Source organism: Bactrocera neohumeralis, chromosome 5 (assembly GCF_024586455.1).
Source record: "Bactrocera neohumeralis isolate Rockhampton chromosome 5, APGP_CSIRO_Bneo_wtdbg2-racon-allhic-juicebox.fasta_v2, whole genome shotgun sequence".
In the NCBI taxonomy this organism is placed as follows: Eukaryota; Metazoa; Arthropoda; class Insecta; order Diptera; family Tephritidae; genus Bactrocera; species Bactrocera neohumeralis.
In genome coordinates this window covers 28,728,799-29,017,156 of record NC_065922.1, presented here as the reverse complement: position 1 = coordinate 29,017,156, position 288,358 = coordinate 28,728,799, and the positions used below count along the sequence as shown (strand labels likewise).

Here is a 288,358-nt window from a genome sequence, read left to right as displayed (position 1 = left end):
CGTAAACACCGCTCAATCGGTTATAGTCGGGTTTATAACAGCAAGCCAGTCGTTCTACCTTTTCGTTGCTTGGAGATTACAAGTGTAGCTAAGTCCTTCTCCAAAGAAACTTTTTGTCGGAAACTCGTAACGCCGACTCATCAGATATTGTCATCGTCCATGCCTCCACACCATATAGCAGGATGGGAATGATGAGGACTTGTGGAATTTGATCTTTGTTCGCCGAAAAAGAACTTTACTTCTCAGTTGCCTTCTTAGTCCGAAATAGCACCTGTTGGCAAGAGTTATTCTGCGTTGGGTTCCATTTATTTCGCTTCCTTATCCCGTCTGGAGAATGCAGAACTGTTGGACTAGTTCGTGTATATAACGATGGAGAGACAGACAGTCATATTTGACTAAATCGGCTCAACTCCTGACGCTGCTGATTTATATATATTATAAACTTTATAAGGTCTCCGATGTTTTCTTAAGTATATTACAAGCTTCTTGTTCAAGGCCATAAACATGGAAAACTTGACTAAACTGTCGATATTTCAGTTTTTCTATTTCGATAATTTGCTAACTTTTAGTATTGGTACACAAATCCCGAACATATAAATGCCGAGACTGCGTTTGATGAATACCCAAATTGCATCCAACTTTTCAACACCTTTCCTCAGCTCGGCTGAACCTATTTCTTAGCTGAATTATTACCATAGACCATTGACTTAACGTAGCCTCGCCACGTTGTTAAGGTTCCTTTATAACACAAAGAGGCAATAGAGAACAATTGGTTTTAGAAATGATACTAGGAAGTGTGGTAACCAAATAAAGTTTCAACCAGTAATGATTTTAGCTTATAAAAAGCAATAAAGATAAACCTTTATTGTATACAAAGAAGCCTTTCGGAATGGTCGTACTAAATATAATAGAAATTTCGTCTTATTACTTGTTCGTTAAACTAGAAATACGCCTACTTAATGAGGATGAATTGACAATGAAGTGCAGCTGATAAAATTTGAAAGTGTGTCTATCAAAAATCGAGTCATAGAAAAAGAATTAACAACGAGTCTGCATTAGTTTTATATTTCTGATGCATTTACGGATCTTCGGAACCGTAACTGTTGCAAGTGTTTAAGGGAATCTACTTTATCAGGAACTCAAGTATTTATTTGAGTGACACGAAGTATTCATTGAAGGTCGCGACGTCGTCGAAAACTGGTCTCATGAGAGTCATCTCTGTTAATGACGATTAACGTTTAACGAAAAAGTTGATGCCAGTGCTTGAAATCGTAGTGCTGGCATCAACGAGTTAGCAGTAGATCTCAGTATCGCTTACCGATCGATTCAAGACATTTTGGTTAATGTTTGGAGTATGAAACATATCAATACGAAAGTCATACCACAAGATCTGAATATTTTGCAAAAACCACGTCGAGTAGAGATCGCAAAAGAGATGCTTGACAACTAAGCTAAAGACCATACATTCACCAAACCCATCACTGCTGAGGACGAAACGTGGGTTTATGCATACGATGTCGAAACTGCCCTACAATACAGCGAATTTCCAAAAATTAGCCGATCCTGAATATTCAATAAGAGCGCTACAAAAGTTTTTTCAAATAGAACAAAAACGGTTTGAGATATCAATGAAATTCTTTATTCCTGTGAAAGTATATTCGATGCCATTATGTATGGAACTCGATTTCTTTTGCATTGCCAGCACGGGCACGCTTTCGGAAGTCCAGACGCTGAACCCAATTTATGACGGTTTTCAAGCATAAATTCGACCGATGTTTCTGCAATTTCACGTTCGATATTCGTACAAAGTTCATCAATCGTCGCTGGTTTGTTGGCATAGATCATAGACTTGACGCAGCCCTGTGGCTTGTGGCGCAGTCCTGTAGGGACCTCATATTTTGTTCAAGTCTATATCATACAATTTGGGTCACAAATATTTGGTTATCATTGAGCAGTAGCGATTCCCATTCACAGTAACCTGCCGGTCTTGATCATCACGGAAGAAGTACGGCCCAATGGCGCCGCCGGCCCATAAACCGTACCAACCCGCAATTTTTTCGGGACGCTAAGGTCACTCATCGAGTATGTGGTCTGACCAATAACGCATGTTTTGCTTATTGACGAAGCCGTTCAACCAGAAATGAACCTGATTGCTGAAGAGTTGTTGCTCAGCGCAATTCACGAAAATAGGACGATTCTGGTGGTCAAGTGGCTTCAGTTCTTGCGTCAATTTGATCTTGTTAGGATCTAGGCCAAGCTCTTTTTTCGAAATTCGACCCATCGACGTCACAGAGATGCCCAACGCTTAAGAACGACGTGTGAAGAAAGGCTGATTTGGGTGTTCCTCAATTGATGCGCTAGCGGCAGTAACATTCTCGATACTACGGTTACTTCTTTATCTCACTGTCACGAAAACATATTGCACTGTTCCTGTGGATTCAATTGTTGATCTGAGAGGACGATTATGGTGACCAAAAATTGGACGTAGCGCTCTTAAAGTTGAGGCCACTGACTCCCAATTTCGGTATTAAATTTAAATAATTTTGACTCATTGTCGGATCGTATATCTTTCCATGATGAAAAAACAAATCTTACTGAGAAGAAATGTCAAAAGAGCGGGACAAAACATGGTATCATTTACCGTCCCTATCGGCCTACTTTTGTAACGTCCCAATACAAAAGGCCATCCCAGCCGTGGCTTATTGGTGTTGGTTCCGAAGCCCATTACGAAGGCGATAATATCATGTACTTACTTTGACAGCAGATTAGACAGCTATCGCTCTAAAAAAAATGACACCCTATATATTTACAATTTTATACACAAACAACTCTGTATGTCTTCTTAATTAAACGCGAAAGTGGAAAAACTTCACCGGAAAGAACGACACTTATGCTTGCTGGATATGCTCGTGATGTGGCTACGTCATCTTTTTACGAACACTCATACATAAATATACATATATATAACATAAGCATATATGTATAGTGAAATATTTGACTTGCTGCAACTGCATAGTTGTAATGCAGTTATTTTCCGCCGGTTTCTGCCTTTTTGCGTGCGATTTTCGGCTCTCAGCGTGCGTTTTTTTACTCATTTTATTTATGTATTTATTTTCCGTTATTGTTATGGTTTTGTCACTGGTAGGCAATAAAATTGCGTGTGTATTATCCTTGAATTATTTAAATCGCTGCTTCGCCATCCGTGGTTTTCAATGATTTGGTGCGCTTTTTGTTTGCATTGTTCTACTTGTTTTTGTTGTTATTGTTGTGTCCATGTAAGAATCCGACTGCGAGCCAATCTCTCTTATTTCATTTATTCCTCTTGAAATATATTTTATTTCACATTAATTGTGAATTTTCACGCACACACTTGAAGGATTTATGGTTATTGTGAAGTAAATGGTCAGAAATGAAATTTTCAACGCGCGCCGACTTTTGTTTATTCACTTTATGTTTTATTAAGTTAACGAAGTTCAGTTTATTCTGTAAACAAAATCTTAAGTTATTGCCTTAATGTGATTTCTCGTTTCTGTTTTTAAAGTACTACTTATTTTTCTGGGGATACGTTTTTGAATTTAATTAGAAATAAATTATTTTTATTTGTTTTTCTTATTGTGAAATTTAACCTCAATTTTTCTTAATTTTTTTTAATTTACATCTGAAACGAATGTTACTGATGTTTTAAATTCATATATAGAAAATTCGAGAGAAGTTTTATATACCTTATAAACTCAAAACTATTTTCACGATCCGCATTTTTTCGTCGCTAATGATATTTGTTTGTATATATTTTTGTTTTTCAAAACTTAAAAACTTGCATAAAAAAGTTCAATAATACCATACAGGATGTCTTATAAGGTCTTCAAATAACAAATTGTGGGACAAAATTTGCAGCGATTACTTCCGATCTACCTTTGGTAACGCAAAGGCTTCTTACTGGAGTGAAGAACTTAAGATCATGGAAACAAAAATCCATTATTTTCCACTAGATTGCCTTAGTAACATGTGTCTCCCGTTTTGCGATTACGCTATATAACATTAGAATGATAAAATTTCGGACTAAAAATGCTCCTCAAACAGTTTTATGAACTATACAGTTTAATAATTAATTTTTTTCGATAAAGTCAAAAACATATGTTAGGCCAGGCGGCTGAATCAGGGTGAGATAGAATGCCTTAGGGACATGCAGGGTCACCAAGATCATGAGCAAGAGATCAGAAGGGAAATATGCCAGCTTTCTATTCGCTCTTTCCCGAAAAGACTGCTGAACGGTTGTTGGTCTAGTCCTAGATCACAACCTTCTGGCATCACATGTGAGCTTGGTAGACATTATCAAGGATGACACATGTACGCAGTGCAGGAAGTGCAGGAAGTAGTAAAGTCCGGCCTTATCTAGAACTCGTCTTAGATATCCAGGAATTTCGCAGTTTAATGGACTTAATGAAGTATCAGAATTAGATAATAAGTCTCTATTGAACTTCGCGAATAGCGTTGACTTCAGCACGTATTTATAATTAACCTTCAGCACTACACAGCACCTGTAGGTCTGTATATGGCGTGACTGCCTGAAATTTCGATTTCAAAGCTGCATTTCAATCACGAAGATCGGTTGTCGAAAATATCTATAAAATAATGGAACCATTTTAATAAGGCTGGATACATAAAAATGATTGAGCATGTATGCGTGCCAAACGAGTTTGCGGAAAAGTCATGATCTAATTGCGCAGCGAATACTTACTAGTGGTGAAAAGTGGATCACCAATCCTGTAACATAAGTATGACAAGTTTTGCCAATATAGGAGGAATTGTGCTCCAACAGGGCAACGCCAGGACCCACATATCGATACTGACACGCCAGAAGCCTCAGGATCTTTTTTAAAACGTTCTTGTCTATCCTTGTTATAACTGGCCAATGAGTGAGTATGAATGAATTTATCACTGCATAAATCATCTCAAAAGAAGCTTACTAAAATTAACTTTCTAGCTTTTTGTTAACAAGAACAAGGTAATGGGATCATTTAGAGTCCTGCGGTTGTTTGTTAAAGTACGTTTCCTACTTCTTTTAAAGTCAAGAGAGTGCTTCCATCTCTTTCAGAATAAGCTGAGTTTTATGGGGCGTGAAGAGGTGATCAGAGTCAAGCGGGGACTCTTCATCATTACATCCTTTTGATATCACACTGAATAATTTGAGGGCTCAAGCGATTATATAAATTGAGACAAATTTATTTTTCTTTGGTTCTCTCGAAAACCAACAAAGCCCAGCAAAACTTATTCATTCACATATCAAGAAACACCTATAAAGAATATGCCGTGGATATAAAGAATTCTTCTTCTACATATGTGTTCATATCTGGTAGAAAGTTTAAAATAAGAGCTATATAATGACTTCCAAAACTTTTCGCTCAGGAAGCATTGGAAGAATCCGAGTTGCAAATTGTACTACGAGAGAGTTGAAAATCAGCACTTTTTCTATTTGATCATTATTTTTGATTTTGGAGAGCCAACTATTTTGGAATATGTATCTGGAATCTACTATAAATGATAGCATGTTTTATATCAATCGGGCTCGCTTTGCACACTTTGGTGCCGGTGGTATCCGCCTTTTATAGAATAGATGAGCTAAAACATGTCAGTTTCATTTATTCAGATTATCGGACATAAAAAAATACAGAAGGAAGGTATTTGTGTAACTCTCATCTTGCCAACCTAGAAGTCCATTGATTCTCAAAAGGAACATTTTAAAATAATTCCTTTGAAGATCACTTAAATTATACTTTTCAGCTATCAAAACAGTATCCACAACCTAGCTCTGCCCATCTAGATGTTTACTTTCAGCAACATAAACTTCACCTCGAAATTGAAAGATTTTCCCAAACAACAACAAATAGAAATTACTACCATTTTCACTGTCGTTTGGAAAAATTGCGGTTCACTTGTAAAATTGCGTCAATATCCTTTAAGGTTCGAATGAGAAATGGCAGGTAGCATGCAAATATTTTATTTACAAAGAAATATGTTGAGAAAAGAATAGCAAAATTGAAAAATGCAAACCGTGAGTGCAAACAAAACAAAAAAACAACCACTTTAAAGATAGAAAAATGAAAGGACCTACAACAAAAAAAAAGAAATGGCATAAATCGACAAAGCCGCTTTAGAAAAGCGCATAGAAAGTGAGGATAAAAATTGGCAACGCAGCTGTCTAAGTGGCAGAGTTTAGTCCGCTTAAGTTGGTGTTGTTATCCTTTCAAATTGCGCGTTCGCTGTCGGCGTTTAACATACGAGCCACTATACACCATACGACATAGCACACAAACAAACATGCATATGTGTAGATATGTCAGTGTCTCTGTGCTCTTATGTGTGCTGGTTAGTTGTTGAAAATTTGAATATTTGCCAAGAGTCCGATTTATTTATCTTGGTCGTTTTTTTAAGCTCAACTCTAAATTTTTGTTTTTCCCATTTGTGATACCCGCTTCTGCTTTGTCAGTACGCTCGCTCAGACTGCGGTAGCATAAATATATGATTTTTGTAGTTCACCTTTTATTGTATTTTTTTAACATTTGGTAAGCAAATTATGATTGCGCACACTTTTATACCCAGCGTTCTGCAGGTGATGAAGAAAACTGCTGATTGGTGGAAGAATCGTAACTTTTGCGAAAGTAATCTTAAGTTTATTTTAAGGAAGAGCAAAGGGATAATTTTCTCAATGTTCTTCGTCTAATCTTCTTCTTCTTAATTGGCGTAGGCACCGCTTACGCGATTATAGCCGAGTTAACAACAGCGCGCCAGTCGTTTCTTCTTTTCGCTACGCTTCCAACGGAGTGGAGGTCTTCCTCTTCCTCTGCTTCCCGCGGCGGGTACTGCGTCGAATACTTTCAGAGCTGGAGTGTTTTCATCCATTCGGACAACATGACCTAGCCATCGTAGCCGCTGTCTTTTAATTCGCTGAACTATGTCAATGTCGTCGTATATCTTATGCAGCTCATCGTTCCATCGAATGCGATATTCGCCGTGACCAATGCGCAAAGGACCATAAATTCGTCTAATAGACGCGTTTAATAGAACGATTTCGAAATTTAGTTGTTTGTTGCTACAATATCGACACCTCCTCCAGTGTTTCACACCGTGGGGCCCCAAGTGTTTGAACCGTTGCCTTTCCAGTGCAAGATAAGTGAAAAAAACATGATCTATTGTTTCCTTGGTGCCTTGCTTACATTTCCTGACGTCATCTCGTTCTGTCAGTCCCATTTTGCAGTCGTGTGCCGCCACTAAATGTGTTCAGTGAGTATTGCAATCATATTCCTACCGTGCCTTCTATCAAGAGTGAGCAGAAACTTTCTGTGTTTTTGATCTATCCGCTTTGCACATTGTCCAGATCGTCGTATAGACCAACGTCTTTGGCAATTTGGCAATCTCGTTCACGATATCATTGCCTTCGATGCCTTTGAAGTGAAGTCGCTTCTGCCCGACTCACTCAACTGCTGTCCTGCTTTCCAGAACACTGCTGACCTGTAAGCGCTGCGAGGTTACTGCCATAATTGATTTTTGGCTGCCTACGCAGATGTTTACTCTGGAGTTGCCTGCTGATGCATTGCAGGCTAGCTCGGCAGATTTCCAAAAGCACATGTCTCTGCTTGAAATATAATGCAGTAGTCCGACAGCTTAAAAGGCTCTGGAGAGTATATCACCCCACCAACTATGTTTAGTTTAATAATTATTAATAATAACAATAGTTTCTTTCTGTCTGTTTTAGTCTGCATATATATTTTACCGAAACTGCCTATAACTGAAGATTAAGTTAGGTCAAGTTAGATGGTTGATACACCAAGAAGACGGCGGATCACCCTTAGACAGCTATCTGGAGCCCTTTGTGAAGTCAAATAAAAAAATATAAACTACCGACAATGGGCGTTGTACCTATGCTTACGTGCTTTATTCTTATTTCCGCTCTTTCATCAAGATATCTGAAATTAACAGACCCGAGAGGCTTTGTTTCGAGAAGGAAGTATTGAAATAATTATATTTTACGACTTCCTAGCTGTAAGTAGTTGGCCAAGTCTTGCTGAATTGATCTGCGCCCAACCATCCAGTAACTAATCGCAAGAAGCCAACAGAACTCCTTTTCTTCACCCCTTTACAGTTAATGAAACTGAAATACCGGACCCAGCAAGCTCATCAGCCTTGGAGTTTCCTGCAATACCGCTGTGCTCAAGCACCTAAACTAGTCTAATGGCGTAGTAACTCAATGTCAGAGACACTAATTTGTCTTTACCTTAAGACCGACTAATTTTTTCGAAACATCAAATCATATTCGTTGTTTCAACTGTGGAAACCTATTACCTCAATTGGTTCTTGGATGATGAATATTATGGTAATTTCAAGACGATCAGCTGTATCAATCTAGTTATGGCTTTTTGACCTCTGGAAAAAATATTTTCGACTATAAAAGTCAGATATATATTTAACTTAACAGGAAATTCAATAATCAATAAAAATAGTGCTTGTAAATATCGAAATTAAGCATATGACCACCTGTGCTACAATCACTTCTGGTACACCCCTGATGGGAGCCCGAAAAATCAGTAATACTCAACCGTCACTGTGTACCTTTTTTTATAATTATCTGACTTAAATTATTCATAGAAGTATATCATTGTTATATTTGAGTCAAATTGTAAGAAACCAACGCAGAGGTAACAAATTTATGTAAAAGTTATCAACCCTATGCTTCCATATCGGAGATCGACAAAGCCTGCCAATTGGCTCATAATGTGTCTCCACATTCGATTGTTGATTGTGGAATGACCCCTCTCTTTGTTGCTTTTGTTGTAAGGGTAATGTGAACCCTGTTTTCGTGCCAAGTCTCAATTAAATTGTCATTCAAGTCCCTTAACCGAGAATTACTTTTTGAAAGTGAGTTGGTTTCAAGGGGCATAAAAGAGTTGATCAGAGCCATTCAGAGGCTGTCCGTCGATACTTCTTTTTCAGATCGCACTGTATACTTTGAGAACCGGAGCGATTGTATCTATTTAGACAAGATCATTCCCCCACTGCAAGATCCTTCTCTGGAAAACCAACAAAGCTCAGCCACCTTATTCGTTCACTTATCAATTAATCCCTATGTAGAATATACCGTGGTTATAAAGCAACATCCTTCTACCGCCCACATTTAGGCTTCACGCTTATTTATGATTATTTTTGCTAACATCGCTTTGTTGCTTTGTTGCTGCACTTGTTATCCTTAAGATTTTTCAGCATTTCTTATTGCGCCTTGGTTGCCAATATTTCAATGTTGTTCGCATGCATTTAGGAACAAACGGCGCTGCCATTGCTTTGAGCCACACTGCATGCCGAGCGCAAGTGGTTGGTTGTATGCAGATAAATATATATATATATATATGTATATGTATGTGTGTGTGAACATACTTCAGTGCTTTGTAGTGGAGGCAGCAAGCAAATGCGCAACCACATGCAAAGTACAGAATCCTTAACGTTAATATGTATATGAACTCGCCTCGATGTATGGATTTTCCTTTTCTGGCGCTCTTATACACATATGCGTATCGACGCACACATAAATGCCAAAAGATGTTGCACACAATGTCGAAACAGCCCGCTGGCAAAAGCCAACAAATGTAAATAGTTTTCTTCGCTTTTATGCTGAGGCGTTTACAACAGCGCATTATTTTGCTTTCATTTGCATATGTCTTATACTCTGCAACACTCTTTTTCGCCAAAGACTTCTTTGCCGGTAATAGAAGGTTCGCCTCTTAAGTCTCTCATTCTTTCTTATTCATCATAGATCATGTTTAATGTATTTCATAGTTTTTCAATAAGTTTGGGCATAACTATTCCAATCTTCAACCTACTACTTCGAAGCCTTTGGACCACCGTAAATGTCGTGAATTTGCTGATTTTGCCTTGGAACAACTTGAAAAAAATAACGATTTTTTTTTGAAAGCATCTTCTCCGATGAGGCTGTAAATAAACAAAATTGTGGATTTTGATTTAAGGAAAATCCACAAATTCTTCATGAACAAGGAAGAAGTTTACCATGACAGCATCTGGTTCCAACAAAACAGGGCTACTTGCCACACAGGATTTGTAACAACCGAATTGTATTATTTCAAGAAATTGTTACATTGAATGGTCTCCAAAAAGTTGTGATTAAACACCATTAGACTACTTCCTATAGGTTTATTTGAAGTCATTGATCTTTAGCAATAAACCACACTCTCTTCAAGCTTTAGAGGTCAATATTAACCGTGCTATTCATGACATACGACTTGATTCCGATCGTTCAGTTTGTATGGCAGCTATGTTTTATAGTGGTCCAATATCAGCAGTTCCGACAAATGAGCAGCTTCTTGAGAAAATGACGTTTGCAAAATTTCAAAATTATATCTTAAAAACTGAGAGACTGGTTCGTATATATACAGACGGACGGACAGACGGACAGATGGACATGGCTAAATCGACTCAGCTCAACATACTGATCATTTATATATGTATATACTTTATAGGGTCTCCGACGCTTTCTTCTGGGTGTTACAAACTTCGTGACAGTGTATACCCCTGTTCAGGGTATAAAAATACTACCGAACTGGTTACGTAAACACAACTGTCGTGGAAACAAGGGATCTAACAATCGGTTAAGATAATTCTACAAAATAAACCGGGTATTCCGACTATTTTAAGGAGGACAAGCCTTTCACATTATATAGTGAAATACTAACCCGTAAAAGTTTAGTGTTTTATATATTTATCTATGGAAAAAAGTATCTTGTACAATTTTTAGAGAACTTTCTTCACTCAAAAGGCCCTCAATTCGTATTTTCAATCAATAGTTTGGTCTATAAATGGTCCAATGGAAATCATTTGCTATCTACTACTCTTTGCTACCTTCACTCAGATTTTACAAGACATAATTCAAGCTTAGCTTAGCTGAGTTTATATCGTTAGGCATGAACCTCGAGCTGTTATTCGTCTTCGAAAATATGCCTATTAAGAGGTTATACCCTCCTGCAAGTCACAAAAAACTCATTTTTGTGCGATTTATTGTTATTTTTTTTTTTTTTTTTTTGAATACGCATTGTCAGGCGGAATGAGGAATATATTTCTGCTAGAAATTGTCAGTGATTGTGAAACATTTTGCATATCAGGCAGGCTTAAAATATCTCAATTATTATCAAATCTTATTTCTTCGATGATTAGCTGACAAACATATCTAAGAAAGTCGTGTGCAAATTGAAAGTCGATCGGTTCAGCGTTTTAGAGGAATTTTCGTAACCGATTCTGAATACAGCCCTTAAAGTTTAATCTATTATTCACAACAATTGATTCGAAAAAATTTTCTCTGGAGACTAATCTATTACTTTTATTTAAAAGCTATTATATGGGGTCTGAACACTGAAGTCTTCTTTTTGGGTCTTTAAGGGGTTACATGGGTTTACTGGTTTCAAAAAATAGATTTTTTTTCTAATAAAATTCTACTATACCTCTGAAATATTAACAAATATTCAACTTTTCAAGTTGATCCGAGTTGAGAACTTGCGCTCTCGAGGCTAGCTAGGCGTTGTCTTCAAACGCGTTTTTCTCGAAACTGTGTCGGTTAGCAGGATTTCTCGAGAATTACTCAACCGATCTTCATTAAATTTTACACAGGTCTTTGAGATACAATTCTAAAAGACTATCTCGATTATAACTATTTGAAAAAAGGGCACGAAATTTTCACTGAAATTTTAATTTTTTTTTTAATGTCTGCCAAAAATCCAATTTTTAGTTTTTTTCCTTTGTCCAAGTTCTGAGTTAACAGTAATGAAATTTTAATCCAAACCGTTTTTTCTTCGACAAAGAAATGCCGATTGCAACTATTCGATAAAAAAAAAATCCTTGAAATTGTCACTGAAGTTTTTATTTTTTTGTAAAAATGTCTGCCAAAAATCCAATTTTCAGTTTTTTTCCTTCGTCCAAGTTCTGAGTTAAGGTTTTAACTAAAACACATATTTTTCACTTTAATGTTAATAGTGTATGTTTGTAACAATAAAAAATTCTAAAAAAAAATATTTATTTTTTATATGTATAAGAAAATAAAATGCTGAATAATTGCCGTTTTTTACCCGAGGAAATCCATGTAACCCTATAAGTTTAGAGTTAGGGGTATAGGTCTTCACACATGGTTAAACAATTCTTACAAATATCATATCTTCGAAACTACTTGCCTGATCAACTTCACGTTTTCGGAGAGTATTCTCAAATCTGTGTACATTCGATACAAAAATAATTAAAATTTTTGAAATTCACAAATTGATACGACCACTACAAACTACTTCGTTTATTTAAGGTCTTAGTTGTGTACCATCTTAAGCTACTCACATTTCTGGTCACACTTTATCATGCGCTGTGAACAAAAGCAAAGTTGCAGAAAATCAGTTGCACAGTGTTGCCACTGCATGCCGCATTATTTTGCAATCACTCTTTCCCCACTTTCCCGCTTTCTCTTTTGCAACCATACACTTTGTCGTCTAACGCTCGCCTCCTCCGAACATTTTTCTTACAATTCCGCCATTGTTGCTGCTTCACTTTCTCAATTGAATTTAAATTGCAACTGCCTGCAACAAGCTGGTGGCCAACCCCGTACAGCGTACAGCTTCACTGCGCCCCACGGCTGTAAGCCGACTTTGTTAGCACTTTTACAATTTTTACCGTTACATTATTGTTCTCTTATTATATGTATGTATGTATTGCTTGCATGGTGCCTGCCACCCGCTTAAGCCGCAGCAGCTTTGTCGGTAACAAATAATGCCGCCGCACGCCACAAAGGTAATCACGTGTTTAGCCGTTTGTAAAATGCATACACTGACAAAATGCAACACTGTAGGCATGAATGATGTTACGCTTGCGCTTGGTTACCTGCAAAATGCTTTTCGTATTCAAATTATTGTGGCAAAATAGTAAATGCAACTTCAGCTGGAAAATTTGAATGCAAGCTAGCGCATTTATCTTTGACTTGTAGTGCAGCGGCAACTAGAGGCTTTCATCAAAATGGAAGAAAAGCAAAAAAAATTGCTAGGAGAAAAATTCACTGCCGGTGACTTGCATAAATTCTAATATAAAATTCATTTCCGCTGTGAGTTTAGCTGGCGCTGGCGAGCAACTCGTACGAACACACACACATACACATATATATGTGTGATATATACAAAATAGTTCGTCCGGCCAGTTTCTTTGCCGATTTGCCTATTCACAACCGTTACACTTGCAACACGAAACGCACACACACACTCACACAAATAACCGAATCTGTTCGTTTGCCTAATGCCTTTGACTTTTGGCCTATTTCGCAAGCTTGCCAGCCAGTAGTAGCAGCCCCTGCTGTGTAGCATATATTGCGCTCATCTCCTATTTCATTTCCTCTGTCACATGGCTCACAAACTGCCGCTGCACTAATCAGCCGACAGCGGCAACATAATTTTTCACCCGCTCGCTTCCTTTATGCTCTTAAACTCATTCATAAATTTTATGTTGGTCAGTGGACACAACTTCTGTGCGGTGGTTGGAGGTGGCGAGCGCGGTGAGTGGGGTGGCTCAAGCGAAACTTTGGCATGCCCCAAAGGACAAGTTTACTACTGTGAAGCGGGCTTTTCAGCTGCTTGCCGCATTGGACAGCTGTAGCCTGATTGTATTCGGTGTAGGCTAGCTCTCCTCTTTTGCTCGCTTTACGCTCTCTCCTCAGCGCCACTCGATAACTTTTCATAAGCATTTTGTTAAATTGAATTATGCGCCAGCAACAGCTTCCTTTGTAGTAAAAAGAAGCGCACAAAGCCACTCGTATTTTGTAGGTAAAAATATTTGCACAAACACACACACACACACCAACGAGAGAGAGAGAGTCACAGGTCCACACACAGCGACTCTCGTTCATCCGTTCAACTGCATGCATGCATATCAAAATATAATTTCAATTTATTACGCCCGCCTCTGCACTTTATGCAATTTTCTACTTTCGCTGCACTTCCTCTGCCCATACACACATCTACACACTTACCCATAATCATGCTCTCATACTCATGCACACACACACACTCCCACACAATATTATTCAACATAACCACTTGAATCTGCCAGTCTATTTAGTTATCATAATTTTCTTTACACTCGTACACCCACACGCATACACACTCATATACCTTTAAGCATACCTTTATCTTCTACATATTTGCTGTCGGTTATCCAGTTCAGCTTAAGTTCACTTTGGTCCTTGTACTTAAGCACTTAGCCATGCAGATGCGCACCGCTTGACTTCCATGTCATCTAATGCTTGTAATAATTTTTGATCTCAAAACTTCAAAGCCGTTTGTTATAGGCCACAGGATTACTGGATCTTTGAGGTGGATCAGCCGCCGACTTTGAAGTGCAACTTGGCAAGTGAGTAAATAACGGTGGAAAAAAAGGATGATGCAATTTAGATGGTTAAACTTTCAAAAGACAAAATAAAAACGGTTAGCTGGAGGATGTGCGTAGGAGCTTTAAAGGTGTGTTTCACTTGCTGCTAATCAATTGGTTAAGGACGAATGCAAAAGCTGCAGTTAGAAGCCTCATGGAGTTGCGGACTCTTGAACGAATCTTTAAGTTTTTCAGTTCAAAATTTTATTTAGTGATTGGTAAGATCTTCTGTTACCTATAGATTTTCATTGGCAATCTGGAACAATTGTGGTTGAGTTTTGAAAGAACAATACAGTATGATTTGCACTTCTATCAATACTTATACATATTAGTATGTATTAATAAAAAATAGTATATTTATGGTAAGAGATCAAACAAGGAAGATATATAAAATATATTACTTCATTTTCAGAATTAAAGAAAAGGACTTTCACCGGAGCATTTCTTACAGGGAAACAAGAAAAACCGTTAACTTCGGCTGCACCGAAGCTAATATACCCTTCACAGATGCATTTCTTTTAGTAACTATGTGTTCAGTTTGTATGGCAGCTATATGCTGTAGTTAACCGATCTGAACAATTTCTTTGGAGATTACATTATTATCTTAGAAAATAACCTGCGCCAACTTTTGTGAAAATACATTGTGAAATGTGAAAGTTTTCCATACAAGAACTTGATTCCGATCGTTTAGTTTGTATGGCAGCTATATGTTATAGTGGTCCGATATCGGCAGTTCTGACAAATGAGCAGCTTCTTGAAGAGAAAATGACATTTGCAAAATTTCAAAACGATATCTTAAAAACTGAAGGACTAGTTCGTATATATACAGACAGACAGACGGACAGACAGACGGACATGGCTAAATCGACTCAGCTCGACATACTGATCACTTATATATATACTTTATAGAGCCTCCGAAGCTTAATTCTGGATGTTACAAACTTCGTGACAAACGTAATACAAGGTCTGTCGCAAAAGAAACAGGACTGTTAAAAAAACAACAACAAAAAAATTAATATTTTTCAAAAGTTATATTTTTTTATTCAAAGTAGTTTCCTTGTGCTTCGATGCAGCGTTTAGCACGTTCAATTAGCATTTCAAATGAGTGTTTAAGGTCATTTATCGGAATGCTCTTGAGAATATCGGTCGTCGCCTTTTGGATAGCTGAAATGTCCGGAAACCAGTGTTCTTTCATGGGTAAATGAAGTTTTCTAAATAGGTAAAAATCACAGGGTGCCAGATCAGGTGAGTAGGGTGAGTGATTAATGATTAATATGGAGTTTTTTGTCAAAAAATCAGTGACAAGCGTCGACCGATGACACGGCGCATTATCGTGCAACAGGCGCCAGGACCCTGCCTCACGGTATTGTGGTCGAGCACGACGAATGCGTGACAAAAGACGCTTCATAACACTAAGGTAAAACACAGCATTAATCGTTTGGCCAGGTGGGACGAACTCTCGGTGTACAATACCCTCGGAATCGTAAAAACAAATCAGCATTGTCTTTATTTTTGACTTCTGAAGACGACCGACTTCTGATCGTCACAGAGGTCCTCACAACCTTCTTGGAATCGCTTAAACCACTCATGCACATTACCACGGGATAGGCACTGATCACCATAAACTTTTTTCATCATTTGAAATGTTTCAGTAAACGTTTTCCCAAGTTTCAAACAAAATTTAATATTTGCTCTTTTTTTCAAAATGCATTTTACGACTGATGACCAAAAGCTGCTGTCACTTTTTGATTGATAATATCGATTGTAGTTATCCAATTGTCTTAAAATAGGAAATGTCAACAAGAGATCAAACTTTTTATTTCATATACCCACCAAAAGGTGGCGCCACCAGAAATAGTTATATTTAAAAAGTTCTGTTTCTTTTGCGACAGACCTTGTATACCCTGTTCAGGGTATAAAAAGTTCTCCATAGAAGGCCATGTATTTGATCGGTCAACAGACTTTAAAAAGCTGAATATCTCGAGAAGTGTTAATGATAGCGATTTTGACCTCGAACCTCGCAAATAAAATTTGTCATGTACATTTTTTCTATAGTTCTTTTCATTTACGAGATATATACAAAAAAATGCGAATTTCGTGGAAAAATCAATTTTAGAGCCTCGTACTACCTCGCCGGTGTGAGTTTCGACTTTGTTGCACTGAGCACTTTTGTAGATAGTTCAATTCTGAGGAATATGTTTCTAAAGTCAAAGCGATGTCATAAAATGCCTGTGAGCTATAGAAATTTAAAGATAAAAAATCACGATTGTGGTGTATTTTCAATGGAAAATTTTTACATGCCTTGGTCCAGTCCTTAACGTTAATATTTATATGTTAATATTAATATTTTTTTAGGGTATTTCCAAGGAAATTTCATGATGGAATTGGAAAAAATAAATAGTTAAAAAAAAACACCCTAATGTATATATATATAAATATTTTTGTTTTGTGAGAGTCGTCTTTGTCAGAACAAGGAGACTTTCTTTTGCTGTAATATTCCCTTCGAAGGCACTGCCGTGGTCTGGCAGTCGGAAGGCGATTCTGGTATCTAATTTTGGTTAAAAGAATCCACCTCTCACTGGATTATCCGGTTTGACTCGAAACTGAGGTATACAAGTAAAAGGCTAGAAGATGTCCACATAGCGGATTTTTTTGTGAAAAATCCTTGTCTTCTCAAAGAGCTCCAAATTAGCTGGCCTAACAGTGCTAGCAAGCCCTCGAACAACTACCTCATTATCAGTGCACTGCTCATTTACATACAGTTGACTTTATTACGCGTTCCTCAGCAGCGCCAACAACAACAACAGCATCCTTCGAGTTGCCACTTCTGTGCGCTGCTGCATTTGCGCTCATCTCGTGTACACAATTTGTACAGAATTTTCTTTGATTCGACTTGTTAGAGTTACATAATAATGAAATCAAAACAAAATAAATATGAAAAGCATGTGGCTGTGTGTGTGTGTGTGTGTGTGTGTGTGTGTGTGCGTAGCTGTACAAGGGTCATCGTGACAGCCGAGTGCACGCAAAATATTGCAGAAGAATCGCTTAAATATGCCAAAAGTTAAAGTAAACTCCAACAGTGTGGTTGTGTGTGTATGTGTCATAGCTGCAGGCGCTGTCTTTGTGCGTGTGTGTGTGTGTTCAAGTAGTAGCATTTGCTATCTGCTGCATTCACTTTAGCAAAATATTCTTTTCGATGCAAAAGTGTGCGCTCACAAACACTGAAATTCATCTCATTTTGCCTTGTTTCTGATCCAACTGTGCGGCTGCTGGTTGTTGTTGTTGCACTTGCAACATTCGTTACAATCGTGTTGCATTCATTCGGTCATTCATTTGCCTTTCAACAGCAGTTTGTAAGGGTAACGGTACATGGCAGCGCACAAAATGCAAATCATTGTCAATTTCTATTGCGTTTCCTCTTCGAAACTCATTCTCTATTTTTTTTTAGTTATTTCAGTTTGCTCTGCTTTGTTTTTTTCTTTGTTTTGCGCGCTTTTTATTATTCCTTATTCCTTATCCATGTTGCATCTGTTAAATTGAATGCATTCAACCACTTGTGTATGCAACTGCGTTACGCCAACGCAACCGTTATGTCGCTTTGAGTACATTGCGGCCATCCTTCTCGGCAAGGATACGCGCAAGCGGCTCAGCAATGATATGCACTTATTACAGTTATTGAGCAAAGGTTAACTCAATGCTAACACAAATACATATTTAATGCGAAATGATTTGTGTGGCAGCAGTCAGCCTCAATTTGCATTTGAATTTGGTTTCCGTTTTGTATGCGCATAACTTACGCTTGTCTTTATTTATTGATATATTTCAAATACATCACATACACATATACCATAATTGTATGTTTGCGTGATAATGCCATACTCAACGCTAATGGCTTGGAAAATGAGTTGGAATGGCTTTGTGGGAAAGAGCTCTTCTAAAAGCGGTTAGTTTCTTGCGTAATAAAAGTTGTTTTGGAATAATTGTGAATGCAATAATTTTACAAGTGTTTGTGGGTCATTTATATCACAGTTTTATAATGACAACTTGACTATCAGTGGACACAACTGAATAATATCATTTCATTTATACGAGTATGGTATAATATTCAGAATAGTATCCGAGCACTTGAAATAATGTTCTAAAGAGATTTTAAAAGAAAAAACATTATATATATAACGGGTGATCCAAGTAAATACACTTTTTTCAATAGCCGTTTTTTGTCAGATCACGCCTGAGTCATGTCAAGCTATCATGTTACTTTTGTTCAGTATTGTTTGGTATTTTATCTTGGAAGGACTTACGCCTAAACAAAGTTTACAAATCGTTCAACTTTATTACGAAAATTCACGTTATGTAAAGAATGTGTTTCACGCGCTCCGCTCAACCTTTGCTCAACATAATCGGCTGACAGGGCCCATTTTGAGACATTCATTATTGGATAATATCCGATCGGATAGACCACGTTCAGCACGCAGTGAAGAAAATAAAACAGCCGTACCTGAGAGTGTACACTTAGACCATTAGGAGTCGATTTCGCCGTTCGCAGCACATTTTACGTCGAGATCTTAAATTGTTAGCGTACAAAATACAGCTTGTGCAAAAACCGAGGCCGCTGACGTTCTATGGGCTCTTGAAAAGTTTCAAGATGATCCGACGTCAATGGCGGCCATAACAGACTATTTGATACCTGAAATTGAGGCTCGTGATCTCGGCGGTTGGTTTGGTTTCAGCAACACGGCGCCACTTCCCACACATCGCATCAATCAATGGTTTTATTGAGAGAACACTTCTTTACTTTATTTATTGGTATATTTCAAGCAGATAATTTTACATTTTGCTCGTGTGATATCACACCGTTAGATTTTTTCCTGTGTGTGAAGTCTAAAGTCTATGCAGACGATCCCGCTTCGATGCAGGCCTTGAAGCAAAACATCACACTTACCATTCGCTAGTTACCAGTCGCTAACGAGTCATAGAAAATTGGACTCAATGTATGGACCATCTGAGATGTGGCTGCTGCCAACATTTGAAAGAAATAATCTTCAAAAAATAAATGCCAAAAAATTTTCTTTTGAATGATAATTATTAAATTTGAAGGTTCTGTGTTTTTCTTTAAATAGTTGGAAATCTCTTAAATGGATCACCCTTTATATATACCTCTAAATATGTCGTAAGATAAGATTGCTTGAATTGTAAGCTCAGTTTTACACACGGTCAAGCATTATTCAACAAAATCCGATTACGACCAAAGATCAGGCAGGCTTTAGGCCAGATCAAACCTATTTCATACACTTCTTTGTACAATAATCTAAGCCGAATTTCGTGAAAGTAACTTGACAAATAAAAGAGTTTTCCTCACAATAAATTGATTTTTATCGGTCAGTTTGTATGACAACTATATTTTATAGTAGTTTGATCTGAAAAATTTATTCGGAGATTGAAGCGTTGCCTTAGGTAATATTCTGTGTCGAATTTCGTGAAGGTATCTTGACAATTAAAAAAGTACTTCATTTGGTTCATTCAGTTTGTATGGCAGCTATACGCTATAGTGATCGTCTATCGACAGTTCCGACAAATGAACATCCACAACAAGAGAAGAGAACGTGTGCGAAATTAAAAATAGATATTTCCAAAACTGAGGGACTAATTCGTGTATATACTGACAGACGTGGCTAAATCGACTGTGAGAGATGTTTCAAAATATTGATCTGAAAAAAAAATGACAAATAGGTTCATATAAAGGATAATGATACAGTAAAATTCCAATTCCAATCTGGCTTGATTTCAGTTTGGGACTTTCAAAAATGCTGTGTCTGATTGTGATCTGCAATATGAGCTCACTAACGCCTTCGGTGTTCTTCATAAAAAATTTTGATAAACGTGTATAGTAAATATATGCTTTAAGAGATTATATGCACTTATTTTCTGAAAAAAAAAATCGGTTTTTTAAGATTTTTTTGGAAAGACGGTACTTTTTTATAATTGAGCACGTTTAGGTATGTTTAAATTTGTTAAATTTAATTTTTCCCATTTATTGCCAATACAGCTGTTGTGCCGAAACACTTTTTTTCCCACACGCTTTGCGGTGAGCAATATAAGTATATGATGGTTCATCTGTTATCAAATAAAAGAATAGTTTTTTTAGTTTATATCATAACGCCTCACTTGAACGAAAAATTTTGCGAAATTTGGCGATTTTTGTTTATCTAACAATTCAGTTTTTTCATTCTCAAAAAAACACTCTTGTTTCAAATAAAAAATCCTTCGTTCAAGTATGAGATATTGTAGTTTTCAAGTATCCAGTAAAAAGTTAGATTCATAGGTCACATGGTTCTTGAGAAACCCTGCTGACGGCAACGATACTTTTTAAAAAACATCATTTAGAGACAATCGCGAACGAGCAGTCGGCACGTATTCAGGGGTACATGGGAGAAGAGCGCTGTTGACAGCTGTAACTTTGGCTCTAGTGCTCAGATCTCTATGAAATTTGGAAGAAATAATCTTAAAATAATCTTAAAAGAAAGGATATACTTTAAGAAAATGAAGCAAAAATATCGATTTTTCCAACCCACACAAGTGGATATAACCCTTTAATGTATTGCATGTTCGTTATTGCAAAAGTTGATTTTTTTTTTTGCTGACGACCCCGGAATTTGCAGGTTTTTCACTAAATATAAAAGAGAGTTTTTAATCTTATACATTAGAAAAATAAACCTACAACTTTAAAGATAGATATTCTAATACAGAAATAGTTATTGTAATACTGCTCATTCACACAAGTACGTTATAAATTCTGTGTTGCTCATACGACATGGTGTACTCTCTCAATTGATGTACCATAAAGTGCGTTCCAAAGCAAACAGGACTTACAAAAAAAAACAGAACAAATGGTTTTTTCGGCAAAATCAATTTGCTTCAATACAGCTTTTTTCCAAAGCATGTCGAACGAGTGTTTTGGTCGGTATGGCCGCCAGTATACCGGTGCAAGCCATGGGCCTCAAATGCATTTTTCCGAAGAGGAAAAAGTCGCACGGTGCCATATCAGGTGAATACGGGGAGCGGTTAATGGTTAAAATGTGATTTTTGGTCAAATAATCGTCCTTCGAATGTTGGTTTCTGAGCAATTTTTGGTCGTGAGTCAACTCACCGCACCAGTCCACTCTGCACATTTATTTTGTACTTCGTTTTTTCTAACTTGCCACAGAAGCTCTTCCACGACTCCCGTTTGGCTTTGCGAATCTCTTTATATATTCCTTTAGTGCATCTTTGTATTATTTTTGTGCTCCAGCAGGGCTTCTCATTGACTATCTTGGCTTGTTTGAAGAGTTTCGAAACACGTGATTCAAGCTCTCTGCTCCACCAAGCATCTTCGAATCAAAAGAGAATTAAAACTACAGTTATTTGGCATCTGAAGTATAATTTTCTGTATTTCAAAGGTTATTTCAGCAGTGTTACAATCGAAGGCCTCGTCCTCGTCGTATATGAGTAATCTCTAATCTAGAATTAACAGTCTTCTAAATGTTGACATACATAATTATTACTTCCTTCCAATGATTTCAGGTGAGAATTTGAAATAATAATTCCACACAAAAATCCCAAATCACACACTTTCATTTTGTCGTTAAAACTTTTTTATATGTGCAATTGTTCAACCAAAAAGCCTGCAATACTCTTAGTGGTAACTTTTACAGTTAGAGAACTTGTAATTGAAATATGATTAAAGTTTCACATAAACCAAAGTTTGGTTAGAGAATAATTGGTTTCACCAGCTGCAGCAAATGCGTTTCAGGTAGTCAAGTTCATGGTATATTTACTGTAAATGTGTGTCAAATTACACTGCCTGACAAAAAAATGCGTACACGATTTAATTGGTATGTTGGTGCATAGAAAATAGGAAAATCAGATAAAAACTATGTCTGTTATGAAGTTACATTTTAGTTGGGAGTATGGCAGGCGATCTTATCAAGTAAAAAATCGAGTTATGAGTGTACAAGGTCTTACTTAAGATGGACCTAAAAAAATTTGGTTGTAGTCTCCAACGATAAAAAAACATAAATCATGGATTAGGGACCTAACTCCTTTATTTTTGCCATCTCTGATGCTTTTTCTGTTTATTTTTCTAATGACGACAACCCACAAGATGTTTGAAGTGTCCGGAATATTGCCTCAGTTATTAAAAAACTTGCGTTGTTCCAACCAGAGCATAGTTTTAGGGCTAATATTTTTAAATGGTAGAAAAATATATCTACAAATTATTATATTTTCATATACGCATATATATATATTTAATAATCATTGCTAAAGTGGCTCAATGCTACATTTCTATACAAAATACCTGTGACAATTAGCTAACTTAGATACTATTACAGGGTTTGTTCGGAAAGTAATAGAACTGAGTCGATTTAAAAAATTTCAAAATTGGCTCCTTCTGCATCGATGCAGCGCTGCCAGCGCGATTTCCAAGCATTGAAAGCGTCACTTAAAGCATTCTCCAGAAAGCCTTGAAAGCCGTGGTGCATGCTGCTTGCATTCCCTCTTTCGTGTCAAAATGTTTGCCTTTCTTTGGGATCATACCCAAAAATACATGACGCGTCACCTGTGATTAGATTATTCAAAAATTGGGGGGTCACTTTCACACATATTCAAATTTTCTTGACACACTTCCATTCGCCGCTCCACAAGTGCTCCGTCACAATGTCATGAACCACAGATTTTGATAAATTTAATATTTGGGTTAATAAACGAATACTTAGTCGATGGTTAGAGCTCAAAACTTTACGCGCACGAATCACATTGTCGGTGTTTGTCGCAAGATCACCCAGCACGATCTTCTTCAGCGACCTTTTCCCGGCACTCCAAAAAGGTCTGTCGCCGAGTTTCACACAGAATTTAATCGCGTACCTCTGCTCTAACGAACGCTGCATTTTCGGCTTCCTCACTCACAGAAACACGTCGCGCGAAAATGTTTGTCCTAACTCTCCAGGTGCTCGGAGACTTTGTTTTAGTTTTTTATACCCTGAACAGGGTATATTAAGTTTGTCACGAAGTTTGTAACACCCAGAAGGAATCGTCGGAGACCCTATAAAGTATATATATAAATGATCAGTATGTCGAACTGAGTCGATTTAGCCATGTCCGTCTGTCTGTCCGTCTGTCTGTCTGTCTGTCTGTATATATACGAACTAGTCCCTCAGTTTTTAAGATATCGGTTTGAAATTTTGCAAACGTCATTTTCTCTTCAAGAAGCTGCTCATTTGTCGGAACGGCCGATATCGGACCACTATAACATATAGCTGCCATACAAACTGAACGATCGGAATCAAGTTTTTGTTTGGACAACTTTCACATTTGACAAGATATATTCACGAAATTTGGTATATATTATTTTCTAAGGCAACAATGTAATCTCCGAAGAAATTGTTCAGATCGGTTAACTATAGCATATAGCTTCCATACAAACTGAACACATAGTTTCTAACAGAAATGCACCTGTGAAGGGTATTTAGCTTCGGAGTTAACGTTTTTTCTTGTTTTTTTTTTTTTGAAAAACTAAGCTTCCGAATACCTTTCTGCAGTTTGGTCAGCAGTTCGCGGACTTTTTCCGCAGAGTGTATTCCAGAAACAAAGACTTCACTAAAATTATATGTAAAATGTGAAAATCGTTTAACAACTGTTGAAAGTCACACCAAATAAAATGAGTTATTGGACCTTTTAAAAAATTTCCGCCATAAATTCGACACTCGATTTGCAGCAGCAATATATGAGTGTGGGCTCCCAAACAACGCCACTGCAACATACAAACACAAGTGAATTGGACAAAATATAAATACACATTTATACAAACAAACAAATGTATCCATGTAAATGTGTGTGTTTGCATGTTCAAAGTATTAAAGTAAGTAAAAATAAGTGGAAAATGTTATAAATTGATGCCAACATAAGTGCTTTTGTATTGCAATGGCAGCAGCAGCAACAGCGACAGCGACAGCACAGCTAACGACGATAGCGGTAAAAGCAGCAGCACTCGAACGCACACATAAATCATGACACTACTACTACCACATACATGCATGTGTGTAAAGTGAAAAGTAGCCGCATTTGCACATATATCAGAAGAAACATTTACATATTACCAGAAAGCAGCTTCTCCAAGCAGAGTACAACCATATACAAGCATAGAAAACACTTTCTGACACCCTCACACACACGTATATACAAGCACAATATCCATACATAAATATCGAAAGCCAAGAAAGTTATTAGAAAGTAAAATGCGCAGCCAAGAGCAACCGAAATTGCTCATCTCACACGCTTTTGAATAAATGACTGCAAGTACGCACACACACACACACACTAACGGCACACACACGCACGCATTTCGCTTATTGAGGTCGTCGATATTCGAATTATGTCGTTTTTGCATTTTAAGTGGCAACTTCATTCAGTTCGAAAGTGATCTGTTTTCGCCCCTCACATCTTGCGCCTTTCCCGCTGCCACTGCCTAACTTTAAAGCCGCTCAGCTGGCACTGTCGCAGCCTTAGTGCTCATCGTCTGTCGTCAGCTTCTTCGCCAATTCGAGTGTTGCACAGCAGGGCTAAAAAGCGCACACACTTACACACACACATACATATGTACATATATATATACATATATGTAGTTATAAGTACCCACTAGCGTCAAATCGAATTTGTTGTTGATTTTCGCCTGCAGCTAAGTTACACTCTCATTTGGCAGCTGTTAGCCGGCGACAAACTGCGAAGCTCAATGGCGCACAGTGTGACAAATTTGGTGAAAAATGTTGTAAAAAGTCTTGAACGATTTTTTAAATGTTTCCAAATCATGTTTAGATATGTATTACTATGCTTTTGAAATACTCCTTGCGAATGAATAATGTTTTTAATCATATAATTCTTTCTTGTCAATTTCTCCAAGCAGTCAAATGACCACTGTACAGGTACCCTATTTCTTTTACTTACCCCCAACTCTTTATGTAAATAATTGAGTATAAATTGACAGTGGTATTCTCTCCTATATTAAAAGTTAGGTTTATTATTTTTGTATACATTGTGATAAAAAAGCTCGCGGAAATTTCTAACCAAATTTCGTGTGCGAAATCATTGCCTTTTGAAAAAGGTTTTCGGTGATTCATAAACACAAACCCAGAGTGCTACAAAGTCTTCAAAGACAGTCGAGAGATCGTTGAAGACATGCCTCGTTCTGGACGACCTCTTCAACTAATGAAAATATTAAAAAATCAGGCAAGTGCTGGAGAGATAGTAAGAGTGATCGACTCCTCCCGCGAGTCCGTTCGAATGTGGATATTTTGGGTGTGAAACGCGTTCTTGCTCGCCATGTCCCGATAAAACTGAAGTTTTTTTCAAAAGGAGTACCGTAAACAGGTCTTTTGTTGTTGTTGTAGTGGCAGAATTCGGCCAAGTTGACAGTGCTTGAACGAATAAAAAGCCGGTTACATAGACCCGACTGTCGTGGGAACGGTAAACAGGTCTCTTTAGACATGCTTAGACGTGCGAATTCCGATCCCCCATTCATGGAGATCACATGCAATGCATGACAAGTCAACAATCATCAGAATGGAACCCGTTTTCATCCGATCTAAGAGTTAAAACAAAATTCAGTGAAAGAGTGCTGTGCTTATGAAAGGTGTTGCGAGGACTGAGAAAATCATTATATCTAGATCAAGGGGTCTGTGAGGAATCTTTAAAAAAAAAATTTGGTACAGAGTTTACAGCTGTTCTATATAAGTAGAGTTGTCATCTACCTAAGTCCATCGTTACATTTTCCCCGCAAAAATGGTGAACAGGATGAGCTTTTTCAAAAAACTTTCTTAAAATTTTACCGATGAAGAGTGTTTCATTATGACTTTTAACTGAAACTATCACTCTGTAAATATCAGAAACCGAAACGCGTATTTTAATATTCTTTCCATGAAAATTTATAGCTTGTGGGTTCTTACTGAAATTATAATAATGTATAATATAATCAATTGGCAAAATTAAGAGGCAAAGAAGTTCTAATTAGATGAATATTTGACAGCATGAAATAAATTATAGCTTGTCATATTTACAATTTTTCCTTCAAAAATTGACTATCTGGAAACAGTACACAAAAAACCAAAATTTGCCTTACTTTTTACTTAAGATATTGTGTTAAAACTTATGCATTTAGTACAGAACAAACCCTCTACATCAACCCTTACGCAGAACCTATAGTTAATCCCCGTTATCTATAATAAAAAAAAGCATTTTACCAAGAGGTAATCAATATTGAGAATGGCTTAAAACACAATAAGGTCGACCAGAAGCTGAACAAGATATCCCCTGCACTTGTCTTTCCTTTCTCTCTTATCAATCTAATGCAGAAAATACTACTAGTGGTAGGTTTAATTGAGCGCAGCTTAGATTGTTTATAGTTTGAGTGCCTTAATGGTCGGTGCCAAGAATTTGTAAAAGTTTTTTAAATCATAAATGCTGTTTTTTAGACACGTGGAATTCAAGAAGAAATAAAACGCATATAATTCAATGTTATGGCTAAGTTTTTTAATTAATTTGCCATTTGTGAGCGTCTTGATAAAATTAACCTTAAATTGGCCTAATTCTCGACTACTTTTTGCACAATTCACGTATCTCAGCAATAACGTGCGGAATGTTCATGCAGGCATGAGTGTATCCGTCTTATCTAAGTATGTAGACGGCAACCTTCACATAACCCCGCAAAAAATAGTATGGATATTGTTCACACCAGCAGCCTCCAATTCAGACATGAAAAAGTCGAAAATCATAGCTCTCTAGCATTCTTCATTGACAGTAACATTATGGTCGCTTAACGCTGGAGAGTATAAACCTATGATTTTTGTTCATAATCACTTGATTTCGCAATAACAACTCCAAATGCATCAATTAATGTTCCCATTCAACCAAAAGTGAACTTCAACGCTACTAAATTTAATTTTTTAGCCATTATTTGGGGAAAAATTTATACGATTGGAACTTGTTCTAGTGCAATGTTTTTGATAAAATTCAAAAAAGTATAAATCAAGTTCTGACAGCGAAAAAACGCCTCATTGTCTAAATCAAACATCGGTTTTATTGATCTCATGTTTTGACATAAGACATTTTTTAATAATCATATTTCATATTTTTATTAGCTATTGGTTGGAAAAATAAATTTTACCTGTGTCGTCAGGAAAAAAATCACAAGAACATGGCTTTTTTCGTAGGATTTGACCGCTCATTACACTGTGCGCCGTACGCCGTCCTCCGCGTTCTGCATATGCCGGCTTTTGCTACGTGGCAAAGTGGCTGTGCCAACAATTGCATAAAGACAAAAGCTTTTGCCTCAGCTACATTTTGTGTCTTGCCACTTTTGCTCACAAATGCGGCATGTCGCAGCGCCAACGAAGTGGCAAAAGGGCTCATAAGCACAGCGCATAACAGCTTATTCAGTTTTTCACATTTTTTTTCGCGCATTTCCTTTCACACCAATTCGATTATGTGTTGTGCTCACTACTTTTGCTTTTGCGCTTGTTTTTTGCGTCATTGTGTCCCCATTTTTCCAGCTCATCATTTTCAATTGGGTTGATTTCGCTGTTTTGTTAAATTATTCAAAGTTTTTCGCAACTACTTGTGCACGTAGCTGCCGTCCGCCTCCCGCCGTCTCCTTGCGCCACTTCGCTGCGTGTCGTCTTAGCTTGAGTTTGATTTTGTAATGATTAAATGAGAGTGTGGTTGTTGTAATGCGGTTGCTGTAATCACATCAATTGGTCATAAATTACACTCGGAGAAAGTGATGCATTAACTAGTGAGGAGACATTAGGCTTGTTGTAACAGGTGCTTTTGAGTATTTGCTACTTCATTTATTTTAAATTTTTAATTAAACGGCAATTAATAATACTAAAACTTATGTGAGGACCTTAGAATTGTTGAAAAATTTGAATTTATTCGAAAGTATTGATCAATGATGCCAGATTTCTGAATAAAACGAAAACGGGCCAATGCACAGCGAGATTTCACAATCGAACATCTTTTCAACGAACTCATTTTCTCATCTACGTGTCTTGCAATTAATGTCTGGAGAACTATCGTTGCTTTAGATTGCAAGTTTTTCCGTTCCAAGTTGACATCTTTTTGGGGCATCAACTCTTAACTAACATATGCCTTGAATTCTAAAGGCATTTCTCAATCGATTAACAGTAAAACACATAGCTATTGACGAATGTAATTTCCAGCAGTACCCAAAAAATTCGTTTCCATCACTTTTAAATTTACTGTCAGGGTCATTAGCAATTCGCAGTTGATAAGCATGATCAACTCCACCCATAAATGAATTATAATCTTTAAAACTATTGGACAATTAACATCATCGACAATGACTTTTTGATATCTTCATGGAACGGTCGCAGATTCAGATCCATGGAAATTGGACGCCAAGCATATCGCTCATTCAGTTAAGGATAATCTAAAATCGCTAACTCTTCCTTTCATTTACTTATCAACAATTAAGTTTTTAGGATTTCCTTTTCGGTTGCCACGAATAGTACCACAAGCTAAAACTCTTTCCGTTTTTAGTTTTTCAAGAAGATGAACTTGTGCAAAAAAAAAAACATTTTATGTTTTCCCTATTTGTCTTCAGTCATTGATAACTCGACTCTTTTTCCAAGAATAAATCCAGCGTACTTGTTTTCCAATTTGTCATGCTTGTCTTCATAGACGGAGAGTTTTTTAAGTAACCATGTTGGTCAGCCAAGCACCACACTTTATATCCTCATTTAATATGCTTTATTGGACACTGTATTATAACATTTCGTTTTTAAATAGTATCAGCGATTCATCCACGAAAATTGACGAGTTCCATCGTATAAATGTACATTTTTTTTTTTTTTATTTAAGCCATCATAGAGCGAAGTTTGTAAAGTCCATCCATATTATCTTCGGGTATCATCGAATTGTCGTTAACATGTAAGTTACTCAAAATTTCATTAAACCTATTTTCAGTCGTACTCTTACTAATAATTGGCAAGCAAAAATCTTCACTTATTCTCCAATAATCCTTTGAAAGTGGAAGTTTGTTGTAGCCCATAAAAAAGTTGGTAGCAATAAAAGCATAAAACTCACCTTTCTTCAAATTTAAAAATTTGTGCTTTTCGGTAGCATATACTATATCTTCCGTAATAGCGTCAATAAGTGAGAGAGAATATTCTGTAGGCATTGTACCTGTAAATGATTCCAAAATTTTTTCTTGTTTCATGTTGCTTTAGCTTCCAGTAAAGATTAGGCTCAATATTACTGCGTGAACTGTTGTTAGTGGACATGAAGTCGTGTATTTCCTCAATTTCATCACTGTTTTGGTTGCCACTGCAATACTCGTATCCTCCGCGTTTTCGTCTTGTAATATATCATCCAAATAATGTTTCAGTATTCTGTTATTATTACGGCTCGATATGTTTTCGCAATCCCATCACTTTCAATATAAGTATCATCGCTGTCATCAAACGGAATATGGTATATTCAATAATTTCTAAAATCGTGTCGACGTCAAGATGTTTGAAAAAAAACATGCCTTGGTTTGAGTCAAATTTCTAAAGAACTAATAACAGCCCTTATAAATATATAAAGAGAGATTGTCAAATAAAAAAATGTCTTTATGCAATATATATTTATACCTTATCATACTTGAATCAAGTAATTAAAGCGATTTTGAGTCATTAGAACGAAGCACGCTGAAGATTATATATGATCGTTTCCACGACAATCATTTCTAAGTACCCCGAACGGGCAGGGATTTTTTGCCGTCAGGGTCTGTCAACTCGGCACCATTCCTCGAAATTAGTGGAGGACGGTTTTCTGCCGCTACAACAACAAATACAATATTTCAATTCCGACTCGTCAAAGCTACATAATATAAGGTTTTAAAATGAATGAGTTCACCCAGGGAAGGAAATTGTGGCTTCGATTAAGCCATAGATTTTGAGTTTTATGGTTTGCTTATGTTTCGGTGAGTGCTATTTTTGATGATATGGTTAAAAACAAGGTCAGTGTCAGCGCTTCAAAGAACTGTTGAACCAACATGGACTGTGAGTCGCCAATCTTCTTTATAGTATTTGCTCTTTTTTAAACAAAAAAATCCCAAAAAAACATTTCAAAAAACTTCAAGTTTAATACTATCAAGATGATTTAAGAATCAGAAACAATTTACAGATTTCGAATATACTCTATAGTTTTGAGATAATACGTAGATTGTCTTTTATACAAGGTCCAAAGTTCTCTTTTACTTAAAAAAAACAGAACAAATGGTTTCATCGGCAAAATCATTTTTTTTCCAAAAGCATGTCGAACGAGTGTTTTAGCTCATTGGCCGGTATGGCCGCCAGTATGCCGGTGCAAGCCTTTTGAATGGGCTCTACGTCTGCATAACGCTTTCCTTTTATGGTCAAATGCATTATTCCGAAAAGGAAGAAGTCGCACGGTGCCATATCAGGTGAATACGGGGAATGGGGAATGTGATTTTTGGTCAAATAATCGTCTTTCGAATGTTGGATTCTGAGCAATTTTTGGTCGTCAGTCAATTTGTGCGGTTCAAACCGTGCACACACCTTTCGCAAATAAGTTTTGATGAATACATACAATCGACTGCTGTTTATTTTCAGGCCCATATGCATAAATCCACAATTTCATAAGTCTGTTTCGAAGCACCGCTATCAAGTGGCAACAAATTGTGTGGGATCCAAAGCGAAAAAATGTTTTTACAGTCAAAAGTTCATGCAATATTGAATGTATGCTAGTCCCACTAATGCCCACTAATTGAGACAACTAATCTCACGTTAGGTCACTAGACGAGCCTGCAATAAAATTTGCGCAAAGCATCAATAGTCACCGGAACAACAACAACGATATTGATTCAATTCAAAATACCATCGCTAAACACTGGTCCTTGATGGATCTTCATCGTCAAAAATTAAGTTCATCGATGGACTGTTGCTGAGTTATTCCACGTCGAAAGTTGTAAAAAATATTCGGCTTTTAATTCCATTTTTTCGTCAAAAAGAATATTTTAAGTTACTGTAAACAACAAAAATAGCGCTCTTATGTCAAAATTTACTCAGTTAAGTTGTGAGCTTCCAAATTGTAACCCTAGTATTGCCAAATTTCTAAATATAAAGGGCAACCCACGTAATGTCAAAACTTAAAAAAACACTCTTTTTTGAAAAACGCATTTAATTTTGACTGAGCCACATGAATAGTCAGCATAAGCCGAAACCAGGCATCTCACTAGTTATGTCTGTATTAGATATGTGCAAAATCAATTATTTTTTTCAAGCTGAAGAGTCGTCTGCTGGTTCTTCACAAATTCTGAAAAAACATAAATGTTTACAAATGCAACTTAAAACATAGGAGTATTATTTCGAACTCAGATTAAGTCACATAAACTCATCATACAACACTAAGAAGGAGAAGAAGAGGCGGCGCATTATCTGCTTATAATTGATTTCTTCCAGTGCAAGGCAGGCAGTAGCAGCAACAAACAACCAACTTCAGCATACTTATGCCATTCACTGGCACTTCCATTGCTTTTCACTCAATATGTTATTCATTTCCACTTCAAAAGACGTTGACTCACGAATTTAGTGACTTAACTTTTTCCTCGCACACTTGACATCAATTGCATGCTCAGCATTAACGTTAGCTATTCTAACGTTCTAACGAGCGAATGAAATATTTAAGCACTGCACTCAAGCCAATAGATAGTGCACGAGCACAACTGTACATCTCACACCGAGCAATATGCTCTATGAGCTTCACACAAAAGCACACAAATAAAAGAAGAAAACGCATTCAAGAGAACAAAAGTGAATGAGAGCGCAAAATGTGCACGCCTCCACCTACCGAGTTTTTAGCTGATCACTTCATTGCTGCTGGTTGAACAATTCGCCACCACCAGTGCAAGGAATCAGTGCTGCAACAACGCTTTCAATTCACTTTCAATTGCTCAAAAATCTTACAAGCAACCGGTCAGGTGGTGAAGTTTGCTGGTGCCACCGAAATTATGCTGCTCACACCAATCAAAAAATCTTGGAAGGGAGCTTCGTTTTAATAAGCTGCTTCGATATTGCAGCCTTTGACACTTCTTCCCATTTTTCTCGCGGCAAAATCGCCACTAACGGCGCTCTTCCTCTTCTTGTAGCTAGTTGCTTTCTCATCGAATTGCATTTATGGAATTTGGTGTCATCTTATGTCGTTGCGGCGGCAATAGCAGCCAAGCTGCCAGCCAATAAGCAGGCAAGCAACAGCCAGCAGCCAGCTTCCACCGCAGTAACGGAAACACTTGTCATTTTCGTTGAGCTCTGCACTTTTCGTGCAACGCAGAGTTGCCGTTTTGTTGAGTGCCACTCCCGCCACGCACTCAGCGCCCGCATTTCATGGTATTATCGAAGCTGATGCCCCACGCACCCCCATTTCCTTCCCACCACCGTAAAGAGCTTCGATGCCTTGGCTACGATTCATCAAGAAATCGCTACACGTCGCCTGTATTTTGGGTCAAACACTTGCAGTAATAGATGTGTAAGTGTGTATGTATATGTATATAAAAGTATATATATATATATGTATGTGTGCATATGTATGCCTGTAGTTGTGTAATACATGTATAGACCGCCTGCACCCGGTTAATGCAGCCAAAGGCTTCATAATAAGCTGCGCTGCTGGTCCTTCGTTTGCTTGTTGTTGCCTGTTGGTTGATGGTTGATGTTTGTTGCTGGTGATCTCTTTGACAGCACAAAAGGCAATCTAAAGGTGCTGACGTAAGCCGCTTTCGAAAATTGACATCATTTTTCTAATCTGTGGCTTTTCACTTCGCGTTCGCCGTGCGTTGTCGTTGTCGATGTCGATGTTTCCTCTCCTCCAATTCTTCCTTGATACTCTACTCGTGCTGGTGGCTGGCTTGGCATGGAATTTATGATTGCAACGTTTCGTGTAAGCAAAGTGATGGCACTTCTCTGGAGGATTTGTTGAAACATCATCAACAAGGTTGAAGTGTTTTGACTGTTTTGTTGTTTGCGGACATTTTATGTAGTGGTTTTATTGAGTGTTGGGATTTGGCAAATAATATCGTCAAGAGCTTAAAATTTCTGAAAACGAAGGAGATATATGTGTATGTATACGAAATTGGCAATTAAAATAATTAATACTTAATATATACTTACCATAATAAGATATAATAAAAATTGCAATATAATTTGAAGTAACTGGAATGGTATTTCATGTGGCGGACTTAGGAGAACTCATTGGTTAGTCTACGACAAAATATTGTTTCTCTTTGTTATTAAAAGTCGACTAAATAAACAAAGTTTATGCGACTTGAGGAATTCGTAGTGCTTTGTCGAAATACTGAGTGAAATTAAAGCCACCCAGCTTTATTGGTATTACACAAGCACTCTCTTACCCTTTAGGTGCTCAGCAATTATCTTGCTTTAGGTAGTTCTGAACTCTCTCTTAGTACACAAATATGATACATTGAAGAATCCTGTACTAAATTAGGACATTTGATAGAGAAAAGGCATTATATATATTTGACTATGATGCAGATATACAAAAGTAGTGAAAAATTAAGTATAAACTCGTTCTTTTGAGCCACTATGCTAATACTCGTCGCTTTTGTGGTTTTCTTAGAACCGCTTGCTAAGGAACCTATGATTTAATAATCCCAAAGAATTGCGACGGACAATATGGGTGCAGTTCTGCAATGAAAAGAAGTCACTGAATTTTATGCCGCCACGCTTCAATCGGAGATGAGATAATCTCTAGAGAAACGTTATTACGAGTTGCAAAAAATAATAAAGAGGCTTAAAATAGTAAGATTGCCTCGTTTCTAGGATAGTCGAATCTATGGGAGATCAGCTTATCTAATTTACTTAAAAATTTCAACACCAAAATAACATAAAGGGTATACACAGATATTGATATCTTGATTTTGACCGGTCAGTGTGAATGATTGCTATATGCAAGCTATATTCCACAGAAATGAGCAACTTCTTAGGGGGGTAAAGACATGTAAACAATTTCAAATCGATATCTCTAAAACTGAGAGTCTAGCTCACACTTGTATATAGACGAACAGACGAACATGGCTAAATCGACTCAGTTCACTCCGATCGTTATACATACATACTTTTTAGCATCTAAGACGTTTCCTTCCGGCTGTTAAAGACTTCATGACAAATTTAAATCAGTAAACACTCTATATATGGTTTTTTGCTGAAATATAATATTTATGACAATCTCAAAGATATTCCAAAACATTTCTCATCTGATAATTGGAAATAAAAGGCTATAAAGTGCAATGTAAAGATTCCTTATTTATGTATGTAGTTGATGGTGGTACTTTTTGGTATCCAGTAGCATGGCTTAAATAGCTTTACAAATTTGCTACGAGTAACAGCATTAACGAAGTATAATATAGAGGGATCGCCCCGACATTGTTTACTATCAGAAGATGTAAAATAAATTTATTTTAAACGAAAAAACACCGTAAACAATGCCGTTCTTTTAATATATCGCAATATTGATCATGTTCCTTTCAATTAAAGTGTCATATACAGTTAGAAGGCCGAAAAAACGAATTTTCCAGAAACGAATTTTTCTAAAAAAATTTAAATTTATTGAACCCAAAATTTGTTCGATTATTATGGGTTTAACTGTAAGTATTTTAAGGCTTAGTATTAGTGAAAAAAGAAACTACAGCTGATGTAATGGTTAAAATGTGATTATTGGTCAAATAATCGGTCACAATGATGTCCTTCGAATGTTGGATTCTGAGCAATTTTGGGTCGTCAGTCAATTTGTGCGGAACAAACCGTGCACACCCCTTTGTAAGCCCAAATGTTCGGTCAAAATGCGATAAATCGATTTTTTGGAGATATTCAATTCCAACTCCATGAATTTCAATGATGATTTCTGCTGATTTTTGATGAAATCACGCACAGTTTCGATGGAATTTCGAGTGATCACGGATTTTGATTGGCCCACATATTGATCGTCATTTATGTCCTCACGACCATTTTGAAAATGTTGAAACCACTCATGCACTCCACTACGGGATAGGCAATCATCGCCATAAACTTGTTTCATCAGTTGAAACGTTTCAGTAAAAGTTTTACCAATTTTAAAGCAAAATTTAATGTTGTCTCTTTGTTCGAGGCTCATTTTCGTACCGATAACACAAACATACTGACACTTAAAAGGCAATAACTTCACTTCCAATAGATGGAATGTCACTGAAGTGTCACTGGACAATCGATAAGGATTACAGATTCTAACGCACCAATCGACATATAAATGGAGCCACCAGGGGGCGCTAGATTCAAAAAGTATTTATTTTGGAATACACCTTGTATAACCCTATATCTATCTCGATTAGTTTTAGGTGATACGTACAACCGTTAGGTGAACAAAACTATTACACTCTGTAGCAACCTTTTGCAAGAGTTTAACTAGGCTTTCGATCTTTCACTGAAGAAATATTTCAAACCAAATCAACAATCAGTATAGTAATACCCAACTTAACGTAATCTCAGATACGTTCTATTAAAGTAGAGCGTAATGCGACACACCGCTAAACGGGATAATCTTAAGATGTGAATAACGGTGTTAGATGAAGACGAATAGAAAATTAGTTAGGCGCTTAATTCAATAACTATTTAAAAAAAAATAAAACGAAACAATAATTTCTTACAAAAATAAAAATCAAATTTCAATATATTGATCTACATATATTAGCAGTTATAGTGGTCATACTCCGTTTTGCGAGTTACAAACGCCAACGAAACTTCTTTTTGTTCATGTCCAAGTTCACCGCTGTGAATATTTTTGTTTTATACGTCTTAGTTAATGCCTTGAGCTCATTATTGGAAAACCGTGCTGTTGTTTCTTGAGCTATTTCTTCAACGTCTGCCACATTTAACTCATCTAAACCGCTTTGTTTTGCTGAATTCACTTTACTTTCATGTCAACAGAGCGTCCAATGTCTTCGCTCTTTCTTGAATCTCACCAAATATTATTTCTTAATTCCTCCAAGCGTCTTTCTATAATATAAATTATTTTAATTTATATATTAACTAAATGCCTCTTCAAACAAATCGCAAAAAATTATTTTTTCTGACTTGCAAGCGGTGGCGCTCTCCGGGTGTTTTATGGAGTTTTAACAATATCTTAACTCGAACACAGTACTATGACAGACTTAATTAAAACCAATTTTTTACCTAACCACAACAAATGCATATACGTACAATTATTTGGCAAGCTTTTAATACAAACGTTAAATACTGTTGCATAATACCTGCAACTCAATAATTTCGCTTAATTTCCAATTTAAAATTTCTCTCCAAAAATCCGCGCAACAAAATCCAGAGAGAAACGGAAATTTAATGTGTAAAATAATCTCCGTTTTAACCGCGAATAAAGTGAAGTGCAATTGTAAGCAGACACACAAACACATAAGTACACGCATACATATACCTTTAAGCGCTGCATATGGACTCAAAAGCGCTCAAGGCCCTTCGGATTAAACTGACCTTGATGCAATTACAAAATGTACGCGTGAAATAGTTTAATAAGGGGAGGCAGCGAGCTGCACAAAGGAAAGCGGTGCGAACGAAAGAGGGCGAAAATGAAGCAAGGGTTAAATGCAATGTTAAAAGAAAGTGGAAAGAGCGCCAGAGACGGCAAGAAGACGCTCGCTGACGTGTATCGACAGCAAGGTGATAGAGGTGGCAAGGCAATGGTGGTGGTGGCAACTGTGCTGCTGGCGTAAACAACATTTTTGTAAATCCATTAAAAAGCACAACCGCAATGCGAACAAAACCGCAAATGATGTGAACTTGCAACGAACACACACGTGCAACATGCAACGCTACATAATTTATGCGCAATGAAAGCTTGGCATGCTTGCACGCGCTTTCACAGATTCATGGAAAAGCACAGCGCGAAAAAACACACCGTAGTAATAATTGGGCAGCTAAAGGGAGCATGCATGCAAATAGCGTGGCAACAGCGCTGGGCGAGAAACGCTGGCAACGGCAATCAATTGCATAAGTATTCATTTATTAACGCCACTCTGGTGCCGCAAATGCAACACGGCTAATAGCCACCACAAAAGCAACAACTGTAATAAGAACAACAACATCAATAAAAAGCAACAACAACAATAAAAACAACAACAACAGTAATAAGAACAACAACAGCAATAACAACAAAAACATTAATAACAGAAAGAGCAAAAATTGCAACAAGAATGAAAACGAAAAACAAAAACAACAATAAAAATAATAATAACAACAACAACACAAATAACAACAACAACAGCAAAATTAAAAGTGCCAGCGCCAGCAACACCAACACCAACAATAAATAAACGGTCAACACGACAACAATAACAAATGGCAAATAACAAATGTTGCAACAATAAAAAAAACCGCATTTGTTCACGCGCCCGTAATTACAACGCGGTGACGCGCTCGCCAACGTTGCAATTGAGTGCGCACAAGTAGGCGGAATGCAATAATAAACACACACACACACATGCACACAAACTCACCGCTTACATGCCTGTAATGCTGTTGAATGCTCATCCGCCGTGTTGCACGCGCCACTGCAATGCCACGCAATGATGTTGAATGAGGAAAAAGTTGTGGGCTTCGCACCGAAATTGTACGAATGCTGCACGGAGAGAGAGAGACACGGCGATAAACCATTGCGAATGCCACATAAAATAAGAGATACAAACAACAAAGGCGCATATTTAACATTTTTTATTTAAATTAAAACCGACGAAGCTGACCAACAATCGTATAAACATTGGAGAATGTGCGAAATGAGTTATGGGGGGAGCGGAAATATGTTGATGGGAAATTGTTCGGTATCGCTGCATACCAGCGCATCACAAATGTAAAATCGTTTAAGTGGAAAAAACAACTTTTAAAGATATAGCTACTAACCAGATAGAAAAGTAAGAAAGATTATTATTATTATTAGATTGGATAGATCAGTTCTATGCTAAAACACTTGACTCCGATCGTTTAGTTTGTGTGGTAGATATATGCTATAGTGGTCCGATATCGGCGGTTCCGACAAATGAACAGCCTTTTGTCGAGGCAAGGATATGAGCAAAATTTCAGAACAATACATCATAAATCCAGGGTCTAGTTCGCGTAAAAATTATTAGCATTTTTTCGCGTTCTCATTGCTATAGCACACATTCAAAGAATGTATGTTCAGCGCCGTCTTCTGTCGCGTCGTTATAAAGCCATGAAGGCTCTTTGACTTTTCCTATGCTGTGGAGGTATTTTTGAAGTATCCGCGACCGGATAACAGCTGGGTTGTGTAAAAGTCGACTTCTCCAAATTTACGGCTTGTCCATAAGTTTAGATCTTTTATTAGTCTGGCCTCCAATCTGCCGCGACTTTCATACTCCAATTTTCATTGCCATGTTGTTATTGTATCTTTCCTTATTTGTTCTACAATTTATCTATTATTATTTTCGGTTGTTTTCTTTAGCTCCCACAGCTTTTTGCTTTCGTATGCCAGAAGATCAATTGGGGCATTACCACGTATGGCTAATATTTCATCGCCTGACACTGTTCGGTAGGCAAATCCAACTCTGAGGGCCGTACTCTGGCCACTACTTTACGCCGGTTCTCCTTTTTAAGCACATCTGCCCAGATCTCAGATCTGTATAATAGGACGCTGATAGTCGTCGACATTAGGAGCTTTCTCTTTTCTTGGCTGACGTCCCCTACGTTTGACATTAATCAGCTAAGTTGGGAAGTGATTTTCGCTGCCTTTCCTTTAATGCCTATTATCACTGAAGAATTTTAATTAAATATAAAACGAATTCTAATCTTGTTGAACCGCATATGATGAAAAAAACGGTTAAAATATTTAAAAGATGCATCCGATGAAAATTACATTTGTCTGTTATGCAGATGTAAGAATGGTAACTATTCTAAATCTAAAATGTAATCCACGTATTACGTACCAAAATAATTATCTTCAATAAGACTCTCTAACTGTGGTATAGTCTGGTATTTTCGTGTATTTCGTACCAAAATGTTTATCCTTCATCAGGCTCTCCAACTGTGATACGGTCTAGTATGTTGAAAATCGCATCACCACTAGAATAATGTCATAACTTATTTCCGTTATTCCGATGACAATGGAACATATTTATTCGATCATTGACTTAAATCAATTCGAAACAATAAATTATATTCAGTAAGTTCAACCGGAAGAATCTCCTTTTACAGCGAGCCATGTCGATTTTGAAGAGCGAACTTTTTCCAGGATAACTACAGAATTAGGTCCATTAGATCATCACTGAAAACTTCTTCAAATAAGGTCAGTTGCTCAGCCTATGTGCTCCCTACCGATTTTCCAGTGTCGATTAAGGCATAATTGTAGGAACGATTTGCCTCTGCGTAACACTTCCTATTGCCTACTGCCTCGTCATTTGTGAGTTTTTTCTTACTGGTCCTTGCAACTGATGTTTTATTGCGATCCCGCTCAGTAGATCCCTTACAAGAGGAGAGATGCTAAGCTCTCTTTGAGTATTTAATAACCGCAGGAGTTCTGAGGTGTTTACCAAACTTCGCAGTTTTTTTTTTTTTATTTTCGGAAAGGGCCAAGCTATTCTTAGGACTGGATCCAGCAGCCACTATCCGCTGAGTCCTGTCTTACGTACAGAGTTCATCTGTGAGCAGGTTGAGGCCACCAAAACCCATGCACTAAACACAGCCGACGCTGTTGTGGGATAACCATGTACGTGGGTGCCGCCTAGTACGAAAAGAAGTTTGTGTGCATTTTTAACTTAAGCTAAAGGTAGATGTTCTTATTCGCTTCTTCCTCCACTTCCCGAAACGCTTACTAGAAGCCAAACGAAACAACATTCATCCACCATGCCTTTACAGCGCCTCTGCACCATACAGCAGGACAGGAATGATTGTAGAGTTTGGTTTCTGTTCGTCGTGAAAGGACTGACGTTATTGTTAGCATTAATACTGGTTCCAAGAATGACGAAATTATCTACGACTTCGAAGTAATGACTATCAAAAGTGACGTTTCGTTCCCCAAACATTTACTAGAAGACATGCTACTAATCAGCTTACTAGTTACTTATATGTATTCTTGAAAATGATTCTTAACAATCTAATAATTAAATCAAATTAAGAAGCGACACATTCAAGAGTCACTTAATGAGAGTTTTATAAGAAAATATGTACATGCATTAACCGCAATTTATTCATGATTCTCAATTGAAATTTTATCTACAACTCTCATTCAATTAGAGGAAAGGAAATGAAAATACCACAACATGGTAATAAGAAGTGAGAACTTAAAACAAATTAAGTGTTCGACTTCACAACAAAAGCAACTCGAAATGCAATTTGCCGCAGACCCACTTTATCGCACGCCAAGTCGTCACAGCCAACGTCAGCGATACACTCGCCTAGTATGAGCTCCGCAAGTAAACAGTTTCAACTGACAAACTCTGGCACTTCAACTTCATTCCGACTGAATTTCGCACTCCGTTTTCAGCTGCTTAGCTATGAGAAATCCAATGAAATGTCTTCAGTTATTCAATGGAATGCACTTATTACGCAACAGCAGAGAAAGGGAGAGTAGCAGTTAGTGAGCGTAAAAGTATGCAGGCGACGGGGGGATGAGCTGGGTGAGGTTGGTATAATGAAAAGGAAAGGATGTCTAAGCTGGGCAATGGAGTTAAGTACACAGATGCTGAATGGAAAGTGAAAATTCTGCGCTTCGTTGGTCTGCAATGAGATGAAAATCTGTGTCAGCTGCACTCAAACTCCATTTCAAATGCAATTCTACGCAATGAAGCCGGTGGCAGCAGCAGGCAATACAACCAGTCCACTAGTCAATATGACGTATTACGGATGTTGCGTGCGAGTGAATAGTGAAGTGCTATTTTGGTTGGATTATACGCAATGTGGTGTGATCGATATTTTCTCTTGAAATTTAAAGAACTTCAGTGCTGCGTTAGTTGAACCATCTGTTTGTATTTTTGGGTGTTCTTTTATTGAAAACCGTTGAAGTCCTGAAAATTTTTCATATATCGAAGAGAATTTGAACTTTTTACAACAGTGCTAAAATTTTGTATAAGTCCTTTTCTTCCCAAAAAATTGCTCATTTTTCTACTTTTATGAAAAAATTTTTATTTGACACGATATCTTCCCGAAATTGGGAATTGGAGCATATTTTTAAGATCGAGTCAGTATAGCATATGCGTAGCTTCTATTCAAATTGCTCAAGGAAAACAAGTAGAAAGATGTGTGGGATATGTAAATCCGTTAACGAAGTACAGCCTAGGTATTTTCTTCTTAGTATGTCCAATTAAAAAGTGTACTCACTCTTCATCTGATAATACTGAGAGTAAATATGTATCTATTAGAAAAGTGTTTTCTAAAAAATTAGATCACTGACCTTAAAATTCTGCCTAGTTCGGCAGAACATTTTATCAGAAGTTAAGGCAGTAAACAAATGGTTTCAAGTCCGGGCCGGCTTCTATAAAAACAGGAATGGAAACCTGATAACAGACACACAGAGTACACTCGAAATGTGGAGGGAACACTTCTCGAATCTGCTAACCGCGGGGGCAGTGCTGTGACGGATAAAGAACAACCCACACCAACAATCTAAAGCGACCATATTGTCGTCCCGCCACTTGACCAAGACGAGGTGAAAACAGCTCTACAGCGGCTTAAGAATAACAAAGCTTTAGGGGCTGTTGGACTACCAGCTAAGCTGCTTAAAACCAGTAGAGAAAATCGTGAAGGATCATTCCAATCTGTTCGATACCAAACGAGGTTGTAGATAGAGCCATTGTGAGTAGTTTTCAATATAATTCCTGAAAAGCTGATATGCGCCGCTAATCTGAACCGCAGTGGCACTGTCTACTCTACATTAACAATGCTACTGGGATACGCAGATGAAACTAATATCGTAGGTCTCAACTTCAGAGTCGTCAGTGAAGCCTTTTCCAACTTTTCAATCAGGAGGGCACACACAAAGATTCCTCGCGTCTTGGGAAATACATCACTGTTTTTAACTATAAATTTGAAACAGTTAACGACAGTTACTTTGCAAAAGATGGAAACAACTGTCAAAGTTGTACGGTTGTAGTAGCAAAGAAGAAGAAGAAGATTGTATGTGACCAATATATAATCATGCCAATATAAATAACGTACGGTTCATTGTTTCATTTTTTGTGATAATCTTTGATACTGGCTCTTCTGATCTCATACCGATTTTAAGTGGCTCCATTTGTTTTACTGGCACCGACTTTCACTGATTCTAACCAATTTTAACTTGCTTTCTCCGATTCCACCATATTTTCATGGTCTTTCTCACCTATCCTATCTCTCACCTACTCTCATCATATTATACCGCCAATAACTGATTCTCTCTGGCTGTTATATGAAAGTTATCTCTACCTCAATGGAACTCCTATAATCGGAAGTAATTGTTTGGTACGATCAAATCACTAGAGCTGTTTTGATTCACAGGGTGATGGCGGAAGTATCGACAGTTAACTAAATATCGCTGAGCTTACCTGAGACCCAGCCATCCGGTAGTAAGCCGCACGACAAAGTGAACAATTTGGTAATCTATTCTTACGCCTTCCAGCTCTTGTTTTGACCATCCACGTGCGAAGTAGATCGATATCATTAAAAATTAACTAAATATAATACACCAACGAAGAAGAAATCGTAATAATCCACTTTTGCATGGAAGCTACGTCGAATGTGTTCTATTCCAGAGTTTTATTGAAAGTAGACCCAAAAATTGTTTAAAATAAGTTTATTGACCATAACGAACTTCTAAGTGAAAGTTCGATCTCATCAGAAGTACTTGAATACCATAAACTCTTCCTCCATAACTAAGTCTCAATCAAGAGCTCTTGCGTAAAAAGGGCAGACGAGTAAAAGAACTTCGTCATTTCTTTGGAATACAAAATAGATGATTTTGCTCGTCCGGCCACCTATATATGGTATATACCGTTATGTGCTTACAAAAGTTAAAAGAATTATTCAAAAATATTTTCTTTCAAGATTTACCTCAAAACTATTTCCCACCTTCGGTGTAGTCCAAACCGTCATTTGTTATTAATTTGCATTTTCTTTCATTTAATTTGAATTTCGATTCAAATGCTTACATTAAGCAAATACCAAAATAAATAAAATATGAATGAATAAATGCTCGCAAAGCTGATAATCACACACTTGCACGTTCGAATATAAAAGGGAAAATATTTAAGCACGAAGAATTAAAAGTCATACCCTTCATTTACATGGAAATTAAGAACAAATTTTATGTGTGGCATGTTGCATAATGAATGTTGTGCTGTATGAATGTTGCAAGATATGAATGCGCATGCATTTGCAGCATAACTGGTAACATTTATTATATTTTAATACACTGCATAGCACACACGAGCAAGCTCTGCTAATGAAATATATAACATGCATGTACATATTGTACAGATGTATGTATGTATGTATATATGTGTGTATGTAGAGTATGTGGAGTAAAATTTATTTGCTAAATATTTGAATTTACAAATTTAATTAAAACAAATATGAGCGTTGCAAAAAAGCACGTAAGGTAGGTCGACGTAGATAAGTGGAAAAGTATTTTACCGTTATTTATATGATATGCGTACGTGCTGGGGTTATTAAGTAATGGTACTACCTCATCAGCTACCCAAAAAATGGTAATTTTGGTGGTGGGGATATATTTAGAGCGGCGGGTATGAGGTACTGAAGAAGAACCTCAACTTCGCGGATGGCTTCAATTAAAGAGTATTCCAAAGCTAAATGTATTTACCTTAAAGCAATTAAAGATGTTTTGAATACAAGAGCTATTTAATTACTTTAAGGTAAATGCGAACAATGCCTCTAGCGTGAGCCTCCTTATGACCAAGAATTGTTTAAATCGAACAAAAACTGTTCAAGCCCCACGTACTGAATATGTTGACCCCGAGCTTATAGTTGACTTTTTGCTGAAAATAGTCTAGCCCGAAATCGGCAAATTCTTCTCATAACTCAGCCTCGATCACAATGGGAGTACCGCGAACTGCATTAACTGCTTACGTGAAAACGGAACAAAAGCCAAGAACCTTTGGCTCCCAACACATTACCCTATAATCTCATATGACATGCATAAATGAATACATTCATTTTTCTATTTTTTGGCTTTCTGCATATCTTGTGGCTATGCTAATGTTGCCACAATACGCGCACCCACACACACACTTGAAAACAGTACAAAGGCGCTTCTTCGCTTTATATCCTTCTTCATCTTACTTTGCACTCGCTAAGCTCCTCCTCCTAAGCATGTTGCTAGTAAGCTGAGTGTCTTAAGCGCAATCAACTGAAGTGGCATAAGCAAGCGTAATTACAGCAAAACCTATTGTTCCAGCGCAGCAGCCAAATGAGATGCAAAGATATGCAACGCACTTTTAATGTTGTCTGTAAGCGCCTTTTATTTCGAAGTAAATAAACTTCTTTGCTCATTTTGTGGCTTTTGCAATGTAAATAAAATGGTTTATGAGGTTGAGGGCTTCTACCTGCGAAGAAGGATTTCGCTTACCGCCTGCTATTTGCGGTTTAAATGTAATTTACACGATTTTTATGCGTCTTATTGTTTTTAAAGTTGCTTTCATTTACTGAACTTTGGACTGGCTGTAATGTATCCAAAATTTAAAAGTGATTATTTCAAACAACACAGAAAAAAGAAGTACAAGTCCGTACATCTTTTCAATATTTTTGGTAGTTTTACAGCCAAAAAACATTAATTCGATAAAAATGGAGAAAACTTTTTGTGCTTACGCAGTTATGACCGAGTTTAGAATAGCGCGCCAGCCGCCCTTCTCTTTCACTGTTTGGCGCCAATTGGAGATTCCAAGTGTAGCCAGTTTTTTCTCCACCTGGTCTTTCCAACGGAGTGGAGGTTTTCGTCTCGTACAGCTCATCGTTCCATCGACTGCTGTATTCGCCGTTGCCAATGCACAAAAAGCCATAAATCTTCAGCAGAACCTTTTTCTCGAAAACTCGTAATCCCGACTCATCAGATGTTGTCATGGTCAATGCCTCTGACCCATATCGCAGAACGGGGGTAGTGAGTGACTTGTAGAATTTGGTCTTTATTCGTCGAGGAAGCACGTTATTCTGCATCGGATTTCGAGGCTAACGCTGTTGTTGGTATTAATGCTGATTTCAAGATAGATATTATCTACGACTTAGAAGTTGCGACTGTCAACAGTGACGTGGAAGCCAAATAGCGAGTGCGACGACTGTTTGTTTGCTGACAGGAGATATTTCTTATTGCCCTCGTTCACTATCAGAGTCATTTGCTTTGCTTCTTTGTTCAACCTGGAGAAAGCAGAACTAGATGTCATCGACATATGCTAATAGTTGTTAAATCTTGTAGAAGATTGTACCTTCTCTATTCAGCTCTGCAGATCGAATTATTTTCTCCAGCAGTAAATTGAAGAAGTCGCACAATAGGTTGTCGCCTTGTCTGAAACCTCGTTTGGTATCGAACAACTTGGAGAGGTCCTTTCCGATGCTGACGGAGCTTTTAGTATTGCTCAACGTCAGTTTACGCAGCCGTACTAGTTTTTCGGGGATATTATTATAGATAAATTCAAGAAGTGATCGAAGAACTACTCAGAGCATTTTGATTTTTGACGAAATAGTCTGGGGTTTCCACAATTTTTTGTGAAAAAATTTAAACTTCTGAAACTAACTAAATCCATATTATTGTCAGACCCCAGATTAGCTGTTGTACTGTGTTTTGACAAAAATCGTATTTCATATGTATTGGTCGGTTTCGAAGAAACTTTCCTTACAGGCTCTGATTGCTATGGCGCTGAACGCCCAGTGGACCTACCCGCAAGATATACGGCCGCGAAAGATGCCCTCAGGCTCATAAAATCTAGGTACTTCATTGCAAACTACTCACATACCTTCAAGGGAGTCATTGCGGGGAAGGACTAGCTGGAGAAGAGGGGCAGTGAGCTTTTTTACGGAGAGATGCAAACTTGTGAGAAAGATTGTTGCTGGAGTACACAGTCGGGGACTTTTCATCAACTAAAGTTTTAGGCTTACTGACCACTTCGCAGCGTCTCCAAGCAGAGGTGGCTGCCATAAAGGAATCAGTAAATCTACTGATCTGAAGCGCAGCCCTTGATAGTAGAGCAGAGTTGAATTAGGCTTGGATTCGCTTACTGTACCCTCAAGACTAGTGAGGGGCTAGACCCCTTAACTTAGGATTCAGTTATTTTATGATTTGAGTGTTTACCTGAAGCGATTTGTAGGAAACTGTAAAGCAGATTAGCTTGCTCAATAACTGTGGCTTCTTGTAGTTCCCACTCGACCGTTGAACCTCAAACCAGCTCAGCAAGCATTGGTCAACTACTGCAATGTCCTCTTGACTCAGGATAAATTGTATAAAGTACAGGAAAGTGTTCGCTCTCAGCAAGGTCCACCTTTCAATCGTTTTAGGAGTTCTAAGTGGACACTGTCCGATCGTTATTTATAGGTTAAGATTGAACAGCTTACTGGAGCCTGCTTCATCAGGTATTTAGAAGCTGATGAGCTACAATCAACTCAACACTACATCCTCGGATGTTCCGCTTTTGCCAAATCAAAACAAATAGACCTCGAATTTCATAATTTTAGACATCCAGGTAAAATAGTAAAAATAGAAATAAAACATCCAAGCAGATTTTGCATAAGTTCAGGACCTTTTTTCGATAGCTCATAAACCAACTATAGGAGTTTTTCGTGTGGTTTCAGGAAGGACTGTACATAATAGTATATGTGAGACTCCCGGCCTTGCTGTGGGATCAGCCATCTTACCTAATTTGGCTACATTGTTTCGAAAAAACGCGTTTAATGTTTGTGAAGACGATTACATTAAGTTAAAAGATTCTTACAAATACACTCATGTCTCTGAAACTATTTTCCAGATGAAATTCTCTTAAAAGGGAATTGCGGCTCAAGCTTTTGTCGCTAAAATGAGAAAGATGTAGATATATTCCATAGCATTAGTTGCATATTTCGTAAACAACAATAAAAATTAGCAAAGAGAGTTGAGAACCACTTGCATATTTATGCATTAAAAGGCGATTTATTATTTATTTAAGGGCAGAAAGGACACAAACCGAACGGCTTTTACAGCATCTCGCTGCGACTTAACGAAGCATTTGCAAAGTCATTTCTTAAGCCGCTCGTGACCCACTTTTCAAATGGTGAACATTGATAAATGATGGCGTGTGTGTGTATGTATGTTTATAGTTATGTAAGTGTTTGTGTGTATATGAAAAATGAAAAATTAAAATTACATAAGCATATAAGTACGCCATCATCCACGTAGATCGCGCCTGATTAGACTGTCAACTGTTGCGTACGAGCGCGAAGAAACCGCTACCCACTCTCACCATTATAAACATAATAAGCACAGCAACAACAACAACAATAACGGTAGGCAGCCATGCGCTTAAATGCATTAACGCTGACGTTGACACTTCTCCAGCAGCAAAGTAAACACCATCAACAACAACAAAAACATGACCACAACAAAGCTGCGGCGCTTTCTGCTGCCTTCTTGATAATCAAAATATTTATGTTATTGTTGTTAGTGCTATTTTTTTGCATAGTTGTCGCATGAAAAGTGCAAGGTCAAGCATATTTCCCGCGTCTTTGCAATTACTCTTCGCCAACACCATGGAAAATTACACAAATACTTGCACAATGGATAATGTCTGCACGGATAGCGGTAAATTCCATTCTCCATTCAAATGTCAACAGCGGAAAAAAGCGAAAACTACAAGAAATAGTCTTATTATAGTAATGAGAAAATAATATTTTATCATCACTTACAGCAGCAGCAGCAGCAGCAATAACAACAACAAAAGCTCTCAATTGCCAGCGAATTTTGTACAAATAGCTTGCTAAGCCAACTGCTATGGAGGAGTTGACATTTCAAGGTTGCTGTCGGCAAGTCGACAAAGAAAAATGTTAGCCTAACTAAATTTTTGCAGGGTCTTGTAGCCTATTCTGCCCTAGTCGCTATTTGTTTTTGTACTGTGAATTTATTGCCTTAGCCTTTGACATATTTCAGTAGTAGCCTTGTCTGATTGCTTGACATATAATTGTAATTTTTTATAGGAACGACCAACTTTTTTGCTCGACGCTGTTTGGGCTAGCCTTTAATTTACTTACAAATGTACGTACTAGGGTGGGCCAAAACAAATTTTTAGTCTTTTCCTTAACTACCGTAAGATTAAGGTCGGAAGTGTCGGAACAAGTTTTTGCTACTTTTTAATTTTTAAATTACTAGGGTGGGACAAAATTTTTAATTTATCTCCTTTCCTTAAATAACATGAAAAATTCTTCAGAAATGTTGAAAAATATTCTAACAAAATTAGCTTTTAATGAATATGCTACCAACGTACTAGGGTGGGCCAAATTTTTTTAAAATTTTGTATTTCCTCTAGATTAAATTTCCATGAAATTGCTCTCCAATATGACAAGAAAAAATTTCTGCTAGCCTTTAAGTTACATACATACATACTAGGGTGGGCCAAAAATTGTTCTTTAATTTTTTTCGCTTCATCACTCTTCCTAAAATAACATGAAAATGCCGTCCGAAATGTCAATAAAATGCTGCTATAGCCTTTAATGAATATGCTACTAATGTACTAGGGTGGACCAAATTTTTTTAATTTTTTTTATTTCCTCTAGATTAAAATTCCATGAAATTGCTCTCCAATATGACAAGAAAAAAATTCTGCTAGCCTTTTAACTTTCATACATACTAGGGTGGACCAAAAATTGAATTTAATTATTTTTCTTGGTTAACGACGAGTAAACAATTCTAAGCACTTATTCTTATAATAAACAGGTGGCGCTTTGTGATTTTTGATTTCCCATACGAATATCACAGTTCTTAGGATTTTTAATGAATTCGAAAACATTTTTGTATCGTAAAAATTTTACAAGGGAATTTAACGCCCCACAAAACAGGTCTGCGACGATGTTTTACTAAGTCTGTAGATATCTAAAAAAAAAAATTTAATAAAATTATTTTTGGCTCACCCTAATATATACGCTCTCACGCTGTAAGTGCTGAAACTTTACCAAAAAATATGTTTTCATAATTCGGGCGATCTATCTATTATTAAATAAAAAAACTTAATTTAATTTTATTTTGGTCCACCCTAATATACACATTTGTGAGTTAATATACATAAAGCTTATATATATTAAGCACAAGTAGTAACCAAACACATTATACATACTCTCACATGTTGCCTTAAGCAAATTTAGTCTAATTTATTGTAGTTGTACCGCAAGCTATCTAAAGCTTTTGCCAGATTTTCTACTAAAATATTCCATTTCGCACGACTGTTTTTGTTGTTGTGTCTATTGTAGTAGGAGCAGCTTGTATTTATACAAATATACGAAAAGTCAGCAGTAAATTTAGTTTACTTCTCCCCTCAGTGCAAATGTATGCATTTTAGCTCAACTTTTTACCCACGAAGAAAAAATCACGTATACGCAGTGTACTACCTTTCTGCTGCCCACACACATTGGCACGGCACTAACGCTATATAAGGTACATATGCATGCACTCAAGCCAGTCATTTTATATGCATGCGAGCTTGTGCGCTCCTATATATGTGTGTATGTGTGTCCACCATTAAGTGTAACAAATTGTGAACTTTATTGGCAATTAATGATGTTAAATGAGCTCTTGGCCATTGTGGTGAAGTGGACATTTGTTTGCCAAAACCAACCGAAATTAAGTAACGCATTATCTACACGTAAGTAGTGCTTCAGCTTGCATTAGAGAATATATTCAAGTCTTTTTGTGCTCTCATTAACTATCGCAGTGCTAACGGTGTTTGGTTTGAACGTGTAAGACAGCCAATATTGCTGAGGGAGAGTAAAATTAATACTTTATTTGGCTTTGAATTGTCTCGAATGAGCGGTAGGAAAGATGTTTCTTATTCGAATATTTAATATGATTGCTTACGGTAAACGGTTTGGTGCAATTGTTAAAAGTTCTAGACTCCACAAAACATAAATGTTGCTTTAGCAAATTTTTTTTTTACTGAAAATTTATCGATTTTTTGTTTTAAATAGTTGTTATTGCAAAAATAATTAGTTAAAGACCTTTTTAATTTTGTTTCCATGAGCTGTGTAAACTTTCATTAAGATCGATTAGTACTCGAAAGAAGTCTTGACAACCGACTTTGAAAACATATTTTCCACGAAAACGCTTTTAAAGTTTTAAGTGACTATATTGCTCATCTCCTGTATCTCCAAAATTATTACTCGGATAAACTTGAGTATTTACGACAATATTCCAAAGGTGTTATGGAATTAAGTAGGACAATAAAAACACATGGAAGCCCTTAATTTATGTTGAACTATCGAACATATTGACTTAAATAAATTGTTTAAAATTGACTGGAAGGTCAGTAAGCACCATATTAGGAAGATGTGAGCGAAGGACGGTATTGACACGATTTTAATCATTTTTGGCACCGTGAGTTACTTTTTGAAATATTGACCCCAATTTACACATTTTTGGCAACAAAATAGGCAAATATCACAGGAAGACGCTCTCTGAATTTCATTAAGATAACTAACATACTGACCGATATACATATGTATACGGTATAAAATCAACCGGAAGCTCAAAAGTTTATACATATATTGGGTATATGGAGGCTAGGGGAACTATTGACTAGATTTTACCCATTTTTGACAGATTGGCATATTATAATTAGGAATAGTGGTGTCTGTTTTTTGTTAATATATTTCAAAGCTTAACACGTTGGCATCGAGGTAACATACATACGGGGTTTGTCCAGAAACTAAATAGGAGTGAGTCGATTAAAAAAAATTTATTGAACCAATCGTTACAATTCTTTAAAAACTTTGAAAATAGGCTCCTTCGGCATCAATGCGGCGTCAATGCAGCGCTGCGGAAGGTATTCTCCGGAATAGCCTTGACAGCCGAGGTTCATGCTGCTTGGATTCCCTCTGTCGTCACAAAATGCTTGCCTTTCATCGGCCTTTTCAGGCAAAGAAACAAAAAAAATCCGGGAAGGCCACATCTGGTCTGTAGGGCGGCTGCGGAAGCGTTGGGATGCCGGTCTTGGTTAGGTAGCTCTTCACAAAAAAGGCGGTGTGAGCCGGGGCGTTATCGTGGAGTAACTTCCAATCATCTGCGATGTCTTGTCGGACCCAATGGACTCTTCGTTTGAGTCTCTTGAGGACTTCCACGTAAAACTTAGCGTTGACGGTTTGTCCAGGAGGAACAAATTCATGGTGAACGATGTCTTAACGTATGTCAAAAAATACAAGGAGCATCGTTTTCACATTGAATTTACTCATTTCTCTTTTTTTGGGTGAGGTGACACTGGCGTGCGCCACTTGGAAGATTGCATTTTTGTCTCTTGATCATACTCAAAGTTCCATGACTCTTCACCTGTGATTACGTTATTCAATAATTGGGTGCCACTTTCACACAAGTTCAAATTTTCTTGGCACACTTCCACTCGCCGCAATTTTTGGTCATTAGTGAGCACTGAGAACGCTGCATTTTCGGCTTACACCACTCACAGAAGCATGTCGCGCGAAAATATTTGTCCAGACTCTCCAGGTGTACAACTGACCAGCCGCTCATTCGTTAGCAAGGAACGCCCTCTACCGAAGCCGGTCAGTGGGTGCACGCTCCGAAGTACACGGAAAAAAATCAGTCCTATTACTTTCCGGACACACCCTGTACTGTGGAATGAAAGCAGTACATTAAATTAAAAATTGTGATGTATAAGAATTAGGTGCGGTTGTAGTACAATTTCGCCCATAATCATAGTTTTACACAAGACCATTAGGTTAATATTATTTGGTTGAAATCGGTTGAAATCGGCCTGATATACAGAATTTCGCCTATATGTGGGCAGCGCTACAACCTTTTTTGCCTTTTTTATACCGATATCTGAAGCGCCCATAAGCATCACATTGGCTGCGAAACTTAATTCTTCTACCATGACTGATGATGAGATTGTAAAATATCACACATTTATTAGTTTTCCGCATAACCATTTTAGGGGTGGGCGCGGTCACCATTTGATTTCACTCAACTTTACAATGTATGAGAAAGAGTTAGAAGGACTTTTTCCTCAGCAATATTGGTTGATCTCGTTGTTCGTTATACATGTGCATTGAACTTATTAGGGGGCGTAGCCACACCTACTTTTAAAACTTTTTAAACCACATATGCCCCTCCGTACTTTGATATCGAATTATGTATACGTTTTTTGAGACTTTAGTCCCACAAATTCGCATCTTTTTGAAGAGTTATCGGGTTTTACTCTTTCAAGAGTTAGCAAAAGTTCTGTTCAAAAGTATTGTTAATATCCCAATATTGTCTCGCTAACGCCCTTCAGCATTTTATTTAACATCAATATGTTATTATTTTATGTTAACTTTTATACTTTTGGTAACCATCATTTGCCATCATATTCTATTTTCTGAAAAGTTGTCAGTTACCTATACGAGTCAGTGTTAATTTTGGCGGTCGAGCACAGTCTCAGTGTAAGTCAAAATCTAAATCCTCGAGAATAAAGTTTTTGAATGTAAATTTTACAAACATACATATCCGTTACTATTTTCAGAGTTTTTTATATAAGAAACAAACTTGTTCAAAAATAAAGTTGTCATATATACTTTCCGAATGGAAACAAAGTGTTTTTTCTGTCAAAATGAATATCCAACTTTTTAACTTTCTGTAGATTTTTAAAATGCTTATTCATGAATCCAGTTTTGCAGCTCCTTAAAGTTCCAAAGTCATTTACTCTTCGAGTGAAAAGAAATGCATGCATATTTTAAGATTTTCAGTTCATCAGAAGGAGTTGCCACTCAATCATTCAAACTCACAGTAAGTAAATGAGCGAGTGGGTTGACAAAGGATAATAGCTTGTCTCTGTGTTAGTGGAAGCCACCAACCATTTACATGCTGCTTGCTGCCCTTCAATCAGCCGGCAGAGGTTCATTACTTACATATGTGTATGTGTGCATATTTTCTACGTATGTGTAATCCACCATGTTGTTGTAGAGTGCAGAACAAAAGCTGGCCTTGTTGACAGCCTTCCAAACCGACAATTGCTACGACAAGCACTATAGTGCTTCTAAAGCAAAGCACACCTGAGCCTTAAGTCGGATTTGTATTGCTGCCCAACCACTGCTCATGGCTGCACCGTTTTGCAGATGTAAGCGAAACGAAACTCGTTTCAATGTATTTGCCTACAAATACACATGTAAACTTTATACCATGTACATGTGTGTGTGGCAAATGAAAAATTGCAATTTTACTTCGGTGTAGCATTGCCAAGCCGAATGCCAAATAATGAGAAAAATGAACTTGTTTAGCTGGCAAAGCGCTTGCCTCTTCTATTTATGTTTTTCTCATTTCGATTTTCTGCTTACCTTTCATTTTGTTGTTCATTAAACGACTGATTTGCGTATCCTTCAGTGACTCGCTCGCGAGCAGAGCGCCAGCGACACCCACTCGCATTTGTATTGCTGTGTAATTATGCATTAAGCCTCAGTGCAGCGCACGCTTTGCCGTTATTATATGTACATACATATACATATGTATCTACGTGGAAAAGCACGGATTCATATGCAATACCTTCCGCTTGAAAGCGCTGTCAGTGGCGAACGATTTGTCATGTTCAGCCCCTTTCAGTATGTTACTATTGGTTTCTTAGGTCTTATAGAGGTGGAAATTGATTTGTTTAGTAAATAATAATCCAGGATATTTAAGCTCTTATTCATAGCCACTTATTCATGGTCAAATGAAAATCGATAAGTAACCGAAAGGCTCAACCCGTGACCTGAATTTGCTATAGAGAAAAAATTTATGATGCGGCGATGGCTTTAGCAAGCGCCAAAGACTCTCACCACTGTATTTTTCTAAGCAAAATAATCAGAATTGCAGTCTGTTGGAACTTTCTAGTACGTCGATATATATTACGCAATTTCACGCATTTCTTTTAAATAAATATTATATAATATTCTTCCATTTCTCACTCTCTTAGAACAAAATTAAGGCAACTACTTCCTTGTGAAACCAATTAGCAACTTTCTAGCAATGCGTAGTGATTGGCCTCAATAACCAATTACGGTGCAACTAGTACGTCTCCTTCCCAGCAATATGGTGAAGTATTACCAAAATAGTGTCTGTGTCCGGTGATTGGAACATATTCATGTCCAGTTAAAGGAATTGTTCTTATATGAAAATATTAATGAAAATGTTGTGTTCATCAAATTTGACTGATTCTGGGATTCAGCTATAAGTGATTGATGACCTTCTCTCTGCCATGCATTTATCTACCATAAGGACAGTCACATATTATGACCTTGTAGTAGATATACGCACTTTTAAATGGCTGATTTGGAAGAAATTAGGAAATCACTGGGTTTCAAACTGAGATAATATGAATGAAATAAAATATATATGTATATAGTTCCAGAGCAAGTTTTTTCTTTAACAGATCTAAACACATATATATGGCTGACAAAAACGACTTGAAATTGATAACGGAGTATCAAAACTCCCGCCGATAGGGTACTTGGTTATTGATTATATAAATATGATACATTTAGAAACTCATCAGTTTGACTGATAAAGCTCTTGGTAGTACAAACAACGTGCTATCTTTTCCTACGCAGATAAATACTGAACCATCTTAAAGAATGTTGATCTATAGCCGATATGTATAAGGTATTATGGGCCTCAAACTTTTTCGAAAAACCTAAGAATCTTATGATATTCGCTCTGGTAGCCGATACCACTAACCACTTTAACTCATCAAATGGAAACAGTTTGATGAGCAAAAGTGGAATAGTTTAAGATGTCATACACTTTTTGACAACAATTTGTATGCATGAGATGAAGTTTGTTCCTAAAGGGATCAAAAGACCCGTTTCATAACTTAAAAAGGCGCTAAGAAACAGAAGAAAAATTACGTCAATGATGACACTGGTTTGTTCAGAAGAGTTTGTAAAAGGCTGGGATCAAAGCTCAATCGTTCAAATGGAAGAGAGCAGAAAAACCTTAGCTAAAGAATTTATTTTAAAAAGGCAAAAATTAACGGTATTCAAAAATATTATGAATATATCTTTCAAGAACTTTTATATACATTTATTATATTTTATATATAGTTATACTGCTGTCCAGGAGATATCAAAAACTGAGCTCAATTGATTTTCAAACAAAATTTTAATGAAAACTTGGAAAACTTTGAGAATTTTGGTCTTTAATTTAGATATAAATAATGATCTTTTTACCAGCCATTTATTTAATTCTTATTGTGGGTATAAATGAGCTGTGGTAGTTACTCTGGATCTCCAGCTACAGCTTCCATACTAAATCACTCTTTCTCTATCCGAGTCAAGAACCACGGCCAACGTGAACAACTTTATGTAAGAAGCGGTAACCAACCCGTGTGGTGCTCAAGTTCACTGCTAAGTGAGAGCGAGTCTTGATTATGGCTCACCTATGTAAAAGGTTTGAGCGTTCAACTGAGGTTGCAGCGTCTATAAACCAAGAGCTGCAGTTGGAATCGAACGTCTGTCTTAGAGCAATCGACTCGTTGTATAAAAATGTTCAATAAAACTTCTCTACCCAGCTGAGGTTGTGCTGATAGGTTTGGCACCCGCCAATATGTAATTTAAATAAAAATAACACAAAAGCATCGCATATTTACCACCCCAAACGCTGACTACGGGTTTTCAATAGTATCTCCAATAATAAAGGGATAACAAATACAGCCACTAATGCAGACTATAAAAAGATTTCGTCGAAAAATGAATGAGAATGGCCCATAACTTTCGAGTAAATTGAATAATTATACCTTTAATACCAAGCAAGATAGTACAGTTCCATCTGATCAAATTTTACCTAACTGATGAACAAAATGTTTTATTTATTTTAATACAAATCTTTAGTATCGCTTTTAAATATTGTACTCTTAAGACAATATAAACATGCCAACGATTTATTAAATCTTAAAACTTTTTATAAACCTCGGCTGGAATGGCCTTTAGTGCTTTTTGTGAGTTTTAGCTTTTACGACTTTCGCTAATTTTTGGATTATTAGACAGTTTCGACTTCATATTCATAAACCCACGTCTCGTTGCCAGTAATTTAGAGTCTTCAGCTACATTGTCAAGCATTTCTTTTGCAACCTATACTTAATGACGTTTTTGCCAAAGATTCTGTTATTTTGATACGAGTCCAGCATTGACACGCTTCATACCCAAAATATGCCCCGGTGTGCTAAGAAGACAGCAACCAACAGACATGAAACTAAAAGCGTATGTAGACGATCTCATGGTGTTAGCAGTGGCTAAATAATTAGTCGATCTAAGAAATAAATGCATAGGCTTTCTGCATTTCGAGTAATAAAACAGTATCGGCAAAGACAGAGAAGAGGAAGAGCACTAAAATGTGGCAGCAGCGGTGGAATTCCTCATACAAAGGACGCTGGACTCACAGACTTTTACCAGACATCCACTCGTGTATAGACAGACGACACGGAGACCTGGATTTTCATCTGACCCAAATACAAGTATTTAATGGACATGAATGCTTTAGAAGCCACCTTTGCAGATACCACAATGACATTACTCCGAATCGTCCGACATGTACAGAGTGCATAGAAGACTCTAAGCACATATTTTTCAATGCCCTCGTTTTTCAAATATAAGGTAAAAACTATAGTTTAATGAGGTGTACCTATCTTGGGAAATTATTTTCGATTCGCTTTTACAAGTTTCAAGATTAATATTATATTAATTTTTCTTAGTATGTAAAATTTAGTTCAAACTGATTTTGGAATTTTTCAACTAGAACTGTCCCTTTCATATTTCAAATAACCATTACATTTGCAAATACTTCAACTACTCTAAAAGTAATCAAGTACTACTTAAATTAACTCTTAATGGAATTAATTACTAAATTTTATTCATATTCTTTAATGATTACTCAATTAATGCGCTACAAATACTAACTTAGAACTGTAAGTTTCACTTGGAATCATGTATGTGTTCTAGTAGTCCACAGTATTTGCAATAAACACACGCCTAAGTACTTTGAACTGCATATTTAGTGCGAATAGCATGTGACATGAGTATGTCGAGAGTATTTATAAAACGCTTAGTAAGTTGTTAAACGTTGCATTTGAACGACTTTATTATATTGCAGACATAAAACCTAAACTTTCTTTAAATTGCATCCTGCTGCGCTGCGACAGGAAATGTGGCAGGTAAAAGTTGAGTGAAGAAGCAATAAACACACGCACACACACGCACAAGCAAATCGTTGATGCTTCATTTGCGCAGTTGAAACGAGCTGAGCAGTCGACAATTATACGCCTTTAAGTGTGTGTGATTGTGTGTGTGTGAGTGAAAATGCATGCTCAGAGATATGATCGAAACTTACGTGCCTTTATGCGCCTTTATAGCTTCAATCTATGACTGTATGTCTGTATGGGTGTGTTTGTGTAAGCCTGCAAATGAAGCAAGCATATTCGCGTCTGCATGCAAGACTCTACAAATGTGTGGAGATATGTGAGTGTGTGTGCGCGCTTGTGTCAAGGATGCTCAAGCGTTGAAGTAGTTTCTGTAATTATCAACTTCAGTAAACAAAAACATCCGCGCACACACATTTGCATATTTGTAGACATGTAGACATGTAGAGCAGAACAAACAATTATACAGGTACAGTACCTAACATGGTAGTGCCATTATGATTACCGACTGACCCCCTCAAAGCCGACAGTTTGTAGAGCAATCATTAAACGAGCGATGACGATAAAGAATTCGCATGCAAATGCCAACAACAACAAGAACAAGTAAGGCAAAGCAATGCTATAAAAACCTAGTTGCATGCATAAATACGTTGAACACACACACAGAAACACTGTTTAGTAGGCGAGCATATCCGCAATATCAGGTCAATGGTCCACGCAGCTTAAAAGCGGAAAGAAAATATTTTTGAACGCCATTTGAACAAATTCTACACACACACATATATGTACGTGTTAAAGTGTAGAAGCATGTGTTGTAGTTGACTTTGTGGGCATGTGTGCCTTGCCTATATGACAGTGTGTGACAGGGAGAGTAAAAAGAAAAAAACAACTAGAAATAACGTTAACTGCGGTTGCACAGAAGCTAGAATACCTTTCACAGATGCATTTCTTATAAGATAAAAGGATATGAAAAGACTTTAATCGGTCAGTTTGTATGACAGCTATAGTTGTTCGATCTGAACAATTTCTTTGCAGATTATAGTGAAGCTTTGGACAATAATATTTACCAAATTTTGTTGGGATATATTTGCAAATAAAAAAGTTCGCCATACAAGGACTTGATTTTAATCGGCCAGTCTGTATGACAGCTATTAGCTATAGTAGTCCGATCTGAACAATTTCTTAGAAAATTATAGCGAAGTCTTGAGCCATAATCTGTGCAAAATTTCATCAAGACATCTCAGCAAATAAAAAAGTTCGCCATACAAGGACTCAATTTTAACCGGTCAGTTTGTATGGCAGCCTTATGCAATAGTGGTCTGATCGGAGCAAATTATTCAGAAATTATAGCCTTATATTGAGAAATCATCCATACCAAATTTCGTGAAGATATCTCGGCAAATAAAAAAGTTTCCCATACAGGGACTCAATTTTAACCGGTCAGTTTGTATGGCAGCCTTATGCAATAGTGGTCTGATCGGAGCAAATTATTCAGAAATTATAGGTTTGCTTTAAAGAATCATCCATACTAAATTTCGTGAAGATATCTTGGCAAATAAAAAAGTTTGTCATACAAGGACTTGATTTTATTCGGTCTATTTGTATGGCAGCTATATGCTATAATGGTCCGATAACGGTGAATCCGGCAAATAAGCATCTTTTTGAGAAGCAAAATACGTGTTCAAAATTTCAGATCGATATCTCAAAAACTTAGGAACCAGCTATCGACAGAACATGACTAAATAAACTTAATAGCGCCGCGGACGCATTCTTCTCGGTCCTACAAACTATCCAAAACCGCGGGAAATGTCTAGAGCAAGGCACTAGGGAAACAGTTGGAGCATCTGTTGTGCACTTGTCCCGCATTGACTAGCCTACGATGTAAGCATCTGGGGTTCGCGCATTACGAGTCTTAAAATTCGCGCCGCGTCACGCCGACATCCTAAAGGATGACTTTTTCTCATGGCCTTTGTAACTGAACTCCATCTGGTATCGCAAAGGATCAAAACTTATCTATGCGTGGCTCATTGGCCTACCACAAACCTAACCTACAAACTACTCTGTTCAGGGTATAAAGACAGCAAAAACCGCTACAAATTGTCGCCAAGTAAAAGAACACCAAGTGGCAAACGCGGGATGGTTGGTGGGCGCGCATAAAAACGAATGTTGCAGCCATAATTGTGGCACCAACACATTGACAACAACCACATGTCGCCCACACAACTGTGTGTCTACACATATAGGTGTGTGCGTGTGCCTTTAAACGCCAGCACACATCATTAAACACAAATTGCGCAAAAATAATAATAAAAAATAAATGCAAAAGAGGAATAATACAAAGGACAAACAAATAGAAATACAAAAACAAAATAAATACAAAAGTAAAAGTGCGATGTAATAAAAAAATAAAAATATTACATATGCTCCACGCCAGAGACGACAAGAGCGAGCGCGCATCATTACAGTGATGTGTTTGACATGGCAAAAAAAGAAAGATGCAAATGAGCATGAGCACATACATACAACGAATGCTGACACAACATTAACCCACACACATACAAGTATACACTGGGCGGTTTAGAAATATAGAAATCAGTAATGCCACAGAAATGGGCATGACAGTTGAAAAGATGCAAAAGGGCAGGCTTACACTGACACGTGTTTTCCTTTTATTGCAAAAGTCCGCATAGAAATATGCAAATAATCACATACTTATAGGCGCAGAAGCCTATAGTAGGTTTAATGTATTGATCGAAAAACTTGAAAACAGTGAAGGTTCCTTTTTGTGTGAAATAATTATACTAACGAGATCTCTTAACAGGATGATCGATTCCCTCGATATCAATTAAAGAGGTATTCCAACCTAAAATTTTTGAGAAAATCGAATATATCGGTAATTTATTTAGATATTCAAGAATACCTCCCTCATAAATTTTTTTCAAAATTTTTAAAGAAAAATGTCGTGAGCACATGTATAGTCTAAGCGTTTTCGATTGGAACCTTTGTATTATATCAATATTAGTTGCACAGCTCTGGAGGATATAGCTTTGGCCTCCACCTTCGTTAATGGATTTCGCCGCGCTTAAGACCCTCCAGTCGCCAGTTGGCACGTCCGGATTCTGTCTTTGTAGCAGCCGCGAATACTTCTGAGGTCTACCAGCTTTGCTCTTTCCCACAGGCTTGAAAGTGTTCTGGCCGCTTCCCTGACCCATGTTAGCGGCGTGTCGTAGTTGCATTTTAAGATTTTGACACCGCTAAGCCATCCTACTCCATCAAATGACGGCATGGGTGTGCTCGGTTAACCGTCCATTCACGAGAAGAGGGCTTCCAATAACTTCATTTCCACTATTTTTTACCGCTCTTGTTACATTTTGTCCTAGCAGGTTACTACGGTCTATGAGCGCGACGGCCAAATGCCGTTTAGCAATCTCATTGGCAGCTGCCGCTGCCTTGAACGTTGTCGGTTTGTCGTCCGCGTGCTTGACATCTAGCTTCCCGGCTACGTCTTTGCACTTCCTCTTTTCGGAGGGCGCCTTTGGTTCGCTCTCTGTTGAACGCTGCCTCTTTCCAGCGATATGCTCATCAATATGACTAGAAACGCTGGTTCTGAGAAATTATACCAATTTCGAGTGGCAAAGTGTGCCCGAACGTTCTTCACCTCCTCCCTAGCCCAAGAGAGCCGTTTCACCTCTTCTTCCTTCAAGCTGAACTTGCCTTCGAGGCGGTTGCATATTCCGACCGCCGCCTTGTATCTCGCTTTTACTTTCAACCCAGCCTTCGCTAGGAGCCGCCTGCCTGCGGCGTAATGACTCTAACAGGAGCCAGCTTGAAAGCGTGACATTGTAAGCAGCGGCATTCATTGCTCAGTCAACAAACGCGCGGAGGATATGTCCCTTTTAATTTCCACCACTGAATATTGATATTTAACAACTGATAAGTTGGCGTAAGAAGTGCACGAGAGAATGAGTTTACTTATAACGCTTATTTGTATGGTCCTTTGCGCAGTAGCAAGCGAGTACCGAGGATGAGCTGTACGAGATATCCGACAACTTTGACATGGTTAAGCGAATCAAGAGAAAGCAGTTACTCTGGCTAGGTCATGTTGTCCTGATGAATAAGAACCCCCCAGCTTTTTTCCACTCAGTACCCACCGATGGAGGCAGAGGAAGAGGCAGACCTTCACTACGTTGGTGATATCAGGTGAAGAAGGACGTGACTGCACTTAGTATCTCAAATTGGCGCCAAATAACGAAGACTAGAAACGACTGACGCGCTGTCGTTAACTCGACTATAACCGCGTGTCTACGGTAGTAGAGAAGAAGAAGAAAAAATATTTATAAATCGGTGTCTTTGCAACGATTGAAGCCCTTGAATTGCTCAAACTTCTTTCCTTATATGATATGTCTATAAAATTTCTCTATGATTTTGGAATGCTGAAGATTGTTTCTCTTCAGTTAGATCTTTTAATGAACACATATGGGGAAGGTATAAGGAACATTACTAATATTTCGATTGTAGCGGTGCATGCTGTTAACAGGTCAGCTAAAATAATCCCAGGAGCATAAAATACGCTAGAAAAGGCTCGAGATCACCTGTTGGACTCATATTTAGAATAGCTAAAATTTTAGGAAATATTTTTCTCACATCAGTCACATCACTGTGAAGTTTAACTAATTTTTTTTTTTGTTATGAAATCTTTCTTTGGGGCGACTAGGTCCATATCATAAACTAAAATTCATTCAGTATTCGCGCCCAAAGGAACTCATGTGATTCTGATCATTATAAGATTCTCACTCTCAATATTTCAAGTGTTGTGGAGAACTTTGGTTTTACTATAATCTTCATCTTATAATTATAAAACATCTTTCCTTTGAAACTTTTTCTTACATATATCATTTTTCACAGATATGTATGTAATATCAATATTTCTAATGCGACGTCATCAATAGAATTCAATTCTTGTTGAATAAAATCTGAGTAGTCATGAATGAGTCATCTAAAACTCATAATAAAAAAAATGGAATAAACGCTAAAAATTGATAGTGTTAAGCATAAACATAGATTATCGTAAAAAATCCACTGGACTTCTAATATAAATATTATTTATGCGTGTTATTTCAAAATCATGGCGCTCTAAAACGAGATCATAACTTTTCATATTAATTTCCGCACGCTCTCCGTCACGTTTGCAGCGGCCAAGAACTTTAGCACTTGCATTGCACATTTTAATTGCAACAGCGCAAATCATTAACAGTTTACCGTTAATTCTAACTGTTCATAGCTTATATTACGAGTTGTGTTATGTGATCATGTGATTATGGATTTGTGAGCGATGTTGTGAGTCCATTTCCCCTCGCTGGTCTTTCATAAACACCCCATTTGTTTTTACTGTTATCGGAACACAATATTATGCGTGTGACCTCCGTATGTTTGTAGTTGAAATGCGTTTGCCATACATACAAACACAAACTCATAAGCAAATCCCCTTTCGAAGCAGTGTCGCCAAATGCGTGGAAACTCAAAAACGATGAGAAAATCAATTGCAATCGCCAAGTAGTACATACATACATATATGCGCATGGAAATGTGCTTGCATTATAAGCACAGCTGTACACATTCGACATGATTTTCCATATACTTACTATAAGCACTTGTGCGATTTTTGTGGTGCTGCTTGCTTGTCAATGGGACAGTCATGAATATTTACAAGCATTTTATAGCGATTTCCACAAAATGAAGTGCGAATTTTACGAATGCTGTGTTTTTATTGTTCGATCTCATTATGAGTCTCTTGCTTTATGCGGCAAATAACTGTTACATTGATATTATTGACTGCATGAGCATATTCACCTAACCCATTTCTATTCGCTAACACTTTTCAATGTATAAAGGAGCACTGCTAATATGAATTTTTTTTTTCTTTCATATTTCGTTAGGTTATACCTTTAAGAATAACATACTAAAATTTTAAATCGATATAACAAATAGTTTTAGAGTCGCAGCCTCGTAAAGTGTAGCCCCTTAGTTCAATCACTGGAGGTTCCTTTTTTATCGTCGTCTGAGATCGGCTGGTACTCTAAACATATTTGAGTTTCTTAAAAAATGTATTAATATCCCATAATAATTTTGAAACATTGTATGCATAATAACACAAAGTTTTTCATAAGCATTGACAATGGAAAATATGTCTTACTTTTGCTGATAAACTATTGATGTTTTAGTCAATACTCCTCGAAAGGCAGTCTTGCAATAATGGCTTCACGATTTCCTGTGATTTTGTAGTTTTCCACTGCCCATACTAATTTAGCGAGATAATTCAAGTGCAATAATATTATATTTTCCGGCGTTTGATGTCTTTATCGCAAGAGAAATTTGGTGTACGATTGCATTATCTTTTCTAAATCTAATCCGAATCGGACTGTTCCTTTTGGTTGAAACCCAAAGTCAAGAGGCGACTAAAATCCATTAGATATGCAACCTATGTCTGGTCATTCAACGCAGTGGGAAGTCAGAAAAAGAAATGGTAAAATATTCAGCATGAACTTTGTCAGTTGAATTTGTGTAAAAGTTGCATTTCAACCGGGTGCCGATTTTCTTATGAAAACTCTCAAAACCAAAGCACGGTAAAAGATTTTAGATGGGCCTCGAACCCAACCAAGGTAGTTAGTGTGTCCATTTCACACTGCCAAACTGAAAATGCCTAGTCAGGGCGCTGATCAACGCATTGATTTAATTCGCTGTGCTTTTGAGCGCCATGGGGTAAGGCTGTCGTCAGCAGGTACTCACGTTAAACACACCGGACGTTGTTCCTATTCAACCGGGCGTGAAAGTCAGTGTATCCGTAGTTTTAGAAAAAAAAAAGAAATGGTAAAAGACAATATGAATCTATTCATGTTCTTGGAAGGGAATTTCAGAATTACTATTTACGGGGTCTCTTCTCCTTCGATGCAGACTCACAACAATTTATTTAATGAGTTTTGACCTGGTAAAATGTCGATTTGAATTAAGCACCGCTATGAGTCCGAATTAAAGGGATTTACTAAATTGGAACTCAGTTATACGGATAAAAAGAAGACGTTCAAAAAATGCTTTTATCCGATTTTCTTATGAAAACTCTCAAAACTGGCTATTGATGAAATCATTATCCTTAATATATGTACATAGAATGAGGAGGTTTCACGGAGGGATTTCACATATTTTTGACACCAAATCATAGTCTATTCAAGATAATAGGGTAAGTCTCTTAATTATGTTCGATCTGCTGTTGCTTATCGTAGTAGTAGTATGGACTTGATTTTAGCGTCACGACATATTATTACCAAAAAAAGATGCACTCGGGTAAAAAACAGCAATTTTTCAAAAAAATTTTCTCATATAAAAAATTAAATATTTTATCAAAAATTTTTATTGCTACACTATCTATTAACAAAAAAATTCTAAAATTGTGTAAAAATATTTTAAACCCGGCCATTGCGACGCTATTTTCGATGACTCCTCGGAAAAAGATGCGTCCGCGTTTACAGAATCATCTAAAGTGAAAAACAACGCGTTCTAGTTAAAAACTTGACCTTCGCCTAAGTCTTTAAGAATTGTATCTCAAAGGCCTGATCGGATGTGTAGTTCTCGAGAAATCTTCCCCACCGACTTCAAAAACACAGTTTCGAGAAATACGAGTTTAAAGACAGCGACTTAGCCCAGCGAACCTCGAGCGCACAGGCTTTTTGTCCGAAACTATAACTCAGATTAACTTAAAAATTTCGGACGATATTTTAGAGGTGTGGTAGAATTTAATAATATAATAAAAAAAATCGATTTTTTGAAACCCGTAAACCCATGCAACCACTTAAAGGTTGATTGATTTATATGGTATTAAGTCGACAGAAAATTTTAAAGTCCTTATGTAATGTATATGAGACCTGTGAAAATTATTGAGCCTATTCTCCATATGTATGTCAAATACAAGGGCACAATATTATCAGGAAATTATGCCCCCTGAATTTCATTAGTATATCGTACAGATTGACCGATATTTTCGGTATAAAGTCAGCCATAGACCATATTCAGTATCTGGTGTCTTGGTCCGATATCGGCTTTTTGCCGATAACTTCATTGGTGCTTAATTTATATTCTGCAAATTTTTATACGATAAGATTATGTATTTATTTATTGAGTTGTCGCTTTTAGTAGTTTTCAACAAAACCAATATAAGAGCATTGTGTTATCATCTCATTTCATCTATTTTCACAGTGTATGAAGAGGTGCTAAAACACTTCTTCTCAGTAAGTTTGTTTGACATGGTATTTAGTGATGTGTAAGACAATTATGTAAAGCCCAAGAGCGAAGTCACGCCCACTTTTAAAAATCTGTATACCTCAAATGTTTCTTTTCACTATTATTCCCTGTACCAAATCATTGTTTTGTATCTTAAAGCTTGCTTAAATTACTTTATAGGTTTTGGATTTTGTGGACATGACAATCCTCTAATTCCCATCTGCACTGCCAACCTTCTCATAGTGGCAAGAAACATTTGTACCAAGTTTCATCAAGATATCAGATTTTTTACTGAAGTTATCACTTTCACAGACGAACAGACGGGCAAACAGTTGTCCAAATTTCAACTCATCTCGTCTCTCTGACCATTTATATGTATATATCCACATAGTTTTAGCTTTGTCAAGTAACCATTAGCTGAAGAAGACTATTATACGCTGATGAAGTGTTCCCAGCGTGTCAAAAATATACGTGAAGCGCTTAAAATTCAAAATATTCCCACCAAATATAGTCTCATATCGCATAATCTGATTTTTCGGCACTTTTTCCCACTAAACACCCCACATTGTACAGTTCCGCTGATATCATTTCAAACACGCGAGGCAATTTTCATGTCATTTCGCGCGCATTAAACCACATTTGCATCAAATAACTAACAAATGCCGGTAAAGCATCCTTCCTTGTATCGCCACGATTATGTCACACTAATTCATGACAACACTCACACAGACACACACACATCCAGCAAGAGCGGCGCATAAATACCTGTTAATTTCACTTACACACGGCACCTGCCATCCATCAGCATACGGACTAAACGACAGGCGCCAGCCGAGGTAGATAACGCATTGTACTACAATAACAACAACATTAAGTCACGTCATTGCAGCATTTACTGCTTAATGTGCTCGTCCGCAGAGAGAAGGCAACTGCAGCAATGGGAATACAAGCTGCAACACGCAAGCAAACTAAGACTCACACATACATAAACAGAGCTATACACATGCATGTATACAGAGGAGTACACACACACCTACAAAGAAGCACTCACACACATTTGGCGGTAAGCAGTCATCAGCAGGTACTGCTAGTTGTTAGCTCGTTGGCAACTAATAATTGCTCTTGCTGTCTGCTTATCAGCTGTCAACGCCACTAGATGCGCTGCCATCAAAGCAGCTGCTGTTGTTGCACCAGCAGCAGCATGTGTTGCAACAAATCCGCTAGCGTGCGACATCAGCTGTTTAATACTGACGTTGGCAATGATGTTTCGCATGAGTATCTTATCGCTGGCAACGTGCACCCAAGTCGCCGTAATGCAATATTTTCGTAATATACCCATGCAGCTGTGTGTATCGTATGTGTGTGCGTGTATGGGTGTTAGCTTACAAAATTTCTATAAATCTCGGCGTGCGTACATGCAAACACGCGCTCGTCGCTCGTGAGGAAAATCCCTGACAAGCGATCTATCCAAACAACAACAGCATAGTCAAACAGCCAACACGCTAAACTGCCAGCGCTGAGACCACTTTCGCTTTTCCACATGTTTGTGCGTATGTGCGCCTGTTACCTTGCCAAAGCATGTGCCTGCGTAAATGCATTACATTACGTGTGTGTGTGTGTGTGGGTGTATGTGCTAAGGCGCATACTTCATCGTTGCTCATGTTGCAATGACGTTTACAGCGTCGCCGACACGCAAAACCCTTGCAACACGAGTCTATGCCGGTACTTGCCGCCGTTCCACATCTCATATTTAATATATATACACGTATACATTTGCTGGCTTATGCGCACATATATAAATATATATACATTTATACATATATACAGTTATTCGCATATAACACGCCTTCGTTTGCCACTTCCGCTTCCGCCTCGCCTGCTTTCATTTAGCGCTTCATCTGTTGGCGGCATCTTCCGTTCACAGCAGAACAACGTCATCAACTGAATAAGTATATACAGGGTGTCCAATAAATTGTTATATAATTTAGGAAACAGAGATTACTTAAATTTCACAATTGGTTTGTCATAAAATCAAAACAGCTTCTCACAAGAAACAAAAAATATATTTACATCAAACGTTTCAAACTCCTGCCGTCAACTACTGTCCAAATAAATTTAGAGAATATTGCCAAAATTTTATAAATCAGCTTTTATAAATCATGTTTAAGTAAAATACCACCCACCGAGTTGGTCGAGTTCCACAACATGTACACACATCAAACGCTCCTGCCGTCCATACTGCCCAGGCCATGTTTTGCGCCGGCTCTCCGCGATTTGCCGGTTGTTCTCGCTCTACTTTATCTGTGGTATAATAAGTGACTTACTTTTCATAACCCGGAAGTATATCAACTTTTTTGCGATCCTAGAGTAATTCTCAGCATGGACTCTTGTCCAGAGCGTGCAAACTATTTGGCAACAAAATTGTTAGCGAATCGACTAGACCAAAATTGCGAATAATTCCCTATTACGGTATCAGAATCATAAGCACTATGCAAATATTCATCCGTTTAAATTAATTAAAAACAAGAATATCTCGTGAACGCCTAACTTTATCGAATAATTAAAAGATACCTACCATTCCGTAGAGCAATACATTTCTAAAAAAAACTGTGAGTTTTCCATTGAGTTATAAAATTTATAAAAAACTAATGCCTTCAAATAATAACACTTGAACTGTTTATATTAAACGGTTAGGTTTAAAAAAAATCGGTAGAAACAATTTTGCAAAGCATTCAATTTCATACAAAATTATGAAGCAACTCCGTTTCTATTTCGCCAGTGTCTTCCAAGCGGTAGTATAAGACCTGTAGCATTATATAGAATAACCGCGAGGCAGCACTGCTGTCCTTTTCGATGCCAAGGATTTATTGCAGAGTAGTAACCAATTGCAGGCAAGCTTTAAGCTCACTTGGCAAGTCAATTCGATTTATGCATAATTTGGGTTCCTGGTCATAGGAATATTTTTCGGCAGCGAAAAAGCAGACAAATCGGCAAAGCTAGAGGATTCTTTAGACGAACCAGAGATGGAGTTAATTTCACGCCCGCTAGGAACAATAAAAAAAAGCTTTATATGCATTTTTTACAAATAGCTCAAAGCAGATGGAAATCAATAACATCATGCAAGATAACAAAAGAAATATAGCCCAAGTATGACAAAAATTTAACCAAGGACTTAATAAATAGGCCCAGAAATAGCATATACAGACTTAGCGTCACTATAACGGGACACTAGCCCTTTGGAAAGCATGCCTGCCATATACTTAACAATATTTTCAACAGCTGGAAGCTAGAAAGGAATAAGGAACGGTTTTCTACTTGCTCTGTGATACAAAATTCTAGGAACCTATCAGACCAAATTTTGAATGGTTATCCACAAAAAGCATAACGAACATAAGTAGTTTTATCGAAACGAGATAGCAAAATTATAAGGACCTACGACAGCTTAACAAAATGGCACATTCAGCGCTAATTGAGCCCATGGGAGCAGCACTCCTACCTACCTTATGAAATTAGATATTTGATTGTACATAGTTGGAAGCAAGATATGCTGTTTTCTATCTGATAATAAGAAAAACATTACAAACCGGAAGACCTTCCTTCCTGTTACATTTAAGAATTGATACTTGAAGAAATTTTCTTAGAAGTGTCTAAGAACATAGTTAGAGGACTCAGGCACTCAATACGTGGATCGCTGTGCATATAGCCACATATTTTACTAAACATATCGGTCAATATTTGAGGTCTAGTATTGAAATTTGGGGAGAATATTTTTGCGATGACAGCGTGCCCTTATACCTAATACAAGTATAATTATTTTCGAATTTTTCGGTTCACTTTATTCCGCATTTATCGGTCAATATGAAAGAAATCCTTATGAATTTCAGAAATAATCTTACGCTCTTGTCTAAAATTAATAAAAACAGGGCAATATTTTGCAAGTTGCAAAAGTATACATTGTTACAAAAACGTACCATGGTTGTAAATAAAACGCTAAATATTTAATTAGCGTCAATCTTAATTTGAGGAACAGGTGGTTGTCGATGGTATTCATTGCGGTTTTGGCTTTAAATTCGGACACAATCGTGGCTCGATGCGATGGTGCATTATCATCGTGAAAAATCCATGAATTGTTCTTCCAAAATTTTGGCCGTTTTCGACGAATGTTTTTACGCAAACGCCTCAATACGGTCAAATAGAACTACATATGGATCATCTATTCATAATGCACCAAAACATGAATATCGAAAACATATTGAGCATAACCAACCTTGATTTTTTACTGACTTTATCGTGTTTTTTTTTTTGGTTTCGGCTCGTTTTTTCCCCTCCATTCCGATCATTGTTGACTTGTTTGCATGTCAAGCACATAAACCCATGTCTCATCGCCAGTCGTAATGCTCTCCATGGTTATGAGATTTGAATTCACACTATCCAACATGTACAAAGAAACCTGTTTACAGTACTCGTTTTGAAAAAAATTCAACTTTATCGGGGCGAGTCGAGCAAGAACGCATTTCATACCCAAAATATCCACCAAAATCCCTCGAACGGACTCGCGCGAGATGTCGGGCTCTCTTAAGATTTCTCCAGCAGTTGCCTGACGATTTCTAAGCACCATATCTTTCACTTTTTAATATTTTCATCAGTTGAAGAGATCGAAGATCGTTCAAAACGAAGCATGACTTCAACGATCTCTCGACCGTCTTTGAAGGCCACTCGTAGGCTTGTGTTTTTTTGATAAAACTGAATCACCGTAAGCCTTTTGTAACATTCGCAGCGATTCCGCATACGAAATTTGGTTAGAAATACAAAATATTAGACAATTCTTTGTTCGATATTTTTATCCATTGTAAAAATACAACGCACTACTGAGATGTACCGACTTAAGCAGCTGCTGTAAACAAACTGGTCAACAGATCGCGCTCATATTTGGCATAATAATTAAGGACAGTCCTACCAACTAACAGAATACATTTCTTTGAAATATTTTTTACCCGAGGAATTTAAATTACAATTTCCGGGTGCTTTTTTGTCACAATGTAAAATGTTCGGTTACACCCGAATTTATACCTCCCTTACATTATTTTCTTTGAATTTTGACCTCACATTTAATAATTAAAAATATATTAACTGCTCATCTAACAATAATTTTTATTTTTTCTTTTTCATATTCTTGCCGGATGTGCTCAAATAAAGGTAAGTGATATTTATACATACACTATTGTTAACTTTAAAAAATATATATGAATGTATGTATGTATGTTAAATTTTAAAGTATAAAGCTTTCAAAAGCCTACATATATGGTAGGCAATTTGTTGTCTGTCACTCAGTAATTTGGCAAAATATCACCAAGATCTAACGTTATGTCTCCAAAATTTTCGAAAAAAAAAATTATTAAAAACAAAATTAAAAAAAAAATATTGTCTTTAAAAAGTAAAAAAAAAAATTTAAAATAAAGTTAAAAAAATGAAAAATAAAGTTAAAAAAAATGAAAAAAAATTTATTTAAGTTATAGTTTTTCCCAAAAGCGCCAAAACTTCTTCCGAAATACCCTGTTAAAAAAAATGCTTTTACTTGCTGTCACTTAACACTTTAGCATTTTGTTATTTTGTCTATTTTTCTGCAACTCTCTGCCACCGCCGCGGCTGCTGTTTGCATAATGTCATTGCGCGACGTGTTGCATTGCATTTGCATTAAGGCGTAACACCCGCCAACTAAGCCTCAGCGCACCCCACCACACCGGCAGCTATCTGTCAGGCAACTTACCATCCAGCACTGTACCGTTAAGTCTTGGAACGTCCGCCTCTGTGCCCTTTAACATTTTGCACTCGCGTTGCGCATTGCACTTTTGGCTTTTTTCCGCGCTCAGCGCCAACAGCGAGCGTTTATGCAGCGCGTATAGAGTGCGCCCTTCCCCGACATCCTGCTCGCATTGCATATACAAACAGCAGCTATTATGCGTTGCTTTATTCCTTCACTTTTTTGCCGTATCACGTGCTCCTACGCGTAATCCCGATTCCTGTGACATTAGCATAATGGATTTCTAAGCGTAGCAACATGCAATACAACGACGAGCCGAAGTGCCGAGGCGTTGCCACTTCGTTCGTACTGTTGCTCTTATTGCAGCATACTGTTATTGTTATCATTGTTATTGTTGTTACGCTGTTTTTGTCACCGCCTTAATTTAGTAGTCGGCCCTCCTCTGCCGGCACAGCTCGCGTCGCTCAAAAGTCATTGCATATTTTATTCGCCGCCATCCTCTGCCTCTTACTTCTTTCACTTTTTACCTTTTTTTCTGACACATTTATTTATTTATCATTTCATTCGCTTGTCTGTTTTGCTGTTGTCACTGTTCACTTGTTGGTGGCGTGAAGTCAGCTTCTGGCCTGTGAAAAACTGGCGCTACCATTGAGGCGTAAATTGTTGCTGTGAATAACGGTTTTTTGGTACATTTAATGGCATTTTTATACTTTCGCATTCTTGCTGGTTTTCAGTCTTTGTGATTGTTGTTTGAGTTTAAACTGAGTTTTTATGTTTGATGATTTCTAATTTTTTGCTAATTTGATAGTCAGAAGATCAAGAAAACTTTGCGGTTTGCGTCAAAGCCGTTTTTGTAAAATTTACACCGGAATATGCTGAAAGCATTAAAACAGTATTTAAAATTGATCTAGAGAAGGGTGGGGACTTATAAAAATGTATATAATATATATTATATAAATATATATAAGAACAAACCGGTACCTAGTGGTTGCGCTGAAGCTATAGTTCCCTTCACAAATACAAAAGTTGCCGTACATGAACTCAATTCCCACTGTTCGGTTTGTATCACAGCTATATACCATAGTTATCCGAGATCTGCACAATTTCTTTGAAAACTGCAATACTGTCTTAGATAACAATCCAGCCTAATTTTACGTGAAAAAGTTTTTCATGCAAAAACTTGAGTGCGATCGTTCAATTTTTATAATACCATATCGTCAGTTTCGACAAACTGTACAGCATTACTCTTCTATTTTACATTATAGCCCCATGCAGCGGCGTAAGCTCGTTTAACTCGAGATGACTGACTTTTTTCAATCCCGAAAATTTTTAAACATGCTTAAGTAAACCTTTTGCGGAGCCATGCCGGCATTTATATGGATTATTAGTGCACTATACAATATATACTGAGGATATGATATATCCTGCTGCTCGTAAATATTCGGTCTCCTCTTGGAAACAGCTTTAAGGCCTGCCGATCAAATTAATGACATTGAAGCAAAGGTTGACAGAACTGCCATTCTACACATGAACACAGGTCATCAGACTAACAACGGTTATCTCATTAGATTTTGTTGGATAAGATCGTGAAGAGATATGGCGAACATTTTTTCTATCACCACGGGAAGCGCACTTGAGAGTATTGGCTCTGTCAAGACGTCAAAAATATGTCAAGTGATTTAATGACAGGATGAGCTGAGTGGTTATTGCAATTATTAAACTTTAAATGATTTTAATAGTTTTACTTCGATAGTCACAAATCTCCGAAAGGATCAGATCGTTATCATATTTAATAGCCACAAATTATTTGACCGGGATTATGTTTCGGATACTCATACCTACATTAAGCTCGACTTACTTATAAACGGCTCTCAATCGATGTACCCAGGTCTCTTAGTGTTCAATTTAGTAGAATCTCACCAAAAATGAAGTTTAACTATATCAAAGTTATCACTTAATGTAGCTCATTAAAACGATATACTGTAATTACCTACTTTATTAGTACACGATTTTCCAATAAGAGAACTTTTTCTAATAAATCAAGTCATATATCATAAATAGCACGTTCAACATTGAATTCTAAAGCTTGAAGAGAGTTGACCAATAATTCGGTGGTTGCACGTGCTGTGTGGCACGTAGCCCCGTCTTGTTGGAACCTAATATTGTCAAGATCAACTTTTTCCATTAACGGCCATAAAAGTTGGTTATCATCGATCTATAGCGCTCTCCACTGAAACGGTGCTACCAGCATTGATTTCGAAAGCAGTACCTACATGCCGATGATTACACCAGACCGGAAACCACACCACACCAAACTGTCAATTTAGCTGTTCATGAATAATTTGTGGACTTTCTTCGAACCAGAATCGACAGTTTGGTTTATTTAGCCAACCATTCAGGTGAAAGAGAATCTCATCGGAGAAGATGATCGTAAAATTCGCGATGCTTACGGCTTCAGTTCTTGAGTGAGAACAGTTTTATACTGACGCAAGCCCAAATTTTTTCTCAAAATCCGCCAGGTTGTGGTTTAATAAGTCCTAATTGTTAAGAAGGTCTGAGAATCGACAAAATTTGAATTTTAGGTCTGAGTACGCAGATCCAACCTAGAAAAGAGTTCAATATAACTTCTACCGGATTTTTTTTTAATGAAGTAACCGATCGACTATTAAGTGCTACCCCCGCATTTTGCAATATGGCCCCCATACAGAGGGGTATGTTCGTTCAGCCTGGAATGCAATGAAAGATGCCTGATTTTTATCAATGCCGGATATTGCATCACTATGGTAATCCAACAAATTGATGTCGGCAAAAAAAGGTTGAGTATGGATATATGTTTCACTAAAGGATAAAAATAGGAGCATGAAGTCTGGTATAAAACATGGTCCACTGAGAGCAGAGTCTAACGAGTCTAACTTCCGCTACTCGAGAAGAAACAACTAGAACATTCGTCTAGGTCTCTATCTCACGATAGATCACATGATGATCATGTAATATTAATTCATGCACAGCATCAATAGTTTCCGGAACAATAACTGATATTGGACGACTTTCCGAAATCCCTCTTGGAGAGATTTGCGACCACGATTGAATTCACTATACCATCGATAAACACTGGTCGTTGATGCAACTTCATCACCAAAAATTGAATTAGGTTCATCGATGCACTTTTGGGAAAATAATCCACTTTAAAAGTTCTGAAAAATAATCGCGAGAAAGTGTTCGATCTCTTAATGAAAATAAAACTGTTAAAATTTTATTTTATTCAGTAACAGTAGATGCACGTATCACAACCATGCCTGCATACTTTCGCAAATTATAGAAGATTTATAGAGTATTATTAACCCCATCATGAGAATCTCTCGTACTTATGAGCTCTACATCTATCAAGACATCACTATCATGTCTAATGAATTCATAAACAGATTGTGTACAATCGGATTATAACTATTATTCCAAGAAAATTTCCAGAAATTGAATATTTGTATTACTGTTCCAGAGCTATTATTATCCAAAGTCTCCGAGACGATCAGGTCATATCGATACAGCAAAAACCAACCGTGTAGTTATTTCATTTTAGGTAGCCATACTTATAATAAGCTGAATTTACTTTCTAACGAACCCGGGATCTACTCGCATACAACGAAGTTTATAGATAAATTTTCGATAATTCTTTCAAAGATAACATTTTAATAGACAAATTGACTTACCTACTTTCTTAGTATTTGCTGAGTATCATAAAAACTCAAAAGGTTTTCTAAATCTTATTCGTTCACCAATAGATTAGCAACGCTGGTTTAATTGCCATTAATGCACCAAATTTTTATTACCTATGATGGAAAATTAAGTACGTAACCTCAAAAATTTGCAGGCAATAAGCTCATTTTATTTCATTTCCAATTCGGTGTCCAACGAATATTTATTATAATAAGCAGTAATTGGTCACTGCAAAGTGGACGAACTTTTCACTTCCAATTTGCATATTTAGTATTCAAACAGTGGCTTGTTGTTGTCCACTATTGCTTTGAGTTTTACTCGCAACATTTTCACTGGGCGCAAATGCTTGCTGCTCATAGCTTTCAGGTGCCAAAAGTTGCTCCACAAAGTGGAAGCGGACGCACTGAAGTAGCATCAGCAAATGAACCGTAAACAGAATGCATAACCTGTAAAAACCCAACTACCGAATACCACGAGTGCAGTGGGTGGAGGAGTGAGTGCAAAAAGGTGAGAAAGGAAGAAAATTTGGTAGTGCTCAGTCGCCGTTGCTCCTTCTTCTCAGCTTGCTTGACTGCTCTTCTGCTTGAATGGCTGAATTACGTTGCTATCGCATTAATTTCTTCAGAACAAATTAAAATAAATTATTACAAGTTCAGAAGTTCTCACCAGCGAGACTAAGGATCGCATGGAAGTGATGGTGCGAAAAATTTCCACGTGCAATTTGTTAACTAGCGGAAGCTGAGCAAGTAGTCAGATATGTATGCATGGAAATTCGGCATGGCAAAGGAGCAAGTTTTTATTGACGCTGAAAAGTATGTAATATTAATAAGAGCCACTCGCAAATAATTCAGCTCAGTGGTGAACAGCTCATAAGTTTAAATACAATAAAGTTGTATTAAGGCTAATAATCATGGGATATAATTGAGACTTATCGCAACGCTAGATGTTTGGATATTTGAGGTTTTAGTCCCCTAAAAATGTAAAACTGTCTACCGAAAGGTAACTACTACGAAGTTAAGGTTTGAACCCACAATAGTGCATAAATTTGAACCCACATGGACAGTGTAGATTTTGTTTACTTATGTACCGATTTCTAACATAGTTTTTCAATGGATTATTGCAGCCCTGAAAAGAAATAAGAAATAGCCAATTTATATATAAAAGCGGAAATAGTTTTTGGATAAGCCATTATGGGTGTTGTACCTTTTATCACGACTACTGAGAATGTATCAACTACTTTCCTAGAGCCGAAGAGGTATGTTACTGCTTAGTCTATCGATCGCAGCAATTGCTGGTTTCAATGTACGAATTATTGACGAAGAAGCACTTCGTTCCATACAGACCCATTATCAAATGTCTATTTTCCAAACGTCTGGCCCTAACATATAGGCTTAATGAATTAAGGAAATTCTGACCATAATTATGGATATCGTTGATGCTTTTTCGCTTTACTCGTATGCTGCGTCATAAGCCTGGAAGAAGGTTAAGTCATTTGCAGAAAGAATCAATCCACTGAATAATGTTGGATATTTTTACCTCGTGAAAGATAAAAGAGGATGCCGTGAAAGAAAAATTATAGATGAATTTTAAAACAGTTTGAACGAAAATTTGTCATATTCAACGAATTGTTTTAAAGAAACACTGAAGTAAAATGTAAATTCATGACAAGCATCTCTTCTCTTTTTATAAATATTTCGAAGCGTTTCAAAGTCTTTCTCATTAGTCATTCCTCACTTGATGAATGTTAATAGGCTACATAGGATGGCTTTTATATTTCGGGATTAGTGAACAAAAGCAAATTTTAATCAAGGAAAATCGCTTTATTATTTTTCAAATATTTTCTAATAAGATCTATATACTTTTGCATGCGTTTGAACCATTTTTCGAAGCACTTTTTTCACCCTCATAGAGGCCTCTTTTGGTGTTGAAAAAGATGACTTCTCAGTTTATTTGCTACGTATTGTACTAAATAGAAGTCATTCTGTACGAAGTCAGGACTGTTGGGTGGATCATCGAATTGAAGGTTTGAGTGCTCAAAAATGCAATTGTTTTGATCCATCTTCGGCGGTTGGTTTTCTTATTTCTTCAAAGACAACTGGTAAAGATATGATTATGTACTACTCAAAATTTACTGCTATTCGTTGTTTTAGTGATATGGTTGAGATATGTCCAGCTGTTCCAAGAAAACAGACAACTATTTGCTTGGAAAGACTTCGTGGAACAGCTTTTGTTGGATTCGACTCATCTTGAAACACGCATACAGTTTTCTGCTGTTTACTTTTGAGCGCATACGCGTAAATCCACTATTCATCAACTGTCATGGTTAATAGACGTATTTCGAAGCACCGCTATCGTATATTCGTACACTTCTCGCGGTCGATCGACACACGCCTGTTTTTTGAGCGATTGACAAACTTTGAGGGTACCAACGTGAAGAAATATTTTTTACAGTTAAATATGCATGCAATATGGATTGTATGCTGGTCCCTCCAATGCCTATAGTTGTTTCCATCTCACGATAGACCACATGACGATCTGGCAATATTAGTATTCTCACAGCTTCAATAGTTTCCGGAACAACAACTGATTTTGGACGGCTTTCTCGAGATTCCTCTTGGAGTGATTTTCGACGTCGATAGAACCATATCATCAATAAACACTGCTCTTTTATGGAGTTTCATCGTCAAAACTTGAATTAAGTTAATCCATGAACTATTGCTGAGATATTCCTCTTCAAATGTTGTGAAAAATAATCACGAGAAAGTTTTCGCGATTCAAGTCCACATTTTGACCGAGATGAATATTTGAAGTTACTGTAAGCATCAAAAGTAGCGCTATAATATCAAAATTGTTTACGGTCAAGTTGTCAGTTGCAGCAGCACTGGGGTTGCCAAATCCCGAAATATGAAAGGTAACCTACCTACTCAAAGAGCTGAAAAGCCCGACTGACGTGCATCCGTAGTATTTGCCTAGGTCCAATAGGCTAGGGTAAAATAGTCTTTAATTATTAAATCACAGTATGAGGATATCTGCGAAATCACACTTACCAAAGTAAAGTTCATCAGAAAGTACCGTGATAGCTTTAATACCCCAGTTCCAAAAAAAATATCCCACATTTCTTTTTAGGAAAACTTTTGGATAATTTCTTATCTGGAAGAACTAATGTTTGTTTTAAGAAACACCTGGACTTGATCCGACAAGACTTGAGCCTTATGACTTAACAGCATGATGAGTTGTTGAGTTTATTTGAACTGAATTGCAGGGCGTATTGGATTAAAGTTAATTCGGATTTCAGTTTCTGAATATCTTTTTTATACAACTGACGAAGCGATTGAAAACGAAACTGTGACAACTCATCGAGAGGATGACGTGCATATGTATGTTGAGGTTTTCGTAATAATGCCAACACAGGATCAAAACCACAGAGAGAGAGAGTTGATACTAGTTCGCGTTGGTTGGAATTTAATACTCGAATCCAGGTCATCACATGAACTCAATATCGATATTGATTCCAGCATTCGTGAGCTGAAGGTGTGCATTGATCATTTTGGAAAAGATTCGGGTATTCGCATATCGGATATGATATTCGTCAATTAGACTTTCCTTAGAATTTATGGCCGCAAATTTTATCATTTTATACTTTGAACAAATTTGTAATCTGTCATTGGAAAGGATCTTACTAACGCAAGAGTAAGGCAGCGGTGCACAATTTTTTATTGTTCATCTGATCTAAGGTTTATCTAATGTCGTTAGGAACATTTTTTGAATAATTTTTTTGATAATAACCGTTATGGAATTTTCTATGCAATATACATTGTATATTATATCTCCATCATTGGCGAAGACTGTAGACTGTTTTCCGGCTCCAGTAGGGTTTATTATAAATATTATTACTACTACAATGCCCGCTCCATCACTCACTATACCTTGCCCGAGGTCATTGCTCCTCTATATAGTATACACCGCTATTATGACTCACTGCCATTCCGGTATTTCAAAATCAAATAAATTTTGATTAAAATCCTCGCATAAATAAATTAATTTAAGTATATTTTCAAATACCCATACACTATATAACGATTTTACACTAAAAACTCGTGTTCAGAGGCCTGTTCGCTCAGTTCTCGCTAACACAGTTACCCAAAAACTTGCCAACAGTTTATGGTAGCAAAAAGTTAAATACCGTTATCCCTGTAATTCAACGCGCCTACTAAATAAATTTCAATTCAATGTTGCTACACCAAACGCCGCACAAGTTAATGCATAAATATTCAAGGAAATTGCGGTCTGCCATAAACAAAGCGGCCGAGCCGAGTGTAATAAACGAGAGCGAAGAGTTGAAGGAAGACATAAAAAACAAAAAGATTGTGTAGGCGTGCAATTTGTGAGCGCGCCAGATTGTTTATGGCCAGATTGCGAAACTTCTTAAAGTGTGCTTTTAGGCGCATGAATTGCCACACAGAGCACTAGCTGACCTATTGGACCGTACACACTTGTGTGTGTGCATGTGTGTTAGTAAGTGTGAGTTGGTATGTGCGAAGTGCCATTTTAATCGAATTTATAGCCGCAAAGGAAAATATTTTTTGCTTCCACCTTCTTGTTTTTCTTTTCTCGCTTAAGCTGACTCTGTATTCACCAGCATTTGCACAGGTTTCCATCACCACTGCTCATGTTGCAACTATCCTAACGGAAGTTAAGTTTTTATACCTTGTACCAGGTATATAGGCCTGGTAAATGATCAGCGTGACGAGCTGAGTGAATTGAGCCATGTCAGTCCATACGCTGGAGCTGTATATACGCGAGCTAGTCTCTCAGTTTTTGATACATAGATCTGAAATTTTGTACATTGACTTTTCTCTCCAAGAAACTAGTCATTGTTGGGAGCCGCTGATATTGGATCATTATAAGGTATAGCTGACATACAAATTAACCAATTGAAGTCAAGTCTTTGTATGGAGAACTTTTTTATTTGCCAAGGTATCTTCACGAAATTTAGCATACATTATTTTCTAAGGCAGCGCTACAACTTTCGAAAATATTGTTCAAATCGGACAGCTATAACTTATACCTGCCATAGATAATGACCGATCAAAATCAAGTCCTTATATGGAGAACTCTTTTATTTGACAAGGTATCTTAACGAATTTTGGCACAAATTATTTTCTAAGGCAGAACTACAACTGTTGAAAATAAAGTTCAGATCGGATTACTATATCATATGGCTGCTATACAAACTGGCCGATCCAAATTAAGTTTTGGTATGGAAAACTTCTTTATTTTACAAGATATCTGCACGAAATTTCTTATGGAATATTTTCAAAATCAGTACCGCAATCTCCGAATAAATCATTCAGATCGGGCTACAATAGCATTTAGCTGCCATACAAACGGTCCGATCAAAATCAAGATAAAGATTATTTTATACACCTTTTTGCTATAAGAACTGTACCTATAAAGGGTATCATAGCTTCGGTACAAAGGAAGTTGCCATTTTTTCTTACTTTTGTTTTTTATGTGCCATGGCGCAGCGCTGCCGCCTCTAATCTAATCGTGACTTGCTTATGTTATTATTATTGTTATTTTCTTTTTTACTGCCCTTTCTCGCCTTCATACTTTTTCACACTCATTTCCGCATAATAGTTTCCATTGTTGTTGCGGTTAATTCTTATTGTTGCTAATGCTTGTTGTTGTTATTTAGCACAATAAAGACGCGTGCTCGCCTTGTGCTCGCTGCACCAACAAATTTGCTGGCTGCGGCGCACAAGCGCTGTGAGGAAAAGCAAAATGAGCTGCAAATTAAAATTTAATGTCAAGCGAACTGCATTTTTTGTGCCGCCCACGGAAGTCAGCGCGCACTTAGTAGGCACACACACAACTAAATTTATGCACACCAGGCACATTATTTCGTAAACAAAACACTGTGCCACACACACACATTCGCGTCCATCCCATGAAAATCATAATAAAAATTATTCACTTGTAAAGTTTCACAGGATTTGTGTAAACAAAAGTTTTCGCATTCTAAATGTGATTCGCGAGCGCGAGCAGTGTGCAGCGTACTGCAGAGAGAGATGGGACCGTGAGAAGCTTCTATATATTTCACTAAGTGTGTCGGTAAGGTTGTGTGCGTTTGTAAATGGCGCTGAAGTTGTGCGAATGAGCCGTGGTTGTTATTATGGAAATTGTTGGCTGTAGTTAGCAGGCGCATTCTTACAACTGAGCGCACAACATGGAAACACGCGTCCTTGCCGCCTGACTTGGCACTTTGCATTCACACTGCTACCTGTTGGCGTGTTACATGCTTTATTATTATTTCTCGGCGTAAACTTTCTACATTCCATGCTTCGCCAATGCCACACAGAATGGCAGTATCAATATCATTGGTGACCTTAAAGATAGCGGAAGTTTCTGCGCAGTTGATATAATGTGGGTTGTTGGTACAAATCTAAGGTGAACTTTATTGCATCATCAAACAGCTTTCTACCGAACATATTTCGAAAATCACTTAAAAATTCAATTGCTTTTGAGGGACGACTTCAAAATAGAGGCTCTATGCCAACACTAAAGAAGTGCGGTCCATACCTGTCGAATTGCATGCAGCATTATAAACTGATTTTTATCTCACGAACACAAATTTGTTGTTTTTTTTTAGCATAAAATTTCTTCTCGGTTCAGCTAAAAGTAATTGTGTTGAGCAATTATTCACATAGTGATTATGATACTAAAATTTTGTAATGTTTATAGAGCAAATTTTTATATTAGCTCTCACAGTAGCCGGGTCGGTAATAGGAAAAATAAATAATTCATTAAAATTGATTTTTACTATACAGATCTCTAAAAGAGATAGAAAAAGCACTATCATTATAGTTCAATATTAGGTCTGTACTCTTAAACTGGCCATCTAATTCGTATGTGGTATACTAGTCGTATCAATGGTGGATATTACTAAACCAGAGGCACTTGTTGATCACCTCTCTAACATTAATTCACTGGTTTGGTTTGTTTTCAGAACTTGAACAAGACATCAAAATACTTTCGGTATATCTTTCTAAAACTGATGAACAAAAAAATATTCTATTTGGGTCTAGGTAGGACAAATCTTTTGACAGACAGATACACAAATTTTATTTTTCAGTATTCTTTCTTGAAAGTGTACTTTTCTTAGGGGTCAGCAAAGGTCAGCAGGATTAAAAATTTAAAAGTAACAAGTAATTAAGTTCGGGTGTCACCGAACATTCTATACTCTCGCACAATAAAGCGATAATCGAGATTTCATTATACGTCATTTACATATTTTTCAAATACCGTATTATTGTAAAGTTTTATTCCGCTATCATCCTTGGTTCCTAATGTATATACTCGTATTATGTAGAGAAGGCATCAGATGGAATTCAAAATAGCGTTATATTGGTTGTTAACCGATTTCACCCATATTTCGTACATGTCATCGAGGTATTAAGAAAATATTATATACCGAATTTCATTGAAATCGGTGGAGTAGTTCTTGAGATATGGTTTTTGGTCCATAAGTGGGCGACGCCACGCCCATTTTCAATCTTTAAAAAAAGCTTGGGTGCAGCTTCCTTCTGCCATTTCTTCAGTAAAATTTAGTGTTCCTGACGTTTTGTGTTAGTCGGTTAACGCACTTTTAGTGATTTTCAACATAACCTTTGTATGGGAGGTGGGCGTGGTTATTATCCGATTTCTTCCATTTTTGAACTGTATATGGAAATGCCTGAAGGAAACGACTCTGTAGAGTATGGTTGACATAGCTATAGTAGTTTCCGAGGTATGTACAAAAAACTTAGTAGGGGGCGGGGCCACGCCCACTTTTCCAAAAAAATTACGTCCAAATATGCCCCTCCCTAATGCGATCCTTTGTGCCAAAGTTCACTTTAATATCTTTATTTATGGCTTAGTTATGACACTTTATAGGTTTTCGGTTTTCACCATTTTGTGGGCGTGGCAGTGGGCCGATTTTGCCATCTTCGAACTTAACCTTCTTATGGAGCCAGGAAATACGTGTACCAAGTTTTATCATGATATCTCAATTTTTACTCAAGTTACAGCTTGCACGGACGGACGGCCGGACAGACAGACATCCGGATTTCAAGTCTACTCGTCACCCTGATCACTTTGGTATATATAAACCTATATCTGACTCTTTTAGTTTTAGGACTTACAAACAACCGTTATGTGAACAAAACTATTAAACTTTCCTTAGCAGCTTTGTTGCGAGTGTATAAAAATAGGCATTCAGAGACAAAATCGGAACATATTATTCTTCTCGAATATTTTAAGTGTTAACATGAGTTTCCTTTGGTGAAAAACATCCATTTTTAACAATTTTTTCTCTTTTACAAAATTAAATATTTTATTAAAATTTTTTATTGTCACAAACGTACACTATTAACATAGAAAGTCTGAAATTTTTGTAAAAAATATTTTAAACTCGGCCATTGCAACGACATTTCCGGTGACCTCTCGAAAAAAACATGCGACCGCTTTAGCAGGATAACTTCTTACAGGAGCATTTAAAGTAAAAAAAAATACGTGTTTTTGTTAAATCTTAACTTAGAACTTGGACGAAGGAAATAAACTGAAAATTGGATTTTTGCCAGATATTTTTACAAAAAAAAAATTAAAATTCGCGACAGTTTTTTGAAACACATAGTTGTAATCGAAAAGAACCCCTTCGTCTAAGTCTTTAAGAATTTTATCTCAAAGATCTGTGTAAAACTTCATAAAAGCAGGTTGAGTAGTTTCGGAGAAACTTTGCCAAGCGACTACAAAAACACAGTTTAGAGAAAAACATGTTTAAAGACGGCGCACTTAGCCTAGCTAGCCTCGAGCGCACAAGTTCTCAAGGCTGTATCTCTGAAACTATTACTCGGATATACTTGAAAATTTAGGACAATATTCTAGAGGTATTTTAGAACTTAATATATTAATAAAAAACTCAATTTTTTTAAACCCGTAAACCCATGTAGCCCTTTAATTGCTTATACCTTCAAAATAAAAATACTAAAATTTTATGTGAGCTCCATCAGTTCATCTTTAAACAGAATTTTTCGAATTTGGTTGACGGATTACTTGGAGACAAGCAATCCAATCACTATCAATTTCTATATCTATTTTCTTTACTTTTTATATTTAGTTATTCATACAATGTTTTCATCCGATGAAAAATCGAATTTCGGCAGGAGGAAAACGACCAAACTTTTGGCTAAAATTTATTTTTTTAAGCGCCACAATTTGGTATTTTTTTATTGTTTTGACCATAGATCATTGTACAGACAATATCTTCTAGTGGTAATTTTTTTAAAGTTTCGTCAACCAAGAAGAAGGGAATCACGGCGGCATTGGAGGACCTTTTTCAGTGACGTCGGAGATCACGTTAATTTCGAAAAATATTTAGTGTTTTCTTTTAAAAATTTTACTATGTATTGTTGAACCATTTATAAAAATTTGTAAATGCCTAAAGCTTTAAAATAATTGATACATACTAAGGTTTTTTGCCTCCAAATTCTCCAGTTTTCGGTTTTCAGTTTTCGGTGCTCATTAATTTGCTCGGAATGCTATTCCCAGCCACACAAATGTTAACAGTTTTTGTTTGGAACTAAAACTGATTAAAAACCCTACTTGGCTTATGCAACTTGAGGAAATTTGATACCTGTTAATTTCGTATTGGAGCACTTATTGCATGAAGCGCTAACTTTCTTAAGCAAATCGATTGATTAAAACAGTTCGACTAAGCTATTGTCTTATTAAATTTTACAACACCTTCAATTCTTAAAGGCTTGGACGAAGGATTTATTATTAGATTGCAATTATTTGAAACAAAATTCGCGAAATTTTCACTGAAATTTTGATTTTTTTTTGTAAAAATTTCTGCAGAAATCCAATTTTGAATTTGTTTCCTTCGTCCAAGTTCTAAGTTAAGGTTTTAACTAAAACACATATTATTTTTTCACTTTAGATGATGCTGTAAGGAGTTATCTTGCCAACGCGGCCATAATTTTTTCCCGAGGGGTCATCGGAATATTTTTTTCCAAAAATTTAAGAACTTCTTTGTTCTGTTATATGAGAAAAAATTGTTGAAAAAGGGCCCCTTTTACCCTAGAAAACCCATGTAACACCATCATTTTATAAATGTTTGAAGTTTTTTCGACCGTAATGTGGTAGACGAACAATAGCCGAAAAAGCCGATATCACTGCAGAGGTGAAGGATCTTTGATTTAGCGCCTTCTTAGATTGCTTGTAACTCGAAAAATATATACTTAAAATATTTTGAAAATAACAACTGTGTTTACTTTTTTTTAATTTCGAAAATTCGATTTTTTGTTTGTCACACTAGATGTGCCCTTGGCTGAAATTTAATACCAAGAAAATATGAAACAACGTCTTTTTTGGAACGAAAACTGTATTAAAAAAAATTAATTACCTTAACTTGAGAAAGGTTATATAGTATCTCGTACTTTCCTGACTAAGATAAGGTGTCATAGAACTTATATTTTAGATTTATATACCTTCTATGACTACCACTTCTATTTGTTCTCTAATGAAGATCCAAGGGCATAGTTCATTAACTCTCCAGTACTCGATTTGAGAAGTTATGTCGTCAGATGAAAATCTTTAATTCGATATAGTGCTGACATAAAAAATATTTCTCACAAACAGTCAAAAAATGCAAGTCTTTCATACGAAATATCAAATTATATACATTCTTTGACATATCTGATAAATGAAGCAATTGTTATATCCCCATTACTATAAATTTTTAATTCTAAAAAGTCTTCAATATTACATATTTTCTTTAAAGCCTTCATAAATTCCAATAGATCAATGCCAGTATTGACAAAAATTGTAGCTAGACACATTCCACAAAAATATATTAAGCTGCAGACTTTCTCAATTATATAAAGTTTGTTGCGTATATTTAAGTATGTATTGCTATATAAAACCAGTAAATGTTTTTATTTTTAAACTTTAACTCTCTTGGTTTTTTCTTTTGAATAATCCGAGTGTTAAAATGAACAGCCCATAAAAATATAAAATATATTCAGTCTTCACTATTTTGGCACTCAGCCTACTTCAGGCGTGACGGAATTCTGGCGTACTACACATTTTCGTTGTAGTCGTGCAAGATTTCAAAAATTATCAGTTCAAAAGTGTCATTTTTACAGTAACTTAAAATATTCTTCTGGAAATGGCAAAATACTCAAACATATTACTCGTCAGTTTTTCATATTATCTCCTATTAAATATTACATTAAATAAAATCTTTGATTAAGCATATTTGTTTTGAATTACGCATCGCTTCAAATCGTTGTCTTATTTAATTAAATCAACTAAATCACTTTGCAGCACTCTCAACTGATCCAACAATTTGCGCTTAATTGAGTTATACAACTTTAAGTTACATATCAATTTATTGCATGGCTGAGTGTTTATCTATAAATAAACGAAAACCACAAATAATTGGTAAAAATCTTGCCAACCATGCAATATTTATATGCAGAGGTTTTGTTTACGCTTGCGCTCAGGCGTCTTAACCACAATAATTGAAGCAATTATCATTGTGGTCATTCGACATAGTGCAGTGGCATCAAAACTACACTGCACAAAGCACAGTTATACAATGACAATATCAAATAGGTGTGTGTATGTGTGTTATGTGATATGTGTTCATTTGTGGCGAAGAAAAATCAATGGCATAGTCCATGAAATGCTGTCTTAATATGCGGTAAAGGGAGAGTGGTCAGTGAGAGTGTGAAATAGGTGGACAAACGTGTTAATTGTAAGGAAAACGGGAAAGAGAGTTTTGAACTGAAGCTGCTGTGTAATTTATATACCTTTTTGTATAAACATATATATATTAGGGTCTCCGTTATTTTTTCAAGTTAACTTATTTTTGGCGGAACTTGAAGTTTCAGTTTTTGTCTAAACAAATTATTCAATGTAAAAAATTTCTTTATTTTCAATTTAAACCGTGTTTAAAACCTTTTATTTTTCGCATGAATTTTGCATGGGTTCTTGCGATCTTTTGCATAAATTTTTTACGGTCTACAGATAAAACTTTTTTTACGATATACCAAAATGGTTTTAATATACCAGTACACCATGTCGTATGAGCAACACTAAATCGTGTCTATGAATGCTCAGGTCAATACACCATGTCGTATGAGTAACACTAAATGTATAAACCGCTTGTATAAGTGATCGCTCAGTACACCATGTCGTATGAGTAACTCGGAATGTATCAATAGTTTGTATGAAGGCCTAGGTCAGTTGATATTTAACTTTAACTGCGTATTACTCTTAAAGGAGTGGTTCGATGGAAAAATGACGCATCACTTTTTGTAGAGCTGAAAATTTTTGTACTGAAATATGAAAAATTCTATATTATTAAAAACAATTATTTTTTGGAGATAACAAACACCCTAATATGGTTGTATATGCATATACGTATAAAGGTGTGTGTGACAGAACTGTTAGCACCTAAAGAAAATAAATAGATATGTACATATATAGATACATTGATAAATTTATGCATTTGTATACTTGTATGTGTTTGAGTATTCCTGCAAACCTGCCCAGACAATCATAATTCATGTAATTGCCTTGAGCTACACTTGAATAACTCCTATCAGATGCAGACGCAATGCATTTCAGAGCAAATGGGGTGAGCTAACGTTTGTGGATGCTTGAGAGGGAAGCTGTAGCTGGCATGGTAGGAGTATGCCTGTCGATGCGTGTACATTTAGGTAGGTGTATTAGGGTGGGTCAAAAACACGAATATTTTTTTTCGTTTGGTGCACTGAAAAATAAGTTCTACAACTAATTCTATGAAAGTCTCTCCAAGTAAAATCTTTTAATTTTTGGAACGTAAATTTCCTACAAAACTGTAAATATTGCAATTTAAAATGAATTTCTTTCATTGAGTTAAACAATTTACAAGAAATAAAAAAATTGCCTTGGAATAATCAAACTTACCGGTTAATATTTTTTATATGATCGGGTTTGCAGGAAAAATCTAAATTGACCTTTTTTGAAGAGCATTTAATTTTCTACAAAACCTATTAAACGAAATATTTTTTAAGTAGTAGGAAGCGAGATTTGAATTTTTCTTGTATCTGATAATAAGAAAAAAATAGACAACTGGCAAGAACTCCATAGAGGTGTCTAAGTACCCATTTTTCCAAGTATCAAGCAAATAAAATATATTTGTTTCTTTTTTACTCACCCTAATGTGTATAAGGCGAAGTACCTTATTCTTGGATAGACTTTCATAGAGGTATCTAAGAACCTAATTTTCCGAGTATCAAGAGAAAAAGAAATATTTGATTTTTTTTTACCCACCCTAATGTGTATATGTGTGTATCGATGTATTGGTGTTATGCTATTGCTTTTGCCTATTAAACGTTTTAATAAATGTTTGGCCAATAATTCAACATAAGATTTATTAGCATACATTTGGGGGCAGTGAGCGGGTGCAAAACATGCAAAACAAGCGTACGAACAACAACAAAAACAAAGCGACATTATACGGGGGTTTGTGGTTTTATGCATTTCATATACTAGACATATTCACACACACACACAAATATATATGCACACAGACACACACACATCTGCTTGCAAATGGCATTTATGCTCTTACATACATTCATATATTTGTAATTCTTGTTTATCTACACTTCCAATACATATGTATGTAGGCAAGTGCTTTGTTGCATTTGTGTGCGTTTCGCATTCATTGACCACCACCACCTTGAGTTTATGCCAAAATCTTAAATTTATTTCGTACCAAAGACCTTAGTAAGCTAGCGGTAGCAGCTGTAGCAGTTAGTATTTACTTACTTGTGTGCGTTATGCTCACACCCACATATAAATAACCGTTATTTGCAATCTGTGTGGTATGCTTGTTGCTCAGGATAAATCTGGTTTCCTTGCACATATGTACAGTTGTGTGTGTACACACAGAGTCCATGCTGAAATCGGACCACAATACGGGTGTGTATCAATACCCAAAGAATTTTTCTAAAATTTGTATTACATATCATTATCTACTTTGGTGCATATGTGCTTTTATGTGTTCTAAATATATCTGAAAGTATAAGCAGATGGAAGGTTTGCATGTTCTGATTACAAGGCACAGATACATTTATTAATCCGGCGTTGTTAGATTCAAATTTACATAATGGAAAGGCCACATTTCTCCTAACCAAATATGATAAGATTAATAATAGAGGAATGCACCGCGACCTTAGGTCTATTGTGCCCTCTCCTAAATCACAAGGACTCACTTAGCCCCAGCATATTGATAAAGTCCAATATTCTACTGGGTACTAGTGAGACAATGCGATCCCTATTCAGAAACATGGAACCAACGGCCTTAATCCTGCGTCTAGCAGGTGTTCTGGTGTTTCAGGCTCCCTGTCGCAGAAGGGAGGATAGGCCCATGTTATATAGATGCCTATTCAGCTTGCAGTGACCGGTGTAAAACGCGTCCTGAGTTAGTCCCTAGGGAGGTTAATTACAAATTTAAACCTGCTGTGGTTGTACCCCTCAATTAGCAACTTGCCTACTCCTTCTTCCTTGCGGAGCAACTGCTTCATGGTATGGAGACCCATTCCAGTGAAGGGTTCGAGTCCTACCGTGTTGGTGGAAGCTGCGGAGCGGGCTAGCTCGTCAGCCAGTTCGTTACCGGCTATACCTCTGTGACCGGGCATCCAGATTAGGTGCACCTGGTTACGTTCCGCAAGGCTGTTCAGCCGTTCTCTGCACTCCTGCACCAGTAGCGATTTGATCTCGTAGGAAGGAGATCGCTCTTAGTGCCGCTTGACTATCGACAAGTATGGTTATCCACTCACTGCAATAGTTGCGATGGAGGTTTATCTATATACACCGACTTATGGCAAAGACCTCTGCCTGGAAAATGCTCGGAAAGCTTCCCATATCCAATCCGAGCGGGATGGCCTGTGTTCGACCACGGGTAGACACTGGTCTTCCCGAATTGTTTCCGGGAAGTTCGTCCGCAGAAGCTCCGTAGCTCTGTCTTCTGCGCTGGTCGTAAATGTCCAATTGCTTCTCTGGCCAGTGCCTTCTGCAGGCGAGCTGCTTCTGGTATGGAGGTGACCTTTTCACAGAATCTCCTGAAGCTTGCCTGCTTTGCAGACTTAATCTTCTTATTATATGTATAAGGTGAGGTTGCCCCTATATTCCTCCCAGCCCCCCGTACGTTTCGCTTTATTAAACAGCCTTCGTACCTTTTTTCTTAGATCTGCGAGTTTTCTTGACCACCAGGACAGTTGCGCCTGTCTGTCGTCGCTTTTAGAGGCAGCTGCAATGATACATACATACATACATATATTATCTTCCACATTACAAATATATATATTATATACCTTCTTGGATATTCTTGAAGTAAATTATTTGAATTGAAATCTCAAAATAGCAAGCTAAGACTTTGGTGAAGTTAGCTTAGGTAAATAGTCTGATTACTCTTAAGGCCAAGATTATTCCCACTTGAACTGCTATAAGCGATGGTCCATTATGATCCGCAGAACTCCTTGGTATGGATCAAAAATCGACAAAACGCTCAGAGTCTGTCACAAATTTATTGAGATGGCTTACATGAATTAAAGGCGAAAGAGTCTACATGTTTCCACCTCACCTTCTTCATTGCAACTTTGACAAGTTGAGTCCTCCAAAATTTTTGGCCTCATCGAATGAGTTCCAATGAGTCAGTATTCAGTTAAAACGCCTATCAATGCGGCCCTGTGAGCTTTGCTAGAATATAGCAGTTCAATGTACCTTTTATATTGCACTCTCAGCCAGAAGGCTTTGTTAACCTCACAAGTGCTGATTCCTGACCAACGCTTGCTGAGAAGCGAAGATCATAGATCAAGCGCACGAATGCGTACTGACCGCTGTTCGTTCCATCCATCGGAGCTGTGTGCGCGGAAAAGTTGCCGCTAGAAGTAGGTTCCGCGTCGCAGTGGTTCATGTCCTAAGGGATGCATGGATATCATCATAGTAAAAAGCAAAGTAGCGTTAGAAATAAAATTATGGATCAATTATTGAAGTGTATGCTGCACTATGAACAGTTCATAACCCAATCGGTAAGTTATCGGTGAATACTAATTGCTGCTGATTCCAGAAGCTTGGCATTGCGGCATTCTGAGAAGGGAACTTCGCTGTAATTGCATTTGCTTCGTTATAAACAAGGCTAGATAAGTTAATAGAGAAAGCTTGTGGTATAATCTTCGTTTGACTGGTAATAATGACATTAGAAGCTGTAATTATTGGAGCTATTGAAGGTTGAACTTTTGTGTCAAATAAAAAAACCGTCGATTGATATCAAACGTTTGATACTTCGTTTATTCTCTTGAACTGCGAAAATCCTAGATACTTAAGACGAGTTCTAGATAGTGCTGAACACAGGCATAAGAGGTATTCTAGCGTCTTTCTCATCTCAACTTCTCTGCACTTTCTGTATGTATTGTCAACACGTATGCCTATCCGGTTCGAATGTGATGCCAGTAGGTTGTGACCTATCAAAAGGCCAACAGCCGTCCGACAGTCTTTCCAAGACCGTGTGGGTAAGAAACAAGCAAGTGCTCTGAATGGGCTCTCGCACATGATCTTGGCGATCCTGCTTGTGCTTAAGGCATTCCATCTCGCACTGACCCACCTGTCAGTTTTTACGGAAACTTCTCTGTACATCATTTTTAGTGACTTTCGTATTTCCTATACTTGTTCGATAGCCAGATGGACGATACTTTTGGCAATCTCATCAGATGTTTCATTTTCCCGGAACTCTTTTGTCACCAGAAATCCAGTATACACACATGCAGGCGCTTTCCGGCAGCCGCTACATCTACTGCTTCCCTGTTTTTAAGAACATTCTCTGACGTGATGCGATGTGAGATTATTGTCTTAGATTCTACCAGGCTTTCGGCGTATATATATTTTATGTTGTTTTCTGCGTTGTTAGATATTTCGTCCGCTTTCCCAACTGCAAAAACTTCCACCTGGAAAATACTTATTCCGGAAGCTTGAAGGATTACCTGAGATCCAGCTCCTACTTCATTAGTCATTTTGGATCCGTCTGTATAGATTTTGTAGTTCCAGTGGTGTGTCGCAGGCTTCTGCCCCGTGCACTATCTTTTAGTGTGGCTTGGAACCTTCTCTCCCAAATAAAATGTATGGGTATGTGGTCTAATTTGTCCACCAAGGCTATGCTTATTGGGCTATGCCCGAAGATTCTTGCAGAGAATTCACCTGATGCCGCCAATCTTGAAGCTGATTTTGTCGCAGAGCTTTCCACATAATGTCAATTGGCGGTAGTTTGAGTAACCTTTCTAATGCCGCCGTTAGAGTGGTACTTAGCGCTCTTGTTATTCGAAGAACAGCGAGTCCCTCTACCCATCTCATCGGTTACCTGTATGAAATTTAGTACATTTAAATTAAGAATAATCCGATTATATATCCGCCGAAAGAATATATCAATTATTTCACTATTTATTCCACTTGTTGAATCGCCTAATCTCTCAATGGAACTGCAACTTACCAGGTTTACCTCCATTTCTATGAATAATCGTAATATCTGCCAAAACAACAAAAACGATACCATATATGTGTATGTGTATACCCATCTTCTACTGCTTCGCTTTCAATTTCTATTCCAGTTGCTCTTTGCATAAATGCTTTTCATTGCTTTTCCCGTTTTCCATCAGCGCAGAAGGGTTTCTCATATGCAAAGCATATCCCAAAATGTCCTTTGCCACCAATGCATTTATTTTCGGCGCTTAATACTTGATTCTCTTTTCTTTCTTTGCGGCTGCAGCACATCAGCACAGCTGCCGATTCTGTTTACTCGGAGGGAGCACTGAGCAGCGAATCGCAAATGGCGAACAGTTAAATGAAAAATTAAAATTTCATATGCGATTAGCTTTGCTACGATATTCTTTGATTTCCCTCCTCTTTGCGGTTGCCTTCTTTGGGCCACAAATGCAAATAGGTTTTTCGGAGAAAGTGCAATATTAAATGTATGCACGTATCCAGTGAGTTCTTCTTTGGGCTGTTTTCCTTTTGGTAAAAGTAAAATTTAATTGGGTTTCCGCAAAATAGACCGGAAAATTAGTTCAATTCAAATGATATCGGTTAACAATTTGCATTAAGTATCTTAACAACATTTATAAACAAGTGCATGACATCTGATGTTCAAATTTGTCTATTTAACTGCGGGCCCAAACCGAATGGATAATTTATTATTTACTTTTTGTTATTGCTAAGCTCGTAACAAAAGACCAAAACATACCTGAGAACCCTACATTCATCAAATGCATAATTACTGGTGACGAGACATAATGCGCCATCACATTTCAGCAACATTGTGGCTGACTTTTTGGCCATACACGAAATGAGAGTCATCATCGCCAGGACCCTGTGACTATTTTTTGTTTTCTAAGCTTAAAAATACACTTCGGGTTAGGCGGCAGGAGCTCATTGAAGCCATTAAAAGTTATTTCTGTTCATGGAAAATTAGATTAAGGGTTAACATGCTTAAGGGCCTACAAGGGTTTCTTCGGGTAAAAAAAAACTTTTTTCAACAATTATTTTCTTATATAAAAAATTAAATATTTTTTTAAAATTTTTTATTGTTTCAAACATACCCTATTAACAAAGCAAATCTGATATTTAAAAAAAAAATATTTTAAACTCGGCCATTACGACGCCATTTTCGGTGATCCCTAGCCTAGCTAGCCTCGAGCCCATAAGTTCTCAAGGCTGTACGTCCGAAACTATTACTCGGATCAACTTAAATTTTTTTTACCATATTCTGGAGGTATCTTAGAATTTAATAATACAATAAAAAATGCGATTTTTGAAACCTGTACACCGATTTAACCCCTTAACATGCTTTTGTCTGTCCTGGTCAATTTTAATAAAATGATATTTTTCTACATGGCAGTCAAGGCGTGTAAGAGAGCTTGAATTTTTTTTTTCATCGGGCCCTCAATATCGCAATGTTTTCTTCTTGACAGATTTGCTACACTTTAACGTCAGTAAGACCCTGTGAAAGTGATAGATAAAATGACCATTCAATTTTCACAATCGGCTGAATACATAAAATGGCTGAGTCACAGAACTAAGGATAAATCCAGAAAATTGTAAAATAATCCTCATCCTCAAATCATCTAACGCAAAACAAAGCAAAAGCAATTTATTTTATTAAATTGTAATAACCTGAAAGCAGGGTTCTATTATGGTCTTAGTTTTGACCACTACGCTTCCACAACCACGGAAGTCGAATGACATGACATTTGTCGAAGATTCACCAAGCATATTTGTTAAAAAGCAGATAAAAAGATTGAGTGTAAAAAAGTACCCGGAAATTGTAAATAAAGCGAAAAATACCTAATTATCTTTTCGATTGACAGAAAATCGATTCCACGGGGCGGAAATTTCAGTTTACGGTGGTTGATCGATGATATTCATTGCCTATTTGGTTTTAAATTCAGTGGCTCGATGTGATGGTGCATTATCATCATGTAAAATTCATAAATTGTTCCTTCACAATTCCAGGCGTTTTCGACAGATATTGTAATAGAACTCCTTATCGACCGTCTGTCCTTCCGGAACAAATTCATGATACACCAAACCACGATTATCAAAAAAACATTGAGCATCACCTTGATTTTTGAGCGCCTTTGGCGTGGTTTTCTTGGTTTCGACTCGTTTTTTTCCTCTATTCCGATGATTGCTGACTTGTTTGCATGTTAAACTCACAAACCCATGCCTCATTGGTAGTTATAATGCTCCCCATGAATGTGGAATGTGAGACTTGTTTACGGTACTCTTTTTGATAAAAATTCAGCTTTATCGGGACGAGTCGACCAAGAACGTGTTGTATACACAAAATATCCACCAGAATCATTCGAACGGATTCCCGAAAGATGTCGAGCTCTCTGACATCTCTCTAACGCTTGCCTCACGATTTTCAAGCACCATATCCCTCATATCTTTTTTTAATATTTTCATTAGTTGAAGAGCTCAAAGATCGTCCAGAACGAGACATGTCTTTAACGATCTGTCGACCAGTTGACTTTTGTAAGCTTGTGTTTTCGATACAACTAAATCACTGTAATCTTTTTCCAAGACTCCCAACGATTCCCACACGAAATTTGGTTAGAAATACAAATAGATTTGAGACAAATTCTTCGTTCGATATTTTTATCCATCGTAAACATAGCAAAGCACTACTGAGGTGTACCGACTTAAGCAGCTGCTGTAAACAAACTGGTTTGACAGATCGCGCTCATATTTGACATAGTAATTAAGGACACCCCCTTAGCAAAATACATTCTTTTGTAATATTATTTAGACAATGTACAATTTAGTCAAACTGATTTGACCCTCACCTGAATATCCTATTAAATCTTGGTGCCCATGCAAAGTAGTGTTCTGTATAAGAATATCATTCATACTTCTTTCAAGTCACTGGACATTAAATATCCTAAAACTTTTCTTTTTGAAGCCTCAGTGAAAACTGTCTCTGGAACTCGATTCGAAACTGTATTTCCAAGTTAACCATACCCAAAAAAATATATCTTGAATTAATTATCAGTAGGAAATCGTTTAAGGAGTAGAGAAGTCCAAATTTATCTATGAAAATATTAAATCACAGAAAATAAACGAGAAGTCTCTTTTCGGACTACATTAAAGGCCTACCAAAAAGTGCTGAAGTTAAAAATTAACATATGAGAACTTATTAGTCAAAATTTAGTCTAAAGATATTATTGAGCATGACTAGATTGTCAGCTGTTGGTGACATATTTATATAAGTTTGTGTAAAATATCCAGCTTTTGTATTTGAAAGTATAATTTTGTGTCGCGATTTCTGTACTCACTAAGATTTAAAAATAGATTATGGCATGCCGTATATTATATATATAACCCTCTACTGACAATGCCTGCTTCTATCTTATTTATTAATTATTGCAAGTACCCAAAGCTTTTATCGATTACTTACATGCATTGCTTCTTCATGGTGCACCCTCATAAACTCCTTCCAAAATTTGTTTAAAACGATTATAATGCAACCATATGGAGATCAATGGACACCATCGAGACGGCTAAAAAATGGTTAGAAAACTGTGTGAACAGAAGATCCATTGGGATGTACTCTAGATGGCATGACTCTAAATCTTTCTCATAGTAGAAACTAGCCTAGGGCCTAACTTCGTCATCCACGCTACCGGCAATCGATTCTTCTGCTTTTAAACGCATATAATATACCAAGAGGTGCTCCGTTCAATATTTTCAGTAAATACGACTGATACTTCGAATTCAAAATTTCAATAATTTTCCACTTTTATAACAACTGAATCCAAAGTCCGGCACTCGTCTACACATAGATTTACATATTTCGCACTTTCATACATTTTGGCGTGAGTCCTCGACATTTGAGCTAATTGCATTTGCGCCTACGCCCTTGGCGCCCACAGCGCCTGTCACCAATTCTGTGTAAAAACACACACGCACACCTATAGACTCTTTTCAATCAGCCACAACCCCACGCACAGGCCAATACCTTCTACGATGGACACTGTAGCCTCGTAGCGGCGTCGGCACTATAATTGCGTTGTGAGGTTATAACGGCGACACGAAAAAAAAGTTCAAAAAATTAGCGTCAGCAATAACGGTGACGGCAGCCACTGGCTATTATATATGTGTGGTGTAGATATTGGGTGCGCAATACGTAGCGGGCTGAGGTATGCAAAACGGCAACAGGTGATGAAGGCGCAAATGCGCGCGTGATTGCACGCTTGTAGGTATGGAGCACATTTTTTGTTTATACGCCTTTTAAGCGCGACCGAGTTGTCTGCCATGTCGCAAAGTGACTGAAATTGGCGACAAGTGGGAATTCAATTTTTTCTCGCCTCACCCATAGCCAACTATTGTGAGTGCTATGCCATTTACAAGTCCTAAAGTGACATTAATTGGTAACAAATTGGTGGAAGTGGCGGAAAGTGCAAGTAAATTTGAGAATATTGCAGGGAAAAATCAGAAAAAATTAGTAAGAGGATAGTGTGAAATGGAGTTTAAAATAAATATTAAAATATCTACGCGCCTTTATAGAAACAATTATATATTGGGTTGTCGAAAAAGTCTGTTCGTATTTTGTCAATAAATGTCGTTGCAGTAGTAAATCACCGATGCTACCAATCACCAATCACAATGTGTCATACCATGTTGGAAAGGTGAGATTTTAAGCTTTATTTAACCAAAAAATAAATTAAATTCTGGGAAGTTGAACAAAAGTTACAGCTGTTCAAAAATTATTGAAAATAATGAAGAACTTCGCTATATTTTGAAATTTTTTTTATAAAAAAGGGGAAAATGAGAAAATGGTAAATATTTTTTTATTTAATATTACATATGTATATATATGTGTATATGAAAAACTAAGTTGAAGTTTGATTAGAAATACGAAAAGAGTTTTTCGAATACCCAATACAATATATGCTCTTAACACAAATATTTCTCTAACCAATCATTTATTTCTAAATTTAAAAATTTACAATAATTTTTCAAATTTTCCTTTTAAAAATGATTAAATTTCTCGAAAATCTCCATTTCCGAAAGCGTCTGCAAAGTTCTTATGAATTTTAGATTCTCACATTACGTATACGTCCCGTCGCACTGCATATACAGTTCTTAAAAAAACCTCAAAATTTTAATTGAAAATATTTCCGCATGCATAAATTCACCGACACCTAATTGCCTATTAAAATTTCACTAACATTTTATGGCATTTACTAGGAAAAGTATATTTGTCTGTGTGGATTTATACAACGAATTTTGCATGATATCCCAGCTACTCATTTATGTATTTAAAGCTGAAAATGAAATCATTTCCCTACATTTTCAGCTATCTGATAATGATATGCCAGATGTCTTCAGCCATCATACTGCGCTCTTCGTGCCACAATTGCAACCCCGCAACATGCTTATTGTCAAATGCATGACAATGCTGCTGCTGCTGCTGCAACGCCATCTAATACAATACCAACCATTTTGCGTGGCAGGCTTTCTACTTGCATTACCAAATCGAAGGCAATTGTTATGCAGCTCGTTGAGTAACTTTGTTATGCATGTGGTATGCAACATTCAAGCACACAAGCCTAATTCTATGTACAAGGTGCTTTCCAAAGTAAACAAGACTTTTTGAATCTAGCGTCCCCTGGTGGCGCCATCTATATGTCGATTGTGGTGCGTTAGAATCTGCTATCTTTATCGATTATCCGATTGTCCAGTGAGAATTTCATGACATTTCATTGATTGGAAGTGAAGTTATTGTGTTTTAAGTGTCAGTATGTTTGTGTTATCGGTGCGAAAATGAGCTTCGAAGAGAGAAAATGAGCTTCGAATTTTGTTTTAAAATTGGTAAAACTTTTAAACTTTTAAAAACGTTTCAATTGATAAAACAAATTCATGGCGATGACTGCCTATTCCGTAGCAGAGTACATGAGTGGTTTCAACGTTTTCAAAGTGGTCGTGAGAACATACATATGTGGGCCAATCAAAATCTGTGATCACCGGAAATTCCATCCACACTGTGCGTGAATTCATCAAAAGTCGATTTATCGCATTTTCACCGAACATTTGGGCTTACGAAAGGTATGTGCACGGTTTGTTCCGCACAAATTGACTGACGACCAAAAATTGCTCAGAATCCAACATTCGAAGGACGATTATTTGACCAAAAATCACATTTTAACCATTAACCACTCCCCGTATTCACCTGATATGGCACCGTGCGACTTCTTCCTTTTCGGAAAAATGCATTTGACCATGAAAGGAGAGCGTTATGCAGACGTAGAGGCCATTCAAAAGGCTTGCACCGGCTTACTGGCGGCCATACCGGCCAACGAGCTAAAACACTCGTTCGACATGCTTTTGGACCATGCAAAAAGCTGTATTGAAGCAGAAGGAGACTGTTTTGAAAAAAATAAACTGATTCTGCCGATGAAACCATTTGTACTGTTTTTTTGTTTTAAAGTCCGGTTTACTTTGGAATGCACCTTGTAGACCAACTTTCGTTCTCAGTGATTGTGTTGAGATCAAAACCGAGCGCCTGCGCGTGTACTATGCAGCATCATGAACTTTGTATGTATATTTGGAAAATGCTTTATAGATGATTTTATGAAAAAAATATCATATTATGGGCACATCTGGGAAATTTCTTTTTGGAGTTTTGTGGGAAAAAATTTCGCGGTTTTAGTTTAGAAGAAAATTTACAATATTTGCAGGAGTTTTCAAAATATTATGTGAGCTCCCAAGTCAAAAAAAATGTGTGCTAATCCCACAAATGTTTATAGTTGTCTCGATCGCACAAAAGCTCACATGACGCTCTTGCAATAATAGTTGGCGCACAGCATCAATACTTTCCGGAATAACCACTGCTTTTAGACGACGTTTCTAAAATTCGTCTTGGAGTGATCTTCGACCTGGATTGAATTTATCGTACCATTGACAAACAGTGGCCCTTGAAGAAGCTTTATCTCCAAAAATTTAATTAAGCTCATCGATGCACTGTTGCTGAGTTAATCCACGTCAGAATTTGTAAAAAATATTTGCGGTTTAATTCCATTTTTTGGCCGAGATGAATATTTCAAGTCACTATAAACAACACAAATACCGCTCGTATGTCAAAATGTTCTGAGTATATAGAACATGAAAAATGTCAAACTTTACGGTAAAGTTGTGTGTTGCCAGATTGCAACACTGAGTTGTCAGAATACCGAAATATAAAAGCAACCTACGTATTGGTCTTTAAAACAAGTCGTAATTTATTCGGACAGTTGACAGAGTGCTCATTGACTAAATTAAGTAATTAATTGACTTAGTTATTTCGCAATTTAGAAAATGTATACTTGCCGATAGCAAACAGTGTTTGATATAAGAATATAAAAGCCCTAAGCTATACTCTAATATATTACAAAGCATATAAAAATGCCTTCGATTATCAATCAACGAACACACCTTCCCCATCTTACGACGTCCCGAAAAAGTTTGCAAGAAAACTGTGTATACGAGTAGACAATTCTCTCCTAACCTTTGTGTGAATTTTGAGTTTTTGTGCGCAAAGGACAACCTGACCTAGTCACACTCTTTATTTATCTGAAACTATTTAAACGACAAAATCCCTGAATATTGCAATTTAAACACCTAAATTTGAATAATATGCGGCATCATTAACAAATTTTACACTGCAATTGTGCTTAACACACACACATACATAAATGGCCTTAGTGCATACCTAAGTGCATTAGACAATAGAGGACTATAAATTGATTAGGTATTTGCAAATGATGTTAACTTAATTAATTTAGTTTTAGCAAGCCATAAATTATGCATACATGCGCACTTCTGGAGACATGCGTGTGCATAGACATGCAAAGCGTTTGGGTATTTCCAGTAAAAGGTATGAAGGAATTTGATTTTATTGCGTAAATTGCTAAACATAGTTTCTAGATAGCCTAAGAGTAAGATATTTAACTTTGAAATCGATTAAGAAAAAAAATAATATTAACATTTGGTACAAGGTTAGCCTGCAGAGCTTACAAATTAATATTATTCACAAGAGAAATGCTATAATTGAACAAACAATAAAGTTCATAAAAAAATTAAATTAAATTGAATACTGATAATTCCCAAGAACACTGAGTACAAAAATTAGATGTATGGATGGACATGGTATTGGATCTATAACCATATTCGTGCGGTTTACCGAATGATTTCATAACCTGCGTATTATTACACTGTTTCAATATTGCAAAGAGGCGTTGGAAAGTTACTGTCCTTGTGCGTCTTTTTAAGTATACATATGTCAATAATTTGAGTTGTAAATAACCACAATTTTTTTCACTCAAATATGTCGAATTTTCTGCTTCAAAAACAATTTTTGTAGACAGTTCTTCGTCATTACTTTGATGTGAAAAAACCTCAGCCGAAAAAAAAGCTTGCAAAATTTTTTGGAGTCCTCAAGTAATAATTTCAAAACGTTTAAAAGTAGCCGATACAAGCAAGGCTATTGCATGCCAAGTGAATTGAAGCCAATAGACGTTGAAAGACGATGTTGTATATCAGAAGCGCTACAAAGAGACGTCGTTTTTACATCGGCTTGTGATTGTTAATAAAGCATGGAAGCATCAAAGGTTGTTGACTTAGCTAAATGTAAACAAAAGGTATTGTCTTAGCTAAATGTAAAATGTAAATGGTAATAAGTAAGGCGATTATTATCATCTCAGAGAGTTATCTATCAACAACGAAGCTATCATTAATAAGGCAACAAAGCGTTTAAAAATATATGAATACACTCAAAAGCAATGTTATTGGATGCCAAATGAATCGAAGCCAAGAGGCGTGGAAAAACGATTTTGCATATCAGAAATACTGCTTTAACGCTATAAAAAAGTCGTTGCCGCTTCGGATTGTGACTTGTGATGAGGAATGAATCTATTACGTAAATACTAAACGCAAATGCAGAACACTTTCACTGGAATACGGTTCACAGCAGAATAGGGTATCAAAAACTTTAGACTAGTTAGCTTCCTTTTTTGTATAGCATACACATTCCATAACATTAATATACAGTGTCGAAGCAAACTTAAAACATATATCATAGTAATATCTTTAAAAACATAATTATTGAAAATTGTTTATATTGTATATTCCTATAGCCTCCACATAGTAAGCTCTTGGAGTTACCCTTATATACTCGACATTCACACCAATGTCTTTAATATTATATAAGGTTAATGCCAATAGAGTAAACAACTACAACAAGAACAATGCGTTGACAAGCATAGCAATAACCTTATGAAAATGCCAAGCAAGAAATCGAAATCAATATCAATTTAACAAATTGCATATTCTTATTTATATTCCATACATTTTCTGATCAGTTCAATAACTGAATTTTAAATCGGCCAAAATTGTGGATAAAATTATTTTTTTTTAAACGCCGAAGGTTGTTGACTTTATTTGAGCTGTCAGAGATCGAAAATTATTAAAAAAAAATTATGAATCAAAAATTTTACTGTGAATTCGTAAAATATACCCTTAAAATTTCAGAATTGAACACATAACTAGTATTTTGTTGTATTCCCAAAAATCGCCTTCTTAGGCTGCCTCACTAGGTGTTCCCCTTAAATATTAGAAAAAGAATAGTTTTTCTTAAAAAAAAAAAATGTTTATTAGCTAAAAATTAAATCAACAAAAAGTTTTAAAGTTTTTCGCAGTGTTTATGTGACTAACGGTACTTAAACAAAGTGTTACTTGAAATTGCCTTTAACTTCCGAGCATGCTCTGCTGGGTTCATACTGCCTACGTGTATTATGATTGTGTGTATAATTTAGCTTTTGTGACCTTTAACTAACTTTGTACATGAAAGTATTGTTGTAATGCTTTGGTGTCTAATATTACTAAAATTAGTCAGCTACACATTGATAATAAATCAAATTGAATGACATGAAATTGACAATTGACATGCGATATGCGATATGCGATGCCTATGCATCGTTAATTTGTATATATTTGACTGGTAAAAAAAAACGACATAAATTAGGTAGAGCATGAGTGCAAGTCGAGTAGAAAATCGTTCGGCTCTCTGTTGTGATTGCAGCTCTTGACATTGAACTTTCCTTGTGGGTGTTGACGTAAGTTTTTTGCTGCACAGAGGTAGGTGTGTATCTTGGCTGCAACAAAATAGTGGTACAAGTCGAAAACACTAGAGACGTATCTTTCGTCTATCACAACATGATCGATCTGGTTGGTGGCTTTTCGATCCGGTGGGAGCCAGGTAGCTTGATGAATTTTCCTATGCTAGAATTTAGTACTACAGATAAACATATTTCGGGCCCCGGTGAAGGCAATCAGCCTCAATCCATTTGGGAATGTTTCGTCATGGAGGCTGAATTTACCGGCCGTTATGCTAAAGATATCTTCTTTGCCCACCGGGGCAGCTCTCATAGGTGCGCTCCAAGCGCTCATAGAAGGCATCTTTGGTCAATCGTCCTTCTCTTCCGTCGGAGCATGGGCACAAATCAGCGATTTGTTGAATAACGTCGCTTTGATGCGGATTGTGGCTAGACGTTCATCCATCGGGGTGAATGCTGGGACTCAGCGACGGAGTCTCTCTCCCACCAAGAATCCCACACCAAATTTGCGCTGCTTTATATGGCCACTGTAGAAAATGCCACCCACAAGGATATACTCGCCTCAGTCCTTGTCTTATCTAACGCATTTCTTGAACGGCGGTTATGTACACCTTTACTTTTATGAGGGCATTAACTAGCTAGGCAGCGGCACCTTCCCAACTAAGGGACCGGTCGTTCCAAGTGCATGCCCTCAATTCGTAGTCCTTATTTCGTTTGCCATAGACGTCATCAAAATGGGGTCTCTCATCCGAGGCTATTGATTCCTTTCCATAGTCGCGGTTTTTACGCGGCGGATCTCAAACCCAGCTCACAACCCTGGGTAAAGATGTTTTCGCCTTCTCACTTTAGCTCGCCTTCAAACGGATTTTTTTAGCTACCCAGAGGATACTTGGTCGAAGACCGAAAGTCGTGAGCTGTTTGAGCCATGTGTAAAAGGATCAGTTTCTGGACACTCTCAAATGAATGGCGATTAGAGAACTTTCATCACTTGCCTGAACTTCTATACATGGCTTCCAACAAATATTTTTGACACCTTTAATTCCTATAAATTATCAGAATGTAAAATTTTTCCTCGACATTAACGACCCCTTACTTTTTTGTTTTGTGAAATAACAAATTTAAAATCAGTCAAAACAATCATTTTTCTCAATAACAAATATAGCCAAAAAGTTCCATCAAACGTCGTGTGAAATCGACAAGCTCACTCGCTCAAAATGCACTCCTCGCTTCTGGCTGTCGTCTATTCACTCTCAATTGTTTTGTGTCGAAACGCCTCAAGTGCTTTCACAAAAGATTTCTGTAAAATGAAATGCGGCACCCGCCGGCATACGCTCTGCAACCAGGTTGGTATTTACCACTACACACTAAATCTTTAAGAATCCTCTTGCTTACTAATACAACCCCATCGACTGTCAGGTGAAAGCTCATAACTGCAGCTACAAGTCATATCACATTTACCGTAGCGCCGAACTGGAAGACTTGGATCTGCGGAATCAGCTCATTATAGCGCACAATGGCCTACGCCAACGTATTGCCAGCCGCATGCATGTCGCTGATATGGTGCTGAGCAAATGGAGCAAACAATTGGCGACAATGGCCGAAAATTGGGCGCTGCAGTGTCGCCCATATGAGGATGATGAATGCGCGCACACGTCATTGCCAATGAATATGCGAACTTTACTCAATATGTCACAAGCAAATCAACAGGAAATGTTCGTTGCAATGAACCGCTTTTGTTTCACATCGCTTTATTTGCCGCGTGAACTACTGCAAATGGCTTTCAGTCGGTGGTACTTCGAAAAGGATCACATGCAGGCGCCCAAGAAAATAAACTTTCAAAATCAAGCGTTAGCTCTGCTTAGTGGTGAAAATAATTTTACGCATTTAGCCCATCCACGAATTAGGCGCATTGGTTGCAGCGTTGCCAGGTTAAAGTGCACCGAAACAAAAAAAATATTACTTTTTCACTTAAATAATTTTATTTTCAATACAGATATGACAATGCGTATTGCATCTTTTGCTTCTATGCTCCTTACTATAGACATAAGGACGGTTTGTTGTTTGCTCATGGCCAACCAGCGACTCATTGTCCATGGCAATATCCTCTGAGAGACCTCGATTTTTCAAATATGTGTACGCGCAATATCTATCTGGATGCGGATGAGCTGAATCTTGTTGCTGACAAAATTCATATGTCGACTTTTTTATTAGCAATTTGTTTAATTCAATTATTTTTATAATGTTTAAACAATCATGAGTTTCTTATAAATATTTTTATGTTTTTTGAATTATATAGCACAGCTTTAGTGAGCATCTAGTTTCCTTTGCCGCTGTAGGTTGTACGCAAAAGCGCGAAAAATTGATAAGACATGCTGATAACCTATGAGAAAGATCAGAGAAAATAATTTAGTCTGGTACAAGTAAATTGGATGTTGGTGGTTTAAATTTTAGATCTATAATGATCTATAATAGACGTGGGAATGCTACTGACCTTGTACTGACCTTGTAAGTCCTTTCTGTATACTACTATACTAAACACGAATGAATATTTTAATGTGGCATTTGGCACAGATATCACTGACAGTCATACCAACTTTGATATTTCGACGAATTGGGTTTCGAACGAAATTTTAATTAAAAAGTCTTACTATTTTTTGCCCACAGTAGTATGTCACTTATTTAAAGTGAAAAGAACAATAATTGTTTTCCCTTAAATTTATCGAACTTTTCGCCTGAAGAAGTGTTTTTATGGGGAGTTGTTTTTCATTTATATCCTATGAAGAACTATCATGGTATTTATGTGGTGGTTTAGGGTGAACATGCTCTAGCTGAGAGAACGTGCCAAAGGTGGTGAATATTGCATGAAAGATGCAGAATGTGGATATAGCCCACACCTTGTTCTTCTGACTACCATTTGTCAAGGTCGATAAAGAATGCACTCACTCACGGGGTATCGAAAACTGACTTAATGAATTTTAATAATAACATAATCGGCCTACTGAGCGTACTATACGCAACACCATCACCCATCTTGAGACGCAGCGTTCATAATTGGATTACATTCGACTGAATAGATCACATCCATCACGCAGTGAAGAAAATATAGCAGCCGAGTCTACAAGTATTTGGCGCCGTTCGCAGCAACTCGGATTGACGTATGGGACGACTGGCGCATTTAACGTCGAGATCTTAAATTGAAAGCGTTCAAAATACAGCTTGTGCAAGAACTGAAGCCGACCTCAACCTTCCCAGGCGACATCGCTTCGCTCTATGGGCGCTTGAAAAATTCCAGAATGATCCGATGTTTTCGAGCCAAATTTGGTTCAGCGATGAGGCCTATTTCTGGATCAATGGGTATTTAAACAAGCAAAATTACCGTATTTGGGACAATAGCAACCTTCAGAGTTGAAGGAGCTGATATTATATCTAAAAAAAACAACGGTTTGGTGTTGTTTGTGGGCCGGTGGAATCATCGGTCCATATTTCTTCAAAAATTTTGCCGGTGAGAATATAACCGTCATAATACATAACCGACTATTTGATGCCTGAAATTGAGGTTCGTGATCTCGGCGGTTGGTTTGGTTTCAGCAAGACGGCACCAATTCCCACACATCGCATCAATCAACGGAATTATGGAGTGAATAACACCGTAGGATTTTTTTCTGTAAAAATATGTAAAGCCTAAAGTCCATGCGGATAATCCCGCTTCGATTCAGACTTTGAAGCATCACGCGTGTCATCGCCAGTTACCAGTCATTTCGACTCGAACGAGTAGTCGTGAATTGGACTCAACGGATGGACCATCTGAGACGTAGCCGCGGCTGACATTTGAAAGAGATAACATCCAAAAAATAAATGCCAAAGAATGTGCTTTCGGGCAATAATTAACATTTTTCCCATTAAATTTAAAGTTAGGGAACCTCAAAAAGGATCACTCTATATGATATTCTAGTATCTTGGATTGCAAAAAGGTATTCATAAGTAATTGAGGCATTTGAGCTCTTAATTGGGAATATTAGGAATCGAGGTCTTTTATTTACATATTTTTATTTGAAACAAAAAAAAATTTCATACTAAACTCACCTTCATATAAGTTCGAAATGAGATTGGTGGAAATGTGGGTGCACGAATCGAAGCAGGCTTTTGACTACGCATTATGATTATAGCTAAAAGCTGTTTATAATGTTTGTCGCAATCGAACCAGTTCTGGTTATAGGCCGCATCGCCAATGCGTTGGCTCTGAAAAATATGAATTATATATACATATATTTCTATTATATTCCCATACGAACGATAAGAAAGACACTTCAAAAAGTATATGATAAAAAACTCATTACAATACCGGACTTCTGTGATAATATGTAGATATATATGTATATTGAAAAGGGGTTTCTCTATACACCTTTTGACTGTCGCTAATATTAAGGCAATTACCACAACTGGTTAAGTTAAACATAATAGGAAAAGATATTTAAATGAAGTATCTCTCTATGATATTTCACTAAACGTCGTCAGCACAGTCAGAATTGTTGGAAACCGCTCTGAGCCGCTGAAAATTAAGTATGCCTTCACTCACCGGCCTTTAAATTCATTTCCTCTGGATTAGATAAAAATAGAGTAGAAAGAAGCTGTGCACACGGACAAAACGAAATATTTTCCGAAAGAAAATACATTATGTTGAATTCGGGTACAGCTTTCATGGAACTGCTTAAAGTCTGGACTGGTCTGGTTGGATAATTCTGACCAGACGCAATGTCATATTTGAAATACAACTTGAAATAACTCTTCCAAAAACTTAAGTCTCTTATGTGGTACTGCAAAAGTACTTCATCATACACGTTCAGAATGTGATGTTGAAACGGAAGATATGATAGCATACGATGAGTTGACGCTTGGTGTGTTCCGGAGAAATATTCTGCGAATTATTCATGAAATTCACAGAGAATGCAATAGAAATGAAATAAAAAAAACTTTCTGACGCCCAGCACGATCATTAAGAAACTCGCTAAGGATAGAAATAATACAAGGGAGTTACTCCGTATTGGTAATACCAACTTAAACTTAACTTGAATAAGTTCTCTATTACGCCAAGTTCCAAACCAAAAATCGAAAGCGCTCCCAAATATTGGCGAAGCTCGTCAAAAACTCACGGAAGGAAAAAGAAATTGCGGAGAAGAAATTATCTTATTATTTGGAAGTACTTATGAGAGGAAGAGGCTGGAACAATAAACTTAAGCTACACACAAACTAATAAAATTGTGTAAAAATAATATCTTCACTTACAGCCGTCATCAGTTCATCACCATAATAGCAGATTACAAACACTTGCACCAGCATGGTTGTAAGAAAAATAATATATTTTACAATATCTTCTGTAGACGAAGCAGTCACTTGAAATCCAATAAAACAGATGGTCAGCGAAGCGGTTAGGAAATTCAGTAGTAAAGAGAAACTGAAAATGCTGTTGACATGTTCGCTCAACCTGCAACAAAACAAAGCAAATAATACTTATTCTTAGCATATTGACATGCCACCAGCAACATCATCCACCCAAGCATTATTCACCGCCCGACACTCACTCCAAGCACTTGGCATGTTTCACCACTAACGCTTGCAAAGATTGTAAATCCTCTTGCGCACTGCTCTTCTCCGAGCGGCCAGCAAATTCTTCCAGGCAACGTGAAATGTAATCGAAGTGCATACAAAGCTGTGTCACCGAGGCCACCAATACCAGATCGGCCGAGAGAAAGGCCACACCAGCCAAATATGCGCCATGCACTTGACCCATATACGTGAGCCAGTAGACCCAAGTCTTTTCGGTGGCGTTATATGGATACCATATGGCAAAGCCGAAATTACGCTCAAACACGGGCGCACCCAAGAGCCAGTATTGCACGGCAGCCTTAAGCGCCGGATAAAGACTGAACGTGGATGTGTACGCCAAGCAGAGCAATGCGAAAATGCCCATCACACGTCGCATAACACGTTCGCGCTGTGGCAATTTGTATTCAACTTGCTGCATAGCGGTTTTCGGAAATGACTCTTCCATCTGATCCAAATGCTCACGCAAGGTTCGACGGTGCACTGTCAAGGCGATCTGTTTAAAATCCGCTACAAACGAGAAACCAATACAAGGCGCCACACCGGTTGCCTCCAAAACGGTGGCGAATGAGTTTAAAGCTTTTACGAAGTAAATAATCTCACCGACAACGAGTATGTTGAAATTGAGGAAACCAAGATAGAGCAGCGACTTGAGCAACAGTCGTCGTATGCGATGTGGTGAGCGATGCTCATAGAGATCCTCACCGATTGTCTGGTAAAATCTGATGGGTATGCGTATGAATTCGCTGAAAGTGCGTGCCTCAGGCATTCTGCTTACGTGGAGTTTACAAACTTTGAGCTTAAGGATCAAGGTTTCAACCGGAAATAAAGTTGACCTTTGTGTTGAGCAAGTATTTATATGAGTTTTTCACGACAAATTTCCTTATACCAATTGCGTAAGTTCTGATTCGAAATATTTCGGCATTTACGAATCGTTACATGAGCTACAAAAAGTTGAAGCTTTGATGTAAGTTTACAATCAGAAACCCCTTACTTTTCTGCTTGTTTATCATTTTTTTTCATAAATTTATTCGTCAGTTTTCAAAACAGTCTTATTTATTACTTTTTTTACGACACTAGCGCCACCTAGCGTCTTTATAATATTCCCCGGATCGTATTATTAACCAGATTGTTGTAATAAATCGGCTGTGACACCAGTAGTGAAAGATTTTTCATGTACCTTTCCTCATCCCTACTGTTTATTTCGAAATCGTATTATTCATTTTTTCTTCATAATCAAACTCCAGCGCCATCTAGCGGAGTTACAGTTCACAAAAAGATCCTTTGGGTTTCTGTAAATTATCCTGAAATTTATCAAAAAAATGTTGAAGTAGTTTCGGGTTCATATATTCTATACACTTGTATGTACATATATTTCTTCAATTTACTTGTCTCACAGTTCACCTACTCTTATTAACGTTCTGTAGAGGCTCTTAATTGTCAAAAACAATTTATGAGTTCTTAACTTTCAAACTTTCTTTGTTGTTTTCCAAGTTTAAAAGTGTAAAAATTACACAATTATCAACACAGAAGAATGTATTTATTGCGCAATTATTAAATACACTTCGGTTTCGGGACATATAATTATTGTGGTGAGAAAGTTAACAGGAAAGCAAAGGCCTAATTATTACTTACACAAGTTTACGAATAATAATAATACAAGTTGAATTTAATTTAGGTACTCACAGCACCACAATAGCAGTTATTTTATCTATGTAGGTCAGTGCGTTACTCCCTTGTGGCCGTTGGTTCAAACTTTGGACGTAGAAAAGTTAGAAATTATGAACGGCTTTTGAATGGTGACCCTTAAAAGAAAGCAATTTTCAATCAGTGAGGCTATTTCTTACCCGAAAACTCTTTGCTATTTTCATCAGCTGTGCCTAAATATATTTATATGTAAGTTGTCTGACTAAATCAATAAGTGGAGAAGTGTTCGCCAAATTTTAAACTAAGGTGTAAGCACCAGTATTGTACCAGTTTACAGTTTTCAATTGAGGAAGTATTGTATAATTAAATCTTATTCCAGTCTCTAGCACGTTTCTCTCTCTACTGTAGTTATGTGGTCATATATATTCAACTACAGTAACTATATACTGTACAACTATAGTAGATTTCTCTCTTCTTTGCTATTGAAATTTTTCATGGGTAACTACTCTGTGCTTCCTTAATGTATACTTTATTCATTCTGCTTTGCCTATGTAAAAGATATATGATGTCTTGATAGAAATAACTATTAATAACAAGTCAATTGAACAGTCCCTGGCTTATCACAGCAATACACATTTTTTGACAAAATTCGTTATTTTTTATTCAGCCTAGTTCCTTTTAAATGTAATACACTGATTATAGTAACCCTTCAACTTTTCGATATCATTTTTGTAGTATGATTTGTCCTTTGCTTCAAATTAGGCCTCAGTTTCGGCGGTCACCTCTTTATTCAACGAAAATTTCTTTTCAGTGAACTTTTTTTTAAGGTCTGAGAACAGGAATTATTTTAACACGTTTCAGTCTTCAGAAATAGTACATTTGGGGGTCAGATCTGGAGAATACGGTGGATGCGGAAGCAAGTTGAAGTTCAATTCATGCAGTGTATTAATGAAAAAGCACTTTTCTCTTCTTCAAATGCGGCCAGTTTTCGGCGATTTCGTTCTTCAAACGGCCCATTAACGCTATGTAATAGTCGCTGTTGATGGTCCTCCTTTTTCAAGGTAGTCAATAAAAATTATTCCATGCGCACTCCAAAATACAACCGCCACAACCGTGCAAAACAACTGTTGCTTTTTTAACAGTTGTTTTTTTTTCTAGCGGGTTCATAGTGTGCAGGTCACTCGGATGACTGTCGATTGGACTTCGGAGTGAAAAATCGGAGCTTAACCTTGCCAGCCGACTGTTGTATTTTTCCACGCTTTGGAGCGGGTTTATTGTGTGCAGTCCACTCGAATGACTGTCAATTGAACTCCGGTGTGAATTATGACGTCATGTCACACTCATTGTTACATATCGACGCAAGAAGTCGGGTTTATTATGCCAAAACATCTCCAAACACTGCTCCGAATCATCAATTTTTCGTTGTTTTTGGTGAAAAATGAACTCGCGATGCATCTATTTTGTACAGAGCTCCCTCTCAGTTGATATCTTTAAAGTGTCTGCTATCTCGAAAAACTTCATTCTATAGTCATCCAAAATTATTTTGTGAACTTTTTTGATGTTTTCGTCGGTGACAACCTATTTTGGGAGTCTACTGCGTTCACCGTCTTCGCTGCTCACTTCCCTACGTCTAAACTTAGCATACCGATCCTTGTTGGCTGCTAGGACAGTGTCGGAAAAACATCATCAAGCCAAGTTTTTGCTTGAACTGTATTTTTCCCTTCAAAACGCAATATTTGTGTCAAGCCGGGAACTGTTGAGCCCCCTGTTAACACGACGTTGTTTTTCGAAAAAATTTAGTGATTTTAGAACCAATTGTGCTTTCACTTTTCTTCAGTCCTAATGACCTTTGAAAATGGTTTTGTCTGACTACTAATCGCCGATTCTCAAGCACTATTGCATGTTGATCATCAGTTAACTGCGACGGCCGTCCTGGACGTGGTTCATCGACAACGCGTTCTCGACCCTCTTTGAATAGCTTGTACCAATCAAAAACACGCTCGCGACAAACAATTATCACCGAAGGCCTTTTTCAACATAATCAGCGTTCCGGCATCAGGAATTTGATTTCGCACACAAAATATAATGAAACGTTTTTGTTGAATAATTTCACTGATCGTAAAAACTGACAGTCATACCAGCCTAGAAAAAAAATATTTCGACAAATGAGTTTTCGCCCCAAATTTAAATCAATACTATTACTATTTCTTGCCCACAGTAGTATATAAGTAAGTAAATTTACAAATGCACTTTTTTGTCTGAGCATAAGTATTTATATACTTTTTTATACAGATGTATGTGTGTAAAACTTTTACAAGCATTAAATATTCCGTTACTTATAATAATTCAGCGAAGCGTCAAAACAACATAGCGTTATGAATTTAAATAAATCCCCTCACACCCCTGCACGATGTAATTGATTTAAACAGCTGGCGCGAATGCACACGATGCCGTGAATGTCAACTGAAAATAAGAGGTGATATTAAAAGTGTGCAGCGTTGTGTGTACCGCGACGCATTACAAGCAGTCGCTGATTGCACAAGCATTTCTCGTTTTTTCTTTGTTTGAATATGCTGCTTAGCGAAATTAAATTTAATATTTAACTAGCGACAAGACGGGCGAAACGTTTTTCGCATTTTCTGATTGACATATTTTAATATTAGCACACACAGCCATACATAATACGTACATATGTATGTATACACCATTATGTGCGGTTGTTCTAACGCAATATTGCCCCGTTGATTGATTGATGAAGCAACAAACCGACTTATTGATATTTTGTGCACATTAGGGTGGACTGATTTTTGTTTAGTAACAAAGAATATGCAGAAAATATAGCATCAGAGACTGGTTGTGAGTATAAAGAACATTTTTTTTTTTTTGAAATTATTTATGTAATCATTGACGTATTAAATTTTTGACAAACCTTATAACGAAATTTAATACAATCGCTATGTAATCTGTTTAAAAATATTATTCCGAAGAGCTATGAAATATATGTCTCTCAATAAGAATGGTTTTATATAATAAAACAAATCCAACAATAGACTGGGACTGTACCACTTTAATGACTGTTTCGATCTTTTTAAATATTTTAAACATTTTAATTCGGGGTCTAGTTCCAGACATAGACAAGTTTATAAAAAATTCCTAAACTTCCTAAAAATTTTGAGTAAATCGTTTCAGTAGACAGTTTCGAGAAAATCGCCTTCAAAGTTTCGCGAACTGGCAGCACCAACTAGAATGCCGGGTCAGCAAAATATCTATATCTCCGAACAGTGAATAAATTTTTGCTTTAATTCCGATTTTCCAGTTTGTATGTCAGCTTCAAAGATTGCATCATTGCCTTGTACAATAACCCATGCCAAATTTCATGAAAATATCTCCTCAAATTAATAAGTTTTTCATACAAGCACTTTTTACTGATCGTTTAATTCCACCTACATATATGGTATATTGGTCCGAATCGAATCGAATCCGAATCGACTAACAAAGCACATCCAAATCCTCAATTAGCACAAAGTGCGCTGCTTATTTTCTCTCAAAATAAATATATACATATATATATATATATATAAATATATGAACTTTTTCAGAATTTTGTTAACTTTTCTGAATTTTTTTTAAATAGTAAAAGTAAAAAATTTTGGTCATGGTACTGGGTACTAGTAAGACTTTGGTAATTAAATTTCACAAATCCCTTGCGTCGAAATATTTTTTTTCTATGTTGGTTGACTGTCAGTGACATCTGTGTCAAATGTCACATCAAAATAATCTTTAGTATTTTTTATACGTTTGTTTTTCGGAAGTACAGAAAGTGAGTGAAATTATTCAACAAGAAGTTCCATTAAATTTTGTGTGCGGAATCAAATTTCTGGTACCGAAACGTTCAGAATGTTGGAAAAGTCCTTCGGTGATAATTGTTTGTCGCGAGCAAGTGTCTTTGATTGGTACAAATTGTTCAAAGAGGATCTTGACGACGACAAACCACATCCAGAACGGCCCTCAACATCAACTGATAACCATCACGTCAATAAAATAAAAGAATTGGTGCTTCGACGAATCGACGATTAACAGTCAGAAATCTTACTGGTATCGTTGGAATATCAAAAGGATCATTGAAAACCATTTTAAAAGATAATTTGGGCCTAAGAAAAGTAAAGGCACGACTGGGTTCAAAATCACTAATTTTTTTCGAAAAACAGCGTCGCGTCGCGTTAAGGGCTGTAAAACAATACTTTCCGACTATTAGGATGTCATGTAACGCATTATTACTGACGATCAATCGGCCGAATGCAAAGTTGATTCAAAACTGAAGAAAGCACGTCAAAGTAGGTAAAAAAGCAAGGTTATGTTGACAGTTTTCTTCCAATATGCAGGAATGCTATTTGAGTGTTTTGCGCCGTTTGCGCGAAGCTATTATTTAAAAAAGAGGAGAGATTTTTCGTGAGTTTTTTGCCAAATTTTCAAACAATATCGTGCCGCAACCATCGTGTTCACCTTAGTTAGCTCCGCGTGACTTTTGGTTATTCAGTAAACGACCGCTCCGAATCAACTGACCGTTTTGAGTCAATTGAAAACATTAAGCGCGAATCACTAAACGCATTGAAGGCTATTTTAATTGACTGTTTAAAACTGTTTTTTTTTAAATGTCGCAAAACATTTTAAAGGAAATTACTTCAAAGGACAAAGTAGATAAAAAGAATAAATTAAGAATTTTAAAAATTATGAATGAAATCTTACTATTTTTTTCTCATAGTAGTATACTTTGTAGGATCTCTGACGTTTCCATTTGGGTTTTACAAACAAACGTGGCAAACTTAATATACCTTATTGAGGGTATAAAAAGGTTAAATTCTCAATCATCACAAAGTTCACTGCTTATTTTCTCTTAAAATGACGACTACTTATATATATGAATGTGTTCTCAAGATTTTTTAACTTTTCTGATTTTTTTTAAAAATAGTAAAAATAAAAATTATTTTAATTTTGAACATTAAAAAAATATAATGTGTATAAAGAAGATTCACGGCAAACTTTAAGTAAATCAGTTTATTATAAATTTAGATTTTTTTACAAATGCTTGAAGAAGAGTTGCTTGGAAGCAAAATGCTTTTAAAAGACTGACTAAACTGGCGGAATTGCCACAACTCTAAAATGACTGTATTTTAGAAAATAATTTTATTTTTATTTCGAGAAATTGTTCATGAACATTTAAATTACAATGAAGGGTGGCAAATTTGGAATTTAACCCATATTTTTTAGTACTCAAAGAATACATATCAACCTAATACATTATATTAATACTTTCGTATATTTAAATTTAAGTGAATATAAATACACGGTTGTTCTGTTGACAAGAGCACATTAATTCTTTAATAAAATAATGGTGTGTTTAATATTCGAATATTCGACTTCCCTCTTATCAATGTGATTTATATGCAAAAAATTGAATAAATCGAAATTATTACACCTAAATATGTGACGAATTTCAGGCGTCTGACTCTGCTTATATAACACATCACGTTTCAATGCATACAAAAACAACATTTATTCATTTTACTCCATAACACATTGTTGTTTTTGTCGTTATTATTATTACAACTTATTACGCAGCAGCATTTGTGTTATCCATAACTGTTTGTCAGACACATCAACTCTGCAAATTTGGCTTAGCTGAAATTCAATAAATTAAATTTACATTTACGAACATTCCCACATCGTGGGAAGGTAAGCAAAGACGCAGTCTGCGAAGTTTTACATTTCATTGACTTCCAGGGTGTCTTGTTGCCAACATCAGTCAGCGCTGCCTACTTTTCGTACATAAAAATAACAACTTTAAGGGAAATATGTAATATGCTTTCATGTGTTTTGATGCTTTATATTTCTTATCTCTTTTGTGATTTGGCATTTTACTTTCTGTCTGGACATACATAAGTATTTTACATATAATGAATAATACTCATACTCATATGAGTATAAATTATTACCATGACCCATTGTCTAGAGTTCAAATAAATTTTGGCGCTAACCGCAGCAAATGTCTCCAACAGTATTATTAATATAAAGGTAGTGTTTAATAAATCATTGACTTTTACGGGTTTCGAGGCATTAATATTATTTTCGATACTACTATGAACAAAGCAGCACTTATTTGGGTCTGTGGTAATCCTTTTCAAAACTATTTTATGCCGTAAATCTTCTTAATCCTTTGTATTTAGATACCCATATTGATATTATTATTTGTGGTCTTATTAACTTGTTTTGAACAAATTTAACAGGTGGCAACTCTCTATATAAAATAAGCGGATATAAGTGTTTAATAAGGCAGCAACTTTTGTAGTTTTTGATGCAATAAAATTATTTTCACTTTTTATTTATGGTTCAAAAAGAACCTACTTGAGTCTGTGGGAACTATATTCACATATTATATATTATCTGCCGGAAGCCACTTTAAACCTTTGTATTTAGAATCCAATACTGAAGTTCTGACAAATTACCGATTTTATTGAAAACCAAAATAACACGTGGCAACTCTCTATATAAAAAAGCAGAAATAACTTGCATTAAAACAATTTTAATTCTTATTAATTTTTTTTGAAAACAAATTTTGATCTGCTGGCAACTCTCTACATAATACAAAAAGAAATTAGAGGAATTTTTGCCTTTTCCTTTTATGGGTTTCATAGCCAAAAAAAATTATTTTCGATACTGCCATGAACAAAGCAGAACTTATTTGGGTATGTGGCAACCCTTGTCAAAAAAATTTTTTGCCGTAAGTCTTCTTGAACCTTTTTAATTTGATACCCATATTAAGTAGTACCATGATTTTATCAAATTTATTTTAAAAATATTTTAACAGGTGGCAACTCTCTACATAAAACATATTATAATTTATTATAAGCTCTCTCAATATCCTTCATTTTGATGCTCATATTCCAGCGCGTCAAGTTACTATTAATTTATTTTCTTAAAATTTAAAATAGGTGGCAACCTCTTTCAAAACCCAAGCTGTAATATTTTATCTACTTTATCAATTTAAATAGCTAAAAATTGAAAAGCAGGTAACAGTTCCTAAAAATATTTGCTTTCCTACCAAAAGCTCCCTCTTAAACATTTATAATTTAATACCAAAAATTTCGAAAAATTGGCAACCCTATTTTAAAAATATTTTTCCATCGTTTTTTGAATTCTAAGTGGACTAAGTCTACATTTTTATATGGAAAACTGTTCATCTTGACAACTTGAAGCGTAGCAATCCACAAACCTAATCATGTGACAACCTTCAAGGATTACGTTAGGGTCCCATCTCTTTAAAGAGTTAGGGTTTCCTCAGGTAAAAAACAGTATTTTTCAACAATTTTTTTCTCATATAACAAATGAAATATCTTATTACATTTTTTATTGTTAGAAACATACACTATTTACAAAAACATTCTGAAATTTGTGAAAAAAAAATATTTTAAGCTCGGCCGTTGCGACGCCATTTCCGTTGACCCTTGGGAAAAAGATGCGTCCGCGTTGGCAGAATTACACCTTATAGGATCATCTGCAGTGAAAAAATACGTGTTTCGGACAAAACTTAGAACTTGGACGAAGAAAAAAACAGAAAGTTGGATTTTTTACAGACATTTTTACAAAAAAAGTTAAAATTTCGCTAATTTATTTTTTTTAATAGTTTTAATCGAAAAAAATTCTTCGTCTAAGTGGTTAAGAATTAAATCTCAAAGACCTGCATAAATTTCATGAAGATTGGTTGATTAGTTCTCGAGAAATCTTGCAAACCGACTTCAAAAACACAGTTTCGAGAAAAACGCGTTTGAAGACGGCGCACTTAGTCTAGCTGGCCTCGAGCACACAAGTTCTCATGGCTCTATCTCCGAAACTATTACTCGGGTCAACTTGAAAATGTTGGACAATATTCTGGAGGTGTGGTGGTATTAAATAAGACAATAAAAAATCGATTTTTTTGAAACCCGTAAACCCATGTAACCCCTTAAGAGTCCGTATGGAATTTTAAAACAAGCAAACATTTGGAATGATTGTGGAATAAAGATTTTGTGAGGAGAGCAGTCAACACTTTTCGGCTTATAAGTATACATTTGACATATCACTGACTTTTTAAACTACCCTCGTAACTGTTTATTTTTTGTAAGCAGTAAATTTATATTAAGGCTAATACTGTTCGAAAAAAGTCTTAAAACCACAAACTCATCACTTTTAAGCAGATATACATATGTACAAATAAAATATATCTAAAGGTTTACGTACGTTCGACAGCCAACACCTTGACACTAACACACCAGGTAAAATTTGTTGCGTAGATAAATGAAAATAACAGCTGTCAATTTTGTCATCATTTGGCATTTGAAGACATTCGCTGTCACTGACTTGTGACACCTTTTGCGGTCGCCTTGAGGGAACTCAGTACTCATCTTATGAGTGTTTGTATGTATGTTGAAATGTGTTTGGTTATATACTTTACATTTAATATTCAGTTTTCGAAAAGCCTAAACTTAATCTCAGAAAAAAATACTTTCCTTGCCTTCATTTGTCCTTGAGGTAGCAGATGCCTTGGGATTTGTTTTCCTACGTGCATGGAGCGCGTGGGATTAAATAAAATTAATGGCAAAAACAAAATCAGATTGGGATTAATGTCAGTGACATACATACCGACAGAAAAATGTTTGTATTTTTATTAATTATTTGAGAGAAATATCATAATTATGGAAAAAAGGATGCAGACGATGTGCAGACAAGTTAAAAAGCAATTTATTTGAATGGCAATCAAAGTTCTAAACTGCTTCAAGTTCTTGACCTCATGTTGTAATGAATTATTATGAACGACATATCTCTCTTTAAAAGCTGTCATTTACCATATCTTATAATCATTATTACTTATGTACATATACAGGGCGTATACGTAACCTCACTATATTAGAAAGATCAATGTCCTTTAAGTTTACCACCCAAAAACATCCATTCGTTGTGTGAAAAGTAAACAAAGCTGTTTCAAAACTAATACATACCTATGTTCCATAAAGTTTTATGAATGCGAAAAGTATTCCTTGTTCTTTGCAAATTAAATTGGCAATGCAAACAATTGTGATAGCTGTGTGCCACCGTAAAGAGCACTCCGCCATTTAGAGGTTGTTCAACTATTCATAAGCGACGAAATTTTAATGATTGTGTTTTGTTTTTTACTTAAATGAAATATAATATTTAAATTCATTGACAGTAGTTAACAGCCACTTTGAATGATGTAAAGAAAATTATGGCATGAATAGAATAGAATCGCAGGTACGATTTATGGGATTGCTTAGGTACTTGTGTGCTAGTGGCAGATTTAAGAAATTGCCTTTGTGTAAAAAAAAAAAACAAATTAACATATAAAGATAAATAGGAAAGACATACATATATCCCTCCCATCAGGTCAGCGTAGCCGATATCTCTTAATTCGCTGAACTACGTCAATGTCGTCGTATATCTTGTTCAGCTCATCGTTCCATCGACTGCAATATTCGGCTTTGCTGAACCTTTCTCTCGGAAACTCGTAACACCGACTCATCAGATGTTCATCGAGAAAGGACTTTACTTCTCAATTGCCTACTCATTCTGAAGAAGTATCTATCGTCAAGCAGCTCACGACTTCCGCCTTTAAACCAAGTATCCTCTTTGTAGCCAAAAAACATCCATCTAAAGGTTAGCTAAGGTGAGAAGGCGAAGTATCTCTCCCCAGAGAAACACTCCCAATGAAAAGGTCACGACGGCCCCTGATCAAATGGACCTTAGACAGAGTAAATTTCAAGCAGATTGTGTGACCAGTTTTTGATTAGAGAAATGATTTTATAGTGTTGCCTAAAAAATCGATTCAAAAACAATCTCATTAGTACTTTTTTGAATCTCCTCTGCTTTTAACAACGACTTTCATATGCTCGGGCTTTGAGTTTATGAGATTATCTAATGTTCCTGCTGCGATACCGTTATACAACACCTCTTCGAGAATTCTCTCCAACTCTGCTAAAGTTTTTGGTATTTTTGTGCCACCTGCGCCTTCATTATAAACCAAAAGTTCACAATGGGACTGAAATCCGGACTTTTACCTGACCACTTTGAAGACGAGAATCCGATTTTTGATAAATAATTCTTCACCTGATAAAAAGAAGAAAGGACAAGTATAACATTTCCAGTTGTACAAAAAATAAAGACTCTTGAAAGTGGTTCTCTATAAGGATGTTAAATTTGTCTTAAGTATGTGTCTCCTCATGATAAGTTCCATTGATCTATTAGGGCTAGTTGTCCAAGGCCATGGTAAGAAAAGCAATTCCAGACTTTTCGGCTGCTTTCCTTCTTAACTGTCCCTCCTATTTACTGTTTCTCCTTTTTATGTAGGACATACCGTCGCTTCAAACAAGTTTAAATTTGAAGTAAAAGTGGCCTTTAGACGGCCCGACGAGCTTTCAAACCAAACTCTTGAAGGCTTTGATGAACGGTTCTTGCATTAACTGCAGCACTTTAAAATTTTTTGCACTTTTGAAGCGACCCCGCAAGCTGTTATGGTCTACCACCCGATCCTCTCAATTAAATTTTTTAGAGACTCTCCGTTGGAGACTTGTTAAATCCAACTGTATTACTAATTTCCCGAGTGGCCAGATTTTAGCAAAATCAAAATATTACTCTCTTTCTTTGCGGATTTTTTTACTCGCTATATTTAAGCTTCAACGAAGTACGAGATAGAATGAGCGTTTCGGCAGTAAATTACGCTTGTCGGTGACAATCGCGCTTTAAATACAAACGAACAATTGTTCGGATTTCACTGTCCGCTACTGGTTCGGTCCTATCCGCTCTCCACTTCATGTGAAATTTTATCTCCGTGTGTTAGTTTTTGTGTGTTAGCCACTTTTGTGACCTAAAAAGGATGTCGGGCGATTTTTACCCTGGAAAACAATGAACAACGATTTTATTTGATAGTTTATACCGTAATATCTATATAAATCTTTCTTTCAGCTAAAAAATATTTCAAAGTAGAACAGGAAGCTCGCAAAAATTTTAAAGTAGTCACCCTGTCTTGTTAAATTGAAAGCATCGAAAGCTCATGCCAGAAATGTGCTTTCATCCGTTGAACTTTGAGCTTTTCTCACACACTTACGCACATTTAGCGGTTCTACAAGCACATTTACATATGTATGTTTACACCCACACACCTTCACATATAAATACATAGCGTTCGTTTCAATTTCATAACAGCGCGCAAAACTTTGGCATGCCGACCGGTGTAAACAAAAATAATCAAAAGCAACAAGTGAGCATTTCGCGTTTGCAAGCACGAACAAGAAAGAGCGTGAAAGCAGCTTTTTCATGGAAATGACAGAACACATACACACATACATAAATGTGGGAAATAAGGTAGCACTGCCAATAAAACCAACGGTGCCGCTATTTCAATCATTTAGTTGTGAAACACAAGCGCCGATAACAGGAAGCACGTGAAAGTGAACACGAAACGTAATTTTTACCAAACAACAAGGGAATCTCTATATCAAATGCTCAGCATTTTGTTCATACTCCTCGGAGGATTGCTAGTAACGCCCAGCGCAGCGGTTTATCCACGAGTTCTTGATATACAAATTGTGGCGCACAATCACACCGAACTGTCTGCTCTGCCGACGACGCAGAAAGACTTCCGAAGTTGTGACAGCGTCTGCGAGGCGCTGAAATCACTCGAACTCGAATCGGATATTGTCAAATTGTCCAGCCTAACGGTGCAACCCGAATCACTTTTCAACTTCGATTGGAATTTAATGGGTCTATACGAAATCATTTTCACCATGATGCAGCTGAAATATGTGCGACAGCCGGTGATAATGTGAATTTGTTGTGTTAAGAATGTAAACAATAACAATAACAAAAATATTCAAAGCGAATTATGCACTGTGATATTAGAATTAAGTGAACTAACTTATTTATACAAAAGTAATTTTTAAGTAAAATAAAAGAAAAAAATATTTGTAACAAACAAAAGTTCAGTGTATTTCATCATTTGATATAATTAAGTTATAGTGATAACGGGAACCACTATCATTACTCATTTGACGTCATGCTAACCACAAACAACATACATACATCTGTTTAGCCGTTCTTTGTGAATTCAAGATAAGACAATTTTGTGATAAGAAAAGAGAAAGCTCATGCCTTCCAAATATGTACATATACACCTAGAAATTTGCTTAGTAATCAGGCCACAATTACCAATCGATCGTTTGGCTTTTTGCCAGAAAGAAAAATCAAAACATTGTCGATACCAACGGAGATTAACCCCCTTAGAATGGTATGATTACGCAGAGTAAAACCTTTATTGGTTTAGACCGACCGACAGTACTCGAAATTCGAAGAAGTGAAGTGATTTCTGAAATTTAAGTTAAAGCGAGATATAGGGGTGTAAAAAGCTAAACCTAGAATTAATTAATACTTAACAACAGAAGTTAAGGATGGAAAAAATTTAGAAAGCAGAGACTTTTCCTGGTCGCCATGTAAAGAAAACTTCAGAGGGAATCCTGCGCAATACCGAGGGCCAGATAAAGACTATGAATAAGCTTGCAATGTATTAGACAAATGAAACTCTTCCTCCTGTACTTAATTCTAACGACTCAGACTGAGTTTAAACACGCACTGTTTTGCCGCACTTTACTGGAAAATTCTCTTTTGCTGTGGTTCATAGTGTTCACACGAGCAACACGAGTTCGGTAGCCCTAGTATTTGCCCTTTTATAAAATATTTCAATTATATTGTGCATACATATTTGCATATCTTCTTCTTCTTTACTGGCGTGGACGCCGCTTCCAGTCGTTTCTTCGAGATTCCAACCGAAGGGCCTCCATCTCCACCTGGTCTTTCCAAAGGAGTGGATATTTTCCTCTTCCTCTGCTTCCCACGGCGGGTACTGCGTCGAATACTTTCAGAGCAGAAGTTTTTTCGTAAATCCGGACAACATAACCTAGACAGCATAGCCGCTGTCTTTTAATTCGCTGAACTATGTCAATGTCTTCGTATATCTCATATAGCTCATCGTTCCATCGAATGCGATATTCGCCATGGCCAACGTGCAAAGGACCATAAATCTTTCACAGAACCTTTCTCTCGAAAACTCGTAACGTCGACTCATCAGATGTTGTCCATGCCTCTGCACCATATATAATAGCAGGGCCTGGATGATGAGTGATTTATAGAGTTTGGTTTATGTTCGTCGAGAGAGGACTTTACTTCTCAATTGCCTACACGGTTAGAAGTATCACCTGTTGGCAACAGTTATTCTGCGTTAGATTTCGAGGCTGACGTTGATGCTGATTCCAAGGTAGACGAAATTATCTACAACTTCGAAGTTATGACAGTGACATGGGAGCCTAGGCGCGAGTACGATGACTGTTTGTTTGATGACAAGACAAATTTCATATTGTCCTCGATTACTACCTGACCCAATTGCTTTGCTTCCTTATCCATTCTGAAGAAAACAGGACCAACGGCGGGATTGTTGAGGTCAATGATATCAATATCATCGGCGTACGCCAGCAGCTGTACACTTCTCTATTTAGTTCTACAGCTCGAAATATTTTCTCTAAGAGTAGATTGAAGAAGTCACACGAAAGAAACCTCGTTTGGTATCGAGCGGTTCGAGGAGGTCCTTGCCGATCCTGACAGAGCTGTTAGTATTGCTCAATGTTAGTTTACACAGCTGTATTAGAGTTGCGGGGATACCAAATTCAAACATAGGGCGAAAAGCAGCTTTAAAATTGACGAAGATGTGATGTGTGTCGATCGTATTTTCATCCAATCAATCAAAGCTACTTTACTCTATTTCATCTTTCCAACGTGGTGAAGGCCTCCATTAATAGCATGCAATTCGGCACCTAAATGTGTCTGAATACCCGAGAAAAACCACTTGATCGACATAGTTATTGGCTACTGAATAAATTGCTGTCCAATTTTTCAAAAAGAATTACCGACCACTTTCACACTCGTTAAATAAAAAATGCTTTATTTTAAAATGTACAATAATTTTATTTAAAAGGTTTATTTAGCGCAAGTATTAAATACAAAGTTATATATGTTGAACGGTGTGGATATAGTTCCCAAACCGAGTGATAGCAGGAGATATCGACGTGGCGCCGCGTAAGATCGATACGTTGCAGCGCGGAGGATCATTCGAGGACGAAAAATTGAAGGCGAAAGTGTATGTTCGAATGTTGACGGGCGATGATCGTCAGGGCATCGTTCAAATCCTTTTTTTTGTTGTGATGACTGCTTGCTGGTGTGGTGATGTTCTCAACTGTGGTGTGATGTAGTGTCATCAACTGTGGGGAATTGCGCTGTCGTAGTAGGGTGCGCCAGTTTTTCCCAGGTTGAGTGAGGGGGGAGGCTTAACTCATTTAAACAGCTACATTCCTGCGATAAATGTGAGATGGTATAGATATTTTGAAAAACTAATAATATGTCAATTTTAATCATCGAAAAAGAACCTTATTTACTTATTTACTAAATTGCCTACAACTACGACGTGGCCTGTTATGTGTGACCTGAAGGCCAAGCTCATTCAATACCCTACTTTATTCATAATAAGAAATCAGATGTGGGTTTATGGAGGCAATATTTAGTCCGAGTAGGTATTTTTCTGCTTTGAATGCATTTTTAGTATTGCGAAGTAATTTTCACACAGTGGAATAAGATTTTTGAATATATCACATCATCTGCTTGGTATTGGAAGAAAATTCCGAAAAATCAAAAGTTGAAGTATTAAACAGCGTCAAAGTAGTGAGGGATTGCAAGCTCTGGTTTGTTTCGGTTTTTCAACTTAAATGAAGTTTCACATTTATCTAAAATATTGATCAGAGGGGGACCAGGCTCTCTATAAAAATTCTTCGTATAAGGCAATGAATAACATTCTTTCAATTGAAATAGTTGTAATCAAAATAGTTACATATTTATACACATTTCGCTCCTACTCCTACGCCCACAGATAGATATGTATCTACACATACATATTTCCGCAATTTTATGTAAAACAGATTCTTAGAAATCGTTTGGCTAAAACCCGCGCTTTTCCGGTAAAAAATTATTTAATATTTAATATGTTGTGGTCGCGAGAATACGAAAACTTGCTTAAAACAAGTTTATTTTATTATGAATCAGCAGGTATAAAAGCCATTACCATTGAATTGCATATTTAATTGCTTGGGCGGTAGGGTTGGTGACAGCGCATAACACTTAACTCCATATAAAATATTTTGCAATAAATAATTGTGTAAAACTTTGTGCTTATTATAACTTTGAAGTGATTCAAAGCGAAATACTGTTTTGGAAAAACCCATTTCTTATTTGTCAAACGTGAAATCTCCTGAGTAGAGTGTACTTGTTAATTGGGAAGGCAACAACATAGATTTTTAGAATCGAAGTACGGTCGGCATAGAAAATGTTAACAAGTTTCACAGGTTCACGGTATTAAAGAGCACACCTAATCTAGCAACCGAAAACATTACAAATTTTGGGAATTATTAGTAATTTTTATGACTGTATAGGTTATATTACAGGTTAATTGGTAGTAATTTTTATTACTGTATAGGTTATTTTATAGGTTAATTGATAGTAATTTGTATTGCTGTATAGGTCACTGTATAAGTTAGCTAGACCAGTTTTGATTCTTTGTGATACAGATAAGTCCATGAAAAGTAGTCATCCTTTATGATGCCTGCACTGTACGAAAAATGCAATTGATCTTTGGCTTCACTATAGATACCTCTGCCAGTGTCTCATACCATCTCATGCCTTGTCAATGCGGGACAAGTAATCCATTGTTGATCTGTACCTTGCTCTTAACTTCTTTGCAGTCTTCTCGATCTGTCAGCCTCGTCGTATAGACAAAGCATTGGTTTTCTAATGTTGATCACATTTTCGGATGACAAGCATACTCCACGCTTGGCAATCGACGAAGTTAAAGCTTCGATTGCTGCTTGGCTGTCCACGTAGATGTTAACCCTGGAGAGACTAGCTTCGACGCTTTCCAAATAGCAAAAACCTCTGCTTGAAATATTGTATACTGCAGTGGTCCAGCAGCTTAAAAGGCTGCCTTAAGCTTAACTCTGGAAAACATATCCCCGCACCGATTCGGTTCTCCATCGAGCCATCCGTATAAATGTCCATCTCAACCATTTGAATGAAAAATCTGTATTCTCTACAAAGTGAAGCGAAAAATGTTAAATTAAAGACTAACAAATTAGAAGGCAATTTTTCATTCAGCCCTAAACTTAGTGGTCAAAAGTCACTCATACGCCATGCTATCTGCATGTCCTTAACACAATAAGTAATTATTTTTGCTTATTTATAAATTATTTATACATAACAGTTATAATGCATATACTCTCGTATATTGATAACATGGCAAAGCTGTTTACAAACATGGCTTTTACAGTTTCATATTAAAAATTCCTAGTAAACAATCGCAAATTCATTTTCATTCATTATTATTTCAGTTATAGCGATATTGAGCACGAATGAACTTGCAAGTGCTGCTGCTAATTTGCAATGAAATTGTTTAAAAATGCATACACAAATACATATGTATGTACATACGTCATAAGTTTCGCCAGATGAGTGCTCCAAACAAAGTCTGGTACTAATTAAACACAATAGCAAATTTACATACTTGTATGTATGTAAGTATGAGTGTATGTCTGTTTGCACGAGTATTCCTGTACATGCAGGCATGAAGTATACGAACAATTTTTTGCTTTGCTCTAAATCTTGTGTAGGCATGTTTGTCCAGTGCGAGCGATTGTTTTATATATGAAAATATGTACGAGTGTATTTACATACATACATACATATGTAAACTGATCTTAATCATCTAGCGGTTCTTTGTAACACCTTATAGCACGAGAGATGTATGTATGTATTATATAAAAATGCTCAGGTAAAATAGACTAATTGATTTAGCCAGTCTATCTGTGGCCCTGTTGCATATGTGGAGTTCTTTGCTAATACAGTTATTATTGCATTCGCGCAGAGTCTGATCATTGCCACACCCACAAATTAGTGTTAAGACAATAACCGTTATATAGAGCTACATAAAGAGCTCATAGCAACAACAAAAATTATAATTATTAAGGTGAATTACGGCGATGAAAGGCATATTTCATCAGTTTGAAAATGACTGAAAAGTGGGCATGGTCTGACTACCGAAGCAAACAATTAGAACACAAATAGTATTTTTGTGAAAACCGCTCCAAATATACTCGAAATCTAACTATACATTATATTAGCAATTTTTTATCAAATACACCATATGATCAAATTTGACTCGGACTGACAAAAATGCCTGACAACTAAAGCAAACAATAGAAAACATATAAAAATCTATCCACACATTATACTAGCCATTTTTTTTATCAAATACACCGTATGATCAAATATGACCCGGACTGACAAAAATGCCTGACAACTAAAGCAAACAATAGAAAACAAATAAAAATCTATCCATACATTATACTAGCTATTTTTTTATCAAATACACCGTATGATCAAATTTGACCCGGACTGACAAAAAATACATTTCAAGTAATTTAATGCACACCTTTATTACGGTGGATGGAAGACTCGGATGAGGCAAGTTTTCGATGACTGCACGACCTTCACGTATAATATGTGCCACTATATACATATGTACATACATATGTACACGTGTATGTATGTAATTACGCTCGTAATACAGTAGACTCCCCAAAACCCTTCCGCAACATTTTTATTGCTTCCGTGGCCATGATACCATTGGAAACACAAAATTTTAAGCCAACTTTTATTGATTCCGTGCGCGTGCGCCGTTTAAATGGACCAGTCCGGGTCAAATTTGATCAGATGGTATATACAAATATTTGAAAACATGAAATTTTTTGAAAAATATTTTATATATAATATGTGGATATTCATTAAACATAAATTTCAATAGATTTTTCGAGAAAAGAATCCGAATTACTTGTGACACTCGTACTTTCTCTATTAACTCAGAATACCTTGCAGTTTTGTTTGGTTAGGACCAAACTTTCGCTGCTTCATGGTCGAATTCCTTCAACCTCTTTTCGTCTCCCACTTTTAATCTACGCTTTCTAATTAAGAATTCTTAGTTAATTTCAAACCCATTAATGGATCTATAGTGTTCCTAAAAAGCATAAAATAAAAGAAGCTTCCAAATCTTGTGCGTATTTCCCATACGCCAACTGACGAAATTCTTACCTCTGCATAAATACGAAATACGCGTATGCATAAGCTTCATGAGCATGAATATATACATATGTACATATGTACCAAACGTATATACATATCTATGAACCTATGCATACATATATGGCAGTGAGCTTAAATTCACAGTAACATACATATCGACTTTACATTACATTTTGAAAATACGAAAGCTTCATCAGCACGCAAGTATTACTTTCGCGCGTTCTCCGCCATAACTATAAATACGAACGACAACAATTGATGTTTCTCATTTCGGAGCGTACTAGTACTTCCAGCGTACGCGGAACCGGCAAAACAACAAACAGCGCTTATTTGAAACGTTTATTTACCCAACAACAACGCATCATGTCTAACACGTTCGGCGGATACTTCCCCGCGGCAATTGCCGGCATAATTTTCATACTGTACAGTTTACAATGTGATTATCCGACGCATCAATCGGAGATACGACCTGCCAGTAATCCTTATCAACTAAACTGTGGCGGTGCTTCGATTTTGGATTTTGCACCAGAGTTCGATATGCCTATGGGCGCCTTCTTCCGCATGGCATTTGGCTAAGACTCGTTTTTTTTAATATTTACCGTTAGAAACTTAACTGTGATATATAATTTTTAAGTATAGTATATATACCTAAATATGCTTTCTATTCCTTATAGTGTATAGAAAGCTAACTTTAAGAAAATTTTTAAATAAATTGTATCAAATAAGAGATGAAGATGAGGTACTGTCAAAAGTTTTATCAAGTCATTCCTTGAAGCTTTATGTATTCAGGTATGAAATCGGTCTTCGTTCGAGTCAAATACCGCTCACTGATCGATATATATATAATATATATGAATATAACCTGAAGATCGGTTATCCTGGTATTTGATCAATGGGTGCGAAGATATGGACCGATTTCGATCACTTTTGTTTCGGGGTTAAAACATGTTAAAAATATTATAGTATGTCAAATCGGTAAAATCTTTAGCAAGGTCCACATGTCTGTCATTTTTGATATGAGATCTCTTTAGCAAGCCCCATGTCTGTCTGTATATGTGCAAACTCAGTTTTTGAGATATCGATCGGAAATATCACACAGTCCTTTTCTCCTCAAGAAGCTGCACATTTGTCGGAACCGCTGTTATCGGACCAATATACATAAATAGGATGTAGTTGCCATACAAACCAACCGACTAAACTCAAGTCTTTGTATAGAAAGATTTTTTTCTGCCAAAGATCTTCATTAAATTTGCCATAGATTATTGTCCAAGGTAATCTTACAATCTCCGAACAAAATTTTCGAATAGGATTACTATAGCAGAGCTGCCGTTCGATCACACCAACCCATTCCAAATCTCTACAAACTGCAAAAAAAATGTTCAGATTGGATTAATATATCATAGACCTTCATAAACGATGTATTTTCCTTATCAAATATTTTTAATTTGACTTGACTGTAGTTTAAACGAAACAATGTACTTGAAAGATCCAGCAAAACGTTTTCCGTTGAATGCTAACTGCTGATTGATTGATAAACGAGGAATGTACCGTACCCTTAGGTCTATTGTGCCCTCTCCTAATAGTCCAATATTCTGCTGGGTACTAACGTCACATGCGTTTTCAGCTTGCAGTGGCCAGTGTAAAATGCGACCAGTAGTCTGAGGTTATCCCAAGGGTGGTTGATTGAAAACTTCAAACTGCTGAGGTCCTACCCCCCCTTAAGAAACTTGACATGCCGCATGCCCTGTAGTTGTTGCCAATGTCTCTCTCTGCCTACTTCTTCTTCCTTGCGGAGCAACTTCTTTATGGTATGGGGACCCACACCAGTGAAGAGTTAGTGAATGCTGTGGAGCGGGCGACCTCATAAGCCAGTTCGTTCCCTGCTATACTTTTGTGACCGGGCACACAGATGAGGTGCACATGGTTACGTTCTGATAAGCTATTCAGCCGTTCTCTACACTCCTGCACCAGTAGCGATTTGATCTCATAGGATGAGACTGGTGCGGGGTCCTGGAATCCTTGCACCGATTCCCTCTGGCGTTTTCGAGCCATCAGCGTACCACTTGATCGTACTATCAATAAGCAGTAGCTCGAGAGTGGAATCCTTCCACTCGGCCTTGCTGCCAAGGATAAAATTCAACTTCTTGGTGAAGTTAACACTTTTAGTAATGCTGCCCTTGGGAGAAGAGCTAATGGTGTAGTACCACTCAACTATTTTACCCACTGGGACGAGATTACTTTACATCTGTCACACCCTTCTGCTGACATTTGTAGAAGTGTGTGCTTGAATTCCTGACCGATCGCAAGTTGAACAGGCGTAAGCTCAGCATGACTCGCAAGTGCTGCCGTCGGACAAGTACGCATTGCACCCGACATGCAGATTCATGCAAGTCGTTGCAGCTTCCCCTATCGAAGTATGTGAAGCTTTTAAGACCCAGGCCACCGCCACATACATACGTGATTATCGGTCGCACGAACATGGTGTACAACTACCTAACAATCCTTGACTTGCAGCCCCAGAATTTATCCATTGTCTGTTAGCAATACTAGTAGGTCGTCCATGACAAGGCTCCATAACAACTGTTCTCCAGTTATGTTTTCAGCATTACTTATAAAGGTACACCAATTTTTTTTATTTTTGTAATAAATTATTATCCACCACTGTATCATTTATAATTGTCAAAACTTATGATATGGCAATATTAAAAGGTGAGTTTTTCATAACTTCACCACATTATACGCCTATCGAAGTAACCCTGCAGCCATTGTTGTTAAAGAAAAGTGAAAAGGTCTCATATATATTTTTCACCTGCTTTAATAGTAAATTTCGTATTTGTATTGTTGGAGAAGTTTCTAAATTGTAATTGCATTTGCAGTTATTATTCAGGTATTTATATTTATTTCGAAGTGTGCAAGTTTTATCTGTGGTGTAAGTGCTGTAATTTGTTAAATTCAAGGCGAATCTAATCAAAACAACTTGCTATTTTTCTACGTCAACTAATTTGTCTACTGCGCAAACAAAATGGATGGACAGCACCGACGTGAACGAAAGTCATCAATGGTAACACATCAAATTTACGTAAATGCAATGAATTATCAAGAAAATCTCACAAATTATGTGAAAACAAGGAATGAGAGGGAGTTACTAACATCTTTTATTTTGTTTATTATACAAAGGCACCACTTTCGCCCTGTCCTATACCCGACATAAGCGACGATGAACTGGTCTCCATATCCGTGCGGGACCTTAATCGCACGTTGAAGTCACGCGGGCTCAATCGTGAGGAAGTTGTGCGTATGAAACAACGGCGCCGTACGCTAAAAAATCGTGGCTATGCGGCTAGTTGCCGTATCAAGCGTATTGAACAGAAGGATGTCTTGGAGACAGAAAAATCGCATGAATGGGTTGAACTGGAAACCATGCACGAAGATAATGAACAATGTCGCAAGGACATAACCAACTGGAAGAACAAATACAAGGCCTTGCTGCAATTTGCAGCACATAATGACATTCCAATACCACCCGAGTTGGAGGGCTGTTGAGCAGTGCAATACACCCGAAAATATTCTTAATTATATTTCATAAGTAGCTTAATGTATATGGCATCAATTATGATGTTTTTTTATTACTGTTAAATACTGTATTTAGGTATTTAATAAATATTATTTACTAAAATTTGGCTACATTTTCAAATATTCTATTTGTGACTAGTAATATTCCATAATATTTAATCGAAAATTGTCATCTTAAACGGACAGCATATTTTATGGAATGTCTTCAGCATGCTCTTCAAGCATCTCGATTGAGTCTTCCAGTACATCTACTAACTCTGCTTCTTTATTTATTGCTTGATTTGAATTTGTCGTTGCGATTATATACTCTTCTGCTAATGCATCTGAGTAGTCAGTTTTCTTAAAGAGGTGTTTATGTACGTTGCGCAAATGGCGGCGAATCCTGAAAAAAGCAAAAGAGAAGTATACTTAAACACGCAACTAATTCAAGATGACTATGCAGAAAATCAAACAATGTGATGCTTCTAATGTGTTAAGAAAATGCTATACATACGAATGTGTATGTATATAGATACAAAACACAAGAAAAAACGTTAACTTTTGTTGCATCGAAGCTATAATACCGTTCACAAATACAAGATTACATACAAAAACTATATTTTAGTGTAGTGATCCGATATCGGAGGTTTCGTGGATAAACTTAGTATACCCTGTTCAGGGTATAAAAACAGTGTTTTTACTTACTTGAATTTAGTTGGAAAGCCACGCTGACAAACACTACACATTAATGGCATACCCGTATGCTCATACTGATGTTGTCGCAAACCGGCCATATTTATAAATGTTTTCTCGCATTCGTCACATTTGTAACGCACACCCAGATGACGTTTCTCATGGTAATTAAGATGTCCTTTAATTGCGAACTTTCGGTCACACATCGAACAAGAGTATGGAAAATCGCCAGTATGGAAACGTATATGTATTTCCAGATCTTTACGCCTTACAAATTTCTTATCGCAATATGGACAATCCATAGTCTCGCCGCGATGCATTTGCATATGTAAACCAAGATTCGCTTTGCGTAAGAATGTTTTTGAGCAAACAGTACATTCGAATACTGCTCTATCTTCGGGTGAAATGTGAATGGTTTGATGTAATTGCAGATGTTCAAGTGAATAGAAACGTTTGCCACAATCGCATTCAATATTGCGATCACGCTCCTCGGAGTGCAATTCCATATGTTTTTTGAGTGTATAACGCGAAACACATCTTTTTGCTGAGAAGAAATAAAATTTGTAATTATTTTAGAAGCGTGCAAAATATTATTGGCAACTTACGGCATTTGCTACATAAGAATTTAAGTTGTTTGTGGCGTCTCAAGTGTACGTTATAGAATGTTTTCAATACGGTACGTCCACAATGCTCACAATCCAGATATTCATCTTTCTGATGCACCTGACGTCGATGCAAACGCAGAGCATTTTTCGTTACAAATCGATTTTGGCAAATGTCGCAGGGAAAATTAAGTGTTTTGTCCGCTTTAAAACATAAGGAAACATTGCATAACATTAAAACTTAAAGCCATTCAAAAAGATATTTTACGTACCGTGGTCAATTTCATAATGTTGCAGTAAATCTCTTTGAAACTCGAATATGCAAGTACAAAACTCACATTTGAATTCAAAATATGTCTTATCTGTTTCTTCAATATTTGTGTCGTCTTCATTTCGAGAGATGTTAGCACTTTGTACAGATTCGTTACTACCTATCGATGTCTGCGCATTATTTACAGTATTTTTATCATCGTTGCAAATTACGCGCTCAACACTTATTAGTGTTGGTGGCATGATTTCGTTATCTTCATGAATGTCGTCATCCGGCGGCTCAAGGATCTCACTAGCAGCCGGCTCGGGAGAATTCTGGTTGTCAAACTCGACAACTGAAAAACTCTAAAAATTATTCATATTTTAGTAAAGTTTTATTAATTTTATAGTATTCCTTTTTTACCTCAGTTTTCATTTCCTCTTCTTCTTCATCATGCTCTGATTTTTGAGCAAGGGACTCATTTTTAATTTCGATTTCATGTATTTCAATATCACTTATTGGTGAATGTACTGATTTGGCACGGTTATATTGTTCTCTTAATAACTGATTATTTAGTTGTGCTCGAGTTATAAACTCATTAGCTTGCGAGAGTTCTAAACGACAACGTCCACATATGTAATGACATGGCGGATATCCTTCAATAATAAAATCTGTTATCAGCACATTTAATGAAGTGCATTTATTGAAAGCCTCTAGTAAAGTAGTAGTTGCACAATCAAAAGTAAAAGTCTCCAGCAGATCAATATAATCCTCAAGCTCATCTTCTGAAGCCACGGACAGGCAGGAACGACAGCATCGCATGTCTTCAAAGTGGATTTCAGCGCGACTGGGCGAATTCATGTTTGTTAGCAAGCAGATTCCTTTTTTTGAGACGAATACATCTAATAAAACCTTTCAATTCCTTTTCAAAAGAAACACATCTAATAAAATCTTTCAGTCCTTTTTAATCTTCCCAGACACCATTGCCATGACAACAATAAACCAATGTTACCACAAAATTTTATTTTACATATTTTGAAATCTATTATATGTACCGAAATCCGGCCCATGAGTACTGTATGAATTGGAGACAGCCTTTACTTGAGTCTTCTCCAAATAAATGAAAGCTTGCATTTTTTATCTCGATTTTTAATTAAATTTTAATAATAATAGATATTCAGCGTACAAATTTACCGATAATGATAATGATAGCCATGGTAATCAAAACACGAATCTTTTGGTGTACTATTGTGAATTAGTTTTATCTAAAGAAGAAGAAGAACTTAGTTTTGTACACAACATTGAGAAGTTTAACATTTTGGAAATTACTTTTAATAAGTGAATTTTATATAATATCACTCATTTAATATCATTATACTGATAATATGCAATACAATTATTGTATCTAATTTGTGTGAGTGTTTTACAAAGCCTACAACATCTTTTGTGACGTGACGGAACTCCTGTGAAGAAATCCCCTACCCATCGACCAACGCAAACACTAACAGAAGGGGGTTAATAAGAAAAAATGGCCACCAGCGATATCTCCAGCTCCAATGAGCGCCACTATTATGCCAAGCTTGAAGCCATCAAGGATATACGTGATAAAACAATTGCTTTAGAAAAATTGAAATTGAAAATTATCAAAGAAGTGAAAATAAGTGATGATGAAGAAAAATGTCTGGATGAATACCGTAAAGAAATGGAACATTTGTTGGAAGAAAAAATGTCACATGTCGAAGAGTTAAGGCAAATACATGCCGATATAAACGATATGGAAAATATTATAAAACAAACAAAGGAAAATCAAACACGTTCCGTTGACATGGCAAATCGGGTATATGAAGATTATCTGGCACTCAAATATCAAATTGATCATATGCGTCGCGACTATTTAGGCTTAAGCCCTCTACGTGATTTACATGAAGAAGAAGGTAGTCCAATATCAAAAGATCGTTTTCAAACAAACTTTTTAAAGGTGAGCGCCGCCGCTGCGGCTGCTGTTGCTGCTGCACAGCCTACATCGTTGGCACGACCCCATCCCCGACACCCACTTCTTCCGGAAGCTACCGTCACTGCATTACCACCAACGGGCGGTGGTACTGGACCCACTGGTGGTCATGCTTTTATGCCACCCGCCCCACCCGGCACGGGCAATGCTGTCGCTGCTGCTGCAGCAGTACGTTTGGGTAAAAGCGATTTTTCTGCTCCACCGCCACCTCCTCCACCATCATCTCGCTTACAGCAGTCACCGGCTATTGGTATTGGGCATCATCCTTCATTTCGTTCAGATTTTAATGTGAACCTACGTCAACAACCCCCACCTATGAAGTCATGTCTATCTTGCCACCAACAAATACATCGTAACGCTCCCATTTGCCCATTATGCAAAGCAAAGTCTCGCTCGCGTAATCCGAAGAAACCGAAAAAGAAAAACAACTAAATGTTTCACTATGGAAAATTTTTGCAATAAGTAAAAAATTGAGCTTCTCCAATACAATAAAAGTAGATCAGAGCAAAAATTAGCTAGTGCCAACAATGACTACAATAAAAGCAGCATATGTATTACAAGTATTTATTATGAAGCGTTAATGCTTAAGAAATAGTACTTAAATTGTGTATTTTAATTTTACACACCAATTATCAGATAAATTTACAACAACTTATAAATGTATTAATTAACTAGACCTGAACGGATAATATTAATTATGTTTATCGTAAACTTATATTCATTTTTCATATAAATCACGTTATTTATCATTTATAATTGTATAGTATGTATTGATAGTACACTCACCTTCTTAATTTCAAGCGAGTTCAATTCCATTGCCATTGTCCCCCTTACAATATAATTATTATGTATTTAACGCATTTTGGTTTTTTAATATATTTCTTTATATTTAATTTCTATACTTCGCTAATTGATTATGTATTATTAGATGAGTACAACAAAATATTTCGTAATCAAATTTTAACTACTTTAAATATTAATAATAAGCTATTGTGTCAAATTATTAACTTTTTTTGACTGAAGATCAAATACACTAAATTTATTTTACAAATAAATATGTCGTTAAAAAATGTTTGTCATTAGTTACTGTTAGCGTAACTGAAAACAATAAGGAATGCTGATCATTGATCCTTTTCTTACGCAAGGCGTTCTATAGAAATTTCGATAGCCGTGATTTCCTGGGATGTTATTGATAACTGTATATTAATCGAGAATCAACACATCTCTACATGATTAGAGAGAGAGTTCTCTTATCAGTGATCAGCTGTTGATAGACGTTAAATATGCAAAGTTTAATTTCTTCTTCACAAATCATCTGCTACTTTATAACTGAATTATTTTGGAAAATATAGTGCGGTAAATAAGTAAATAAAAGTGATAATTAAGTATTATAAATTATTAAAGTCCTATCTAAAACTGCATAACAATGAAATGTCGAGCGTGTATGAAAGCGAATTGTAACAACTTAGTTGACATGAGTGTTGCTGGAGCAGATGGAGGACAAACGCTTTTCGACTACTACAATGATTGTACGCAGCTACGTGCAACTGCCAGCGATAGTTTTCCTAAAAAACTATGCAAAACTTGTACTAAAAAGCTACGCATAGCATATAGCTTTAGAAAATGTGCTCTGGAGTCTAATGATATGTTTGAAAAGTTTCTAACATTACAAAAAATTAATACACAATCTCCAGCCAACTTAATTGTGGTAATTATACACAAATATATGTATTATTTTATGCAATAACATAATTCGATAAAGATTTTTTAATAGGATACGGAAGATTACTCAAACGATCCTTTGGAGATAGAATTGTGTGAATCTCGGAAAGCTGTAAAGCAAACTGATAGCGAATCTCCTATGAAAGAGGAAGGCTGGAATCAACCGATCAATGATTATTCGTGCGATTCTGCGTTAATAAACGAAACCGTCATTATCGAACAGTCACAAGTCAGCTCCTGCAGCAACAATAATCCGTCTCAAGCGGATAAGAAAGAAGATTGGTACGAAGAACATTGTTATGATGAAAATACATGTCCGGATATAGAGACATATGAGACTGGTACTGAAACGAAAGAAGATAGTTCAAGTTTAAACGTAGGAGAAACGGATCATCTAGAAATAGAAATCGATACTACTAGATTACAGTGTCTATATTGTAAACAAATATATTCGTCCGATTTGGAACTTCAGCATCACGTAAAAAACATTTATTTAAATGTCACTTCTGCTCGAAGATTTGGACTGATGTGAGCAGGTACTACAGACATATTAAACGGATACATAACTGCGCAGAAACTGAAGTCCCCGCTTTGCAGGCTTTTATGGAATGAGTTGAAATAATAGAAGATGGAAGTATAAACTGCGAAATTTGCAATGTAAGCTCTGCAACTATAGCTGCATACGGCAAACACACTCACCGAAAATATGACTCTGAAAAAAGCAATGAAGAAATACCATGTGACAATAGTGAGACAAACAAACTTAATATTTCTCATGGAACTGATACTTACGTGCAAGAAGACGTTGAATCCAACCTAGAAACCGATTATAAAACTAGAGCCAATGCAACGCCTGAAAATAGTTTATATGGAAACATATATACCGAATGTGAACCTAATGCAGAGGAATCTTCTAAGGAAAATCTGCAAACAGCCGTAGATAAACATAATCTAAAAGCGAAGAAAAAGTTCCTTTGCTCACATTGTCGTAAGTGAAAATCATCATTAAAATGTACTATATTTTTTCAAAACGGAATTCTCAATGTACAGTATACATTTTTTACAGCCGTGTCTTGTCAACTAAACGTGCCGTGCAGATTCATGAAAGGAAACAGCATTTACACATTGAACCTGATCTTAAGGAATGTTCATTTTGCCAAAAGAAATTTGATAGGGCATATTTAAGAAAACATATCGAAAATGTGCACATTGGCGAGCGAAAATTCAAGTGCGATATTTGCGGCAACATGTATAAAACTAATGATAACGTTATGCGACACAGGCCTCTACACACCAAGAAACGAACGCAATCATCCATGTACAGTATGTGATAAAAGGTTTACTGAAAAATCTGAACTCAAAGTTCACATGCGGCTTCACACAGGTGAAAAGCCATTTGTCTGTCATTTATGTGATCGGCGCTTTCGCATAAAAGTTCATCTCACATATCACTTGCAACAACATGCTCGTATTAAACACAAATGCAAAGTTTGTGGAAAGGAGTTCAAGCATGCCAAATCGTTAATTTCTATCTAGATACCAACGTTATGCCATATACATGTTCTGTTTGTGGGTACGGCTCTGTGAAACGTGATTAGTACGTAAATTTGCAAATAATTTTTACGGAATATGTCATTGTTACTTTCTTTACTTTTCATAGTTTCGTCAAGCATATGTCGAATAAGCATGATAAAAACATGACTGTTGATGAGTTATTTGCAATATTCCAAGCGAATACTGGCAGATCTCCCTATGTGAAGGTAGTTGACGACATTGATGTGAACGATGAGCTATCGTACTATGTCCTTGACTTGAGTGATGGAAATGGTGGATAGAAATGGATTTGATTTATTTTACTAAGCCCTTATCAATTACAAAAACAATAATAAAAATATTGTCCCAACACACATAAAGTTTTTAATTTAGTAGTAGTTTAGTTGGTACGATATCGTCGGTTCCGACAAAATTTCAGAGGGATAGCTCATTGAATTTGCTTATATACAGATAGACAGACATGGTCAAATGTACTCAGATACGACTCAGATCTCCGACATTTCCACCTGGGTGTTAAAAATTTTGTGGTAAACTTTTCAGGATATATGTAAAGTAACCGTTGATCATTTGAACTTTCGAAATACATAACAAAGCTTTCCGATTTATGTAAACTGACTTCAGGTCTTCTCATCATACCATATTTATCGTACGTATTCGAAAAAAATGTAATACCATTATGTACATACATTTAAGTCATTTTAATTTATTTTAGTTAAAACATTGCAATACAAGTGTTCTTTATATCGATTTGTTATCGATAAATTTATTACAACAATTTCATTACTAATGAGATAATCCAAGCAATTGTATGTCAGGTGGTAGTATAAACAAACATTTATTTACATTTTGCTTAAATTTAATTCCTTTTAATAATCCTACATCTTAAATTAAGTACAAAAATGCAATGTCGCGTGTGTATGCAAAGTAAATGCCAAATATTGTTCGAGATGAATATACTTGGAACGGATGACGGCAAGAACCTTTACGAATGCTTCAATGAATGTACACAACTAGATGCATCAGCAAAGGACCATCTGCCCAAAACGCTATGTAAACTATGTGCACAAAAACTTCAAATAGCGTATAACTTTAGAAGAAATGCACGACAGTCAAATGAGGAATTTAAGAAACTTTTAATATCTCAAAAATTGGAAACTGATTCGGTTGATAGTTCACCAGAGGAATTGTGTGCGCTTGAGGTAAATAAATGTTAAATCTAGAAATGGAGAGAAATATTCAAATTTGTATCTTAGGATACCGAAGAAAGTACAGATGATCCATTAGATATGAGTTTTCATGAAGCATTAAAGGCTCTTAAGAAACCTTCGGAGGAATTGACAACGGAAGAGTTTTGTTTAGAGGAAGATCCGGATCAGTCTTTGGAGGAACGTTTAATGGAATTTCCAATGGAAAAGTCGTGCTTAGAAGAAGCTCCAAATCGATTGGAGGAATCTTTGGTGGAATTTCCAACAGAACAGTTTTGCTTAAAGAAATCACCAAATCGATCCTTGGAGGAAGGTTTGATCGAATTTCCAACGGAAAAGTCAAACTTAGAAGTAGCTGCGAATCGACCTTTGGAAGAAGACTTGATGGAATTTTCCACGGAAAAGTCGTGCTTAGAAGTAGTTCCGAGTCCATCTTCCGAGGAACATTTTGAAGAATTCCCAACGGAAAAGTCTTGCTTAGAGGAATCCTCAAATCAATCTTACGAGGAAACACATATAGAAATCGTAAGGGAAAGCACACCGGTGGACAATACGGCATTGCATGATAATGATGAACAGTCGCAAGTAATCATGGAGAATGAAATTGAAACACGTAATTCATTTCGGCAGGACGAATATGAGAGTGAAACGGAGCCCGTAAAAAAAGTGGATTACGATTGTGAGATATGTAGTAGTACATATACAAACAAAAATGAACTTGAAAAACATATATCCCAACAGCATAAATGTAAGTCCATTGGTACAATATTTTTACCAACTAAAAATATTTATACATATATTTTAGCTGAAGTAATTTGTTTAAGTTGTCCAAAGGTATTTGATATGCCTATTGAGTTGAGAATTCACAACCAACTTGTACACGGAACCGATTCACCAGTACAATGTAATTTCTGCAGTGAAAAGCCCCTATTGCCTCGTAATGAGCTTGTCAAACACTTTCAAACAACTCATAATTCTCGCTACTATTGGTATTTCCCACACGTACAAAAACGACATGCAAATGATACGGAGGTTCGTTCGGCCATAAAATACACATGTAAATATTGCCAAAAAATTTTCACAACGGTTATTGATTTGACAGAACATATTAGATCCCACCTCTTTAAATGTCCATTCTGTTTGAAAAATTTTCACAGAATGCGTACATATTACTTACATGTTAAACGTTTGCATAACAGTTCAGCAAGCCAATTCCCGGCTATACCATTAGCGGGAGATAGCAAAGATAAGCCGATTCGATGCAAAGCTTGTAACAAAAGCTATACAAATTTAGCCTCCTACAATAAGCATCTAAAAGAAAAGCATAATAAAGGAACAAGATCAAAAGCTAAACAAAAAACGACAGAATATGAAGCAAAGGAAGCTTCGATTGCGGAAGACGAAGACAGGGATACCACCACAGATGCCACTATTGCAGAGGGCGAAGCTTTTGAAAATGAAGACGAAGATGCCGTTCAAGCTCTAAATAAATCGGTTAAAAAGGAACAAAGAAAAAAGAAAAATGTACCACAAATAAAGGAAAAAAAGAGATTTCTCTGTTCATATTGTCGTAAGTATTGATTTTTGTTTTGTTACTAAATAAATGCGTATATAAAAAAAAATATATATAATATTCCAGCACGTGTGTTATGTTCAAACGTGTCGCTGGCGTCGCACGAAAGAAGTCAGCATCTCAATTCAAAAACAGATATTAAGGAGTGTCCAATATGTCAGAAAAATTGAAGTCGGATTATATAAGAAATCATATTAAAATTGTACACATAGGGGAACGTAATAACATTTGCGATATTTGTGGTGGTGCCTATAAGAGTCCTAGTCAACTTAAACGGCACAAGCTGTTGCATATGCCAGACCGTCATTTGCCATGCAGTGTATGTGATAGGAAATTTACGGAAACATCTGCCCTCAAAGTACATATGCGCAGTCACACGGGCGAATTGCCATATGCTTGTCATTTGTGTGATCGTCAATTCCGTATCCGTGTACACCTTACCTATCATTTAGAACACCATGCTAATATAAAGAAAATATGCAAAGTTTGTGGCAAGGAATTCAAAGATGGCACAACACTGCGAAGACACTCGTTCGAACATAATGGAAAAATGCCATATAGATGCACTGCTTGCCATTATCAAACTGCCAAACGTGAATAGTAAGTTTTGTTGAATTTAAAATGTTTGAAATAACGAAAATGAAAAAATGTATATGTTCATTTTTATTGCAGTATAACGACACATATGCTCCGAAAACATGACATACAAATTACTGACGAAGAATTATATTTAATGTTTAAAACGAATACCGGTAAATCGCCTCGCGTAAAAAATGTTGAATACCTGAAAAAGTTGACTGAAAATTTACAAACGTCAGATAATTCAAATTAATGTACAGATTTATTATTTCTTTTTTTAATTTATGTGTTTATTAGTTTTAAGTTACCAAACGCATTTCGTAATAAATTGTAACATTGCCTCAACTCTCATGTCTTACTGTTATTTTAGCTGCAGAAAATAATCCTGAAGTCAGTTCTAGTTTCGTAGATCCGACTGTCGTGGGAACGATATGCTTTATCTTGTTCTTGTAGCGGCCGAAAACATTCTTGAAGTAATTGAAGGAGTTCTGCCGGTTTGACAGTCATTGGCCGGATAAAAATACGGCTATTACTATAGTAGATGCACAGTTGATGTTTAGTTTTGCTGTGTCCTCGATATATTCTAATTACTTATAGCCATTGATGATACTTTTCTGATATATCGAAACTTATTGAACACCACTAACAATTTAAATTATCTATTAAATATTTGCCATTATTTTCATTTCTATAAATTTGTTTTTTTTTATAAATTTATTTCGTTTTATTGTATTTTATTTTTTAAACGTTTTTTGCGGGGCTGTTAATATTTTGTCGTTTTGATGGTGTTTCTATCGATATTAGTGCAAGGCAATCGAACAAAGCAAGAACATCGATAAAATTCTATTGATTGTTCTATCATCACTAATTAGCATAAATAAATTGTAAAATAACCATATTTTGTATCGCAAACAAAGTATAATTATAACGAAAACAAAGCTTAAAAAATGCACTGCCGTGCTTGTATGCAAGTGGATTGTCATACAGTTGTGGATATGAATTGTGTCGGAACTCCGGAGGATGGTAAAACACTATACGACTACTTTAATGAATGCACTCAACTGCAAGCAACAGCGAATGATGAACTTCCACAAATATTATGTACAACTTGCACAGAAGAATTACATGATGCCTATAATTTTATAAAAAAGGCACGTAAGTCCGATGGAGAACTCAAAAAGATTTTGACAATCCAAAAAGATGGCGTAGACATTTATACTACTACCCAAACTACACAGGTACAGGAAGACTTTTGATAGATTTTGATGATGATAAGTGTAAAGAATAATATCTGTTTTCATTAGTATGCAGTTGAATGTACAAATGATCCATTATCTACGCCAGAACAACTAATTGTCGTAACTGAAACTTCAAACCCTGCTAACGATGCTGAAGTGGCTATACCTGTGCCAGAAATAAAAGTAGAGTTAGAGTTAGATATTCCTGAAGATTTTGAAAAAATAATGGAGGATCATGTTGTGAAAAGTGATTCCGAATCTTCGCTGCAGGGTAACAGTGATGATGACAGCGGTGACGTTATCAAGCCGGGTGTGTCACATTCTTGTGAAATATGCGATTGCTCATATTTAACGCAAAAGGAACTGAAAGATCATATATTTGATGTACACAAATGTAGGACTTTTCACCTTCAAATGTTTTCGTTGCTTATTTAAGTAAATTTATATTTTTAGCTCACATCATCTGCATGAAATGTCCAAAAGTTTATGAGCTTCCCACGGAATTACAACTTCATGAATCTCTTGTGCATGGCACGGAATCACCATTTCAATGTACATGGTGTAATGAATCCTTACAACGTGAAGATCTACCTAAACATATTCAGATGACGCATAAGATTTCATATTCCAAATATTTTCCGCGTACGAAAAGGCGTTGCAATAATAATGATGAGAATAATAGTTTTGAATGTGATGACTGCCAACTGCATTTTTCATCCATACTTGAGTTAGCCTATCATGTAAAGGAACACAAATTTGAATGTCCATTATGTCTAAAGAGTTTTCGAAAACATGGTACGTTTCGGGCACATGTTAAACGCATACATAATCATTCAATAAGTAGCTTAAAAGTTGCGGTTGGTGTTGAGGACGTCGAAGCAAATAAGCCGTACAAGTGTTCCTTATGCTCCAGACAGTTCAGATTGAAACGGTCTCTTCAAGGACATTTGAAAGTGAAACATAACCAGTATACACGGCAAAATGTAAAAAACGATGAGGATAAGCTATTTGAATGTGCGTTTTGCACTATGCGCTTTGCTAGCCAAAATTCGCTTTATCATCACAAAAGACGCAAACATCGAGATTTAATACAAACACCTGTTGCTGATAATGAAATCAATACTACGGTGGTGGAAATGGAGAATGACAAAGCAAACAGTGAATTTGTTAATTGCACATTTTGTCATAAGGATATACCAAGAAGTGAAATTAAGCATCACGAAAGACGACACAAGTATGCCTTGAATCGAAAAAGAAAATTTCTGTGTGCATTCTGCCGTAAGTATTAAAAAGAATAATTTCAATAACTTATGCAATAACTCTTTCTTTTTGCTATAGCGCGTGAATTTAACTCTGAAGCTTCTGTTAAATTGCACGAAAAGAAGGTTCATATGTGTGAAAAACCCGAACCCAAAGAATGTCCAATATGCCAGAAAAAAGTTGATCCGAAATATTTAAAAAACCACATGGAGAACGTGCACACGTCCGAGCGTAAATTTATCTGTGATATTTGCGGTGATCCTTTCAAGAGTTACGTTTTGCTTCACAGCCATAAACGTTTGCACTTGGAGCGAAATTTCGCATGCACCGTGTGCGAGAAAAAATTTATACGCTCATCCGATCTGAAAGTACACATGCGCATACACACAGGCGAAGAGCCATATGAATGTCATTTGTGTGATCGTAGATTTAAAATCAAAGTGCGCCTTAATTATCACCTGCAGCGTCATGCTGGCATCAAGCGGAAGTGTCAGGAGTGCGGCAAGGAATTCAATCATGTTAAACAGTTAAAAATCCATTCATATAAACACACTGGCATGCCATATCGATGTTCTGTGTGTGAATACGGCTGTGCGCAACGTGATGTGTAAGCACTTTTTAGTTGCCGATATGTTGGCCATTGTTAATATGCGTTTTTTTGTACAATTTTTTAGTTTTCGAAAGCATTTATTGCGTATGCACGACATGACTATGACTGATGAGGAATATTGTGCAATGTTCAAAGCGAATACTGGTCGTAATCCACATGTGAAGACTCTGGAGGAATTGCAGTCGGAGGCGCAAAGTATGGAGCAAGAGCAAGAGCAAGAGCAGTCAAACTAAAACATCGTACAACGAACAAAAAATATGATTTATATTTTTAAACTATCCTTCCACGAGGCTGCGCTCGCATTTAATCCCTTGAATAAATATCAAAAGTTTATTAACAATACAAAATTACTAAATACATAATAAAATATGTACACGAGTACTATAACGCGATGATATCATCTTTGTGCTGGTGGTTTTAACCCAAATTATGTCTGATTAGCGCTTTTGATGCATTTTTGTTTGGTTAGATTTTAACATTTTTCGACAACCAATCAACCGAAATGGAATATTTTTTATTTAATTGAAATTTATTTCAACCAGAAAAATGTTAAAATCGGTCAGTATCTAATGTTGTAGTTTACAATTCAAATCCTCCATACTTTTCAAGAGTAGCTTTGTATGCAACATCAACCACCTCTTCCCTTGCCCCTACAATCTACTTTCATACTCAATTCTTCCTTTTGTTAAACTTGTATGGTGATATTTATATGAAAAGCTTATTACTCACCAGTAAAGAAATTTTAAATAATCGGGAATATTCCAAAAAAAAAATGTTATTTGCAATTAAGTAATAGCATTTGCATAAATTATTTCTTATTGTTTATTTAATGCTTACATACATATGTAGGTTCAATAAATATTTTTATTTTTAATTTAAAGTTTTAACTACATACATACATACATACATTTTTTGTACTATAAATTTAATTATTTAAGCACTCATTTACCATATCTTCATCTTCTTTCTCTTCATCTACAATGAAATCAGGTAACTCCTGTGAGTCCATATTCTCCTGAATTTTGTTGCTGGTGTTGAAATGTATCGCCTTTCCCGTGTATTTCGCAAAAACAGCAGTCAATTCGTCAGCTGTTAGAATTTTATTATGGACACGCTGCATGTGATTGGAAAAACTAAAGGTAAATTTATTAATAAAATAAAAGACATAATTACACACATAAATGTTTTAAACACTCAATTACACTTGTGCTTACCGCAAACGGCGCGTAAAGCCAACATCTGGACACAATTCACAGCGATAAGGCATGCCAGTGTGCTTGAAGAGATGCTCCTTTAGTTGATTACGATTGTAATAGACAGTTCCACAATAGGTGCACGAATGTTTGACGCCTTCATGCCGTTGCAAGTGATAAGTGAGTCTTACTTTGATCGCGAAACGTCTACCACACAGGTGGCAAGCGTATGGCAGTTCGCCGGTGTGTGTGCGCATATGCACAATTAAATCCGCTTGTCGTGTGTATTGCCGTTGACAGTGTATGCACTCAAAAGACTTATCTTCGGCATGCAATAGCCGGTGCGCGGTCAGCTGCCAAGCGCTCTTGAACGCATTGCCGCACACATTGCAATAGTGTTTGCGCTCCGCTAGATGCACACGCTGCATATGGCAATTGAGATCACGCTGTTGATAACATTTGCGCTTACAAATGCCACATTCATATTTCGGCTCCTCCAATTTGACAAGATGCACGTTTTGTTCGTGCAGACTGAGCGATTTCGCATTCGAGAATTCACGTGCTACAAAGCAGGAATTGGAGATTTGTTATTATTATTTTGTCTTGAAGTTTTAGTCAATTGTAAGGTAAAACAAGTTACTCGGTTCAAATTTAAAATGAAAGTGATACACATTTTCTAGTGTGCATGTATGCTCGTAAATTTAGCTTACTCTTTATTTTATCTAATTTCGTCTAAAATGCTAGATGTACATATAACTGTATATACAACTTAAAGTACAAAATCTCTACTGGCACTCCTTTCAGCTGTGCACCACTTCCGATTCCATTGCAATTTCATCTGCATTAATCAAAGTGTTGTCCGCTTCCGTAGCTGTTTTTAAAGCCGCCCCTTGCGAATGTTCGTCAAAATATTCAACCTGTTTAATGCGGGTGGCCTTGCCAGTGTTTTGCTGGAACATGGCAACTAACTCTTCGTCGCTCATACTCGTGCAGTGCACGCGCTGCAAATGGCGTTTAAAGCTGCAATAAACAAACTTTAATTAATAAATTATTGCAATTGTAATTTTTCTGTCAAAACTTACACATCCCGATTGGCAAAGCCATGCCCATCACATCTTTCGCAACGATAGGGCATGCCTGTGTGCTTGAAACTATGTGCTTTTAATTTCTGTTTCGAATTGAATTCCGCACCGCAATCCTTGCAACGATGCTTTATACCATAGTGCTTCTGTAGATGGTATGTTAAACGCACTTTTATAGCAAAACGTTTCTCACACAGATGACAGGCGAACGGCAGCTCTCCGGTATGACTACGCAAATGCACATCCAGATCGAATTTACGCGCATAGCATTTCTCGCAATGTGGACATTTGATATTTTTTTCCAAATGCAATTTCATGTGATTAACCAATTGATTCTTGAGTTTAAAAGCATTGCCGCATATTGGACAAAAGTGGTCTCGTTCTTTGTGTGCTTGTTTGCGATGTTGCTGCAACAAATGCTGTGTAGCATAGGAACGATCACAGTCCGAGCAAATATATATAACGTCCGGTGATGCGCCCTGATGCATTTTCTCGTGTTGGTTGAGGGATTTTTGACTTTTACACTCGCGTGCTGAGAAAATATTTAGCATGTTCATATATTGTTGTTTACTTTTTGAAATTGTACTAAAAATCACAGCTTAATTTTTAAAACAATTTAGCAGTAAAAAAAGGTTCGGCTTTGAGAAAAATCTTAACGCTAGATAAAATTCTCCAAGAAATCAATTTTAATACCATTTATTATAAAGAAACACAAGTATTATTGAGTAGGCGTTTGAAATATATGCATTTGTTGTTGTAAATTTGTAAAATCGTTGTGGCGACATTTATAGACCAACTAACGGTTAATTGATATTTTTTAGAGACACGATTTACAAATCAAATTTTCTGCAGACAGGGTAATTTTTAAAACTATATATTGATTGTCCTGCAGGATTACCACAATAAACACAACTAATTATACAGATTACAAGCACATCAAAAAAAGTGTTTTAATGATTTTAGACTAATTTCAGTGCTCTACACCAATTTTATCTATGTAAGGCTGATGAATTTTATGGAAACGATACAGCTATTTGATAATTTAATACATTTTTCGCGGACCGGCTACAAACTCACGCTATATAGTCAAACAGTCATACACACATGAAACAAAAAATACTAAGATCCCCTAATAAGTTTTAGTATTTCAGTAATTACTTACAACTAATAATAAACATATTTAAATACTTACAGCAGTAGGCACAGAGAAATTTCGTTTGAGTCTCTTTAGCCTCGCGCTCTTTTTTCACATGTAATGCCATATGTTTTTCGAGATTTCGTCTAAGTAATTGCTTTTTACACATTTCACATTGCACTATCGTATCACCGCCTTCATTAACTAGCTTCTCATATTCCTCGGTGTGTACGCCGCGCATATGTTGACGTAAATTACTGGTAGTAACAAAGCGTTTCGCACAAAATTGGCACTCATGCGGTCGTTCATTCTGGTGCGTATGCCTGTGATCACGCAATGCACTTTCTGAACGCAGATAACATTTACACACTTCACATTGCCATGGTGTTGGTTTGGCTGGTTCATTTGGTGGCCTACCCACTGTGGGAAAGTATTTCCGATGTTCTGCTGGATGTTCGTTACGAAAATGTTCCGCTAATTTTGTCCGCGCGAATGGTGGTAACAACAGACAGCGTCTACATTGTACAGGATAACTATCGGGATGTATTAATTCCTGGTGTTCTTGTAATTCTTCGGGTGCTTCGAAGATTTTGGTACACTTTTTACAATTGTTTACTGGAAGTAAAAAAAATTACAAAAAATTATAGAAATATACTCTTTTAAAATACATACGGTTGGTGGTTTGATGCTCCACTTCTTGTGTATGTCGCAGTTGTATATGGTGATCAAGTTTATTTTTGCAACGAAATGCGCACATGCATATGGTACATTTGTATGGTCGCAATGAACGGTGCATATTCATATGGCCTTCATAAGAAACGTCGCCACACAAAACAAGTTTGCATTCTATGCATTTCCATTTTCCTCCTTTTGATCCAGTATTTTCTGCGTCCGATTGCTGCACATCTTCTTTGTACTCTTTTAAGTACTCTTCGTCACCTTCATCTTCTGCATAATACTCTGTTGTTTTTGGTTGTGATTCATGGACCTCGTCCACCACAACCTCCGCCGTCTCTACAGTTTGGTCCACATAACTATTATCGATAAGTTCTATCTCATCTAAAGAGCTTTCACAAATGTTCAGATCATTTTTTTCTATCTATATAGTAATAATATGAAATTATATTTTGGACTTGTAAAGATGTTGTATATTAAGTTACCTCCATCATTTCTACAACACTACTATCTTCCCGATCTTCGGCAACATCTTCTGGAACATGTACGTGTTCTATGATTTCCTCAACCACACAATCTTCCATTTCACTGCCTTCTACCACATCTAATGGCTCCATTATAGTATCACCCATTTCGCTATCCAATGATTCTATTTCGGCGGACAAGTACTTGTGTGAAAAGCTTTCACGCAGTATTCCATCAGCCTGTCTGGCATTTTGCAAGAAATTAAAAGATATTTCGAGATCTTGAGAACAATGTGTGCACAAAACTCCTGGCAGACCGTCATCTAGTTCCGCTTCCAATTGTGTGCATAAGCTGAAGCAAGTAAAGAAATCGACACCATCGCCTATGTGCGTCTCCATACGAATAAAGGAGGTGTCTTTCGAACTGAGGCAGGCGCGACATTGGTTAACCATTTCATTTGACTCTTCTCGTTAAAATCGTGCAAGACTTGTTAAAAAAATGAATTTATATAAAATTAAGGATTAAATCTTGCCGCTTTATTATTTACCTCAATAACACGTATGTTCAACCAATTAAATGTGTTCAACAAATGTGTAAGATGACAGGGTTGCATTTTGTGCAAAAATATTAAAATTCCCCAAAATCGTAGTAAATTTAAAATACACTCAAAAGTAACTCTGGCTTTTATATGAGAGCGGTTGTAAAAACCAAGAGAGAGTTAGCGAATCGCGTCGCGCTTTCAGGTGTTAAAATTCTTATTTGAATTTTCTTAATTAATCTAATAAGAACGTTGAAGTAATAAATAAAAGTAGTGTGTTATTAATTTGTTTGCGTTAAAGTTGTGATTTTGGTTTGAAGCAGTGACCAACTTTAATTAAACAGTCACCAACTATATTTGGCCTATTTAAGCCGCATTTAATCGTGCGTTGTCGAACGTCAGAGCAATTCACTTAAGCAACAGCGAAGAAAGCAAATCACGACAAACGAAAATAAACGCTTAAATAAACAAACATTTTTAAAGGTTTTTAAATTAAATAGTGTGGAAAAAGACAATTTACTGAGAGCAGCAAGTTTCTCATATGTGAACGCAAGAATTTTCAGTTCATATTGAATGAATGAATGTTTTGGTTTACTAACTTTGTGCTGCAGAAGTAAAAAGACAGCCTACCTGTAGAATTGAAGTGAAGCGTGTATGGAATTTGTGAAAAGAGAAAGTTGGCTAAGACATTGTTAAACCGCTCCTATAAGGAAGTACACGTAATACAGCAAATCAAGTGACAAAGTGAGTAGATTTTTAGAATGTTGCATTTCTTGTGTAAAAGCATTACTTTCTTATTAAATAATATTTTACAAATGTTTGCCTTTATTAAATAATGACTGCATTCTTTGATGCAATTTTCTCTATTTGAATTCTGAAGTCACCATGTTAAAAGCGAACACAACGGAGTCTCACTCCACATCTGCAATAGCGAATGGGAAATCATTGGCTAACGGTAAACCTGTTGCTAATGGTAAAAATGCACAACCCGAAGCAAATACTTTGCCACAAAAGAAATCGGTTGTAATCGCCTATATACTTTGGCTTTTTGGTGGTATTTTTGGACTACATCACCTGTATTTGCATCGGGATCGACATGCTTTCATCTGGTGGTGTACACTGGGCGGTTATTTCGGTGTCGGTTGGTTGGCTGAAATAGTCTTAATACCGGAATATGTACGTGATGCTAATGAGGATCCAACATTTATTAAATCATTTGTGGCGAAATTGCAAGCAAATCAACGACCGCCTTACTCGGCTAAGCGTTTTGTGGGCGAAGTAATGATTGGCTATCTCTTTGGACAGGTGCTGCTTATGGCCATACCGGAAACTATATTCGCTGGTATTGATTGGGGCTTTCTTCATTGGCTTATACCGGTATTTGTTTCTTTGGGCGTCTGGACTGTGGGCAATATCGGACGCGAACGTGGTGTTTGGTGGCAATGCTTAATCGGCGCCGTTGCCATATATCCAGCACGCTATCTAATTTATGATGAGACCTATTCATTGCTACTGACTGCGCTGGTTTCTGCGCTAGTTTTCGACACTTATTCAAAACAATGGTTGCGTACACCACCGAAACGTCATGGCGTTGGCGCACGTTCGATAAAATTGACAGCTGCCTTGCTGCTTTACTTTTCTTTATGGGGATGTTTTCTTTATTTCAATGGCACGATTACTGATGACGATGGTGGTGAAGTGCCGATACATGAAGCTTTACAGAATTTCCTTACATCAGCTTGGTGGACAGATTTCACACAAGCCCTATCGGATACTTATCAATACGCACAGCATCATGGCTGGTATGAGACATGGAAGGAAATTTTCGAAAGTATGGATGTGGATGGCGAACGTAATTCGTACAAGGTGTTGGGCGTGAGTGCAACAGCCTCACAAGCCGAAATTACATCAGCTTATCGTCGCCTCTCGAAGGAATTCCATCCGGACAAGGTCAAAGATGAGAAACTGAAAGCGGCTGCAAATCAACGATTTATTGAGATACAACAGGCTTATAATGTGCTGAGTAAAATCAAATCGAGTCGTCGTCGTAAGAACAAAAAGTCCGTTGAAGATGAACCGATTGTTTTATAAGAAACAAAAATGTTTGCTAAAACACGCATATTTTACGGAAAATAGTATGTATAATTAAATATGCATTTAGATAAGTCATTAACTTAAATTATTTAATTTATTTTATTTATTATCGACAATGCCCAGTTCATAAAAATATCCATTTCGAATATTTATTAAAGATACAATTTCATTTTAGCTCTTAATTTATTATTATCTTTATTAACGAAGTTAAAAGTTTAAGATATGGCGAAAACAAAAATAAAATCAATTAATATATTAATATTTGTAGGCGACTATTAATATCCAAAAATTTGTGTTTTATTTTCATACAAATTAAACTAAGAAATAATATAGACAGAGCAGGGTTGCAAAAATTTCTTTTTTTACAAAACCGAACATCTAACTAATTTTAAAATATCTAATTTCAAAGACCGGATTGAAAAAAAACGAATACAAAATTGAAAAAGAAAATTTGTAATCACAAAATTGTAAATCTCATTTAAACAAACAACCAATTTTTAATTAAAAAATTCATTACCTTGATGGCACAATAGTTTCATTTAACTGGCGCTTGTGTCTAATAATTTAAGTAAAGTAAAGAAATAATCCGTTTCCTCGACATTTGGAACCAGAAAGGAATCGGATTTTTAATAGAATTTTTGTTTTCTTCTGCTATAACAACAACGACTTTAATAATCGATATACATAGACATAGGGGAACATGGATAGATACAGTTATTTTGGCAAAAATAGCAATATTTGTATTGTTGTTGTTGTAGCGGTAAAATTCTGCCGAATTGACATTCCTTGACCGGATAAAAAATCCGAGTCCGTTCCAGTTACGTAGACCCGAATATCGTGGGACATTCCTTTAGTGATATCCAGCTGTCCATTTAATTAATGGCCAACTTGAATCACGATATGTATCTTTTCTACACTACAGTTCAACTTCTATAGATCGGAACTCCCTTCTCCACCTCCACCAGAAGGACTTCCTATTACCTCGTACGCTGATGATTGCTGAATATAGACGTTGGGCACTGGAACCGCTGAAATGTGTTCGAAAGTGAAGGTTTTTTTCCTTGACCTTTCCACTCATTTCCACAGCGACCATATTTACCGACTGGACCAACGAAGACAGACAATATACCAGCCGTCCTTGGAGTCAAAACATCACTCCTCAAAGACCTTGAGCCAGAGTTGCCGCGTGAAACTAGAGTGAGCCTTCGCAGTTTTGCTCTAAATACCGTAGCATCTAGCGTAGTATCTAGAACCTGGCGAACTAAACATATGTCCTTCATTTAAAGAGACCCCACATGCGAACTTTAAACAATATGTCCTTCGACCCCGACGAATCTTTTTATCTATCGTTAAATCACTTCACGATGACAGGTGTAACTACATTGATAACAGTATTAATGAAATATTAGATTCTTTGGCATCATCAGGATGTTAATATTGATATTGGATAGGTGATTTTTGGTGACATTGCTCTTTCTTGATCTAAATTTCATATCTCACACCAATTTCAGCTAAATTTTCTGCATAACATTCCCAAAACGTCTATAGCCGATCTCGAGTTCTGCGACTTTTTAACTAATTTTCATAATTTTATATTTGTTATCCCTGAACGAATATTAATTTCGTGACGAAGTTTTTTCAATCATATTTTTTTGACCCTGGTTACGAGCTGTGGTGATTTAACCATGTCCATTGTTCATCTGTATAGTCATGGATGGAGCCATATGTAGAAGTTCACGCAAATGAGGAAAGTTCATTTGGGAGTGGTCAGAAACGATTCCTTTACGTATCGCTGGAGCATCTCACGACTTCCAGTCTTCTTCCTCTGGGTAGCCAAAAGCATCCGTTTAAAGGCGAGCTAAAGTGAGAAGGCGAAACATCCCTCACCACTAAGAGAAAACACCTCCAATGAAAAACAGAAGACAGCCTCGGATGAGAGATCCCCCTTTTGATGACGACCACTGCAAACGTATTACGGATTACGATTTAAGGGCGAGCAATAATCTCTTGATTGGGAAGCTGCCGCTGCCCAGCTGCTTGATGTCCTCATAAGAGTAAAGACTGACATCACCGCCGTCCTTTAAGTGTGATGGACGGGACAAGGACTGAGACCAATTGGTCCTTTCGGCATTTACTACAATGGCCATATAAAATTAACCCGCGTTGGGAAGCAGAGGAAAAGGAAGACCTCCACTCCAAGTGGAAAAAGACCTGGCTACACTTGGAATCTCCAGTTGGCGGCAAACAACGAAAAGGAAGAACGCCTGGCGCGCTGTTGTAAACTCGGCTATAACCACGATAAGAGGTGTCTGCGTCACTAAAGACGAAGTCCTTTCCGCAGTTTTTTAGATATCGCTCTGAAAATTTCCAAACGTACAGAACCTGTTTATTTGTCGTAACCGGCGATATCGGATTCCTGTGAGGAACACTTTTTTATTTGACATGATATCTTCACGAAAATTTTCATGATTTAATTCCTAAGGTAACGTTATAATATCCCAAGAAATTTCCTAGATCGGACCACTATAGCATATAGCTGCCATACAATCTGAACTATGTAGATACCGTTCCCACAACCGTCGGATCTTCGTAACCGGAATGGACCCGGATTTTTATCCGGCTAAGGATTGTCAATTCACCAGAATTCTGCCGCAACAACAACAACAACTATGAAAATCAAGTTCTTGTATGAAAACTTCTTTATTTGTGAAGGGTACCATAGCCATAGGTTAACATTTTTTCATTCATCTTCTTTTTATCAGTATTTAGTCCCAGAAATAAAAACTACAGATAATTTTTCTTTAAACTAAAACAAAAATATATTTATTTATTACATCGTAAAATTATATTTATTTATTCATTTTGTAATATTACGTAAACATTATGCTACAGATAGCAAATCATGCTATCGAATTGTATATTTCAATAGTGTATTTATTAACATATACATATGTATATATAGTATATTTATATATAACTTTATTCAATACAATTGCTTTTACCACTTCTCTTCCCTTTCATAACTATGCATATACTTAAAAATTTTATCTTCATATGCGCACAATACACATACGCATACAATTTTTAATACGATATGATTTTTTTTCTTTAATATAAATATATTTAGCATATTATTGCAATAGTATTTATTACATAATACATTATGCATGAAGTCCACATTTGATTTTATTCACTTTTTTCGTGCTTATTGTCTGTGTTTATGCTTATATGTATATAACTGCTATGTATGTGTGTAGGTAGCTGCTATATAAGACAACAAAAACTTGTTAGTATGTATGTGGATACAAATTATCTTCAAATAATACACAGGTATGTATGTACATAGTTAATGTGAACAAGAAGAGGAAAGGAAGTGTAAGGTGGCAATAAAACTACTTAAAGGACTATAATAAAAATGCAGGTTATGTAATTACATACATATGCACTTACGATAAAGGGAAAACAAGTATGCATACGTATTTATGAGCGTAAAAAGTACTAAATAGTAAGTGAAGAAATAGAAAATAATTTATTTTTTTTACTAAGTTTTATGTATAAGAAAATGAGACTGAGAAAGTTTTGTGAAACGAAGCGGAGATTGAGTGTAGTAAAAACAGTAAAATTTTCAACTTTTATATGGACAGCAAAATTAAAAAAAAAGAAGAAAAAATAGTAATTAATTATTTATAGAAATTAATTAGTTTTTTTTTAACTTTTCCACCGAAGAGAGTGTTAAGAAATATAATGAGCAATACACGGATAGGGTGATAGTGAAGTATAAGCTATTTTCTCCAAACAAAGCATCACTTAAACATTAACATTATAATACTGAGCAAAATATATAAGTACATTTTATGTTACTCATTGTGAATCATACTCGTATATTTCTTTTTTTTAAACAACTTTCTTCAAGCATATGCCTTAATTGCAAGCAATTTATGTTTTAATTAATTTTTATAGTTTTAAAGAAATTGAAAATTTTTCGATCATGAATTTTAATTTTTTTTAATTAGTGCTTTTAATTTTTGAATTATTGTACTTAATTTTTTTAATTATTGTGATTAATCTTATTAATTATTGTAATTAATTTTTCAATCATGTGTAATTAATGTTTTAATTAATTTAATTAATTTTCAATCATTATACTTAAATTTTTCATTACTGTAATTATTTCTTTAATTAATTTAATTTGCAATCAATGTATTTAATTTTTTAAATTATTTAACTAAATTTTTGAATTAAATTTTTCAATTACTATATTTATTTTTTCAATGATGGTACATAATTTTTCAATTAGTGTAAATAACTGTTTCAGTTATTGCATATACTTGTTTTATAAGTGTAATCAATTTTTCAATTGTTGTAATTAAATTTGCAATGATTGTTTTAATTTTTCAGTTACTGTACTTAATTTTTCAGTTATTCCATAACTTTTTTTTAATTAGTGAAATTAATTTTTTTTAATTATTGTAATTAATTTGTTTATTACTGTATTTAAAATTTGTTCAATTATTGTAATTAAATATTCAATGATTGTATTTAATTTTTTAATTACTGTAATTAATTATTGTAATTAATTTTAATTGGTGTAATTAATTTTTTTAAATTTAATTTTTATTTTCAGGAATATTTTTTGAGTTGCGCAAGCTAACGTTACTATTTCTACTACAATTCGGCTTCTCAAAAGAAGTGACGAAAAACAAAAACAAAAAATTAAATTATGAACAAATTGTTTTGTGCACGCATAAAAACAGAATTTAAATTTATTTCAAATAAAAACAACATAAATTTAAATTTTTGTTAATTATGCGCACACTCACAAATATACATACATACATATGTGTGCCTACCATTATATAATATTGTTTTCTTTTTCTCTTTAAATAGCACTTCTAATAATTTGTGCCTCTCTTTTTTTGCAAATATTTTTTTAATGTTTGAGCGTTGATTTCACATTTTATACCTATATACTTTATACTAGGGGGTTCTTACGAGCATAACGGTTACCTTAAAACTATCATTTATGTATATCTGTATGTATATATATGTATGTAAGTGTATTATAACTTTGTTTTTGCCATTTTCTTCGGGCAATAGCTTGTATACTTTTACATTTTCGTTTTGTCTTCTTTAAGGAAATTTTTTCACAAAATTTTTGTGCGAATTTTAGTTTTGCAATTATGTAACGCCTTTTCGATAGGCACGTCTATTAACAGTTTACAGTGTTTTTATTTAGTTTTTGTTCATTTATTTTGTAAGCGCCGTTGGTGTGCGTGCCTTTGGGCATTAAACAACACACCATTAGCCTCACAGTTCATAACTTCTTTCTTTTTCAAAAATCTATCTCTCATTTTGCGCAGCTTTTGTTTTTGTACAGTTTTGGTTTAAAATATTTTTTTTTTCTTAAACAATTTCTCTTCGTCTTTTATCGTTTTCTACAGTTCTTACTGGTAACTCCGTTCTTCTGTGCGCACTTCGGTTTATTACTTTTCGGTTTTAGTTATTTACAATTTGCGCTTACTTGGCTTGTAAGCTTATTATCATGTGATATGAGTGGTCTTTTTCTATGTTAACGTGTGTTGTGTGTGTATGTGTGTGCTTGTGTAAGTGTTCGCAATGTTTCTATTGTACTTATTGAACTAAATAACTACTAATCATTATAACACATTACTTTCAATAATAATAACTGTTATTACTTCTGCTAATATTTACTTTAAACTTGTGTCTTTTTGTATGCAAAATTGTATACAATTCAACAAAGTAACAACTGGGTGAGGGGAAAACTGCTTGAAACGTGTGCTTGCTAGCAAAAAGTCACTTTCGAAATTCAAAAATTAATTTTTGACTTATGCACATTTTTGTGTTAAGCCGCACGCCGGCGTCTCAAGCGCTCTTCCCTGTCTCTCTATACATGCATTTAGGCGCCCTTTTATAAAAGAGCTTTTCTTGTAGTCTAAATAAAGAAACAAAAAAGTTATCAAACACGCTTACACGCCAACACTTAAAAGCTCTCATACGAGATTAACAAACAAAAACAAAAGCTTTCATCGTTTGAGTGTCTCTATAAATGTGTGTGTGGGTGTGTGACTTGTGGTGCTCGCAAGCTTTCAGTAAGGAGCTTTTATAGCCAACACCGATGCAAACTTTCACATGCATACATACATACATGCTTGGATGCTTGTCTTTATGGAAGGCGTATTTGTTTTGCAGATGCGTGAATGTATGAGTATGTGTTTGTGTGTGTGTTTATGTATGCGGTGATAGACTTAGAAATGCGTCACAACAATATCCTCTTCGAGATCATCCAACTCATCGTCGGTCTCCTCCACTTCGCCGGTGGCATTAGCCTCGGCGGCGGCTGCTGCGGCAGCGGCTTCCTTCTCCTTGGCGGCAGCCTCCAATTTTTCTTGTTTCTTCAGCTTGCGTTGCTACAAAATTGAAAAATATAAATATTATTACAACTTCAATGCTTACAGAGCTCAACAGCACTTACCTTTCTTCTGTATAGAATCTCGACAATAGTATAGCCGATGCATCCTAAAGCCAACACAGCCAAAAGCACATAAAGCTTCATGCGCGCACACAATGTTGTAGCATAGGCATAGGCGATAACGAAACCGGCTGATTCCCAGAGACGGTAGTTGGAGAAGGCCGCTTCCTTGTTGCGACGGAAGAGTAGACCGTATAGACCGTTAATTTGTGTCTGCCATACAGCATCGCCGACACCCCACAAACCAGACATAGCGTAGAAGATGAGTGGATTTTCGGGACTCGGGCGCCAGAACAATTCCACGGAGATAAGTGTGAAATGCACGACTGCGCCGAGTATAATAATGGGCAGACGTCCAATATATTTCATCACCGAACCGAAGAGAATTGAACATATGGCATTGACCACACCGAAACAGATCATCACGAAACCAATTTGATGAATACCCAAAGCGCACGATACATAAGCTTGTGTGAAATCAGCGCCGATGAAAGCCTGTTCCATGCCAATGAAAACGGTGATTGGTATGAGCAGCTGTTGATTGGGTTTCTTCATTTGACGGAAGGTAGCCGATAGCAATTCCATGCCGGACAATTCTTGTGCGGACTGTGAGCCCTTACGTTTCTCACCATAACGCTTAAGTGGATCCAAGAAGATGGCAATAATGGCAACAGCGGCAACAATGCAAGACAAGTAGATCATGGTGATTTCGAAGATTTCATTATCTGGTGGGCGGTTCAAGTTGCCATGTCCATTGGTGGCTTGCACACAGAAGTTGGCACCACAGTATTGCAGATCATCTTCGGTGATGGTTGTGTTGGTATCGCCGCTACTGCCGTGAGCACCGCTTGAAAGCACTGCAATGGAAGGAATAGAAGATATTTTAGTTCGGTAATCATTCAAATTAACCGCTAATGTCGCCTAAATATTACTTTTGAATTATTACGTCAAGATTTTGTGGAAACATTTAAAAAATATCAACGTCTACTTACCCAAACTCGAGATCAGATTTCCCCACAGTTCGGCCGTTTGCCAGGCCAAGAAGAAGAAGCCGAAGAACCGCACAATAATCGCATCCACAGCTTGTTCGGTTATTTTCGCATAAACTTGACCGACCTGTGTCAAATAGGTGGCCTTAGATGCCCACATAGGCGCGGCACCCAAACCGACTAGAATACCAGCAGGAACCAATGTGTAGAATCTAATCAAATTAATAGAGTATAAGAGAATTTTATTAGCATTTAAAATATGATGGTAAATGCAGAAAGAGTTCTTGAGTATGCGACGAATAAATAAAAATATTTGAAATGATATTTTGTGACGTCCGTTTAGCGGTTTTCTTGAGTGAATTATTCACTTCTGAATCTCAAAAAATCATTTTACATTTGAATCTAAATATACTTGAGAATATTCTTCGCGAATTTGAAGTTGATCGAGCAAATATGTATATTGTATTTTGAAAAATAATAATTGAAATCGGTTTTAGAAAATGTAAACACGTTTTTCTAAAAACACTCAGAGTCGGTGAGGAAATTTTCCTCAAAATGGTTGAACCGATCGACTTGAATTTTTCACACAATCTTTGGCTTAGTTATTTTTGTCAGATAATTTTTGCAGTATATCGAAAATTAAAGATTTTTGATAAAAAAAAATCGAGTTTTTAAGTTTTGAAATTTTTTGAAGTGTAAATTTTTTCACAAAAACGCATTTTTTTGGGAACCCCTTAAAACATGTTTGGTGTAAAAATTTCAAACGCTCTTTTTTAATCAATAATATACCGTTATTACGGTTGCTACCGTTAAATCTTGCTATTATGACGTCAACAAAACAGCTGATTGTATACAAAATCGCTAAAACCGATTTTTGATACCGTTATAAAAAAAAACAAGTTGAAGTTCAATTAAAGATACGAAAAGACTTTTTCGACTACCCAATATAAGTATTCGTTGTATTCTCTCTTTAACACTCTATTGAACTAACCCCAAACTACTTACTTTGGGAACAATTGGAAGGCAATGTACGGCGCATAGCACAGCATACTGAAGACCAGCGTCCATTTCACAGTCAATTTGCGTATAATAAGTGTGGGTAGGAAGATGCATGAGACGACGAGCGCCGCGTAAATGGCGCTCAGCGACACAGTGCCTAAGCCATCTGTGGCATTAATCGAGGACTGTAAATTGGCCGTGCCCTGGTTGGAGGAAACAAGACAAGCATATGTTAAGTTAATAAAAAAAGGAATGAAGAAAGAAAATATTTGTATAAATATTGCATAGTGTATGTATGTATGTTTGTATGTATGGTATAAGAAAACAAAGAGAAAGTGAGTTTTAATAGTATAAACATGTGCGCGTTTATATGTATTTTTGTTTTTATTTCAACTTGTATGTATTCAGCGGTGTTGGACAGTGCGTGCGTATGGTAATCATAGGCGCTTGTATATATTTCTTTTTATTTTATTTCATTACTGTTTTTTAACTATGAAACGACTCAATGCGACTACAGGTGCGCATGCACGCACATACACAGCTGGATTTTTTTCTTTTTGCTTTTGTGTATGTTTGTAGGGTATTCATATGACATTTTGCTGTGGCCTTACCTGAAACGCTGTGAATTGTACCATGAATGCAAATGATATGATGGTGATATTTTTCAAAATGCGCCATTTTTCGCCCGGATTTAAAATAACTTTCTCTCTGAGTGATGCTGTGTCTGGCTCAAAACCAGCTTTTGGCTGTAAATAAAAAAAAAAGAGTAAATTTATAATTTTTTTTTTTTTTAGAAAAACTTATAAACTTATAAGTAAATAAATACGTAAATTATAACTGAAACTAGGTTAAATAAAAAAATATAAATCGTGCATTGAACAAATAATGCAAAATTGCAAATGCAACCGTTATTGTGCGAAATTTGATTAGACAAACATTCAAAACTTCCAGTAATTGTGCCCTGTAGCCCACTAAGCGCATGAGGATCGCGTGAAACTGTATCGGCGGTAGGAGGAGCATCGTTAACGCGTCCGTTGGCACACTGTTGGTGCCGCGCACGCTTAGTCCGCTTTTAAGACAAAGCGTTTGCTTGACTTTTCTACTAACTTTTAGCAGCTTCTTTATTAAAAAAAAAAAAAATGAAAAAAATTATTTGCTAAAATTCATTATTTTTTGATGTTGCTGGCGTACTAAAATTAATTAATCGCCCGATTTGCATACTGGCGCGACTGGCGATCATTCGTCTATGAAGCGACTTGTATTGTGTCGCTAGAAGTAAAGCTAAATAAAACAAATGTTATAATGAACGCAAATTTTAAACATTTTCACCCAAATGCAAACTAATTAAAAATCCTCTGGCATATTTAATTCGAGCGTAGAATATGTGAGTGTGGCTAAGAAGTGGCGCAAAAATAGTTTCGATGTCATGTTTTCATATTTGATTTTATATCTTTGTTTACTATTTAAGGTATTTGCCTCTGTCATTGAAATATGCCATTATACGCATATTTTTGGGTTTTCTACTTTTAAACACCTGTTTTATTTTACTTATATGGTTAAATGTTAACAGCAAGTTAATTCAAAAATGCCCTGCTTTTTGCCCTTTTTGCCCTTTAGCCAAAATATAGTATGTGCAGAAATTATTTTATCATTTTTTATATTTATTACTATTTTTTTATGGAAAAATATTTATCATATATATATAATTTATAATATTAATAGTGATCTTTATATTTTTAATTATTACTTTTAATTTAAAATAATTTTTATAAAAATGTATATACATTTTAAAATTTATTAATTTGTAATTTAATATTTTCCAACGCCTTCTGCTTACATTTTTTTTGAACAAATTCGCTTAAAATTTGCACCAAGTTGTGTGTTAATCTATAAAATGTGGTACCTGTTGACCTAAGTTAGTTTAATTATAAAAATAATATATTACTATTATAAAATTATACATTAACGTTACTTTTATATGTGTATGTACACATATTACATTTTTTGGTAATAATTAATTTTAAATCCTGATTTAATTTTAGTTTTTAGTGAATTGTTCTTTTTTATTTTATTTAGCTTTTTATATAATTTTATTATTTAATTTTTTAATTTTAATTCCTGATTTTGATTTAATTTGTATGTTTAATTAATTAAGTTTTTATTAATTTATTTCAGTTAATTTTTAGTTTTTTTTTAATTGTCTTTAATTTTAGTAGCTATTTTTTTAAATTTTTTAAATTAATTTTAATTTAATTAACTGTTTGTTTTATTTATGAATTTATTTTTTTTTAAATCACATTTTTTTTTAATTTTTATATATTTAATTTTTTATTTTATTTTATAGATTTACCGAATTATGAAATTTTTTATGAAGTAATTTTAATAACTTTTACTAATTTTTTATACTATTTTATGTTTATTTAATTTTTTTTCTAATCATCTTTAATTTTTATTCTGATTTTATTTGTCCGTTTAATTAATTAATTATATTTCTTAATTTTTTTTTTAATTTTAATTGCTAATTTTATATTAAATTTTCTAAATATTTTCAATTGAATTGTTTCAACTGTTTGATTTTTTAATTTAATTATAAATTTTTTAAAGTAGCATTTTTCTATTTTTTAAATATTTAATTTTTTTTATTTGGTAAATCTATGAAATAAATATTTCCCTAATTAAAATTTTTTTGGTAAAATAATGTATATTTAAAAATAATTTATATTTCTTATATTTTCCAATATTTTTTATTCTATTTAATATAATAATTAGTATATATAATATTAAATTTTTTATATCTTTTAAAATATTTTTTTGGATTTTTTGCGATAATTAATTTTAATTCGCGATTTCATTTTAATTATGCTGATTAATTAATTAATTTTTTTTATGTTAAATTATTTTGCATGCAATTAATTTTTTATCTAAATTTTTCCTATATTTTATCTTCCAAATTTTCCAATTTATCCAATTGTGAAATTTTTATAAAACTAATTTCAAAATGCTTTTATTTTAAAATATTTATTCTCTCATTAATTAAAACATTTAGTTTATTTAAAATCAAATACTGTATTTCGTATGATTTATTTTTGGTGCTAAATAATTTTAATTCTCGATTTGCTTTTAACTCTGCTGAATAATTAATTAATTTCTTATTCATTTTATTTATGTAATTAATTTATTTTCTAATTTTTTTCCTATATTATTGTGCTTAGAATAATACTTTTTTTAAATTTGTTTTTATATTTTATTACTTAAATTTTCCAATTTACCAAATTGTGAAATTTTTATAAAAAACAATATTTCTAAAATACCTACATACATATGTACATAAGAAAATATTTATTCTTTTGTTAATTAAAACATTTAGCATATTTACAATGAAATATTTAATTTCATACGATTTATTTTTTTGATAAAAATTAATTTTAATTACTAATTTTATTAATTAGTTAATTATTTTTTATCATCTCTTTTTATATGTATATTTATTTTTTTTTTAATTATGTATATTTAATTAATAAATAATTTAACACTATTTTTTCAATTTATCTTAATTTTTTATACATCCTCAATTAAAAAAAAAAAAGCAAAAAGGCTGTTTAGAAAACTTAATTCACAACTTAGTAACAGAACGAAAGTTCCTTGTAGTATTATTATTATTTTTATTACTTTTATTAGTATTATTAGTATTATTGATATTATTAATATTTTTATAAAATAATTTTTTTAAGTATTATTGCTTGGTATTATTTTTATTATTTAATTCTTTTATTATTTTTATATTTGCTTTCACCTTTCATATGAACTCCAACATTTATCTCTATTGTTATCAATCATTTCATTTACATTTAATTGTTTATCAAATATTTACACCCGCACACATACTCGTATGTATGTTATATATGCCTTTTATTATATATATTTGTACAAAATCTACATTTCGTATGGCACGTATTTAATTTAGCATGTTTTCTTGCTCAAAACCTTGCACAAGTTCAAGTACCCTCGCGTTCAGGACCCTAAACGCCGTCGCAATACGCCATTTAGACTTTCGACAATTTATTTTCGTACAAAATTCACCTGTACAAATATTTACATCTGTATATTTGTATAAATGTTTCGCTTTTAATTCTGTTTTCCGCTGTATTTCTTTACTTATCATACTGGTGTTTTCTGTGTGCATACGTACATGTATGTTTGTATGTAGGTATACCATAAACTTAACTTAACCAATAATTTCTTGTATTTATTTACGTACAATTGAAACGAATGAGCCAATCGAGCAAAAAGAAAAGTTTTGGTGTAATGACATCTTCGGCAACCTTCATGCGTCACGTCTCTAACCAGTGAAAAAATATGCGTGTTTCGCCCGTGAAAAAGTTCACATACAATCTAGCACACTATGTAGTTATAACGGTACTATGTGCAGTAGCACGCGCACAACAATCACGAATGCGTACGTACGAGTATACGCGACAAAGCTCAATGTGACGGACGATCGCGGCGACCGTTATACGTCACAGCACAAACGCGCAGTGTAATGCACCAAGAAAATGCGGCAAGGACGAACGACAAGTTAAAAGTTTATTATGTGTTGTTCTTTATTGCTCACTTCGTATGCACATAAGTACTTATTTACATATGTATATTATGTATGTGTGTGCTTATAATGTGCAAATTTATTTTTTTTATTTTCTATTGTTTTTTGTCAATTTGCGTTTTTAACACAGGCGCGTCTTCCGCCAACGGAAGCACATCTAATATTAGCCGCTAAAACCTTTTAATTCACCGTACTAGAATTTACAGTTATATATTATTATTTTGTATGTATATATAGTATAGCTTAAGCGCAACGGTAAAACATTTGAGAATTTTCTTTGCGGAACACTTTTGTCCGAAGGATGTTTCTATGTATAAGATCGATTGGCAACTGAAAAGTAAAGATCACAACGAACCTAACTGATGCTCTTCATTTTTTTAAAATAATCATCTACTTATTATGTTCATTCTCGTTGAAGCGCAGAGGCGAGAAAATGTCTTGACAATATATACTATACCCTATCAAGATGAGTACACATAAGTACATACATATGTATGTGTATGTGTGTGTATATTTGTTATATGCGTCCATTTTTGCGTACTCGTAGCAGTATTTTCGGGTAATATCGTGAACGCCTTTGAAAATTCGACGAAAATGAGTGCTTTCGTCATTATAAAGTAATTGTCAACTCACAAATGAATACACGCAAATATTTAATTAATGTATGTTTGTATTTATGTACATATGTATGTATGTGGCGTTATCGTTCGATTGGCGAAATGCAGCCTTGTGAAAGTTTCGAAATTCTCCGGCTATTGGCTTTCATTAAGCAGATGATCTGCGGTATGACCAAATGGCTCGATGCTGGTAATTGAAGTCCAATGCTTTGCTTGTGTGTTTCTCTTTTTTCTTACTTTTTTTGAAGTAATAATAAATTAGAACAGCGGCGCGCGTAATGAGAGCCATCAAGCGATCTTCAAGCGCAAAGAGCAGTGCTCATTTGGTTGTATATGGCTTTTGTTTGTCAGCCAATCGAGCGGGTGGCGCGTTTATTGTTTGCTCTCAATTAAGAAATGCGAAATATTGCTTCTTGGAATATTGCCAGGCGCCTTTGGCAGGTTGCGCGAGTTTTTGATTTTCTTTTTGTTTTTCAAAGACATGTCTGTGAAAAAACTCGTGTTTTTCGCATAGAAGTATGTGCTTCATGTACATTGACTGATTTTAGTCGCCAATTTGACGTATTTGATTAAAATTTTATATGCGAAAGGGAAGCATAAAGCAATTTTTGATATTAAAGCACCGCAAATATTTAAATCAACACTTTCGAAAATAAAAATATGTATTTTGAAAAATGAAAATTATAAAAATGTTGCTAGCACATTGTGGAACGTTCTAGTAGCGTATGGAAATATATTAAATAAAATTATAAATGCGCGTAAGAAATGTTAAAAATACTTCTGAAGCTGGCACACAAAAAACATATTAAAAATATTAAGTGAAAAAAAATATTAAATTACTTAGTACTTGTTATTTCTGTTTTAATATAAAATATTGATTTTTTATAAAATTATTTTTTTTTTGACATATTCAAATTTTTAATAAATAATATTTTATTGTAATTTTTATATTTATTTTTTTGTTATAAAAAATATTTATAAAATATGAAGTAGCAAATAAAATATTAAATAATTTAGATTTAAATCCTATATTGATTTTTTATCAAATTATTTTTTTAGGCATATTCAGTTTTTTTAATTTGTTTTTTTTTAAACATTCAAGTTTTTTATAATTTTTTTTATAGTTATTATTTAGTTTTAAAGAATTATTTCTTTCAGACGTTTTAAAAAAAATTTATTACGTAAATATTATCTATTTTTATTTTATACTCCTGTTTGATTGATTTTTTATTAAATTATTTTTTTAAATTAAATAAATTTTAAATAATATTTTTTTGTATTTTTTTTAAGTAATAATATTTAAAAAATAATTTAAAACTTCATTTTTCTTTTTTAAACTTTTTCTTAAATAAGAATTAATATTTTTTTATTAAAATATTTGTTTTAGACATATTTCTTTTTTTCAATTTTCTTTTTTATAAATACCTTTTTGTGTAATTTTTATTCTTTTATTATATTTTCTTCTTCTAATATTAAAATTTAAGTTAATTTTTGGTTGAAAATTTTTAGTAAAATAAAAAAAATTGTCGGAAAAATAGTAAATAATTATAATGAATTATTTCTTTTATACATTTTATATCATTTTTATTATATAGATAAATATTCTGTAATTGTATGTTTAACTTCTATTTGGTTCTATACATGTGTTTTATACTAAATAAATATTTTTTTTTTCAAAAACCCTTTTTTTATAATTTATATACTTTTTTCTTCCAACTATAAAACTACTATTTTAATTTTAAAATTTTGGGAAAAATAATTTTGTTAAAAAAATTGTATATTAAAATTAATTTATAATCAAAAATAGTGAAAAATCTCGAAAATATAATAAGTAGGTATTTATAGTTTATATAATATATCTAGCAGCTCTAGAGTTATATAACCTCCATATTTAATTGTTTAAGAATTTTGTATGCATTTCTTTTAAATCAATCGGTCTCAAATGGCTTTACTTTCAAAGCTAAAATTAAAAAAAAAAACTATTGTTAATATTTTTTCACGATTGAAGCTTTGGAATTATCATAACACAATTTTACAACCAAAATTAATTGAGGCGCAATTTAACGCTTTTCTGCATTACTATCTAATAACCCAAGAAAATCAAAAATCAGCTCAAATATGTACTTGTACTACTAACATTAAATATTTTTTTGTCATCTAACAATCAAAAATATGAACTTCACATAAACCCATAAACAAGCTGGATAAACAAATCCCATATTTTGGCATATAGTACGCACGTACTCGCGAAATTTGAGATTAATCAAATTGAGAATACAAATACTAGCGAATAACAAATAATTATGCCAATTTGCACAATTATATGTTATCAACAAATGGTTCACGCTACAAAAAGAAAACCAAAAACAAGTACATAAATAAAAATATATAAATACAAAGAGCAAACAAAACGCATAAGCGACGCGGCACGTACTAGAGATGATCAGCGATATTAAGGAGAGAGCAAAAAAATATACCCAAAAAAATTTTATATAAACAAAAATTATAACAAATTATTATACTATATACTATAATAAATGAAATCAACAATAACAAAAATATAAAATGTCTACAAAGTGAGCAGAAGCGTCTCGAAGCGCTCCGCAGGCAAAATGAAATTTATTATGAAATACAAAAATAAATTTGGTATTTTTCGGGTGATTCCAATATTGCCAGACGATTTTGAGTAGATGCGACATATACGCTTATCTGCTTGGCAAAAATTGCCAGCCACACAAATGTATGTACACGCATATAGATTTTTAGTGCCTTCTTCGTTTGGCCACCTGACATTGAAGCGAAAGCTTGCATTGCTGTTTGCACCAGCTTGTGACCAGTGATTTTCACTCTTAACCGAAGCACAGCAAGATGACGTTGACAGCGGAAAATTTCCGTCAATTTTTTCAAGTCCCTTTGGCACATTTTCACAAGTTGGTTTTATTTTTTTGTAATTGTAATTAAATTCAATTGCACCTTGCAACGCCATTCTACTGCAATTTAGCGCCGCAACAATTGTCAATGCAAAATCAAAGGTTGATCACTGATTCGGCGACAATTGATGAGTGTGCGCTTGCTAATGAAGCTAATGAGGAGCGTGAGCGAGCGTGTGAGTGTCTCGTGGGCAAAGAGATTCTACTTAAGATTATGTGCTGTTGTTGTTGTATTATTGTTCTAGTTGTGGCGCTACTACAATGTTATGAAATCAATGTAAACACAAAGTCAATTGCTGAAACCATAGCAAAAAACAACAACAACAAAACGGCTGGTATGTAAAGAAATAGCGTGAACAAAGTAAATGCACACACAAAGCCACATGCATATATGTAAATACACACACGAGCACACATATTTGTATGTACATATGTTTCATATAAGCGAAACAAGCATTAAAAGAAATTATTGTGTGAAAAATCGAATTTCCAGTCAAAAAACAAGCACAGCTGCCGCCGTAGACAATAGTTAAAACAACAAATAACAAGGGGTAGACGTCAACAAAAACAAGGCGTAATGTGTGATTGCACGCCCATGCGTCTGCTGCCGGCTGCAATGAGCGCTTCGTGGGTGGCGGCATGTAAGCGTTTCGCAGACTTGTATATGTTTTTATTGTTGCTGCGGTACTTACAAAAAAAAAATAAAAAATATTTAAAAAGTTGTACATATTATGAACATTTTTATATTTGTTTTTAATTTTTTTTATTTTTATTATAATCAATATAATTATATAAAAAAATTTAATTTATTATTAAAATATTATCAGAAATTTATATTAGGTTTTTATTTATCATTTTATTGTTTTTAATTATTTTTTAATATATTTTTTATGATACTAATTGAATCAAACTTTTACAACTTCTATCCAATTAATAATATTTTTATATAGTTTTTGAATTATTGCTCTGAAATTTCGCACAGTTCCCTTTCTCCCCAAGAAACTGCTCATTTCCAATACTTGCTATAGCTGCTAGTTTAGTTAGTTTAAATTAATTAATTTTTTTTTTCACATGATTTTATTTTTTTATTGGACGTTCCCACTCAGTAAACATTTACGCCTAGCCAACAATAAATAAGCTGAAAGCACTAAATAACTAGATAAAATTCATATTAGCGTATATAACGTAGGAAGTACATACACACATATGTTTATATATATATATGTAATGACCTGTAATAGAGCATTTGAGTGCATTCATACGCCGTGGTGTACCTATTAACACTTGCTTAATTTAATAGCGCGTTGTGAATTTTATGGACAAACTAATTGAACACATAGACTTAATAATATGAAATTATTTGCTCGCATTGAAAATTATTTTTTTTACAACAACAATAACTAAGTAATTATTGCAGCGGTGTAGTCAAGTCGCGATTTATAGATTATTATTATTTTTTTTTAATTAAAAATTGTGGATATTCTCTATAAAACACGCTTATAACAGAGAAACTCAATGAAAAAATTATTTCTTGCATAATTTTTTTTTCATGTATATATGTATATTATATATTTTTGCTTATTTTTTATACATACGCATGCATTATTATTTTTATTTTTTATTTAAACTTATGGGATTTTTACTATAAAAAACGCTTCTAATAGAGAAATCCAATGAAAAAATAATTTCTGGTATAAATTATTATTTTTCATTTATATATATATTTTTTATTTTATTTTTATTATTTTTTTTTATACATAAGCATGTATTTGCCTTACTTTTTTTTATTAAATTGAATATAAAATAGATTGTATCAATTTAAACAAAATTTTGTTCATCTATTCGGCATACATGTGCAATTTAACTGCGCTAATCCGGGTCATATTTGTTCGCATGTCATACAGCATCAACTTGTTTAGGCGAAGTGGCTAGTTAATTGACGTCATGACTTGCAAACTGAACTGTATTCAAAAATTTTGACTATTAATTAATCTAAAGCTTTTGATTCTAAATTAACAACAAGTACATTATGAAGCCGGTTTTCAAAATTTAAGCAAATAATTAAGCGATAAAAGCAGGAGGAAACCCCCGAAATTTAGATCGTTAAAAGTTTGCGTCTAATGAGCAACCAGTTAGTGCTGCTTTTAAATATTTAATTGAAAAAATATGTCTTAGCTTGACAAATGTTGTTGCAGTTTCCAAAGAACTATTTAAACGCCACTAGAAAAACCACCTTTAAGTCAATAAATTATATATTTACATGCAACAAATTGTGTTGTTGCACATTTTAAATTCTAACAAAATTAAAAATATCTAATTCTCCTTAAAACACACATACACATACATATACAGTACACAAATATACAAAACAAGCCACTACCACGCAAGCACTTTGTTGTTGCACAAAATCTGCAACGAATTGTGTGAATTTCAAACGCAAATTACCGTGAAACAGACACACGAGATGTGAAAAATATTTTTTTTTGACGCATATACAGGCATGTGCTTAACTTCTTCTATAAATTTATTATATTATACATTATATGTGTGCGTATGTATTTGCACCTTCTGTGCAGTCACAATGAAAATTTGCATTTTCGCTTCGCACCACGTTCGCTATGTGACCGCGGCCTTGTCGTTTTCAGAGTGTCGTAATAAATTAAACTCATATAAAAAACCAACAACAACAACAGCAATTACATTGCAAATGAGCATTTAAATAGTTGCAGCTGCAACAGCTATCGATTGCACAAGCATGCCGCAACACGAGCAAAGCCACATACCGCCGTATGTATGTATGTGTGCACAGCAATGAGCATGACTTGACTAAATGCGGCCGAAATTCCTATCACAACGCCCAGCAGTGTGTCAGGAGTGGCGAAAAACAAAGCGAAAAATTGCAAGCCAACTAATTTGCACCGAAAAACAAGAAAATAATGGGCAGAAGAATAAAAAATTGCACACATACATACATACACACACATGCATATGCAGTGCAGCGCTGTTAACCAACGGCGCATCATAAAAATAATAACAACAACAATAACAAAAAATGTTGCATTGCAATAAACAACTACCTTGAGATTTATTTTTAATTCACCGTCCATATACATACAAACGCACATACATGTGCACGAGTGCAAGCGCAAATAATGCAAAAACAAATCTCAGACAGCACTTGCTTGCCTGCTTGCCTGCTTGGTCCGCTAGGTACCTGGCACTGCCGCAGCGCCGGCGAAAATGACGAAAAGCGGGTGCAAGCGCTTGTTAAGAATAATGTTTATAAGACAAAAACAAGCAGAAATTATTTTGTTTTTACTGACAACAAAAAAAAAAGTAAAACACAATTTGCAACCACAAAACACGAGTACAAATTACAACAAACAAGCTGGCAAACAATGCTGAAAATTTGTTAAAGCTTCGAGTGATTAGTTGTTGTTAGTGTTTTATTTTATTTAATGATTTTAGTGTGGCTTACTGTATTTTACTTCCACTTTAACAAAAAAAAATATAACAACGAAAAATGTGGTATAATAATTGCTCTCTCCTGTTTGGTTTTCAAGAGTTTTCGACAAAAATTTCTTTTATGGGCTTTCTACAGTTTTTTATTAGTTTTGGTAACGAAAACTCCTATTTTTTATAAGTGTTTCGATAACAAATTTACTATAATTTAATTGGATGCGGATCCTTGACATTTTGCCTCATAAATAAAAATGTATTCCATTGAAAGTTCTGTGATTTGGTTCTTGAGCGCAAAGTCTTACCAAAATTCAATTGCCGGTCAAACAAAAAAAAAAACAAAAATAGGCATACGAATACATAAAAATCACTTTAAAATATAAATACATCCTACATTCAACCGTAATATGCCATATCCAGCCACTTTACCAATTGCAGCGCGGAATTTTCCATTAATCGAGCAGTGAGACTACCAATTGCCGCCTATTTAGCTGCCATTCGATTTAATATTTGTTATACATAGAAAAGGTAAATATTAACACAATAATTGTGCACATTTTGCTCATCATTCGCCACCGCTCGCTTTATCATTCATGCCTCGCTACTTTCGATAACTGGTTGTGGAATTACACTTCAGCATCGCATATGAATTTCACAATATTCACACATTTTTATCATTTCACGAGCCTCTCCCTTTAAATGCACGCGAACTCCTTTAATTTCACTTCACTTATTTGATCTTTTTTCTTCTTTTACTTTGCAGCTATCAAAATGTCATAGCCAGTCAATAGCCACTCCTTCGAACGCAAAGTACGCAATTAAAAAAAAGAACGAAACGAAGAAAAGCACTCATGCAAAAGTGCAAAAAAATCATTGAACACCGCTTGACCGTAAAAATCGACGCGAACTCTCCAAGCGCGTTGAATGCGAAATTATTGCAGACAAAGGAAATGAAAATGCTTTTGTAGTGGTAAGTAAATAAAAATAATACAAATATATTTATATGTGCACATGTAAATATTTGCATGAGGACAAAGTGTCTAGAGTGAGCAGTCATTTAGTAAATAAGTGAATGATTTCCAATCAAGCACCTACTAATTCAAGGGCCATTTGATAAGTACAAGTGCAAAGAGGCGTAAAAAGCATCTAACTCGAGCATGTATACATGTGTGTGTATAACTTGTTGTTTCATTATTATTTATAGCGTATTATGTAAGCGCATCATTAATCTGTAAAGCAAGCATAGTGTGCAGATATTGATTTCTTGACGCTGTAGACTTAACAAATATTGAGTACCTTCAAGTACTTTATATACTTCTAATTGTTTACATAGCGCTAATAGTTGATTAAAAGCTAAAGTCTCGCGATATTTGTCGGTGAAGATCATTTGCTGTTGGCATGACACTTGGATTTACCTTGACCCTACTCAAGCGGCTGTTCATAGTGATTCTCTGCTAGTTTGAAGTGCAAATCGAAAAGCTTCAGTGTTTAACAAATATTTACTTATTTGCATAAATTTTATTATATACATATGCTATGTACATGCAAGTACTATGCACTTGTGTGTGTACCACGTACTTATGTGTATGTACATGCTTGCAAAATTACAAAAGTATGCAAATAGTTTGTTGATAAAACTGCGGCAGACTCGTTGAAACTGGTTAATAAGCTGAACTTCATTCTCGCCTTCATTCGCTTAATTATTAATTAATGGATTTCTTATACTTATGTGGACAACCACTGAAGTGCCACTTCAATTTCAAACATAAGCGAGTACTATGGTGATCTGTTCCTGCTGAAGATACGTTTAACTTCGGCCGTAACGAAGTTATAATACCTTTCAAAATTGCATTTCTAATAGCCTAAGGCTTACAAAAAGATCTTTAACTTGATTTTAATCAGTTAGTTTGTGAGGTAGCTATATGTTATAGTAGTCAGATCTGAACAATATGTTCGCCTTAGGTAATAATATATGCGAAATTTCCTATAGCGGCCAGAAATCGGCGATTCTGACAACTTCTAGGGAAGAAAAATTCCTGTACAATCGATATCTCGAAAACTAAGGAACGAGGTTCGAAAATATATAAACAGACGGAGACGACTAAACCGACTCAGCTTGAAACGCGGCTATATGGTATCTACTTTTTAGGGTCTCCCACGTTTCTTTTTGAGTATTATAAGCTTCGCGGCAAACTTAGTCTACCCTGTGCAAGGTATAAAAATGTTGTTATTGTTGTAATAACAAAAAATACTATAAAATATAATTTAGAGTTCATAAAGTGTCAACCTTCGGTGCGGTTTTGCTGCGGTTGCGTAGGTGTTACTGTTGTGAGAACTAAGTCAAGTGTTATAAATATGTTTAGACACATGTTGCTAAGCTTAGAAAGGAATATTTAGTTGTTTTAAAATAAAATAAAAATATATATAGAAATAAAGCAAAATATAATAATACGTAAACAAATGTAATGTTGCCAGCAACAAATGTTTACAAACATTGTTGACAAATGTAAAATGTTGCTACACTGCACACAGCAATGCCGGTGTTTGCTGCAAATGTCCATGCTACAAGCAATATTTATTATAAATAAAAGTAATGTTGTCAGCAACAAATATTTATAAACATTGTTGACAAAAGTTAAATACTGCTATACTGCACACAGCAATGCAGTTGATTGCTGCAAATGTCTACGTATTTATGGTTTTCTGCTATTTTTCCACATTGTGTTTTACTTTTATTTTACTTTGTTTCTGCTTTTAGCTGTTTTTGTATATTTGCTTGCGCCAGCTGAACTGTGGCTCAAATTGTCGTCTGCCGCCTGTTGCTCGGTCTGTCTGTCATGTCTGTTGACCGCAAAAGTTAAACAAAATTCACACAAAGAAAAGTCAACCGCAAGTATATAAATAGCGACTACAAAAATAGCAACAACAACAACCAGATACAACAAAAAGTGTGATTTGACTTTGCGTGTGCGCACATACATACATACATATATATATGTCCCCCGTAAGGCATTTATTACACTTTGAGACCGGCTTAGAGGCGCAGCCATATGTAGTTGTTTGGGGTACTCAGCATCCCAGCAACATTGCCTGCGGCCGACAATCGCATATTGCAAGCAAACCGACCACCAACACCGGCCACCCAGCTGCGTATCTAAGCGACAAGCCTTGCTTGGCCGGCTGGTTGGTTGGCTGACTGCCAGTCAGGTTGGTTGGCGCGGCCGAAACCCACTTTTGGTTACAGCACGAGATTTGCACACACAGTTTGCATGTTTATTTTTAGCTGTTGGAGCAAGTCGTGCTTCTTGTTGTAAGTTTTGGTTTTTTCTTTAGTTTTTTTTTATTATTTTATATTTTATTATGTCGTGGCCTCTGTTGCCGCATTGTGGCTGTGTGGCGTAGCACGGCTCTTAGCTGCCTGGTTGCATGTTTGGACTTGGTGTATAATTACAATTTGCTGGCTGCCGAAAATTTGTTGCATGCTTGCTAAAAGTTTTCTGGTTTATTTTCTGGTCGCCATTTATTGGCCATACACGAAGTGAGCCAAAATGCGAACGAATCGGTAATGGTTTACATAAATATGTCGTAGATATATTGGATTATTGGATAATTTATGCTTTCGCGATATTTCGATGTCGGTTTAAAAGTGTTTCAAATCCGGTATAGATTTCTGAGTGTGCACATAACTTGGTTGAAGTTTGCTGCAATTAGGTGCGAGACTTTGGGGTGTGTGGCGTGCAACGTTCAAGCTTAAACTTGCTTCGAAGCAGAAATTCCACTTTGATATTAAGAATTTTTTGAAAACTCAAATTATTTTCGGTAGAAGATACATTATAATAAATCTAGATAGCATAGATTTTACTACTTGAGGTGTGTGACTTCGCTAAAACGTGGCGTGATATGAAGAATTTGTGTTTTTTTGTACCTCGCACTGCGTAGAGTGCCGTACTATATCTGATATCCCAAAGATTCGTCTGATCTTCAATTTTTTTTAAATCTTTGAGCTGATATTGAATACCAAATTTTGAAGTATTGATTATTTTTCAATATTTTTTTGTTATTTTTTTCTTCTTCTTTCAAATATATTTCGCAAAGAAACAAAAACGTTGCCTACACTTGGGCGTGGTGTCAATTAAATAAAATTTTGAAACTGTATGACTAATAATCAAATTTGAAAATATATTGGATTGAGATGCCAAACACATTTTAGCCATCAAGTAGCGTAGAATCCGTCTATTTTAACCATCAATCTCGAAAATTAAACTCGTAAAGCTTATATAATTTTTGAACATTTTTAAAGACTCTGCTTAAATTAAGTTCGGCGAAGAATTACATTTTCTGAATACTGAAAATTTACATTTTATTTTTTGCTTTATATATTTAACTTTGCGCCTAATTTTAGGCAACTATTTTATTTAACTTTAGCGTTATAGTAAAGCCGTTGCCTACATTTGTGGGCGAAATGGAATGGTAGTTAGGATTAGAATTTGAAAATTACAGGAGCGTGTTAAGTTATAGTAGATTATTTACTAAATTTCAATTTGTCGCAAGAAATTATTACATTGAATAATGGCATATAAATTTATTGTTAGAAAAGGCAACAGAAAATAAAAAATTCATCGGTGCACAAATGTTCATATTACTTATATAATGCTACTAAAATATGTAAACATTTTTTTAGGAGAAACAAGAAAAGTCATCCAGCTTACTTCAAAGCCTCATAGTAATTTTCCATTTAAAAGAAGCGGTTCGCACTTCGGTTATTTTCCATAATTACAGATTTTCTTTTTTCATATCAATTTCTACTTCTATCTATCTATTCCGTTAAAAAAAAAATATGACGACAAATATTGTGAATGCATGTACATATGTGTGTTCCATTATATATTATATACCATTTGTGCGCTACTAGAATTGAATGGCTATATATTTTTCAATTTTTAATTGAAGTTGAGTCCCCGAACCGCGTCACTGGCAAGCAAGCGGTTAAAATAAATAATATAATAAAAAAGAAATTAAGCAAGAAAACGATTTGGCTTAGACTGGACTGGTTTGGTTTATACCGCCAAGTACTTGACGCTACTGGCCGCGCACCGATCAGACCAACACACACGCAGAAACGCAAGCAGTATATACAATGTAGGAGACACCAAGTCAGAAGTGAAGAAGAAAAAGTGTCAAATGGGTGCGTCTCAGGCGAACAAAGGCGAAGAATCTCTAATGAATGCACATATGATAACGCTGTGTTATATGTTAGCAAGTATGTGTGAGGCATTGCATGTTGGTTACATGCGCATGCGCAGTGAATACATTTTCTACACCACTTGCGGACTGCTTATCCTGCTCTATACTCGCTGCAGAGCGCAGTTCTTGCGCTGACCACAATTCCGTTCAATTTATGAGCCAGCCTATACCATTTTTTACGAGTACAATTTCTGTATATATTGTATATATGTACATATATTTGTAGGTGTGCAGGAAAGTGCTTATTTTTACTGCTGGCAAGTAAGTATTGCCCACTGATCTGTGTTTGCTATGGATTCGACACTTGCGAATCGCCTTGCTCTTTTTACGCATAGTCTTGCTTTCTGCTTGCCTTGCCTTGCTTTGGCATTTCTTCTTTGTATGTAAGCCACTGGCGTTGTCATTTAAATTAATCTTGAGTCATTTATTTATGTATTTCTGCCATTGGCGTATATATTTGTTTGCATTAAGGTGCCTTTGAGTCAGGCGATGGCTTTTTGCAATTTATTCTTTTTATTGTTTTTTGTTTAAGAAATTTTGCTTTTATTTCATTGCGTTCTGTGCAGATCTTGCTTTAAAGCGTCACGTGCTTGTTGTGTGCGGTTTGAGTAAGGTTTGCGCTTGTTGCTGTTGCTATTGTGTGCTTTTTACACTTGAGAAAGTAGAAATATTGCTTATCGCCAGCAGCGCTCATGCGACTTAAATAAAAGAATTATGCATTCGCACTCGCTCAGTTATTGATTTATGTATGAATTTATATACACATGCATGTACATATATGTAGGCGCGTACTCGGTCCATTTGCTTGCTACTCTTTCGATCGCCCAAGGCGCTTTTTCGTGCGATTCGTTTATGCTCTGTCTTAAATTTTTTTTTCAAACATGTAAGTCGGCTTATGAAAGCATGTTTATTTGTATAGATTCTTTGATTTGTGTGTAAAAAAAGTTGTCGCTTTCTGCTTTGTTGGTCATTTTGGTAAACATTTTATACTGACTCAGCTTATTTAAGCATTGAATTAACCCAGAATGCAAAATCAATTATTTCAATAGGTATTGTTCTTTATTGATTACCGTTACAATTTCGACTTTAAAAAGATAAGCGCTCGAATTGAGGTTAAGCTCAAGTTTTTATTTACTTTATTAAATTTTTATAGTCCAAAGAGCAATGAAAGGTTATTGACATGAGCATGTAAAATCATCTGTTCTTATATCAACCAAATCCTAAAAAATTTTGATTATTGCTAGAATATATATTTTATGTTGCGAAATGGTTTTTTTCATTGTATGTACTTATATCCTATAAATTGGCAGTAAAGTCCATAAAAGAAGTTGATTTGGATTGGTCGATCTATATGGCAGCTATATGTTTTAGTAGTCTGATGAGATCAATATTTTCGAAAATAGTGTTAAAATTTTGGAAAATAATTCCTGTAAAATTTTGTGAAGTTATCTTGTCAAATAAAAAAGTTTTCCATACAAGAACTTAGTTTCTATCGATCAATTTATATGGCAGCTGTGTGCTATAGTGGCTCGATATCTGCGATTCCAACAAATAAACAGCTGCTTTGAGAGAAAAGTGCATATGCAAAATGTCAGATCAATAACTCAAAAACTGAGGCACTAGTTCGCATTTATACAGGCGCACTAGTTCAGTCTTAATAAACACAGTCTCGCTTAGCAAATAAACATAGTTGAAAGTGCTAGAAGTCTTATTTTTTATCTCTTACTACTAAGAAAACTTCGTTCAACTTGTGTTGCAACCCCATCTCAACCTCTCTTTACAATTATCATATGTGTTTTGCAATTAAAGTTGGTGCTCATAAATTATGACAAGTGCTGCCATGTAAATCAGCGTTGTCAATTAAACATTGTTACAAGGTTTTCATGTGCAATAGTGTCTAGTGAAACAGAAGCACAAGAAGCACATATGTGTATATGCCTCAATAAACAGTGCAATATTCAAGAATTGTAAACTGACTTCCTCATGCGATGTAATGAAAGTTAATATGACAAGTGGCTGCAGTGTTTATGCAAACAAGTGTTTGTGTGCATTGTGCCCTGTAGGAAAAGGAATATGTACTCGTATAGACTTTCACTATTGCATTTGTGAAAAAGGTCCAAAAACTAATATTTTATAACTAGTACAGAACTGGTACAAAACGGACCATATAAAATTCCAATTGGCACCATAATGAGAAACAACAAACTGGGTAAAAAAAGCTAACTAGTTAAATAACTAATATTTTATAACTAGTAATTAATGATAGTAAATAAACTAGTAGAAAAGCACCAGATTTAAACCAGTTATGGAACGAGTTTATATTAAGCTATTTTGAATTTGAATGCATCAATATACTAGTCTGTTGTTTTTTCTTACTTTTTCACACAGAAGCGTGTGATTTTGGTTCATAATTCACCTTAACTTGTTTCTTTATATCTCTCTCTTGAACTAGTTACATTTCAGACCGAAATCGAGCTAAAAAAACAATGGTTTACATATCTGGAAAAGATAATATTGGTGTCTAGTTGTGCTCGCTGTTCATATTAGCCAGTTTCAGGATAGTTTACCCATTCTTTTCACTACTGGCTGCTTCAACGAGTTAATACCTAAATTTAAGTTTAAAATGTATGTTCAATGAGCTCGGGTTTCTGAATACAAATTGCGCTAAAACAAATGATCACACAAGAAACGTGCTTATATATAAGCATATATCACCGTTTCAAGTTTTTACAGAGTTCATTTCCACGAAATATTGCTGAAATTCCAACGCAGCGCAAGCCGCTTGCACTTATGCTTTTCTATCGGCAATCGATGACTCGTGTTTTTGAGTGTGTAAAAATCAGTTATGCGCAATTGAGATATTATTATTTCTAGACAAATGAAGTGTAATTAATACATTGCAATAGCAGTGAGTGCATAATTACAAAGTAATCTTGCTTTTCACTATAAATAAATGTTGTTTCTAGACAAATGCAGCTGTCTGTTTGTAGACTACTGATGTTAACCGCTGATAGTTAGCGAAAATTAAAGTGTCGTAATAGCTTCATGTTACATAAGTTACATAATACGAAAAAATCGCATAGGAATATGAATATATAAATTAATTTTATACTCAAAAAAGGCCTGAGCTACGTGCTGTTAACAAACTTTGAACGCCTTCACGCAACCGAAGCCTCGCTAATTACGATAAATATGTAGACTTTATAGACAAGTGTCTTAAATTGCGAAAACATTTATGCACACAATGGCACGCAAAGGAAAATCAGTTAATCGCGTGTGCCGGACATATTTGCGGCGTAATTTGGCATTTTATTATTTTTATACTTGGCGATCGTGTCACAAATCGATCAAATGTCACCATAGAAATAAGAAAAAAATTATTAAAAAATTAAAAAAGAAATTATGAAAACAAAAAAAAAAAATATTTATAAAAAAATGCATTAAAAAATACGTGTCTACACAGCTGTCACAATACTACCAACACACTTATAATCATAAGTACTTATATTGTATGCATGCATATTGTTCTTGTTCGTGGCTTTGTGTCACACACACACACGCTTGCCATGATTATGCCACAAAAATTCAATTGGCTTCAATTGAAATGCGTTATTCACAAATTAATCAGACATTGAAATAATTAAAACAAGAAAAAAAATTATTAAAAAGAGGCAAGCAAAAGAGGAAGCTGCTTAAGAGTACAAAAGCGCCGCAATGTCAAGTGAAAAGTCGAAAATTGCTGAATTAAAAATGTATAAAAATAACTGCCGAATTATTTTTTACCGCCATATGTGTATATGTGTGCATAAATATTTTTGTGCATATGTAATTACATGCAGTAAAATTGCTTCAAGCATATGCTTTCATTATTTTTTGACGTGCCACGTGTCAGCCACACAAAGTGTTGTATGGCGTGCCGGACATAAACATTAAAATCCTATTTTTTGTTATGTTTTTGTTGTATTTTGTACATATTTTTTTACTTTTCAATCAATAAATATTTTAATAGACTTTTGTTAATGGAGCTTTTGGCTTTCTTTTGTATGTATGAGTATGAAGGCATTATTATTTTTTGTACATTTTTTGAAGGTGTTCATTGTTTTTATTAATTTATTTATATTTTTAAATTATTTTTTTTTTGTTTTTTGATTGCTAAGTTTGAAAATTTTTTTTTAAATTATATTTTTCGGCTAATAGTTTTATTATTAATTTTTTTTGCATTTTTCAGTTATAATTATATTAGAAAATTTGTATTTTTTATTAATTGCTGTCAAATCGGAGATTTTTTGTTAATTTTAAATATAAAAAAAAATATTTCTTTTGTTTTTTTTTTTTAATTTTTTAGTTATAATTATAATAGAAAATTTGATTTTTTTTATTAATTGCTATCAAATCGGCGATTTTGTATTAGTTTTAAATATTCTTTTTACTGTTCTGAGGATTAATTTAGGCGACACAAATATTTAGCGTTAAATTTAAGAGGAAACAAAATAACACATTCTACCTTTTGATGTTTTGAAAATGATTTTCGAATGTAATAAAGTTGTGTTTTAAAGCTGAGACATAATCGAATTCGAAAATGGCTGATATTTGGTAAATATTGGAAATTGTTTTCCAAAATATTGAATATTTTTTTAATATTTGGATTAAAGTTAACTACAAAATGGCGAAATGAAAGAATTTGAATATAGTTTTTAAAGATTCAGAAATTAATAATTAAAATTTAATTATTTAGGATTTCAGCTTTATTTGCTATTTTCAAAAAGTCGTGGAAAAATTTGCGATAAAATATTAAAAAATTACATATAATTTATATAATTCAAAATTATAAATAAATAATTTATTAATTCAAATAAATAAATTTTTACACTTTTGAAATATACAAATTTTTACATTTTTACAAAATTATATATGTGTGTAGCCTACAAATTGCCTTAATTTATGTGGGAATTCTGTTCAAGTCAAACTTGTGAGAATCACTTTTGCTCATTGATATATCTACATATAACGCTTCCATTAATGTACAAAGTGTGAACAAAACAAAAAAAATATAATAATAATAGCAAGCTATTCAAGATAACGTACATCATACAAAGTATATATCTGTGTGTATAAATAAATGACAACGACAAGGAAGTGCTGCATTCACTTGTTTTGTATTTATAAAATTTTAATTTGATTTATTTGGTTACTTTTCTACACCATTGCCCGTTCGCAATAAACTATTAATGTATGCGCATACATATGTACTTATTAAGCAGCCTGCTCAGTCACTAAGTTTGTGACTAGACGCTTTTTGAACATATCAATTTATTGGAGAATTCTCTCAAGCAAAATGCACATAAACAAACAGAAGTAAATAATATGCTTTTGTTTGAAAAGTAATTGAAAATCGCGACAAATGCACATAATTGCGCATTCCATTAACGGCCATTTGGTCTATAAATAGCCAGTCATGTTCGATAACTGCACTCGACGCTGATTTGTTTTCATTATTTCGAATTTTTAGCAACTCACTAAATGTTGTTGTTCTGCTTTTGCACTTCAACTCTCAATTTTATTCGATTTTTGTATAAAAATAGTAATGCAACATTTGTGCGCATTACATATGTATGTAGGTACGCATACTAGTTGTAGCATAAATAAGTTGCTAAACACTCACCTTCACTGGTTCGTCGTTTTCGAAACCTCCGTTGCTGAAACCTGTCATTTTGTCAGCTCAAAATAAATCACAAGCCTTGAATAACTTCTCCTTATTATATAGTCTCTTTCTCTTTCCGCTCACTGGTTCTGTTGCGTTCTCTCTTTATTATTGTTATTATCAATTGCTAGTTCGGTTTTATTTATGTATAAATTAAAGCTGCAAAGGGAAGATGGGAAGATAATATTTAATTTATTTGTGGGAATATTGGGTTGAATGTTTTTTTTGACGAAAAATATTTTATTAACATTAAATAATAATAAATAGCAAAAATATTATAAATTTAAAATAAATTGTTGTAATTTCAAGTCTACAAAAAAAATTAAATAATAATGTTTGATATGCGAAATAATAAAATTATTGTTAATTTGATTTACTTATAAATATATTTTTTATGCAGATATATTTTGCTTGTTAAATGCAACGAATTTTTAAAATTTCAAATAAAAAAAAAATTTTATCATAGATCAAAAAAACAAAAAAAATTTTCTTCAGCCTTTTCTAATCAATTTTATCAATTTTAAATAAATTATATTTTTGCTTGACACTATCGGTAGTCATTAAATAAAAAAAAATCTGTAAAAATAGTCTTCAGCCTTTGCTAAGTAAATATTTCATCAGGAACCCCTAAATCTAAAAAAATTCGATACGAGCTTTCCCCAAGCTTTTTTAAGGAAAATACAGAGCAAACTTAGAAAAATTTTTAAATGTCAGTTTTTCTAATAAGGCATCAGTGTTCGATTTGCAAAATTTGGTAAGTGGTGAATTGTACATCCAATGGTGAATCGAACACCCAACTAGCCGAATAGCCTGATAAAATAAAATAACGTGAGTTAGGAGATGTTTTGTCACTTTAAGCAGAATTTTCATACTTTTTTGAATTGAATTGAAATCGATAACTTTGTTGTTGCTTTCACACATAAATTTTCTAACTAGTGCGCAGCGCTCAAATTTAGCGAGAAAAAAAATTGACAAATCGAAGACGGTTGTGAATTAATAAACACAATTATCTAAAAGAGCTCATATATGTAGGAAATTTTGGGGATCGGGAATAGCAAGCAACAGTATCGACTGAATTTTAGGAATTTAAAACAGAAAAAATGTTTTTTTTTATTGAGTGGTGAATCGAATATGCAACTAGCATAATTTAGATCTTCTGATAAAATGAAATGAAGTGAAATAGATGGAACTCTTGTCACTTTAAGGAGTTATACATACTTTATTGTATGGAATTAAACTCGAGAACATTGTTGTTGCTTTATTTAGCGACCAGGAAAGTGACGAATCGAAGACCCATGTAAATTATTCAACAAAATTAACTGAAAAAGCATTGTGACAGAATTCTAGGGATAGAAAATAGGTGTTCAACGAATTTTCTAAACAAAAACAATATTTTTTTTTTATTTTGAAAATCATTTGACAGTAATGACTTTGACTTAACTGTAAGTCAATCAATAGCCAGTGGGAATTAATATTAAAGTAATAGTCCCTTTATTAATACAAAAATAGAGCTTGATTTAATTACTTTCATTATCACAGTTATTTTTATATTTGTGGTTTCCCTAGCAGATCAATTTATTTAGTAGAATAATTGCCCTATAAATTGTAATAATAATATAACTTTATTTTAATCATATTTTATTAAACAATGGGCTGTAAATATTTTTTTGTTATCCATGCTTAATTTTCCTTGTAATTATTTTTTATTTTATTATTATTTTATATTTTTTTGCGCTTATTATTGTTACAGATCCGCTAAAAGTCACAAAACACTAATAATATACTACGTTGAATTAAAAGCCATAATTAAACTCATTTAATTTCAATTCATTAAACACATTAATTGAACTTGGAAATCACAGAATAGATTGATATAAATGTATATAGTGCTTATGCGAGGGAAATATTATTTTATAATACTTTTTTGTTATTTTTGTTTTTTTTTTTTTGTGAAAAACTATGCGTGCATGTAATTGATTGGCTGAGCTTAAGGTCTTTTGTTAATCATTATGATTTTGCAATTAAATTTTACACAATGCAGCTAATTGGCTAGTACTAGGTACTAGACTATACTTATAACAAAAAATAAATGAGCTAAAGTGTAAATGTGATATTTTTAAAGCCACTGGAATTAGTTTTAATGTACAAGGAGGGTATCTATTGTATTGCTGTTTCGAGATGTGGTTGTCATGCTAAATATAGTTACTATAAATTACAATTGCTTTGACTGTTGACAAATTGCAAATTACGAGTAGCTGGGTAGGGCAACTTTTTTTGGTGTGAAAAAAAATAAATAAATAAAAGAAAAATTAATAAAAAATAATAAATAGCCACTAGCCTTATATAACACTTTTTTTAATAAAATATTAAACCAAAAAATGAAATATAAATAAAAATAAAATAAATATAAACAATAAATAACTAAAAACTCAATATAATATTTTTTTTATAAAAATTAAAACTAAAAAAGTGCGAATTATTAATAACTAAAAACGTTATATAATATATAAAATAAAATTATATCATTTTTATTTGTAAAAAATAAAAGCAACAAGAAATAAATAAAAAATAATAATTAAAAGATTGATATAAAATTTAAAAAATCTTAATAAAAAGGGATTTAAAAAAAATATGTATATATAAATAAATAAGCTTAATATAAAATTTTTGACATTAATAAAAAAACATTTTTTTTAATCCTCGAACCTTCTTGTTAGCAATACCACCCACTTCCTAATATCATTACAATAACTGTAACAATATTCAATATTGTGTACCGTAAATGTTTATACTGACCCTATTCATAAATGATATTATCAAATTGTACTGCCAAAAAGTTGAATGAAAAATAATTTCAAAACAAAAACATACTCAAACATTTGAACAATTGCAAGCGCTTGATATGTTTTGTTCGGCTGTCGTTTGTCACTCGCAAATGCACTCGAGCGCAAACTCGATGACTTGTGAATGGCGGGCACTGGCGCATCCTATACATGCACACGCACACAAACACACATGCATGCAAACAAATTGATAGCACAAAAAGTCACACGCTCACATGTACACACACACATATGCACTGACAGGCATCAATCGTCAGCTCAAGCGAGTGCTGAAGTTCAAGTTCATTTATTCAATTTGCGTTTTTTCTCACACACACACACACACAACGCGGCGTTTCAGTTCCTGCATTTTCAACATATTAATAATTATTGATTTATTGTAGTATTACTTTTTATCGAATAACGCAGTTCCGTTGATTGTAGCGTGTAATAATGTTTTCTTTCTGTGCTGTGCTTTTGTTGTTGTTGTTGTTTTGGTTTGTTATTGTCTTTTTACAGCAATTAGTTGCCAACAATTTGTTGGCTTATTGCTATTGTTGTTACATTGTTCTATGCTATGTTTAACTCTCGCTTGAATACACTTTTGTTTATTGTTTGTTGTCGCTTTTGCTTGCTGCGTTTTGTGTGTTTCCTTTTCTTTGCTTAGGCTGCTGCTACTGTAAAATGCGTATTAGCTTTAAACTTTATTGCTGGCGGTAGTAAGTATCTATATACATACATATATGTGTGTAAATATATATATTTATGTTATGTTTATATGTTTTATGCTTCGTGTTCAATTAATAAAATTATTACTTATCTGTCGTCACATCTGCCGCACGGACAATTAATTGTAAAGAAATAAATAATAAAAAATATGAATAAATAACTGGCGGCTTTTTGCTGACATATGTACATAAATATTAAATCTATAAATGTGTAATGTGGCTGTGTAAGCAAGAAAATAAATTTGTGTCTGGTGCTGATAGTAAATCGCGTTAGCGTATCTAATCTGTAATTTTAGTTTTTATTTCATTTTTGTATAATTTTTTTTTTGAGGAAAAATATGCTAAAAGAGATATAAATATAACGGTACATATTTAATATTTTGATTGTCTTTTCTAATTACCAAAAATTCTCAACTTATTTGGCATTTATTTGCGATTATAATGTTTTCTTTTTCTCAGGAAATGAATATTTGATGAAAAATTAGCATAAAAAATCTTTAAAATCATAAGATATATGTATATTTTATAAATAGTATTTGTGCTTGAAATTAAAATTTTTTTATTTTTATTTTTATTTACTTTTAATTTTAAATTTTATAAAACTTATTTTTAATTTTTTTTTATTTTTTTTTTAGTTTTGTATAATAGTTTTGTTTAGCATATTAATTCCTTGAGGAATAACAATTTTTTCATAATATATATATATATATTTTTTATTATTTTTAGGCCAATTATTCGACAAAATATTGATATTTCTTTTTGAAAATATAAAATAAGGCTATTTTTTTTGAAAATAAAATTTTTTTTTTTAAATTATTGTTTTCCAGAAAGAAATAAATTACTATTTTTTTTATTATTTCAATACTTTTAATAAAAAGTTTTCATCAAAATATAAATTTTTGTAACAAATCAAAATCAAATTTTTGGAAAAAATCTACATTTTTATAAAATGCACATATATTTTATTGAACTTATAATTTTTATTTAATAATAATATTTATATAATTTTTTTTTGTACTTTTTATGTCACTTTTTTATAAAGATATTAATTTTTTGTAACAATAGATATAATTATTTTATTATTTCATTAAATATAGTATTCTATTTTTTTATATATTTCATTAATTTACAAAATTTATTGAAACAACATACATGAAAGTTTATTTAAAATATATATTTTGCAAATTAGGGTGTGCAAAAAATATAAAAATTTTAAAAATTATGTTTTTCTTAACAAGCCGCAAAACCATAAACTTGTTTCACAAATATGTTTATTACTATAAATATAAAAAAATAAGCTGAAGTTTGATTAGAAATACGAAAAGACTTTTTCGACTACCCAATATATAACTCATTCATTAAACAAGTCGATGTAGATCCAGCGAAATATGAGTATTTACAGCTATCTCCCCACATAAATTGTTTTCTAGCATAAATCATTTGAAAAAAGATATAAATCCGCAATTTTTGTTTTTGAAAATTTCCAATTTCACTTGCAGTATCGGTAACTTACTCATAACCCAATAAACCTCGCATGAATTAGCAAGCATTTGAACTATTAATTTAGCACCGATCTTAGCTAAAAAACAAGAACAGAAAAGTAAATATTAGATTGCACGATAAATAACTCCAGCGAATCTTATTTCACCATTTCAAGTCATTCGCATCGTCTTTAATCATTCATGTTTATTATTATTGTATTTGCTTAAACGATGGCGTGACAATAAAGTGTCAGAAAATGATCTGTTTATTATGCTAAAAAAAGCGAGAAAAATTGCACGGCAATATAAAAGTGGAGATCGTGGAAAAACATATCAGGAGGGCTGGAATTGAAATCAACAAACAAAAAATTTAAACAAAAATTTAATTTGCTTAATGTTTTATAAAAACTATAAGCGTGGCACTGCTTTATATTTAGATCAGATTATAGTATTTCAAGCTATATACTTTTGTATACTACACTTTTACACCCGACAATGCAATACTTGTGTATTACATAATTTTTGTTAAACTAAGTAATTGAGTTTTGCATAAGCACTAACTGTTAGACACAACTTCGATTGTTATTTAAATCAACTCTTTGAAACATTGTTGACACGTGACTGCATTTACAGTGGTGAGCATAAAAAATGTAGAGATGTGAGGAAAAAAGTGTATAGATATGGGAAAAAAGTGCATAATAGGCAAGCATTATAATGAATATTACAAATTGCCGTCATTTTGTGATTTTTGGTGAAAAAAAAAATAATTGAAATAATTACACTAGCTTGTTTTTAAAAATATTAGAAATTATTACACTGCCTTACAACAAAAAATATATTAAATAATCATAAGAAACATCGCCAAAGCAGACCATAGAGCAGAATATAAGGAACTGCTATTTTTGTCTCAAATTTTTGGAGTCTTTATAATTCCATGTAAAGCAAAACTAAATTTGTCAAAATTTTTTCACATTGGTAATAGAAAAGTTTTACGCTTTTCACAAAAATATATGTAGTGTAGTAATTTAAAAAATCCTAAAAATAGCTAATTCCTATTAATGTAATTTTTTTTTTATTTTTTTAGCAAATAATTTTTCATATTAAAAATCTAATTTTCCCCACTTTATCGCAAAAATGCGTTACTTTTCAAAATCATATTAAACTATAGAAAACTTTAAATTTTATCGAACAATTCAATGAAAAGTGAAACAAAAATAATTTTGAAAATATTTCATTATTTTATTAATTGTACCAATATTTCCAACCCCCACTGTAGCTGCGCTTGTGCACGTAAATCATCATATGTGCTTTCATTTGCATTCTCATATATTAATAATAATGAAGTGCAGTAAAAAATTGCATTACAAAAGGCTGTGCTGCAATTAGTCTACCCACGAGTGCTGTCAATCGGCTATTGTCAGTTCTACCGGCACTCGCCGCACAGATTAGTCAGCGGAGTAACAAAGCAAAATGCAAATGTTGGCAGCTTGTGATGCAAATTGTTCAAACGGGTGTTTGAAAAGTTTTTGGTTTACATTTTTTTGTTGTATTATACTTTTATTTTCCTGCGTTTACATTGATTTCCTCGAGCTTACTTCATCAGGAATAAAAAAATAATCGATTACTATTACTGATATCGATTTTCATTGCCCAATAATTGCAATTTGATTGCTAACTTTTTTCCAATCACATATTTATTGTAAAATATTGGAAATAACTTTTTTTAGCGACACGATTTCGTTGCGAAACGTCACGTGTTTTCTCTTTACACATAAATTTCGCAAGTGCTTTCGCAATTTTTGCATCACGTTCCTAGTATTTGCCAGCATTCATTAGAAGTGTACGGGCAAATACCTGTGGTTATGCGTTCCAACGCCGGTAAACCACACACTCTTGTAATTACCGCTACATCTAATCGAAGTCACATGTGATATTGTATTATGGCAAGCGTCGGGAGAGGAAAACATCAACTAAGTAGATGCATGCTATTAGATAGAGCAGGCAATTATTGCTCGTATGTGTTATGGAGAATAAATATTTTGGTGTTGCTATTGTTTATTAAAGTTATTTTAAATTAATCAGCCAGATAGCAAGGAAAAAAATTAAATATTCAGTAAATTATTGTTAGATAAAATTATATATTCAAGGGCACGTGTGTAAGTGTGTGCGAATTTGTGAGTTGAAATTGCTAATTTTAATTATAAGACAACTTTATGGTGTCTAAGATAACAGTGACGAATATGAGTTGCTTATAAAGAATTAAGAATTGACGAAATTAAGCAAATCTTATTGTCACAGATTGCCGCGCTGATAGAGTAATTAATTTTTCGGCAATTTTGTTTGACAGTGCGCCGTCATATAAAATTTTGTTTGCGAAAATATTTTTATTGCGATATTTTTGTAGACTAAAAGTAAGGGAGTTGGAAAAATTGATTGTGATGAAATAAGAGTTTGCTGAGCAGTATGATTGAATATGCTATGGATGCTCGTGGCTTTCTGGAATTTTTTTTTTTTTTTTTGCGGAAATATTTCTAAAATATTTATAAATATGATATTTTATTCATTTTTAGTCTTCAGATTAATAAATTTTTGTTAACAGTCTAAAAAATCACTATTTGTGGTCTTTAAAGACCCATTTAAAAGCAAAACTTAACACTAAGCACACATTAGAGCGCTATGTACGGCGAATAATAAAAAAATATTCTTCTAAATACTCAATTATTACATTAATTTCACTTCACAAGAATTAAAAATCAGTTAAGCATACATTTTTTTTACTTATTAATTTTATAAATTTTTTGTGATAACAAAGCTACAATAACATATCGGCACCGGATCACCCTAACAACCTTGCTTTGAAGTATTAAATTCTTTAGTTTTCACGTAATTTCATGATGCGTTTACATATTCGCTGTAATTTTCGCCATTGTTAATATAAACTTGCATTTCGCATGTGCTTGGCGTTGGTGGTGCCGGCGGCGGTGGCGTATACGTAATGCAATTAATTGTGTGTGAATAAAAACGCGTTGGGAATATTTATGACAGTAATTATAATTATATGCAAGCATATGCATTTTCATATTGACAATCATGGGTGAGAATGTATTTACAAACTACATAAAGTATGTATTCAAGAAAAATACAAGTATGCATTCAAAGAACTTGGTTCATTGAAAGGTGAGACGGGTTTTGGAAAGATAATATTTAGAAATCATTGAAGAAGGTAAAATGAGGTGAAATATTTTAGAATATTTGAAATATCTTAAAAAATATATTTTCTGATGGCTTGGCCACCACTCTAACGAATTTATGGAGTATAAAGTTTCTCAAATACATCACTCTTTAGTTGCCTTATATGATGGTACAAACTCTCGAGTGCTAAATTTTCAAATAGAACAAAAATAAATGCGATAATTATAATTATATACATATATTTTATAAATATCAGATCTTTATTTGCAAGCGAATATATTTAGAACTTAAAAAATTCAGACACATGTTTGCTTTTTAGTATATAAAGCATCCTCACTGTTGACCTGCTGGCTTTCTCTGTTGTCAGAATACATTTTTAAATGATTTTATTTCATTCAACTGTTCGTCACTTTAAAACACCTTGTCTATTACTTTTAATTACTGTAGGCACTTAGCTTGACATTTAGTAAATAATGGATAAAAAAATGATAACTGTAGAAAAATAAATATATACAAGTAGATATATGAGTTATAGTATAGCACGTGTGCATCCCAAGGAGTTAATATAAGCTAAGAGCGCTCTCGAAAAAAATATTAAAAAATAAACGAAAAATAATAATATTTGCATGCATTTAATTGTTTCTACAAATATACATATATACACACATTTAGTGATATTTTATGATGCAATTAAAGTTAAATTTTTTGTTAATATTGCAGTTCTCATAAAGCTGCTTTGAAAAAGGTTTATGGTGTTATAAATAGTGGAAAACAGTGAATTAACAGTGCAATGTAATGTAATGTTGTTGTAATATGAGTTTTAGTTTGTTTATTTTTCATTCTGATTACTTTAAGTAAATCATATTTATTTACTCTTCCGGCATAAGCTGGTGTTTTTTCTCGAATATTCGAAAGCAAAAATTATTTATATTCATAAGCAGTTATTATTATGGTCATAATCTTAGAAGAGATAAAGATAAGTACGTCTGAAGAACTGCGCAACTGCTTGAAATTTAGATTTCTAATATTATGTTGAAAGAGAACAGACCACTTAAGTGAATTGACATGTTGGTGAGGAAACACTCAAATGAATGTTAGCTATAAATGGTGTTCGCAGAAAAAAAGGATTTTTAATGAATATGCATTTTTATAAAAAAAAACTTATTTCTTTTTTTTATTTAAATTTTTTATGTTTATTTATATAAAAAATCAGAAAAAAAGATTTTTAATGATTAAGAATTAAAAAAAAAATTCGGTAATTTTTAAAATTTTTTTATATAAAATTATTTATTTTTATAAAACTTTATAACCTATAAAAATATTTTTTTTTTTAACTTTTTAAACTTAAACTTTATTAAAAATATATCTCTTAACTTTTTTTTATTAAAATAAATTTATTTTCTTTAATTTTTTTGTGAAAGAAATCGTATCGTTTATTTTGTTTTTAATGAAAACATACATATTTATATAAAAAAAAAATTAAAAAAAGATTTGTTATATACATTTATATTAAAAATCTAATTACTTTGTATAAAACTTGTTAACTTATAAATTTTTTTTTTAACTTGTTAAACATTATAATCCTTATTAAAAAATATGTTTTTTTAAATTTTTCAATAAAATTAATTTTTTTCTTTAATTTTTTGTGAGATAATTTGAATTTTTTACTTGAAATAAATTTAAGTTAATTGGTATAATGCATTTTTGACTAGAAATTGTTAAAAAATTGTATGCATTTTTCATAAAGAAAAATTTTATATTTTCATATTCTTGCTTGTTTCATTTTTATAATAATTTTCTAATAATAATAATTTGTTTAGAGACATATATTTAATTTTTATATAATTACTTGCATTACTTAGTTAGCTAAAATTCTTAAATCAATACAAATATTAAAAAAAAAATTCAAACCTTATACTGTCTCAGAAAAATTCAGCATTATTAATAATTTATGACCATTCGCTTCTTACAAAAGTATACTCCAACAAACCAGCCAACTAACTATATCACCACAGAAAATCCACAGTATCTCCCAATAGCTAAATTCCAACAACAGCAATTATTAAACCTAAATTGACTCTAATCATTAGTCTGTGGTGAAACTCCACAGCTCTAGGTTTTTTCCATAACAGGTGCACACACACTCAATTACAACTATCTCAACACACAGACAATACATATGGAATACAAAAAAATATTACTACGTAGGCACTCTGCTTAATCTTTGCAATATTTATAAACAATTGGCGCTTGCAGATGTACAAAAAGGTTCATAAGCATTTATATGAATGAGCTGATATAAGTATGTATATGTTAATGAGTGAATATATATATTATATATGTAAACATATGTGTGTGTGTTCATGTCCACCATATCTGCTTGTAATTGCCCCTTTTCATTTTGATAAGCTACCACTTGATAACCCACCGTTAACCGTTAACGCCAGCATGCACGTAATCGCTCATCTATCCGTCAAATCTAATCGAGCAAAGTGCGCGAAATCCAAACGAAAACATACACACCAGCACTTGAATCCGGCCGCGATTTATTGAGATTCAGTCGTGATTCGTATAAATCTAGCTGACAACGGCACTATTTTCTAAATTTATTTTATTATTTTATTGCAGAATATGGTCAGCCAGACAGTAATAAATATTAATGCAACAGGAAGATAATTTACTAGTTACAGACAATTCTTGTTTGAGTGCAACATGAAATTGCAGAATAATTTACTACAATTGATATTCAGTTTTGGCTTTTACTATTTTATAACCGATTTTATTACTTCGAAATTTCCGTCTGATAATCAACTTGAACAATGAGTTTCATTTTTTTTTGTTGCTTTTTTTTACTTTGTAGTTTGCCCTGTGCACTCGTGTGAACTTGACTGATTAATTGTTATTACACCTGTTACACCTGAGTGTGGTTATATGTTTTTGAATTTTGAGCTGTAAAACGTAATTTCATGACTAAAATGCATTAAGGCGCTATTGCATGTACTATGATTTAATAGGTTTTACAAAAAAAAAAAAAAAAATACATCGAAATTTGGCATAAAATTTTATATACATAAATAGACATATTTTTAGAGCTATATTTGGTATAAATTAATTTTGATCTAGTAAAATGTCTTAATATTGATTTTTCTAGAGCTGAATGAAGTTATAATGTCCTCAAGGCGTTCAAGGCATATTCAATTGCATATTTTATATATTTCGGCATTTAATTATAAATTCTGCATGTTAAGTGAATTAGTTTTTGATTTTTTTTTTAATTATTTTGGGAGTAAACTTTGTAAATCAAGTTCGAATTTATAAATTGAAAAAAAAAAGTATTTTTTCCTTTAAAATTGAATAAAAATCTTTTTTTTCTTCTTCGTGGTTATAGTCTTATTAGTATTCTAAAAACATAAATTTATTTCAAAGCAAAATATAAAAGGAACAACTTTTAACCTCAAAGCACTAGCCTATCTCTCATAAAATTAATATAAAATCATACTCTCTAAAAGTTACTCACACTCTCGCTTCTACTACAAACAAGTACACATTAATTCATTCAAACCTCTCAACCTCTCACTTAATATAACAGCAATTATCCGCATCCCGAAATGCTTCCCATTCATAACACCCATAAAAATATATGAATCACTTCCTAAAGTACACCTCAATACAGCTCTAAAACATATAGTTGGGTGCCTGGCACCGCATAGCTAGACTTAATTAAAACAGTAATTTAAAATCATTCAGTTAAAGTCGCTACGATTAGTCAAGGAATGCTCAGCAACCAGCTGAATAACATTCCTTGCAATAACCGAATTGTATTAAATGTGTGAAATGCCACCTAACCAATGTAGTTTAATACACTAAGTACACGAAGTGAGTATTTAGTAGTGTGTAATTAAGTAATAACCCATAAATATGTATTGGGTTAAACTGAGAGTTGACTGGGAGCTACTAGTATTACAGCAAAGGTATTATTTAATCATATTATTCGCAGTCTTACGGCAGATAGATCGGTTACGATTTATATCCGGCCTATATGAGCAGCTGTGTGCTTTGTGAAATATAACTCAATTGAATCAATTATAGGCGCATTTATATGCAGTTAGTGGGGGATATGTCACTTTTACGAACTTGTGAGCTCTTAAAACGTTAAATAAACAACAAAATCTACAGTCAGATGTCAGCCTGTCGAATTGCGATTGCACGAATGTTTCATGTCGAATAATTTATACTTTGTGTCACGATGTTCGTCTGCGATGGACTTCTAAACTATTGAACCGGTTTTAGTAAAATTTAGCACACTGTGTCCAGTCCAATTAATAAATAAATTCATAAATAAATAACGCTCTATTAAATCTCGATAAACCATGCGCTTTGTTGATGTTTATTAAGTACGATCTATTAAGCGGGCAACTCTATTAACTGGACAGAAAAGCTGGTAACCAGACATTGAGGAAGCGAATTGATCATCAGTTGTCGAGATATGGTTCAGAAATTTTGTACACGACTTTTCTTACCTAAGAAGCTGGCATGCAAATTGATTGATCAAACTCAATTCCCTGCACGGAAAACTTTTTTTGCTTGACAAAATATCTACACAAAATTTGGCATGGATTGTTGTTCAGGACAACGCTACAATATTCGAATATATTGTTCAGTTCGGAACCATATAGCATGTAACTGCCATACAAACTGGTAAAAATAAATCTCGCTGTTATATGGAAAACTTTTTTATTTGACGAGACATCTTCTCGACATTTGGCATAGATTTTCGTCAGAGTCAACGATGCAATCTCTGAATATATTGTTGAAGTCGGACCACTAAAGCACGTAGCTACCATACAAAAAGATATTTTTTGGTTAAAGAAACTTCAACTTCATTTTCTGTAAGCATTTATTCCTCAAGTTAAATTATTTGAAGCTTCAGGCAATAAATACCACATAATTGTATTAACCAACAATTACAGTTATACGCTTATTGCGCAGGTATTTCAAATATGTGGTAGCATTTTCCGGTGATTTTAATGCCTTTTAATTGATTTTTGAGTAAATTATTAATTTTTAATTATTTGCTGTGTTATGATTATAATTGCATTACTATGATTACAACGATTATTTTAACCTTTTGAATTTAACCCAACTAAAATATTAATATTTAGACACACAAAACGATCAATATTAAAGCATTGGCTAAAAGTTACAACAACACCTAATTTTTTTACTGCTTTAGAATAATTTTGTATCGTCCTTATCGTCCTTTATATAAGCTAGCTACTTAAGCGCTCTAGTTTTGCAGCTATTATTTAATAATTAAATAAAAAGAGATTCCGAAAGACAGTTTAAAATTATTAAGAATAAATAATAAAAAAATTTAATTTAAAATAGTTTAAGAAATAAAAAAAAAACTTCAATACAAAAAATAATTTATAAAAACCTTTAATTAAAAATTTAAAATTTTAAAATTACTAAATTTAATTTAAAAACTAAAAAAAATTTAAAAAAATAAGCAATAAATTTTATATATAAATTATATATTTTAATCTAAATCTCTCTTAAGCAATAAATTGTATATATAAATTATATATTTTAATCTAAATCTCCAACTAATTTAAATTAATTTGAACACTCACACTTGTTAGCTGCAAATTCGTGGCTTCGCATGAAGAAATATGTTGCAGTTGGTATCAAAAGAAACGAAATTGTCGAGACGTTTACAAAATGTGCACTTGTTGGCGCACACGTTGACCGTTAATAACGTTTGTTTTCTAACTCCACTTATATGAGTAACTTTTATTAATATCACACAATAGATTCGATGCTGAACTAATACAGCTTCACCTCAAGTGTTTTATTTACTTATACAAATTCTATATATTAACTGTGGTTATGTATGTACAATTTTTATATATTAACTGTAGTTATATATGTATAACTTTTATATATTATCTGTCGCTATATATGTACGTACTATATAGATTTGTACAACGTTCTTCTCAACAACTTAAGACACTTTATGCGCGTTTAACAAGCAAATACCCTTCACTAGTTGAGTGCTTGACGACGTTTGTATGTTGATTAATGCTCACTTATTGCTAACGCTTTCTTAAATACCGTTTACCGTTATGTATGTACGTATATGTGTATATCGTTTACTTTTCTACACTTGAGGTGATTGAGTATATATTTGATTTGACGAGCTCCTTCTCGTTTAATGGTCAAACGATAAATGCCAAATATTAGCGGCACTTGGCGAATTTTAAATGAAAAATATCTCGGCGACAGTAACTCTTCAAGAAATTGATAAAGCAGTTGTAGACAGTCATTGTTGTTGCGATTATTATTATTCTGTTACTCTGTTTCTTGCTATTGCTGTTGTTGTTGTTGTTGTTGTTTTTGCTGCAGTTAAAAATTGTTGAATATTTATTTCCGAAAGATACACAGCCACACAGCGTAAACAAAGCGCGATAATAAAAATTGGCAATAAAATGTAAATGCACACGAGTGCTACGTATGCTTAGCTATCTGTTTGTCCCTTTGCCCATGTGTGTGTGTGTGTTTGTGCTTTTTAATCAATATTAAGCAGTTATTTGATTGGTAAAGCACACTTCTAACTGGTCAGCGTCATTGAGTACAATAGAACGGCGAAATAATCAAATCAAAGTGACATCCAACAAAATTGGGCTGCTCTTAGAGGCGACATGTCGTATACGCAACCAGCAGCGACGCGTGTTGTACTGTTTTTTTTCTCCCTTTTTTTGTTTGTGTGCTCACATTATTTGCTGATCACAAACTGATTATGCGATTATTTACACAAAATTTTCTATGTATGTGTTGCGCTTGTGGGTGTTGAGTAGTTGTTGGCTCTCAGTAAATTATACAGCAGTAACTTAACTAAAGCAAATGTGGTCTACTTAGCGGTATTAGTGTGGCGCATATGATTAACTGTAAATATTTTTGAATATACATATGAAGAAAAATGCTCCATATTTTGGCTCATAATACATCTTCAAAAGTACTACTATCAACTAATATATAGAAAAATTGTCTATGAAATTTGTGATTCATATTAACTAACATTAATTTTTAATAACATTTTTTCACCATAATTAATATCACACACAGATTTTATAACTATTTACGACCGTGTTAAGGCGTTTTAGCATGCCAGTTTAATGATTTTTATTCTCTCTCTTTTATATTTTGGATTTTTACCAGCAGTGTTAGTGTGATATCACTGCGATTGAGTATATTCTCGTTAGCTAACTAAAATCTGATTACTATCACATTTGTATATGTGTACATTTGAGTGTAGTTGTACAAATCCATTTTAGCGTTATCTACAAGTGATTTCCAAGCATGAATGACACGTGGCACACGAGTAAATATAGGGTGTTTTTTTGCAGATGCCATTTTATTTTAATTATTATGTGTGAAACTAATGCGCAAATGTGTAAATAATAGATGCCTTTTTGTCAAAAAAAAAGCAAAGCGTAACACGAACAGAAGATGCCAGCTTTTATACCCTCTAAAAATATTCAGTAAAATATCACTCAATTTCCGAGGGAACAGTAGACTCAGTGTTCGAAATATCGTTGAAAATTCATCAAACCTATTCCAGGTCATTTTATTCAAACAAAATTAAAAATGTACATATGCTATATATTAGTAGCCTCTTCCTAATACTATGTGCATATGTATGTTCTCCTCGCTCTCTTGGTCAAAAATTTACTTATGCCATCTACTGCTGTGCTTCATAGATATTCTGCTGAATTCAAAACTGAAGTGCCTCTCTAAAGAAGTTAAGTCCTTTTCAATTTCATCTGTATTCGATTATAGCAGTCTCTGTGATTTCTACCAGTTGGTTGTTAATTTATACCTGTTGGTTTTTCGATTCACCACCCTCCGCTTGTTAGTGAGTGCTAACATCTCTGAAGTGGTTAAATCTTCTTCAATTCCATCTGTATTTGATTATACCAGTTTATGCGATTTATACCAGTTGGTTGTTCGATTTACCACTCTCCGCTAGTTGGTAATTCGGACGTTTTGAGGATAAATTATTTCTAGAAAATGTCAAATTTTGAAATTTTCTTCTTTATTCTGGAGAAATCTTATTTTAAAATATTATATGTATTATACTGGAGTAATGGAAATAATATACTATATGTATAACTCATATGAATCCTACACTTTTAGTCTATCAAAATACACAAGTATATGCAAAAGTATTTGTAAACAGGAAATAACCAGCTTTTGTAAGTTATAATTGATAGGAAAATATTTACATACAATATAACTTCAAAATGAACAAGAGTTCCAATACTAGTACTTAAATACATATTTGAATCTCTACAATCACTGCTGCCAGACAATTATTTTATTAATATTAAAATTTATTAGAAATTCTACCTAAATTGTAAGAAATATTGCAATTAATTTAGAATTACTAATTGCAAGCAAAATAAAATATAAAATAAAAAAAAAACAATGATATAAGCGTGAATATGAAGATAAAGATAAGATAGTGACGTTCTCATACCAGTTTAGAGACTTCCGTTGCTAATTAAATTACACAACGTGTTACAATCTTTACAATTCTTCTGTATAAATTACAGCGTACCGTTAATGATATTCACAAACACAATGACATATCTGCTAGTTGGACTTTTTGATTTCATTTACTTAACTCAAATAATGCTTGATGGCAAATGAGTCATGCGTTAACTTGAGTGAGTGACAAGCATGTGAGATAAATTTATTATGCGAGTATGTAAATAAATATAGAATAATGCAAATACACACATGCACATACTCCCATATGCAGTGTAAGCTTTTATTGAACTTCATGATAAATGTGAAAGGCGAAATTGCTTTAAGCAAGCGTGTACAGCGCATACTCGTATGTGACAGATAAGCGTGGTAGTTGGCGCTTCATTGCTGTTGATGGGCTGTTGTAGGCAAACAACGCTTATTGATGCCACAAGCAAGTTAAACGTACAAAAATAGACCAGTAGATAAATTTTAGGTGATATCGGTAATATCTTTAATATTAAAAGTGAATTGCATTGAATTTTATTGATTATTGAAAAGCCGATGAAAACAAAGCAACAGAGAAAATTTCAATTTATTTATAAAACAGAAGTTTTTTACGCGCGCCGCTACAAAACACAAAACAATTGAGGTTTTTAGAACTTAGCATATTTTCAACACGTTTTTTATTGCTTTCATATCGCTAAGTTAGCAATAAATAAGTCAATAACCCTGCCTGTTACAACTCGCTACTCATTGCTGTAGTATATATCGAGCAATAAATGCCTTTATCAACAAATTATGTTATTAGTTTTAATCGAGGGTAAGAGAGAGAAGAAGGCAAAAATATATCTTTATCTTGATTTTGATCGATCAGTTTAAAGGAGAGCTGTATGCTATAGTTGTCCGATCACAACTATTATTTCGAAAAATGTAGCGATGGCTCGGATAATAATCTATGTGAAATTTTGTGAAGATACCTTGTCAAATAAAGTAGTTTTCTATACAAGAGCTTCAGTTTGAATGATCAGTTTGTAAACAACTAAATACTAAACTAACTAGTATATCAATTCTTTCAAGTAATTTGATATATGATCGCCTTTTCAGCACGTGCTTAACATGCGATCTAAAGTTTATTTTTATAGTTTTCATTTCCTTTATATATAACAAGTTTAGGCAAGACATCAACGGCAACGCAACATCATAAAAAAGTTGAATTTTTCAAAGATTCCATCTTGATACTCCGCACGCATTTTGCCAAAATTTTGGTTATTTTTAGCCTTTGACTTCATCATCGTTGATTTCACACTTGAAATGAAGAGGAAAAAGAAAACACTTGCGAACTTAAGTGGTTAAGATATAAGCTCTTTGATTACGGCTAGAAACCGTGAGCCTCATGGAACAGCAAGGCAAAATAACTAAAAATTATGGAATTTTTAGCAAAAATTTGATTGCCATAGCTCTTCAGCCTTCTTAATACAATAGTTAATACAAGAGGTGTTTTATGTTGTCCGAATAACACCCGCTTTCGATATGCCAAACTTTAGAAAATCGAAGAAACAACTATAAAACAAACTGGCGTAATCAAATTCGGAAAACAAGTTAAGTGTTATATATGCCAAATCTTAGAAAATCGAAGAAAGAACTTTACTAGAATCTGGCGTAATCGAACTTGGAACCCTAGCGAAGGGTTAAATCACTTTTATGATCTATTGACATCCTCCATATGTTTACTTACATATAAATTTTTAGACGGGAGATCAGAATAATACCCGTTTCGGGCTTATTAGTACTATATGTTATGCTCTTTTGTTCAAAATATTTTAATTTTAATTATTTACATATTTTTCGACGGCAGTTAAAGGACAAAATCTCTACAAGGTTTGTGAATTCTTCTTCACTCCAAAGAATTATTTTTCAAATTTCTCTCGAGAGTATTTAGATTATACCAGTATTTAAACCAGTAATTAAAAAATGTTAAAAAATATTTTTTGTTGTAAATAAAGCAGGAAACCGAAATAGATTAATGATAATAACAGACAAATAACAAAATGGTTGCAAAAAATTATTTTAAGTGTGCGTTAAGTGCTTTCATTGAGTTGCGAAATTAAAATTATTTCGTAAATAAAATTGATTTCTTCGCCAAATGTTGATAACTGTTGTTTCCAAATTAGAAACGATTTGATTAACAGACTTTGAGAGTCTATTTAGTGTAGACCTACAAATTCCTCTTCATCGCATTTTTTGACTTTGCGCCAAAGTTTAGGCAACATTTAGTTAATCTACAACTTGAAAATAGGCAAAGCCGTTCAAAAACCTGGTTTTCACTTATTGCGAAACCAATTGTACTATAACAAATGTAGTTTTGTTCCAATTAGCCAAAATTGTATGTACCAGTAAATGAGTATGAGTCTAATGCTACTATTGACGGTAAAAATTTAGCTACAGCGCCCTCTGGCTTCATTGAAGTTCGTAGAAATGCTCAGATTGCCTTAAAAAATCCAGCAAAATTGTTTCAACGAATTTTTTATATTATTATTTATATTACTGATATCAGAGTGTCTAATTAAATAATTTAATTTAATTAATTTTCTTTTCGGTTTTTATGCTTTCTTTTGAAGTCACATCAACCATATGATAATGGCGGTTATCTTTCTATTCTAATTTATTGAAGTAAAAATTCTAAGCAAATTTCCAATGTTGGTTTTTACGATTTTAAGAATGCTTTGATCATTATGTTAAAAATAGACAGTAGCAGTTAGTTAAAGTGGCTAATAATTATTTGAATGGGTTTTTCGTGCTTAAGCGGAAGCGATAAGTTTGCCGGGGCTTTGTGCCGATGCGTGCGTATAAATGGTTGTGAGAAGGCAGCAGTTCAGAATACTGTAAATCAGTCAAGCGCTATATTTACAGCTACTGTATATATCGGGACGCGTGCAAACTCAAGAGTTCATCGATTAAAAATGATAATTTTCAAGTGTGAAATAAAAACCGACTAACTTCGGCAGGCATTAGTCTATGTGAGCAGAATCAGCTAATATCATTTTATAATTTGCACACATTTTTTTTTAATTAAAAGAAAACCCCAAAGACAATATTCCATAGATATTTATAGTTTTGTTTCCAATAAACACTTTCATGTGGGTATTCCTTCCGCCTTCGCGCAACTTATCGCAAGCGAATTAAACTGACAAACAATTTAAATTATGACACCGTATTGCCCTTTTATCAGCAATCACTGATACTGGCGACGGCAATTGAAAATTTGCTGCTTATTTGCTTCAATGAAAAAATAAAGAAAGTAGTGACATTTTTGGAGTCTTGCATTAACAGCGCACCCATACATACACACAAAATATTTAGCTACAAAAAAACCAAGTAAAAAATGTATATTTATGACTATACATCAGCTTTGTAATCATTTTAAAATGCGATTTTGATTTTGATATTTTTATAACACGCTGCCAAATTTCCTTTAATTTGTACACGCTCTATCACACATCGCATACCTGCTTGCAGACATTCATTCATCAAGTGCTTGTTGGCAAATCGGCGTGCGATGTGATATCGCGGCCAATATTATAATCATTGATCAGCATTTAATCATTTAAAATATGCAGCAGGATTAGTGGGGTTTTTTCTTTAGTTAAAATCAGATTATTGCACATTGATTACACTGTTTTATAAGCGCAAAAAACATTTCCCTCGCGGCGAGCATGTGATTAATAAAAGTAAATAAAACGTTAAGCTTGAGTCATATGGCAAAATTATTTTATGACTATGATGATTTAAGTAACATTTTATTCAATTTGCTAAATATATTAAATTTAGTGTGTTATTATATGGGTTATCCCAAGGTGATAAGTGCAAACAAAAACGTCATCGCGTGTTTAACGCGTATAAGGCATGCATATTCCCTATTGTTAGTTTAAAACAAATATTTTTTTGATTTTATAAATAATTTACGATGTCTGTGCTTGTAATTTTTTTGTTAATATTTTTTAAATAATTTTTTTTGTAAATTTTTTATATGTATATTGTTTTTTTTTTGTAAATTATTCAGAAAAGTAAATACTATACATTTTTTATGTTATAAATAATTTACAATTTATTTGCCTGTAAAGTTTTCTATAAACTTTTTTTTAAATTTATTTGAAAATATTTTTTTAATTATTTTTTTTTATAAAAATATTATTATTTTTAAGTAAATACATTTTGTATATTATAAATTAGTTACAATTAATTTTTTATAAATATATTTTTTTTTGGAAATTTTTAAATAATTTTTTTTTATAAATAATTTATAGTTTAAAAATAGTTTTAATTAAAACATAAAAACATTTCTTGTATATTCTGAAAAATAGCAATTTAATCTCTATTTATTTTTTGGAATCTTTTGAAATGTTTTTTTATAAAAATTTTGTTAATTTTTTTTTAATTTTTTAAAAAAAAATTTTGTTGTTAAATTTTGTTGTTAATTTTGTTAATTTTTTTATAAAAATTTCATTGTTAATTTTTTTAAAATATTTTTGAAATTGTTTTTATACAAATTATGTATTAACTAATATTTTAATGTGCTAAGGTTTTATTTTCAAATATATTCAGTATTTTTTTAAACCAGCAGAATAATTAAAACGTTAAAATATTTGATGTCTATTATAAAAAATTTCTTTTTTAACTTCAATTTAGATTTAATCTCTTTTGAATTGTATTTCTGATTTTACTTGAATTTTTTTTATAACAATTTTGTATTAAAAAATTTTATAAAGTACTAAGTTTTAATTTTTAAATTTAAATTCGATATTTTTTAAACTAGTGTAGCATAACTAGTATATTATAAAAAATCGCAATTCGTTTTCCTTTTCTTTTCCATTTGTTTTTTTTTTTTAACTTTTCCTTTTAATTTTTTTTTTAAATTTTGTTAATTTTTTTTTTAAATTTTTTGATATGAAAATTTTGTTCTTAATTTTTTTAAATTGTTTTTATAAAAATTTCGTATTAACTAATTTTGTAAAAATATTGGCTCTTACTTTCGAATTTAAGATCAACATTTTTTAAACTAGCGGAAAAGAAATTTGTTTAAAAAAGTGTAATTATAGAAATTATTCAAATTTAAATACAGAGATGTAAAATATAAGTCATGAAAGCCATTATTTGATTTTTAGTTAGAGTTTGCAATATTTTATTACAAGTTAAGTTGGGAAAATTCCAAGAAAATTTATTTCGAACTAGAAAAATTAGTTTTTTTAAATGAATTTTTTTTAATAAATCATAAATAAATATAACCAAATGAGTTCCTTTGTAATTAATTTGAACAGAAAAGAGAATATTAGTTTTTGTTCTGGGATTTTTCTTAACTCTGCATAAAATGAACTACTTTTTTATTTAAAATTTGTAAATTAAACAATATACCAGCACATTTCTTATACTAAAATCATCCGATCAAAATTGACCCGGACTGTTAGAATAATGGGGAAAATGTTTTTAAATTAAAATTTTTTAAATTTAGTATTATTAACAAAGAGCAGCGCCAGAAAGTCTCTAAAGCCTTTATTTAATAATATACATACATACATAATGCGCAAAATCAGAAATGAATTGATTCTCTCGAATGCAAACTACAGTTGTAATAGCAAATAAACTGGCTTTCCGGCACTTAATTGCACAAATGCGCACCGCTGAGCGCGTTAGACCACCCACATGCCGTGGCGATCACGCTCTTGTCAGCACTACAACAATAAAGATTCATATTGAAATTAGCATGTAGACAAAAGAGTAACAACAAATTGTGTATTGAAATTTTAGTGGCAGCAAATTGCGTGCAGGGCAGCGCTTGATTGTAATATTTTTATTTTAGTTTTTGTAAAAATTATCCGCTATTACATTATTATATGTTACTATTATTTGGTTATAAAATTCATTGACGACGCTGAACAGCGTGCTCGCCAAACAAGCTAACAGCTTTAGTGATCTCGTTAGATTATCAAATCACTATTGTTGTTATATATAGGTGTTGTTGTTGCAGTTTTTGTTTTGTACTTGCAGTTTGTAGTTGTTGCTGTGCGTTGACGAAGCTGTCATTGTGTACATGCAAAGGCTGGCATTCTCAAAACCAACAACTACATGACAGCATTACAACACGTTAACTAACGGCACGAAACACTCGTTAATTATATAATATAATATGTAAGACTGTTGGCAATTTGCATATAAATACAAATACATGCATATGTGCTATTTGCTGTTGCAACACCCGCTACTTAATGCGCTTCGGAAGTTGTCCATCGTCACCGCGCTTTGTTCTCACATGATTTGCGCATTTTTCCGATTTTTTCTCAAGCAGTTTATTATTATTATCTTCTTGCCTTTTCCTTTCTGTCGTTAAATGCTACTATTAACGATAGATAGTTGAGTACTTCCAGCGATTATTTATGCAAAAGGGCCGGATTTCCTATTTTTATAGTAAGGCGAAGAGGTAGAAGTACAGAAAATGGCATTTTTCTTTGGAGAAAAATTACTATGAAATTTTCAAGTGAAATTTGAGGGCAAATAATTGAGAATGTATTATAAAGGTAAATGATCGGAAATGATGGTCTGCTGACTGGATTGATATGGCTATGTAATCGGTGTTCTTCATACATATAATTATGTATAATGATTATTTATGGGTGGTCGAAAAAGTATTTTCGTATTTTGTCAATAGTTGTCGTCGCAGTGTTCCAGTGCTACATTGTGTCGTACCGTACAGTGTTGTAAAAGTGAGATTTTAAGCTTCATTTAACCAAAATAAAATGAATTTCGGGGAAGTTGAAAAACAGTTATAGCTATTGAAAAATGAGTGAAAATAATGAAGAAATTCGCTATATTTTGAAATTTTTTTATAAAAAAGAGAAGAATGCCACGCAAGTTTGAAGTTTACGGAGACCATGCTGTATCAATCAGTTCGTGTAACACAACAATGGTTCGCTCGCTTCCGTTCTTGATATTTCGAAATTTCGTTTTACACTGATGGAATAATGTCTCTAACGGAAAAATGGCAAAAAGTGGTCTACCAAAATGGTACATATTTGTTTATTTATTTATTAGTATAAATGTAAAAAAATAAGTTCAAGTTTGATTAGAAATACGAAAAGACATTTTCGACTACCATATTTGTCATGTAATGGTCAAAGGAATACGATCTTTGAATAATTTCAGTATATTTAAAAAAAAAAATTTTTTTCAAAAATTATAATTATGATCAGTAGTATTCATCTATAGTAATAGTAAATTTGTTTGGTTCTTGACTTTGAGATTATTTTAAGCTGAAAAATCTTCCGAATCTACAGACATCATCAGCTCCAAGATCAAGGAAATCCAAAATGTTTCAAAATTTAACAAGTTTGGGACAGTACTTTGAGGGGTTACATGGGCTTGTGGGGTTCAAAAAATCGAATTTTTTGATTGTCTTATTAAATTCTACAACAATTTTAAAATTTTGTCCTAAATTTTCAAGTTGATCCGAGTAATGGTTTCGGAGATGCAGCCTTGAGAACTTGTGCGATCGAGGCTAGCTAGGCTAAATGTTGGAAAAAGGCTGTTTTTTACTCGAAGAAACCCATACAACCCCTTAATTCTAAAATGCTTCAATTTGAAATTTTATTTACACTATAAACACCATCTCTACTTTTAAAAAATACCATAAAATTTAAATAAAAGGTTTACAGAAATTTATCAATTGAAAGCAGTCCGAAATTCCTCATAAAACCACCACTTTACGTTATAAGACCAAAGTATTTACTTCTCAATAGCCAAATGAGAGAGATAATTTAATAATATATTTCACTCAACTAATTCAAAATTCAGTAATGTTCTATTAATATCAACCACTCAACATAGCGGTAAACAAAGTATTCTGAACATTATCAAATTGTCTGCAACGTGATTTATTAATAACGTTTCTCTGGTTTTTGTTCTGTAAATATTGAGCAAGTGCCGACGGAAGTGAATCCCAAAGTAAAAGGAAATATGCAATTAATTAAGCAAACAAATTACTAATAGTCGGTGTACATATATAATTTATTTGTTTACAAATAATAAAATAACACTAGTCGATATTTGTTGAAATGACAGTGATCTTATCAAAGCTCATAAATTAATCAACGGTACATAGTGTGAGCACACCGCCACGGCATCATCACTCGGCGCCTTTGTAGCGCCAGTGCGAAGTAGTAGCAATTCACCAGCAACACTTAGCCTTTAATTGAGTTAATATTTATTTAAAGTAGTTGTTGTTGTTGCTCATGTGTTTTTTGTTTTCAATTTCTTCTTAATGAACACAGCAATTATAACATTGTTTCACACCTCCAATTGCTTCCGACTGTCGGTAGCTGTTAGATACTTTAATTTGCTACTTGTGAAATGAAATGTTGGCGTAAAAAAGGCATTGAGAAAAATTATGGAAACGAAGCTGTATATATGTATGAGTTTGTGTGTTTATGTCTGTCCAGCGCACACTATGCGCAGTGGAAAGAAAGCAAGCGCGCTGCAAGCCGGTGGGAAGGCAGACCTTCATAGCGATTAGAATGCCAGTTAGGAAAAAAAATGTCTGTATGTAAGTGAGAAATTGCGCACAGATACCTACATATATACAGAACTACTTATGGAAATACTAATTATGCAATTTTTTTGCACTTTTGGAGTAATGCTTGAAATTGCAAACCGCAAATGCGCAACTTCCGCAACAACGAAAGCTGTGGTGATGATGTTCAGCCGCAACACAACAAACACACACGCGCATACAAAAAGTGCTATGTTGCGGTAAAAAATTTGGAATTTGCGGCAAGGACTACTGTTTGCTCAGCTGTTGCCGCCACTAGCTGGCGATTATTATTTATTGGTCAATTGATGGTTTTTGCTGTCTTTGCTAATTTTTTAAAATATTTTTTAATATTTTTTTCTTTGTTCGCTTGCCATGGCAAAGGTAATTGCAATTCAATTAAAGTTTCGCAATAACGTCTCACGATTGAAGGCAGTTTTGTTTTCGCTTTTTATTGTTGCTTTACGATTGCCAGCAGTGCCAACATGTTGCAGCGACATAATAATAATGCCTTGTATGCTTTGAGTTTACGGGTGTATATGCTATACCTGTGTCAGGGCCGCACACTAGGTGGGGTTTTCGGATCAAATGACTCTTCTTACATATTTTATACATAATAAAAGACTTGACTTGAAGCAGGTGGCTAACTTAGTTGATATTAGTTAGAAAAAACTAAGGGGCCTTAAAATGTCGGAGTTGGTTTTGAGCGTACAAAAAAAGAATTAAAATTAATTGCTCCCAAAGTGAGGGAAATTCCATTATTAATGAACTGATAATTAAATTTTCAGTCTATTATCTGATCAAATTTCACCCGGATTGCACGCAAAAACCGTTTCAAATTTTTTTGAGTCATAAAAAATTAATATGCTCTCAAAAGAACGGAAATATGGTTATTAATGAACTGAGCATTTAAGTTTTCAATATACCATCTGATCGAATTGGACTCGAACTGCACGTTTCGTTTCGAAAAAAATTAATTTTCGATCATCAAAATGAATATGCCTTCAAAGTAACAGAAATACGGTTACTGATGGACTAAGCATTTAAATCGGCGGCATCTGATCAAAATTGACCCGGATTGTACGCTAAAATCATTTCGAAAAGATTAATTTTCGCTAATGAATTAATTTATTCGTAAGTAGAATTTCGAAAATATTTGGAATAAAATGATTAACTATAAAAAGAAGAAGCCCTTCGAAGCCACGAAGAATTAAGAAAAATATATTTTCCTAAATATATATTTGATTTACGATTTTGAGGAATATATTTCAAAGAGGTTTCGAGAATGTATAATTTTCTAAAGCATCTGGTCGACTTGAACTAGTTTTAAAAGAAATTTTTGTTACAATACTTGTTTTATAACTCTTTTTATTTGTATAAGGTATAGATGAGTATACTTCCGTAAAAGAAGGTAAGACGAAAGTTCCTGAAGACCAATAAACTTTTTTAATATAATCATATTTTAACGAATTTACAAAATTGTTATATTTTCATAAAGAAATATTATATATTTGTTAAAAAATATTTATTTTTGCTTATGAAAACATGCTTTAAAGTACTTTTTCCCCTGCCAAGTGACATATTGTTACTCAATTTGCAATTTTTATTCTGAAATTTTGTTGAAATTTATTTTAGTAAAATTCATACTTTTTCTTATTAAATCAATCTGCACTGATAATCCCGTTAATTTTCTAAACAGATCAAATCCTGATTTTTATAATTTTTTTCCTTTGCAAAACCCCTCGCCAGCAAAATGTCAGCTGCGCACCTGTTGCATTAACCAGCGAAACTTTTCGACCTGCTGAGCTCTAAACGGTAAAAAAATTTTTTGACGCTACTTATACTCGTATATATGCACATTACATAAATATACATCTTCGTATTGCACATCATTTAACGATATTGGCGGCTATTTTTAAAGTTATATAGGCACTTTTTTAAGACTTGAGTTATTTTCGTACAGTTTACGTTCGTATGTATGTATTTATAGTATTTCCAGTGTGCAATGAAGCATATTTTGTAATGCCGAAAAATATTTAATTCCCTTCACTTTGTGTTGTTGTGTGGGGCTATTAAAAAATTCTATTTTTAGAGAAAATGCAAAATGCAATCAGCTGTGACGGCAGTGGAGGCAATTAACTGCAAAATGCATACTACAGTCATACATATGCATTTATGTATATATGTATGTATGAATATCAATGCCATTTTTTGGCGCTGAAATTTGGTAACGGTAAATTTATATTTAATAAAAGAGAATGATAGAGAAGGGCCACAAAGAATGAAGTAAGAATTCATTCATTTGCATGAAAGAACTGTTCGAATCGTTTTCAGATTTTTTTTTTTTGCTTCGGAAGAATTTTATGAGGTTGTTATAAAACACCGTTATTTCTATACAAGTTCTGAAAATATATACTTGTAAATCGCATTATAAGAAGTCAGCAGCAGCTTTTGTTAAAGAAGCTATGGACGTTCATATATACATATATAAGACCAATCTGCTCTGAGCTGGGTGTATAAGCGATTTCTAAATAGAGTTACGGTGTAAAATTGTGAATAGGAGCATTATTAGGTCGTATTTTTATTTCTCTGAAGCGGTATTATGGTTTATGCTGAATTTTGTAATAAATGTATGTGTAGAATTCCAATTGTATATTCTTGCAACCAGTTGCTACAGAGTATTATAGTTTTTTATTTAATTTTTCATTCATGGAAAGCATTTAATTTTCTGTCACGTAAAAAAATTGTTGCCAAAACCGCACATAAATATTGCTATCAGCACAAAACTTAAAATAAAACAAAACAACCCCACATTCATTAAAAAATATTATTAAAAAAAAATTAATATATTATTGTGAGAGCACTTCAACAAAGTAAAAGTCAAAGCAAAAATAAAAATTATACCAACATTCAGCTACTTGACAATAAATCGCCTTATTTATGAGCAATAAATTCTCTCAGCAATTTTTTTATTTTTCATCAATCACGAAGTATCGGAATCTGGCTAATCAAATGGCGTATGTATGCTATTTTGAATTTTTTTATTTGAGCATTTTTCATAACATGTGGTATGAAATAAATTAGCGCTTGCAACGATTAATTTATTATTACCAAACGATTTTTCTGCACTGATTTAATTCTTTTCGATAAGCCCCTAAACTCTTTATATGCTGGAATTTGCAGCAGCGATCAGCAAATTTTTCAAGTGCCGATAAGTCGCGTATAAAATATGACCCGAAGGTGGAACTAAGAGTGCGTTCGTATAATATGTGGTGTGAAGGTTCTGAACTTTTTTATGGCTGTGAGTTTGATTTAATGTTTTTTTTTATAAGCATGCATAAATGTATTGTATGTATAGTGAAGTTACGTTGCGTTTGTGCAGAAACCAGATATAGCTGATTAGTTTTTAATATACTAGGATAAATGCTATAAAAGTTTCATAACTTTTGCATAAAAATAAAAAAAATTAATTAAAATTTTATTAGGAATACGAAAAGACTTTTTCGACTGCCCAATATTTATAGCGGCAAAAACTTTGAGAGGTTTTAGAAAGGTCTAAGATTTAGATAGATTTTTGTATACTGTTTTTTATATTGCGAAGATTCGGTTTTAAAGCAAATCTCTCCTAAATTGTTGTTAGTGTTCAGTTATTGAATAGGGAATGATATAGAATATAATCCAGTTATATACTATAGTTCAATTTATATGAAAATAATATTTCAGCTCGGAGAAAGCTTCTCATATAATTTGATTTTTGTTATCTATTTATTTTTTTTTTCTTTTTTAATTTCTTTGTATAGTTGTCGCTTATATATTTAATATACTTAAATAATCCTTTATTTATACTATATAGTAATTCAGAAGTATTATTATTCTTTACTAATTTACGTCTGATCTATAATATCGCATTCAAACGTTACGTTCACAATATAGGTATTCCTATTGTCTTCTAAGGTAGTAGTAGAACAAAAACAAATATGCATATATCTATTTTTACAAAGTTTAATTAATTATATTTTTTTTAGTTTGCTCCTAGTTATTTACTTTGCGTTATCTTAATAACTCACCTGATTAGACTAACTGATCTAGTAGTTCCGCTTTGATGATTCCCATCAATTATATACGAATAAAATTAACGGCTATGAATATCACCCGAAATATAGAAAAAAATCTGCAAATAAAAAAGAAAATTTATTAGAAATATATATATTTATATTATTTTTATATTTTATATTTATTTGTATAAGTTTAATAATTGATATTTAATAGAAGACTTACATAAAAAATTAAAAAAAAAGAAAATATAAATAAAAATAAGTGGACAGAATTTTTTCAATATCCTGAAGTCACCCCATGGAAATTTACTTTATGGTATACAAATAACGTTCGTAGATGGTCCAAAATGGACAAGTGCTGAATCGACAATTGACATAAATAGAATGAGTAGTCATAATCAAATAAAGTTTAAAAATGTAAAATTAGTGAATCGAACAGACAACTGGTGTAAATAAGATAAGCAGTCATAATCAAAAAGAGATCAAAATTGTATGATTAGCGAGTCGAACAGACAACTGTCATAAAAATAATAAACAATTTCACCCAAATAGAGATCAAAATTGTATAATTAGTGAAACGAACAAACAACTGGTATAAATAGGACAAGCAGTCATAATGAAACATAGGTCAAAACTGTAAAATTGGTGAATCGAACAGACAACTGGCATAAAAATAAGAGGCAGTCATGAGCAAACAGCGATCGAATAGCAAGCGGTTATATCAGCTTAATGAGATATCTGCAACCTCTCTTGGATTAAATTAAACTGCAAAATTGTGTATTGCTTTCGCACACAGATTTCTTTACAAAAGGATAGCGGTTAAATCTAACTACATATCTAAGAAATGACAAAACGAAGTTAGATGTGTTTATGTTCACATTAATTGTAACGAGATAATTTATAGAAATAGTTATAAACAAACACATTTCCATTTCTCTAAAAATGCGAAGTTAACCACAATTTATTAAACGCCCAAATGCGCTAACAACAAATGTCAGCGCATCGTTTGTAATCGTTAACAGTAATAAATGCACCACCATTTCTCCACTGATTGCGCATAAATATGCCTGCATGTATAATATAATATTTGTGCGCGTATATCCACTAATAAACTTGTAACTAATAACGTCGGAAAATTCCAGCAGCGCTACACAACTCTTAATGAAATATATATTTACATTTTGTTTTCATTTCATACAACATCTAGTTTTAACCGGAAACAATCGGAAATCAATGCGCACAACAAACGCTGCGCCGCGACAGACATGCGGCCAACTTGTTTGTCTGTCGGAAGAGCCTCCAAATGGCGATCGTACAGTGAAAACTATTAAGTAGCACTCATCTTTAATGCAGTTACAGAATGTAAACACTTGATATAATATATAGATATATCCATATGTGTAAAAATATAATATATTATATGTAAGTATATATACTTATACCTCCCACCGCTTTGCATTTGAATCATTTGTTCGATGAATACAGTGTTGATCGTGTCATTTTATTTTATTTTTTTTTTTTGTTTTCTCTTATACATACATATATTAAAGTTTTCTGTTTAAATTTGATGGTTACGCCGGTGAGCGTACGTAGCAGCGATAAAAACTTACATGCTTCTACATAATTTTGATAGTGCTATCGATTGCCGTGCAAAGACAGCAGCGGCGGCATTTGTAATGCCGTATTCTGTGTTCGTGTTACACGATATGCATATGAGCGACGAGCACTTGCCGACTTGTAAATGTCTGTTACGCATACGATTTCTCTGAATCAATGAACTGGAAAGATCACGTGAACAGTGAATTGCGGTGTCGCTGCCGGTAAAGTGATTGGGGCTGCGGGACAGCTGCTGAGCGTACAAATCAATATGCATAAATCGTTTAAAAGTCGTTAGCGCTTTTGGTGTAAGGCATTAGGGCAAATATTTAAGTGGAAAGGGCAAGCTGAAGATGCTTGCTGAAAGTAAATTCTTAGCTAGATAGAAACTTGTAGTGTACTACGTTGACATATTGATAACTATTGCATTAACGCCGGTTGATTGAAAGTAATCGAACAATTCGATATTGATTGTAATGAAATTTGTAACTAAATAAAGTAAACTAAATAGTTAAAGAAAATCTAGTTATAAAAAATATACAGAATTAACTTGTAGGTAATCAAATAATATAATAAATAAATTAGTTTGTAATGATAAATATGTGTAATGACAATTATACCATCACTTACAATTTAATTATGGATTTTTCTTCATAACTAGATCCCTGAAAAAAAATTAATTACAGTTGTTTTTTTATCACTAGATCCCTTAATAAAAACCAGCAATAATTGACAACCTTGCATGCGCCATTATTGCAAAAATATCCGCCTCTTTTTCTTGCCATACTTTCAATATTAACGATATAAATATCAGGAAAGCCACACACAACTAGAAATAAATAATTTCAGTATGGCTATAACGCTCTTAATTATGGATAAAATAAAAACTGCTTATACATATGTATTTACATAACTTCCATATACTTCCTCACAATATGTAATTAGACGAAATTAGTTGAAAAAAAACGGAATTATTTGTATAAAAAACATTGCACTTAATTGAGAATCCAGTAGATTACATTTTGTGTTGCTACTTTTCACGCAGACGGACCTAAGCCGTATATCCGCCATAAATTTGTAGACGGCTTAAGTTAATTAAGCAACAATGAAATATCAAGTTTCTTTTTTGCTGAACAATGAAGTCATTAAGAACAAGTAATTGAAATTTATAGATTAAAATCTGAGATATAAAAAATATTGAATGAGAAATAAAGAAAGCGAATATAATAATAATATGTCAAAGGCGAATATATATACATATATTTTTAATTAATATTTGCCTTAGTATTCAATAGATATAAGCTAATGATAGTAAAATTGGGTAATATTAAAATTCAGCACCTAAAATGCAAAACAAGCTAACATCACCTTTCATAAGTTTATAGGCGAAGGACAACGTTATAATAGAAACCACTCATATTGAAACAAAATTTGAGTTTTGGTTATAAAATGGTTATATAATTGTTATATCTGAAAATTTTTGGTTATTAAATAGTTATAAATTGGTTATATCTGACTGCGAAAGCTGACAATTTTATGCTACATATATGCCATATGCTGTAGAGCATCGTAAGCATTAAAAAAACTAAATTTCGATTTTTTCGATGCTACGTTGTTTTGCATTTTAGGTCACGAAATGATATTGTTTTTTAATTTGCCGGTTGTTTTCGCTTACGAAAAATTGTATGGTAGATAATATTGAAAATATAATTAATGTATGTATGTAGATTATACTTTTTTAGAGAAATGTGCCTATGAGTTGATCGCTTATCTTGCGAAAATTTTTTAATCTTTTTTCCTATAAAATTTTTTTGGGGAGAAATGTCTAAAAAATTGGTTATCGCTTTTTTGGAACTTTAAATATATGCCCAATGGATTTATAATTTTATATTTTCTTTTAAACTTATTTAAAAAATTAAAAAAAAATATTTTTTTTTCTTTTAAACTTAAACTAAAAATAATAAATATTTCACTGCAAAAATCCGTTTTAAAAGTAATATAAATAAATAATATAAAAATAAATAAACGAAATAAGATTTACAAAAAAATTTTATATTTTTTGACAATAATTAAATTAAAAGCAGTAGCTTTTGCAAATGACAACTAGATTAATTTATTACAGATAATTGCAGTTTTTACAATCAATTTACTTATTTGGAGCAATAAAATTAGCTTCTGGTAATTCCAGTTGCGAACACAAAGATTTATGCATTCAAATGCAATATCATTGTAATTACATACGAGAAATTTCTATACAAAAAATTGGAATGAAATGAAAAGCAAAATATGAAAGCTTGTAAAAAATATCGCATGCAATTTTGCTGCTGAGTGAAACTGTGCTGTAAACAGAATTGAGCGGCTTTTGAAACGGTAATTAAATTGTTATTGTAAATTGTAAAATTATTTTAAAATTGTAACATAATATAAAAAGGGAAAAATTACAAAAAAAATTATTCAAAAAATATGAAGAAAATTTAATTAATAAAATTATGAGAAAAAAATAAATAAATAAAATATAAAAAAAAATAAAAAAAACTTTAAAAATTATTCAAAAAGTTTTATTAACAAATTTATTAAAAAATATAAAAGAAAGTTTGCAATGAGGATTCAAGTTTCTACAAATTTAATTGAACCGTAACAAAGATACTGTAGCTGTTTTTATACAGCCCACAGTGCTTTAGTCTTGATTCATAATTAACGTTTCACTCTATTGAAAAATAAAACAATTTAATATATTGTTAGCCACAATAAAGCTTGACCAATGAACTTAAAAATAGTTCAATAAATCAATTAAAATTTTTTCTAATTTAAAAATTATCAAACCACTTCAGTATATCTTCACAAAGCACCGCCAGTACCATAAATAAGAGAATGTCACATTACAATGCAATTTTGCACGCAAAATTCCCCAATTCCTCAGACTTGCGCTCTTGACTATTTGTCTGCGTCATTAGTTTTAAGCAGCTTTAATATTCGGGCACACATTTATTTCGATTTTTAACTTTTTTTTGGACACAAAATAAGCTCATTTTTTAATAAATATCAATATTATTGCTATTCAAACATTGACATATTCTACGCTTATAAATAAATGTAAGCGGTTTAAAAGTATATCTTCAAAGCCAACTTTAAATGTAGTATCATAACATATAACTTGATTAATATTTAAGAATTTTTTTAAGTCACACAAAAGGGTTAATTAATTACCATTGATTCTTGAAGTGCGCATTACAAAATGCTCAGCGCTTTGAAACGAATTTGACCACGCTAATAAAAAATAAAATAAAGCAATAAATAATAAAATAGAATAAGAATTTTGTGTGCATTATAAACATACTGTTATACTGTTTGTATGTATACTTTTTTTAAGCAACCGGATATAATAAAAATTCTATTTTTAATGCACGTTCTATTCAAGCGTTGATTTATTATAGTTAAGCTTTTCAGACTTTAGAAAAATGGTACTAATTGTACAATGCAAAAATAAAATTAAATACGTATATATATGTACCTTTTTATATCCTGTTTTTGCAGTTAATAGATGAAATTTGAGACTACAGTAATTTATGATGCTGAGACTGCACTTAAACTTTCTTTATAAACCGCACAAAAAGGTCGTTACAAACAGCTAAGGAGGGGTTGCATGGGCTTTCTCTGGTAAAAAACAGCGTTTTTTCAACAATTTTTTTTCATATAAAAAATTAAATTTTTTATTGTTATAAACATACACTATTAACAAAGAAATTCTGAAATTTTCGAAAAAAAGTTGAAACCTTAACTTAGAGCTAGGCCGAAGGAAAAAAACTGAAAATTGGATTTTAAAAATTAAAATTTCGCGACATTTTTTTCTAATAGTTAATAGTAATCGAAAAAAAATCCTTCGTGCATGTCTCTAAGAATTGTATTTCAAACACCTGTGTAAAATTGCATGAATATCGGTTGAGCAGTTCTCGAGAAAGCCTGCCAGTCGACTTCAAAAACACACTTTCGAGAAAAAGGCGTTTAAAAAAGGCACACTTAGCCTAGCCAGCTTCGAGCGCACAAGTTCTAGGGCTGTATCTCCGAAACTATTACTCGGATCAGCTTAAAATTATTTAGGACGATATTCTATAGGTGTTGTAGAATTTAATAAGACAAAAAAATTGATTTTTTGAAACCAGTAAACCCAAGTAACCCCTTAAGAGAATATATCCACTCGCAAGGCCGAAAAACGCAATTTTGGTGAATTTTTTTTTTAAAGAGGCAGTGGATTTAATATATAAAAAATATAATATATTTTGTAGAGTCTACTTTACTTTTATATCTTTCAATTTATTTTGAAAAATTTTGGATTCTCTTGATCACGCATCTGCATGAACACCTTCAAAAAAAGTGCCTGGCGGTAAGGCTGATTTTTCAGCTTATAAATATCTCAGAACCAAAAACCAAAAAATGTATTATTAACACAGATGAACACAGATAATAATTGGGAGATTAAAAAATTTCAAAATACTGATTGTTGAAAAATGGCTGCTTTCCAAAAAATGTGAGTTTTGTGAAAGATACTGCAGTCCAGAGTAGTTTAAAAAATCGAAATTTTTATCGAATATTCTATGCGTTTATTCTTATCATATTTTCCTGACAAATATCTAAGAAGTTCGTGAAAAATATCAACTCAACCGAACCAGCCGTTACTGCGTTACTATTCTAAAAATATATCTAATCAATAACCAATTAGTAGTAGCCTTAAACAGGTTCAATCATTGAAATACGCAAGTCATTGATTTGTGCAGGAATATATTCCAATATCAATATATAATTTGAATATACCAATATAGATATATATGTAACTACGCAAATGCGATTCGAAGAAATCATTAAGCGCCTGAATATACTTAAACATGTTATACAATTGTATTAACTTAGTATGTCTATATACCGGGTATGTGCTACCGCCCCCCCCTAATTATGCAAACTGCAGGCTAGTTCGAACTCGTAAACTACAAAGTTATAAAATGCGAGACTATTTCAAAAATGACTGCATATTTAAAAGCCACAAAGGCCTTTTTGTTTCTAACAATTTAAATACCAACTGCGTTTACATAAACTCATTATCACTTCCGCATAACAAGCAACTAGCTATGCAAGTATTGATTGTTGAACTGCTTTTGTATGGAAATCAAATTAAATCTATAATATTTTGATTACGAGTTCAACGTATGCAAATGAGTGGGTGATTAACATAAGAATGAAATCAATTGTATATTTGCGTGTGTGAGTGTGTGCAATAAACTGTAAAAAGTTTTAATATGTATTATGTGTGAGTATGTATGTATGATTAATATGAAATTTATGTTAAAAATTAATATTTATTATTCATAACATATATATGTATAGATATATTGGTAGTCGAAAAAGTCTTTTCGTATTTTTTAGTAGCAGTACAAGTATATGTGACCTGGTCTACGAAAAGAGAGCTAACGTGCGAAAACTAGTTTTCTGGGAAAAGCTGTTAAAAATAATCGTCAGTTTCTCGTTATCTCATTAATTGTTCTCCTTTTTTTTGACACCTAAGCCCCCTTTCCGTAGACCAGGTCACATATATATACTATATACATATGTATATACTATGCCAGTGCTTTCGTTAGAGTTTGTTGTCAATCAGTGTAGCTGCCCTCAAATACTAATGCTGAAAGTAATTTATGCCGTTATCTAATGTTGTGCTAGATCTTAAAGTTGAATGCTCTAACGCGCAATTCTTCAAATCAGAAAAAATTGAGTTGATTTATTTAAATTTGTTGGTCTAGCTAGAAGGCAATAAATCAGTAATTTAAGCAAATCAATCGTATAATCAGCTTTAACTTAATACACATACAGCATACTTATATATATATGTATATTTCTAAGCATGCCTTAAACCCCTCATATTTATTTACAAACTAATTTACATAAATATCTGATTACCCATGAATATTTTATAGTCGACTATTTATTACTATAATTTCTTTTATTTGATTTTTTTTGTTAGCATTTTTATTTTTTTTTCTTCAGCAAACAAGCGACCGAAAAGTCAAATGATGTTAGAAAACCGCACCGTTTCTAGTTTTATCCAGTTTACGCCGGTATAGCACACATTTTTAGCTCGTTCAAACCCATATACATACATATGTACATATATACAAATATACATATTTACCGTATGCATATTGTATTTCTCATTTCTAGTTTTTACGCGCATTTGGTGTTGTCTTCAATGTTTTATCTATCAGCGGCTTGTTTTCGATTTGGGCTTTTACTCAACTCAACTCAAGTCAAGTCAAGTCAACCAACTGACAAAGTATTGGATACTAGCGTCTACTTGGGTTGAAATAGCACCCAAACGGCTGGCTATCGCATGACGCTGGCGCTAAGTATAACTTAAAATACTTAACTTGTATGCATTCGTTGTGTGTTTATGCAAAACCGAGCTTCGCATCAGCTGTCTTCTCTGACTGCTTGCTGGGCCAGTTATTTGAGCATTCAAAAAACAAAAGCAATAAAAGATTCAAACATTTCTTTAGTTAGCAAAGCAGTCGCGTATTTCGTGTTTTCGATTTTTATTTTTCAACCTTTGCAACGACATCTTAGTTTGTGTGGTTGTGTATCGCTTTCATGCAAATTTTAGTTACCGCGTCCAGGCGTTTGGCCAATGCATCTAAAAATATTTTGCTTACGCGCTTGTTAACTATTTGGACTTATGTATGTCGCATTAACCTTTCACTAAATTGTGTTGTTTTATGTTAATAAAATTGTAGCTATATTTATAAGAAAACTGAACGCATTTGTGAATACTTGGAGCATTACTTAAAATAAAGGTTGTGGGAATCCCCAAGAGCAAATGTATGATTTGCCTTTATGCGTATATCAAACGCGTAATAAATTTTAAATATGTTCGTTGAAGAATATTTACGCAAACTCGTATATTTTGCGGGTTATTTTTAATTAAATATTTAGCAAGTGGTTATAGGCCAAATTTGGCGGTTGAAAAGTATATTTGAGTATAACTTATAAGTTACTTGAGTCGAAATTATTTGAATATAAGATCTGAAAACTTGTATCAATAGAAGCTTAGTCAGTTTCCTAATTAAATATTATGTGAATAAATATTTATATTCCGAAATGGTATATTAACTTTGTCGCGAAATTTGTAACACCAAGAAATTAATGTCGTATTTCTGCCCAAGAAATCATTGATATCAGATTTTCTTCTTCTTCTTCTTTACTGGCACAGACGCCGCGAGTTAACAACAGCGCGCCGGTCGTTTTTTTCTTTTTGATATCGGATCACCTGAGCATAAAGCTGCCATACAAACAGAGCGACCAGAATGAAGTTTTTGTATAGAAAACTATTTTATTTGACGAGATATTTTCACAAAATTTTGTATATAACATTATCCAAGGCAATTTTTCAGATCGAATTACTATAGCATATAGCTGCCATACAAAATGGTCAATCAAAATCTAGGCCCAGTATGAAAAACTCTTTTGTACAAAATATCTTCACGAAATTTGACAAAGTTTATTGTCCGAGTCAGTGCCACAATATCCGAAGAATTTTTTCAGATCGGATTACTATAGCATATAGCTGCCATACAAAATGATCAATCAAAATCAACACAATAATTTGCTTATATCCTTTTAAATATGCCATAAGAAATGCTTCTGTGAAGGATATTATAGTTTCGATGAAGCCGAAGGTAAAGTGTATTCTTCTTGTATGTATGTAATACTAACCTCGTGCACTATAATTTCTTCAAATTCTGGCTGAAGCGCTTAAATATCTACAGAAATTATATACCAAAAATTTTAACTCGTATTTTAGCATCTTGATTAAGTTTTACTCCTAAATGTATGCTTCACTTAATTTTTGTTATATCAAAAAAATCAAAGCCTACAACTAGGCGGTCTTATAATTAGGAATAAAATATTATTCAAGTCACATACCAACTATTTGAAGAAAAGGAAGGATAGGGCGCAAAAATTTAAATTTTGGAAAAGTCTTCTTGTTCTTTTTTATTAGTGTAAAGATCGCTTTCGCGTTTATAACCGAGTTCGGATAAATTTCGGATAAGTAGTTTTTGGAAAAATATTACTTAGTTACTGGAAAATGCTTTAAATAAATAAATATAAGATAATAATTCAACATAAAAAGTGGTCTGAAACATCACATGTCTATTAATGTTATACAATTTTGAAAAAAACATACTTTTCTCTATTAGAAAAAAGATTTAAGTGTACAAGAAATCATACCTATTACATTTATATTCCCAAGCCACCCTATTTTCAACTGGGCAGGCTTCCATTAATCCACTTCTGCTGAATACTAATTTAAACTTCAGCTCTTCTTCTCCAGCAACATCATTTTTACGCCTTAAATCCTTATTTTCAACAATTTCTTATTTGTGTATGTTGCTAACGATATCGAACACCTGTCTGCAACATGTTGCTAAACACATTAAACTAGTGTGCCATTTACATTGCGAAGTATAAAATAAGTTTCGCACATTATTATCTTTCACTGACGACTTTAACGCATATATCTACTTATATATTACATATTTATATCGATATATGCATATGTGCACATCTAATATATAGCCCGCAGCTGTGTATTATATGTATCTGTGCATAGATGCGTTGCCGTATAGTCAAAGTAGGCCAAAAGTGACGCGGCTGATCACGTTTTTGCGACGGCGCCACTCAAATATCTACATAAGCGTCTTTATATATGCCATTATGCTTTTGTTTGTGTTTCCTAGTCACTAATGAATGCCACCACCAATGAAATTTCGCCAATATTCGGTAATGTGGGTGCACAAATAGACTTATATCGTTATGATTGTATTATACTCGTACGATTGTTGTAATGCGTTTTTGCTGATTTTTATTTCTTTTTATTGCTATTTATTATTTACAGTTTGCTTTTTGAATTACATTTTAAGTAGTTATTTGTTTAAAAATTTTCATTCCGTGTACCTGTGGATGCTTCCATTTTAATAATTGCCATATTGTGATCTATAGTTCTCTCCTAGCGAAGAGTGGGTAATAAAAACTTTTACTATTATGCAAAACACCACATACGGCAACACTGTACTTTTTTAATAATTTTATTTTTAATTCGAATTTTTTATCCCTTTTGATTACTCCCCATCGCAACACGTTCCCACAACTCCCATCTTTTTCCCCCTTTTTAACTTAGTGCTCATCACGTTTATACCCAAGCACCTACATAAGAACATATCAAGTACTTACAAACCCACAAACATAATGTAAATTATTGGAAAAAGCCACCTTGTCTCGCCTTGTCTCTTGGCAGATCCATTGATTGAGTGACTGATTGTCCGTTCGTCTGACTGTTACGTGCCTGTTGCTGGTGAACCTGCTGTCAATGCAACAAATCGCCGATAAAGCCACTACATCAACACCAACAACAACAAATTGGCTTTTAGCAAGCCGTAAATACCGCAAAGTATTCACTCACTTTGAAGACAATGAAATGTTTCCATTTCAATAAGATTTATTATCATTTTTGGTGTTGAAAGTTGCATAAAGAATTCTTCATTATTTAGCGCAAGAAGCGAGAATAACAGCATTACGTTTAAGTACTTGTTGTGCCTGACATCACCCTTTATATCTACATACATAATTGCTAAAGCTTGTATGTAGCGTAGTTGTTGTGTTAACTTCCTGAATGTTCTTGCTTTTGATTGGAAAATATTTTATTGAAAGCTTGTGGAATTTTCTTTGCGATAAAGTTTATTACATGAAATGCGCTTGTAAGCAAAATTTCCGCATTTTTTAACATGAAATTATCAAACTTTCATTAAAAAGCAGACGAAAAAATTTAAGATTTATATTGAGGAAATACTTAAGTCGTTTTAGTCAAATTTATTTTGTAAAGATGGTAAGAAATTGTTTGAATATATGAATGAAATAGTTTTGAATAACAAATAGCACAGGCCATATTTTTCAGATATTTAAAAATCAAAAATCCTCAAAAGAAAGAAGAATTGTAATGAGATAAACCGCCAAAATGCCATTAAATTTATTGTACTCAATAAAAAGCGCAAACATACGTAAGGTCATAATAAGGAGACGTATTTATAAAACAAACAAAAACTGCAAAATCAGTATTTACTTTAATGCTAGGTCGTTGGATATGTAAATAAAAGCGGTATCTGAATAAATAAGTATTTAAATGATAACTCACTTAAGAGTAAGTAAATATATTCGGGGTTCACTCACTCATTTTCGAATATTTTAGGTTATGAATAATTGAAAACTGGAAAATATAGATTTAGGAACAGCGGGAGATTTTATAGGTAAATATTTTCATATTTGTATTTTAGTACAAAGTCAATATATGTAAGTACAAAGGATTAACTTTTTTTTAAATTTCTAAAGTGTGGCAGGCTACGAGATACGAATTAGGCGTAAGCCAGGTTTCTATCCCTTTCGAAATCCAAAAAATAAAAACGAAATATTGGAAAATAATCTAAACATTTACTTAATAAATACTTTTTTACGTCTACAGTCTTCACAAATAAATACTTTTTTCATTAACAAGTCTATGTAATACCGAATTTTTTTTTTGTATTTTCGAAAAGTTTACTTCATTTTTGAAATTTTTCTGTTTTTGATCTATTTTTGGTAAACTCCGTGCTTATGAATTGAGTTAAAGCTTAAACTCCGACTAATAAAATCGATTTTATGAAAGTTTTTAGGCGTATGTTATAAACAAATTATTAATTGTATTTATTGAATTTAACTTTAAACTCAAAATAATAAACTCGAGTTTAAGAGAGTTTTTTAGGTAATATTTTGAAAGTTATAAAAAATTAATCGTGTCTATGTTCGAAATTAGTCTTTCGAAATTTCAACTCAATTTTACATCATTTTTTATTTTATTTTCAATCGAATAATTTTCAAAAGCGTGCTCCTAAAAACTAAATACCAAACTAACAAATAAAAATACTAACTGTCATGTAATGAGAAATTTGCATTGAAAAGATTGCCATTCACATGAATATGCTACACAGTCTATAAATTTGTTTGATCTTGCCGCGGAGCATAGCTTGGAACATAATCACAAATGTCTAAGGTTTCACCCGCCAATCACTCACAAGTACTCATATGACGTCATTAGCACCAAATAAGAACAAATATGCTTTGTTATCTTCAAACGCTGAGATACTGAGGTTCTATCTACGCAGTTTCTCTTTTCTTAGACAAACATAAAATAAATAGCGCAGTGGCACCTTTATTGGAACACTATCCTGACCAGCAACACAAATTATGTATTTTCTGATGTATGAGCCGATGTCCAATGTCAACAATCAGATCACATATAACTACAACAACAATAAAAGTAAGCATGAATAGTGTCTCTGCGCCTCAACTGTAGTAAACTTAAGCAACACTCAGCACGTTCGCAAGAAATATACGCTGAAACTGATAATGTGAACCACAATTATTTGCAGAATTCATTGACAACAATAGCAACAATAAAAAGTGTAATGTGCATGATCAAAAAAAAATTAAAAATAAAAAATAAATTGACATATCTTGGGTTTACTGTGATCCATATGTGTTTGCGGTTTTTCATGTGAAATCGTGCTTGCAGCCGGCGGTTTGACGGCCACTACAGCAGCGCTCAACATGACGTATGAGTAACATAGTAAATAATTGTAGTAAAGGTGTTGTGCGGTTTATAATCAATTATTTGATGCGATTTATCGTTGTTGTCCGCTTGTGGCTTCATATGAATTTTGCCAAATTTGAAGATAAAATTGTAATAATTTTTTACTGTTGCCCATTTTATACTTAAAAGTGCAGTATATCTTTATTTTTGCCAAATTTATATATGCAATTGGTAATGTTTATATTTTTTAACCTCAAATATTAATATGCATGCTGCAGCTTCTGCCTAAACGTCTGCCAATAAATGTGTTAATGTGCTCCACACGATCCGGGTAGAAATTTAAATTTATTGCACAAATTTGCATAAGTTGTTTTGCTTTTTTTTCACAAAAAGAAATTAAATATAATTATGTGTTTCAATTTAACACTGTTTATATTTGTTGTGCTGTTTAGCAGGAAGTTCAGTTTTCTGTGAAATTTCTTTGTACTTCATTCAACACATCACATTCACAAGCGCTCCGGGAAGATGATATGCTGCGCATTTTGATTGCGCAAATATTTGCTAAAATGCGCTTAATAAAAATTTACACCCTCTACGTGCTGTACTTCACCTTTGCTGGCCGGTATTGCGGAAATTCACATAAATCATTGTTGCAACTTCCCATTTATCAATTCCGACAATCTCCTGCACTGCTATCTCACAGACGTGTATTTGTTGTAGTGCTCGGTGCAATTATTGGAGTATCTGATGCAAAAACGCTGCATAACACGCTTCCGTTTAGGAAAAGTTTTTTAAATTTTGTAAAATTCTAACTTGCCTTTGCTAGTTTCTTATACTTTGTTGTTTTTTGTTGTTTTTGATTAATTTCTTAATGATTAATTACTTTTGGGAAATGTGTAATTTTCTTAATTGCAAAATTCTGAGACAATTGGTTTGCTGTGGGCGTTAAAATTACATCGGAGATTTTTAATTATTTGCGGCAATTGGTTGCCGTTGACGTTTGGCAGTCTACAAATTATTGAGTTGGAACGCTATACAAAGTATGTATGTATGTATGTATGTATGCGTAAATTAGGAAAGCAGGGTTGAATGGAGCAATAAAATTTTATTTTTGATCATAAGTCATTCGCAGTCAAGTGTGGTTACTCAGTTATATCTATGAAAATAAAAAATATGGAAAATACTTGAAACAATCAAGTGTGGTTAGTCAGTCATATTTATGAAATATAAAGAAAGTACTAGATAGTAAGTACTTCAGCTGCTTTATGTTTCTGAAAAGTTAATGTTTTGTGATTTATTTTTTAAATACTTTTTAAATAAATAGAAAAGCTTGTAATAAAATAAATAGCATTTAAGTCAGTCCTAATAAATTAAACGTTTTGCAACTCTATTTAAAAATTAAAAATAAATAGAAAAAATTCCAAATATTTTTGATTTTGCCAAAAATGGTGCTTATGTTAACTTTCAAAAGGCTGTTAATGTTCTACTTCTTAGTAAATTTTTTCCATCTTGACGATATATCAAGTCTCAAACTCTTGTTATAACACCTAAAATATTTCGCATAAGAAAAATTAAAGGAGTTTGTTTCTTTAACTCGGTGTTTAATGATTAACACCAAAGTTATTCAGTTAAACTCCGGTTTGACATTACCAAAAATTGCAATATTACAGATGAATTATGTTAAAATCCTGGTTACGCATCTCTAAACACAAAATAAAGAATTTTTTTCGTAAACTCGGTGTTTAACTTTGAACACTAAAATTACCAATAAACTCGAGTTTATCTGTGAGTAGATTTACAAGCTTGTCAATACAAACTTACAAATTGAATTAATTTGTTCTTAAACTCTGTGTTTACTATTAACCCCGGAGTTATTAAGTTAAACTCGGGTTTGTCATTACCAAAATTTTCAGTATTACAGGTAAATTATGTTGCAAATCCTGTATACGCCTATCTAAACACAAATTATTTTTTTTTGTAAACTCGATTTGTTAAACTCCGAAATTACCAATAAATTCGAGTTTATCTTTGAGCAAATTTTTACAAGCTTGTAAATAAAATAGTACAGATTTATTTATTTTTTTCTGTAAATTCGGTGTTTAATGATTAACACCAAAGTTACCAATAAACTCGAGTTTATCTTTCTGTTTTTGGTTATTAAAGCCTTTTATTCAAAATTTTGTATATAAAGTCGTGTTAGCCAATCAAAATTTTTCTTATATAATATAATATTCTATGGCTTATTTTATGAACTAAAGCCAGTTTCCTTTTCACAAAACAGAAAAAAAATCGCTGATTCGCTCCCTCCAAACTGGCGAAATGCCAAAAAGCGATAACTAGTTTTTATATTAATTGCGCATTTTCTAACAAAATTAAAGATTGATGGGTTTGTCAAATTAAACATTGACGTAATAATACAGAAATTATAATAGAATTTTTGTTTTGCTTAAAAATTTATAATTGAATTAAACATTTTTAAGCGAGTTTTTCCTTTCCAAGAATACTCTTCATCGAAAAAATCAATTTAAGTGACTATAATTACCCTTAAAGAGGCAAACTCAATAAGTGTCTGTGTCGTTATTAAAAATGTTTTTAAGTTTTTTTTGTTGTTTTTTTTTGTTTTTTTTTGATTTTTGTTAAGCCATCAGAAATGTATTACTTAAGCTTTTATTTTTGACAACTTCATTTACCTGTTAGATTTTTTTATTCTAAGTAAGTTTGAATTCTTGTTTATGCATTATTATTCAATTCAAAATATGTCGCTCGTTAATCAATATTTAAAAGCAATCGATCAGCGATTTTTTCAAACAAATTAACGCAGCAAAATAAAACTAATTATTTGTTGGAAATGTCCGAGCACAATAGAAAAAAACGAGAATTGTCAGTTTAAAGCGCTCAAGTCAATTTAGAAAAAAACATATGATTGCTTGCTGTGCACTGAGTACATTAATTATTATGAAAAAGGTGGAGACTGATGAATTGCTTCACTTTATAATAAAAATTGGAGACAAGTGATTTGCTGTAGGTGTATTGTAATTGATGAGTTTGTTGTAAAGCTGTTGAAGCGTACAAATGTTAGCAAAAAATAACTGTCGAGCGTACTTTTTTTTGAGATTTTATTTGCTGAAATTATTTGAGTGATTTTAGACGTTTTGGTCACATGCGATTTTATTTTCAACCAAAAAAAAAATTCTAACAAAAATATATTTTGCGTGCTTTTTTTTGAAAAGTTAGTTGATGAATTAAAATTTATATATATATATATATTTCATGCGATTTTTTCACTGAAATTTAAAAAAATTTAATTAAAAAAAATTACGTTTTAATTGCAATTTATTTTAAAAATATGTTTTGCGTGTATTTCCTTTGAAATTTTATTTGGAGAAAATTATTTCACAGAATTTAAAAAAAATTATATATATGTATATACATATATATATAATATTTTTCATTGAAATTTAAAACCAATTTTTAACTAAAATACATTTTGAATGCAATTTATTTTATAAAAATATGTTGGAAAAATTGTTTGCTAGACTTTAGACAATTTTGTATCATGCGATTTTATATTCTTTTAGTTAGAAAATAAATTACACATTAAACAACTTCTAAATCTTCATTCTAAATTTCTTTTCAGCCTTCAATCAAATCAAACCTGTGTTAGTGTTAATAAATTTAATTAAATGGTTTTTAATTTAAATAATTAAAAGTGTGTGAAAATTGTATCCTGACCCTGATTTCGGCATAAATAACAAGTGGTAAGTACATTGATTGTCACTACTATTAACTATTTTTCGTTATGATTATTTCGTAATAATTTTTTATAATTCCGTAATTGCCGTCTGCTATTTACCTAACACCATCTATTCTAAATTTATATGCATAACCGTATGTATGTATGTATGTAGAGGCATGTGTGTGAGCCGCAAGTGTATGTATGCGTCTGTGTAGATAAAATAATAGTTCAACAACATTGAAGTGCATTCAGCCATAAACAGAAATTTGTCAACTCACTTACAGAAACAAAAAACACACATGTCATTAAGCTTAATTAAATATGAAAAATGTGTCAACTTAAGCCTGCGGCAAAAAGTAAACACTGATTTGCATCAGAAAGCTGAGATAAAAAATTGCGAAATTAAAAAAAGATTATTTCAAAATTCATATCAATTGCTGTAAGCAGCTGAGAAGAGATGGATTTTCGGTTCGGTAAACGATTTTCGTGTATATGGGTCTCTAAGTAATACAAGATTGCAAAGAACCGTCAGAGATTATTACTCAAGACAGCGGCAAAATCTCCAAACAAATTGTTCAGATCGAACCACTACAGCCTATATATAGCACGCATACAAGCTGACCAATCAAAATCTAGGTAAAAACGTTTCATACCCTTTTATGCTGTCAAAAATGCACCTGTGAAGGGTATTCGAGCTTCAATGCAGCCAAAGTTTGGGTTTTTCGTTTTGATATTAATATGCAAAACAAGTAGCCAACCCCCACCGCAGCTCAGAAATGTCGGCAACTTTCACTAAATATTTTTGTTTTTGTTTTGTTTTTTTTTTGCAAACAACAACTTTTTGCTCGCCAATCACTGCATTTGTTTACTCTTTTGCAGCTTCACGCTGCACCTTGTTGTTTACCGCCGTCATACGTTTACTGTTACACTTGCTCCACATTCATGCAGATGACTCATACGCCTGGGTATCCTACATTAAGTAAATGGGTTTGTGTGTTTAGCGTTGATTTGTTTATTTGTTATTGTGTGCGTGGAAAATTTTCAAAACATCTACGCATTTCGCTTGACATCAAGAGCACACACCAACACAAAAATGTGCCAAATGTATGCAGTATGTACATATGTAAAGAGTACAGAGACAAGCAACTAAGCAGTGCGGCGCAACAAGATTGAAATACGCACACACATAACAACGCAACTGTCTGTCTGCAACAGACTGCGGTTAATATACACACACATACACATATATATGTATTTATAAGTATATGTACGTACAAGTGCAGCTGCCCGCCGATAAGCACTAAATACTGCAAATTCGCGCAAATGAATTTCGGAATGGTTTTATAATAATATAACAATAATGCTAATAGCACAGCCACAAAAGAGTGTGTGTCAAATTTATTGAAGTTTGAATTTAATTAAATGCGTCATCGCATATGAAATATTTTGAATTAAGCGCATTTGAAATTTTGTGTGAAATCATGCAGAGATCATTAACTCGTATATATGTGTGATTGTTTGTACGAAACTTTTATTAGCAGTTATGTTTTCTTCACAAATTTTTGTTTACTTTATTTATCAGCTGTTGTAAAACACACTTTATACTATATGTATGTATATATATATACAAATATACTATGTGTACATTTGAGTGCATGTAGTTCAAAATAGGTTTGACCTTCACCCAAACTGCGATTGTAAACATAACTAGTCGATACTTTTTATATCAATGATGACTCTTAACTTTACGCTTTGAACATTGATTTGCTGCGTATAATGATTTTTGTTAGTCACCTCGCACAAGGGGGTGTTCACAGGCAGTAAACTAAGTTTTTTGTAGGCAAAATAATAATTTGACCAAGAAAGTACTCAGGTTAGGTTAGGTTAAAAGGTTGATGCTAAAAAGCAAAATAATAATAATAAGAATGTACAACAATTAACTTACAAACAATATTTAGCAGTATAGTACATCGGTAAATCAAATCAGTGAAATGTTTAATAAATTTAAAAAAGTTATCTTGTTATCATGACAATGTATCAAGTAAAAAATAAAATATGTCAGTTTCATGAATACGGATATTTTGATTCATAATCCCATTTAATATTTTAAAATATTTTTAAAATTTTCAAGTTTTTTAAAATTATTTTTTGTGTTTTTTTTTTTTGTTTTTACATGAATACTGATATTTTAATTCATATTACAATTTAAAATTTTTTTAAAATATTTTTTTTAAATTTTTTTAAATTATTTTTTGTTGGTTTTTTTTATTTTTACATGAAAACTGATATTTGAATTCATAAAACAGTTTATTTTTTTTCAAATATATTTTTTTTTATATTTTTTTTTAATTTTAAAAATTTTCTTGTTGTTTTTTTATTATTTTCTACTTTTTATTTCAAATAAAATTAAAGTTAAAGTTATTATCAATAAAATAGACGAAATAACTATTTCACTAGTTTATTGTTTTTAAACAAAAAGATTTAAATAATTTTTATAATTGTTTTATTTTTTCATATTTTTCTATATTTTTTTTACTTTCTATTCAATTTATTTTCTCTTTTTTAATTTTCTTATTATCTTCACATTTTTTTGCAATTTTTTTAATATCTTTAAATTTATTAATAAGTTCTAAAAAAGTTATTGTCATTAAAAGTAATCAAGAAACTTTTAATTTTTTTTATAAAATTTTCTATATTTTCAAAAGTTTTTTAAATAATTTTTATATTTTTTTTTGTTATTTCGCATTTTTCTTTTATTTTTCATACCATTATTGTAATAGTTTCTCGAAAAGCTAGAAATTTAATTTGGTTTTAATTAATTTTAATAATTTTTGAAAAAATGTCTTTATTTATAATTTTTTCAAAATAATTTTTGATAATTTTTTAAATAATTTTAATAAATTAAATTTTTTATATTTTTTATAACTAAAATGTATATATGTATATAGATGTACTTTTATAATTTTAGGTTTAATATTATTTTTTATTCTTTTTTAAATCCTTGATTTTATTAATTGCATTAATATTTTTAAAATACTTTTCGTTATTTATAATTTTTTAAAAATAATATTTTTTTAGTTTTTAAAAATGGTTTTAAATATTTTTTAATAATTACATTTTTTTTATAATTTTTGTAGCTAAAATATAAATATATTTATATATATACATTTGTATATAGGTGTATTTTTTAGTTTTATGTTTATTAGTATTTTTATTATACTTAATTTTCTTTTCATAATTTATTGTTAATATTTTCAAATATTTCCCATCATAAATTCATAAACAAAAAAAGCAATATTTTCGCATAGCCGACATTGATAGCTGAATCACTATGCAATGAATTTATTGAAATCATTTCAAATTTGCAGTGCATTCATTATTCACTTTTGGGCAATCGGACAAGGTGAACAACCACTAATCGGCGAATTTTGATTGAAATTGCAAAATTTGATTGAATTCCGTTTGCATTAACTTCGTTGTGTTCATTGACTTATTAAACTGGGTAATTTTTTTTAGCAAAAGATAATTATGTTTCCGATAATTAAAAAATGAAAAAAAAATATTTATAAAATCAGTTTTAGTGAAACTCCTTTAGGGTCAAGGGAGCTAAATAGACAGGAAAATCGAAATGGGATTTTTTTTAATTTTAAAATACAAAAATTTGTTTACAATAAATACAGAATACTTTTTCTGTAAGCAAATACTCTCTACCACATACATACATACATACATATATTTAAGTCTAACAACCGCTAGCTCAGCAAAGCACGTGCCAAGGTGTGTGTTTCTAACTGCCATGTGCCTCATCACATCAGCAATAAGCACTCATTTGTAGCCTAATCAATATAAACATATGTATGTATGTACTACATGTACATATGTATATACATATGTAGGTAATGTGTTAAATAAGCATTCGAATGAAATGCATTAAACGGTAACAAATAGCGTAACACAAGCGCGCACTACAGCGTGTTGTTGGTAAGGTTGTTGCCTTTCCTTATTAACGAATTACCTTTGGCCTCGTGCCAGTTGATTACTGTAGGGAATTTTCATTCTTCTTGGCAACAGACGTTGTTATTGGCCATACAAGCACACATATATACACACAGATTTACGGGTTTGAAAAGTATTGACGTAAAGTCGTAGGAATATTTTTGTCTTTTAACAGAGAAATAATTTAAAATTATTCTTTAAATAACAAAAAATGCACTGTAAATGTTTCCCGAAATTTGCGAATGCGAAATAAGTAGGAAATTAAAATGAAAATTCAGTTAAGAGGTAGATTTGGTTCAATTTCTTTCTAGCCTTCTGAACATGTATAAAGTAAAAAATTTTTTTTGAAGTGAAATTTTTGGATACATTTTTTTAAAAATATGTAATTTTTATTTAAAAATATGTTTCATAAATAATTGTTTTCCATATTAAAAAAAAATATTTATTTTTTTCTTTTTTATTGATAAAAATTTTCGGTTCGAAATATGAAAATTATTTGCAAAAATATATGTTTTTAAATTTTCTTTTTGCAAAAAATATTCTTTTCTAATTTTATTTCTTAAAATCAGCCCAAAATTTAAAAAAAAAATTATTTCTTGCAAAACCTAAAATATTTTTTTTATTATTCTGCTTTTTTCGCACAAAATTAAATATTTTTTAAAATGTTGTTAGCAATAAAAAAATTAACTATTATTTTTATTACTTAATAATGTTTTGCTTTTTCAAAAAAAAAAAACAATTTAAATTCAGCCCAAACTTTTTTAAAAAACTTTATTTGAAAAAAAAATATTTTCTTACCAAAAATAAAGTACTTTTTTTATTATTCCGTTTTTTCCACAAATTAAATATTTTTTTGAATATTGTTATCAATAAAAAATATTATGTTTTATTAATTAATAAAAAATTATTTTAATAAGTTAATAATTATTTTTCATTAATTAGTAATATTTATCTTCTGCAAAAAAAGAAAAAATATAATTCGGCCCAAAGTTTAAAAAAAAATTTTTTTAGAAAAAAATTTTATTTTATTTTTTTGCACAAAATGAAATATTTATTTTTTTAATATTCTGTTTTTTCGCAAAAAATTAAAATTTCAATAAAAAAAATTAATAATGTTTGACAAATATATATATTATATAAAAAAATACCCTTGTTGTGATGACTTTCCCAAGCTCGGCGCACTCGGCAAAATTTAATTGTTTATGCATTCTATGTTTTTGTAGTGTAATAAATATTTTTTATTCAAAAAGTAATTTTTTTATATTTTAGTAACATGTGCTTTGGTAAATTATACTAAAAAATATATATTTATATATTATAATAATTAAATATACCTTCTTTTAATTTTAAGAAATAATTTCTATTAAAATTAATTCGTATTTATAATATTTCAACAATTTTATTAATCTTAAATTTTATAAAAAAAATTTAATATTTTTTAATATTTTAGGTAACAAATATCATATATTATTCATTATACATTTCAAATTAGTTTTTTGCTGATAACTTAACGTAACTTCACCCAACCACAACAACACTTGTAAAATTTTTAAATTTTTAATGAGTTTGCGACAAGTCGAAAATTTTCCGTTCACCCGAAAAAGGTTTAAAAATAGCAACAGAAAAACAAGCACAATTCGTAGAAATTAGCAAATATTCAGCTTTCAGCCCTTTTCAATTGAAACTACATCAGTACTAAGGTTCTCAAAGCAGCTGCAACAAGCAACAGCTTTTATTTGATACATACAGAAAGCGCATTGTTTTCATAGAACTATTCCTTGTGCCCCTGCCTTATGCCCCAACTAAATAAATGGGTTGCACACTCTTCTTTCCTGCAAAAAAATGAACTGATTTTCAGGTATTTCATTGATACGTGTGCTTAGGTATCATATATTCTTCGAAAAAGAAACCCAAACGCATCAGTTATTTTTTCTAAGAATATTTTATTTACATTTTCATGCTTTCTTCGTAAAAGAATGCAAGTGCGCCAGCATATTCTTACAATTGTTACTGCAATTGCAGTCGGGCGACTCGCGCATGTGAGTAAGCAGAGAGCTGCTTGTGTCGCCAACATCCAATGCCAATTTATCGCGTTTCGTTGAGGTGTCTAACGAAATTGCGGCAATAAAACCGATAAAAAAAAAATTATTAATAGAAGAATATAGCGTGTCATCTACGAACCATAAACAGAACGCATGCGAGACGAACAGCGAGTTGGAAATAAACAAATTTTATTGCAATTGCTGTCAGTCAGTCAGTATATATGTATATATACTTATGTACATACGAATACTGAGAAAATTGGCGAAAGCAAAACGTCAAATAAAGTAAGCAACACAAGCAAGCGCATATATAAATAAATAAATAAATGAATAATCAAATAGGAAAGAAAACTATTAAAATACTCATACAACAACAAGTGCAAACAATCAATACAATCTGCACAAGAAATGTGTTGCATTGATGAAATCGGAAGTAAACACCAGTAGGCCAACATGTCGTTATACTTGTACATATGTAAGTATGTATGTATGTACTCGTTTGCACACATACACATACATACAACACAAAAATTGTCAAGCAAAACACTTTTAAATACAGGAGCAGTACAACAACGCTGATAGCAGTGTCGGGGAAGCGATCGCGATTACGCGCTAGTGCTAAAGTACACACACGCCCAGTAGGAAAAGAAAGGAAGAAAAAATTAAAATGAAAAATTGAAAAATATGATATTTAGAATTTTTTTCTTTTTAATTTTATGTTGTTGTTAAGTTCGCAGAAGACTAAAGGCTTAGTTTTTAAATTTTTTGTTAATTTTTTTAGTTTTATATTAATTTTTATATTTTGATATAAAATATATGCTAATAAGGAAAATTTATTTAATTTTCTTTTGTTAATGTAGCTTAATATTTAATCAGCTTATGAAAAATAAATTTTTTAATACTTTTATAAGTTATATACAAAAATATGCTAATTAATTATTTAAATAGTTTTTTTTTGTTTTATTTTAGCTTATTAGTATTTAGTTAGCCTATTAAAGCAATAAATATTTATTTTAATTTTACTTTTAAGTTTTTATTAAAAAAATTAATTTTTTATTAAAAAAAAATAAATAAAATATTAAAAGTTTGTTTTGCAAGTTATGTATATAAAGAAGTATGGTATTCTGTCCTACATGCAGTAAAAAAATAATATTTAAATATTTATTATTTTTTAGTAATAGTAATATTTATTAATAAGTAATATTTATTATAAAAGTATATATTTTTTAAATTTTTTCAAATTTTATTGAATATTTTTTAAAATTTGTTTTTAAATATTTTTTTTTTATTTTATATAATATAAAATTTGTTCAATTAATCTTTGTAAGTGAATTATTTTTTAGGTTTTTGTTGTTTTTTTTGTGAAACTAGTTTTTGAGGTTTGGAATATATTTTACTATATTTATTAGATATTAGAAAAAAAATTATATTTTTTATTTAAATTTTATTATTTAGTTAAAACTGTCTTATAGTGCTTGCAGTAAAAATATTTAAATATTTATTTTTTATTATTAATATTTATTATAAGAACATACATATACTTTTTTATGTTTCCAAATATTTTTAGGCATTTGTTTTTTTGACAAAATTATTTTGTATTTAATTTGTTTAAAATTTTTACATTCTATCTATGTAAATAAATTATTTTTTTGTTGTTTTTTTTGCGAAACCAGTTTTAAAGGTTTGTAATATTTTTTTAGATTTATTTTGTATTAAAATTTTATTTTACTTTGTATAATATTATAAAAAAAACCAATTTCTAAATATTGAAAATTTCTTAAAAGATTATTCATTTAAAAAAACATGTATGTATTTGCATTTATTACTTTTCATAAAAATATTTTTTTTATTTCCTATTAAATCGCCACTGGGTACTATTTATGTACTTAGACAAATTTTGTGCAAAATATTTAGAAAAGCGCAATCATACAAAAATACATACATATATACAAGATACATACATATTTACCGTCATGGCCTGTGTGTGGTTTTTGTAGGAAACACAGACTGCCGGGCAGACATACAGATAAACGAGCAGACAAGGTTGGCAGAGCGCCAGCAAAATGTACATATGTACATACAAGTATATAAAAATTGCAAAAGCACTTGTTTCATATAATCGAAACACACATATTATAGACACATATATGTACTGCACTTATATACTTGCAAAGTTGGCAGACTGATTTGGTTTGGGAATAAATTTTTATTTTTTGACGATTATTTATTCAACTTTTTTTCTTGTGTCTATTTTCATCTGTTGATGTTGTGCTCGGTGCGTTATTGGTATTTTGTTTTGACTGCATTCTTTCATTAAAAAATTTTGTTTTTTCTAATTTTATATTGATATGTATGTGTGTTTAAGCATTCTTTCATTACAATGAGTGTGTCTCAAATTGATCTTATTTAGCTGCCATTTCTTTATACAAATGCCAATGCCAAGGCGAGCAGAGTCGGCTAGCTTGATAAGTAGGAGGTTGAGGCGACAAATTCAGTGCTCATTAAAAAAATGTGCAAAGCAAAATACATATGCATTTGTATGCGTATAGTAGATTTAGAAGCTGATTTGAATTGCTATTAGATTCCAATTTTATGACAGTAAATTCAATAATAAATATATTGTTGAAAGGAAGAAGGCATAAGAAAGAAACTGATAATTAACTGATTGATATTTTACTATAACTGGATGTGTTTATATATATTACTCGTTTTATTTGGCAAAAAATATAAGTAACAAACTTCAGATAATAACAATTACTGTTATTTTTTCTTGACTTTTATACCTACATGTGTATATAAAATTATTAATATTATAACCATTATGAAGTTAGACTATATCTTTAAATAAATTGGCATAGCTGAAAGACCCCCAACATACGGATATTGAAGAAAAAGTATTTTTCGCAAATAGAGTTGCCAGAATTTCTTACATTTGTAACTATTGCATTATTTACCATTTTCAAGTAGGTATGTCCACGTCAACACCAATATTTGCCATTTTGCTTAATATTTGTCAATTAAAAAATTTTCCATAAGGTTTCCATTTTTTTAACTATTTTTGTTATTTGCTGTTGTAAAAGTATGGAGCTGAACTTAACAGTATATTAGTATAACGACTAATTTTTGTTAAACAAGGTTGCCATATTATCTTCAAAAACTGATATTAGACTACATCTTCAAAATATTGGCATATCGTAAAAATAAATAATTAAATTAAAAAATTAACTAAGAAAAAATATTTAACTTAAATAGAGTTGCCACAATTTCTTCATACTGTGACTATATTTTCGGGTTTAATTACGTATATCAACTTTTATTAACAATATTTGTTATTTTGCTTACTATTTATTAATACACATTTACATATAATAACATTTTTTATTTTATGTTACACAAATTTAGTACTAATTCCAATATTTCTTACTTTATTTACTATTTATTAATATTTAATTTTGCGCATAAGGTTGCCATATTTAAATTTTTTTTATTTTATGTTATGAAAATATTGCACTGAATTAGCTTGTATAAACATATATTACTCTGCAATATAAGTATGTTTATGAACCAATTTTGGTCGAACAGGGTTGTCGCACAATTTTATATATTTTCTATTTCAGTTATTTTGTTATAAAAATGTTGTATTTAGTTTATCAGTACTACGGAAAATTTATTCATGTATAAAATTATTAGGTTTAGGGTTACCAAATATAAATTTTTCCGTAGTTGTTGTTGTAGCGGCAGAATTTTGCGAAATGACAGTCCTTGGCCGGATAAAAAAATACGTGTCCGTTCCGGTTACGTAGACCCGACTGCCACGGGACCGAGTTGTTGTTGTAGCGGCAGAATTCTGCCGAGTTGACATTAGACCCGACTGTCGTGGGAATTTTTCTAATTTATAGCGCCTAGAAAGCACCTCTAGTAATAATTTAAAAAACAGCCCATAGCTGTCATTATCTAGTTAGAGGTGTCTACTCAAAGACAGGTTCGATTCATATAAAAAATATTTTTTCTAACAAATTTTGCCCTTCCGTTGGGTCAGCTATGTGTAGATTTTTGAGAAGAAAAATTGAAATCCATCTTGAAAGTAATAGTTCCTTACATTTATCAAATAACATAAAGGTATGAAAAACTAATCCAAGCATCTAACGGAACTTTAAGTGCCACTTGTTTATAATATAAGGATAATTTGCGCCATTGACAACAGTAAACATTTCATTAAATATAAAATCATGTCGCAAGCAAAAAACACTATGACTTTAATAGACGATTATATATAATAGCCATCATCAAAATCATTTTGCAATTTAATAATAGTGAAATATGAAGCAAAACAAACATTGCAAATAATGCCTGCTTATATATACATACATCCATACATACATATGTATTAGCGATAATAATTACGTATACGTATAGGATGACCAAGCAGGTGGTTCCTGCATTATGTACAAGTAATACAATATCTATATTATACATATGTGTAAATAAACAAATTGAGTGTAACAAATTGCGAAACTTAATTATATTTTATATAAATAATTATTCCCGTATTTATGTATATATGATATACGAGTAGTTACTTCATGTAAGTATGTAATGACTTGCTGTGTTTTTGCCATGCCGGCCCGCAGCGGTCATTGTACACAGTAATTTAACTTTTTTTTTGCTACTTTTGTGGCTCAACTATAGTGAAATAATTATGCATAATTGAGTGGCGGGCGAAAATATTGGTTTTTCTGCGCAATCATACCTAAAATGGCACACATACTTATACATAAGTACACAGCTATATAGTTGTACATGCAAACTGATAACTATTTTATGCCTGTGGCGCTGTTGTTCCGCAGTTTTTGCTTCTTTTTGCTATTCAAATATCTGTTTGCTGTGGTTGTTTTTATTTGTAGCTTTTATGGTTCATAGCCTAGGGCAAAATTTGCGTGCTACATGAGTGTTTTTATTTGCTGGCTGTCAAATTTTGTATGCCTCTTCTGCTTCACTATTCCTCCTTCCTTTGCGAGGTATCTAATGCTTTTGCTTATGTGTTTGGTTGGTACTCTAATGGCACTTGTAGTTTTGAGCGTGTTGAAAAAGTTTTATCAGCACAACACTTTTTGTTGTACATATCTGTTTGTGTGTCACAGAAATACGATCTTTCAGCGCTCATCACTTGTACTATACATATGTATATAGGTATATCTTTAGAGAAGAGATCTGATATCTGGGTTTGAAATGCTGTTCTGTTGTGATATTCTTATATCAGTGTATCTTGTCGAATAAAACAGTTTTTCATTCAAAACTTGATTTGAATGGGTCATTTTGTATAGCAGCTATATCTTATAGCGGTGCAATGTGAACAACTTGTTCGAAAATTGTGCCGTTTCCTTGAATTATAAGTCATGCCAAGTTTTATGAAAATAATTTTTATAAAAAAAAATTTTCAAATAAAAAAAAAAAATTCAAAAAAAAAATTGCCATACAAGTACTTGATATTAGTCGATCTGTTTGTGTTTTCATATAAAAAAATTTTTCAAATAAAAAAAATTTTCAAAAAAAAGTTTCTCCAAAAATTTTTCCGCACAAGTACTTGATACAAGTTGTACTTGTATTAGTCGATCTGTTTGTGTGACAGCTATATACTATAGTGCATCGAAAACGGTGCTTCTGACATAGGTGTGTGCAAAATTTCAGTTCAATATCACAAAAACTTAGATACGTACATATGTACATAGATACAGAGAGGCGTGTAAAAGAAGGACAGTCAATTGCTTTTAATGCTGATAACTTATATATGTATATACCTAAGAACATCCCGACGTTTCCTTCTCAGCATTATAAACTTTATGCCAAACTCATCAGGATATTACTAGAGGTAATGGAGCATGGTAATGTGCACGAAATATCATTTGGTAGCAAATTTTACAAGGCTACAGAGCTTTTATTAATAAAAAAACTAGTCAGAATATGATATAAATTAGTTTGTTTGTGGTTAGATCGATATCTTTGAATCATCTCCATTGTCTACTCAATGCTATATCAATAGTTTCTTCTACTCATTAAAAAAGCTTTAGGTCGAAAAATAAATTTTTGGAGCTTTAAATACTGATGCGAAAAATTGAAAGATATAAGAGAGATATGAAAAATATTTTTCGAAGGAATTTTCTTAGAAAAAATTGCATCAATTTTGAAAAAAAAATTAAAATAATTCAATTATTTCTCAAAATTGAATTGAAATTTGTTTTCCCAAAATTTATTTCATATTCAATACACTCAGCAGAACTATTTTTAAAACATACTTATAACCTATTTAGAGTAAATGTTTTCAGTAAATTGATTTCATAACCTCATACACTTATTATAACTATTTTTAAAACATACTTCAAATCCTTTAAAACACGACAACTTTGATATTCAATGAAGAGTACGGCCCAAAGTATGCAAATATTAAAAACACTCCAAGTTACTCGTGTTCAACAACACTTCATATTGTTACAACTTAACCGTACTTTCACTCAGAACAACATTTAACGAAATTATATTGTCATGAAACATTTTTAATTACATAACATTATTGTGAAGAAGATTTCACCACCTTCGAGGCGCCCTTTCACAACAATTTACCATTTTCGCTTCACTACTTTCCAAGTAGACTATGACTTTAGATTTTCTAAGAACACAATTAAACGAAATTACTTTGTCTTTAGTTATTTGTGGTTCCGACAACATTAAGTTTATTAAAATTTCACCACTTTGAGTGGAGGTTTTTAACCACAGTTCCTCACTTTTTAACCACAGTCCCTAACTTACGCACTAATACTTCAGCAATAGACCGTGACTTTAAATATTCTAAGAACAAAAATAACTTCGCTAATAGCAATTGTTAACATAGAATATTATAATGATTTTGTTTTCTCATTGCCTATAGTACTATGGGTGTAAATAACCGCCAGCTGGGAAAAAATAATTAGTTTTTGTAAAACATAGTACCAAGAAATCGCAAAGATGGAAAGTTTATCCACACAATTCATAGTTAAAAGTCTTATATAACAGTGGCTAGCTTATGATGCTGTATAGCAATTATTTATGATGCAGAAAATATTAGCTACGATTAGTAGAGTGTCAAAACAACCTAAAGGTTTTTTTCCATACTTAGATGACTAGTCAGATTTCCGCGAACAAATTAACTTTTATGTGATTTTGAGCTAATGAAATTTAGTAAGAATTATTGAAACAAAAGAAAATATTTCTTTTTCTCATATTTTTTATGTGTTTTGGACACGCATCTGTTATCTTCAGCTTATCAATCCTGATGTGTCGCGCGTACCAGCCGCTAAGCTTGCGTCTCACAGCTTTGTACAGACACATAAAATTAATGCATGAGCATACACGTGCGTTTATTTTTCATGTACTAAACAAAGTTATATGTACTTTAGTATATATGTATGCATACACCTTTGTAGTGCCTTTTGGCGTTGTGCTTCAGACAATGAAAGCGAAATCTTATGCAAATATTTGCTTGAAAATATCTGTTTTGTGCTAAATTTAATAGCTACAACTAAGCAAGCGTTCAAGTACGCTTGAGTCAAAAAACGCAAAACCGATGATAAATAACTAGAAAAGGCGTGTTCAGTGAAATATGCATATACATACATATATAGAAGTATATACAAATACATGACGCTTGTGTATACTTAAATCGGTAGTTGAATTTTTACTTAATTTACGTATATGAGGAGGTATATGAGGAGCAAAATATGCGAAAAGGGAATGGCAGTCAGCTAGTGACAGTTACTGTAGAAAAACATCTGCATGCTAAGGTGGCAAAGCGAGCAGGCAGCCAAGATAACGAAACAAGTAACAAGTAATTACGGTGCAGAAACACAAGCAAGAGCCCAAAAGCAAAGTGTGTGCAAAATGATTAAATACATTTCGCGCAAATAGACACGTGAAATGCAAAAATTTTGTTTTGTTAAATAACGCCAAATGCAAAATACCATATATTGTCTGTATGTATGTGCATATGTAAAAATGTTACCTTGTGTTTACAGCAGCGCGCTGTAAGCTAATTATTTTTCGTAATAGTGCTATAAAAGTACATTTCAGTCTCATATTTCATTAGTGTTTATGGCTTAATAATTTGAAACTAAATATGAATGGAAAATTGCTTGTTAAATGTTAATAGCAAAATATCCAAATGGAAGCAGCTTGGAGTTTTGTTAGAAGCCTGTACATAAGTGCGCCTATCAATACAAGCTGTTTTTCGTAGGTTAGTGATTTTTCTGCAAGGCCTTGATAATTAAAAATTTTAAGAGATGCTATTGTTTTGGAAAATATTTGTAGATTTAGAATTTTAAAAATATTAAAAAAAAACTAAAATATAATAAAAAAATTAAAAATTTAATTGTTTTTGAAAATATGGAATTTTTAAAAAATTAAAATATTAAAAAAAAAATTAGATATTTTGTTGTTTTAGAAAATATTTTAAAATATGGAATTTTTAAAAAATTAAAAAAATTATAATATTAAAAAAAAAAAAAAAATAAAAAAATTTAATTTAGAATTTTAAAAATATTTAAAAAATTTACACTTTCAGAATTCATGTGCATTTCTGGTGCAAATTATTAATTTTATTATTAAACTATAATAATTAAAAAAAAAATTATGAACTCTCTAGAAGTTAGAAGGAGCTGTTACATACATACAAGCATAAGTATCTTCAATAATTTTTTCGAAATATAATGGCATAGCTTTCAAATAATTTTTGAAATCGGAAAATAATCTTGTTTTGATAATATCTTGTTTTTGTGAATTTCTCATGACAACACAGTTCAAATTTCTTTTTTGGAACCAATGTAATCTTAAAGTATGGCATTCGAAAAATTTTGCATAAAGAAAAAATATATAAAACTGGCCATGGCAGCAATTATTCGAATTCGAATTAGAGAGTAATGCGGTACCCTACCTTGTAGTTGGATCATCCAAAATGAAAAATCAAATGCCATTCGTTAGATAATAGTTTTCTCCAGGTAAGACAGAAGAGGATTTTCGAAATTTCATGTTTTCATTTTCCAGAAAGAAAAGTCCAATTCCACTCGTTAGATAATAGTTTGTAAAACAAAAGGGGATTTTCGAAATTTCAATTTTTCCATATTTTGAAAATTTTTGAAAAGAAAAAATCGGTGAATTTTTTATTTTAAAATAAAAATTATTAACAAGTTTGCAAATGTCCCTCCGAAGTTTGTTCGAAAATCATGTACAAAAATAGTATTGAAAATTTCAAAGGAATCGTTGAAGCAATTTTGAATTAATGAAGGTCAGCTACTTTAAAAACTTGAATTGTGGGGAAAAGCTTTAAAGTTTTGAACACTAAAAAATCGAATATAAGCCTACATAAGACAGATATCGACTTTTAATACTCTTTAAATAGTAAAGTTTGAAATAAATAATAAAAAAGATACAAAATAAACATTTTGAAGTAAATAATAAAAAGAAAATAACGAAAAAAATACAAAAAAATTATTTTATACTGCACCCCTCTTAAGACACCTGGGAAGGTAAATTAATGTTAATTAAATTTAGATCTTTTCACCTAAATTGTATATTTTTCTGTTGAAAAAAATAATTTGCTAGTTGTCGAGAAAGTTAAACTCATTTTGTTAATTAAATTTATTATTCTTGAAGCAAATTATGTTGCTTAATTTGCATTCGGATTTATCGTATTTTTTGTGTTGAAGAAAAAATTGCTGGTTTTTGAGAAAATAAAACTAATTTTGTTAATTAAATTAATTAAACCTGTTATTCTTGAGGAAAATAATTACGTTGTTTAATATGAAATAAATTCTTAAAAATGTCAAAAATAGAGAAATCTCTTCGATTTTTATGAAACTATTAGAACAAAACTGTGTTCTCATCGAGTTTTCTTAGGGTATAGTCACAATATGACATGAAATACTTAATTTCATATTAATGAAGTATAATCTAGATTTCATGGCGTTTTATGCCCAATAATTTTTTAAAATTAATCTAAGATATTCACAAATCAATCAGAATTTGAAAACAAAAAAACTTTTTGAACCCAAAGCATCTATTTCACAAGCTCCAAAGCCAAGTTTGAACACGGCAAATAAAATATATGAAAAACATTTTTCTTTACAAATAAAATATTTGAAACCTAAACATCTTCGTGGAAATCACCCAAACTAAATTATATAATTTATACTTAATTATTATACAATCGCAGTTAATGATGCAATTTTTAACGTTATGACGTTAGCCATAAATACAACACTGTCTCCCATACACATAAAATTTTTTTTATTTCAAAGCACTCTAGGAAAAAATAAGCGTATATATCATAAACTAAAATATATTTTAACCTACTAAACAATTTTTCCACGATAAATTTCACTTGTCGCTTTTGCGCTTATTTTTGGCGACAAAAAGTGTTAACTCAATGCGGCATTACGTAAGCGTTATAAGGAAACATAATTTTTTTAAGTCAAACTTACCGTTAAAGGCACATGAAATGCACAACAGCGCTGCTGTTTGGCTGCTGCAAAAGCGTGCAAAGTCGCTAACGACGCGTTTAATTAAGCGTTGTACGCTGGTTTTGCTCTTTTATTCCGATATTTTGCGTTTTGTTTTAATTACGCTTCGTATATTTGTTGTTATATACGCCGAGTAACGATAATTGTTTTTTAATTTTTGTTCTGAAAAGTGTGGTTTTAAAATTAATAATTAATTTAATTTTTATGTAACGCGTTTTCAAATGTGTTTAAAGCTGCGAGGCTTACAGTTCACTCAACAAAAATAAAAATCTCTAAACAAATAATGGGTTTTTTTAAATTTTTAAAAGTTTTGTTTCGTATATAATTTTTATATAATTGCGACGTATTGCACACTAGCGTTTATTTTTTACAGTTATTTAATTTTTAAAATTTTTATAATTTTTTCCGCGTATGTTTCTTATTTTTTTGCACGCGTACTTGCTTGAGTTTACGCTTTTTCAAATATAAACATGAAGGGGGCGAATAATTTACATTTCCGTTATACGTTTTACACGCCAAATTCGAAGGAAACAAGTTTGCTGTGGAAAATTGTACGCGTTTTTCCTGCTGTGTGCCTTTTTTGCTACAACCGAAATTCGTCGAACGGAATGTCTTATTGGCACCGGGCTTCGTTGTCGTTGTCGTCGCCGTTACTAAGGCTTAAGCCGAATTATTCAAGCGACAAAATTGTTAATTTTCTCTTGCATTAATAATTTGCGTTTATCAACAGCAGCAGCTCCTGAATTTTATTTAATATAATTAAACTTTTTTTTACTCGAAAAAAGGAAGCACAAACTGCTTTTTAATACTCGAAAACACTTTCAAGCAAATTTTTTAATGCTTGTATATTTTTAAAATACTATTTAATTACTTTTCAAAATTGTTTATTATTTTTTATTATTCAATAACTCAGTAATATTATAGTATATGGTAATAATATATGTACTGCACAACCGTAAAGACGCTTAGGAGCTAAACACGACCAACTCGAAAACACACCAAAACGGTATTGAAACCTCAGATACGTTTTAACTTCGCAGATAGTTTTGCGGTAATAAAGCTAACTGCCGCCACTAAGGTGGCTGCTGTCGCTGCTGCGTTGGCTACTGCTGCTGCTGGGCGCTCGTGGCTGCGACGCTGGGCGATCGTGTGTATGCTGCGGAGATCACTCACTGCAGCTGCGTCGGCGGTGGCGGTGGCTGTAGCTATAGCTTTGGCACTGACTGTGGCTGCAGCGACGACCGTTGTGCCGATTATGAGGTTCCGCGCACACGACGAACACCTTAAGCCCGAAGAAAAGCGATCTAAGCCGTTAGCATACAACGTCAACGGTAATGATGATGACGACGACAACGAAAACGCGACCAGGTGGACTGCCGAAGCTGCTGGTAGTTAGACGGATATTGTGACAGCGTGACAACAACAACAATTGTGTACCAAGATGTTGGTCGTGTCTCTACAACGAGAAGTTCACTTCATTGTCACTTAGTTAATTACTTCACTTGAAATAAAAAATTAAAAAAAAAACTGCGAGACAACGTCACAATCCACTACGCCCGCTCACTTGTTTGCTTAAATTTGACGCGATCCACCCGAACGCCACAAAATATACAACATCGCACAACAACAACAATGCTCGTATGCACAGAGTTCGCGTTGCCGTCGTTGTTTGCAGTTCGACTTAGTTGGGTTGGATTAGGGTGGTGTTTGGCGGAGGCGATAATTTACACTTAGTCGTATATAATGGACGTGATGATGCGAAAGCGCCTAACTTAACGCGCGTCTAAGTTTTTTTTTCTTATTTTAACAACTTATAGTAACGCGTATTGTTGTTGTTGTGCTGCGAATAATTTTCGTTTTTCTTACTATGTACGGGTTTCGCAGGTGCCGTTTGTTGCTACTACAAATTGACTGCGACTGAGAACGCTCCGTTATGGAATGATGTTGGCTCAAAACCGGACACAACGTTATATTTAACTACTCTGCTCCGATCGAGCCAACGAATGTTCATACACACTCACTTCGGCTATTAACTTCTCGTTCGAGAAAAATACATAAAAAAACAAAAACAATGTTCATTCGGTCGCGCTTACACGACTCCCAAACACGACAACCGCACAACTACGTCAATAACACCAGCACCGACAATCCGACGATGTTGCTGTTGGTTAACAATGGCGGTAGCACCGTTCGAGCTGGATCCTGTTCGCCAATACTTACTGCCAACACAATGCTGCCAACGAGATTGCCGCGCTGCACGTGATGAGTTGCTGTTCGGCGTCGCCGCTGCATGTGGGGGAGCGCTGCCTCAAGGGCGTCCAAGGTGTTAGCGCAGCAATAACAGCGGCAGCAACAGCAGCAGCAGCAACGACAGAGAAGAGCGTCAGCTATTAAGAGTACGTGCTGGGTTGAAGAGAGCCAACACTCAGCTGTTGCTGAGCTTTTAACTCGGGTTTAATTATTGCAGCTGGCTTAAATCTACCTGCTAAATGTGCGCTAGCTGGTAGTTTCTCAGCGCTTGAAGCGTTCTACTTGCGTTCGGTGCACGCCTTTTAACCAATCACAGACGCATCTTTGATTCGGTTGATGTTTCGGCGGTGCGTGGTTGTTGTTACTTTTTGTTATTGCATAAAATTACTCTCATTGCGGAACTTTTGAAACTAAAGTTCAAAAAGAAGTTGAGTATTTATATATATGAGAATTGGGTGGATATATGTATATTTTTAAATAAATTTTATTTATAAAAATTTCACATAAATTCCCTCAGAAAATTTAACATTTATCCGGCAAATAGTCTCAAAAATATGTGGGTAATGGTAGCCACTATTTAATCAGCTGCTTAAACTTTAAATGAGTTTTTATCGAAATGCTGTTTACAGAAGCGGTAAGGATAATTTTTCCGAAACGCCAGAACCGATCGATTTAAAATATTAATAAGACCGCTTTAGATATATTTGTCAGTTAATGATCTAAGGAATAACATTTTTGATAATAATTGATAACTAAATTTTTTGTTAAGCCACAGTTCGGTGAAAAATAAAAATTTGACTCGTCCTTCGATCAGTACCTGTATTAATCTATAGTAACAATGAGTTTGCTTGATTTTGGGATTTGAGATAGTTTTAAGCAGAAAAGCTTTCCTCAGCGCCAGATACCTTTTTATCGGAAGTCTTCTTGGAGATCGGCTCCGTGATTAAGTGAATCCAAAATTTTTCAAAATTAAGCAGCGATTCTTTAAGTATAGTACATTAAATTTTGTAAACTCACAAGTTTTTATTTATTTATTATAAAAAAAATCTATTTTCTGACTTAAAAGTAAACATAACCATTTTGTCAAATCTAAAGTGATTATACGTTGAATTTCATTGCTTAATTTTCGATAAATAATCATTCATTCCACAACGAAATCGAATTCGATACTGAAAGATTTTTATACGGACAATTTTTATGCGGCCTTAGATACCGTCGATAACCTGCTTTACCAGTACACTGTTTTTCATCAACGATACAGAAAGATAAGGATAAGGATACATCAGTATCTGCGTTAACTGCTTTTGCTTGGCGTTAAATATGATGATTAATTTTGTAAGTGTGGCTAGGAATAAATTGTATCAATTAGTCAACCGAAATATTTGCTGCAGTTAGTGAAAAACATCCCAGATTTTTGAATTCCTTTAAGTCCTTCAATAGGTGTGCATTATTTCATTTAAGGAGGAAACATTGAAAGTCGGAGTGCGGAACTTTAATCCGCTAAACCTAACCTACTCCCAACTCATATCTCTCCCACGGAACCAACGGATTAAGTATTACTTTATGGGAGAGAGAAATACTTTAAGTCTCATCTATCATACGGACTGACTGACGCCTAATATACTATATATAGTATGTCTATGTTTTATCATGACGCTGTGCTGACAGCTTTCCATTTACCAGAGGACTGACAAAGTTTTCACTGAAAAACTACCGCCAAGTGACTTTTCCCTTACATTTGAAAAACATGGGCAATGAAAAACTACGTGCTCAGAGTCTTCTATTCACTCTGTACACGTCGAACAGTACGGACTAACGTCGTGATGGAATCGGAACAGATAGCTTCTAAAACATTCATGTCCACTCAGTATTTGGGCTAGGTGAAAGTCTAGGTCCTCATGTTGTCTATCTATCCACAGATCAATGTCCTGGATTAGTCTGTGGGTCCATCGCTCTTTGGTTGAGGTTTGGTTGATGCTTTTGGTTCTCTCCTCTTTTTTACGCCTACAGACGGCTCTAATAGCTGATCCAATGGGGCGAATTAACAAGAGCTTCAGCAGCGTCGCTTAAACTGCATGTATATGGATGTATGTATGTATACCATTTACCTGCCTTTTGAGTGGACTTAAAGTTACTCGGCTAAAGGGCCCCCGTTTCAGAAATTTAATTTGAATTGCAAACTTGAAATCGGTCAAACCTGTAAATGAACCAATAATATAAACGTGTGACAATTTTTCAACCATTTTGCTATTTTAATGAAAATTCCTTAAATTTGCACTTCAATTAATTAAAGATGAAAAACTGGACCCAAACATTCTTATTCGATCCAACTTAAGAACGTCCAGTTTTTGTTGACTTCCTGACACTTGTATAAAATAAAACTTATTTGAATCGTTAAAAGATCCAGTCAGGTCGCAACGTTAGCTAAAAGTTTCACAAAAAAATTAAAACTGTAATGTCTTTTAAGGGGTTAGGTGTAGTCAGAGGCATGATAAAATTAAGATTTTAAATAGTTTTTTTTTCTGCTATTAAATTATTTACCACTCAAAAGATATCGGCTTATAACTTCAGAACTGGTGACTTTATTTTTCAATAGAAAATTTAACTTGATAACGAGAGAGTTGAAAGCAAAACTATTCTCTTTTGAAAAACCAGATATCTTTGTTTGAATAAGTGGTTGCGGTTACAGCCAGCTACATTATTTTATTTTATTTTATTCTTCATATATCAGCGAGCATTTACAACCACACTGAATACGAGAATGAATCTTTAGTTATTATTGGTGCCGCTTTGTCGTTAAAAAACCGAGATAACATGAAATTTTTTATGAAGTAACTATCCAGCGTGGAGATCCACATTACCGTGAGTCAACGTCATCGACGAAAGAGTCAGTTTGAAAATTTACTTACCGACGATTAATTGAGTGCGGATTGCTTCTAACATACTTATTGGCGAAATTGGTTATTTGGTTAGCCCATTTCAGACATTTAAGAGAAGGAACAGTTCTCGTTTGTTAATACTTATTTCCTCTATATATTTTTATAGAAATTCGTCGGTAATTTTGAAGTGTATAAGTGTTTCTGTGGATCTTTTTGTCCGATAGATAAGATTTTTAGGTATTTGAACGGACCGTCGTTCCAAACCGTCCAAATGAATCCTTGTTCCTTGGCGTTTGTAACTTGAACTACTTTTCAACCTAACCTATTAGAGACATTCCATGCTCTATTCATTTGAGCTCCTCGCAGTTCAAAGTGAGCGGGATTATTACCGGTTTGTTGTTGAAAGTATGTCCTCAACTTTATTATAATTTTTATACTCTCGCAACAATGTTGCTAAGAGAGTATTATAGTTTTGTTCACATAACGGTTGTTTGTAAGTCCTAAAACTAAAAGAGTCAGATATAGGGTTATATATACCAAAGTGATCAGGGTGACGAGTAGAGTCGAAATCCGGATGTCTGTCTGTCCGTCCGTCCGTCTGTCCGTCCGTCTGTCCGTCCGTCCGTGCAAGCTGTAACTTGAGTAAAAATTGAGATATCATGATGAAACTTGGTACACGTATTCCTTGGCTCCATAAGAAGGTTAAGTTCGAAGATGGGCAAAATCGGCCAACTGCCACGCCCACAAAATGGCGGAAACCGAAAACCTATCATAACTAAGCCATAAATAAAGATATTAAAGTGAAATTTGGCACAAAGGATCGCATTAGGGAGGGACATATTTGGCCGTATTTTTTTTGGAAAAGTGGGCGTGGCCCCGCCCCCTACTAAGTTTTTTGTACATATCTCGAAAACTACTATAGCTATGTCAACCAAACTCTACACAGTCGTTTTCTTCAGGCATTTCCATATACAGTTCAAAAATGGAAGAAATCGGATAATAACCACGCCCACCTCCCATACAAAGGTTATGTTGAAAATCACTAAAAGTGCGTTAACCGACTAACAAAAAACGTCAGAAACACTAAATTTTACGGAAGAAGTGGCAGAAGGAAGCTGCACCCAGGCTTTTTTAAAAAATTGAAAATGGGCGTGACCTCGCCCACTTATGGACCAAAAACCATATCTCAGGAACTACTCCACCGATTTCAATGAAATTCGGTACGTAATATTTTCTTAACACCCTGATGACATGTACGAAATATGGGTGAAATCGGTTCACAAGCACACCTTCTTCCCATATAACGCTATTTTGAATTCCATCTGATGCCTTTTCTGTATAATACGAGTATATACATTAGGAACCAATGATGATAGCGGAATAAAACTTTACAAAAATACGGTATTTGAAAAATATGTAAATAACGTATAATGAAATCTCGATTATCACTTTATCATGCGAGAGTATAAAATGTTCGGTAACACCCGAACTTAGCTCTTCCTTACTTGTTTTCCAATAGTTCGACATCATTCGCGTCCGAAGAACACAAATTAGGCTGAACAACGGCGTCATAGTGAATATTTCACATTCTTCAATTTCGAACTTTCGGTTCACCCAGTATTTATATAAACTTACCATACATATATACATATATAGCTCACATTCTACAAATATACACCTAAATTATAAAAATTGCATAAAGAATATAAATCCAACATTATATACGTCACTACAGTCTAATTAGCTCCTTTTCTATATATAAAAGAAACATAAGTAGACTTAAAACGATATGTGTTTACAGATATACAGTATTGGAGTAAACTAAAGCAGCCCCAACTTTACTTTTTTATGCTCTTGCAACATGTTGCTACTGAGTTTAATAGTTTCACCTAACGTTTGTACATATCACCTAAAACTAATCGAGATATATATAGGGTTATGTACGTATATATAAATGATCATGATGACGAGACAAGTTGAAATCCGGGTTACTATCTGTCTGTCCGTTCGTGTGTCCATGCAAGCTTGAGTAAAAGCTGAGATATCTTAATGAAATTTGGTATGCGCGTTTCTTAGTAAAACAAAAATTACGAGTTGGTAGATGGGAGTAATCGAACAACTGCCACGCCCACAAATCGTCATTAGCCGAAAACCTGTAAAGTGCCATAACTAAGTACTTACAAGTAATTGAGACATAAAACTGTAATTTGGCACATTGGATTGCAGTAGCAAGGGGCACCTGTGGATAACAAATTTCGAAGAAGTAGGCGTAGCCCCGCCGTCTAATTAGTTTAATGTACATATCTCCTAAACTATCAAACCTTCAACAACCAAATTTGTTGAATGGAAATACCATAAGAACTCCTACGGACGGTGTAGTAATAAAAGATAACGCCGCTCGCTCTCCATATAACGATACTGTTCAAAACTAAAAGCGATATAATCCATAACCAAATAAATAAATTTTACCTTCGAGATGGTATGAGAAGGATTAATGTGACCGGTGTGAATATTAGACAATGGGCGTGCCATCGACCCCTTTTTGACTTCTTATATCCTTAAGTAAAATCGAACTACAGCCACCACCAGTGGACCCCAGTATCTATAGTTGAGTTTTGACCGAAAATATCGGTCACTGCTTGGAAGTAAACAATTGAAATTCAGAGAGAATACTTTCCTGAGTATCTGAATTACCTCTAAGAAAATTACCCCAACTCCCATATACTCCGTATAATGATTTTCGTTTTTTTAACAAATCTTATGCCGATTTTGTCGGTCAATGTATGAGTTATATAGAGTATATGTATGTATGTAAGTATATACGAGTACAAGTATAAAATTGCTTAGATTCCGATCCTCTGGTTAAGGTTCACATTTTAGGGTATTTCCGTGGCTTTAATTCTTGCAAGATGTAAGAGTGCAAAATGTTCTGTTGCACTCGAATTTAGTCTTTCCTACTTGTTTAATTTAGAACAATAACTAATAACTATAACTAATTTAAAAAAGTAAAAATTTTACTATTATTCGTTATTAATTTTTGAAAACATATGAGTAAAAACAAACCACAATAGGTGGTGCTTTAGTTTTATCCTATACTGTATATATATGTATATGTGATGTATAATGATGAACATATAAATATGAATATGTGCACTCAAAAACTTGGACATCTTATGAGCCAGCGCCAATTATGAGACGATCGGGTGCCAGACTGCTCGCCACTTTTTAGTCATGAGACAATGTGCTGATAAATAATTCATAGCAATGGCAAAAGTCAGTCAGCGCCGGACAGCCATACAAGTGCGTTGAATTGGAGGAGAAGGAGTGTGACCACGCAAAGACGTGAAACGCCTTTAAGCGCATCTCCATATACGTAAGCGTTTGTTGGCGCACTTACGTAAATGTGTTTCACTCACAGGAAATGTTTGGCGGCATAGAAAATCTCGAAAACTCGAAATGTCTCATAATTTTGGTATTGCTAGCGATTGTCTTTCATTGAATAATCAAGCGAACTTCGGCGTTATTAACGACTGAGCTGCTTTGTTGTGGGAAAAAATCGAATAAACAGAATAAGAATGATGCGAAAGCAAGGCAAGAAGCAGCAATAATTGAAATGAAGTGTTGTGCTTAATTAATTGTTTTTGTTTTGCTGGGGCGCAGTGACGTATTGGGAATTCGAATCAAAAAAATTTATTTTTTGTTTTTGATTTTTCTATACCCTGTATGTATTAAGTTTGACACGAAGTTCGAACATCCAGTAGAAAACGGCGGAAACCCTTAATGTAATTATATGATCAGCAGGACGAGCTGAGTCGATTTAGCCATATTCGTCTGTATGTACGCGAGCTATGCTCTTCGTTTTTGAGATATCGATCCGGAAAGTAATAGGACTGATACGATTTAAAAAATTCTATTGAAAAAATCGTTACAATTCTCTAAAAACTTTCGAAATATGTATCTTCTGCGTCGTTGTAACGCTGCCAGCGCGATTTCCAAGGCGTCACGGAAGGTACTCTTCGGAATAGCCTTGATAGGCGAGATCGTATAAAATAAATGTATATATAGCTATAAACTGATCGATCAAACATCTTTGTAGGTATGGCAACTTTTTTTTTTTGTTGGATAAGGTATCTTCACGAAATTTTTTAATGGATTATTTTCCAAAGAAAGATTACCATCTCCAGTGAAGGATATAGCTACCATACCAACTGATCGAGCAAATTCAGGATAAAGATCTCTTTATACCCTTTATACTATAAAAAATCTCTTTTCAAGGGTATTAAAGACTCTGTGTAGCCGATGCTAAAGTTTTTTCTTATTTTTACTTGTTTTTCTGGTAAAGAAAAATTTCATATGCCATAAATAATTCAATATGTAATAAATATGAAGATGTTCCTTACTAGGAATTAGAGTAAAGTGAAACATATTCTGTTTGATAGCACGCGCATGCCAATGAACAGTGGCAAAGCAATTAGCGTGCGCGCATGCGCAAATCAAATCAATTAAATGATGGCTGTTTGATAAAAGAAGCATGCGCATTTAAATGGTGCAAATTTATGCATTGCAATAATTACATAAAATTGTATATATGCTTAGGGGAAATGCAAAACAAACACATCACAATACAGTTGAGTAATTAATAAATAAACTGAAAAGTGCAAAAGTGCACGCAAGTATGTGACTTGCTGAAAGAAAGCTGAAAGTCACTTGAATGAAAATGCAAATTTTTGAATTTACAAACATACGCACATACATTTACTTGTGAGTATTATACGAACGTAAATGCTACATTGTAATCGAATATATAGTAAGTAAATCAGCGCACCGTTGATCAACTGACCAATAATGTGTGGACGTAAAATCACACAATTACGCATTTGCCGTAAGTAGTCGGTACGTAGACCTGCTCTGATGCCAAGTCAATACGATTTCGGGCTATTAAATATTTAAAATGCCGAAAGAAGGCGGTCTTAAAAGGTTTATACATATATATACCTAATATACATATACAACACACACACACACTAAACATCACAAAATATGCGAAATGCTCATCTCCAATGAATTAGCGAGCAAATGTCAAATTCTGTCGAGAGTATTAAAGAGAAATAAGTTTCACTGGCCTTTCTAAAGAGTTTGCATGCACGCGATTTGTTGTTATCGGATGAGAAGTAAAAAGCTTAAGTAATGAATAACAATATATATGTTTGTATGTATATTTATCTAAAAAAAAGCAATGTTTCCATTTTAGACTACAACGACTTGACTAAATATTTGAATTGTTTGTTCCGGCTCATACTCGGAGCAAATGTTTTGGGAGATGCTTTAAATATGTATTGATAAAGGTCCTGCAATTTGACTAGTAATTTAAAGGAGCACGTGACTGCTAATATGTATGTATATACGGCCATATGTATATGTAGTTAAACTTCTAAGTTGGAAAATACAATAGATTCCGTTTACATGACAGTCGGGTCTAAGTAACCGGGACGGATCCGGATTTTTATCCGACTATGGACAGTCAAATCGGCATCATTCCCTGAAATTACTTCAGGAATATTTTATGCCGCTACAACAACAACAACAACAATTGGCGATTCAAATTTAATCTGTATATATTATATACAAGTAAATTACAAAGTCTTACACCAATCTTAAAGCCTCCGTTGTGAATCAGCATATTTTCAGTTATAACACTCTCTGGGAGCCTCCTTCTAAAGCTCTGCTTTGAAAATTAAAAAAAAAAATGAACTGTATCACTAATTTTTACATTCGAGATAGTACGAGAAAGCTTTATATGAGCCGGTGTCTAATTTGGACGATGGGTGTGGCACCGCCCACATTTAGTATAACAGAATAAAACATTGTATGAATATTGACTCTGCAGTGTGCCATCATATGAGCACAATTCGAAATCGAACCGAAGCTGTTGAAGCCGTTAAGTATCAAATATGTGGACCACAGTGCCATACTTGACTTTTTATCAAAAATATCGGTCAATGTGTAAGACATATAATTAAAATTTGGAAGGAATCCTTCTCTGATAACAGTATGTTTGAATGTCACAAATTGGTTCAATCGAATCATTACTTTCCTTAGCCTCATACGCCTTACCTTATACCGCCCATTTCGGCCAATATGTGAGTTACTCAATGAAAAGTATGTTTTACTAAGAACAGACTCCAGTTGAGTTGAGCTAAACCCTGTATAACTAACAACAAAATTTCGAACATTTGGCTGCCATTAACCTATATAACACATATTGATGATTTAATGAAATCCAGTGAGCATCTAATTAGTGACATGTTAATAATATGTGGTATTGGCTAATATAGACAATAATCGATGATTTAGTATAGTTTCGCTTTTATTATAGGCCATTCACGATTTCACATTGGGTTGCACCCGAACTTAATTGGTTTTGTATTGAGTTTATTAATCAACCTGTTTTCTTATATCGAGTCCAAGATATTTTGCGGAAACACCATGGGGAAATTGTGTAATATTTAAAAATACTACCAGAGAGTCACCTCTTCTCAGAAATTGAAGATACTTCTGTCGCAGTATTTTTAGATGTAGTTATAGCTTTATCATCGGTATAGGTGGCTACTTGAACATTAATGAAAACTAGAAGATCAGCAGTGAATATTGTGTCAAAAAAAACATCAAAAAAGTTCACAAATATGAGTTTTTAATTGTGGAACATTTTTTCCTACTTAAAAAAATATTTTGTTAAGCGTATAGCTCTAAAATATGTCTCTTATGATTTTTTCGTAAACCCAACCGTTTAAAAGCTTTGACTATTTTTGGAAAAATTCTTTTTTTTTCTTATTAATTTTATAACTCAATGAAAAAAAAATTATTATGAATAGAACATACCAAACGAAAAAAAAAAAAATGTCGACGATGTTTAGATATGATCTTAGACCATTTTTATCTCCGAAATCCAAATGGGTGTGGTGTAAATAGGGATAGTAGTTGTATCCAGCCACAGTTGATCTATTATACTCAATCCCTACTCCTGCGTCCGCAACGAACACCCCGGGACACGTGAACAACTTTGAGTGAGATGCGGTAACCAACCAGTGTGTGTCAGGGTAATGGCTAAGAGAGAGGGAGTCTTGATGTGGCCACTCCGAGGTAGTCGGTTCAAGTTGTCAACAAGGTTGCATCTGTTCACCAGGAGGTGCGGCTGCAAGCGATCGTCTGTCTTCGAGCATCCTCAGATTTGGTTATGCCATTGGGTTTGGGACCCTCCTCGTAAAAAATTGTAATTCCAATGAAAGGCACACGAAAGCCTTGGATATTGATTCCTGCGAAACTTATACGGCTACGCATAATGACGTTGAGTACAATCATCAGCTCATTGAGAAGGACTATCCGAGCCGTTCGATACCAAACAAAGTTTTAGACAGGGTGATTCTCTCTTGTGCGTCTTTTTCAATATAATGCTGGAAAAAGAAACATGTGGCGCTAATCTGAAAGGCTGTGGCACTATCTATTCTAAAGGTATAATGGTACTGGGCTCCGCAGATGATATTGATATCATAGGCCTTAACAACAGAGCTGTCAGCGCAGCCTTTTCAAGCTTAGAAAATGTAGCGAAAGAGGTTGGTCTTGTGGTAAACGAGGGCGAGACAAAGTACCTGAAGGCCACATGCAAAGATTTTTAACTTTTAACGACAAACTTTTTTTTTGTAGAAAATCACGCTGGCTCATACAGATCGCGAAATACTACACGATCGTATTAGCAAAAAAGGTTAAGAAAATTATTAAACACTTAATTTTATACTCTATATACCATATACATACATATAATATATGCTAATATAAAAAAACGATCGGAATTCCCTTCGTTTAGATAAAAATGGACAACCCATTTTGGCCATTGATTTTATGAAATTAAGTCATAAATTAACTAAAAAATGCCATCATTAAAACCGGAAGTTAAGGGCATATTATATCTGCAAGAATGTAGATATTGAGCTGCAGGGAAAGAGTACATTTTCTACGAATTTCAAATTTTGGGGATTTACTCATCACACCATTCATGAAATAGAATTATTGGTCGCTCTAAATATGTTAAAAGTGATGCGTAGAATAATTGTCTCTAAAATTCATATATATTATTGTGTATGCAGTTTTGTGCGGTTTGATGCGGTTTTCCCGCTGCTTTCTACACTTGAGATTGACACATGAGTCAACCAATTAAGACAGCATTGACGATTGACTCTGAAAGTTCAAAATACGCAGAATAATTCAACGGCGAACGCAAAAACAATTAAACGTTATTGATGATGTAGCATTAAGCATAAGTACAAACAACAATTAAATAGCAAGTAAATACACATTTGTATATGCACATATGCTGGAACGCATACACGAACAACAAATAAGAGAAATAAAGTTTCCTTAAGTATGCACTTGTGTGTAAAAGTATTATTAAATTTGATTAGCAAGCTTCGATGTGCTAATGCTTCACGCTTAAATTCACCTTGAAGAGTGTAATTTTTGTAATTTTCCACACAGACATCAAAATGCAAGTTAATTTATTGAAAGATTTATATAAAAACTAGCACTACTTGGCTTTGTTTATGTGAGCATCCTTCTTTTAGCTGGTGGAAATGCAATATTTTTGCTGAATAGACCATAACAATACATACTTAGAGAAAATTTTTTGATTTCTAGGATGTAATTTATTTCTCATTTGCCTAAGAATACCGGATAACAAAACCATTATTTTCTATTGAAAGATGTTGGGAGAATATAAAAACATATACACATTTATTTATTTGATATATACTTTTGTAAATACAATATTAGCTCAAGATCTTCCATTGAACATGAAAAAGAATAAATCTTTTAGGCAAGTCTATTTACTTATTATGTGAAATGATGAATCAACACCAAGGGTTGGAACGACGGAGTACGCCCTTCAAACTCATCAGCTTATAATAACTTTCTATGAATTGCAAACACTTTTCTTGCTTTCTAAGCAGAGAGGTTTTATGTTTCGAATTTCAATACTTTTTTCAATAAAGTTATTTTTTTACTTCTTAATTGGTTTACAAAGAAAATTACAGATTTCTGTAATCTTTCCTATATGTTGTTTTCAATAATTTTACTACCGTCTATATGTACGCTTAACTTAAATGGTAGATCATAAAAGAGATATCATAAGGACAGCAAATAACGACAGCAAAGTTATCATATAGACCCTCATAAATCGACAAAGCGCTTTGAGCCGATCACAAATCATCAGCAAAAGTGTCACTGCCGAGATGTTTCAGCTTTAGTCTTTCAAAGGTAGGACAACGGAGTAGCAGTGCCTGGATGTTTTCACCTCACCATCTACCATACAACTTTGACAATTTGGATTTTGGATTTTTAGTTTTATAGCTTGAATGATTTTAGAACAATGTCCAGTAAAAACTTCTGCGATAGCTGCAAGATGAACTTTTACCAGTAGATCTTCTACTCTAGGCCAGAAGAATATCGCAGTCGCAGAAGAGCTGGTCATCGACCAACGCCTGCTAAGCGCACACGAGGTTCATAGGTTTAGTGCTAAAGCGCAAAATGAACTGGATTCTGATATTCACTTTATCTAATCTAAGGGGTTTAAACAACAATTGTCCTCTTTCAAAATCAAAGTTTTTCGAACGCGAAACGTGCGGGATAAGTGATCATGGAAATGATTTCTGCTGAATAATAGAGTAGATTTATTACTACCCACCGTCCTTTCTGTCAAATAAAATGCTGAAAATAATGGTTTTCCCAATTGGATTATTTTTTTCTTAGACATAACTAATATCAAGAGCCTTCACCAGTGCTATTTCGAGTTATGCTGAGTCATATTCCATTATTTGTTCACTTAAACCCATTGATAATAAAACAAGAAAAACGTTAACTTCGGTTGCACCGAAGCTAAATACCCTTTACAGGTGCATTTCTGTTAGTAACTATGTGTTCAGTTTGTATGGAAGCTATATGCTATAGTTAACCGATCGGAACAATTTCTTCGGAGATTACATTGCTGCTATAGAAAATAATATAGTATACCAAATTTCTTGAATATATCTTGTAAAATGTGAAAGTTTCCCACAAAAGCATTTGATTCCGATCGTTCAGTATCGGTCGTTCCGACAAATGAGCAGCTTCTTGAAGAGAAAATGACGTTTGCAAAATTTTAAAACGATATCTTAAAAACTGAGGGACTAGTTCGTGTATATACAGACAGACGGACAAGGCTAAATCGACTCAGCTCGACATACTGATCATTTATATGTATACTTTATAGGGTCTCCGACGCTTCTTTCTGGGTGTTACAAACTTCGTGACAAACTTAATATACCCTGTTCAGGGTATAAAAATTAGCACGTGGGTGGATTTAGGTAGTTCTGAGATAATTCGAATAACGTGATCAGAACTTTTCAAGAACTCCTATTATCTACAATTAATTCTGCTTGATGAAGAAATTTTTACATCCTCTTTTACCTATATATACGTATGACGTCCATTCCACTATTTATGACGTCTTTAGCATCTCTCTAGTAATACAAGTTATTTCTATGCACACAGCCACACCAGCTAAATTTAGCATTTATCATTTTGCGAATTTTCGCTTATATAAAAGAAATAAATGTACCGATGCAGATAGCTCAGATCAGTCGCCATGTCTTATGATTACGAAATCTGCATCACAAGTTGACCAGATAAGTATTATATCTTACACATTTTACGTGATTTTTAGAAAAATCCCTCATAAATCTCTCAAGAATAATCCTACAACAAATGTGTTAAGTACGCAAAAGAAGTGATCGCATATAAGTTAAGCTAAAAACTAAGCTCCGCAAAGCGTTTAACGAAAATAATTATGAATATTATGTGAAAATTTGAGATAATACTGGTAGAGCGGTGCCGGATCGGAGAGATCGGAGAGTGAACCAGTATCTAGTTCTTATGAAATCTCATTTATTTAAGAAAGTGTATGGGTACGAAGACACATGCCAACACTCAAATATCACAGAATTCGCATAACACTTCTGATAAACGGTAGCGACAAAGTTCGGCGACTAAGCCTTGTGAAAGGCATCTAATTCTCAAGATAGCGAATATTTATGGAAGAGGCAACTACCTAAACACTAAACTGTCCCTGCTTTATATAATTTGTATATTTTATTTAATTGCGAATTCTTGGGTTTTCAGTAAAATATATCATCTTTAATTATTATAGTAATAAGGTCATTCAGGGTTATAGGCGTAACGGACAACTTTTCCATATTTTTCAAATTAAAAATTGCATCGTACTGACGAGGACTCGTAGGAGATTATATTCCGGTATATCTTTTATGATATGAATTGAGATAATTTCAACAATTTAACCAGTCGCTCTTGCAATGTAACAGCGACCGTTGTCAAAATAGAAAATTATCGCCTAGCGTTTAAACTAATTTCGAATGTTTTCAAATGCTTCAAAGAGTAATGTTTCCAGTTCCTCATCTTTAAAGTTTTTTGATCGGCCAGACTTTTCTTCGTCTTACAAGCCAAAATGACCACTTTAAAAGCGTGTGAATTACTTTTGGCACCTTCGCTCAGCTAGAGCATATTCACCATAAACTTTCTCGAAAATAAGATGACTTTCGTTTAAGCTTTTCTTCGTATTAAAGAAATGACGAGGAGCATTTTCAAACAAAAAATTCGACATATTAAAATGAGAAAAATATTATTTTTGTTTACGCTTCAAATTATTGGCATTCTATAATACATACACTGGAAAAATGCACAATGACAATAGCTTTCCAACGCATATTCCGAATAAGGGAACAATCAAAAAACCATCAAGTTGCGCCATCTCTTGGCAAACCGCTCGAATATGGTCAAAAATTGTCAAAATCGAACTTTTCAAGCCCTCAGATATCGAGTATGTGGAACCAAGTTCCTACAGCGAGCATTTTATCGAAAATATCGGTCAATCTATGAGATATGTTATTGAAATTCATATCAAATTCTCCTGATAACAGTATACCTACATATATGTTAAATATTATTTAAATCGTATGAAGATTTCTCTTAACCGGCACACCTAATACAAATACATATATTCGATATTCGAGATTCCGATTTACCTTATGCCACATATTCGGCCAATATGTGAGTTATCTTAGTGAAAACGAGAGAGTGAATTTTATTAATAACAATGCATCATTGTGCCTAAACTGATAAAATCGGGTGAAAACTTGGCCTACCACCATACATATAACTAACATACGTATCAAGATTTTCGAACATGCCGCTGACTTTACTCTATATCTATTGGTAATGATAAATGTACCTTAATGAAACTCATAGAGCATATTATACCTTTATATTTCCCTGGATAGCATATATAATGATTTCCTACTTGCCACCGGGCGTTTAACCGTACCGGTTGCACGAAATTTGGAATATTTTAATGAAGTTAAATGAGCAAGTATCCTTAAAAATTACATATGTGGTTTACCCCTGAATATCAATCCTTCGGTTGACGTTTTCCAAATAAACTCTATATATTAAATCTAGCCTTCTTCTCAGATGGTCAATTCGTTGAGTCCAATTTTTCATGACTCGTTCGAGCTTTTCGACTGGAAACTGGCGGATGAAATGCGTGATGTTTTGCTTCAAGGTTTAAATCGAAGCGAGATTGTTCACATAGACTTTAGACTTAATATTAGGTTGGAAAAGGGAGATCCCTTCCGCCTTTTTGTCTTTTCAATTTCGTGGCTATGTATAAGCGTTACAGAGCTCGTATCTGGCAACATCTTTGGTACATCTTTGAAAGGTCTTGACATAACCTACAAAACGACGCTATGATGATTAGTTTGGATGTTGGATGTTGGGTTTAAAAGTTATAGACGTGTAAACATGGAGTTCACTAATGCCGAAATTCGCCTTATTTTAAAGTTTTCCTTCGTTAAACGCTAACCCGCTAAAGGGGGTATTATGAAAATGCCGTCTAGATGGAAACAGACTATCGAACGAAACGGCGCATATTTGAACTAAATCCGATCACTGTAACACTTTTTATGAAGCATTGAATAAAGAGCAAAAAGGCGGGAGGGAGATATTTTCTAACCCAATATATCCCCACAAGCAATACATGAAATTATCTGCTCACCGAAGTATTCTCTCAATAAAACCAAATATTGCCGATAATGCGAACTTCATTTTACGGCTTTATCGCTGAACAAGTTGTGAAGGTCGAGCGGCTTCAGTTCTTGCACAAGCTGTATTTTGTACGCTTTAATTTTAAGATCTCAACGTAAAATGCGCTAACTGGTTTCATATATCAGTCCGAGTTGCTGTGAACAGCGCCGAATGGACTCTCCACGGGTTTCGTGTACACTCTCAGCTATAATTGCTATATTTTCTTCGCTGCGAGCTGGACGTGGTCTATTCGGTCGAATATTATCCAATAATTAATGGGGTCTCAAGATAGGTGATGGTGTTGCGAATAGTACGCTCTGTACGTCGATTGTGTTGACCATAAATTGAGCGAAGAGCGAGAAACACATTCTTTACAGAAGATGAATTTTTATTGATCAAGTTGAACGATTTGTGAACGTTGCCTTTCCGTGATGAAATGCCAAACAGTACCGAACAAAAATAACATGACAGCTTTTTAAGACTCACGAGTGATCTGTCAAAAAATACTATTGTGATTTGTTACAATTAGCTTGTATTTGTATTATTAAAGCTTTTTTTTATAATATCTTCACATTTCATTTCAATGTATTTTCATATAAGTATGAGTTTCTAAGAGCGATAACTTGACCGCTCATACTTTCTATTGCTTTTAAACCATTCTGTATAAAAATGCCAATTAAGGACCATATTTACCCTGTAAAAAACTCTTCATAAACTTTTTTTTGTATCATCTTAGGTGAAGAATATCGCATTAGATATAATTCAGAATGATTCTGAATGTATTTTTTGATATTCCCAGCTTTCATGCAAAATTAAATACGAATACAATCGTAGTGACTACTATATACTTAGTTAGTTTCTTTCACTCTGCTACCAAAAACAAGTAGTTGCAGTTTTTTTAGAATTAAACAAGAATATAATTTTGTTGTTGGCGCCGTATAGGCGCTATTTGCCTAGTATATATTTTTATTACTTCTCATTCTCTGCTTGTTTTGCTTTTGACTTTGAGTTTTGTTCTGTTCTGTTTTTCTTCTCGATGAGTCGTAATTTGTCAGTTGAATTAAGATTAAAGCTTCCACGGATTGTTTATTTGGAGCCACCGCTATCTCCACAGTAATTTCCATTTGGTGTTCTGATAGTTTTGTTTTTTGTTGCTGCCAGCTTTTTTTTTTTAGATATACCGAGGCATGATTAATAACAACATTGGTGTTGGTTTTTGCATTTGTAGCCTCAGCTCTTTGAATAAATAATAGTTTTTGTTGTTATTTTAACGTAGTTATTTTTTGCTTTTGCTCTCATTTAATTTGCTTTAACATTTAATTTGAATTGCTTACTTTAGTTTCTTGTCCCTGTCGGTTGATTTATATTTTGTTAATAAATATGATTTGTGGAGGATTCTCATGTTTGTATATACTACATATATGTAAGGCTACTGTATTACGGGAATGATAAAGTTTTAGCCAACATTTTACAATTCCACGTACTGTCATAATTTAAAATTAATTGTTTAGCGCGCAAATTCCGCTATATTCCAACAGACACAAATATATATTTAACTATCATACAAAAATATAAACACATATATTTGTATCTGAACTGCTATAATGTATACAAATAAAAAGTCAATGCCCGTGAAAAGCGAAACACGTGTTTTCGCCACTCCAATCAATCTACAAATATGTGGGACCCTTACTCAACTTTATTCTCTAACTATTCTCGACTATGTTCTATTTATTTTGAAACGCATGTAAGGTTATTGCTTGACATTGAAAACCGTTTGGAGCAAGGATTTTCTACTGCTATACTCTATGTATATCTGTGTGGCTACGTAAATATTTACGAGTAGTGTAGTTTAGTCGGTTAATGTGCGACGCTTCAAATATGTATGTGCCTGTTGACTAAACGCCTGCCACTTGTATAGAATTAGCAGAATAGGAGGAATTATAAAATTCTCTACTTTTCTGTTTCTCATTTTGAGTTGGAAGCAATAAACTTTAGAATACATAAATTATTCCTGTGTTATGTGTGTTGAATAGTATTTCATAATAGGGGTAGCCCCAAACTAATGTTTCTAATTTTCACACGAAATTCATGGAGAATTATTACAGATTTGCTTTGGAACGATATTTGTACAAAAAAATTACTCCTCGATACATTTTTATCTCATCGGGTAGACAAAACATCATTTCATCATTGGTCCAATATTTATTAAAAATTGTACTGCTATTATAGTTTTCATTAACGATGATCTCTTTGCAGAGGCATGATAAATAATTAAGACAAACTTGAACAGAGCCAAAATCGATCGCTTAAAGTTCAGCCGACAACGGAAATTTTCCTTCTTGGTGCTGAGATTTGTTATCGTTAGTCAATTTTTGTGTATTACCATGATGTAAGGTCTATTAAAAGCAAATCCATTATTCTAGCACACAATTGATTGATTTTTATTTAAGATAGAATGTTCCAAATTAGGAAATAGCCCGTTTTTTTCGAAAACTTGTTACCATTTCGAATGCGATTTTATAATGCAACCTTCGTCCTACTAATGAAAAAAAAGCGAATTGTGATTCTCACAAGCTTCTCTTGACTCAAATTTTTCAACAGCAAAATTATTCGCAATGGACTGCAGCACCAACTATCAGTAGATGCCCGGTTTGAACTATAAGGTGGACTCATAAAAACCTCCAAACCAAGTTCCCAATCTAGTTGGCGCATTATCGATATACATATATATGTGGCCTGGCGTTGTTCTGATGGAACACAATTGCCTTTTTATTGAGCAAATCTGGTTTTTGGGTGATTGCTTCCTTCAAACGGTTCAATTCTTGGCAGTACAGGTCCGAATTAAGAGTCTGACCGTAGAGGAGCAGCTCGTAATTGACAACTATCTGTCAATCTCCCCGTATAGGAAACCCCTCCTGACGTTATCAATCCTGATTTGACGACGGATACTTCTTACTGTATCCAGCCTTATTTAAATGGTCCTAAACTGTTTAAAAACCCGAACTTTAATTCATGGATTTTAGCCAATGTCTAAATGTTCTTGTGACACGATGCATTGTCCTGATGAAAAAGGATTTTTTCTGCAAACCGGTCTTTTTTAACGAATTTTTTCCTTCAACTGGTCCAAAAGGTTGCAATAATAATAATAAATATCCATAATATGGATCGGAATAAGTATCGCTCGGAACTTTATTTAATTTGATTTAATTTCTTTAGAACAAGAAAACCCCACTATATTCGCCTGAAACTTTATTTAATTTGAGTACTTATATCGCCCCAAAATCGATAATTTTTAAGCAGCGTACACATCCCTGTACTTTTGCCACAAAATCTATTTAATTACTAAGTACGAATATTTAATTACTAGGTACTTACAAATATTTGTGTTTTGATGATCGCACGATTTAAATAATGCAAATTTTATAATAATTATAGTAAAGCATATATTTGTACTTATAAACAGTTACAACATCCATTACAACAAAAATTTGCATTTACGTAAATTTATTTTCTGAAACATTGCTAAAATATGTACATAAGAGTAAGAGGTGCTTCAAGCCAACGGAACCCATTCGCGAATGATTTAATCGCAGTCACGTGCACAATGCACACGATTTTTCAGCAAACAATTTATAACCTCATTATAATCAAATGATTTTTTTTTATTGGCGCTAATTTTATTTATGTAGATAAACTTAATTTCACATTAGTTTGACTGAGATTTATTGAAGTTTTATTGATTTGTAGAATTTTTATGTGTAAATCGAGGTAGAATTGCATACACATACTGATTGACAGTCATAATTCCAATTTATATATTTATCGTATTCTATTTTCCATCACAAAAATTGAAAAGCTTCTTTTAAAATAATTTTGTTCTATAATGATCGCTTCGTTGATTGTTTAATAGACCTGAATAGATAATTTTTGAAAGAAAAAAAGTTCTAGTAATATAGGATGAAACCGATTTGAAACGAAAGGCAAAGTTACAAAAAAGAAGGGAAAAGGAATTTACCTTCCATCTCAGATAGGAAAGGGAAGGGGAGGTGCGCGGTTAAATTTTCAAAAGTTAAAACGATTTATCTCGACTTACTTACGAACTACGAGACAGAAAAAATTATATGCAAGTTTTTAGGTTATTAAAAATTTACAACTTTTGCATTAACACCTTTTTCATAACCTCAAAACTTATGTGTAAAAATCGAAAAAACCCATTTTCAATCGAAAATTTTCACGTCAAAATATGAAATGTTTTTAAAAAGACAGTAGGCTTTATGTTTTGTTGCCATGTCTATTTTCTGATGATATCAAACATATACCATAAACCTTACAATGGTCAATTTGCTCAGAAAATGGAAAAAGGTTCAAACCCGACTCCCAAAATTTTAAACGCGTTTTTTTTTGGAACAATGTTTTCAGAACTGTGTCGTACAATTTCTGCAAAATGGCTGGATGGATCGAATTTGATTATTCAAACCATTCCTAAGTGTAATTTCTTGCATTAATATTGTTTTTGGAAGGCGATTTTTGCCAAAAATCAAAATATTGACGACTCTTCGATCATTATCTGTAAACCTCCATTGTAAACTTTTGTTTTTTTTTTGGGGATTTGAGAAAAATTTAAGCAGAGAAATTTTCCTCACCGGGTCTGGCGGTGCTAAGGTCCTGTTGTTGTTGTTGTCATAGAGGCAGAATTGTGTCGAGTTGATAGTCTTTAGCCAGATTAAAAAACCCGGTTCCGTTCCGGTTACATAGACTCGACTATCGTGGGAGCCGTATTCTGAGGTTCTCTAAGAGATCGGTAACAGAATCAAAGGAATCCAAAATTTTTCGAAATGAATCGCCGATTATTAAAATCCATTAAATTCTGTAAATGTACATTTTTTAAATCCTTCAAAAAAAACCGAAATAACTGGGTTTTTCAAACTTGCCAGGGGATGTCACGTCTTCACCGCCAAAGTGTCTTTGATCAAATTTTGTCTTTAACAAAAACACGAATAAAACCGAATCGCTTTCCACTTGGTCTTCTCTAATTTGTAAACAGTTAGTACATGGGCAAAAAAGAGCAATTTAGTTAACTAAGTTGTTCGAAAAGTTTTCCAAGATCTAATGCAAAAAGAACCTTCATCAAGATATTATTCTTGTACGGGAGTGTACAGCACTTTTAGATACAGAAAAACAGCTTGGAATGAAATTCTTTATTCCTGTGAAAATAAATTCGATGTTATTATGTTTGGAACGTGGCATGGTTACGGGCACGCTTGCAGGAGTCCTGAACCAAATTTTCGACGGTTTTCAAGCATAAATCGGCCAATACTGCTGCAATTTCACGTCCGATTTTCGTACGAAGTTCATCAATCCTCGCTGGCTTGTTGTCATGGACCATAGACTTGACGTAGCCGCACAGGAAATAGTCCAACGACGTCCAAGACAACCAATTGTCTGGGCCATTTGGTTAACTGACCACCAAACTTGGTTTTCAATAAATCAATTGTGATATTCACTGTGGCTTGTGGCCTTGTCCTGTTGGAATCACATACTGTCCAAGTCCATATCATCCAATTCGGGCCAAAAATATTATCTAACTATTGACATACATTTATTTAGTTTATAAAATTTTAGTTCAACAAATGCATATATCCTTGTTTGCACGGAATTCCTGATAATAAATAAAGCGATCGCACATAAATCAAGACAAACATACCTACAACATAGCTGTTCTATTCACCTTTAAGGCATAATAAATCTCATTTAGCAAGACAAATGAACAAATATAAACACACTTTGCATTTATGTTTGTATATGTGTGTATGCATGAGTGTGTGTACTGCTACATATGCACTTAACTAGAATATTTCCAATGGGCATTAAAAATTTTGCGCACAAAAATGCAAATGTAAATGACCAATGGCGGGGCCATTGACAGCAGCGTAAGCTTGTGCGTCGCACCTCTTGAGCTTAGTACGTGTATTAAAGCAATACACTTGTTAATTGACAGGCATCACCCCCACCCAGCACCGCCAAATGCCACAGTGCCCCTGCCTGTGGTTACCCTCGTGGAATACAAACATTTTGTATGCATAGAAAAATACGCTTTATGAGAGTATGTAGATATGTATACGTATGTTTGTGGTAAGTGGGTGCTACCGTGATACTCAGTTGCGTGAAACGTGCGCTAAAAATATAATTAATATTCACATTCAGTCGGACAATTCAGCCATCAAACTTGAAAAATTAGCAAAGCATATGAATTTGTGCGTACTAACGTCTGGCTGTGTGTATGTGCACTGGTAAATACTGCCAAAGACAACAGTAAAATCGATGAACGCGCAACTCAAGTGCTGAATATTATGTGCATATCTGCCTTCTGGTGGAATCTTTCGTCATTTTTTTTTTCTAAAAGCTGGCGTGTATGTAAATACCGATTTGATTATACATATGTACGAGTATCTACATATAATGGCCGTATGTGTATTTCTAGCATATTTCTGGTATTTAAAAATATATTTTATTTACATATCTAAAATATATTTATTTGTTCAGTATTTTGTGCTGCAGTCAACCATCCGCGACTGTCGTTGCATACCAAGTTGAAATTTCAAGTACGCGCTGTCGAAAAATATTCAGCAATCAACTTTGTGAAAAAAGCAATAAAAATATATCTGTATGTAGTATAAAAATATATATAACTACTTATTATTACTAAGAATGGCATGTTAGTGGGTTTAGAAATATTGGCAAGCATTCTCATCTGATGTTTGTTGGTGTTCTTTCCCGTCACAGTGTCAAACTAAGTTCAAAAATGGTTACTTTCCTGACGTTCGCAAAAAGTGTGACTTAAAAGCACGTCAGTTAACTGTTTGATTACGCACATACGACACATATAAAGTGTACTATTTAATTTGTCTAATGTGGGACGGTGTAATTTAATACCGTTGTTTGTGCCGCAGCTGTCGCACTTTATTCTTAAGCCAACTTTTAGTCAACATTTTGTTAAACAAATATTTACTCACTACTTGCTTATTTGCTAACTTTTTCAATTTCGTTATTTATGCAAATATGCTGCCTTTTAGGAGTGTACCAATAATATTTCAACTCCATCTTCAGAGGAGTAGTTATTGTCGAAGTTACTTTGTTCATTTTCAAGGCCATTGCATCTTAGAGCACGTGATTTCTCTGAACGTTATTGCAGCGCTTATAACATCCAAAGTATTAAGGGTGTTTTTTGGGCGTGTGGCTTTCAATAAGGCAAGACTTTTTTTCGGAGTTTGTCTTGACAAATGTTACTTGATTTATACTCGATTTAGTGTACCTCTTATAACGAAAATATATACACCGGAACAGTGTTTGCACATAGTGCCAAATTATTAACAAAATAAAGCGATTGGCGCTGAGTTCAATATTCTGTCGATATAACCACCCAGTAGAGTCGGTAATTCGGAGAAACATGGATCAGAGTGGCACCACGTTTACTCTAGTGGATAATGAACATCCTCAGAGTCGGACGCTATTCCTGCTGTGTGTCAGAGTATCGAAGAAGACCCGAATGAGTGAATCCGCCATCTCGGTGTATAGGCCCAAAGCGAGAAAGCTTTGTTCAGCGATGAAATTCACTTATATATGGTTAGATACGTTAATGAACAGAATTACCGGATTTGGAGCGATAATACCGTTCTCATGATGAGACGCCATTACATCCTCAATAGTGTTTAGTGTGCTCTGTGGGCAGAAAAAGTCATTGGTCTGTATTTTTTCAAAAATAAAGTCGAGCATAATATTACGGTCAATGGGAAACGCTATGGCGCCATGATTAATGACTTTTTCGTGTCTGAATTGAAGGATATTTATGAGGACGATCTTTGGTTGAAGCAAGTTGGCACTACATCTCGCACAATGAAAGAGATAATCCATTATTTTTTGAAGAACAAATTAATTTTCATTATCATTTATTGAATTAAATTTTTCATGAGCGCAATATCATAATATCGTCATAAGCCTGTGGCGCGCCCTCCAAGATCGTGCGACTTAACTCCGCTGAAGTATTTTTTGTGGAGTTATACTTGTATGAAGTCGCTTGTCTACAAAGATAAGCCTAGTCTCGGGACGCCTTAGAAAAAAATTTGTTGTTGACATACGGACTCAACTGCTGTAAAATGTGGTCGAAAATTGGACCTTTCGACTGGAAAAGATCAGAATTTTTTATTATTTTTAATTATATATCGAAAGTGCAGTGAGCCAATGAAAGTTGAGAAGCATCAGTGACAGTAGTAGAATCTTGGAATAGCTGGACCGATCCTAAGAGTGGCTGTGATAGCTGAGCATAACCGCCGTGAGCTAGAGAGAGCTAAAAAATACATTTAAGTGCTAAAGATATAAAGTAGCCGCTATATAGAACCGCTGAGAGTCGGAATTAGCAAGTGAATGCCAGAGAGAACCTGTTTGATAAAGTAACTTGAATTAAGGTCTCAACTTTTAGTCGTTTTAGGCTTTCAGTACACAGCATGTAGTAGATAAAAATCGCAAAGTCACCTGCTATCAAGTTTTAAGCTCAAAACATGTGTTACATCAGCCAAAATCTGCACCAGTTTACCCTACAAAATGAAAATTGTTTTGCTATTATTCAATTCTGATATTACTGATTTCAATATTTTTTAAAAGTCTTAAAACCAATTTGCATAAACACCCTTATTTATTCATATGCTTACATAAAATGTCACATTTAATATCCGTGTCATAATTGTACCCTCGCAGCATGTTGCACAGATAGATAATAGTTTTATTCAGTCATGGTATTTTGTAACAGCTCATAAAAATAAGTTCTAAGAATTTAGCAACCATAATTATGATAATTGTCAAAATAATATGACGATATATAATGATTATTTAGGTAATGGTTCCAATTTAGTGGCAATTTCATGTGGGAAGCATATTATTCTTCGCAGTCAACAAAAATGGATCTACACACAACTTTCTTTAATAATGAAACCCGTTCATTGTGTACCAATATGTTTACCATTTATCGTTTGAAAGCGTGTTTAGTTTTCATTTCCGCCTGAACTTAGGTGCCCTTACTGACTTCTATTTTTCTAAAATCAATAACCCTGTCGCGCCAAAGTTGTGACGAATGCAAATATGCATAAAAGTAAGTTAATAATTGTTGTTGTTGCTGTTGTTACTGTTAGTTTGTTCACGCTGTTAATCTTGTTATTATGCAGATATGCACATATTTAGGTATGTATGTATGTTATATGTATATAAAGTAACAATAAAATAAAACTTGTCCTGTATTTGTCTCGCTGTTTACTGTCCGTCCATCCGTCTGATTCAATCTCACGTTTTGTGAACTAATCAATTCTGGTTGCAATTGGTTTGTACCGGTAAATTACACTCAAGACAAAATGATTCGAAAACAATAAAGTGTATGTGGAATTTTTTATGTAATTAGTCATAAGCTGGCTGTAAGCAAAAGTTTGGAACTAAAAAAATATATATCTAGCTGATCTGAGCATTTTTAAAAAATTTGTAATGAAGATCAATACTCAGACAGTGAAAAAGTGAAAAAGGTTCGATCCACTCTTTCTTTGAGCATCAACTTGTTTTTGATCTTCTTTCGTAGCCATGAACAAAAAATTCCAAGAAAATAGTTGTTCAATTTTATTTCAAGGAAAAAATCGTCAAACAAACTTTTCGCATCGTAAGCAAACAGATGACAAACACACACTAATTGACTTATGAAGATCAAACTTTAGGCAAATTTAAAAAGAAGTTATACACGGATCTATTTTGAACATATTCAAAAGTCGAAAAAGTCTTTTCGTATTTTCAATCAAACTTCAACATATTTTTTTATACTTATAATGAACTTTATTGAACCCAATATATACCATTTTGGTCTACCACTTTTTGCCATTTTTCCGCCAGAAACATTATTTCATTAGTGTAAAACTTATCTGATTTCTCGGTGAAAAACTGCGACAAGTAATTTTCATAGGCTTCTCTTGAAACCCATTAAGGGAGTTCTGCATTGACCGAAACAAATGGTAGTCCGATGGTTCAAGGTCAGGGCTATATGCTGGATGCTACGAAACTTCCCAGCCAAACTCTCTGAGTTTTTGCCGAGTCATCAATGATGTGTATGACCTGGCGTTGTCCTGATGGAAGACGAAGCCATTTTTGCTGATTATTTCTGGCCGTTTTTTCCGATTTCTTGCTTCAATTTCATCAGTTGTTGACAGTAAAATGTAGAATCAATCGTTCGACCAGACTGGATCAGCTCATAGTGGATGATTTCTTTCTAATCCCACCAAACACTCAGCATACCTTTTCGAGGCGTCAATCCTTTCTTTGTGACCATTTGTTGAGCTTCACCACGCTTGGACCATGATCTTTTTCCCGTCGTATTTGATCCACTTTTCGTCTCCTGTTAACATTCGCTTCAGAGATAGTTCGATTTCATTCTGTTTTCGCAAATTCGTGGTCAATCTTTTCCATTAATTTCATCGACCATGTTTTAAACATAAGTCGCCCAGTAGCCAGCCTTTTTTAAATGTTTCAAACGGTTTGAAATTTCCAGAAGATGACATGGCGAACCATTGTTGTCCTGCTCACGAATTTGATACATCGTCTCCGTTAGCTTCACAAATTTCATTGGTGGTTTGTGTGGCACTCTTTCCTTTTTTATTAAAAAATTTCAAAATATAGCGAATTTCTTCATTATTTTCACTCATTTTTGAACAGCTGTCTTTTAAACTCCCCGAATTTAATTTTTTTTGTTTAAATGAATGTGTATTTTCATACGAGTATATGATATAGGAGTAAATAAAGATGCATACTTCCTAAGATATAATGGCACGGGAAAGTGGCATTTTGGACTTGCTCCTACTAATTATTCTTTAAAACATCACCAATTTAACATTTCACAGCACCTACCGATTTTCATATATTATGAATATTTGGCTAAAATTAAAATGTTTGCACAATAATTAGAAGATTCATTTAATAAAGGGTGGTACCGCCGACGCCAGACTTGCCAAATTTCTGCAAGATTTCAATTAACAGTAAGTCAATGCGAAAATCCCGCTTCTGAATGCCTGAGCAAACAATCATAAAAAGGCGTTGATGCATTTAAAGCTTAAAATATTGCGGAAGACGCAAGTGACGACTGATTACCGCATTAACTGGATATCTCTAAAGAAGCGAGTTTCCTGCACAGCGATTTCTTCAAACATTGCATTATAATAAAAATGGCACACGTGCCGGTGAAAATTAAGAAATAAATATTATGTTAAAAGATTAACGGTTTCTCCATAATTGTTGTTTTATCTTTGTTATTAAGTAATCTCAAATGAATGGCTTTGTTCATAACGCGCATTGACGGCGAACGTATTAAGTATACAAATGATTCTTTTTTTGACAACGCATGCAGTCTTTAGACGGATCGGAAGTTAACTGCGCCAAACGCTGGAATTATTATGTATGTTTATAATATATATGAGATACTAGTTATACAGCGCTATTTTAACCAAAGGAACATCTAAAAGCCCACTAACATTCTCAGATGTCCAAAAGCTGATAGAATGTAATCAGCTTGTTCGGTAAAAACTGGTGCATATAATTTGTCTATAATAAAACTCATCGCTTAGAAATTCTTCTTCTTCTTTATTAGAGTTATAGCCGAGCTTACAACAGCGCGCCAGTCCTTCTTCCTTTTCGACGCTTAGCGCCAATTGAAAATTCCAAGCGAAGCCAGGTCCTTCTCCATCTGATCTTTCCAACGGAGTGGAGGTCTTCCTCTTCTCTTCTCTTTCAGAGCTGGAGTTCCGAGAACTCGTAACATCGACTCATCGGATTTTGTCATCGTCCATGCTTCTGCACAATTCAGCAGGACGGAAATAATGACTGACTTATAGAGTTTGGTTTTTTTTCGTCGAGAGAGGACCTTAATTCTTAATTACCCACTCAGTCCAAAGTAGCACCTGTTGCCAAGAGTTATTCTGCATTGGATTTCGAGGCTGACGTTGTTGTTGGTGTTAAGATTGGTTCCAAGATAGACGAAATTATCTACGACTTCGAAGTTATGGCTGTCAGCAGTGACTTAGAAGCACGATCGGGAATCGCCTTGTCTGAAACCTCGTTTGGTATTGAACGGCTCGATAAAGTCCTTCAAGATTCAAATGAAGATTTTGATATTGCTCAACGGCAGTTTTCACAGCGAAGTTGTGGTGGTCTCCCATTGTGTTCCCTCCATAATTTCAGTATGTTCTGGACATTAGTCACTACATTATACTCGAATATACTCCGGACTTGAAACCATCTGTTAGTGGCCTCATCTTTTCATAGAATTTTCGAGTATTACCCTCTCTGCAAATGCAACTCGCTCCCTCTTCAACTCTCGGTATCTATCCCAACGCGCACGTATTGTGGACGATTGTAATTTGCCAGGTAGGCAGTTTCTTTTCTCTCCTCATCGTACCTGCTGTTCTTTTGGCTTTTCGTAAGCCACGTAAAGTTAACATAAGGAGCTTGGAATGCAGTCCCACAGTTCCCTTTTACCGAGTTGTCTAGAAGTTACACAAACTCAATTACGAAATCGCTTTTCCATCGGCCCATTGACTTATTCATATTCCGGAAAAATACTTACTTAGTTTTTACCAAGCAAACTCATTTTCCTCTAATTCTAAAGATTCTCCCTTTATACCCTGATCTGGGTGTATTAAATTTGCCTCTAAGTTTGTTGGAGACCTGATAATGTCTATTTATAAATCATCACTCTGATAAGCTAAGTCGATTTAGCCACGTCTGTCTGTCTGTGTAACGCAAAATAGTCCCTCAGTGTTCGAGATATCGATCTGATACATTATGCATATCCTTTTCTTCAAAAGCGCTACTTAGCTACCGATATCGGATCACTACAGCATACAGTTGACATACAAACTGAGCGATCAAAGTCAAGTTCTTGTTTAAACAATATCGAGATATTTGGTCCACTTCTATATCTAGGCAACGTCACAATCTCCATACAAATTGTTCTGGTCGGACCACTATGGAATATAGCTTTAATACAAACCGATTGCTCAAAATCAAGTAACCTTAAGTCGACTTGAAGGATGTTTATATCAAACAAGGTGGTTATAAAGAAATAGCAAATGGTTTTCGTTGGAAGCAAACCTTTGAGCGGTTAAGATTTAATTATACTTATAGCTGATATAAGGATTGCTTCTGTGAAGAATATTATAGCTTCGAGGCAGCCGAAGTTAACGTTTTTTCTTGTTCACTGAAATCACAAGATCATTTGTAATCTATATTTTCTTCAGTTGAGATTTGTTTACATATTTCTCTTTGTTTAATTTCACGCGGATCACTATAGCGAGTGAGAGGCATACAACTTTTTTTTCTACTTTTTTCTCTTTTCTCCTGCCTGAAGATGTGTATTTTCATCTTTCCTACTTTTTATGGCATTATAGCATAAACTTTCTGAGAAGAAATAAAATTAAATGGCTGTAACAAATGCCGTGACTCATGTGACGTGAATGCAACAAATTAATTTGTTGTTATTATGCGCATTAATCAATATCAAACAACAATTTCTGAGCGTTTAAATGCCAACTCGAACCGCTATCCAGTTAGAGATATCAAAAATTTTCCGTCAACACTTCTAAATAAATATGTATGTATGTACAACTTATACATATATTTGTACACAGCGCACTAGTTTTTCAAACACCTATATGCTATATGTATGTGCATATATATTAATCAATGTATGTAAGTATTCAAGTCTCCTTTGCAATGCGTTGCAAGCTTTTTTCCTTTCTTTTTTTAATTTTGATGTTGGCCACCCATATTCAAGCGAGCATATTTATATGTATGTATAGTATGTTTAAGTATGTAAGAAACTATATGTAAGCGATCAATAACCGGTCCGAAATATTTCTGCGCTGCAGTTTCTGGCTTTTGATCTATGTAATATATTTATTTTTAGACAAGTGCGCCAGTATTCACACGTACAATTGCTTCCACCGGCAAACAATCAAACTATTAACAACCTGCATACATACCTACAGTCCAATAACTGTGCTAAAACCAAACCCACTCGCATGTTTTGCCATTTTCAAAGTGTTTGCGCAGCAAGTTGGCGCGCATGCGCAATGCGCTACTCGTGCTGCAAAGTGTGTATGTATTGAATATTCATGCTACTGCCCACTTCTACTGCAGCTGGCAATCACTTGCACAGAAACAAACTGCTTAAAGGCATGCGCCGCCAACAGCTTGTGGGCTGAAATAAAAACGCAAATATTTTCCACTTTTATATTCAAGATTATTAACAATTATAATTGAAAGAACTAATACAGACGCATACATGCAGCAATAAATAACTAACGGTCACACTTTGCAATATTTCTTATACGTGCCCCTCAAAGTGACTGACAACGGCTTTTATTTATTAATTGCCTTCCATTTATCTTTTATAAAAGTTGGTATTTAAAATATAATTTTTATAGTCCATACAACTTTTGTTCTTGTTTAAGAAAACAAGTTAATTGAGCTCACACACACATGCTTGCATAAGTTCTCTGCGGACACAACACGTTTCACTTTCAATCGCTCTAATTAAATCTCGTGCAATTACTTATGCATCAGGTGGGTGTCACCGCATCAATCGAAAGTTGTTTCTGACACACCCTTCATTGTTTCACTGATCCGGATAAGTTCTCACGTTCTTATAATGCAATATATTTAAATATGTTGATGTAAACAAAACATAAATATGAATACGGGTTTATTCTTTTAGTTGGTTAATGCAAACTTCATAATAATTTTTTATAGTAATTTGGTATTTTTATGATGTTTAAATATAAATAACAAGTGCACTTCATACAAATTTAAATTTTTAAGAATTAAAATATCAGGTTTTTGTAAATATCGCTGAAAATTTCCCTTATTGTTTAAATGACCCATTAAGGGGGTGTATTTCTTATTCCTTCGATGATTACCTTACAAATATGTCAAAGAAGGATGTACGATTGAATTAGACATTTTCTAAAGTTTCGAGTAAAACCGCGTTTAAAGTTTGAGTAGCGGATTGCACTAAGTTAAAAAATTCTTCGCTCAGGAACTGCTGCTGTTGATATCTCTGAAACTATTTGCATGACTTCAAAATTTCGGAGAATATTTTCAGAAATATGTACTAAATACTATATATGTGCTAATATTTTCGTTTAATTCAGAAGTGGATTCAATGCCTTACGCATAAGTATTTTCTTAGAAAAAATTATATGTTACCATTTTCATTTTGAATTGAAACTGATGCTAGTAAGCGCTGCGTCACGCTTTTTTGACAAAAAATACCCGGAAATTGTAAACAAAACGCAAAATATTTAATTATTCATCAATCTTTATTTTGTCGCCTTCAAAGTATGCCAACGATTTTTCCAATTCTCGAAACAATTTTCATAAGTACTTTCTGAGATGGCCTTCTGCTCCTTCAGCAAATTTTGCTTTATCTCTTTGATCGAATAAAAACGGGTTCCATGGAGCGTAGATTTTAGTTTGGGGAACAAGAAAAAATCGCACAGAGTCAAATCTGGTGAATACGGTGATTGATCAAAGGTATTTCTTGTATTTTTAGCTTAAAATTCGGCCACAATCGTAGCTCGTTGCGACGGTGCATTATCATCGTAAAATCCATATTATTGTTCCACAAACTCCGTTTTAACCGTCTGTCACTCAAGAACAAATTCATGATGCACCAAACCGCGAACATCGAAAAAAACAACCTATGTCGCATCGGCAGTTATAATGCTCTCCATAAATGTGGGATCGAAAGTCTCATGATCTAGTATGTCCATAGAGACCTGTTTACGGTACTCTTTTTGAAAAAAATCAGCTTTAATGGGACGATTCAAGTAAGAACGCATTTCATATACAAAATATTCATCAAAATCTTTCGAACGGACTCGCGAGAGACGTCGAGTTCTCTTGCCATTCCTCTAACACTTGCCTGACAATTTTCAAGTCCCATACCATATCTTTCACTTTTTAAATGTTCAGCATATTTTCATCAGTTGAAGAGGTCGAAGGTGGTTTTGAACGAGACATGTCTTCATCGATCTTTCGACCATCTTTGAAGGCTTTGCGCCACTCGTTAGCTACTGTTTTAGATATAACTGAGTCACTGTAAGCCTTTTCCAGCTTTCACACTGATTCCGCACACGAAATTTGGTTAGTAATATAAAATTTGTGATAAATTCTTTGTTCTACTACTGAGGTGTAACGACTTAAGCAGCTGCTGTAAAAAAGTGGTTAACAGATCGCGCTCATGTTTGGCACAGTAATTAAGGGCACATTATATGATAAGTATGTTTAGCTGTCAAATGAAACAAAAGGATATTTTTTTATTTGTCATGATATCTTCACCAAATTGACATCGATAATTGTCTTAAGCAACGCTTCAGATCGGACCACTAGAGGATGTCGCTACCATACAAACTGATCGATTAAACTCATGTTCTTCTGTGGAAAACTTTTGTATTTGACAAGATATCTTCACCAAATTTGGTTCGTATTATTGTCCAAGAGAATAAATCAGTCTCCGTTGAAATAGTTCAGGTCGGTAGTGTACAGCTGCCATGCAAAACATCATAGAAAAAATTCCTTTAAGAAATTTTTTGCATTTGTGAAGAGTGCAATCTAAGCTAACATTGCCTGACTTAGTTATAGTATTTTCAGTTATTTTTTCGCTTACTAGTCCTTTTTTGGCATATACATTTTTACTAAAATTGTCCGTTCGTCTAATTTTTGCGCTAAGTATATCTATCAGCACAATAACATATAATTTTATAAAATTGTAATTTTTTGCCTTTGGAGCCAGAACTAAAATTTTCTTAGTAAATTGCATATAGAACGTCGTTTGGAGTGGCGTTCACAGTCTGACCGCCGTTATACCTAACAATTTCTCAAAGAAAACAGATCAAAGATCCGGTTTCAATAAAGACAATGTGGCAAAAACTTTCCATTTCACTTTTTCGATATCCAACAGTAATTCCATAAATTGCCGTAAATTTATATATTCAATGTTAAATGTTATATATTATTATTTTATTATTTATAAATGTACATTTGTAAAGAAATATGCATTCATTAATTTTGTTAGCTAATATTATTCACAGTAATGACTAAAAAATACATTAATTTACATTAATTAAGAAAAATATATACAGTAGCTATTTTTCTCTGAGCAACGACAAATAAACTTGCATATATTTTTTTTATATTGTGTACTATCGTGTATAACAGTCAGTTCTTAAGGCCTTTAAGTTTCTTGACATCTTGCCTTAACCTCAATACAGCGTTTCTAGTTAAGTCATTTACAAATGTAAACAAATCCAAATGCAGTTGTCATTTGGCAGCCAGCAACTACGGACTTGCAGTACATAGACATAAATCCAAATAAAAAATGTAAACAAATTCGTACAAATGCAAAATGCACTACGAAAACAACAGCAACAACAACTTAATGCATTTCCAAGAACTCCAAAAATCCCCGAACTCAACATTCAACAAATTTTACAAATTCATATGTAAATAGAAAAACAACAATAAAAATAAAAGCTCACACATGTTGTTACAAGAAGTGCGCCGAAAGAGCGGCTCTCTTAGAAATTCAAGTAAGAGAAACGCTACGGCAAAAGCATAATGTGTGCCAAACCGGCAAACACCGGTTTAAACCAGAATTGCAATGAATACAAAACGAAAAAATTAACAAAAAATGTTGAAATGAACAATGTTAAGACGCAAACACGTTAAGGAAAATAGAAACAAAACAAAAACCGAAAAAACGAAAGCTGCTTTTAAAAGCCACAAGCTACAAACACAACAACAACAACAGTAATAATAAACAGCAATAACTGAAGCACGCTTGCCGCTCGTGCTGATCTGTAATCCAGCGAGCCAACGGGTGTTCGCCCACAAACACACACGCACACACCCACCTACTATGTACTGGCCGAACGCACGAACGAACGGACAGACGGACGGACGACCGGACAGATGGACTGACAGCGCGGCGTACAAAGGTAAACACCGCATTTAGATGGTGGAGTCGGTGCATTTGTGTAGGTGATTAACCACAATTAAGAGTCGGCTTAAGCCAAATGCATATTAAACAGCTGTTTTAATTATACATTTTTCTGTACACACAGACATTTTTACGCACGCACACAAGCCAATGGCACTTGTATGTAAATTCTGCAACAAACAGAACAACAAGTTGTACCATAAATGTCGCGAACATTACAAATGACACTGTTCGTTGGAAGGAAAATGAGAAGATACGAGCGCTTGACTGCAATCAGAGCTGTAAAAAATATGTAAACAATCAATGGTAGAGACAAAAATGTGGGTGTGCAACACTTGTCGCAGCAAGTCGGGCAAAGTATTAATCGGCTGTGGGTTTGCTTTTGATATGTCTTTTTGGTAATTTTTATTGTTTGCGACTTGATTGATTTGGTCTAGTTCAGGGAAGTCGCTGCGTAAAGAATTGGTTTCCAGAGAGTCAGCTACATTCCATAAGCTGTCCAATTAGAGAGTAGGATATCTCTTTTATTTTACATTAATGCAAATATACGTAACAGTCACCGTCTTTTGACAGCTCTGTCAGACAACGATATTATCATAGTATCATCTACTATGAAAAACTTTTCTCCAAGGTAACATTTTTCAAAAAATGACACGCAGAAAATCTGCGAAATGTCTTTTAGGCTAGTTCTACTTCAGACAGAAGAAGTTTTTTACTATAAATACTTTAACATAAACATTATCTGGAGAAGGCTCTTTATAGCAGTTAAGATATACAAGATCTCCTAAAGAGAATAGAAGTTATCAACGTTGTCATAATTTAGTAAATTAATGAGAAAGCATAAAATCACCTTCAGAGAATTTGTTAGCTACTAAAGGGGCACAACTGGTGTGATAGCTTAAAAATAAGTCACTTTCGGGAATTAAAAAGACCAAAAAATTCTATCAATTGTTTAAAAATTTAAATATTATAATATATTATAACATAATTTAGGAAAACATAATAAAACTTACGAGGTAAAAATTAAATATTTTTAAAGACCTCCGACGTCGCTAAACAAAAGGTCCGCCGCAGCGACTGTAATTCCAGCCTTGTCCGTGGACGAAAGCTAAAAATGGTAAAACTAATAATAGTTTAAAACGAGTTGAATTTTTCCCAAAATTCAGTAGTTGTTTACCCTGCCAAAACTTAGTTTTTGATCAGATAAAAGAACTGGTAGGAAAAATAATGAAATACCCTTCACAAATTCAAAACATTCTTCACAAGAACTAAATTTTGATCGAACAGTTTGTATGACAGCATGCTGTAATGATGCGATCTGAACAATTCCTTCGAAGATTGCACCATCGCCTTAATCCATGAAAAATTTCTTGAGCATACTTAGACAAAGGTTTCTATATGTGCATTTAATTCCGATCCTTCAAATGAAAAAGCTTGAAGATTCCGAATGTTCAGTTTGTATGGCAGCCATATGCTATAGTCGTCCGATTAAGGGCGTCGGGAAAAATAAGCAGCTTCACGAGGAGTAAAGGATGTATGGAAAATTTCAGATCGATATTTCAAAGACCCGGAAATCCCTTCAGGTGCTGTAAAAAATTTGTATTAAAAAATTTTGCTAAAGAATTAAACATCAGTTATTCGATGAAATCGTGAACAAATTACATTCAAATTTGGCATTTTCTTGACTTACATGTATATTGGAGGCACAATTAATATGAATTTTAAATATATCTCTCACATATTGACCGATATTTACCAACAAAAGACAACTATTGGTACTGGAGACCATATATTCGGTATCTGGGGTCCTGAACAGTTTTGGTCCAATTTGGACAATTGCTAAACATAAGATGTCACACCTCAAAGGCACTATTCGAGCAAAGTTTTGTCCCAATACAATCATTGGTGCTTGATTATACCGGAAAGTGAAAGAATTAAATGGAATTTAAAATTGTGTTATATGGATAGTAGACTTGGTTATAGTGGATTTCCCCTATTATCATATTGTGACATATAAATGTTAAAATAAATCGGTCGAGTGGGTAACGAGATATGTGATTTCACATAAAAGTGTTGCCAATTGTCCAACTTTGACCGCTGTCTCAAACCATCTCGAAGGTAAAATGTCTCTGGTGTAAGCGGGATTTTGACCCAATTTCATCAATTTTTATAGTGTCGGTAGGAGTTTCGATAAGATTTGGAAATTAATTAAATTTTTTCGAAATATCCCCTTTCTTAAACCTTTTTTTCATTTATGACAATAAAATTTCAAACTGCTTCGTGTTGGACGTTTTCATATTCACTTCAAATAATCGCGTTCGCTTCTATCTCGCTCTAAGTTACTTCAACGGCAAGGAAAGACTGTTACTATGACATTACTATATGATGATCCATATATGTTTAGGATTAATGTAAATTGGTATCCAAAACGAAATACGCCACATCTTCTATAAAACATTTCGCAGGAGAAATATTTCATTCTCGTTACAAACTTATTACTTAAAGAAACATATGCTTATGAGATGAAGAACTTTATGAATAAACTTTAGCAATAATTGAAAGGCTAAACTCAGAACAAATATCAGATTACGAGGGAGTCTATAAAGAATATAAGAATGTACATCACTAAACACGTTTTCTGGTGAAGCTAAAAAATTTCAACATTGTCTTATATAAATATAAATAAAATATGATAAATAACAGCGAATCTAAAATCTTAAGTCTTCAAAAGCAATCACACAAATTCACAAAAATTGTGCTTCAATATAAATTCAAGCATCACAACTTGCGCGTTTCGAAAGAAATCAAATGCCAAAAATCTCAGCTGACAACAACAACAAATCAACAGCGACAAGTTAAGGAAAAAGAATGTATGCTACACAGCTGTTGGTTATTAATGAAGCACGGTACACTTAACTAATTACAGCGCCAGCAGGAAAAAACAAAAAAAGAACCGGCCAAACCGGCATTTGAGGCAAACACAGCGCCAAACATGCGCAGCTAAAAGCGACTGTGAGAAGTGGGTAAGTCCGCTGTCAAAAGCGCGAATCACTGACGTCATAAATAAAAAAATCGTGCCATGAAGTTCGTAAAGTTCTGCAAGAGGCCAACATGTAAGGTTTAATTTTAGCAGCCCAAAAAATAAAAGATCGTAATTTTTTTTGTTACGACACGCGCAATAACAAAGTAAACACGCTCGAACGAGTGTTAAGCAAATAGTGACTTGTGGATATTTACATGCGCAAGTGCATGTGAAGAAGGATCAGAAAAAACCCTTACCCGAATATTTACAGCTATACATATGCACACATATATTTTCAGCCGCTTTCGCCAAAGTTATTTAGTTATTGAGCGCAATTTCATTATTGATCAATCAACAGGTAAATTATGATTGCGTCAGTCAGTGTGTTTTTAAAACAAACAGAAAAAATTTTTTCTTATCCTTTTTATTTACGAAAGTCATACACAATGTTTGTTTTAAAAGCAACGCATTAGCAACTAATTTTTCCTTATTTTCACGTAATTCTCGCGCTTTCTTTCGTAGCGATAAATTACTTAAACATATTTACATGGAACCGTTGTTCTGCTCTTAACACTGTAGGTTGTTTGTGTGGTATATAACTCCCTCACTCGTATGGATTTCACCTGAGTATACACAAAAAAAATATGATTAATTAAAGCAGCATTAACAAAATGAGCCGTTAACGAATGCAACGGACATTTTAGCGTCAGCTCAGACGCAAACAAGCCGCTGGCGCCCATTAAGCAAATACAAAAGGCCATTCTAAAGGCTCAATCAAATAATGCGAAGTGCGCACTCGTCGCAGACGTGAGCCATTCGCCTTTGACAAAGCCGCTATAATAAACTCATTAGTGTGTGTTTATAAGCTCAAAAGCTGTAAATCAATTATTCATGTAAATATGTTAACAATTTGTATGTTTAGACGAAGTTACGCAAGATTAATTTCCTTTTTTCGAAATGCAAACGACGGAATTTTGAAAAAATACCATTTGTTGAACAAACAGCAAATATTGATTTTTCTTGGAATTTATTAATTCAGGCAATGCATTTGTAATACCCTCAATATAAGTTCCTCAATTATATCGTTACAGTCTCAAGTTCTTTTGTCATTCCAAGTTTCACATGGCCTTGAACTCTTTCTGATGTTCTGAAGTTGTTACTTTGTAAAAACACAAATTTCTAAGGATCATGCATTTTAACTGCGACATTCAATAATCTTATCTCACGCTTCATGAGTAGCTTTTTATATACAATATATGTATATATACGTATCTGTAAAAATATGTATATATACATTATGAAATTGTAAATAAAACGCAAAATTTTTTATTATTCATCAATATTTACAAAGTCTGTCGCAAAGGAAACAGGACTCTTAAAAAAAAACAACAAAAAATTAATATTTTCAAAAGTAATATTTTTTTATTCAAAGTAGTTTCCTTGTGCTTCGATACAGCGTTTAGCCCGGTCAATTAGCATTTCAAATGAGTGCTTAAGGTCATTTTTCGGAATGCTCTTGAGAATATCGGTCGTCACCTTTTGGATAGCTGAAATGTCCTGAAACCAGTGTCCTTTCATGGGCAAATGAAGTTTTCCAAATAGGTAAAGATCACAGGGTGCCAGATCAGGTGAGGAGGGTGAGTGATTAATGGTTAATATGGAGTTTTTTGTCAAAAAATCAGTGACAAGCGTCGACCGATGACACGGCGCATTATCGTGCAACAGGCGCCAGGACCCTGCCTCACGGTATTGTGATCGAGCACGACGAATGCGTGACAAAAGACGCTTCATAACACCAAGGTAAAACACAGCATTAATCGTTTGGCCAGATGGGACGAACTCTCGGTGTACAATACCCTCGGAATCGTAAAAACAAATCAGCATTGTCTTTATTTTTGACTTCTGAAGACGACCGACTTCTGATCGTCACAGAGGTCCTCACGACCTTCTTGGAATCGCTTAAACCACTCATGCACATTACTACGGGATAGGCACTGATTACCATAAACTTTTTTCATCATTTGAAATGTTTCAGTAAACGTTTTCTCAAGTTTAAAAC

The 288,358-nt window shown here is 34.0% G+C and overlaps 10 protein-coding genes and 2 long non-coding RNA genes across 20 annotated transcripts; 8 read left to right on the top strand and 4 right to left on the bottom strand.

Annotated features, from left to right (window-relative positions):
- Window positions 1-104,655: 104,655 nt before the first annotated feature.
- On the top strand, window positions 104,656-105,603 carry LOC126758366 (venom allergen 5-like). Its single transcript, XM_050472623.1, has 3 exons — window positions 104,656-104,694; window positions 104,768-105,279; window positions 105,345-105,603. The coding sequence occupies exons 1-3, from the start codon at window positions 104,656-104,658 to the stop codon at window positions 105,589-105,591; spliced, it is 798 nt and encodes a 265-aa protein (XP_050328580.1). The 3' UTR covers window positions 105,592-105,603.
- Window positions 105,538-112,805, bottom strand: LOC126759761 (odorant receptor 67c). The gene is made up of 4 exons (XM_050474864.1): window positions 108,931-112,805; window positions 108,635-108,833; window positions 107,435-107,590; window positions 105,538-105,731 (listed from the first exon to the last, which is right to left on the bottom strand). The coding sequence occupies exons 1-4, from the start codon at window positions 109,719-109,721 to the stop codon at window positions 105,666-105,668; spliced, it is 1,212 nt and encodes a 403-aa protein (XP_050330821.1). The 5' UTR covers window positions 109,722-112,805; the 3' UTR covers window positions 105,538-105,665.
- An 18,817-nt stretch (window positions 112,806-131,622) lies between these two features.
- Window positions 131,623-132,545, top strand: LOC126759784 (transcription factor MafK). 4 transcript variants are annotated; one of them, XM_050474897.1, is made up of 3 exons: window positions 131,623-131,756; window positions 131,904-131,930; window positions 132,047-132,545. In XM_050474897.1, exons 2-3 carry the CDS (start codon window positions 131,928-131,930, stop codon window positions 132,410-132,412), a joined length of 369 nt encoding a protein of 122 aa, XP_050330854.1. In that variant the 5' UTR covers window positions 131,623-131,756; window positions 131,904-131,927; the 3' UTR covers window positions 132,413-132,545. The 4 variants fall into 4 exon arrangements, with proteins under 4 accessions (XP_050330854.1, XP_050330853.1, XP_050330852.1 ...); XM_050474896.1 differs by having other exon boundaries at window positions 131,904-131,948; XM_050474895.1 differs by having other exon boundaries at window positions 131,827-131,930.
- LOC126758365 (uncharacterized) lies at window positions 132,461-150,809 on the bottom strand. Its single transcript, XM_050472622.1, has 12 exons — window positions 150,289-150,809; window positions 149,801-150,227; window positions 149,186-149,743; window positions 147,994-148,525; window positions 147,714-147,931; window positions 146,933-147,473; window positions 146,668-146,851; window positions 134,390-134,878; window positions 133,989-134,331; window positions 133,720-133,920; window positions 133,127-133,658; window positions 132,461-132,824 (listed from the first exon to the last, which is right to left on the bottom strand). Exons 1-12 carry the CDS (start codon window positions 150,718-150,720, stop codon window positions 132,635-132,637), a joined length of 4,647 nt encoding a protein of 1,548 aa, XP_050328579.1. The 5' UTR covers window positions 150,721-150,809; the 3' UTR covers window positions 132,461-132,634.
- On the top strand, window positions 135,238-136,477 carry LOC126759769 (zinc finger C4H2 domain-containing protein). Its single transcript, XM_050474873.1, has one exon. It carries the CDS (start codon window positions 135,495-135,497, stop codon window positions 136,407-136,409), a length of 915 nt encoding a protein of 304 aa, XP_050330830.1. The 5' UTR covers window positions 135,238-135,494; the 3' UTR covers window positions 136,410-136,477.
- Window positions 137,254-138,410, top strand: LOC126759778 (uncharacterized). The gene is made up of 2 exons (XM_050474888.1): window positions 137,254-137,685; window positions 137,752-138,410. Exons 1-2 carry the CDS (start codon window positions 137,404-137,406, stop codon window positions 138,229-138,231), a joined length of 762 nt encoding a protein of 253 aa, XP_050330845.1. The 5' UTR covers window positions 137,254-137,403; the 3' UTR covers window positions 138,232-138,410.
- Window positions 140,056-142,955, top strand: LOC126759741 (zinc finger protein 26-like). The gene is given in 6 exon segments (XM_050474835.1): window positions 140,056-140,452; window positions 140,507-141,206; window positions 141,264-142,028; window positions 142,098-142,190; window positions 142,193-142,631; window positions 142,704-142,955. Coding segments are annotated over 6 exon segments (2,457 nt in total). The 5' UTR covers window positions 140,056-140,152; the 3' UTR covers window positions 142,864-142,955.
- On the bottom strand, window positions 142,663-143,375 carry LOC126759792 (uncharacterized). 2 transcript variants are annotated; one of them, XR_007667073.1, is made up of 2 exons: window positions 142,970-143,375; window positions 142,663-142,815 (listed from the first exon to the last, which is right to left on the bottom strand). It is a non-coding gene; the product is annotated as an uncharacterized LOC126759792 (long non-coding RNA). The 2 variants fall into 2 exon arrangements; XR_007667074.1 differs by having other exon boundaries at window positions 142,919-142,999.
- Window positions 143,495-146,115, top strand: LOC126759748 (zinc finger protein 470-like). The gene is made up of 5 exons (XM_050474845.1): window positions 143,495-143,848; window positions 143,915-144,242; window positions 144,302-145,126; window positions 145,187-145,715; window positions 145,783-146,115. Exons 1-5 carry the CDS (start codon window positions 143,558-143,560, stop codon window positions 145,949-145,951), a joined length of 2,142 nt encoding a protein of 713 aa, XP_050330802.1. The 5' UTR covers window positions 143,495-143,557; the 3' UTR covers window positions 145,952-146,115.
- Window positions 150,810-151,005: 196 nt separating the features above from the next.
- On the top strand, window positions 151,006-153,189 carry LOC126759760 (dnaJ homolog subfamily C member 22). Its single transcript, XM_050474863.1, has 2 exons — window positions 151,006-151,550; window positions 151,687-153,189. The coding sequence occupies exon 2, from the start codon at window positions 151,692-151,694 to the stop codon at window positions 152,895-152,897; it is 1,206 nt and encodes a 401-aa protein (XP_050330820.1). The 5' UTR covers window positions 151,006-151,550; window positions 151,687-151,691; the 3' UTR covers window positions 152,898-153,189.
- A 4,573-nt stretch (window positions 153,190-157,762) lies between these two features.
- LOC126759750 (UNC93-like protein) lies at window positions 157,763-248,835 on the bottom strand. 5 transcript variants are annotated; one of them, XM_050474849.1, is made up of 9 exons: window positions 248,761-248,835; window positions 246,849-247,049; window positions 213,327-213,430; window positions 183,891-184,088; window positions 161,990-162,124; window positions 161,385-161,581; window positions 160,383-160,591; window positions 159,394-160,247; window positions 157,763-159,328 (listed from the first exon to the last, which is right to left on the bottom strand). In XM_050474849.1, the coding sequence occupies exons 4-9, from the start codon at window positions 183,936-183,938 to the stop codon at window positions 159,167-159,169; spliced, it is 1,605 nt and encodes a 534-aa protein (XP_050330806.1). In that variant the 5' UTR covers window positions 183,939-184,088; window positions 213,327-213,430; window positions 246,849-247,049; window positions 248,761-248,835; the 3' UTR covers window positions 157,763-159,166. The 5 variants fall into 5 exon arrangements, with proteins under 5 accessions (XP_050330806.1, XP_050330805.1, XP_050330804.1 ...); XM_050474848.1 differs by having other exon boundaries at window positions 248,754-248,827; XM_050474847.1 differs by lacking the exon at window positions 248,761-248,835 and having other exon boundaries at window positions 246,849-247,736.
- LOC126759797 (uncharacterized) lies at window positions 173,208-230,325 on the top strand. Its single transcript, XR_007667079.1, has 3 exons — window positions 173,208-173,512; window positions 173,748-173,954; window positions 230,207-230,325. It is a non-coding gene; the product is annotated as an uncharacterized LOC126759797 (long non-coding RNA).
- Window positions 248,836-288,358: the final 39,523 nt, after the last annotated feature.

What these genes read in the sequence shown, in the direction of transcription:
- LOC126758366 (XM_050472623.1), top strand. Translation starts at nt 104,656, where the DNA reads ATGAAATGCGGCACCCGCCGGCATACGCTCTGCAACCAG. An exon ending in GGCATACGCTCTGCAACCAG is followed by an intron (nt 104,695 to 104,767) that starts GTTGGTATTTAC and finishes ATCGACTGTCAG; the next exon opens with GTGAAAGCTCATAACTGCAG. An exon ending in ATTGGTTGCAGCGTTGCCAG is followed by an intron (nt 105,280 to 105,344) that starts GTTAAAGTGCAC and finishes TTTTCAATACAG; the next exon opens with ATATGACAATGCGTATTGCA.
- LOC126759761 (XM_050474864.1), bottom strand. Translation starts at nt 109,721, where the DNA reads ATGCCTGAGGCACGCACTTTCAGCGAATTCATACGCATACCCATCAGA. An exon ending in AAACATGCCAAGTGCTTGGA is followed by an intron (nt 108,834 to 108,930) that starts GTGAGTGTCGGG and finishes GTTTTGTTGCAG; the next exon opens with GTTGAGCGAACATGTCAACA. An exon ending in GTGATGAACTGATGACGGCT is followed by an intron (nt 107,591 to 108,634) that starts GTAAGTGAAGAT and finishes CATATTTTTCAG; the next exon opens with AGCCAACGCATTGGCGATGC.
- LOC126759784 (XM_050474893.1), top strand. Translation starts at nt 131,892, where the DNA reads ATGGATGGACAGCACCGACGTGAACGAAAGTCATCAATGGTAACACAT. An exon ending in TGGTAACACATCAAATTTAC is followed by an intron (nt 131,949 to 132,046) that starts GTAAATGCAATG and finishes TATTATACAAAG; the next exon opens with GCACCACTTTCGCCCTGTCC.
- LOC126759769 (XM_050474873.1), top strand. Translation starts at nt 135,495, where the DNA reads ATGGCCACCAGCGATATCTCCAGCTCCAATGAGCGCCACTATTATGCC.
- LOC126759778 (XM_050474888.1), top strand. Translation starts at nt 137,404, where the DNA reads ATGAAATGTCGAGCGTGTATGAAAGCGAATTGTAACAACTTAGTTGAC. An exon ending in CTCCAGCCAACTTAATTGTG is followed by an intron (nt 137,686 to 137,751) that starts GTAATTATACAC and finishes ATTTTTTAATAG; the next exon opens with GATACGGAAGATTACTCAAA.
- LOC126759748 (XM_050474845.1), top strand. Translation starts at nt 143,558, where the DNA reads ATGCACTGCCGTGCTTGTATGCAAGTGGATTGTCATACAGTTGTGGAT. An exon ending in TATATTTGATGTACACAAAT is followed by an intron (nt 144,243 to 144,301) that starts GTAGGACTTTTC and finishes TTATATTTTTAG; the next exon opens with CTCACATCATCTGCATGAAA. An exon ending in GGCTGTGCGCAACGTGATGT is followed by an intron (nt 145,716 to 145,782) that starts GTAAGCACTTTT and finishes ACAATTTTTTAG; the next exon opens with TTTTCGAAAGCATTTATTGC.
- LOC126758365 (XM_050472622.1), bottom strand. Translation starts at nt 150,720, where the DNA reads ATGGTTAACCAATGTCGCGCCTGCCTCAGTTCGAAAGACACCTCCTTT. An exon ending in GTGTTGTAGAAATGATGGAG is followed by an intron (nt 150,228 to 150,288) that starts GTAACTTAATAT and finishes ATTACTATATAG; the next exon opens with ATAGAAAAAAATGATCTGAA. An exon ending in GGCTTTACGCGCCGTTTGCG is followed by an intron (nt 146,852 to 146,932) that starts GTAAGCACAAGT and finishes ATTTACCTTTAG; the next exon opens with TTTTTCCAATCACATGCAGC.
- LOC126759760 (XM_050474863.1), top strand. Translation starts at nt 151,692, where the DNA reads ATGTTAAAAGCGAACACAACGGAGTCTCACTCCACATCTGCAATAGCG.
- LOC126759750 (XM_050474846.1), bottom strand. Translation starts at nt 165,690, where the DNA reads ATGTCATTACACCAAAACTTTTCTTTTTGCTCGATTGGCTCATTCGTT. An exon ending in TTGGCTCATTCGTTTCAATT is followed by an intron (nt 162,125 to 165,636) that starts GTACGTAAATAA and finishes TTTTATTTACAG; the next exon opens with CCAAAAGCTGGTTTTGAGCC. An exon ending in AAATCTGATCTCGAGTTTGG is followed by an intron (nt 160,248 to 160,382) that starts GTAAGTAGACGT and finishes CTTCCATTGCAG; the next exon opens with TGCTTTCAAGCGGTGCTCAC.